The sequence below is a fragment of the Dermatophagoides pteronyssinus genome, unplaced genomic scaffold, assembly GCF_027571235.1.
Source record: "Dermatophagoides pteronyssinus isolate colony J.1.1.1.1 unplaced genomic scaffold, Derpt_VIB-CSIC_2022.12 sq0001, whole genome shotgun sequence".
Taxonomy (NCBI): Eukaryota; Metazoa; Arthropoda; class Arachnida; order Sarcoptiformes; family Pyroglyphidae; genus Dermatophagoides; species Dermatophagoides pteronyssinus.
In genome coordinates, this window is record NW_027461525.1 from 3,328 (window position 1) to 282,208 (window position 278,881).

General features: G+C 29.9%; 40 protein-coding genes and 4 long non-coding RNA genes across 66 annotated transcripts; 20 read left to right on the forward strand and 24 right to left on the reverse strand.

Moving 5' to 3' along the window:
• Positions 1 to 4,612: 4,612 nt before the first annotated feature.
• On the forward strand, positions 4,613 to 8,256 carry LOC113796628 (uncharacterized). Of its 3 annotated transcripts, none has more exons than XM_075823754.1 (5): positions 4,613 to 5,077; positions 5,824 to 6,488; positions 6,549 to 7,097; positions 7,153 to 7,482; positions 7,544 to 8,256. In XM_075823754.1, exons 2-5 carry the CDS (start codon positions 6,387 to 6,389, stop codon positions 7,907 to 7,909), a joined length of 1,347 nt encoding a protein of 448 aa, XP_075679869.1. In that variant the 5' UTR covers positions 4,613 to 5,077; positions 5,824 to 6,386; the 3' UTR covers positions 7,910 to 8,256. The 3 variants fall into 3 exon arrangements, with proteins under 3 accessions (XP_075679869.1, XP_075679940.1, XP_075679902.1); XM_075823825.1 differs by having other exon boundaries at positions 6,329 to 6,488; XM_075823787.1 differs by lacking the exon at positions 4,613 to 5,077 and adding an exon at positions 5,474 to 5,695.
• A 1,103-nt stretch (positions 8,257 to 9,359) lies between these two features.
• Positions 9,360 to 11,178, reverse strand: LOC113796617 (snake venom vascular endothelial growth factor toxin HF-like). Of its 2 annotated transcripts, XM_027346920.2 has the most exons (2): positions 9,963 to 11,164; positions 9,360 to 9,888 (listed from the first exon to the last, which is right to left on the reverse strand). In XM_027346920.2, the coding sequence occupies exon 2, from the start codon at positions 9,864 to 9,866 to the stop codon at positions 9,456 to 9,458; it is 411 nt and encodes a 136-aa protein (XP_027202721.1). In that variant the 5' UTR covers positions 9,867 to 9,888; positions 9,963 to 11,164; the 3' UTR covers positions 9,360 to 9,455. The 2 variants fall into 2 exon arrangements, with proteins under 2 accessions (XP_027202721.1, XP_027202720.1); XM_027346919.2 differs by having other exon boundaries at positions 9,360 to 11,178.
• A 927-nt stretch (positions 11,179 to 12,105) lies between these two features.
• LOC113796610 (calpain-9-like) lies at positions 12,106 to 24,895 on the forward strand. 2 transcript variants are annotated; one of them, XM_027346913.2, is made up of 15 exons: positions 12,106 to 12,494; positions 12,549 to 12,851; positions 19,231 to 19,504; positions 19,567 to 19,650; positions 19,706 to 20,216; positions 20,279 to 20,433; positions 20,485 to 20,755; positions 20,819 to 20,937; positions 20,992 to 21,161; positions 21,297 to 21,566; positions 21,730 to 21,877; positions 21,937 to 22,008; positions 22,061 to 22,551; positions 23,854 to 24,439; positions 24,498 to 24,895. In XM_027346913.2, exons 1-15 carry the CDS (start codon positions 12,426 to 12,428, stop codon positions 24,893 to 24,895), a joined length of 3,921 nt encoding a protein of 1,306 aa, XP_027202714.2. In that variant the 5' UTR covers positions 12,106 to 12,425. The 2 variants fall into 2 exon arrangements, with proteins under 2 accessions (XP_027202714.2, XP_075679746.1); XM_075823631.1 differs by lacking the exons at positions 23,854 to 24,439; positions 24,498 to 24,895 and adding an exon at positions 22,613 to 22,875 and having other exon boundaries at positions 12,111 to 12,494.
• On the reverse strand, positions 13,719 to 16,783 carry LOC142646196 (uncharacterized). The gene is made up of 2 exons (XR_012847169.1): positions 14,957 to 16,783; positions 13,719 to 14,834 (listed from the first exon to the last, which is right to left on the reverse strand). It is a non-coding gene; the product is annotated as an uncharacterized LOC142646196 (long non-coding RNA).
• Positions 24,896 to 25,109: 214 nt separating the features above from the next.
• Positions 25,110 to 25,481, forward strand: LOC142645504 (tyrosine--tRNA ligase, cytoplasmic-like). Its single transcript, XM_075821867.1, has one exon. The coding sequence runs from the start codon at positions 25,110 to 25,112 to the stop codon at positions 25,479 to 25,481; it is 372 nt and encodes a 123-aa protein (XP_075677982.1).
• Positions 25,479 to 28,467, reverse strand: l(2)37Cb (DEAH-box helicase 16 lethal (2) 37Cb). The gene has a single exon (XM_075823695.1). It carries the CDS (start codon positions 28,326 to 28,328, stop codon positions 25,620 to 25,622), a length of 2,709 nt encoding a protein of 902 aa, XP_075679810.1. The 5' UTR covers positions 28,329 to 28,467; the 3' UTR covers positions 25,479 to 25,619.
• A 419-nt stretch (positions 28,468 to 28,886) lies between these two features.
• Positions 28,887 to 30,318, forward strand: LOC113796615 (protein obstructor-E-like). Its single transcript, XM_027346917.2, has 5 exons — positions 28,887 to 29,110; positions 29,173 to 29,415; positions 29,473 to 29,661; positions 29,714 to 29,876; positions 29,939 to 30,318. Exons 1-5 carry the CDS (start codon positions 29,059 to 29,061, stop codon positions 30,030 to 30,032), a joined length of 741 nt encoding a protein of 246 aa, XP_027202718.1. The 5' UTR covers positions 28,887 to 29,058; the 3' UTR covers positions 30,033 to 30,318.
• Positions 30,319 to 30,707: 389 nt separating this feature from the next.
• On the forward strand, positions 30,708 to 32,656 carry LOC113796614 (uncharacterized). Its single transcript, XM_027346916.2, has 2 exons — positions 30,708 to 31,295; positions 31,352 to 32,656. The coding sequence occupies exon 2, from the start codon at positions 31,386 to 31,388 to the stop codon at positions 32,424 to 32,426; it is 1,041 nt and encodes a 346-aa protein (XP_027202717.2). The 5' UTR covers positions 30,708 to 31,295; positions 31,352 to 31,385; the 3' UTR covers positions 32,427 to 32,656.
• LOC113796611 (uncharacterized) lies at positions 32,399 to 35,934 on the reverse strand. The gene is made up of 2 exons (XM_027346914.2): positions 33,068 to 35,934; positions 32,399 to 33,006 (listed from the first exon to the last, which is right to left on the reverse strand). The coding sequence occupies exons 1-2, from the start codon at positions 35,810 to 35,812 to the stop codon at positions 32,641 to 32,643; spliced, it is 3,111 nt and encodes a 1,036-aa protein (XP_027202715.2). The 5' UTR covers positions 35,813 to 35,934; the 3' UTR covers positions 32,399 to 32,640.
• Positions 35,935 to 38,566: 2,632 nt separating this feature from the next.
• On the reverse strand, positions 38,567 to 39,892 carry LOC113796644 (ribosomal RNA small subunit methyltransferase NEP1). Its single transcript, XM_027346949.2, has one exon. The coding sequence runs from the start codon at positions 39,810 to 39,812 to the stop codon at positions 38,931 to 38,933; it is 882 nt and encodes a 293-aa protein (XP_027202750.1). The 5' UTR covers positions 39,813 to 39,892; the 3' UTR covers positions 38,567 to 38,930.
• A 90-nt stretch (positions 39,893 to 39,982) lies between these two features.
• LOC113796645 (band 7 protein AGAP004871-like) lies at positions 39,983 to 41,336 on the reverse strand. The gene is made up of 5 exons (XM_027346950.2): positions 41,194 to 41,336; positions 40,976 to 41,124; positions 40,604 to 40,924; positions 40,492 to 40,547; positions 39,983 to 40,430 (listed from the first exon to the last, which is right to left on the reverse strand). Exons 1-5 carry the CDS (start codon positions 41,231 to 41,233, stop codon positions 40,157 to 40,159), a joined length of 840 nt encoding a protein of 279 aa, XP_027202751.1. The 5' UTR covers positions 41,234 to 41,336; the 3' UTR covers positions 39,983 to 40,156.
• Positions 41,337 to 41,387: 51 nt separating this feature from the next.
• LOC113796650 (uncharacterized) lies at positions 41,388 to 42,870 on the reverse strand. The gene is made up of 2 exons (XM_027346958.2): positions 42,374 to 42,870; positions 41,388 to 42,311 (listed from the first exon to the last, which is right to left on the reverse strand). Exons 1-2 carry the CDS (start codon positions 42,380 to 42,382, stop codon positions 42,021 to 42,023), a joined length of 300 nt encoding a protein of 99 aa, XP_027202759.1. The 5' UTR covers positions 42,383 to 42,870; the 3' UTR covers positions 41,388 to 42,020.
• A 316-nt stretch (positions 42,871 to 43,186) lies between these two features.
• LOC113796641 (phosphatidylserine synthase-like) lies at positions 43,187 to 44,936 on the forward strand. The gene is made up of 4 exons (XM_027346947.2): positions 43,187 to 43,777; positions 43,831 to 44,141; positions 44,191 to 44,611; positions 44,674 to 44,936. Exons 1-4 carry the CDS (start codon positions 43,349 to 43,351, stop codon positions 44,851 to 44,853), a joined length of 1,341 nt encoding a protein of 446 aa, XP_027202748.2. The 5' UTR covers positions 43,187 to 43,348; the 3' UTR covers positions 44,854 to 44,936.
• Positions 44,937 to 44,983: 47 nt separating this feature from the next.
• mTerf3 (mitochondrial transcription termination factor 3) lies at positions 44,984 to 46,297 on the forward strand. Its single transcript, XM_027346948.2, has 4 exons — positions 44,984 to 45,182; positions 45,236 to 45,533; positions 45,591 to 45,824; positions 45,892 to 46,297. Exons 1-4 carry the CDS (start codon positions 45,031 to 45,033, stop codon positions 46,273 to 46,275), a joined length of 1,068 nt encoding a protein of 355 aa, XP_027202749.2. The 5' UTR covers positions 44,984 to 45,030; the 3' UTR covers positions 46,276 to 46,297.
• On the reverse strand, positions 46,277 to 47,330 carry RpL7 (ribosomal protein L7). The gene is made up of 3 exons (XM_027346954.2): positions 47,178 to 47,330; positions 46,827 to 47,114; positions 46,277 to 46,776 (listed from the first exon to the last, which is right to left on the reverse strand). The coding sequence occupies exons 1-3, from the start codon at positions 47,273 to 47,275 to the stop codon at positions 46,320 to 46,322; spliced, it is 843 nt and encodes a 280-aa protein (XP_027202755.1). The 5' UTR covers positions 47,276 to 47,330; the 3' UTR covers positions 46,277 to 46,319.
• A 13-nt stretch (positions 47,331 to 47,343) lies between these two features.
• CRIF (growth arrest and DNA damage-inducible proteins-interacting protein CRIF) lies at positions 47,344 to 48,233 on the forward strand. The gene is made up of 2 exons (XM_027346955.2): positions 47,344 to 47,586; positions 47,660 to 48,233. Exons 1-2 carry the CDS (start codon positions 47,355 to 47,357, stop codon positions 48,151 to 48,153), a joined length of 726 nt encoding a protein of 241 aa, XP_027202756.2. The 5' UTR covers positions 47,344 to 47,354; the 3' UTR covers positions 48,154 to 48,233.
• Positions 48,175 to 50,362, reverse strand: LOC113796646 (tumor protein D52). Of its 3 annotated transcripts, none has more exons than XM_075824240.1 (6): positions 50,220 to 50,362; positions 49,289 to 49,368; positions 49,085 to 49,233; positions 48,865 to 48,906; positions 48,527 to 48,677; positions 48,175 to 48,473 (listed from the first exon to the last, which is right to left on the reverse strand). In XM_075824240.1, exons 1-6 carry the CDS (start codon positions 50,257 to 50,259, stop codon positions 48,351 to 48,353), a joined length of 585 nt encoding a protein of 194 aa, XP_075680355.1. In that variant the 5' UTR covers positions 50,260 to 50,362; the 3' UTR covers positions 48,175 to 48,350. The 3 variants fall into 3 exon arrangements, with proteins under 3 accessions (XP_075680355.1, XP_027202752.2, XP_027202754.2); XM_027346951.2 differs by lacking the exon at positions 50,220 to 50,362 and adding an exon at positions 49,426 to 49,660; XM_027346953.2 differs by lacking the exons at positions 48,865 to 48,906; positions 50,220 to 50,362 and adding an exon at positions 49,426 to 49,660.
• Positions 50,363 to 54,100: 3,738 nt separating this feature from the next.
• LOC113796630 (Golgi-associated plant pathogenesis-related protein 1-like) lies at positions 54,101 to 56,807 on the reverse strand. Its single transcript, XM_027346936.2, has 4 exons — positions 56,581 to 56,807; positions 56,365 to 56,516; positions 55,255 to 55,473; positions 54,101 to 55,160 (listed from the first exon to the last, which is right to left on the reverse strand). Exons 1-4 carry the CDS (start codon positions 56,660 to 56,662, stop codon positions 54,750 to 54,752), a joined length of 864 nt encoding a protein of 287 aa, XP_027202737.2. The 5' UTR covers positions 56,663 to 56,807; the 3' UTR covers positions 54,101 to 54,749.
• A 1,400-nt stretch (positions 56,808 to 58,207) lies between these two features.
• LOC113796624 (platelet glycoprotein 4-like) lies at positions 58,208 to 62,665 on the reverse strand. Its single transcript, XM_027346928.2, has 8 exons — positions 61,166 to 62,665; positions 60,956 to 61,100; positions 60,539 to 60,900; positions 60,359 to 60,478; positions 59,763 to 60,075; positions 59,569 to 59,697; positions 59,359 to 59,511; positions 58,208 to 59,290 (listed from the first exon to the last, which is right to left on the reverse strand). The coding sequence occupies exons 1-8, from the start codon at positions 61,630 to 61,632 to the stop codon at positions 59,069 to 59,071; spliced, it is 1,911 nt and encodes a 636-aa protein (XP_027202729.2). The 5' UTR covers positions 61,633 to 62,665; the 3' UTR covers positions 58,208 to 59,068.
• A 4,596-nt stretch (positions 62,666 to 67,261) lies between these two features.
• LOC113796637 (phosphoglycerate kinase-like) lies at positions 67,262 to 69,645 on the forward strand. Its single transcript, XM_027346943.2, has 4 exons — positions 67,262 to 67,422; positions 67,490 to 67,590; positions 67,645 to 68,592; positions 68,668 to 69,645. The coding sequence occupies exons 2-4, from the start codon at positions 67,514 to 67,516 to the stop codon at positions 68,921 to 68,923; spliced, it is 1,281 nt and encodes a 426-aa protein (XP_027202744.1). The 5' UTR covers positions 67,262 to 67,422; positions 67,490 to 67,513; the 3' UTR covers positions 68,924 to 69,645.
• On the reverse strand, positions 68,976 to 71,209 carry BckdhA (Branched chain keto acid dehydrogenase E1 subunit alpha). Its single transcript, XM_027346942.2, has 3 exons — positions 70,071 to 71,209; positions 69,704 to 70,010; positions 68,976 to 69,644 (listed from the first exon to the last, which is right to left on the reverse strand). The coding sequence occupies exons 1-3, from the start codon at positions 70,636 to 70,638 to the stop codon at positions 69,095 to 69,097; spliced, it is 1,425 nt and encodes a 474-aa protein (XP_027202743.2). The 5' UTR covers positions 70,639 to 71,209; the 3' UTR covers positions 68,976 to 69,094.
• Positions 71,210 to 71,313: 104 nt separating this feature from the next.
• Nna1 (Nna1 carboxypeptidase) lies at positions 71,314 to 76,310 on the forward strand. Its single transcript, XM_027346938.2, has 6 exons — positions 71,314 to 72,516; positions 72,583 to 72,789; positions 72,849 to 73,109; positions 73,177 to 75,274; positions 75,333 to 76,049; positions 76,139 to 76,310. Exons 1-6 carry the CDS (start codon positions 71,808 to 71,810, stop codon positions 76,287 to 76,289), a joined length of 4,143 nt encoding a protein of 1,380 aa, XP_027202739.2. The 5' UTR covers positions 71,314 to 71,807; the 3' UTR covers positions 76,290 to 76,310.
• Positions 76,070 to 80,556, reverse strand: g (adaptor-related protein complex 3, delta 1 subunit-like garnet). 2 transcript variants are annotated; one of them, XM_027346939.2, is made up of 8 exons: positions 79,970 to 80,556; positions 79,813 to 79,908; positions 79,215 to 79,754; positions 78,727 to 78,800; positions 78,173 to 78,619; positions 77,987 to 78,116; positions 77,839 to 77,933; positions 76,070 to 77,777 (listed from the first exon to the last, which is right to left on the reverse strand). In XM_027346939.2, exons 1-8 carry the CDS (start codon positions 80,063 to 80,065, stop codon positions 76,331 to 76,333), a joined length of 2,925 nt encoding a protein of 974 aa, XP_027202740.2. In that variant the 5' UTR covers positions 80,066 to 80,556; the 3' UTR covers positions 76,070 to 76,330. The 2 variants fall into 2 exon arrangements, with proteins under 2 accessions (XP_027202740.2, XP_075676809.1); XM_075820694.1 differs by lacking the exon at positions 78,727 to 78,800 and adding an exon at positions 79,019 to 79,092.
• A 129-nt stretch (positions 80,557 to 80,685) lies between these two features.
• Rtc1 (RNA terminal phosphate cyclase 1) lies at positions 80,686 to 81,903 on the reverse strand. The gene has a single exon (XM_075820750.1). The coding sequence runs from the start codon at positions 81,901 to 81,903 to the stop codon at positions 80,746 to 80,748; it is 1,158 nt and encodes a 385-aa protein (XP_075676865.1). The 3' UTR covers positions 80,686 to 80,745.
• A 103-nt stretch (positions 81,904 to 82,006) lies between these two features.
• On the forward strand, positions 82,007 to 84,100 carry LOC113796635 (ADP-dependent glucokinase). 2 transcript variants are annotated; one of them, XM_027346940.2, is made up of 4 exons: positions 82,007 to 82,631; positions 82,692 to 83,595; positions 83,658 to 83,901; positions 83,955 to 84,100. In XM_027346940.2, the coding sequence occupies exons 1-4, from the start codon at positions 82,018 to 82,020 to the stop codon at positions 83,978 to 83,980; spliced, it is 1,788 nt and encodes a 595-aa protein (XP_027202741.2). In that variant the 5' UTR covers positions 82,007 to 82,017; the 3' UTR covers positions 83,981 to 84,100. The 2 variants fall into 2 exon arrangements, with proteins under 2 accessions (XP_027202741.2, XP_075676814.1); XM_075820699.1 differs by having other exon boundaries at positions 83,658 to 83,982.
• An 864-nt stretch (positions 84,101 to 84,964) lies between these two features.
• Positions 84,965 to 89,635, forward strand: alph (protein phosphatase alphabet). 3 transcript variants are annotated; one of them, XR_012846328.1, is made up of 8 exons: positions 84,965 to 85,124; positions 85,630 to 85,880; positions 86,487 to 86,812; positions 86,869 to 87,590; positions 87,643 to 87,864; positions 87,926 to 88,054; positions 88,134 to 88,242; positions 88,301 to 88,429. XR_012846328.1 is itself a non-coding variant. In XM_027346926.2 (8 exons), exons 3-8 carry the CDS (start codon positions 86,644 to 86,646, stop codon positions 88,371 to 88,373), a joined length of 1,413 nt encoding a protein of 470 aa, XP_027202727.2. In that variant the 5' UTR covers positions 84,965 to 85,124; positions 85,630 to 85,880; positions 86,487 to 86,643; the 3' UTR covers positions 88,374 to 89,635. The 3 variants fall into 3 exon arrangements, 2 of the variants coding, with proteins under 2 accessions (XP_027202727.2, XP_075676850.1); XM_027346926.2 differs by having other exon boundaries at positions 87,926 to 88,043; positions 88,301 to 89,635; XM_075820735.1 differs by lacking the exons at positions 84,965 to 85,124; positions 85,630 to 85,880 and having other exon boundaries at positions 86,401 to 86,812; positions 87,926 to 88,043; positions 88,301 to 89,635.
• A 663-nt stretch (positions 89,636 to 90,298) lies between these two features.
• Positions 90,299 to 96,065, forward strand: LOC113796631 (uncharacterized). 6 transcript variants are annotated; one of them, XM_075820723.1, is made up of 6 exons: positions 90,299 to 90,396; positions 93,887 to 94,711; positions 94,778 to 94,896; positions 94,955 to 95,155; positions 95,224 to 95,544; positions 95,609 to 96,065. In XM_075820723.1, exons 2-6 carry the CDS (start codon positions 94,152 to 94,154, stop codon positions 95,896 to 95,898), a joined length of 1,491 nt encoding a protein of 496 aa, XP_075676838.1. In that variant the 5' UTR covers positions 90,299 to 90,396; positions 93,887 to 94,151; the 3' UTR covers positions 95,899 to 96,065. The 6 variants fall into 6 exon arrangements, with proteins under 6 accessions (XP_075676838.1, XP_075676833.1, XP_075676822.1 ...); XM_075820718.1 differs by lacking the exon at positions 90,299 to 90,396 and adding an exon at positions 90,561 to 90,692; XM_075820707.1 differs by lacking the exon at positions 90,299 to 90,396 and adding an exon at positions 91,641 to 92,293.
• A 130-nt stretch (positions 96,066 to 96,195) lies between these two features.
• LOC113796625 (uncharacterized) lies at positions 96,196 to 97,933 on the forward strand. Its single transcript, XM_027346931.2, has one exon. The coding sequence runs from the start codon at positions 96,230 to 96,232 to the stop codon at positions 97,775 to 97,777; it is 1,548 nt and encodes a 515-aa protein (XP_027202732.2). The 5' UTR covers positions 96,196 to 96,229; the 3' UTR covers positions 97,778 to 97,933.
• LOC113796626 (uncharacterized) lies at positions 97,760 to 98,709 on the reverse strand. Its single transcript, XM_027346932.2, has 2 exons — positions 98,534 to 98,709; positions 97,760 to 98,466 (listed from the first exon to the last, which is right to left on the reverse strand). Exons 1-2 carry the CDS (start codon positions 98,553 to 98,555, stop codon positions 97,931 to 97,933), a joined length of 558 nt encoding a protein of 185 aa, XP_027202733.2. The 5' UTR covers positions 98,556 to 98,709; the 3' UTR covers positions 97,760 to 97,930.
• A 2,812-nt stretch (positions 98,710 to 101,521) lies between these two features.
• Positions 101,522 to 127,136, reverse strand: LOC113796640 (uncharacterized). The gene is made up of 3 exons (XM_075819516.1): positions 126,736 to 127,136; positions 102,818 to 104,638; positions 101,522 to 102,660 (listed from the first exon to the last, which is right to left on the reverse strand). Exons 2-3 carry the CDS (start codon positions 104,349 to 104,351, stop codon positions 102,470 to 102,472), a joined length of 1,725 nt encoding a protein of 574 aa, XP_075675631.1. The 5' UTR covers positions 104,352 to 104,638; positions 126,736 to 127,136; the 3' UTR covers positions 101,522 to 102,469.
• Positions 107,791 to 110,553, forward strand: LOC113796629 (uncharacterized). Its single transcript, XM_075824384.1, has 5 exons — positions 107,791 to 108,132; positions 108,197 to 108,268; positions 108,339 to 108,450; positions 108,524 to 109,891; positions 109,960 to 110,553. The coding sequence occupies exons 1-5, from the start codon at positions 108,121 to 108,123 to the stop codon at positions 109,998 to 110,000; spliced, it is 1,605 nt and encodes a 534-aa protein (XP_075680499.1). The 5' UTR covers positions 107,791 to 108,120; the 3' UTR covers positions 110,001 to 110,553.
• On the forward strand, positions 114,827 to 115,925 carry LOC142645034 (uncharacterized). Its single transcript, XR_012846211.1, has 3 exons — positions 114,827 to 115,350; positions 115,402 to 115,463; positions 115,523 to 115,925. It is a non-coding gene; the product is annotated as an uncharacterized LOC142645034 (long non-coding RNA).
• Positions 127,137 to 127,686: 550 nt separating the features above from the next.
• On the reverse strand, positions 127,687 to 137,715 carry LOC113796619 (uncharacterized). 3 transcript variants are annotated; one of them, XM_075822003.1, is made up of 5 exons: positions 136,358 to 137,715; positions 135,309 to 136,086; positions 129,372 to 129,694; positions 129,235 to 129,292; positions 127,687 to 129,119 (listed from the first exon to the last, which is right to left on the reverse strand). In XM_075822003.1, exons 2-5 carry the CDS (start codon positions 136,037 to 136,039, stop codon positions 128,192 to 128,194), a joined length of 2,040 nt encoding a protein of 679 aa, XP_075678118.1. In that variant the 5' UTR covers positions 136,040 to 136,086; positions 136,358 to 137,715; the 3' UTR covers positions 127,687 to 128,191. The 3 variants fall into 3 exon arrangements, with proteins under 3 accessions (XP_075678118.1, XP_027202723.2, XP_075678187.1); XM_075822072.1 differs by having other exon boundaries at positions 127,692 to 129,116; positions 136,358 to 137,710; XM_027346922.2 differs by lacking the exon at positions 136,358 to 137,715 and having other exon boundaries at positions 135,309 to 136,283.
• Positions 137,716 to 151,443: 13,728 nt separating this feature from the next.
• LOC113796639 (cystatin cpi-1-like) lies at positions 151,444 to 152,184 on the forward strand. Its single transcript, XM_027346945.2, has one exon. It carries the CDS (start codon positions 151,523 to 151,525, stop codon positions 151,973 to 151,975), a length of 453 nt encoding a protein of 150 aa, XP_027202746.2. The 5' UTR covers positions 151,444 to 151,522; the 3' UTR covers positions 151,976 to 152,184.
• A 3,481-nt stretch (positions 152,185 to 155,665) lies between these two features.
• On the reverse strand, positions 155,666 to 156,019 carry LOC113796638 (uncharacterized). Its single transcript, XM_027346944.2, has one exon. It carries the CDS (start codon positions 156,017 to 156,019, stop codon positions 155,666 to 155,668), a length of 354 nt encoding a protein of 117 aa, XP_027202745.2.
• Positions 156,020 to 156,628: 609 nt separating this feature from the next.
• LOC142645803 (uncharacterized) lies at positions 156,629 to 157,133 on the reverse strand. The gene has a single exon (XM_075823308.1). It carries the CDS (start codon positions 157,054 to 157,056, stop codon positions 156,631 to 156,633), a length of 426 nt encoding a protein of 141 aa, XP_075679423.1. The 5' UTR covers positions 157,057 to 157,133; the 3' UTR covers positions 156,629 to 156,630.
• A 372-nt stretch (positions 157,134 to 157,505) lies between these two features.
• On the reverse strand, positions 157,506 to 158,107 carry LOC142645957 (L-cystatin-like). Its single transcript, XM_075823770.1, has one exon. The coding sequence runs from the start codon at positions 157,988 to 157,990 to the stop codon at positions 157,574 to 157,576; it is 417 nt and encodes a 138-aa protein (XP_075679885.1). The 5' UTR covers positions 157,991 to 158,107; the 3' UTR covers positions 157,506 to 157,573.
• Positions 158,108 to 159,746: 1,639 nt separating this feature from the next.
• LOC113796621 (kininogen-2-like) lies at positions 159,747 to 161,058 on the reverse strand. The gene has a single exon (XM_027346925.2). The coding sequence runs from the start codon at positions 160,935 to 160,937 to the stop codon at positions 160,542 to 160,544; it is 396 nt and encodes a 131-aa protein (XP_027202726.1). The 5' UTR covers positions 160,938 to 161,058; the 3' UTR covers positions 159,747 to 160,541.
• A 1,539-nt stretch (positions 161,059 to 162,597) lies between these two features.
• Positions 162,598 to 163,198, reverse strand: LOC113796607 (uncharacterized). The gene has a single exon (XM_027346910.2). The coding sequence runs from the start codon at positions 163,086 to 163,088 to the stop codon at positions 162,684 to 162,686; it is 405 nt and encodes a 134-aa protein (XP_027202711.2). The 5' UTR covers positions 163,089 to 163,198; the 3' UTR covers positions 162,598 to 162,683.
• Positions 163,199 to 177,557: 14,359 nt separating this feature from the next.
• On the reverse strand, positions 177,558 to 184,830 carry LOC113796627 (uncharacterized; the record flags this gene model as incomplete). Its single annotated transcript, XM_027346933.2, has 3 exons — positions 177,558 to 178,422; positions 183,179 to 183,236; positions 183,375 to 184,830. Coding segments are annotated over 3 exons (2,214 nt in total), but the record flags the coding sequence as incomplete, so codon positions are not given.
• A 13,508-nt stretch (positions 184,831 to 198,338) lies between these two features.
• On the reverse strand, positions 198,339 to 199,159 carry SmD2 (small ribonucleoprotein particle protein SmD2). The gene is made up of 2 exons (XM_075819548.1): positions 198,599 to 199,159; positions 198,339 to 198,531 (listed from the first exon to the last, which is right to left on the reverse strand). Exon 1 carries the CDS (start codon positions 198,987 to 198,989, stop codon positions 198,627 to 198,629), a length of 363 nt encoding a protein of 120 aa, XP_075675663.1. The 5' UTR covers positions 198,990 to 199,159; the 3' UTR covers positions 198,339 to 198,531; positions 198,599 to 198,626.
• Positions 199,160 to 211,368: 12,209 nt separating this feature from the next.
• Cph (BCL11 transcription factor chronophage) lies at positions 211,369 to 245,008 on the forward strand. 6 transcript variants are annotated; one of them, XM_075824109.1, is made up of 4 exons: positions 211,369 to 212,680; positions 229,526 to 231,097; positions 239,538 to 241,054; positions 241,162 to 245,008. In XM_075824109.1, the coding sequence occupies exons 1-4, from the start codon at positions 212,629 to 212,631 to the stop codon at positions 243,613 to 243,615; spliced, it is 5,595 nt and encodes a 1,864-aa protein (XP_075680224.1). In that variant the 5' UTR covers positions 211,369 to 212,628; the 3' UTR covers positions 243,616 to 245,008. The 6 variants fall into 6 exon arrangements, with proteins under 6 accessions (XP_075680224.1, XP_075680240.1, XP_075680231.1 ...); XM_075824116.1 differs by lacking the exon at positions 211,369 to 212,680 and adding an exon at positions 228,993 to 229,243; XM_075824125.1 differs by lacking the exon at positions 229,526 to 231,097 and having other exon boundaries at positions 211,380 to 212,680.
• Positions 245,009 to 252,883: 7,875 nt separating this feature from the next.
• On the forward strand, positions 252,884 to 254,116 carry LOC142644995 (uncharacterized). The gene is made up of 3 exons (XR_012846201.1): positions 252,884 to 253,077; positions 253,233 to 253,844; positions 253,904 to 254,116. It is a non-coding gene; the product is annotated as an uncharacterized LOC142644995 (long non-coding RNA).
• A 6,979-nt stretch (positions 254,117 to 261,095) lies between these two features.
• On the forward strand, positions 261,096 to 264,329 carry LOC142646408 (uncharacterized). Its single transcript, XR_012847353.1, has 3 exons — positions 261,096 to 261,421; positions 263,878 to 263,976; positions 264,055 to 264,329. It is a non-coding gene; the product is annotated as an uncharacterized LOC142646408 (long non-coding RNA).
• The last annotated feature ends 14,552 nt before the right edge of the window (positions 264,330 to 278,881 follow it).

The following is a 278,881-nucleotide window of genomic DNA, read 5'->3' on the forward strand; positions in this document are numbered from 1 at the left end:
CATTTAATTCAATTGTTTCAAGTTTTTTTTAGTCTTTGTTGTTGTTGTTGTTCCCATCATCCAATCCAATCCCATCATCCACCATCATCCAAAAATCATTCACCCAATCCCATCATCCAATCCCATCATCCACCACCATCAACCAATTCTTCCAATCCATACCAATCCAGTCCCATCATATCCAGTCCCATCATATCCATTCCAATCACCACCACCACCATCAACAATCCACATTCATACCTCTTCCAATCATCAAAACCATCTCAACCAAAACACACACATTGAAAAAACTCTCCATTCATTTTCAAAAACCCATTGCAAATATCATTTTCAAAAATCTCCATTGATTTCAAAAATCTCCATTGATTTTCAAAAATCATCATACAATTTTTCCCATTGCAAATCCCATTGCAAATATCATTTTCAAAAATCTCCATTGATTTCAAAAATCTCCATTCATTTTCAAAAATCCCATTGAAAAAACCCATTGATTTTCAAAAATCTCCATAGAAAAATCCCATAGAAAAATACCATAGACAAAAATCCCATAGAAAAATCTCCATTGATTTTCCCATTGCAAATATCATTTTCAAAAATCCCATTGCAAATCCATCACACACTATTTTTCCCATTCACAAACCAAACACCTCAAAAAACAAATTCCAAAAATCAACCAAAAACCAAACCAACAACTAATTCCATACTCACTTACCTTAAACCAAACCAAAAATTCCATCCAAATACCCTACAACACATTCTAATACTAATTCCAAAAAACGCGGCAGGCTCAGGTTACATAGGCATAGGCAGGCCTCAATTTCTAAATTTTTTTGAAAATTCTCTCACTGACAATCAGTGCCATCTATTGTAACAAACCACAATTGGCTACCCTAACACGTATCCACAATCAACAAACCACAATTGGTTACCACAAATGTCTACCCTAACAAGTGTCTATTGGTTACCCCAATTGTTAACCCAAAACTAACCTAACAAGTGTTTATTACTACCCTAACAAGTGTCCACAAATGTCCCAAAACTAACCTAACAAGTGTCTATTGGTTACCCCAATTGTTAACCCAAAACTAACCTAACCCGTATGAACCAAGAATTGTTCCATTTGACATTCCATTTGTTGACATTCCATTTGTTGACATTCCATTTGTTGACATTCCATTAGTTATCCCATTTGTTGCCATTCCATTTATCTAACCATTGTCACCACAAATGCTACTCTAACAAATGCTACTCCTCTATCAATCATCATCATCATCATACATACAATATATCAATCCACAATCTACCACACTCTACCATCATCCATCCATCCATTACCAATACCTCTTCCACACACACACACACACACACACACACACACACACACAATCTTCCAAATCAATTTCGATTTCATCACCACCATTCACAATCATTCTTTGATTGTCTTTCGTTTAGCTCGGTTGGGCCCAATGACAAGATAATCCAAGAATCCCTTACACTGTTTGTGTTTTTGGATTGTGTTTGTTTGTGCTTACTTGTTGTTAATAATTTCTAGGACTCTATCTCATCTATCACTGTGGTTTTTGTCTCGAGACTCACTTTGAGTTATTTTCTAACTCTCCTCTCCGATTATGATCTTATTTCATCATTTAGCCATTGGCAGATCTTTGCTGAATCTATGGCCCGTCTTTGATTGAATGTCTGCTGTTGTTCCAGTGCTTGTTCTGGATCGATTGTAGTTCCTTAAGTGTGAATCTTTCTCCTATTATGTCAGTCACTCGAACAACCTTTCATTCCTTCCATTGACTTTGCACATTACATGGAATCATCATTCGATCTTTGTTGGCATTTGATCATTTTCGTTCGTAGACATTCACCACTGTTGTGCCATGATTTCTCATGTTTATTCATGTCCAATCATGTTGACGTCGATACTTCAGTAACTACTATCATGAATCCTGGTTAATAGTGTTCTCATAATGATGCAATCAACAGCTTCCAGTAGTCGAAAAGCACTTGCTCTATTCACAATCATTTTTCAATGACACTCTATCCACCATTTCTTGACTATCAATTCCCCATTGATATGACAATCAATCAATTCTTCCATTCCAGAGCAAGTCTTGGGTACTGGTCTCCTGTTCTGTATTCTTCATTATTTGCCACTGTTATCCACTTTCATGATATGTCCTGTTATTGAATATCTTTGTCATTCGTACAATTAGTCGTTGATTCTGAGCAACGAGCGTTAACCGTGTTTGCACAAACAATCACTCCATTCATCCATTTCTTGACTTGCAATCCAATCTATATTGATTGACTCTCATTTCACCCATATTATGACATTCAATCCATCCATTTCTTGTCTTTCATTTCCCACTTTCGATCTTCATTTCATCTTCATATCAGACATTCAATTCATTCATTTCTTGCCTCTCTACTTCACCATCATAAACACACAGTGTCTAATGATTACCAATTTCATCAATCGCTTTGTACATTTTCCCATCTTTGAATCTCTATTCTTACCCATTTCATGACTATCAATCTAACTTTCTTCCCAATTTCCTTTCCCAAATCTTTCCTATTTTTGCTTTTTACTTACCTTTTCCTCGCTTCTCATTTCACCCATTTCATACATATCATTTGCATTTGTTGGCTATTGCCTTCTCTTGACATTTGATTGTTCGACACTCATTCTTCACCCATTTCTTGACATTCAATCCATCCACTTGACTTGCATATGTGAGCCATGTCTTCACTCCCTATATGAGGCTGAAAAAAAAAAAAAAAAAAAAAAAAAAAAAAAACTCCCTAACCTAACCTAACTCCCTAACCTAACCTAACTCCCTAACCTAACCTAACTCCCTAACCTAACCTAACTCCCTAACCTAACCTAACTCCCTAACCTAACCTAACTCCCTAACCTAACCTAACTCCCTAACCTAACCTAACTCCCTAACCTAACCTAACTCCCTAACCTAACCTAACTCCCTAACCTAACCTAACTCCCTAACCTAACCTAACTCCCTAACCTAACCTAACTCCCTAACCTAACCTAACTCCCCTAACCCCCCTGAGCGAAAGCAGCTCACGAACCTTCCCTCCCCTAATAAGATGCGGAGATTTCGTATGCATAGTTATGAAAAGTCACGAAAAAGAGAAATAACAATTAACAGTTACTTATCTGCGTCTGCTTTGCTCAGTTAAAGGTTCGTGATTCAGGTTGAAGAATTGTTTTATTCTGTCCACTTGTGCACCATTGTTTCCATTCTGGTATTCTTTTGTCGTTTCCTTCGATATTCTTTCGATCATTGTTGATGACGAATGCATATCAATTCCATAGCAAACACCCGGCAGTGGTCATGTAGGCAATATTCTACCCCAAACGCATTTCGAATTCATTGAATCGAGGCGCGAGCACTGCCGGGCTTATATGTTATCCACTTTGTTTACTACGTTATGATATTTCATCATCAACAATGAACGAATCAGCACAATATCACTTGGAATACGACAAAGAACCATTTATTGGATCCGTAACCAAAAAATATTCGGATAATTCCACGTTAATTGTTGATAACCACAAACAAAAAGCGAGTGATGAAATGTAAACAATATGCGCAGTGTGCACTTTTTGGAGAATGATTTTGCACTTTTCAAAAAATTTGTTCGAAAAAAATGAGTCGATGATGAATGCGCGTGCTGAACACAAAAAGGAAAATTAAAAAAAAAAAACTTTTTAGAAAACTTATTTCGAATTTCCAATTATCAACAAATATTTATTCGAATCACAATTAACCAGGGGAATTTGTAACAAGATAATTTCATCATGTTCATTTTTTGGCTAATGATTTTTCATTTTTTAGAAAACTTTACTTAAAACAAATTGAAACTGAATCCATGATGAAATGATCAACATCAAAAGAGAATTCACAAAAACTTTGTTTGGGAAAACTTATCAAAAAACTTCTAATTGATAAACATTCATTGATTCGTATCACAATTAATTCGCAACAGAATAATCACACAAAAAGAATTCTTTCTTTAATTAAAACAACAAGTTTCATTTCATCATCATCACTCTGACAACGTGCTCACACTGCAAAGTCAAGTTCACAATTGGCAATTTCCTTTTCAACATGCTCTTTTCAACGCAAGTTGTTTGAGCTTTTTGACGTTTTTCATAAACGACGTCTTCAAATCAACAAGCATTTTCCAGTTTGCTTGCTTTCTAATTGAATATTCAACCCAGATATTTGTGATAAAATTTCAAGAGGAAGGGTCTTTTTCAATCAATCAATCATTGAATGGATGGATTATTGAAATACAATTTCCAACATTCGATTCTATTGAAAATGTTGGATAAATCTGCACAAATATGCTTTACCAAACAGAACTAGATGGCGCCATATTCATACATTCGATTTCAGAATCAACAAAAAAAAATCCAATTGGAATGAAATCAATTTTTTCGAATTATTCAATCGATTCACATCATCATCTCGTTTTACTGTAAGAATGTTCGTTCATTCAACGAAAAAAATGAATCTATTACGACAATAATGAAGTTCAATCATATTGAAGAACTACTATTTCAATTTTGAAAAATGTTTAATTATGAATATGCATTATTGAATTTTTCCATCATCATCATTTTCCAAAAAATGTTATTGCATCCGACGATGTGCAATAACTTTGGAAATTCAAAACAACCAGCTGCGAATGCTGACTCTGCACATATCATCCTTTCTATCTCTGCACAAATGTATACAAACAAACCAACAATCCCACTTGCTACTACCACCACCGCACTTCTACCACCACCACTACATCATCATGGAAATAACAACAACAACAATGATCAACATGCATGCATGTTACACAAATACAGGGCGATGGTGTGATGAGTCATCGTCATCATCATCATTGCAATTATCATTCGATCAAACGAAAGACCTTCTCAAATGAACAAATTTTCAATTTAGAAAAAGAATTCTTCCATTTGATTCGTGCCCAACAAAGGACCAACTAACAACGTCTACAACAATGTAATTTTGAAAATATCGGTGTTTATCAGGTACTGTTATTATCAGAAATCTTATCAATTTGCTTGTAATATTAGTTGAGAGTAAATATTTGAAATATTCAAAACATTGTTTCATTTGCTAATAATTTTATAACAAACTTTCAAACATCTTCAATTTCCTCTTTGGTTTGGTTTGGAATGGTGATCATTTCTATAAATTGCATTAATAATAATCATCACCATAGTGGTATATGTAGTTTTATTTCTCTCTCTCGCCTTCTGCAAAACGAAATAGAACGATGCAAGGATACAAACCGAAAATCTCTTTTTGATTTCGAATCATGTTATGAATGTTTGTCCTTGCAATTTGTTTTTGTAAATTGAATTGCATTGATATAGTGTGTTGATGTTTGTTTATGATGTTTCGAACAAATCAAATGCACTCATCATTATCCAATTCACCGAGCTTGTTTGTCTTTTGTTTTGTTGCCACCTTACCCTTTCGTTGTGTTTGATTATCAAATCACAAATCAATATCGCATCCCTCAATCAAAGAGAAATAATTGATAATTTGATTTGTTAGGACTATTTTCTTTCGTGATTAGTCTATTGTTGTTTTGTTTTACAAATATAGACCTGTTGGAAAAGGTCATATTATTGTTACTCCAAGTAAGGATGTTGATCATGTTGAATGTCTATTGATGTGACACACTGCATTATGTCATATGACTTATTTAGTTGAACAACAATATCTGTGTTTACCACCCATTCATGTCTTTTTCTTTATTCCCATACAGATTGCTTCTAGAATGGATTGAGAAATAATCAATTTCAAGTTCGACTCCAAGTATGATGTCATCATATCATATCATATGGTTGACAAATGCATTTTACTAACTCAGTCTTCAATTCATTTTGGTCAAGCGCCATTGCCGAGCTCCATAATATTACCTACTTTTTTAGTTTTATTCTCCTTATCATTATTATTATGAGAAATTATTTGTTTTCAACTCATCCACGTCATTCAACTAACTAATCAAAATCACCCGAAAATATCCTATGCATACTCATCCTGTGTTTCAGTGATTTGTGTTAGTGTGTGATTCCCAGTAATGTTTATCATACCGTCATGATAATCACATTGCTGGAAAAAACAGTTTTTTCATTTGTTAATATCAAGTTTCCATAGCCACTGTACTAATAAAAATCCCTAAATAGTGATGATATGTTTAAACATTTTGTTTGGTGTTCCGAACCTGTTATGATTCTCTAATTTACATTTTGTTTGTGATTTGAACTTAGTAAATGATCTATGAAAAAGAAAACGTATTCAAATTGATTGGTTCATTTGAGTGATAAGATGGCTTTGACTTTACCATTATCATCGAATGGGGAATTATTATTTTATACAAACAGTCCTAATGCATCATCTTCCCATAACAATAATAATGGTCAATTGAATGTAAGCCTTTCGTTTTGATTCATTTCGTTTAATTAATTGATGTTTCTTTCGATTTTTCAGTCACATTTCAAAGGAGGATTAACAAAAACGACCCCAACATTAACGCCAACACGATTAAAGAATATTGAAGAACAATTTTTCGAACACTCATTATTACCGCCGAAGCCTTTTTTGCATGATCATATGGCTGGATTTGTGCCACCAACTGTCAATATTAAATTACATTTGCAACAACCTCATCAACAACAACAGCCAATTGAATCGGATTTGAATGATCAGGATAGCCAACCATTAGCACTTCTACATCAGGAATCATCATCAAAATCGATAGATTATTTTTCATCAAATTCCATTTCAAACGATAGTTTCAGTAGTAATAATTCTATTAGTGACGATTATAGCAGTGAAACCAATTCTTCATGTCAAGCTAGTGTCAATCATTTTACTTTCGCCAATTTCAAACAAAATCCCATCACAACAACCAACATGCCAACTAATCGAAAATCATCAAAATCACGATCAAAGTCAAATAATGCTATTGGTTCGAAAACACGTTCTAGTCAGAAAAAATCCACTGGTGGTGGACGCAAACCACATTCATCACAAAATGTATGATATTTCTAACTGATAATATTGCCTTTTCAATCATTTATTTTCCTCTCAGCTATCTTCGGATGAAATTCTTAAACGACAAAAGCGACGGGAACGCAACAAATTAGCTGCAGCCCGTTGTCGAAAGAAGCGTGTTGATCAAACCAATTGTCTGATTGATCAAACTAAAGATTTGCAAAAAAAGCATGATGCACTCATCAAAAAGGTGGAAAATCGTCTAAAAGAATTTCATAGCAAAAAGGACGTTCTCCTCAATCACGAATCCCAATGTCATAATATTGATATGCGAATTGTACAACAAATATATGCACAAATCGATTTCGCTGCCATCAATTCTGCCATGGAAACCGTGGCGGACGAGGATTTGGATACTGATCTTAATGTAAGTTGTTTTCATTCTCCCAACTTGTTATCTTATCTTTTCTATTGCATCATATCACCAGACTACTTGTCACACATCATCTTCACAGGATGAATTTTCTCAGCAAACATTGCCACCGCCGAAAAGAAAACGTCCAAATTCCTTGGTGTTCCGTCCAATGGCACATCAACAGCAAAACATCAAACCCGAACCAGGATTGGCTGAACAGTTACAATCGATGATAGGAACCAATGAAACCAACAATAATACCAACACACCTTCCAATGGTTTCAGTTTTGCCGATTTCGCCGGTCTGGTTGAACCGACTGGTCTAACACCATTGAATCCTTCAATAACGACAGTCGATTTGACTCCGTCCACAATGACTGCTTTTCTCAAATCGTTGGCATCTCCGATCGATGATCAGAAAAAGTTGCTTTCCATGTGATATTGATTTGTGAAACATTTTCTAACTTAAACATCAATAACCAGCTAAAAGCTCAATCACACCACAATCATTATATACATTTTCTTTCTTTATTTTTATATAAATTCATTGATCAAATAAGTCTACCAATATCGTCAATGACCATTATACTTTTTATAAGGAATCATTTATTGTTGGAAACACACATACTAAATCATTTCATTATTTATTTTTGTTATAAATCAAATTCATTTTTTCTCAAACAATCCATTATCATGATTATATTTTTTGATTCTGTCCGGGCAATAATTATAATAAAGAGAATGTTTTTATTTGTAATTGCCCAACTTTGCATTCAAATGTACATACTAACACATTGATTTAATTTATTGATTATTTTGAATTCAGTTTTGTTATGCAATATTTTTGCTAAAAGAAAAAAATATATTGATCATACGATAAAGAGGTGAATCTTTTTTTCGTTGAAAGCAAGCAAAGTAAAACTTTCTGATGTTGCTAACCTTTTATTATGATGATAATGATGGCGATAAGATTGGACTTGAATTCAATTTTTAATTGAATTTCGTTGCTTGAAAATGATTTCATTTCTGCCAAATCAAGAATCTGATAATGGTGATGTTATTCAAGTGATAATTGGTTCTCAATAAGTCTTTCTTTCTCTTTATGGGCTTGTTTTTAGAAAAATTTTAAAATAAATTTTAGAAAATAAAAATTCTGTATCGACGACTAGACATGCACATCATTCACTTTCACTTGACAATAAAAAAGTTTGGTGATAACCATTACCCACTTTGAAATCACGATTCAGAAAACGTTTCATTCATGACATGGCATTTATCAATTTCTTATTAAGATAAAATAAAAATCATTGATTTATTGAGAAAACTTTTTTTTTAATAAAAACATTCATTTCTCAGATGTAAAATGTGAATTTTTGAATGGACAACAATTTTTATCCTTGAAAACAAAAATGGTATGCAATTCAGATCTGCTGTTGTTTTCAACTGCACAATAAATCATAGGGTTTTGCTGTGTGTTGGGCATGTGCCATAAAAGACAATCGATAATCTATCATGATCGATTTGTTATCCATTCCAATGTAATTCTTCCAGTCAAAAACAAAATATTAATAAATAATATAAACATCCATATTGTAGCATGGATTGTTGTTAATTAATTGATTGCCACTAATGAATATTCATTTCGATTGGTTACAAATTGTTTTGGGTGAATCTCAATTCAATTGAAAGATTCCATCCAAGATGATTCTTTCCTACAAACAAATTAATAACAGATTGCAGCAACAACGAATGACATTGCCACTTATAACTATGATTAATTTGTTTATAATCTCGCAAGCAATGACGATATAATCTTTGAATTGATTAACTCATTGAACATTACACACTTTATGGTTTCATTAAGTGGGAAAAAACGTTAGACAAAATAACAAAATGCTTAAAAAACTTTATTTACAAGTAATAATTCAGATTCAATAAAATCAAATAATTCGTTAAAGGCTAGATTGTTGTTGGTATAATAAAAATCATAAATCCACTTCGTTTTCTCTATTGTGATCGTCATCACTATTGATATCTTGATCGGATGAATTTCGTATACGGCAACCACACAGTGTATGATTGGTGAATAGTAGTTTTTCAATTTTGGGACTTTGTCGCACACGACGATTTTTGAATGGTGATTGTACCTGTAATGTTATTGTTATGAAATACAATTCTACTGTCTGCATTTCGATTGCCACGCAACTTTCGCTGGGATTGCTACAACATCCAGTCTGGTCATTACAACGATGTAACACTGTTCCACGTGGCAGATGAACTTTACTGGGATCAGTCTTATTCACATAGATTATCATGGATCGTGGTTGATGACATGCACCTTCATTGCGAACTCTAGCGCCATGATCGAATGCTTTGGCATAATCTTCAGTTATCATTGATCTTTTATTGTGATTATTGCTGCTGACAAATATTTGATTACAGGATAATATTAATAAACTGAATGCACAACTCTTCAACAATATGCATAATACATCACTATTATTTAAGGATAACATTTTTTTTCATTCATTTAACCACTGTGTAAAGAATGGATATCACGTTTGTTTTATTTTGTCACAAGAAAAGGATGCTGCACAACAAACACAGATTCAAGAATTTCTTAAACAGTCAAACACCGATGCAAAAGATGATAAAATAACCATTTAATCTGTGAAAGGTCTTTTTATATGGCGAATTCATTAATGTTATTCATTGCATGTATTTTTACTTTCATATCAAAACGAATGTGGCAGGCGGTGCTTTCATTTTTTTCCAATTGAATTGAGTATCGACATGGTAAGAGAGAGAGAAAAAGAAACTGATAACAATGACACCAAATTCCATTGACTCTTCATTGGATTTTTCAGAGAAAGTTTAGTTTTTTGCGAAAAATGAAACAAAAAACATGCAACACATTCAAATCCCTAATTAAGTAAAACTCCAATATGGTACTGTTATGTATTGGCTACCTTGGCCATTACTGCATGGAATCAAAAAAACAACGTTTTTTTGAAACGGGATTTCCGATAGACAATATCATCAGAGAAAAATGGAAAAAAGGTTTCAGTCCAGACAATTTGCTAATTGATTAGCATAATGGTTTTTTGCAAACAAAACGCCCTGATCCATGCGACGAGATTCAATCTCTAATAATTAATCTTTCTAGACGGAAAAAATTATTTTCTGCGTGGATTTTGTCTAATCATCCAATCTGGAACGTTTAAGTTGATAATGATGATAATCCAATCGGATTTACAAACCATGTAATAATATTGAATGATTCAATAATCACATCATCATCACTTAGACATCCACTGTCTGCTTTCATCCATTAACTAAAATGAAAAGTTTTTCTCTAAACTTCAGTCTGTGCTAATTATGCTCCATCAATCATTCAAAATGTGTCGAGCATAATGGTCTGAAATCTAAAATTATATCAATGATTATCCTCCCCCTCACATCACTGACCATAAAAGAACCCTTTGTTATGATCCTATTCCAATGATTCAAATTAATCGCATTTATTGTCATTCTTATCACCTGTGTGCAACATTAATCACAAAAATTGTTATTGCTATGTTTGGCAACCAATAAACATTTCAAAATGAGTCAATTTCAAATATTTTGACTGTCCAATTCATACATCATCATCACTAATGTTCGAAATGAAACAAGGTTGTTGCATCAACATTTTCAATGATGTGATGATAAGATCATCATTTATTAGATGCACGTCACTCAATTCCAATTTGTAATAATTTCGAATTTAACTTCACTAACATAGATTTTCTGGGGAATTTTCATTCCTTACCAAGGATTAAATCTAGTGCAAAGTCATACCATCATTATTAATTGACCTGTAAGCATTTGTCAAATTAGTGTCTCATCATTGCAATAATGAATCAGTATTGATTTTCAATAAAATCTTAATCAATAAGGAAATTAATTTTCCACACAAATCTCAACCATAGAAATTTTAGCAAAAATACATCCAAACCAATCATGATAATGATGATAATGATGTCACTTTCATCGGCGTTATCCGATCATTTATTCATTGATCGGTGAAAAAATCAAATCAAAAAAGGATAAATCGATCGAATGGCGAATGACAAGCACGTAGACATGATAGTGAGATACAAATATTGATGATGATCAAATTATCAATATAATACAAGCTCATTCATTTCAATTTCTTCAGTCTCAAGTTTTTTACACATCTCATTGTTTGATGATGATGGTGGTGACAACAATAAACGATTCATAATCCTCTAATCTAATAACATAAAAAAGTAAAACACTGACTGGCTGGCTGGCTGGCTGGCTGGCTGAGACGAAACACTTTTTTCTATTTCAATGCGCATGCTCGAAAAATGGATGGCTTGCATTTTTTTATTTATAAGGATCTTTTGATTTTTACATAAACAAATGGCTGGCTTGCATTGGACTTGGCCTTATGACTAAGCTAGACTTCGTCTACTTAGTAGACGAAGCCAATGGCCAATGGCTTGCAATGCTAGTAATAATATATTGAATGTTTGTTGTTTTCTCTTTAAACTTCAAAAATATTTTTCGTCTATAAAATCTGTGAGCCTCATTTTTTATGTGTGGAATTTGTTTTTGTTGGGCGTCTGCCGTTTGCGAAAAGAATATTCATCTAAGAATGATGCTTTGATGCATACGTCTGCTTTGTGCATAATTATCATCATATGCGTGTGCGGTAATTGTGTGAATGTCGAGATCCTTGAAATTGTTTCCACTAAGCATAAATAATAGAAGCAACAGTCATGCTGAATAATTATTTAGACTGAGTTTCTCGAATGATCTATAAATGACAAATAAAATCATCTTTTGATCTTTTGTTTTGCTTATCCAATCCAATCTCTCTGCTGATGTCTATTTGAATTTGTTTTGTATGTTTGAATTGTTTGTAATAAAAGTGTTGCAAATAAAGAATGGCCGCTGCAATTGTCAGCGATATTATAAACTGCTTTCATTTTGAAAATGGAAAAATTGTATTTCGGGTATGTCACTGCAATTTCATTAGTGTTCAGTAATCAATCCATTCATTTGATTAGCCCCCGGGTCGAAAAAATACCGCTGACGGTAATAAGGACCCTGGTCCGAATTTAGGCAACATAATGGGCATGTTAAGCCAGTTTCGTGGCCCAGCAATCAATATCATACGCAATGTTGCCAATGAAATCGGCAAGGAATTGAAAATTGGTCATGTCGTTGAAAAAGTGGAAAAAATGGATGAAAAAATACTGGAGGAATTAAAAAATGCCCAATGGAAATACAAAAATCAAAAATCCAATCTAATCAAATCGGATTGGCGTGAATCCATTACATCGCTCAAACCACAGGATCATTTCTTTAAGGTAATTTTAACCAACAAACGTATGACACTCATGATGAATATGATACCGTAGCTTTCTTAGATTTATCATAAAGTAACACTCATCATCAATTCCAATCGAATGAGTGAATGAAAAAGTCAAGGTAAACAAGTTTTTTCTGCTGTTAGTTTTTCTTAGATTATTTTCTAGAGGTATACTTTTATAGTGTGTTTGATGATATGTTTGTGTGTCCGAAAATGGACAATTCAATTCATTTACCGAAACTTGTTGATTGTTTTGGCAAAAAAACAAAACATTCAACGTCAACAATTAAATGATGGATACAGTTAAAACACAAAAATACCTCTACGGAAACCATTTAATTGAATTTTGATTGTCATTTTTTGACCTCCTCGTTTTATTTAATAACAACCGTAACCAATTATCATTTCAAACAAGGATACTGCTACTGTGATTGTGATGGTGTTATTTTGTTGATAAATCATCAACAGAAAGGGAAAAAAGACCAATTTGTAGTTGTAGCACAAACAAATAGAAATGATAAAAATTTGATAAACAAACACACCAATAATGTTATTATCCAATTGTCCTTCATCATCAAGCCAAAACAGAAAAACCACAACAGAATTTTGTTCGAGAGTGATAAAATTTGTATTTTTAATGATGAAATATGAATCAAATATCCAACTAAAGTGCCATCCAAATGTTTATTGATTGATTGAATGGCCATAGACAAATAATCACCAATCAAGCAGCACATCACTGCAGTGTGTGTTGATTACAGTTTCAAGTTGATGTTGATGTTTTGATTAGTGAAACTCAATATATATCATATGCAGGGCCGGATTTTGGGGTGTGCGAGGTGTGCGACTGCACAGGGCCCCGCGCTTCCAAAGGCCCCGCGCTTCGAAAAATTTTTTTTTTTTTTTTGCTTTTTTTCATTGTATGCATGTTCTCAAGCGAGTAGCATGTGAGTGAGAAGCATGTGAGTTCAATCAATAAGTCGAAAATGTTCTCACATAAATTCATACCACTGAAAGATTTTTGTTATATCTCTTATGAATCAAAGCACATGTTATATAAATCAAAAAAAACAATCTACTTTACTTATTTTAAGAAAAAATATTAAACAAGTATCGAAACAAAAGAAAATAAACAAATATTTTCTTCTTAGACATCAATATTTCATTTAAATGATTAAATGTTATATAAAGCGTTAAATTTCAAGCGAGGCCTCGCTTATGGATCTTTGTTGAAAATTGCGATGCCAATTGCAAATCTGCCTTGAAAATTCAATGCACAATGTACAAATTAACAAAATAAAGTGGAATTTAAACAATAACAACGAATTGATTCAAAAAATTCCATAAACTTGATTAGCAAAACGCCTATAAAATCATCAAAATCGAGGCCCAAAAAAATGCGATCATTAAAAAGTGAGGCCCAAAAAATGCGATCAGAGAATAGCGAGGCCCAAAAAAATGCGATCAGGGAAAAGGTAGGCCCAAAAAATGCGATCAGAGAATAGCGAGGCCCAAAAAAATGCGATCATTAAAAAGTGAGGCCCAAAAAATTCAACCAGTTTATAAAAAGGCCCAAAAAATGCGATCAGGGAAAAGGTAGGCCCAAAAAATGCGATCAGAGAATAGCGAGGCCCAAAAAAATGCGATCATTAAAAAGTGAGGCCCAAAAAATTCAACCAGTTTATAAAAAGGCCCAAAAAATGCGATCAGGGAAAAGGTAGGCCCAAAAAATGCGATCAGAGAATAGCGAGGCCCAAAAAAATGCGATCAGTAAAAAGTGAGGCCCAAAAAATTCAACCAGTTTATAAAAAGGCCCAAAAAATGCGATCAGGGAAAAGGTAGGCCCAAAAAATGCGATCAGAGAATAGCGAGGCCCAAAAAATGCGATCAGAGAATAGCGAGGCCCAAAAAATGCGATCTGTTAAAAGCGAGGCTCAAACTTGGAACAGAATTATTAAACTAATGAAAAAATCAAGTTAACCTCATAAGATTCTTCTATAGATTTGTTTGAAAACATGAAAATGGCGCCAATTTAACTTGGAAACTGGAAAACCAAACAAAATTCAATCAGAATTATGAAACTTGTGAAAAGATCAAGTAAACCTCATAAGATTCTTTCCTTCGTTTGTTTGAAAACGTGAAAATGGCGCCAATTTAACTTGGAAACTGGAAAACCTAACAAAATTCAATCAGAATTATGAAACTAAGGAAAAAATCAAGTTAACCTTACAAGATTCTTCTATTGGTTTGTTTAAAAACGTAAAAAAAGCGCCAAATTGTTTCTCAAATACGCAAACCTCACAAAATTCAAACAGAATCATAAAACTTGTGAAAATATCAAGTTAACTTCATAAGATTCTTCCATTGGTTTGTTTGAAAACGTAAAAAAGGCGCCAAATTCATTGTAAAACTGCAAAAGCTAACAAAATCCAATCAGAATTATGAAACTAAGGAAAAAATCAAGTGAACCTCATAATATTCTTCCATTGGATTGTTTGAAAACGTAAAAAAGGCGCCAAATTCATTATGAAATCGCAAAACCTAACAAAATTCAATCAGAATCATGAAACTTGTGAAAAGATCAAGTTAACCTCATAAGATTCTTCCATTGATTTGTTTGAAAACGTAAAAAAGGCGCCAAATTGATTCTAAAACTGCAAAAGCTAACAAAATTCAATCAGAATAATGAAACTTGTAAAAAAATCAAGTTGACATCTCATGATTCCTCCATTGATTTGTTTGAAAACGTAAAAAAGGCGCCAAATTGATTCTAAAATAGACAAACCTAACAAAATTCAATCAGAATTATCAAACTAAGGAAAAAATCAAGTTAACATCTCATGATTCCTCCATTGATTTGTTTGAAAACGTGAAAATGGCGCCAATTTAACTTGGAAACTGGTTGAATTTGTAAATTGTGAAACTGCAAAACCTAACCTAAAAGATTCTTTTAATAATAAATCCAAATTTCCAAACTAGCATGAAGAGAATCCTTCAATAACAACTTCGAATTTCCATTGTAACATGAAGATTCTGTTAATAACAAATCCAAATTTCATATCTAACATCTTTCGATCATTACATTCAACATTTCAACATTTCATGGACAAATTCATGATAAATAAAAAGCTTTTGTTTTTATTTCCATTCGATATTTTGTAATTAATTATTCTCATTTTTGGCAATTGCAAATAATTTGAAAATCACGTGTTATACGAACGGTTCAAATTGGCGCCGAAATAAGCATTGGAAATTCTGCCGTGATAAACAAAAATTTATTTTCCGCCAAAATTTTTTCTTTGTGTTATGATTTGATTGAAAATACGAATGATTAAATTGGTTTTTATTTTACTTTTTTTATCGAACCTTACTTTCGAAAAAATGATGGCAGTTTTTCTTATTCATTGGATCATAAGCCGAATTGTTTACTCAAGAATTGTGTTTTTAATTGATTGGAATGTTGAATTTCGAATTTACGAATCGAACTAAAAAATGATTAAAATTGTAACTGGAAAATCCTACAAGAAAATGCCAAAGATTTCAAGGTATGAGTGTCTTTTCTTTAATTTCATTAATTGTTATCCAATTTAGAGAATGAATGAAATTCCGTCACTTTCATTGCCTTTGGATTTGTTACAAGAAGAAATTCTTCATTTCAGATTATCAATTTGGATTTGTTACGCGAAGTTATTCTTCAATTCAGAATTGAAATTTGGATTTGCTAAATGAAGATTCTTTTCATTTCAGATTATCAATTTGGATTTGTTAAATGGAGTTATTCTTCATTTCAGAATTGAAATTTGGATTTGCTAAATGAAGATTCTTTTCATTTCAGATTATCAATTTGGATTTGTTAAATGGAGTTATTCTTCATTTCAGAATTGAAATTTGGATTTGTTACGCGAAGTTATTCTTCAATTCAGAATTGAAATTTGGATTTGTTACAAGAAGAAATTCTTCATTTCAGATTATCAATTTGGATTTGTTACAAGAAGAAATTCTTCATTTCAGATTATCAATTTGGATTTGTTACAAGAAGAAATTCTTCATTTCAGATTATCAATTTGGATTTGTTACGCGAAGTTATTCTTCAATTCAGAATTGAAATTTGGATTTGTTACACGAAAATATTCTTCATTTCTGATTTGAAATTTGGATTTGTTACACGAAAATATTCTTCATTTCAGAATTGAAATTTGGATTTGTTAAATGAAGATATTCTTCATTTCAGATTATCAATTTGGATTTGCTAAATGAAGTAATTCTTCATTTCAGAATTGAAATTTGGATTTGTTAAATGAAGATATTCTTCATTTCAGATTATCAATTTGGATTTGCTAAATGAAGTAATTCTTCATTTCAGAATTGAAATTTGGATTTGTTAAATGGAGTTATTCTTCATTTCTGATTTGAAATTTGGTTTTGTTATGAAAAGATATTCTTCATTTCAGATTATCAATTTGGATTTGCTAAATGAAGTAATTCTTCATTTCAGAATTGAAATTTGGTTTTGTTATGAAAAGATATTCTTCATTTCAGAATTGAAATTTGGATTTGCTACAAGAAGAAATTCTTCATTTCAGAATTGAAATTTGGTTTTGTTATGAAAAGATATTCTTCATTTCAGATTATCGATTTGGATTTGCTACAAGAAGTAATTCTTCATTTCAGAATTGAAATTTGGTTTTGTTATGAAAAGATATTCTTCATTTCTGATTTGAAATTTGGATTTGTTATGAAAAGATATTCTTCATTTCAGATTATCAATTTGGATTTGCTAAATGAAGTAATTCTTCATTTCAGAATTGAAATTTGAATTTGTTAAATGAAGATATTCTTCATTTCTGATTTGAAATTTGGATTTGCTACAAGAAGAAATTCTTCATTTCAGAATTGAAATTTGGTTTTGTTATGAAAAGATATTCTTCATTTCTGATTTGAAATTTGGATTTGTTATGAAAAGATATTCTTCATTTCTGATTTGAAATTTGGATTTGTTATGAAAAGATATTCTTCATTTCAGATTATCGATTTGGATTTGCTAAATGAAGTAATTCTTCATTTCAGAATTGAAATTTGGTTTTGTTATGAAAAGATATTCTTCATTTCTGATTTGAAATTTGGATTTGTTATGAAAAGATATTCTTCATTTCTGATTTGAAATTTGGATTTGTTATGAAAAGATATTCTTCATTTCAGATTATCGATTTGGATTTGCTAAATGAAGTAATTCTTCATTTCAGAATTGAAATTTGGATTTGCTACAAGAAGAAATTCTTCATTTCAGAATTGAAATTTGGTTTTGTTATGAAAAGATATTCTTCATTTCAGATTATCGATTTGGATTTGCTAAATGAAGATATTCTTCATTCCTGACTTGAAATTTGGCATTGTTAAATGAAGATTATCTTCATGTTAGATTTTAAATTCGAATTTTTTAAGGCCCCGCATCATTACTTAAAAAAAGGCCTCGCATGTAAAATTTGCACAGGGCCCCGCGTTTCCTCGGACCGGCCCTGATCATATGTGTGTATACTGGAGTGGATCAATTCCATTCACACTACATATGATGACCAAGAATTATTCACTTGTATTCCAAATGTGTTAAAGGCCTTGTTTTCTTTCCACCATCGACAACATTCCAAACAAAAATAACATTGCCCAAGTTTGTTGTTGTTTGATAGCCCACCTTTTTGGTTTTGAATGTTTGTTATTATTGACCCAAATAATAAATTGACAACATGGAAGATTATCGAATTTATAATGTAATTATTTATCTATTCAATATTAAAACTAATATTATCATAATCCATGCATTTTTTCCAATTTTAATGCTAACAAAAAGAATGAAGGAGTGTTGACAGTATGTATTCATAATTTCCACTAATATCAGTCAATATTAATAGGCAAATTGATAACTGTCACGAAACAAATTTCGCTTATGAACAAAAAACGTGTGGGCAAAATGAATAGTTAGTTTGTGTGATTAACCACTTATTAGTGGCATAATCATTTTAATGATGATGAGGATACCGACCTATTGTGGTAGCATTGCTTTTTGATTTGATGACTGCATTGCTCACAAACACACCTGGTATGTGTTGAGTTTCATATTGTTTTGCTATATTGTTCGGTTGGCCAAATATTGTTGTTTATAGCAACCAACCGAATAAATGATTCTCATTCATTCGATTCACTGCTCTGAGTGGAATGTCAACATTTCCAAACATGTGAATTTAATTGAAAAATGTTTCAACAATTATTGAATTCATTAGTGCCCAATTCTCGTATCTATCCTCGAGATGTTTTCTTTGTAAATAATGATGTTTTACACCTTTTCAAATCGCTAATCATTTCTTATTCTCATATGGATTTAGCTCGGTGAACGAAGATCCGGTCTAACATCAAATTATTCTGGTCCACCACAGGATTATGCAAAATTGAAGGAAAAATGTCTTCTGGAAGGACAGCTGTTTGATGATCCAGCATTTCCAGCAAATGACCAATCCTATTATCTTCATGGACGTGGTCCACGCAAATTCAAATGGTTACGACCGAATCAGATTGTCAATCATCCCAAATTCATCAGCCATGGTGCAGCTCGTTTCGATGTTAACCAAGGTGAACTCGGTAATTGTTGGTTTTTGGCAGGTATTTATTTCACAATCAATCATTTCTATAATAATTGAAAACTGGTTTGTAATTGTGATTAGCTGTTGCAAATCTAACTATGAATGAAAAATATTTTGATCGGGTTGTCCCACCTGATCAGTCGTTCGATAAGAATGATTATGCTGGTGAGTGAATCAATGTTATTGTCAAGCTCATTTCTTAAAATGACCAATCATCCAGGTATATTTCATTTTCGTTTTTGGCAATACGGCAAATGGATTGATGTTGTTGTGGATGATCGATTGCCAACGATCAACGGCAAATTGGTCATGATGCATTCGGAAGAAGTGAATGAATTTTGGGGAGCATTATTGGAAAAAGCTTACGCAAAGCTTCATGGGTCATATGAATCGTTGAAAGGTGGCACAACTAGCGAAGCTATGGAAGATTTCACCGGTGGTCTCACTGAACATTATGAAATCCAAACGGATGAATGCCCACCCAATTTGTTCACCATAATGCATAAAGGGCATCAACGTGGTTCATTTATGGGTTGCAGTATTAGTGTGGAAGATGCATCTCAAATGGAAGCCGTTATGCATAATGGACTGATTAAAGGTCATGCATATTCGATAACATCGGTCAAATATGTACATGTTGATCATGTACGAGTGCAAGGCAAATTGCCATTAGTACGTATTCGTAATCCTTGGGGTAATGAAGCTGAATGGACTGGTGCCTGGAGTGACAAGTATTGAACTTGTTCCATAATAATTTTATCTTTATATCATAATGTCTTCATATTTTATATAGATCGCGTGAATGGTCGATTGTTTCATCGGAAGAAAAACAACGAATCGGTTTGACCTTCGACGCTGATGGTGAATTTTGGATGTCTTTTGCTGATTTTCAGAAAAACTTCACCAATATTGAAATCACCAACTTGACTCCTGATTCTCTTGACGATGGTAAGTTTTGTTTGGTTGATGATAGCATGATTATCTATGGATTACTTTCAGACAGCAAAAAAGCCTGGCAAGTAAATTATTTTGAAGGACAATGGATACCGGGTGTTAGTGCGGGCGGTTGTCGTAATCATTTGAATACATTCTATCTAAATCCGCAATATATGATTACATTGACTGAACATGATGATGATGATGAACTTTGCACATGTGTGGTTGCATTGATGCAAAAAAATCACCGTATCAAACGCAAAATGGGTCTCGATAATCTAACCATTGGATTTGTCATCTATGAAGTTAATGAAAATAGTTATGGTGTTATGAGGTTGGATTATTCTCTATCAAATTCATTCAATTATTCTATTTATTATATTCTATTATTCACTAGGCAATCCAATGATCAAGTAATGCTGACTACCAATTTTTTCAAATATAACGCTTCTTGTGCCCGATCTCCTGCTTTTATCAATCTTCGTGAAGTCAACGGTCGCTATCGATTGAAACCAGGTTTGTATTGTTTGATTTTCAATTTTTACTGATGATATTTTCATTCGAAAAAAGGCCGCTATTGCATAATACCATCAACATTCGAACCGAATAGTAAAGGTGACTTTATAATCAGATTTTTCACTGAAAAACCAGCCCAACATGTCATGGAAAATGACGAAGAAATGGGTATTTCACAGAAAGAAGACATACCAGTTTCACCGGGAACTCCTGATGCTGAAGATGTATGTATTTGGATTGGATTGTCTTTTCTTATTTAATTTATCATTCCCGTGTTTTGCAAATTGTCAATTTCAAATTGTTTGATTCTCTGTTCTATAATTGTTTTGTTTAATCTTGAATCTGTTTGACATTGACAGAATACCCCAATTTACGATGGTCCTCCAATCGACGAAACAATAGTTCATGATTTTAAACCAGACCCGGATCCATTGCCATATGACGATAGAGGAAATAATGCTTCATTTAATTTTGATTTAATGCGAATTATTAACATGTGTATACCGCTTTTTAGTATGGCTAATGATTGTTACCAAGGAAGAAATGTCAATACTAATGATTTTTTCAATACTGCATTGAATTCCATTGGCATGGGTCATCAAAAACGAGCTAAGCGGGCTACAGATTTGGTTTGTATTCATTATCTAATTGCAACATTCATCCTTCTTTTATTTTGTTTTTCACCTAATCATTATTTTTGTTCATTTTGCTTGTTTGCTTTCCACTGACACCCAATCCACCAAACTCATTAACATTGTTTTAAAATATTCAATTCTTTTCGATCAATCACAGAGAGATGGTCCCAATGATATTGGTGATCCGTACGATCAACGTCCCGAAGAGAAATCTGCCTATAAATTTTTCAGTAAAATTGCCGGTGATGATATGGAAGTTGATGCAATGGAATTGCAAAAAGTTATTAATCATGTTTTCAAAAAAGGTTTGCTACAAATCATTACTAATTGCAAACAATACAACTTATTTCTCCAATTTCTCCAGAACTGAAATTCGAAGGATTTTCAGTGGAATCATGTCGTTCCATGATAGCTTTGATGGACACTGATGCTTCAGGTAAGATTCGGACGAAATGGCCAAAACGATTCATTTTGATTGGCACAATTAGGTAAACTTGGATTCGATGAATTTGTCATTTTATGGCGGCATTTGCGCAATTGGTCGGAGATTTTCAAAAAATTCGACACTGAAAATAACATGGCCATTAATTCTGGTCAACTGAAAGCTGCCTTCCGTGAAGTCGGAATCAATGTTAATCGAGTTGTTTTGCGACTGTTGGTCAATCGTTATTGTCATCGACCGAAAGAAGCAAATCGAATCGAAGATGAAATCTATTTCAATGATTTCATTTGTTGTGCACTGAAAATCAAACGCTGCATAGAAATTTGGAATAGCAAAAAGATTCGATCATCGCCTTCAGGGCCGACTGGATTCGGTGATTTTGGTAGTTTGATACCTGGTGCTCTAGGTGCAATGGGCGCACCACGTGGATTCGGTAATGCATTTTCAACTTTTGCCGGTGCGTTTGGCGGTAATCATCCAATGTTCAACCGACAAAGACCAAGACCAAGCAATGAATCATCTTTTACACTTGATGAGGTAACAGACTCGATAATAACTTGCCTCAAAACAATCCTAATCATATTTTCCTTTGTTTCAGTTCATTCGAGAAGTGCTATATTCTTAAATCGAAACTTTCTAAAATTATGTCTGATTTTCTGTGGTCCCAAAAAAGCTTTTGTTGAAATTGTTACATTTCAATTGGCGCATTACCTCTCTATATCGCTGTTTAATCACTCAATCATTATCCTTAAAAGAATTTATTATTTTTTAAAGTTTGTTTTCAAAAAAAATTTCGTCACATTTTCTTTGAACGGTTCATTATTGATTAAAAAAAGTTTTGCTTCAATTTTGGAAAATCAACACATGATTTTATTTTTTATTTTTTTCGAAAATTACAATATGCCAACAGGAATCAGAAAACTAAATAAAGGTATCAAGAACATCAGACTGAATGCAGCAAATAACAACCAAGAAAAAAAGAATGAAAATTCCAGTTTGGACGAGGCTAAATCGATTGAATTCAAAGCAGAATTGGTTTGGTGTCGAGAGCAACTGAAAAATGAATTCGATAAAGCTAAAAATGAACGGCGAAAAGAATCGCTTTGGAAAGCTTATAATATTTTAAACAATGATAAAATTTCGATCATTCGAAAACGACAAGTGATGAATCAATTTTGTGGTGATTATCGCAAACAAATCAACGATGAAATTTCGCGAGTAATTTGTCAGAATTTTCCTGTAAATATACGCAATATGTCCGCAATGGTCAAGTCATCATCATCGAATGATTCACAGAATGAGCTTAATTATATTTTCTTAAGAAAACGTAATAAACAAGCAAACAACAAGTCGCAAATGTTCGATGAATCGAGTTGTCATTTCAAACTGGATTTGCCCAATTGATCTGTGTTATTATAATAATTATTTGTTTCACTGATTGTTACACATATTCTGTCTATTCATTAATTCATTCTTATTAAATACAGCCTTGACGAATTCATTTTTCATTGTAAATTGTTTTTAAATTGTTTTGATTGAATAAAAAATTCGAATCTTAAACTGACGCTCGCAGCTATTTATACTGACATTGTCTGGCTGTGTTTATCTCAGCCACATCATTGCACGTGTGGCTGATGCAATTATCGATTTAATGGCTATTGCCAACACATCGGCTTTTCCCTCTTGTGATTTGCAATAACTCTCCAAATCAATATCCATCTCTAATCATGTCTCAAGACCAATTGACTGATGACCAAAAATTTCAATTAATTTCCCGAAATGTTCAGGTAGGAAACAAAACAAAAAGATTTTCTCTGTCTCATTTATCATTGAATTTAGGAAATTCTTGGCGAAGATCGGCTGAAAGAGATTGTAAAACAGAGAGATTTGAAAATCTATTGGGGAACGGCTACCACTGGAAAGCCTCATATTGCCTATTTCGTTCCCATGTGTAAGATATCGGATTTTTTAAAGGCTGGATGCCAAGTTACAATTCTGTTCGCTGATTTGCACGCCTATCTGGATAATATGAAAGCACCATGGGATCTACTTAAACATCGAACCGAATATTATGAATGTTTGATCAAAACAGTTCTCGAATCGATCAATGTACCATTGGATAAACTAAAATTTGTTCGCGGCACCGAATATCAATTGAGTAAGGAATTTACATTGGATGTATATCGTTTATCATCCATTTTGACCGAACATGATGCTAAAAAAGCTGGCGCTGAAGTAGTCAAGCAGGTTCAACACCCAATGATCAGCTCGCTTCTTTATCCTGGACTTCAGGCTCTGGATGAAGAATATCTTAAAGTTGACGCCCAATTCGGTGGCATTGATCAAAGAAAAATTTTTACTTTTGCTGAAAAATATTTACCAATGATGGGATATACGAAACGTATTCATCTGATGAACCCGATGGGTAATTTCTTATTAACAATTACTTTTCAATTTGATAATACTATTATATCCTAACACAGTTCCCGGTTTGACTGGCGGTAAGATGAGTTCATCAGAAGAGGATTCCAAAATCGATCTGCTAGATTCAGCCGAAGATATCAAAAGAAAAATCAAACGAGCGTTTTGTGAACCGGGCAACATTGAAGACAATGGAATATTATCATTTTTCAAACATGTATTGTTTTCATTGTTCGAACAAATCGTTGTTGAACGAAAATTTGATGGTAACGTTACCTATACGAATTATATGCAAATGGAAAAGGACTTTCAAGATCAAACATTACATCCTGGTGATTTGAAACAATGCACGGAAAAATATTTGAATAAACTTCTCGAACCTGTTCGTGCGAAGCTTAAAGATCCTGAATTTAAAAAATTAACAGAACTTGCATATCCCAAAGTTTCAAAAAGTAATTAGTCGATAACTTTCCCAAGTGATTAAATTAATTTATTTTGTTTTCATTACAGAAGGAAATATCGTGCAAGAACCTGGTCCAGAGATTCTTGAAATTCGTGTCGGTCGAATTTGTGAAATTGAAAAGCACCCTGAAGCTGATAGTCTTTATTTGACTAAAACTGATGTTGGTGATCCATCTGGACCCCGAAATATTGTCTGCGGTCTTGCACAATTGATGCCAGCCGAAGAGCTACTAAATCGTTTGGTTGTGGTTCTGTGCAATTTAAAACCAGCTAAAATTCGTGGTGTTGTTTCATCGGGAATGATACTTTGCGCATCGGTAGCTGAACCTAGAAAAGTTGAACCATTAGATCCGCCATCCAATAGTGAGCCTGGGGATTTAATATTATTCGAATCTATTACCGATGACCAAGAGAATACACCGATAACCTTTCAGATAATCGACCCGAAGAAAAAAATCTGGGAAAAACTCCAGATCAATTTATCCACATCACCCGATTGTATAGCGCAATGGAAGGATAATGTTTTGAAAACAGACAAAGGGCCAATCAAATGTAAAAGCTTAAAAGATACACCGATCAAATAATATTGATAAAAGGATATTTCACTTTATTATATAAGCATATTAGGGGGGTTCATTTACAGATATCATCTGGAATAATTAAGTTTTCTAATTGAATAATTTTTACAAAAATGATTAAAATATTACATTATGCTAATTGATTCATTCGTTATTTGAATAACTTCGAGTTAGATCGGCCGCCGATTTTCCCACTGGTTTGGGCATTTTTTTACCAAACGTACCACTTTCATCCAAATCTTTGGGTTTATAATAATGTGGAGCTACTTCCAACAGCCACGATGGATTGATTTCCATTACTTGTCGCATATATTCCTTGCTGGTCAACACTAATTCATGATAAAGTACACATTGTGGTTGTTCATCGAATAATGTCGAATTGGGATGAATCAAAACAGTGTTGTTTCCTTTGATCGTACGATAATGTCCGCCTTTATTTAATTTAGCTGTATGATAAAAATATCCGGATGTTATTGTTTTCCGTATGGCTATGTTATCATTATCGCACGATTTACATTCAGCTTCTACGCGCTCCATTAATTTTTCCAATTGATCACGAACATCTCTTGCCCGACACATGGAACGATATTGAACAAAATTCTCCATACACCATTGTTTGGAATAAGCCGAATCCATCCATTGTTTGTAAACATTCAACAAGGTGAGATGATCACCACCCGGCATAAAAAATCGTTTACGGGCTGTATCGGCAAACACTGCCTTATCTTTTGGTCGATAGAATACGGATGAATTGACGCTCAACATGGAGCAAATTGTAAGCATCTCTTCGCCGCAATTATATTTTTCCGAGGCTAACAATGCTCTCGACATCATTGGATCTAATGGAAACTCGGCCATTCTTCTGCCGAGACGTGTTAATTCGCCCAAATGATTCAAAGCACCAAGTGCATACAGTTGTTCTAATGCAATAATCAATGCTTCTGATGATGGTGGATCCAGATAATCAAAATGAATGATATCATTGATGCCAAGACTTTTAAGCATTAGAACAACATTTCCAAGATGAACACGTTGAATTTCTGGAACGGTGGAGTCTTCCAATTCATTTTGAAAAGCCCATGCTGTAAATAAACGAAAACATTTGCCCGGTGCAACACGACCAGAACGGCCAGCACGTTGATTGGCACTTGCCTTCGAAATGGGCACGACTACCAAAGATTCCATTCCGGTTCTTGGATTAAAACTATTTTGTTTGCAATAACCCGGATCAATAACATAGATAATGTTATCGATGGTTATTGATGTTTCGGCGATGTTTGTTGCGATTACCACTTTTCTTGAATTCGGTGGTGTTGGCTCAAATACCTGAGCTTGCATATCAGTAGGAAGATTAGCATAAATAGGTCGGATTAGCAGTTCTCTCACACGTGTGCCTAATCGACGAACACGTTCTTGTAATAATTCTTGACATTGTTCGATTTCTTCTTGACCGGGAAGAAAAACGAGAATATCTCCCAGTTTTTGTGTAATATGAATTTGTAATATGGTAACAACACAGGCATCAATATAATCAGCTTCGGGTGCTTTTGTGTAATAAATATCAACAGGAAAACGACGGCCAGGTATACGAAAAACTGGTGCACCATCAAAAAAATCGCTAAATTTTTCCGCATCCAACGTAGCGGATGAAATGAGTAGTTTGAGATCGGGTCGAAAACGTGCAATATCTTTGACCAGACCGAATAGTATATCAGTATGTAAAGTTCGTTCATGAGCTTCATCGATAATTATCACAGAATACGATGCTAGATCTGGTTCGCCCAAAAATTCTCGCAATAACATACCATCAGTCATATATTTGAGGAGCGTCTTTTCACTTGTGCAATCTTCGAAACGAATCGAATAGCCAACAAGCGAACCAAGTTTGGTGTTCATTTCTTCGGCTACACGTGCAGCGACACTCATAGCAGCTACACGACGTGGTTGGGTACAACCAATTTTTTTGCCATCTTTACAATAACCAGCATCAATCAAATATTGAGGAATCTGCGTTGTTTTTCCCGACCCAGTTTCACCTTCGATAATCAACACTTGATGATCATTGATGGCGGCAATTAAATCATCTTTGAATGGATACACGGGCAATGATCGACGAGTTTCTTCAATCGACAGTTTTTTCAAATCTTTTTCTGTCATTCGTTTATTATCATCATCATCATCATCTTGGCTAATATCATCATCACCGGCCAATGTTAAGGCTTTCACAAAATCAATTTCAATGCCATCAACAATAAGATCATATTCTTTGGCCGCATTTTGTTGTTTAGCATCTTTAGCACCGAAATGAAGCCGGGCACTTCCTAATCGTTCTTCTTCCCATTTTCGTTGTTCTGAATTCGGTACCCGTTCATTGTCATCAATTTCTTTATATTCTTCGGTTTGTTCTTCACTTGGAATATGATAACGTTGTATATTGGCAAATTCCGATACCTGATCATGTTGCCGAGCTAGTTCTAGTATTTTTTTATTATAATCATGACGTTTTTGCTCACTTTCGGTCAGTTTTTCTTTGCCGAATAGATATTCTTCATCAGCAATGGCTGCCTCCAACAGCGTTAATTGATCATCTTTACGTTTGGCCAGATATTGTCGACGAGATTCTTTACGTAATTGCGGCACAACTAATGTTTGATCTTCTAATTCTAATTTCAGCCGTTTTGATGCTTCTTCCAGGCCTTTTTTATCACTTTTGACGGCTATATTTCTTGTTTTTTCTTTATCTTTTTCTTGTAATCGCTGTGCGAATTCATCACGAGCTTTAAGATCTTTCATCCGTTCTTCTTGTTCGGAATCCGAATCCGTAGGCACATATGACCGTTTTGTCGATGACATTATTTAGTTTTGTTGAAAGGAATTTTTTTGTGAAAAAATTGATAAATACAAGAATCGATGATGAAATTCATTGACAAGGATTTTTCTTCGAAGAAAAACGTAAATAAAACATATATCGAACACACGTTGAGTGATGACAACAAAAACAATAAGTTTGCCACGTCTACAACCAGATGGCGTCATTTTTCGAGTATTTTGATTTCCTTTTTTTCAACAAAAAAAAAATTTAATTTATTTAAAAAATCTAAGATAATATTGCCATCTTGTAAAATATGATCTTATAATTGCACTATCCTCCATCTTAACATGGTAAGTCTTTTGCAAATATCAATGACCGCAAACATCTTCTCTTTTATTTGAATGTTGAACGAGTAAAATAAATGAGTTTGACAACTTTATTTTCGTTTGAAAAAAGAAGATTTTCGAACCATTAATTTGCCTTGAAGTTGTTGTTGTTATCTTGTTTGAAATGGCCTTTTTAATTTATATATTTTTGGCATCTTGGATTCAAATGAAATAAAGTGTAATGAAGCAAAATGTAAATTGTTTACGAACACACTTGAGTTTGTCTTTCGCTGCTTTGACAAAGATGTGAAAATTGAAAAATTGTTGATAAATTTTGCAAATAAACATTCATCGCTGATTGGACATTGAACAACTTGGATTGTAAAATCATTTGTAAATCTCATCCATAGTACGTTGCACGCTGTTTTCCAAGCAAACGAATAGAATGATCGAATCAATTTCAAATCCAAGTTTGTTTGGGTTGTGTTTCTGTTTAGGTAGGTGTATATGATGGATATCCTTTTCTCATCAATATTGATCTGTTTTTTCATCGATCCAGTTTTCGGTGCAATTTTATCACAGATATCGACACCAAATGAACTATGCAAGAATGGTAAATTTCGGCTAGTAGAGCATGAAAAATATTGTGATTATTATTATCGTTGTGATGATGATGGTCATGCTGTTGAGGAGAAATGTCCAAATGGTCTAGTTTTTGCTGGTTATCGTCGTGGTATGATTGATAACCATTGTGGTTATCCATACATTGTTGGCTGTCCAGATGGCGTCAAGGTTATGGGACGTAAGTTGACAAAACCGAAACGGTAAAAAATCAATGACAATCTAATCTAATCTCTAGAATCGCCTTCAAATTCTGGCAATTGTCCATGGAGTTATGGAACATTTGCGCATGAAACATCCTGCACAAAATATTGGCAATGTTGGAATGGCACTGGCACCTTGCAACAATGTCCATATTCCTTACTTTATAATGAGCGCATTCATTCGTGTGATTGGCCACAAAATGTTCCCGATTGTCAAAAACATCGTATGTGTGATGATTATGTTAATTTCTATCATGATGACCTCTATTATTATAGCGATTTGTAATGAAAAACCCAATGGAGCTGTAACAATTGAAAATAATTGTGATAGGTATTGGCTTTGTGTCGGTGGCTATCCACGTCTACAACGTTGTCCAGCTGGTTTGGCATTCAGCATTGAATTGTCTAAATGTGAATTGGACTATCTTGTTCCTGGATGGTTTGTATAACTTTGCTGATTGTTAATTAGATATGATGAATAATGCAATACTATTCATATAGTGAACCTGTACAACCATTGGTTGATGATAATGCTGTTGCATATAATAACAATGGAACCAGTGATGCTAATCGAGATTCGCGTGGCTCATTGTAATCATTGAACCATCATTCACAATGGCTACCTGATTTGACCTAAAAAATTAAAATACAAAATGACTTGATGACAACTATGCTGATTCATTACACAAAACACCACATTCGCTATACATTAAATACAAAACATTGTAATAAAAGAATAATGTATTTGTTGTTGCAGTGGATTAATGATTATGATTATGATTATGTACAATCATATTAATAAAATGTATCATATAATCAACACATTTTCTTCCAAAAGGTGTTTCGATTTGGAATAAATAAATAAATTTTGAAAAATCCAATTATTCAATGAATATTGATGACAAAGACAGCAACGAAATTATCGTATTTCAAGTTTATAATTTCCATCATCATCATCACCATCATCATTATCGTCATTAAAACTTTTGTCCATGGCTATTCACAAAAGGATTCTTTCCTTTCCTTTTTGATTATTGCTTCAGAGACACACATTAATGGTGATGATCATTCGCAATCATAATGGAAAAAAGCCACTGTGCGTATATTTATCTCAATAGTAACCTGTGGATAATGATGATGATTTGATTAATGGATTTATGTACAATCCTTTCCATCATAACAGTGAAAAACTCGTCATTCCACTTTCCTGCAACAACAATAGCTTTCAAAAGGATTTACACTGCCGTAAATCCTTTTCTCTCATCCATTCATTTGCATTCTCTTTTTGCTCTACAAACCACCGAGTGGATCTATATTTTTCTTGAAATTTATTTTTAAAAATAAATTCAGCAAAAACAATCGTTTGGTGAAGTTTCAAGCATATTGTCATAACATAGCCCACTTTTCAACACACGTTTCATTTCATTTGATGTAAATGATGATGGAATGAATGAGAAAAAATCAATGGCAACCTTTTTTGATTGAAACACCTGGTAATTATCAATGGAGCACTCATAACATGTGATTTATAATAATAGTGTTTTGTTGATGATAAATAATCATCATTTTTAACTAATTATTATTGATCATAAACGTGTTCAAGTAGTTTAGTGGTGTGCGTGTTTGATTTCACCATTATGCGTTGTTGTTGATAATGATCCTCACTGTGCTGTGTTATTAAACAAGTTGTTTCTCGACTATACAAAAGTGGACATTCAATGATAACAACATCACTAACAAACCTATCTTCCAGCGACATGCTTGATTTTTTTTAATTTTTAGACAAGTGATGTAGCATACCCACCATCCATATTTGTGTAATATTGTCTCATTGATCATCATGTTTGATCTGTGAATGGTATTGGTGGTGTTTTATTATTTGATTGATTGTAATACTTTGTTTTTTCCTCATAGGATTTCCTAAACATGTTCCTTTGATCAAAAAACAATGCGATTGATACGAAAATTGAGTTTCCGTCGGCGTTCCAAGCAACAATTGGAATGCGAACCCAATGTATTCCGATTGAATAATAATAAAGAAAATGTGCAATCATCAATTGAAGTGACGGAATCGGAATTCAGTAGATACATTCAATTTAATAGATGTTTGATGCAAAACAACAGCGTTTTGGATTCATCATATCAATTGATTGATATCAAATTACGAAATCATTTTGAACCAATTCAATCTGATAATCGAAATAATATACCTCAAATCCATAGTGGCCATTATCGGCAATCTTCGTTTGAATGCAAAGAAATGCTTGATATGAACCACATTTACGATGTTGTTGGTCAACCATCATCATCAATAGTCAATCATGATAATGATGATGACTACCATCATTTACGAACGCGCATCCGAACGAATCCTTGGTATAATTCTCGTTCGGGTTTGAACAACATCAAACAACAACCTGATCATCACTATGAATATATCGATTATTGCCAATATTCACAAAATGTTCATCAACCCTCACCAATGCTAACTCGAAAGAATTTATCAACTTTTGATCGACCAATTCCTCCTCCTACTCCCATCATCAAAACAAATGATCGTCTGAAGCAAACGTCGATTGATAATCCATATGAACAACTGACTTCAAATTTCAATCAAATGGAAAAGGAAAATTTAACAATAAATAAAAGACTTTTCCATTCGAGAAAGAAACTTATTGCTGCTATAAATAACAACCAAAACAAACGACAAATCAATGATCATCATCATCCCAATCAACCATTTCCATATCAAATGAAATTCGCTGCAACAAACGATGTTTGTTCCAAAAGAAAATTCATCGATGAAAGCAAGGACGACACTTCATCACCGATCAAGAGAAGAAAAAACAATGTTCCGCCAACATCACCAGCATCACCGATCCGAAAACGATCACGCAAAATTGATCGATTAAAATCGGAATTGAAAGAAATTGTTCATGTAGCCCTAAGAGAAGCTTTGAATGAAAAAGATTCAAATATTTTATTGTGAAGAAAACAAGAAAAAACATGAAATTTCAATCGATTATTTTACAAAAATATTATTATACAGGACCAAATTTGTAACAAACAAAATAAGAAAATTGAGATCACAGACTAAACATAACAAACAAATCATAGTCAACTACACTAGGCTTGTCTTGTATTGGCCAATATGAATTTGTTGAATATTAATTTCTTTCTGCCTTGAATGAATGAATAAACAACTAATAATAATAATGATCATGTTGTTGTTGTTGTTGCTTGATTGGAGCTATATCTCTATATGAAAATGTTCGAGGCGCCATCATCATTGTTGACTGATAATGGTATGGATGTTTTTGTGCGATGATATTTTTTTGATAGAAATTATCATCATCATTGTTGCAAATACGATTTCTATCACATTTCAAAGACAATAATGTTGCTGAACGATTTTGTTGAAAACTAGTAAAGGTTTTCTTATGACGGGATAAGGAACTTGTATGACGATTCATGGATGAAAATGGATGATTTTTTCTTGGTAAGGAATGATATTCTTGAACACTTCTCTCATCTTCTTGTGATTGACAACTTCCTTCGATACCAGTATCCTGCGAAAAAGAAAGACAAATGTTGAGCAAATTTTTACAAACCAAATAAAAATAAACATACCGAATCACAAATAACATCCGATTCATCACAATCGGTAAATTTAGATGTTTGTGCATGTTGATTGAAATCAATTGAAGTTTCCATACAATGATGGTTGCCTGGGTTGTTTTCAAAGGTTTTCAGCAGATGTGAATTATGTTGTCGCCGTATATAGCAAATGACAACAATCCAAGCCAATGATGTTAGTACAACGCATATGACAATAGCAATGACAATCGAGCAATATTCATTCATCACATAACCGAATGAAGTGATAAAATTATCGGAATTTCTTTTGGAAATTGTTACCATTTCCAAATAGCAAGAATCACTAGTCGTACCATATGTATTGGAAATATTGCATGAATAGTGACCTTGATCGGACAATGCAGATTTGGCGATGATTAACCTTTGTCCACCGGCAGTAAAAAAATGCCGATCAGTTTGCTCTAATAGTTGGCCATCTTTAAACCAAACAACTTTGGGCACAGGAATACCCGTAGCCATACATTCTAATGAAACGGTTTGACCAGGCTGACTTTTGATATCGACCATTTTTCGTAACAAGGATGGTATTTCGATAACATTCAAATAGGCTGTTGAAACGATGGAACCAGCATCATTGGCAGCATGACAACTATATGAACCCATATCTGTTTTTTTCACTTCAACAATAAAGAAAACATCATCAGCAGGCATGACATGCATTCGACGTTCCATAGCGGCTGGAAAATTGTCGCCACCATCCTTCTGCCATGAAACAATCGGACTAGGTTGACCTTTAGCCGAACATTCTAATTTAGCTGTATGGCCGATTCTTACGGTCACATTATACGGTCGTTTGAGAAAATAAGGAACAACATAAACATTGACCGAAAATTTATGCGAATAAACACTGCCATAGCTATTGGATGCCATGCAATGATATCGGCCTTGGTCATCATCTTGGATGTTGACCAAATGCAATATACTGGTGTAATGTGTAACATTATCGGAAAATGGTTGGGCAATGTTTTCGATTTGTGCCCGGTCATGTTCAATTAGTTGATTATTGCGAAACCATTTGAATTGAATTTTATCATTACTGCCGGTGGCAACTTTGCAATTAAAACGTATATCATCATTTTTGATGGCTGCAATTGGTTTGCTTAAATTGCTGAAATTTTCAATCAAATATGGTTTGAGAAAGTGTTGACATTTAAATTCTTCTGGTTGCACGTCTAGAAATGAATTCTGTGTTCGAATGGCCAAATTATGTGGATATTTGCAATGAATTTTTCTGGCTGATTGTTGTCGTTTGGGATTGGTTTGTAACCACTGATAAAGCCATTTCATTGTACAATCGCAAAGTAGATCGATTTGTTCCAGATGAATTCGATTCAGATTTGATGACCATTCAAATGAGTCTGCTTGAATGGATGATAATGGATTTGCGGTGAGATTAAGCATTAGTAGGTTGGATAATCCGGTGAAAGTATGTTTATAAATCAGACGTATTTGATTATTATCTAAACGTAGTTCTCTCAGATGGGCAAGACCATTAAAAAATCCAGTGGATCCTTCTAGTGTCCATGATAGTTGATTATAGGATAGGTCTAATGTTTGCAAATTTTTCAGCGATCGAAATGAATTGTCATCAACATAGGATATATTATTGTTGGACAATTTCAACGTCTGTAACGAGTTTAATTTGTCGAATGTTTTCAATCGAATATGCTGTAATCGATTATAACTGAGATTGATTTCAATCAAACTACGTAACGAATTCCAAACATTATCGCCAATATTGGCAATCGAGTTATGTTTGATGGTCAATTCTTTCAAGGATTCTAGGCCATAAATCCAGCCTTCACTGATTTCGCTGATATTGTTATGATCAAGATTTAATTTCTGTAGATTCGTCAGGCCCCAAAATGACCCATCATCCAAATTGTTCAATTTGTTTCGTCGAATTTTCAACGATATCAATGATTCTAATGCTTCGAAAGCCAAAATATCGATTTTATTGATTTGATTATAATTTAAATCCAGTTCTCGCAAATGATTCAATCCATTCAACCACGACTTCGATATAATCTGCAGGTTATTTTTTGAAATTTTTAATACTTTCAAGTTGGGAAACATTTCGAATGCATCCTGTTCAATAATTTCCAAATCATTATTGACCAGTATTAATTGAGTAATGTTCCACATTACGGTGGTGGAAAGAAAATGTTTGGGTATAATTTTGATCAAGTTATTCGATAGATCGATGTATTGAACATGGGGATAAATTGATGATATATCAATCGATTGAATCGATTCATAATTTAAATGATTGTTGGCAATGCTCAACCAACGTAGACTATTTGCGTGATAAATCAATGGAAATTGTGTCAATTCATTATCGTTGAGATTGATATTTTTTAAACTTTTCTCCAAATAGGAAACATCATTGAAAACATTGTTGAACACTTCGGAGTCAATGAATCTTAGTTGGGTACGTGATAGGTCGATCAATGTTAAATTATTTGGTGAAATGATCAATGAGGATGATGATATGGTTTCCAAGGGATTGTCATTCATAATCAAGGATTCAGTCCATCTTGGCAGATCGACGGGTATCCGATGAAATTGTTGATTAGCACAATTAACAACACTGGCTGATAGACAATTACAACGTTTTGGGCAATCATTGATTTTTACATTCAATGATGAACATTCAACAATCAATAACCAAAATATGACCAACATCAAAATGTGGACATATTGTTTTAGTCGAATCATTTTCTCAAATACATTAGTTTAGTTTGAAAATATATTTTCCAAAAATTCAATAATTAACAAAAACAAGAAACATTCACAACAATGGTCAGTAAAAAAATGTTTGTGATCAGTGGTGGTTGAATCTTCGATGATCATTGAATGCCATAGCCATGAACAAGCGCGGTGAGTATATTGTGTTGGTTTGTTGGTGTTTGAACACACACACTATGCCATACACCTCGCGCAACATTTTCCTGATGATCAGCACACACCACACACACCATTTCGGGTGAGCAGCGCTTTCGGGTGAAGAAGAAGAAAAATCGCTCATTGGCACCAACTTGGCCTCTCTCCACTTTTCAGATGGGGCAAATAAGAGGGAAAAAATCGTCAGTTTGAATGGTGGTGATGAATGAATGATCTTGGAAAAAAAGGTCCTTACAAAGAACTGGAGAATGTGTGCTTGTTGGGGTTATGCTATAACACGGCAATCAACTAAAGAAATTGAAACAAGTTATGCAGTTTCAAGTTATGGGGTTCGATGATATTGGCCATAGACGAACAACATTGATTCAATATTCGTTAACTGTGCTTTGAATGATATTACTATTATTCAACAACTGTCTAAGGTCAACAAATTTGGCTAACGAATATTGAATCAATGTTGTTCATGGTTGCATTACGATTATCATTGACAAGAATGGATTGGACAAAAATACATCAACAACAACAACACCATCTTAATATTTTGGATGATAACCAATAACAATAATCCTAATAATACAAATAATAAAAAGAACATTTTGATCTAAGTAAATAATCATCATCATAAATCAAATACAATTTTTATTTCTCTATTGCCATCTTTCTGTTTGACACTTGATGATGATGGTGGAAAATAAAAATCTCAAGAAAACGATAAGATTATCATTTTTATCATTTTTTCATGACTTAAGTAATAAGAAAAAACTCAGGTGTGTCCATGAGGAAAGTGGAAAATATTATTTATCCGATTAAGAAACATTATCAATTGTCTGATGTTATCAATTTTATTTTGTTCACTCACAGTAATAATCTCTTGTCAAACGAATATTGTTTTTCTGGATCACTCATCATGTGATGTGTGGTTTAATGTTCAAATTTTTGATTTTTTAATTTTACAAAATATTATTTTTTACTGCAAAAAATTATCACATGACATGTTCATGTTGGTGATAAAAAGTGTGGGTACTGATCGATAATTGATGTTTTTAACACCTTTTGCAAACCAATTAACCATCCAAAATCATATTCAAATCCAATTTAAACAATTTTCATTCATTCTTTCTGTTATTGCCTTCTTTTCTTTTCCACAAGAAACAAATGTTAGTGGTCATATCATTCATTGGTTTTGATATTGACAGAAAAAATATTTTTGGATATAAAATCTGCATCTGTATAGATAAAATGAATGGCTACCGAAGAATTGAATTTCATTTGACAAATGTTTGTCGTCAATAACAATAATAGAAGGAAATTTTCCAATCTTGAAAAAGGTGTGCAAAGCGGTTATCTCTCTCGCTGGCTTTCCTCCGCCGATTCGAGCCGCCAAATCAATTTGGTGGTTAATGTTTTTTTTGTTTGTTATTATTATTAGCTTTTCAATGGCAAATTTCCACCATACACAACCAAATAGCCATCGTCAAAACGATTCATGCACACATTTGGTCCAAATTCAATTCAGAAAAGGGTCACATTTGATTGAAATTTTGGTGTTATAATAACCACCACCGTTTCTTTTATTTCTTTTTCTGGCTTCTCAATTTTTCTTTTCTTTATTTTTGTGTTTAGGTAACGCGCAAATATTATTAAGGCAGCTATTGTGTGTGTTTGCCAAACGCGAAAGAAAGAAAACAATTTCTATTCAAATTCGATAATTCGATTCACATTTTTTCACACATTTGGTCAATGAAGCCAAATTATATTTGCAAAGAAAAAAACACTTTTGACCCTTCTGCTGCCTTTCTAAATGAAAAGAAATTTTTTGAATGAAAATTAATGCAATCATGACTGTAATGATGATGATCAAAGATCAAGATCAAACCACACAGTCCACTCATATTTCATTGAATCTCTATTTGTCTAGGTGCAAACCAAATCAAATCAAACTTCTCTATAAATCGATAATTTGTTGTTGTTTGATTGTAAAAGTCAAAGTCTTATTTGCCAAATACTTTATTCAATTTTTTTGACCATTCATGAACAACAAAAACAACGACGACGACGATGAAAATCTTTTTGAATCTTTGATATTGGTTCTATAGGGGATAAAGAATGATCAAGGTTATTCAAGGCGAATAAAGATTTTAATATTTTTCTTATTTGATTTGATGATGATGGAGATAAGAATTAGATAATACCATTACAAATTTGTTTGGTCAGCGAGCTTGTTTTTATATGCATCATCTTTAATGTTATATTCTCAGGTGTTCACACAACAAGAAATGATTAACACCTGCAATACATTATTATTATTATTATTATTTTACAAGTTTTTTTGCCAACCAAGGTGTTTCTACCAACACCACAGCAGGGTATTTGATCAACAGAAAAAAACTTATCTCTTCAGGTCTTCAGGTGTTCACACTTTTCTCTCAATATCGTTTGCCTTGTTGAGCAACAAGTTTCGATTGAAATGAATTTATTTTTCACGCCGATCATATCAATCTATTTGAACGGAAAAAATTTGTTCCTTTTTCCTTTCCTGGCGTAGAAAAAAATTAGTTTGTTGACACATGCTAAACTATAGTAAATTTATTTTTGAGATTTATAAGAATGTCAAGATTTGTTTCATTCAAATATTCGAACGATCAATTGATTGTGATGGTTGGTGTCGAATTTTCGATTGAATTCGATAGTTTTTTGAATATGAATTGAAATGGATATGATTCAGGTTTTCAAAACGATAATCCATATTCACTGTCTTCATAATACGCACACGCATTTTTTCAATGGAATCCATTATTGGCTGGCTGGAAATTTCATTCGGTTGATTAACATTGGATTTTGGAATCGAATTCATTTTATTCATTAAATTTAGGAAAATTATTCAATGTTTTTTATATTACAAAATATGAATTGTTGAAATAATTAATTTGATTTAGAATATTTCCCATGCTTCTTCGAATGCTGAACAGATTTTTGTACATGCCAATGCAGCTGATAACGGATATTGTGATATTGATACATCAGATTCAGTATAATCAACTTCAACATTACCATGTGCCATTGCACCAATCACTATGGCTATGGGTTGATTATCATTCGGCACAAGTTCTTTTGGTTTAACCAAGTTCGCTGATTTGAATGTGGTACCAATTCGACGACAACCAACCGGCAGATGCAAAGTGATTGGATTTTTAATCACTCTCATCAATTTATCGGATGAATTGGATGCCCGAACACTAAGTTTATGCAATAATTGCACCATTAAAAATGCAAAACGTTTAAATGTTCGTGGTACTCGGGTTTGTGGATTGATTTCGATCAACACATTTTGTTCACTATGAACATATACTTGCAGCAAACCAGCACGATTCAACGGACTATCAAATAACATCAATAAACATTGATGCAGAATATCCGGGCGACAAAACATTGGATCTTTTTTGAATTTTTTGATAAGATTTTGATGATCATCAGTGTTTAATAGTTCAAATTTTTCTTTATTTTTTACAATTTCTAAATTTGCCCGCTCCAATATGATAATCAAACGTTTTGATTGATTGGTGACATTTCTAAAACGCTTAGGATTGAATATTTTATCATTTGAATTGGTCATATTTTTCAATGAATCCGGATTATCATGATCATAATCCTCAATAGTCGTCAAAGGTTGCTCATTTTCGCCCGTTTCAATCAATTGTCCGCCAGAATTTTGTTGTTGAACATCATTATCATTATGGCCATCACCATGATCGTTGTTAAATTTTCGCTTGAAATTTTTCGACTTTTTAAATTTATTATTTTTTCTTTTGTCCATCGTTTTTCGGTAAAATCATACAAAATTTTCAAAAATGTTTTCAAAAAAATAAATAAAATAAAAAAATAAAACACGTGTGCTGTTTACTGCCACCAGGTGACGCCGTTCAGAAACGACGTATTCGAAAAAATTGAAATTTTTGGCGCGGCCTGTTCAAAACAAAAACAGTGTGAAAACAAGAAACAAACTTTTATTGATTCTATCAATAATATTGAAGGAAAACAAATCATATATGGATTCTAATCATATAGAATTTAAATTTAATAATTTTTAATTTTCAAAACATTTCAATTGAAATAAATAAATGAAGAAACTTGATCCACAAATAATGGACGGATAAAGTGTTAAACAGTTGGTCGAATGAAATGACTGATAAAATCGATTGGTAATGGGAAAATGATTGTCGAATTTTTTTCCGCCGAAATTGTATTCAATGTTTGTAGATAACGTAGCTGTAATGCTGCTGGACTTTGGGCGATAACTTCGGCCGCTTCTTTCAATGCTCGTGCCGATTTTTGCTCACCTTCAGCAGCAATAACTTTAGCTCGGGCTTCGCGAGCAGCTTCAGCTTCAGCAGCCATCGCTCGTTGCAATTGCACAGGAAGTCGTACGTCTTTGCTATTATTTTGAAATAGAAAACATACAATTCCATCATCATCATTATCATCAAACGTCTTACATTTCTACACGTTCCACTTTGATTCCCCAAGCGCCGGTACATTCATCCAAAACAGTCTATATTGGGAAATCAATTTTATGATCAAAATATCATTCTAACTATGCTGCATTACCTGCATGGAATTCGAGATTGATTCCCGATCGGATAGAATTTCATGTAAATTATGTGTACCCAACATGTTTCTCAATGTAGTTTGAGCCAATAAACGGGTTGAATGATGAGCATTCTCAACATTAGCCACCGAAACTGTTGCATTATGTACACGATAATAAACAACAGCATCCACCGAGACTGTTACCGAATCCTTGGTCAACACTTCTTGTGGTGGTACATCGAATGTTAATGTTCGAAGATCAACTTTGGTATAATGTTCGATACAAGGTAAAATGAAGAAAATTCCCGGCCCTTTTGCACCACCATGTAGTAATCGACCCTGTCAGTTGGATGATATTAAGGCAAAATAACAAATCACAACCAAACATACCAATCTGAAGATGACTGCTCGTTCATATTCCTGTACAACTTTAATACAAAAGAATAATGATAATGGAAATGTACAGGCAGCTATACCAATGGAAAACAATGTCAATATGACACCACAAACACCTTGATTGCTATCATTTTGTTCGCCAGCTATATTATGCAACACACAATTCAAACATCATTTCAAGATTAACATTAACATATTTTATCATCACTTGCCTTCAGCAAAGTTTATTTTCTGATTACTATCCTGCGACATACTTTAGGATTTGCAGATAATTTTGAATCAAAATTCTGTAAAATTTATTCACACCAATCTATTCCAATTGTTTGCTTTGTCACAACACCAACTGGCAACACTCTATTCGCTTCTATCAAGTTAGCTTAAATTTTGACGACAACAAAAAAGTAAATTACATTTAATAAATAATGGTGATATTGACATTGACGGTTGTTATTGGATCCGTTTGCCAAGTACACCCAATCATTTACTGCTTTCTGTTTGAGTGGTTGTGGTTCTTTATGGTGATCATTATTTTTTAAGAAAAATACAAGTTATGCAATACAAATGAAAAAAATGACATAATATAAAAATGGTAGATCTCATTTGATATACATAGTAAATAACAATCCATTTTATTGATCGTTTTGAATTAATCGATACAAGTTTTGACTTTATTATAAGGCAGTAGTGGTGCATTTATTCCGGCCATCATTTATCATTTAGTTAGTCATCAGACCAGAAATAAAATTGAACTTTATTTTTTCATGTTGATCATCCAACTTTTGCAAACCGAATCGATTGTTGGCCACCATGGAAACGCAGTGTTGTCTTTCGGTGTTTGATTCAAGTTTCATATGATTCATATCGATCGATATTGATAAATGGAAAAGTTGTTTAATTGGCTTTTTTGTATAAATGAATGATTTAAATAAAACGCAACGAAAAAATTGTAGGTGCAATTTACAAATACTTGAAAAACGATAATTCGGCTTTTTTCATTCATTCATGATAATTCGGCTTATGAATATTCATGCGATGCTTTTTAGTAGATTTTTTTCAACATTTTTTGAAATTGCTGAAATTGTGTCAAATCATTCAATAGATCATCGCAAACATGAATATTTTCTCTCCGCTGTTCGCCAGAAGGTTTCAGATTTTCATTCAATTTGGGACATGAATTTAATAATAGTTCGCGTTTATTTTCAAAATTATCTTGAATTTTCTTCAAAGATTCAAAATATTTTTTTTCGCTTGAAAGCAATGGAACATGACTTTCCAAAGTTTGATAATTAAGCTTTTCCAATCGGCTGATACTGCGTTGTTCGTCGATTTCCTAAACAAAAGTCGATTGCTATTGAAATAATAATTTCAAAAAATAAATTTAAAAAAACTTACTTTACTCATTTTTGTTTATTCAATCAATCAATATTCGTCTGTCAATTTTTTCGAAAACAAAAAAACCATTTGACAAAAAAAAATTTTTCGTTTGAAGAAAATTTTACGCGCAATTGTTCATAAACGACGTGACGAAATATTTTTTGTCATTCGAATTGATGTTCGAAAATGATTCAATCAATTCAAAACTAATTTAATTACCCTGTTCGATTTTGAGTTTTATTATCGGAAACAAACAACGTCTCAAAACACCATTCTGATAATGGAGATGGGCAACTCGAGATTTCTTGGATTTAATAAACTGTGTATGGGACTGAATTGTTTTTAATGAGACTGGACCAATTTAAGAAATTGGAAAAAAAATATGAAAAAATATTATTTTGGGCATCATGGTAGCAGGAAAGAAACATTGACCTTCGAATCTAAATTTTAAAATTAAAAAAAAAAATTTTCTCCAATCTAATTTTGAATTGAATTTTCCTTGTTTTTTTCCTTATTTGAAAACAAAAAATAATTATTCAATAAAAAAATCTAAATTAGAGTTAACAAAATTGAATAATCTGATTTCGAATGTGAACCGTAACGGCAATAATGACCAAGCGTAACAACCAATAGATGTCACAATAGGATTCATCATCAATAATATTCCCAAAAATTCACACATTGTGATGTGTGTTGGGGATTGGATTGGATTTTGTTTAGAATTAGTGTGAATTTTGTTTTGTTTGACTCTCTATTCACACGCACATCATACGCACATTCATCCAATCGTAACTGTATTATATTTTCAATTAGATTGTTGTTTACATGTTCGTTTGAAGTGATGATGGCATGAAATCACAATCAAAATCCAATGAATCGATATCTTATCAATGGATTTGTTGATATTATAAATTTGTTATTATGATGATGATTATTGTGAACAAAAATAATCGAACGTTTGATTAAGTGAATAGAATTTTGTTTGAAATAAAAATGTCTTCGGAAGAAACATCGATTATATCGGAAAGAGAAATATATCATAATTTTTATGCCATAAATGAACGACCAGTTGATGATATATCGTTGCAATTTTTCTACAAACCACATACCATCACATTATTAGTTGTTTCCATCATAACCATATTTTATTCGGCATTCACGCGTGATGAATCTTCACTGCAAAATAATATCTGGTCCGGCATTCGGTGTTTGGTTTTATTTTTCTTGGTCATTTCATTGCTGACGTTTCCAAATGGACCCTTCACCCGTCCACATCCAGCATTTTGGCGTTTAGTTTTTGGTATCAGCGTTCTATATTTATTGCTAATAATCTTCATATTATTCCAGAATTATCATACAGTCAAAGCAATCATGTATTGGTTCTATCCAGATCTTAAACATTTTCGAATCGATTCGGAGAAGGTAATGATGAAATGATCCGTGATAATGATGCTTATTCAATGATTTTTATGCAGGAATATGCCGTCGATTGTCATAATTTAACATTGGAACGTTTTCTCGAACACTTCGATGTTTTTGCTTTGGCACATTTTTTGGGATGGGTATTGAAAGCATTGTTGTTACGTCATTATGGTATTTGTTGGACAATATCGGTCACATGGGAAATTACTGAAGTTGCTTTCGCTCATTTATTGCCAAATTTCGCCGAATGTTGGTGGGACTCATGGTTATTGGATGTTATCATCTGTAATGGTTTAGGAATCTATTGCGGTATGCTTATATGTCGAATGCTGGAAATGCGTACATACAAATGGGAAAGCATCAAGTACGTGATATTTTATTTACAATTATCCTTCTCTAAACATTCACCGTAGAGATATTCAATCAACATCGAAGAAGATACGTCGTGCGATTCTACAATTTACACCCGAATCCTGGACACCGATTCATTGGTTTGATCCGAATTGTACATATATGCGATTTCTATCCGTTACCCAACTAGTCATATTCTGGCAATTGACTGAATTGAATACATTTTTCTTGAAACATATCTTCGAAACACCACCTGCTCATCCATTAAATGTTGGTCGTATTGGTTTGATTGCATTGATGGTCGCACCATCAGTTCGACAATATTATACCTACAGTACTGATACACGTTGCAAACGTGTCGGCACACAATGTTGGGTATTTGTTGCCATTGTTATTACTGAAACATTAATTTCCATCAAATTCGGTCTCAGCATTTTTGCTCAAGCACAATTATGGAATATATTCATTTGGCTATTGATACAGGTAAATGTCATTCGATTACACTGCATTAACTAATTTGTTGGATTTGTTTATAATTGATTTAGTTCGTAATAAGTATATCATGTGTATCGCTTTGTGTTATTTGGGCCAAATATCGATGGAATCATGTTAACAATATTGTGGAAGAATATTTCATTCGATCAAAAGATAATTTTCTCAATAAATTTGATCAAAAAATTCGTTACGACGTTAACACTGCTGATAATAAGATAAAATACTCGTGATTAGTTGATTTATAATGAAATGATTATTTTTATTCCAATTACCAACACCTTGATTTAGTTATTAAAAAATTCAATTCTTTTTTTGATGAAAAATTTACTTGAATTACTTGACATGTATGAATCATTTCATTTCATTTACAATTTCGTCATGTGATTCAATTTGAAAACAATTTAACAATGTTGATTCAATTTTTACGAATTTTTCAAAAATCTACCAAATTTGGTCCATTTCAATATGCATACCGAAAAATTAACCAGCGAAATGTTTTGCCAAATAATAATGATAATGAATTGATCAAATTTTCCAAGGAACTTGAATCTATTGCCAAGTAAGGAATTTTGTTGTTGTCATAATTCCTTTGATAATTGATTAATTGTTTAGATGCAATGCTCTGGATACAATCAATGCTGATAATGTGGAATTGCTCAATGAAATTCGACCCAACCTGAAAAAATCATTCAACCTTGCTGCCTATGTGAATGTATCGGAAACATTACAACAACTAGTCAAATTGAATGTTGATTTATCATTGATTGAAAAGGATGGTAAACTTGCATCGTTTATTGTTCGTTGTGATTTTGAACAGGATATTCAACCATTGTTGAGGTTTTTATTGGATAATGGTCTGAACATTAATCAAATGGGTGAAGTTCTCACTTCAAATCCATATCTATTTACGGTAAATTTCCATTTGATATGTCATTTATGTTTATTGATTTTTTTCTCAAAATGTTAGATTCCATTAGAAGATTTAAATGTTCACGTTAGTTATTTCAAATTTCGAAAGTTTACTCCACAAGATATCACTGGGTTTTTCGTTAAATATCCAAAATTATTCAGTCTGAAAATTCAAACTATTGATCAAAATTTAGCTGATTTGGGTGAAGAATATCGGCTTACTGCCAATGAAATTCGACATATTGTTCGAAGGCATCCACGAATCATATCGATGAGTAATCATCAACTGAAGGTTTGTTTGCTTTGTTTTTGCATCGGCTTTTATTATGGCTAATTGTTTTTTTTCTCGCTGCAAACAGAAATGTACGTTTGTTTTTGCTGAACAAATGGGTTTCAATGAGGATGAAATTCGTTCATTGATTATAAGAAATGCGGTTCTTTGGACCAAACAAGTGAATCGAGATTATCCAAAGGATATTGTACGCTCATTCGAATATGTCAATACAACCATGCAAATCAATCATGAACAAATATTGAAATTTCCACTAATATTATTACGTCGTGTACGTTTGATACGTGAACGTCATCTTTACCTGAAATCGTTGAATCGCGATCAATATGATCCTACTAAACCATTATATGTTCCACTTGGTGCATTTTTTCAAATTGACGATGCACAATTCTGTATTGAATATGCTAAGACCTGTATCGATGATTTTAATCGATTTTTGAAAACAATTTAAATAAATTTTTTAAAAAAGTTTAGATTTTTTATTTTCAATTAGAATTAGATCATGTTTTTAAGCAATACATTAATCTTATCCTCACGGTTGCCAAAATCACCACCTTCAACATAATGGGTAACCTTTTTGCGCCAACCACCACGTGGATTATTCAGTTTAAAATGCCAGAAAAAGTTATTGGCATACTTGAAATTTGGTCCAACCGTATAGATTTCATGGATCAAATCTTCCATACAAATGATACCCAATTTTCCCAGCTTTTTTTCGATAATAGAATTGTCGGTCAATGGGATTCGTTGCCCGTTAATTTTTCCGAAACCACGTTTGTAAACCAAATCACGAATATTTTTCAACGACGGGTAACCCCAAGTAATGTACGGTTCGGCAATTCGAAGCATATTGATTGTAGCTTTGTTCAACTTGACAAATACACCATTATTGATTTGTCTCAATCGGAAAAGTTGAAGCACTTTTCTTGGCTTTGGTGGAACACCATTGATACTATTTGGAAAGAAAAATTAATAAAAGTTCATCAATGAAACTAACATTACCCTCGAGTTCGAATGACAAAAGCTAGTTTAGCTTCTGGTGGAACATAAAAATTGCCATTTTCTCTTGCTTGACGCTTTAAACGGATTACGGCACGTTCTTTTTGTCGATATTCTTTCACATATTTCTCGGCACGTTTAAAAATGAGAGCTTTTTTAGCCTGGCGATCTTTTCGGTGTTTGATCGTTTCCAAAATCGATTTAGCTTTTTGTTCTTCACGTCGTTTACGTTTTTTAAGAATAGTTTCGGGAACAGTAGGCAATTTGCCTGTTGAACTCGGTTTTGTTTGACTATTGGACATAATTTGATGGTTATTTTAATTTGACAAACAATAAAATCAACAAAATGCTTACGTTTGGGTCATGTTTTCGGCTTTCAACGTGTGTTGTTGTCCGGAAGAAAGAACAAGCGCAGGAAAGTGTGCAAACACGATTGAATTGGTGTGTGGCATGCTTTAAATTTCGCATGCGCATTTCGAATGTTCATCATAAGCATTGTTCATAAACAATGTTTTTTTTTGGATATTTTTCATGTTTTTGATTTTCGTTCAATTTTCGGTGATCAATGTTGTTGAAAGAATGTCTTCAAGATTTTTGCGAGAAATTCTGAATAAACCAAGATTACCAAGTAGAGATATTCCCCAATATATTCGGGATAGAGCTACTGGTACATTGGGCAATGGCCAGCAAAAACCAGCATTAGTTTGGCTATATAAAAAAAATCAAATACGAAAAAGATTTGCAACATTTGGAAAAAGTTCTGGTAATTACTTCATTTACAAATGATATTTTGAAAATTCCTAACTACTTTCACCTGTCATTCATTCATTGAGTAGGTCTAAAACCGGGTATTTGTTGGCCGAGTAGAGATGAATTAGAATACATGAAACAATTTGATCAAACATTCGAAAAAAGTATCCAGACAATGCAGGAAAATTTATTGCAAACTAAAAAAGCTGAACAGGAAAAACGGCTGAAACGAGAAAAACAAATTGTTGCCAACCTAAAGAAATTACCCAAAATGAAAGAAGAATTTTGGCAAAATTATCATAATTTATATTCGGAAATTGAAGAGGAAAAGACGAAAAAGACTAAATTGATACAAGATGTGCGAGAATATCTGGGCTATGATATCGAACCAAATGATCCACGCTTTGAAGAAGCATTGGCCAAAAAGGATGAAGAAGCCAAAATAGCTATGCGTGCTGCACGTAAATTAGAAAAACAACGACAACATATGGAAATGTTACAGGCATTGGTTTCGGAAGCATTGGAAAAAGAAAAATCCACCACCAACAAAGCAACCGAGGACCGAACAAAATCCGAGTAGTTCGGAAAACTAGTCCATAAATAAATCAAAATCATATTAAACTTTATTGAGAAGAGAAAAATAAATATTGTCGAATAAGATATATTCGTGCATTTTGATAATAAAAAATAGAAAATAGTTTAGCAAATCCAACCAAAATGAAGGATGCATCAATAATAAATCCATTATATTGATATATACTGCAATTTGTTATTATTTTATGAAAGCGATTTATCTTCAGGAATCGTTGGCGATGTAACCGGTGTAGTTGCCGAATTTTCTGAATTGTTAAGGGCTTCATCGAAATTGGTGGTACTGCTACTACGAGATCCAATCTTGGACTATTAGGAGAAAAGAACTGTGAATATTATTGATCAATAATTAAAAACCGTACCTTGACATTAGTAACAGCGTAGCCAACTTTTTCTTCAAACGATTTGAAAGCGTTCGTATTTTTAACTTCACCAAGTTTACGTGCTACCGAACCAAGTGTTCCCATCACTGATTGATGGCCAACTTTGACTGCTTCACTTGTTCTCTGATAACTATTTTGTTAAATTGAAATGAAAACAATATTCAAATATCAATATTATCGCAAAAGGGTTAAAATTCATCAATTCAAACTAAGTATTATTACAGGAAAGCAAGCAACTAAAAACATTCTATAGAATCCTATTTTGAAATGTGCAAACATGCAAAACAATTCAACAATTTCAATCACATCAAACATACGAAGGAGCTGCTGCTGTTGACAGTTTGGCCATAAATCCTGAGCTGTATTTTCAAAAATGTTTGTTTGCATGTTATAATCACAACGAAAAAATAGGCAAAAGCAGAGGAGAAAAACAATTAAATTAATCAACACTGAAAAGTCTCAACATGGATTCTTTTGTTGTTGTTTGTTTTCAAGATGACAAAAAAAGAAATGATATCAAACAAATCAAAGACATACGCTGTTGTTTCTTGAATATTTTTCAGGTTAGTTCCCACTTCATCACGAAGTTCTTTCCAAACAGTGATTCCTAATTGTCTTTTTATATCATTCGAACGTTTTATTTTGGCCGTCAATACTGTACGCAATGTTTGTATTTCTTCTTCAGTCTTTTTTTGTAAAATAAAACAAATTAATTTCAATTACAAGCAATTTCTAACAAACCTTGGCTAATTCTTTTCGAAGTTCTGCTTCAATTTTGGCTCGTTGTTCAGGATCGGTATATTGGTCCAAAAGTTCATTGCCTATTTGATGAAAAAAAACATTGGAAAAATTAATAGTCTGAGCAAAAAATATATTACTCATTTCTTCAATCTCTTCAGCTGAAGCGATACGACGAAATGCTTCACATTTTTCATGATCAATCAGTGAATTATCATTATTGTGTTTGATGGAATGATTAGAAATTTCATTATAATCAATAGAATCGGTTTCGTCATTATCAAAATGATTCGATAATAGTGCTATTTTATTATTATCACTGATATTATTCTTTTCATTCACATTTTGTCTATTCGAATTTTTCTTATTAGCCATTTTTTCAACAATAATTTATCAATGATGTGGTCAAGCAAAGAATAACTGTATCAATATAGGTTGCCGCCGTGTCGCCACACAGTCAAAAAAGGGTTGGATGGATGTTTATAGACTTCCACTTATCATCATCATCATAAAAACTGAATTCCTCACATACGCCAATACAACAATCTATCTATCCTATTACCGTAAAGCTTTCTTACCTTTCTCTCGTTTTTGTTGTTGTGGTTGTGACATTATAAAAGGAATTTCTTTCTATTGAAAAAAGCAGCCACAAGAAAAAGAGAAAATAAAGAACCTGTCTCAGCTTACAGGTGTTGGCGTACACCAAGCAGCTATTTTTATATGCGAATAATAATGAAGCAACAAAAGAACAAATGCAACGGATCGAAAAGCAAACAATGCTGCCTGGGTTGATTGTTATTCAACTGCATAATTAATTTATTTCCATTTTTTATTGATTTCATAATTCAATTATAAATATCATTAACCACAATACTAAATCGAAACTTGTCAATGTTTTCATTTTTTCGGAAACAAACCAAAACAAAACACATACCGGTTTCGCTGTCCAAATAATCGTCATTATTTTCCATCATTTTGTTGTTGTTGGAAAAATTTTCCAGGAAAAAAAATTATAAACAAACAAGGAATTGATAGCAAACAAGGGAATGTTTAAAACAAAACAATATCAGTGAATGAATTTAGCCAACCACCAAACTAATAAATGATGACAAACACGAAAAAACAATTGGCAAATATTTTATTACAAAAAATCGAAATGACAGTGAAAATTGTCGATGATAAAAAACAAACAAAAATTGGATAAAATAGAAAATCACTAATTCCGTATACAACATTCAACATTCTGAAAAACTAGCAGCATCAATGACAACATGAATCATTGCTTTCATACGGCTGATACGCACCACAGTAAAAAAAATAGTTATCCCTTCAAATAATACGTACTCATTTGAATTGGGAAAAAATTTGAATTTGGTTTAATCAATAATAATCTTCCATTTCGGTGCGAATATATTTATAATATATGGATAGAATATAAGATGTGAAAAATACAATTGGCATTCGATATTCATATAAATATATTGTAAACAAATACAATTGAATAATGGACCAATCGGCAACAAATATCAAACCAGAACCAAATTGAACTGGATTTAGATATTTACTCAGTATTAATTGATTTAAATTTCTATTCGCCATATAGAAACCAAATATCAGTATTAAAAACCTAACGATTCCAAAAATGGCAAGCGTATGCAGAATGCGTATAACAATATCATCATCACCGACCATCAAATATTCCATAATATAGGAATATTTTCTTATTAAATGAACCAATGCTTCCAATTCGAATATTGCAAATCCAATGGCCAGAAATTTTTGCATGTAAAATATTCTGGCATTGTATTCCTATGGGATAACAATTTTTTAGTTGGAAAAAATCAAATAAATAATAATGACATTAATTACCGTTACATTCGGATATTGAATTATAGCAAGTGAGTAGAAAAAACAAAACAGGTAATAAAAGAGAAAATAGAAACTATCATATAAACAAAAACTACTCGTTTCGCCGGATAATTTGAGATAAAACCATAGGATCAAACTAATTAGATTAATCGTGGCCAATGAAATACAGGATGCATTCCAAATAATTTGTTTTGTCATCGTGATCATTACGATGATTTGGCGTTATTCACCCAAATATTCATATACATTTTATTCATTTTCATTTAAATTCGATTTTTTGAACAAACCAATTTATTCGAATTCAATCCAGAATGTCCTGTTGACATTTTCCAACGCCAGATGGCCCACTTTTAATAAAAATTTGAAAATTCATCCATCACCACATTTGGCATGTGTCCATAACACTTTGGTGAGAAAATTCGTCAGAATTTAACAAGAACTTGTTGACATCAGAGATTGTTTTGTCATTTATCGAATAATTTTCTCACGTGCACTAACCAATCAGAAAGACTGGAAAATTTCCAATGTTTCGATTGGAATAAAATCAATCATTAATAATAGCCTTATTGATTGTTTTGCAAATAATCAAATTGATCATTGATACATTTCAAAACTATAATAGAGATTGTTCATCAAGATTAATTCTACAATCAAATAATAAATTGATAAGAATCTCTCTCAAATGCTTCTTTCCCATCCACATTTTTTCCACAATCGATGTACTTGAGAAAAAGTCATGGCCATAATAAATAAAAAAAGGGTAAAAATTCCAAATTCAGCATTTCTTCATTGATTGTCAATAAGATAATTGTTAATTAATTTTTTTGAAAAATCATAAAATAAAGGTTATTACCCAACCAACCACGATTGCATCACACAATTCAATTACGAATATGGTGATATCAGTATCATCATCATAATCAATCGATATAATTATTGAAAATTTTCCATTCCTTTCCACCTGTGTGTCTGAAATAATTAATTCAACTGATTTTTTAAGGTTTTCAGAAAAAAAACAAAACGAAAAAACTTTTTTTATTAATTCTACATTGATTATGATGATGATGACGACCAAAATGTACTTGTCAAACAAAACGAAGAGGAAAGAGAAGAAAAACTTCTTGTTGTATGGTGTTTTTGATGATGATCACAATAAAGATTATTGTTTATCGATTTGATTCAAAAGGATTTTAAAATATATTTTTTCAATTTAACAATTTTCAATTTTTGATTTTAGTTTCACTTGATTTATCAATGACTTTCAAATGTAAATGGTGATAAGGATCACCATAAAAAAGAAGAAAAACAAAATGATTATGGTTCAAGGATTATGACATAATCATGATGACAATATACATTTTCATCACTTCTCCATGAACCAGACCTAGCAACAGGACAATGTTAATATCTTGAATATGATTAATCAATTAACTCATTCAATACCACATTAATCAAATCGGTTGTTTTGATTGGCCATGAACCAAAACTTCATCGTCGATGACAGAATCTTGTTTAAAAATCAAATTGTAATAGTAAGGCAAAAGTAAGGAAAAAATAATGTAATTTCAATTTGAATGAAAGGAAGAGATGGATAGCATAATTACTGGAATCAGTTTGTGACACAAAAAAATTAGTACGATTTTGCTTCACTTGACAAATTTTAAAATTCAAGTTTGATGTAAGCTGATTAAAATGATGGAGATCGTTGTATTGATTGATTCAAGTCCCAACATAATCATGAATCCGATGCATGTTGGATTTGAATTTGAAGTTTTCAACGTTTTATTATAGTCTTTTAGTATATGGTCATGGCCAAGAATTTTTTTATTGTCAAAATCAGAATCAAATCCTGCAGAAGCAGCATTATCATATACGTTTACAGTGTTTTTAAGCTTTCAAATGGAAATTGAATTTGTTATGATGATTCTCTCCCTATGCTTTTTCTCTTGCTCTGATGGATTTAGATTTGTGTGTGTTTGATTATCAAACATAAATCACTAATGGAAACGAAAATCATAATTCACATCAATGATAATCACATGTCATTTTTTGAATTTTAAACAATTTAATTTTAGTTGTTTTATCGAGGATATTCCATTATTGACTTATCAACAAGCGCCTCAATTCAATTTGAATCCTAAATATGGTATCGGTCATCATCGGAAACCAACATGAACAATCTACCTACAGAATGATTCATTGATTGTTTCCAAGAAAATGAATTTTTTGGTTTCATTGGAAATTCAATTAAATATTATTACTATTTTAACCAAATCAAATCAAATTTATGATGATTTTTGATTAAAATCAATAATTTATTTATGTAACAAAAAAGGATAAAAACATATTAATCAATTCAATGGGAATGTCAATGTTGAAACTATAATCAATGATGATTGAATATCGAAATTTATTCCATAGCAACAACAATGATCACCATCATCATCTAGATTTTATTTTATTCTTCTTTCTTTCGTTTGATTTGGTTAAAATCGTGGATATAGAGAAATTGGGTGGGTTAAACAACAACAAATGTAATTTTCTAATTAAATTGTTATCTCATTCATCATTCACAATTATGATACAGGTTTTGCAAATTTAATTCAATTTCATTCACTCTCTCTCTCTCTCTAACTCTCTCTCACGCTTGTCGTTTTTGCCATAGTGATATGAATGATGATGTTTGCACGAATGTTTTTTCAGTCGATCAGAGAAGAAACACAATTTGATGTTTGTCATTCATAAGCATTTCATTCAAATGTATTAATGAATGAATGATCGATTTTCAGAGCGAAACGAAACAGCAAAAAAACTTATTGCATGCTTGAGCTAAGCAAGTGCAAATGACTATAATGTAATGGGATGATTTAAAAAGAGAAATATGATTTTTTCCTTGTTTTTTCTGGTTAGTTTTTTCAAAGTTATGTCTCATAACTTCAAATAAAATTGAGCATCATGATTGTACCTTGATTTTAATATGAGAATAAAAAGAATTGACACACCAAAATGATTGGGTAATAATAGATTTATAATTGATAATAAAATATATAAATAATAATTAAACATAATCATAATAAAATAAACATAAAAATCATTAAATAATTGAATCCATCATCGTTGAACGATGAAAAATTTTCAAATTTCTAAAATTTTCATGTTCCTCGATGATTGTTGTCTTTTGAAAAAAATGAATGAATGTTATTTAAGTATTTTTTGATTCAAGCATATTCTCAGTGCCATTTTCGATATGCGATATTTACTGATTGATTGGGCCAACGATGATGATGATGATGTTTGATATTTATTAATGAACGTTATGATAAAAACAAACTGACCATCAACAACAACATTATCATTTAATTCACAACGCATAAATTAAACGGACAGAAGTTTGATCTGAATGTAAACATGATGATGTTGTTTTGATTTCGAAAAAAAAGATCTGATATGGTGATGACGTAGCAGTGTTTTTTCAAATGAATTTTAATTGAGTATTTTTGCAGTTTTTTTGTTTTGTTTGAATTCGGAGGTTCAATAAAGTGGATCAATCAGCGGATATGATATCGCAATTAGCACCGGGTTCGATATGTTGTTATCATCCATAATAGCTATAATTGATCAATGGACTTTTACGATATGATTTGTTCACTTTGTTGAAGCCATTGTAATAGGTATTCCATTTTTTGTTGTTGTTAATATTCCATGATGATACTTTTTTGGGTGCTTGATAATAATAATTTTTAGCTACTGATGGTTTGGCCAGCCATTTGTTAATTTTACGTGCAGAATAATTAACCGTTGGTGCAACTGGTGGTAATTCAACATAAGAATTACTGCCCAATGGATTCCATTCAACACCAACACCACTAACGGGTGGACTAACATTTTGTAATTCTTCACCCTTCCAATTGCCTGGAGGATCATAATTACAAACGGTGAATGTTCCACCTTTGCTACCTTTACTGATTGCTTGGCCACAACCAATTCGTTTCGAACTTTTCCAAACCTTTTTTTTGATTGAGGAAAATGAAAAAAAGTTGTTTGATGAGGAAAAAGATTTTTGTTTTTCGATTGTTGAAAGAATGAAAAAGTCTACTAACCATTTGTGAGAAATGACCATTTCTTGGATTAATATTTGGTCGACGGAAATTATATGTTTTCCATTCATCATACCATAATTGCAATGGTATACGACAGTCAATAGGTTCCTGTGAATTCCAGGCCAGATTTTCACCAACATCCATATTATCATGGTGATAAAAATTCGTTCCATCTTTTTTAGCCAATTCGATTGCTCGATAACGTGCAATTTGTTCGAGCTAATTTGATGATAAGCAACATAACAAGATTATTAATTGATGCTATTTGCTTTACTTATTTTAATGTTTTGCATAATTAATTAATTATCATTAATTATTTTCCCATTAATTAATTACATATCAAGAGGGGAGAGATGATCAAGTTTTTGAACGAATTCATGAGAAAAAACAACTTTATTGCAACGCACAAGTTGTCATTAGGTTTTCAAGGATCATCAAGAATTTTGTTTGCTACTATCCTTCACTAATCATTTTAAAACATTATTTTCAAAAATTGTTTTGTTTATTGTTAGTCTTGTTCTATGGATAAGGTAATCTAATAATAAATCGGGAATATTGAGACAATTTTTAAACAAATTTCGAAATGATTTGATTTACGTTCCAATCAATCCAAATGCAAAACGAGTAATTTATGCCTTTTTCATCATGCTGATAATCTATCAATCTACAAACAACTATATAAATTTAAAAACCTTGAAAAATTGTGTGTGTGAAGAGCATCATCATGTCAGAAAAATGTTTTTCATCATGAATAAAACTTTAAAATCAAAATAATTAAATTGAATATAAACAAATTAATAATTTGGTTTTGTTTTTGAAAAACATCATGATCAAACAATGATCAATAATTAAACATGACTGAAACGAAAAAACTCATCATCTATCAAATAATCACTTTCAATAACTAAATCGAATAATAATAATCTTTCTTCATTAACGGAATAACGAAACGTTAATTATAATTAATCACTTGTTGCACTTTGATTTTCACAGAAAATTAACTGTCAATTATATGTCTTATTAACACCATGTTCTCATCATCATCACTATTTCTTCCCCTCCTGATCGAGAAAGAAAGACAGAAATTTCAAAGAAAAAAAATAATCTCACCTCATGACTATAAGTCAGCGGTTGTGCACCATGTAATTGGCGAAAATAATTATGCCATTCAAGACATTCTTGAGTCAACTGGGTGTTTGTCGTTTCGATATATTGGTTATCATAAAAATTTTCATTTCCTTTCTGAAATATAACACCAACCACTATGACAAGAGAGAAAAATGATAAATTTTTAAAAAATTTTTAAATGAATGAAAAGCTACTAACCATTTGATATTGAAAAAACTAAAATCAATAAACCGGATAAATATGTTGAAGTGAACATATTTTGTTGAGATTTTTTATCCATTTTTTTATTGTCAAACAAACAAACCAAAAAAAGAAGAATCACCGAAAAAAATTTAAAACAAAAAACAGATTATTTCAGCAAATAAATCTCAAGCAGCAAACAAACAGCCAACAGAATCATTATCTGCCTGGATGGAACGGTTGCTTTTATATACCAATCAGGTTGTCATTCAATAATGCTTGACAACCAAACGAAATCTCATATCGTCATCATCATCATCATATCTTTGATTAAACATCTTTTTTCAGAATCTTCATTCTACATTGATGATGGTGGTCTGTTTTACAATTCTCAATTGGTTGTATCAACCTTTTTTCTTTTTCGATTTACACTCATTCATGCTAGCATCTATGAACCAATGATTGATTCCATAACGATATGATGATGATGCTTGATCTCACTTTCACTTTGCTAATGTTCGAGATTATTCAGAGATAAAACAAACTATTTTCTGTTGTTGCCGATTGATGCTTGCTATATTGAAATCAAAAAGAAGAAGAAATTCAAGTGATGCTAAAGTATGGCAAGAAGAGAGAGAATGAATTTGATGTTTGGAAAATATTAATTTTTATTATTATATTCTCTATGTGTATGAGCATAAGTATCGCCTCTTGCAATTCGTTTTGGTTTTTGGCAATTTTTTATTTTTATTTTTCAAACCAATAAAATAAATTTGATTTTTTTAAAAAAAGAAATCCGTACATGTTGCCTATATAAGATGTTTTTTTGTCCTTTTTTAAATTGAAAAACTTTAAAACGTTCAAATCAGGTAATGAAAGATTAATTTTGATTTGAAAACAACAAAGTAATTTGAAATTGACAAAAGATGATGTTATCAACGATAAAATTAAATTAATTCATTATTGATTGGAATCAATAATTTGAAAGGGCCGTTAAACATGAGAAAAATATGTTTACACTTTGTTTGTTGTGTTGCACCTTAAATCATAATAATGTTGTGATGATAAAAATTGACAATTTTCTTTGTCCAGCATAAATTAATTCATTCATTGCATCCATGTTGTCAGTGATATTGGTGTGATAATAATGTACAAAGCATAATGCTTTTGCTTCAATGGCCTATACAACAATCTATAACAATCAATAACTATCTCGTGATTGATACTAATCGATCAATAAGGTTTCTCGTCGTTGACCAAAACAAAAATCCAAATTACATGATCAAATTCGATGATTTCATTGCAATTCAATCATTTTCTAAATTTATTTTTTATTTGTTTTTCAGTGCTGCCTACATTTACATAACACAATAAATTTATGACCAATTCAATAAAAAGTGATAAAAACAGGGAATCACTCACCAATTCATATGGATGATTGGCACGTGAAAATTGCAATCAAAATTAATTTGAATAACAACAGCCATAATAAAATAATATTGTTTTTGGTGATCAAAAATCAAATTTCCAACATTATCGGTAATCAATATTTATTTTCCACACAATTAAGGGCTTTTCTCGTCATTCAACGATTTCAAATTTAAGGTGCAAAAACCAAGAAGAAAATTTTAATTTAAAATTCAAATCATGTTCGTTTCGAAATTGCATCATATCAATTTCGCCTTCCTTTAATTATGTTATAATTTCTTGATGCAACAATCTCATAATAGTTTTTTTTACTTATAAAAAAATTTATTATCATTTTTCGTTAATTTCGAATAACAATAATAATAAGGGCATAAATAAATAGAAAATCTTCAAACGATTTGTTTCTGCTGTTTGCTGTTAATATGTACAAAAATATCATGATAACTTAGTAATTAATAAATATATCATTTCATCGGGCAAACATTACAAAAATCAAATCAGAGTAATTTAGGACGGAAGATGAGTATAATGAGAAATTTGTTTTTTCTATTTATCACGATTCATCTATATATAAGTGTGTGTGTGTTTATGTTCAAGAAAGGATGGATGAATGGAAAAGTTTGAAACAAATCAATCAATGAATCACATGTACAATAATTCGGACTTGAATATAATGAAATAAAATTAAAGTATAAAATTAAATAAGTAAAAATGGCCAATTCTTGGTTTGATATTTGTTGTGAGTTTGGTTCATTGATTTGATTTGATTGGACCGAGTGAAGTTTTTGAATTTGGATCGATTTTTAATTGAAGAAACCATTTTTCCCGTTATTCTTGTCCCCGAAAAAATAAAATTCCATATAATATCACAAACCATCCGAAGAAAATGCATCAATCTTCTTAGAAATTCTGAGATCATTCGGATTGATTTGATTTGTCGAGTGAGAATTTTGAAATAAATAATTTAATATAATGAAAATAACATGGATTTCCAGACACTGTTCAACAATGTTTTTGTTGTTGATCGATATGGATTTTTCATTTTTTTGATTTCAGTTCTTTTTCAATGGCCATTCATTCATATATCGGTCTCCACACAGTTGACCAAACTCTTCAATTCTAATGCCGATGATTGTCGTGAATGATCAATTAAAGAATTACTACTACTTTTACTATCAACAAAATCACTTGTTGCACTTTCAATACGTGGTATCATTTTCATTGTTTCACTATTTAAATACATTTTTTCATCCAATTTTTTCGCCGCTTTTTCAGTATCATATTCATTGAAATAGGTACTCTATTCATATCAGGAAAACATTCATCAATCACGGTATAAGCAATATATATTGATAAAAGTTATTTTACCTTTTTGCTGAATATAATCCAACAGAAAAAACCATAAATGGATAATAACAAACCGCCGACAATTAATGAGATTAAAATAAATTTGACTATTTTGACTGGAGTAAATAATCGAAGCTTGAGACTTCGGGCTGTTTCATCAGACATTCCTAATTTCTACAAGTGGAGAAAACAAATCATCAGAATTCATTTCAACATTAATTTGAAACCTACTTTATAGCCCCAAAAAATTGGTATATAAAGTTCATCGCGTAATTTATTAAAACCATTCATATTCTCATTTGGAACAACTCTTATTGACATTTGTAGTCGACTATCACCATGAATAACTAATCCCATTGTCTGTGTTGAAAGAGAGAAAATCAATCGCAATAAGAAAACATACATCATTCAATCAATTCAATTACCGGTTCAATATGTAATTCAGGTCGATGTTTTTGCGGATCAGGTTTAAGACCTTCGATTTCGGCAGTAACACGAGGATCAGCACCCAAAAAATGTGGCAATGATATTATTAATGGGATACCTTCTTGACAACCTGCTAGATCAAATATTCCATCAACACATCGTCGTTCAGCTAATACTTCATCTTCTTCAATACAAAAACATTCATTATCAGGATTAGTATGACGACCGGCTAGTACGCTATCCGGCGCGGAGAATAAATAGGTTTCGATTCCTTTATATGAGGATTTTTCCTGAAATGTAATGAACAACGATCTAAAGCAAGGCAACAAAAAAGACAATTATTATTATATTTCACACAACATCCATCCATCAATCACATCAAGGTTAATTTGGTGCATAGAGAAAAAGACTGATCTGACTGATATCATATTACATTACCGAGAATTCTGTGTTCAAAAAAAGCTAAAAATATTTTTCTCCCTGCCATCCAAATGTCAAGTTCATTTCATTTCATTCATTTTTGATTTATTTCAATGAACAAAATTGTTGTTCTTGTTTGTAATGTTAAATATATGGGCAATAAATGTTTGCTCACCTGCAAATATCGGGAATAAAAAAATCCAGACGATCAGTAGTCGAAACACCGGCCGGGAAAATAGTACCATCCGTACCATTGATAGCATTACAGGAATCTTTTTTCCACATATTCAGTTTTCTGAAATAGAAACAAAAACATTAATAAATAAATAAATACATTTTGAATTTGAAAAATTACGTTTTATTATTCCACGTTTTAATATGGCCAAATTTTTGTTGCGTACCGGCAAAACCTGTATACATTTCATATGGTCCATCCGGCGTCCCATTACGCCCATTCATGATGCCAAATGAATTATTGGGGAAAAATTTGGTAGGCATAATATCGAAACCAAATTTATTAAACATATTATTATATGATTCGGCAGTGTCAAGTATATTTAAATGATAACCATATAATAATTCACGAATTGTGGTATTAATAAATAATGTTTGATTATGGGATGTGAAAAAATCATTTATGCCACGATAGGAAAAATGCGAAAAAAGATTTAAACCGAATGAATTTTCCACAAAATTCGGTACAAGCGTGCTCATAGCCTATTTTTGAAAAAATGAATTAATTTTGAAAAACAAATTCCAATCAAATACATACAGCAAATGGCACATTAACAACAGTTATATTGGCATCCAGCGATAATTTCGTTTTCTCTTCATCAAAATAAAAATATCTTCGTTCGGTAAAATTTACAATCGAATTGTCTTCATTAAAATCATGAACTTCGCGAATAAAACGTTGTCTAAACATTTTTTATAATTTAAAAAAATGAATGAATTTTGTCAACAAAAAAATGAAAAAACTTACTTAAAATAATATCGACCAGTTTCTTTGAGTTTTAATTTTTCTAAGCCATTTTCCACGGCCCATGGATTCTCAACATGAAAAAAATGTATACCAACTTCAGTTGGTTCGGTTGATTGTTGCCAAAAATTATAGAATTCGCCATTGGGTTGGATATTAATGAATGATTGTAATATTTTGACAACCAATATTGGTAGATAAGCATAACACAGACATGCTAACAATGATAGTATGAATGATATCAATATGATCCACGATTTTGTATTGATACGACAATTTTCACCAATTCTTCTGGGCTGTGTTGTGTCCAAGTAAATTTGATCATTAAAGCCAGTATCATCGGAATAACATGATGTTGCATTCGATGCTGATCTCGAATGACCATTTGTAGAACGATTTTCCATTTCGATCATGCCACTATCACGGCTTAAATTACCGAATGATTGATTTTTTATTGGTGGTTTCATCATTGTTATTATTATTGTATTGATATTTTCTGTATCACAATTATTTTTTTTCAATCAAAATTTCTTGAATTCTTTGAGCAAAAAATGCACTATATGTTAAAATGGGCGAAATATGTTTAAATTTTTTGAATTGAAGAAATGATTTGTTGGTCATTCCATTGACAAACTTGGAATGGAAAGTTCTTCACATATAGGATTTCATTTCATTTTGGAAATATATTTATATACAGCCGATGACCATAACAACAAAACAAAAACAAAAATATAAACAAAAACAATTCTGTTGATTTAGACACACATGTTGATCATAATAATGATGACAATAACCAATATTGATTGTTGATTGATTGAGTAATGAAATCAAACGAATGATTGAAAAACAGTTGTGTTAAGTGCAAGAGACTAGCTGAATTTTCAAATAGAAATTTTAAATAATAAAACAAAACAAAACAATCAATCAAAATTGATTAAGAAATGAATCTTTGTTATTTTTTCAATTGAATGAATGATGTTATTGAGCTTTTATATTGAATTATATGATCAAAATCAATCAATCGATTATTGATTATCGATATGTTTTTGTTCTCTTTATCAATGGATCACATACAAAAATACAAATTTGGAAAAAGCCGGCATATCATCCTTATCAATTTGTACGATTTTCAAAAAAAACAAAGATTCAAAAGGAGAAAAAATCAACCGATATGGGCAATCGTTATCGATTGATTCAATGAATCCAGTTGGAACAGAATCCAATCCATCTATAGACAATACTAAAACACTGCAGCCAGCAATAACAACCGCCCTCAATACAATTGAAAATATTGTTTGGTTAGTTGGTTGCTGCGAATATTTTGTGACTAATCTACATAGACACCATTCAGCTATCGATGATAATGGTGATGGTAATAGTGGTATCGGAGGTGGTCGGGGTGGTGGCAGTATGTTTCCTCTTTCGTAAAATCATTATTTTTTTCAGCAAGTTACTTGCATATTTGTATGCAATATACCGATGTGTACTGATGACATGTAATACTCTTATGATGACGATGATGATGAAGAGAAAAAACGGTGATCATAGTCATCATCGTCATCATTATTATCTGTGTGTAGAAAAGTAGAAAAGTCAAGCAGCATACCATACATATGTCTAATTGTGCTGAAGTTTTTTTTCAACGATTTTTGTTGTTTGTTTCGTTTCCACTCTGTTTTGATTCGAATGAACAAAAAAACTCGTATGATAAGGTGGAGCTAAAAATCATCCATTTAATAATCATAATGATGGAGTTGAACGGGGCAACAAACAATAAACAATTGATGTGAGAGGGATATAGCGAGATTCTTTTCTTTTTCAATTGAAATGTTGATGCTTGATGTCATCATCATCATCGTTATTCAGATTGATTCGGAATATCATTCGACCACGTTTTCCATTTTGGATACATTTTGTCTGCGTGTATGACTCATGTCATTCATTCGATCAATCAATGACTACTGGATTATTTTCATCAAATAAGGTCCAAATGTTTCTGTCTTGTTTTTTCGTAACAAAAAATGATAACATGTTTTTGTACACAAAAGTTCAAATGATTTTTTGATTAATGAAAATATGTATCATTATGAGAACTTTGAAATACTTTTCTTGGTACAAAACAGAGAAAAAGAGAGAAATTTGGAAACAACAACAAAATGAGAGAAATGCCTTGGTAATCCAAATCGAAATAGAGAAAATCCAAATAAACATACAAAACTGACTTGTTGTTTTGGTTTGGATAATGTGAAAAACTAGTTTGGTTCCGTGTCCGGCTATTTTTATACACCGGGAGGAGGAGAAGCAAAAAAAATCCACATGTCATTTGAATGGAATATCCATCTGGATGGATTTAGTGAAAACAAGGTGTCCATTGGATACCCAAAGATATTTGTTTGTCTATTATAATTATAATGCAATCAAATAATAAATAGTTTAGCAAGTCACTAGGTATACTTTTTTAGCAAAAAATGAAACAGAATTGCTTTTGTTTGTTTGATCTGGGAATTTCCACACAAAGTTCATTGTTCTTTTGATTGCGATCCAAAAAAACTGTATGTGTAATGAGTGTAATGGATAATAATGGGGTGGGTAAATCAACAATGACCACTATGCTATATATAGGAACAGATTATGAGATTGACCGGCGCACAATATGGTCAATCATTAGATTCTTAGATTCCAAGGGAAGTCGATTTTTTACCTTTAATTTTGTGATTTTTTAAGCCTATGGAGGTTTTTTAGTGCAATTTTTTTTCTCGATTGACAATTCATGAACACAATTCATACTGGAATTGAATTATGATTTTTAAAAAACATCGTTCAATTCGTTCTTACGCAAAAGAATGTTATCTTGATTAATAATCATCATTAATTGATAGTATTAATTTCTGCAATGTCACTATCACATTTAACAAGTTCAATTCTTTCGTTGTTCTATAAAGTACAAAAAAAAATTCTAGATAAAAACTGGGGAAAATTACATAAAATTCGTAATTGAATTCGATCGAAGATGGAATAAGATAAACTTTCCTTGTTACGAAAAACGAAATTAATATTGACTTTATCGATCAATGATGATGAAAAAAACATACGTCAATCAATCAAAAAAAGTGGTTGTGAAAAGCAACAAAAACAAAATTTGATAATAAAGGTTTAGCAAATTAGGTATACAAAACCAAAACGATCAAATCTAATTGATGAACAATAGGGAAAAAATCTGAAACAATCGATACTTGGTTTGAAAGACGTGATCCTCAAAAATGTTATATTCTTGAATCAATAAATAAATATTGACACTATTATTTCACAAATTTTGTTCTTTTTTTTTGTTCAAGGTATTGACGATGACATTGATGTTTGTTCCTCTATATCATTGTGATTGATTGATTGATTTTTGAACAAATCATTCACAATATTGTTCGAAAAGAATCAATCATTATTGATTGTATACCACAACGTATTGTTAAAAGGAAAGAAAGAAAAAAAATCCAAGGTGTAGGTGAATAGATTAACTTCATATACATGACTATCATTTTAGTGATCAATTAGTTTGTCGTCAATCGAACAATTTTATTGGTAGAATCATTTGTTTGATCACCACGATAATAATGGAAAATTGATGATAATTACTGATGATGATTACGGGGAGAAATTTTTTCTTTTTTTCATTAACTTTCACATTGAATATTGGAGATATGATGATGGACCCAAGTGAAAAGCGTTGTCATTTTATCTATCATGTGAACAAAAGCATCATACGCAAATATGATTATCGATTTAAAGAGTTTTTTAAATGCCAATAGCAAAAAAATTTCCTTTTTTTCGTTAGCGCCGTAAGAAAAAATATTAACGATGATAAAAATACAGGGACATGATCATTTGTGCGTTGCAATTTTTCAATTTTTTTTTTAATTTTTTTTCTTCCCGCCATTTCTACATATTTGATTCATTTAAATGTCCAGTGGCTCAATCTATCGAGTAATAGTCATAGTCATCAACCTAACCTCACTTGACTATGAATCACAGTCATAGTCATGGTCATCAACCTAACCTCACTTGACTATGAATCATAGTCATAGTCATGGTCATCAACCTAACCTCACTTGACTATGAATCATAGTCATAGTCATGGTCATCAACCTAACCTCACTTGACTATGAATCATAGTCATAGTCATGGTCATCAACCTAACCTCACTTGACTATGAATCACAGTCATAGTCATGTTCATCAACCTAACCTCACTGAACTATGAATCACAGTCATAGTCATGGTCATCAACCTAACCTCACTGAACTATGAATCACAGTCATAGCAATAGTCAACCTAACCTCACTTGACTATGAGTCACAGTCATAGCAATAGTCAACCTAACCTCACTTGACTATGAGTCACAGTCATAGCAATAGTCAACCTAACCTCACTGAATTATGAATCACAGTCATAGTCATGGTCATCAACCTAACCTCACTGAACTATGAATCACAGTCATAGCAATAGTCACCCTAACCTCACTTGACTATGAGTCACAGTCATAGCAATAGTCAACCTAACCTCACTGAACTATGAATCACAGTAATATAGTGAGCCTAACCTCTAAAAAATTTTCAATAATGATCATTTGGTTGATCGTAATTCTTTTTTCAAATCACAACCTTCAATCGAAAGTCAATAAAAAAAATCATACGATTTTAAATCATCACCATCATTATAATCATCACCACAATCGACAAAACAAGAAACAGGAAAAAATCAAAGGCCATACTATTTCTGATGCAATTTTTTTCTCTCTTCCCAATGATTTGAATGAAATTGTCTGTCAAATCAACAGCAAACCAATTTGATTCGATAATGACGTATATGGTCGGACTGTTTTTTTATCAATCATACGAGAGGGTGGATATTTAACATGTTTGTTTTGCAGGAAAATGATAAAGAGAAATCAAATTAGGCAAAAAAGGGAAAAAACTGATCATCATCATTCATCAAGGATAAACAATAACAAAACAAACAAACAATAAGGATAGTTTGTTTACAATCAAAAGAGAGATCCAACGAAAAAAGTATCCATCCATAATTGGCTATATTCTTATTGATTAGGTAATTTTGCTCTGACCACTAACAAAACAATGATAAAAGGAAAAGAAATTGTTTGATGCACTGAACATTGTGTACAAAATAAACATTGGAAAAAATTGAGCTGAATTGATCATTTATTTTACCATTTGATTAGAAGAAAGGGAAAAAGATTATCAATATTGGAAAACCACATCCAGATAAATTGATGACGAATTTATTAATTGATAATTGATCTATTGATTGGAAAGTTGAATAAATGTTTACATTATCCACATGATTCAATGACGTAAATTTTATCTAATCCCATTAATATTCAGCATCATTAATGGATAAAAAATGATGTCAAATGATTGATAATAATCCCTTATCTTGAAAATTGAAATTGAAAAATTCATATGACATTTTCATTTTCAGTTTGTTTGAAAATGATTAAATGAAAAACCACTTTTCCAATGTAATCTATGCTGGGAAATTATTGGGAAATTTTTCGCCTGGTTTTTCATAGAATTTTCCCATTTTATTTTCAAAAAGAAAAACAAGAAAAATTCTATAGGATTTCGCTTGGAAAAATAGATAATATTTTCTTTCTCTTTTCACTTTTCACTATTTATTACACCTCGGGCTAATTCGTGAAAAAAACATCAACAAGTTGATTTATAATTGAAGCGAACGAGGTAAATGAAAACAACAACTTGTTTTTTGTTCAATCCACAAAATCGATAACAAAACTGGTTCGAAATGTTGTTTTTCATTTTTCGACAATATTCGCTTGACCTAGATGTAAAAGACATGACACTGGATTTTTTCAGTTTTTTGTTTATTTAGACAAAAGATATTATTGTAATTAATATTTTTCATGTTAAAACATAAACAAAATGATCAGCCCATGAATAATATTTGCATAAATATATTTAGCGATTTTTTTGATGAATCGATTTGAAAAATTCCTGGAAATTTTTTCGAATTTTGCTGTGATGGAAAAAAATTTTCCGGAAATTTGTTTTATCAATTGAAAAAAAGAATTATTTTTGGATTTACTCTCGAATTTGTATTTATTTTGATTTAACATTGAAAATCCTCTGGCTGGTCCATTTTTCTGTTGATTGATCTCTAATCTTGTTAAAAAATTCCGTTAGTCATAATATTTTACTAGTCCAAATATACGATTCCAACAAAATCATTGTAAATATATCTTTTGATAATTATTACTCGTCATTGTTGACCTTCAATTTATTTCATCCGAATTAAGATTTTCCCAGTGAATTTCAGAAAAATGTCTGTACCAAATGTTTTGGCTAAAAAATTGTCCATCGATAAATTGAATTTGAAAGATAAACGCGTTCTAACCAGGTAATTGATTGTTAATGGTTGGACAAAAATGTGTCATTCTAATTAATTGAGTAGGGTTGATTTTAATGTTCCAATGAAAGATGCAAAAATAACCAACAATCAGCGTATTGTAGCAGCACTTCCAACAATCAAATATGCTTTGGAAAATGGAGCCAAAGCTGTTGTGTTGATGAGCCATCTTGGTCGTCCGGATGGTTTTCGTAATACAAAATATTCATTACGTCCAGTTGCCGAAGAAATAAGTCGTTTGTTGAATAAAAATGTTACCTTTTTGAATGATTGTGTTGGTCAGGAAATTGAAAATTCCTGTGCCAATCCTACGCCGGGTTCGGTCATTCTATTGGAAAATCTTCGATTTCATCTTGAAGAAGAAGGAAAAGGAGTCAATCCGGAGACGCAAGAAAAAGTTAAAGCATCGGCGGCAGAAATTGAAAATTTCCGTGCATCTTTAACACGTATGGGTGATGTTTATGTTAACGATGCTTTTGGTACCGCACATCGTGCTCATTCATCAATCGTGGGAATTGCACTCGCCCAACGAGCTTGTGGATTTTTAATGAAAAAAGAATTGGATTATTTTTCCAAAGTTCTTTATGAACCTGAACGACCACTTTTGGCCATTTTAGGTGGTGCGAAAGTTAAAGATAAAATTCAATTGATTGAAAATCTATTGGACAAAGTTAATGAAATGATTATTGTTGGTGGAATGGCATTCACTTTTTTGAAACGATTGAAAGGAATGTCTATCGGCAGTTCGTTGTTCGATAAAGAAGGAGCTGAAATTGTGGAGAAACTGGTGGATAAAGCTAAAAAAAATAATGTCCAGCTTCATTTCCCGTTGGATTTTGTCTTGGCCGATAAATTTTGTGAAACAGCCACTGTAGGTTATGCTACATTAGAACAAGGCATCCCGGATGGATGGATGGGTTTGGATTGTGGCCAGGTTTCCGTTGAACAATTCAAATTACCATTAGCAAGAGCCAAAACTATTGTTTGGAATGGGTAAATATTCAATTGCTTGATGATTACTTGATTGGTGATTACTTGATTGATTATTAATTTTTTCTATCTAATTAGCCCGGTTGGTGTATTTGAATTTGATAATTTTGCCAAAGGAACTAAAGCCGTTATGGATGCTGTTGTTGAAGCTACACAACGTGGTGCAACAACCATTATTGGTGGTGGTGATACGGCAACTTGTTGTGCAAAATGGGGAACTGAAGATAAAGTCAGTCATGTTAGTACTGGTGGTGGTGCTAGTCTTGAATTATTGGAAGGTAAATTATTACCAGGTATTGCGGCCCTATCTGAAATCGATTCAACCAATCAATGAATGATTGTCTGTCTGCACATTTAGATTTAGATTTTCGTAGAATTCCTCCATCTATCTTTAATTGCCAATTTTGTTTTTTTTTTATTTTTTATTTTTGTGTGTTATTCTTATTGTTTATTTATTTTAAACAGAAAAAATTGAATTTACATTACAATTATTATGATAATAGAATTAATCTTGTTTGAAGTTAGAAATAGGGTAATTGCCACCATACATTTTAAGATGTTGTTTAAGTTCTTGAGCTTGTTCTATTAGTGATTCGGGCATTTTATCATAAACATCTTCAAACATTTCCATATAATTTGGTTTAGGTAATTTTTCTGCCTTGACAAATGCCGTCATCACTAGGCGTTTGGATTCATTTTTCCAACTTTTCTCCAAATCATCATCCCACCATTGTTTTTGTTCAAGGTATTTACGAAATCGAGTTATCGGGTGATCTTTTTCATCCCAACTTCTAACTTCATCAACACTTCTATAAGCACTTGAATCATCCGATGTTGAATGATGACCAATACGATATGTCATTGCTTCGATTAGTACTGGTCGTGATTGTTCCAAGCAGATTTTTTTCGCTGCTAATGTTGCATTATAAACAGCTAAAACATCATTACCATCAACACGAATCGATGGTATACCGTAAGCAGGTCCACGACAAACAATACCATCACCACGATATTGCTCGTGTGTTGGTGTCGATATTGCATAGCCATTATTTCGGCTGAATTTTTGTTTTGGAAATGAAATTTAGATATGAATTAATCATAAAACAAAACATACCAAAAAAATATAACCGGCGCTGATAATGTAGCGGCAAAATTCATTGCAGCATGAAAATCACCTTCAGATGCAGCACCTTCACCAAAGTAACAAATGACAATTCGTTGTTGATTTTGTCGTTTGAATGCATATGCAGCACCAACTGCTTGTGGCATCTGTGTTGATAATGGTGATGATATCGATACAAAACAATGATCTTTTGTTCCATAATGAACAGGCATTGATCGTCCTTTATGTAAATCTTCACTATTTCCATAACATTGTGCCATTAGTTTATCGATTTCAAATCCTCTCCAAATCAATACGCCTACCGAAAAACAGAGAGAATAGAATGTTTTGGCTTGTTGAATATTGAAAGAAATCCTACCTGCTTCACGATATTGGCCAAAAGCTAAATCATCATTTGAAATTGCAGCAGCCGAACCAAAATGTGTTCCTTCTTCACCATAATTGGTCATATAGAATGATATTCGACCTTGTCGTTGTGATTCATAGAGGACACGATCCATTGAATTCAAAATGGTCATTCCTTTATATATTTTGGTCATGAGTTCTTTATCAAGATTTGGATCTTGTTTCTCATCCAATACTTGACCATTGCGATTCATAACACGATAAACTGGAATGTTTTCAAAATCATCCGGATCAAAAAAATGAAGATCGGTTACGAATTTTGATTTAGCACCCGGAAATTCTGCCACATTATCAATAGTGGAAACATTCGGCAATTCATGCAACAGTGTTTGTTCATTTTTTGATTGATGATGATGAGATTCAGCACAAAAAGTTTGTCGTCGAATGGTCGTCATAAACGATGAATTGAATGTTTGATGAATTCTGTCAGAATTAATTGATATTCCCAAATTTGATGTTGGTGAAATGCGAAATTTTGATCCATTTATAAGAATGTTACGATACAATTTGAACATTTTCATCACCAATGATATGTTTTTCTGGAAAAAAACCTTTTTTGGTTCTCAGTGGAAATGGAATAAAGTAAATAAATAATGTTGTCATGTCATCAGAAAAGAAAGAAATATATTTTTTCAAAAAAAGAAATCTTGTTCATGTTAGAAAGGATTCGAATGTCGTAATGTTCTCTTTCTTCATATATTGGTTGGTTATCTTCGATTTTGGGATAGTTTTCAATTACATCTTGTTTGCTTCAATATATTTCATGATGAAAATCAATATATTTTCCATTTCTTCATTCAGCCTTCGTTGTGTGTGCGTGTTATGAGGATGATAACGGATCTTCCCATCATCAACATAATTTTCTGATTGAATTTTCTTGATAAAACAAGTAAACACTTTCAAGGATATCTGCTCTCATTCGCCTTTTTTTTTTGTTGCTTATAAGCCTCTCTATTTATCTACCATGTTCCGGATTAGATGCTTTTTTTATCAGTTCAATTCAATACACATATACAATGCTATGGATTTTCCCTCTTTCCAAAATCAAAATATGGTACATTTTTTCATTTGTTGATGTGATTTTTTGAAAAATTTGAAAATATTATCATTGTGTAATATTGCGAAACAGGTAAATTACAGAATTTATGAATAAAACATTGTTGTTGTTGATGACGTACGTGGTATTCTGTTTTTTTTTGTATCGAAGTTAGAATTCATTTTTAGGATTCTTTTGACAAACCAAAACGTTTTTTGATTTGATGGTGATGATAATTTTTTTGGCTGGGAAGGGGAAAAATTCCTAAATGAGGATTAACTGAATTCTCGTTCAAAATGGAAATCCAAGAATTTTTTTTGTTTAAAAAATAATTTGAAATTTTTGTGGTGAAAACAAAATTCTCTGTACGAAAAATTCTATCAAGCAAAAAAAATTTTTTTCTTGTTTTTAAAAATAGAACTTTTTTCATCGTGGTTTTAAAGCGTCTGGGAAAATGAATCGTTATGGTAATAACACAATTTGGTTAATGTTCTTTCAAACAAACAAATTAATTAGACTGTTAAATCCGTGAAATAATTTATCATTTCAAACTATCGAATGTCATGATTGTTATGTTTTGATGAATGATTTTCGAAACGTTCGAAAAAACAAATTACATAATCATCAACATCATTCGTTCAATAAACAAATAAAATGGATACAGATTTTAATGATAGATTTGAACATGATGAATTTTCAATCGAACAAGTTAAACAATTATTTCATTGTTTAGTTGATAATGATGATAATTTATTGAAAAAATGCTGTGATTTTCTCAACAATTCATTGATCGATGATGATTCCACCATAAACAACAATGTTTCATCACAAAAAACCACATTCCGCAATGGTGAATGTGAAACCAAACAACAACAACAAACCGAAATTCATTTCGAATCACGAAATGATGAATTTGAACAGATCATATCATCATTGTCTCAAAATATTAGACAAATTCAATTAGAATTTAATCAGCACAACAACAATAATAAAAATCCAACAACAACAATCAATTATTGTGAATTGTTTGATTCATTTTTCAACAAATCTAATCAAATTCAATCGGATCTAGTCAAGATTAAAAAATTTTTAATTCTAAAATCGACATCTGGTGAAGAAAAACGATGTCGAAAACATTCAACTTGTGGCCAATCTTACAATAATTATATAAATCGAATATTAGGCAATCGATTTTTCTTTCTACAATTATTACATTTTGAATGTATCATTTTACATTATTTGAAATGTTTTTCTCAACAACAGCAAACATTTTCCAATAACAATTTATCAAATGATATCCTATTATCACAGATGCAATGTTTATTTCGAAATTATTATACATTGATTATTAAACTTTCCTATGGTAAGTTTTATCCTAATCATATGATGTTTATCAACTTGATTTTTAAAAAAATATTTTCGTCCATAGAACCGCCATTTGTTCAATCAGTACGATCATTACATCCAAAATCATCGATAATCACTTGCAATATTTTGTGTTATTATCTGAAATTGCTTGATCATAAATTGATTCGGGAAAATTCACAAAACAATCAACAGGAATTAGTCGATACAATCATCAACAATAGATCCATCGTGATTATTCTGGACTATCTGATCATTTTGAATCGATTAGGTAAATGGATTGATTATTCTTTATTTGGTCAAATAATTCGAATGTTATTACTTTATTAGAATTGTTGGATTTCAAGACAGAAATTTTTCCGAATATTATAGCCGGATTCGGCGAAAATCAATCGGATTTTGATAAAATTATTCAGATCACTCAGGAATATTTTGAAAATAATCCCGATTCTTCCTTATTATCATCACAAATCAATCTAGTCCGATTTGGTAATTTGATATTGAGAAAATTTGGTTCATTGAATAAATTCATTGAAAAATCAACACTTAGATCTCGAACAATATTAATGTTGTTTAATGTTTGTCGAAAATGTAAGCGTTTATTTTCAAAATTTTCAAAAATCTTAAATTATTTTCACTTTTGGTTTTCTTTTCGCAGTACGATGTGATTCGGATCGTTTTTGTTCATCATGGATTTTATTACCTACCGTTATTGAATTATTGGAACATTGCAATCAATATCATCGGGAAATTTGTGAACAAAAATCCACATTAAATTTAAACAAAGACGATATTGATCGTTTGGAAATTGGTGAAAAATTGATTGAAAAAGATAGTCAACTAAAATTGTATCTATCAATATTACGTGATATTTATGGAATTTTATCATTATTGCTTACGTTTACGGAATCGTCCATTACAAATGAATATTTTCGATCATTGAAAATTGGTGAAATAATTTTTCGAAAATTCATGCAACCATTTGTCTGTTCATTAAATGGAACCGAACATAATGATCCCATCATCAGCGACGATAATTATCGACAGATGAAAATCAATACAATATCTGAGGCATATAAAATATCGAATTTATATCGAAAACAATATGATCGTATAATACATTATACAAATCGTTTAGTTGTTATGTCCAGTATGTTTATACAACGTTTATTACCGTCTTTATTGATACCATTAGATGATAATCGTAATCCATTCACATTTCAATATAATCCCCATTTGCCAAAAGCAACAACAATTGTTGAGCAAATAAGCGAAGATCAAGGAGATTATGATGATGATGAAGAACAACCAGATTTAGAAATCTATCCCGTTGGTAGTGATGAAGAATGTTTAGAGTCGGATTTATTTTCCGAAAGTGAATTAGAAGATACTACTAGCAATGATAATAAGAAAAAATCCGAAGAAATTGATAGTTCACTTGCGAGATCTTATCTGGGTTTTTTTCCCGAAATCAAATTCAATTGCTCAAATGACGATAATGAACTTAAACTAAGTTGTTCATGTGATCAGGATTGTTCCAAACCAATATTCAAACAACAACCAATAAATATTTCGACATTCATCAGACCGGATAAAATTGATGATTTTGATTGGAAAAAAACTTTCACAGCAATTTATGATTCTATAAAAACGGTCCAACCTAAACAGGTGATTCCCACACCAGAATTGAACAATTGTCATCAACAAAATTCAGTCCAAATTCATCCAATGACATATCCATTTTTGAAGAATGCCATTCGTTTAAAAAATTACCATCATATTAAATTATTGGATCATGTTGGCCAGCGTTTGTTTCCATTGTTTAACAATTGTGAATATAATATTGTCTATGATATTGAAAAACCGGTGGCGAAAACAATGGATGATGAAAAATTTTTAAAATTTGAATCACGATTTGAATGTGGTAATCTTCGCAAAGCATTACTCATACAACAATCAAACCCGAATGAAAATAATGAACAGGAATATTTGTTAATTTTGAATTCCGATATTAATTGTACATCACACACTCAATGGTTTTATTTTCAAGTTAAACAAATGCAAACTAATCAAAAATATCGATTCAAAATTATAAATTGTGAAAAGAAAAGTATTTTATTCAACAATGGACAACAGCCATTATTCTATTCGTGTCGAGGATATGAAAAATGTGGAAAAACTTGGCAAAGAATTCATGATAATGAACCGATGACCAACAATAAATATATAGTGGCTTATTATAGAAATCATTATGTTAAAAATAAGGAATTTAAAAATTTATTCAAAGCAAAGTTATATTATACATTGGAATTTACATTCACTTTTCCGTATGAAAATGATGAATGCTATTTTGCATTCAATATTCCATTCAGTTATAGTCAACTTCAAACTAACATCTGTTATTGGTCTTATTTAGTTGATAATCATAATCGAAAAAAATCTGTAAATCCTGGTGATCAAATTTTGTTCATTTCACAAACATTATGTTCCTCATTAAAAGGCAATGATTTGCCTGTGATTACAATAACATCGAATGATAAATTTGATGATAAACATTATATAATGATTACTGCCCGTGTTCATCCATCCGAATCAAATTCATCTTGGTTGCTCAAAGGTTTCATTGATTTTCTGCTATATTCATCCGACAATCATAACGATGATCAACTGATCTGGCTAAAAAGGAAAGAATTATTAGATAAATATATTTTCAAAATAATTCCTATGCTCAATCCTGATGGTGTTATTAATGGCTGGTATGTTGTCGTTGTTAATCTAAAAGAATTCTATTTGATTTTATCTTATCCCATAAAGTACTAGAACCGATTTACAAACCGAAGATTTAAATCGTCATTGGATGGATCCATCGCCAATTTTACATCCAACAATTTATCATTCAAAAATGTTGCTACAATGTTTACATACTTATTCGGGTGGTCGAAATCCGGTTGCATTTCTCGATATACATGGCCATTCACGACGACACAATATATTTTCCTATAGTTGTTTTCCATTATTATCATGGAAAAAATCTGATCAACAAAATTATTTTAAAAAACATCTTCAAAAGCATTTGTGTGTTTGCACCGATAATGCAACTTGCAAATTAATTGATCAACTTGAATCAATTAAAAATGAAATGAATAATGATGATGTGGTGAATTTAGCCATGCCACCATTTCTAACGATTCCATTAGTTCTACAATATCAACAATCACCGGCATTTAACCCGGATTATTGCTCATTTGCAATGCAAAAAGATCGTGAACAAACAGCACGATTAGTAGCTTATCGTCAATATGGCATCAATTTAGCTTATACAATTGAATGTTCAGCAAGTGGTTGTGATAGAGGTCCGTATGCTGGACAAAATTTATCCATTATACAAATGCAAGAAATGGGCCATTTTCTAGCTAAATCATTCAATCTTATCAAATTTATTTATTGTTCATCAAAACATTTTCCATTGATACAATTCATACCAGAATCTATTGACGATCAACAAAATGTAAACAAAGCAAATAAAATCAGGTAAACGAGATTTTTGATCGTTAAGTTTTGAAATGTTTTATTTATTGATTTTCTTTTACTTTCAAATCCCTCTATACAACAACAAATAGCAATATCATATTGAACAGATGTGTACGGTCAAGAACTTCGGACAAATCGATGATGCCCAAACAACAAAAAATCAAACAAATGATTACAAACTTATATCCAGATCTCAATGAATTGGATTCATATTTTGTGGAAAAAATTAATAATAAATAAAAATATTGGATGATAAATTAATATTTACACTATTTGTTCGGTTATATTTTGTCCAAAGTTTCCTCATATTCATCACGATTTTTTGAATCTGCAATTTTCTTTACTTTATTCGATTTTTTTGGCTTCATTTTGACAGGACTATTGTCTTTCAATTTAATAATGGGATCGTCATTCTTTTTGCCCGCTTTTTCCGATTTGGCTACTTTAACCACTTTTTTCCCAGTTATCAAATCATTAACCACAACCTTTTTACCGGATTTTTTCTTCTTGCCAGTTTTCTCTTTAGTTTCGGGGATTTTCGAATCTATTGCAGTTTTTTGTCGCATTTTATTCAAATCATTAATAACATCATCGAGATTTACTTTGGCTAAAGCTTTATGTGGATCTGATGCTTGTTTGAATGAATCATCATCGTCTTCATCATTGTCATTCAGATCGACCCCTTCGGGCATTTCTAATGCTCGAATCGATATTTTATTATCATTTTCCTCCTCATCTTCATTATCTTCATTATTGGTATTTACTTTTGTATTCTTTTTCTTGGTGGTTTTCTTTTTATATTTACCATCATCTTTTTTCACATTATCCGTTTTTTTCATTTGAAGTAAATATTTTTCCGATGAAATTAATCCAGGAATCGATGCATTTTGTTTGGTCGAAGATAATTCTTGTGAAAATATTTCATTTTTATCAGAGTCTTCATTTTCATTATTTTCATCGAAATTTTCGTTTTGTCTTTTTGTTTTTCGTTTAGATTTTTTAGCCATTGGTTTGGATGATTTTGTAGTTTTTAAATAATTTGGATTATTTTCCTGTTCAAATCTTCGCAACAGTTCATTTTCATTGTTATTTTTCTCTTGTCTTTTATTCAATTCATCGGAAGATTCACCTATATCGTTTTGTTGTTCATCATCAACCAAATGGATAACTTTTTCATAATCATCACCGTAATCATCTGATTCATCTTCACTTTCAGGCAGATCAAATGGTGTATCCAAATCTAAACCGATTGGTATTGGTACTTTACGTTGTGCTTTGGCAGCGACCGGATTTAATGGATAGGCATAATAAAATGATTGTAGATTGATCATCACATTCGATACATTGCTGCCATCATTTGTTTCATCATCACCATTAGTCATTGCGTCGGAATGTTCATTGGAATCATTCATCAATAGATTCGTTTTATCCACTTGTTGTTTGCTAATATTTTCATTTTTCATCGATTTAACAATGGCTATTATTTCGGATAATGTTGTTGCACGTTCTTGAATTTCCAGGTTTTGATTTTTCAGATATGGTTTAATTTTTTCTTCAATTTGTGAACAAAGATTATAAATTTTGTTGCTGGAATTATTATAATCAGGATCGGCTGCTAATTTGGCAAATATTTTCGATGCATTTTGAATGAAAACTGCTATAATATGAGGCTGAAAATTATCGATGGACAATAAATTTAGAATCGTTTTTTCTTTATCAGGCAAATGACTAATCGGATGAAAACATATGCAATTAATTAATTAATTTAAAAAATCAATCTAAAACATACTCTGCAAATTCACCACATATCCACGCAGCTGCATAAAGAACTTCGCAAACCGAAGAATTATTCATAAAAAGAGCTGAATTTTCCAATAAAATGTACTGAAAAAAAATTCAAAGTTTAAAAGTGAAAAAAAATTATTTAAAATTCAAACCATTTTTTCGGTTGCAAATGATCGTATAGCATCAACACGAATTGAAACATCTAATATTTGTTGGGCAATCAAAACACCATGTATGGTTCCACCATCAACACGAGCCAAATCAATCAAAACACTTAAATACCTGATGGAGAAAAAATATTTCAAACAAATTCATTCAAACAAACACTGAATACTGACCATTCAAAATTAACAATAAACTGATAATCATTTTGTGAACAAATTTCAATCAATTTCAATATTAATTCATCGCGGAATTTATTGCCAATTTGGCCTTCGGTAACATTTTTAACCAATTTCTGTACAATTTCCATTAAATTCTTTTTGGTAACCATACCGTAAAGTAGATCCAATGCACGTAAACGAATCGATTCATCTTTATCATCCAAACAAGCCAGAACAAGATCTTTATGACTTTGCACACTTTTCGGATGAGTTTTCAATATTTTATTCATTGCTAATAATCCAAGATATTTAAGATTTTGATCCGAATCTTCGATTAATATTCGCAATTTTTGCACACATAATTGTATCGATGCATTGTGATTTGGTAGACCAGAAGAAATGGAAATCAAAACAGCAATCACAGTATTAATGCATTCATATAATAATGACATTGCCGATGTGCTAAACATAATAACAAACATTATTTATCACAATTTTTGCTTTTCAAAAAAATTTTTACCAATTTAAAATTGAAATGAAAACAAAATAAAAACAAAACAAAAATTTACCTGTGTATCAGATTCGTTAATGGTTCTATTAATTTTTTTCCTAATCTAGGTTCAAGTGGTGTAAGTGCACCGAACTAAAATGATAGAGTGGGCCAAAAACAAAAAGAAAATAAAAAAACAAGACAAAATAAAATAATAAATTCTAAAACAAAGTGACCTATTATCATTATCATTATTTGATATTTAATTCAATAATAAAGTGTGTGCAAGAAACATCTACAGGGACGATTATGAATTTAAAAAAAAACAAACAAAAAAGTGCATTGAACAATATGAGTTTTGTTTTTGTTACCTTCGTATTAGCGATATGAGAGGATTGCTTAGCTTAATACCAAGCAATGGTTCATATTTGGTCATTACTCCGAACTTGTTGATTTGGATAGCACAAATGGATAGCGAAAAAATTAATTAATTATTAATTTCACTACACTATTATTATCAACTAAATATCAAATAATAATAATAAAATTGGAAATGAAAATAAATACCAATTTGATAATTTTGATAAGCATCCAATTGTTTGTTGAATTGGTCATCAATTTGAAAAATACCGGTGCTAATGAAAGATAATTTTTTGGATTTTTTCTTGCCAATTCACAGATAACATTGACAGCTGCTGATTGAACACCTGGATCAGGATCTTCAAGTTTTTCTTTCAATCTTGGAAATGCTGGTTTAAGGGCTTCAGGAAATTTCAAAAAAATTTTATACATCAATAATATTGCTTTTTTGCGTAGATATGGTTTGGTTGAACTCAATAATGTCATAACATCATTGGCCAAATCACGACTAATATCGGCTGTAACAAAACAAGCTAGGCCACTCATTGCACAACCAGCATCATACATGTTTTGTGAATTTAAATCCTTACGAATCATATTCGTGGTCAACATCATTACTTCGGTATTTTCATGAAATGATTGCGATGCAGCTAAATAACCGATTCGTTTATGAGAAAATTTTGTCGAACTCATTACTTCGATAATGTTGAATGCTGACCAGCTTATATCATAGCCTAACATTTGTAGCTATCATGTTTGACAAATTAGTGATTAAAACAAACAAAATAACATTCCAGTCACTTACATAGGTTAGCTTGGAAATGGCATTAGCTTTAACAAAAAGGCTATCATTTCGTAATTCTTCTTTAATTTCTTCAATACATTGCTGAATGTATTTGGTCTGTATTAGAATAGAATTCAAGTTGATTAACAACAACAACAACAACAATGTTATTCTTTACCTCATTTTCTTTGTTATTGCGAATACCACGAACTAGATCGGTTAATGTTTTGTCGAAAATTCGATCGAAATTTCCTTTTACTTTACGGATGTTCATTTTCGTTTGTTTGTTTGTCAATTCAATTTATCGATTAGTTTTGAGATTATTTTGGTTGGGTAAGAATTTTGTTGCACGATTTATTCGAATTGATGATGATCAGAACATTTGAGGCGTTGATTTTTTTTGTCGCATAAGGGCAATGGTATAAAGTTGTTTAGATATTTCTTATCACCACCACTACTACTCAAATAGATAGCCAACGATGATAATCAAATCAAGTTTTTTTGTTTCAATTTTATTAAAAATGAAAATATCGTTTTGCTTGTTTTTCTGTTATATTGTTTATTTATTTAGATTTAACAAATGTTGAGTGAGCGAATGAGCGACGAGAAAAAACTTGACAATAATATTTAATTGATAAAATTAGATATCAAAATATGAATTGAATTGGATTATTCATTTTATTTATTTGATTGATAAAAAACATCATCATCAGAAAATGGAATGAATGAAACAAAATGGAAAATTTTGTTGAACAGAACGACAACCTGGCATATTTCAATATTAAAGCCTCGAATACTGTGTCGAACCAAATAAAAAATTACGTTATTCGAATGAACGAGTTTCGATGGTGGTGGTGGTGGGCGGGACTTATTAAAACAAATTCATAAAATCTGTAATCAAAAGAATTTTGTAATTTTATTTTTTACAAAAAAAAAAATCAAATCAAATTAAAATTATTTAACAGTTTTGTTAAGATTACGAAAACCAATACCAACACATGCAGCTTGAATTTTTTTCGACCCAATATTCATGGTCATATCATCTTTTTCATCATCTTTATTCGATGATTCTGATTCTAATTTGAATGTTAATGATGTAAATGTTTTTAAATGCCTTAATAATTGAATTGTATATGGACTTAATGGACCGAAAATTACTTTGGATAGATCACGATCAGTAAATGCCATAAATATAGAAGCAATTCCTTGATTAATTGTATTGATTGTACCACCCCGATATATATCGTTGAAAAGGTTTGATGCAGCTAATCGTGCAACATCTTCAGGAATCGAGACATCTGAACCAGATCCAGATTCCGAAGCAGCAGGTCTAGACATTGCTTCACCAACATAGAATACACCTTCAGTTGTTTCGGCAACCAACGATAATCCGAAACCGGGAGATTTACCACTATTTTTACCTTTAAGATGATCAGTATAAATATAAATGTCGGTAATAAATTTCAACAACATTCCTTTGGCTGTATCGACCATTCGATTGGCAATTTGTGGTGAAACTCTTGTCGCGAATGCAATACCACGAATTCGTTTAACTTTCCCCGGCATCATTAGATGAACAGGTTTTAAAACTTTTCGAATTGGACATTTAAACGAAACAATTCCACCACCACCTGGTCGAAGACCACGGGAAATTATTTTCAATTCAAGTTGTTGTTCATCGAAAACATTGAAAAATTGCTTCAATAACGGTATGGACGAATGTCGAATAGCATCGACAGATGGATCAATCGTATCATTTGTAATTCCATGCAGGCAAGCTTCGACTGGAATTTTACAATATGGTGCTAATGGTATAAGAACTTCAAGATAATATCCAATTGATCGTTCCAAACAACACCAATGTTCTATTGAACCGCCGGATAATATTCCAGGTTTATATGTAATACGGGTTCCATTTTTATCGATTAAAATCGATGAACCATTAGTAATTTTTTCAATCAATTTTAGCAGACTAATTTCATATTTTTGTACACCATATTCAGATGAATTTCGTTCACGAATCTGATCGATGATTATTTTTCTTCTGGTTAATGTGGCAAGAATAATTCTTTGACGCAAACAATTGCTGCCTTGAAATTCAAGAAAATCCATTTTACATAACAATTTCAAATTCAGGATTTTTCGAAACAATTCTCTTGAAATTCTTGTCAAACGCGAGCGAGAAAAAAACGTGGTTATAATTTTTCATAAAGTACGTAATCACTCATGCAGGATTTTCTTAAAGATAACATTTCTTTTCAATTTTTTGGCTGCCATGATTTTGGAAAAAACAACAACCAAGATCAAAAAAACAAAATGGTGAAAAAGAATCAAACAAAATCACAACAACAAAAACAACAACAACAAAGAGCTTTACATTTTTTGGCTCAACATTATTGGAAATTATTATCATTACTAGTCTTGATCATTTCGATTGGTATTTATTATTATCAATATCATCATCATTATGAAATACCATCATCATCGTCAAATTACAAAAATATCAATATTATCAAGGATTTTCTTTATGAAACTTGGTCAACATTGTCATTCAGTACAACTGTGATTTATAGGAAATTTTTTTCCAACAACAATGATCAACAAAATCGTTATAATGTGATTTTGGAGCAATTATTAAAGGCTGAACAAAATGTTTCGCTGGCAAAATCTTCACGTATAGCAATTGGTCTAGGTGTTTGTACAGATTTAGTAATTCGTGCATTAGATATATTCGATCAATTTGATTCGCCTGATGATGCTCAACCACATGATCATATTGATAATTGGAGTAAATTTCTTGAACTTTTTGCCTATTATTTTCAACGTGGTGCAGCTTCTGAGTAAGTAAACTGAAGTAAGAAGTAAGTGAATATTAATTAGTTTTTTTTCATTATAATTAGACGTTATATAAAATCGAAGCAAGTTTATCAAAAATTAATCAATTTGATTGAGGAGAAAAAAATCCCAACAAAAGAAGCAATTGGAAGTAATGCACCATTAATATCATTACGTTTTGCTCAAGAAGGTTTTGAAAATATTCTGTTGGGTGCTCAAATCACTGAAAAATTATTGAAAAAATTTCCAAATAATATTGAAATTAGTGGACCAATCATTGATCAAGATGATTATCATTTAATATTAGAATATAATATTAATGAGCAATGGAATCAATACCGAAGTCCAAGAGCAAATCGTTTGATTGTTCACAGTGATGATAATAATGTTAAGTTATTATCGAGAACAAAATTTTTCAAACAATTGCCGAATTTCCGACCGGATTTATTAGTTCTTACCGGTTTACATATGTTGGACAATAGTCCAATTGATTTTCAAATCAGACAACAGGCTATTGAAGATCTTGCTAAAGATTTAGAACAATTTCGTCATGAAAATCAAGAAGTACGTACACATTTTGAAATGGCAGCATTTACGGAAAATCGTTTATTAGATTCGGTTGTGAATCAAATATTTCCCCATATAGATTCATTCGGTATGAATGAACAAGAAGCAACAAATCTATTATCATTGATGAAATTTGGTAATATTTCCTATTCATCCAATCCATTTCCACGTGTTGCATATGTTTTGGATGAAATGCGTGAATTGTTTTCATTACTGGAATCGATTGGAAATAATGAACAACATCAACAACAACAACAACATCGTCGTATTAGTCGAATTCATGTGCATACATTAGCCTATCAAGTTGTTATGACTAGAATCGATAAAAAATTGAATCGATCGATTTGGAAATCAAATAGACAAGCAATGGCAAAAGCATCATTAACAGCATATCGTTATACTGTAAGTGCAATTGATGATTTTGGATTTCATATTGACATCACTTTATTATTACCAAAAAAAAGTGTAATTTACCAGAAATTGATTTAAAACAAGTCAATATCCTATTGGATGATTCATTTGCAATCACATCGAATGAACAACAAAATGTTGAACGCGTTCAATTAAACGAAGCAATTAGATGTTGGCAAGAAAATCTTAACAATTCACATTTGACTGGAAAGAAAACACGTGTTGAAATTTGTCTGGCCATCGGTATGGTTTGTACAAATGTTTTACAAACCGTTGGTGCTGGTGATAATATTTCTGGTATGTTGGTTTTGTTTAATTATAACGATTAATTGTTTTTTTATTCAATTCAGCTTCCGGATTGATGTTTCAAATTTAAATTATTATTTGCTGAATCACGAATGATATTTATCGACCAATCAAAAAAAATTTATTAAATTCTTATTTATATTTCTATTATGATTCCAATAAAAGAAAATTTTCTTTCACAAAATATAAATTAATAAATAGGATTAAAATTTCCAAATTCTGAATGAGAAAAAAGAGGAAATTATGATGCAATAAATTGATAAAAAAACCAATTTAAAAAAGATTTTAATGTCATTATTGTCGTTGTACGTCATCATCCATATCATGGAATTGATAAAATTATTGACTTTTTTGACAATAATAACTTTGAATAGAACCGCCTACAAGAATTTTTTTTCAAAAAATACTTCATTGATCTTATTTTCTTTTTCTCGATAAACAAGAGAATAGAATTCTTAGGAAAGATGCATTATTTCATTGATAAAATTTTCAGATAAAATGAACCAGAAAATTGAAAAACAAACTTTTTGTGTATAAATTTGGGGAAATGAACCAAAGTGAGAAAATAAATACATGCAGTGTATAAATTGGGTGAAAAAATGAATTAGAAAAAAGACACAGAAAGAGAGAGAGTGGGGAGAAGCAAATAACAACACTCTCTCTCGGTTTGCCATTCGATTCACTAAACGAAGAACTCAATAACACACACAAACAAACAAACAGAGTGAGAGAGATAGAGAAACAAATTCATTGAATTCAAGCTTTGCCACCATCATCATCATTATCAATGAGAAACTAAACTTAAAAAAAACAACGATACTACCAAACAAATCATCATCAACAACAATCATCATCATCGACATCGATATTGACGACAACAACAGCCATCCATCCATCCAATATTACCGTCATCATTTTGATCATCAACAACAATAACATTATCCATAAAAAACCAAAAAAAGAAAGATACCAAACACACACACCGAGAAAATCCATTGTAAAATTGTTTTCTATTTTTTGAGACAGTGTTTTTTCTCAAAAAAGTACTCAAGTTTTGGGTTACCCAAAACAGAAAAAAATTATCACTAACAAAAACCAATCATCATCATTGTTCAATCAAATTCTTTGAATTGATTCAAGAATAAACGACAATCATCAATGAATCAATAATAATTTTTTCATATTCAACAAATTATATCAACCAAAGAATTCTGGTTTGTTTTGTTATTGATTTCTCTCTATTTTTATCATTGTTTTCGATTAAATAATGATGGATATAGATTTCGAAAAATTTACATTTGATACGATCACTCCTTCAATCATTTAGTTTATTTTTTTTCATTGAAAAACAAAAAAATAATTTTAATGTGATGTGATGATATTGTGTATTGATAAGCTGAGTAAGAAGAAGTAGAATTTACAATAGAATCTTTTTGTACAAATTCATTCTATAGATGTATGTTTGATGACACAAAGACATTGAATTGAATTGAAATTTAAATTCATTCCACTGTCATCATCATCATAATAACTATAATTATTACCATAACTAAGAACAATTGAAAGGTTATTTGTTGTTGTTTTTTTCTAGAAAAAATTATCATTATTATTATTAGCATCAAAAAACACAATGTTGAATTGAGCATGATTGATTATTAAACATTTAAAATTAATGAATAATTTTATTTTTTTCAATTCTTACATTGATTCTTATGATAGATATCTGTTTTTGAGAAATTCATTCATTCAATTATCGGATTTGGGTGATCGATTAATTCATTAATTATTGAATATCAAACATCTGTGAAATCAAATCATCATTATCGATTGTGTGGCCTTAATTAATCAATTTTTTTTCTTGTCTCGCTGTTTGTTATTATATCAAAAAACATCATCATCATCATTATCAGTAATATCATCAAATTTAATACGAAATTGAAAATCCCATAAGATTTATCATCATAATTGAGGTAAATTTATTATCACTATTACCATGTTGATAGTTTTTTGATGGTTCCAATGATGATTCATATTTTCAAACAAAAAATATAGTGAGATTCGAAGTGATTGAAAAAAATCGATTGCAATGTCAATTTTGTTGAAAATATTCAAATCCATCAAATATGTGTGTTAATGATTATCGGATGTTTCATAATGTTATGTTTTTATCATTTGTATAGTAAAATATTTCATTTCAATCCCTAATATCATCATTACATCAATCCAATAAGATCGATTTGATTGTGATTGGTAATCAAAACAAACTGTATGACCCATCATCATCCTCATCATCATTGTCATTGTGTGTGTGTTTGATAATTATTATGTGAATCTTATCTTTAATTTTTTTCATATGTTTTAGTAACGTTATAGTTGTGTGTAAGTAATCGATTACCATCGATATCTGATATGTTTGATGGTGGTATTAAAAAAAATATTGAAAGTGATTATTATCACGAGCCATTTTTTCCTCAATTATCGTTATTATTTGTTGTTGTGCAAAATGAAATTATGAATTTGACAAAAAATTTTAATTTTCCCAATTTTCGTTATTTTCTTTGAAAACAACAACACAGGTTACAAAATTTTAGAATTTGAATCACAAGTATAAATACGAAGAAAAGTTCGTTGTTGCTGTGTTTGTTTGGCTAATGTGAATTCTCAAATTTCTCTGCATTGATTCGTAACATTTTTTTTCTTGGACAAATAAATAAATAAATAAACACATTCAACATGGGAGCCATATTGGATACACCACATACGGAAAAAACTACCGATACAGGTACCGGTAATGATTTACGTTATGGTGTTTGTTCGATGCAAGGGTGGCGAGTTGAAATGGAAGATGCACATTGTGCTAAAGTTGGCCTACCAGGATTGCCTGAATGGAGTTTTTTTGCGGGTATGTTGTTAATCTGGTTAATAGCTGTTGAAATTGATTGAATTAATTTAAATTAGTATTTGATGGTCACGCTGGTGCCTATGTATCGGCACATTGTGCTGAAAATTTATTATCAACCATATTACAAACGGATAGTTTTCTTGATTATGCTGCTGCTGCAACATCTAAATTACAAGCATTGAAAACAAATGATAACAACAATACCAATAATACTACTAATAATGGTGATGTTCAACAAACCACAACAACAACAACTGCATCATCATCGCCAACAACATCATCCACAACAAGATCATCTGATGTTGGTGATGATGATAATATTGAGAATAGTAATAACAACAATAAACAAGAATGTGATGAATCTGTAACAATGAATTCACAAGCAACAACAACAACCAATAATAATGATAATAATGATGGTAGTAGTAGTAATAGTAATCAGAATTTAGAACGTATCAAATCGAATATTCGTGAAGCATTTTTGAAATTGGATGAAAAAATGAAATCATTACCTGAAGTAGAATCGGGTGAAGATATATCAGGATCGACAGCCGTAGCCTGTTTAATATCACCAACACATTTATTTTTTGCTAATTGTGGTGATTCACGCGCCGTATTATCACGTAATGGTCAGGCTATATTTTCTACACAGGATCATAAACCAGTAAATCCACAGGAAAAAGAAAGAATTCAAGCCGCCGGAGGTAGTGTTATGATTCAACGTGTTAATGGTTCATTAGCTGTGTCCAGAGCACTTGGTGATTATCAATACAAAAAGGTATGATATTATTGTTATTTTCTGTTTATTAATATTTTATTCATCGAAAAAGGTTGTTGGTCGCGGACCATGTGAACAATTAGTATCACCTGAACCCGAAATAACTATTGTTGAACGTGATCCAAGTGCCGACGAATTTTTAATTTTAGCATGCGATGGTATTTGGGATGTTATGAACAATAATGATCTTTGTGATTTTGTTCGCCATCAATTACGCATACATTCAAATGTTGAAGAAGTTTGTTCCACAATTGTTGATACATGTCTTCATAAGGTATACATTGTATTTTTCCTCTTATCAAACAAAAAAATTAATGATTATTTACAATTAATAGGGAAGTACGGATAATATGAGTGTTGTTTTGGTCACATTTCCCGGAGCACCAACAATATGCGAAGAAACTAAACGTAAAGATGAAGAATTGAATGAAAAAATCAAAAATGAAGTAGTTTGTATGTAATGTGTGTGTATCACACAATCAATGAATATATTTTATATTTTTATTTGGATTTAATTTTTATTTATAAATTAATAAAATAAAGGTCAATTGTATCGTAATATGGAATTGTATAATTCAATATATCTTTTAATGCAATCGCTTAAAAATATTAAATTTGATAATCTACCTCCTGGCGGTGGTTTAGATTCAAAGTAAGTTACAATACTGAAAACTAACTGAATTTACAAATTTCTATTTTTTCAAAATCAGACGGACATTAATCGAAGAAATACAACGACGACAAGTTGAAAAACGTAATAACAGAGTAAATAATGGCCAATGACGTAATTGATCCGGGGTTTTTTCTTCTTCATTTCGCCACATCCATCTCTCTCTTTTTCTCTCTCACCCCTTACACAAACACACAAAATTCAACTAAGCGAGATGTGCAAAAAAAACAAACATTTTCAATCAATCAAATCAAATGACAACAACAACGGATATAATATGCCAACAACAACAATTTTTTTCATTTTAAATTATTATTTTTTTCTGTTGAAAACATCAACCTCCCCCCGATATATATTTTAGATGAAAAGAACGAATATCAAATCTACGAAAACGCATTAACACACACAATATCTTAAGAAATATTTAAGATAAATTTAAGAAAAAATATCTTTGTCCCGTTCTCTCATTCTCTTGATGGAAAATGTGTCTATAAATTTCTATTATTAATTATTACTGCTTTTGATTGTTCTTAATAATTTTATTTCAACAACAACAAAAAACAAATTTGATTGATATATTTTAAGATTAATATTTGAAACAAAACAAATGAATAACAAATGAATTTTTTAAAAAGTTTAATAATAATCATAATCAGCTTTATTATTTGTCTTCTGTGTGTGTGATGAAAAAGAGAAAAAAAGTAAAACTTGTAATTTTTTTACATGATTTTATTGGAAACATAATCAAAAAACAATCCGAAAACAATAAACATTTACAAACACAGAGAATAATTAATTAATATTGCCAGAAAATGTAAAACAAAACAAAACCAAGAAAAAAAGAAAAGAGACCAGACATTTTGCGAAATAGCAACATTGTAAGAATATTTTCATCCAAAGATGTGTATCCCCCTTTTTGATTCTGTGTCTGATGATATTTGCAACAAAACAAAATCGCTCTGGAAATTTATTTTTTAAAAAATTCTGTAAAATGTTTAATAATTTTTTTTCGTTGTTGTTCAATAATCTGAACAACCCAGACACATGTGCGTTAAATAATAATAATAATGATGATGATAATAATAGACAAATTTTTTTCTTTCCGAAAAACAAAACAAAACTCTCACACAAAACTTTTGATAAAATAAGTCGGGTAAAATTCAATGAAAAAAAAATTATGATTACCAAACAGCAAACATCAACAAATGTCATGTTTTTTAAAAATAAATTCTCATCATTCATTGACTGCTATTGATGTTGATGTACGCCTTGCTTATGAAACAAAACCAAATTTGACATTGAAATTCATTCAAAATCAATCAATTCGAAGTTGTCATTCAAAATAATGAATAAAAATGATGATTCGTATTTGTTATATGGGTGTCACAAATGTAAAATGTATATAATAAAAATTGTTGTTGGTGTTTTTCATATCCGTCCTCGCTTTCTCTCGACATTCATTACCAAAATTAATGTCAAATATTCTGAACAACAAAACACACAATCTATATTTTTGTTAAAATGAATTTTTAATGAATCCTAATTTGGAGTACAACCAACAATAACAATAAATATTGATAATTTTTGAACAAAATTATTAATTCAGATTGATTTGAATCAAATTCTTCAGATGGCGCTGATTGATCAAAAAAAATTTTTTTTGGTTTTGAAATAAAAAAAAATTCCACAATCCAATCGATTTTTGACTCATATTTATCGAATTTTGCGTGTTGTGATTTTTGTTCACCGATTCTGTCAATGATGATTGTGATGATAATTAATATTTCTTCAAAAATTAAAAATTTTGAATAAAAAAAATAAATATTTTGTTTTTGAAAAAACAAATTTTGATTCAAATTTCATTCGTTTGTTTGTTTGATTTTCATTTCCGAAACAATTCTCAACAAATGTCATTATGAATTAAATGCAGGAAATTTTTTTTTCCTGATTGACAATTTCAATCAAAAATTATTTTTTTCGATTCATCCAGATCCCAATGTCAAAAATAATTCAGTCACTTTTTTTGTTGTTGTTTTTCCTTATTGCTTTTTGAAATGACTGTTTTTTCTGTTGAAACTTGTTTTTTATTCGTTGATTCGTGATAAATCTCAACTCACCACATGACTTGTTGATTAAGTACCGTTTTTTTTAATTTAGTAAATTGAAAAAATTTCAAATCAATCGTCAAATCATTAATTTGTAATGATAAAATTTCAAACGTGGTGGGAAGTTGATTTTTATGTGTGTTTTTCGTTTTTGCGTTGAATTGAATAACAAATGATGGTCATTAGTTATTCAATTTTTACATGAAGTTTTCGTTTGTTTGTGATAAATTAAGGATAACAAGCACAAAATACAAATAATCATTTGAATTTCAAATTATTTCGTTGTTGATTTTCATTGATTAAAGCCCACTCATTAAACAATGAAAGGTTTGTCGCTTCTTTTGAATTTTTGTGAGTATAGTGATGGCATTTTGCCCTATTTCGATTTCGATATATTGAGTCAACATTTTTTCTTTTTTCCCTCCTCAATGATTGATTTATATCGAAAAAAATACCCAACAAAATGTCGAATTCTTTAACCATTTTTCTATTTTGTTTGTTTTGTTTTTCCAATTCACTTACTTTAAAGTGTGAAAAATAAAGAAGAAAATCGAAATTTGGAAAACAAAAACAACTGAAAAGCATTGTGCTTTGATTTTGCAATTTTGCAACGTAGTCAAAAAAAATTGTTTGGTTATTTGGTTGTTCTATTTTCCTATAGATCCAAACGAATGATCCGAACATGTTGAGAACAATATTTATTTATTTAATTAATATAAATGATCTTCTTTTTCGTACAATTATTTTAGTTTTTGTTGTTGTTTTTGCTGATGTTTGTCAATTGTCAGTATTTTTCCAGTTTGTTCTGCCACTTATGTTTGAAATAATAACAATAAGTTCCGTTCAAACTCCATATCAACTGGATTATGATTGCTATGGATTTTCCACCACCATACACAACCATAATACCAAATGAAATATAAAATGATTATTCCCTTTTTCATTCGCATATCACTTGTGTGTGTTCATACAACAAATATTTGCATTAAATTAACACATTGATTTTGTGCAAAAAAGCCAAGTTCCACAGCGAATGAAATATTCTTCTTCATTGAATAAGAACCCAGAAAATATATTAGAGATGCTAATTGATGGCAGTGTGCTTGTGTGTTGGCCTATTTTGTTTCTGCAATAGCACCACTTATCATCATCATTATCATGACTATTGCACATGATTGTCCATTAACACAATCAATATTGAATCAATCAGTACAGTAGGAATCAATCAATTTTTCACAGAAAAGTACGCACACAAGTTACCTATTTGTCATTCTTTGAAATACCAGGAGGAAGATTTTCATAAATGATAATAACATATCTCCTGAATCACAGAAAACAAAGTTAATGTTTTTTTTATTGACAACAAAACATTGTATTTCACAATCACCAATCACATCATATATTATTTGTCTCTCTATATGTGTCATTACGAGAAAGCGACATAGACATTTGTTCCGTTGTTCAGAATTTTTATTTTGGCTACAAAATATGTGTGTTGAGTGTTCATCATTATTATTATTATGATTATAAAATGGCCATGTGTGTTTTTTGTATAGATTTTGTTTCTTGCAAAAAATACTGTTTGATTCAATCATATTGTGAATCACGTCATTTTCCAGCATTATCATCATGCCTAAATAATACAATAACCATTTGTGTTGAATAATAATAATTACCTGTTATATTTTCAACTTTGTATTGAATTTCTAGTGTCTTTAACTCTTTCAAATTTCAACAATTTTCATTTTTCTCATTCGTTCATTGTTGTTTGGCTAAAAATATAAATTTGTTGCTTTGTTTTTCATTTGAATTTTAGCCTAATTTTACCGTAATATCGTCATCATCATTGTTGTTTTGTCTGCTCCATGTGAATGAATGAAAAATTGAATGGATGACAAGAACCTGAACAACAATAACAATAATAACAGGTGGGTGGATGTTGAAAATCTTCTCTGCAAAAATTCCATTCATCATCATAATGATGAAATTTTTCCAATATAGAAAATATTCTATTAATGATTACAAACACGATCAGATGCTTCATTAATTTCGTTTAATTTCACTTTTTTCGAGTTCATTCCGAAAATGGAACAGCAGCATTTTTGGTATTTTTTGGTAATCTATGTTGATGTTGCCAATGACAACATCCATTCATCCATCCAAAAAAAAGAAAAAATCAAAAATCGTCGTCATCATCATTATGATTATCTTGAGATTTAAATGAAAATCATAGCAACCAAAAAATATTGATTATAACTTGGGTGATTTCAAACAAACAAACAAATAACAACAACAAAATTATCATTTGATTCTATACCATTACAACAATATTTTTGTCTCCCAATTTATTTCTGTTATCGATACCTATGATTATGATTGGTGATGGTTGGTAATTGGTGAATTGGAAATTCGATATAAATTCATTTTTACATAGCTTTCAACACGATTCATTCATCCATCATCAATCACATCAACAACAACAACAAAATGAAAATAAAATACATTTTTCTATGAATGAATGAAATATTTACGCACGTCGATGAACAACTGATTGACGCACGTTGATGATCAATCCAATCACTAATCGAAAACTGGACATCCATATACGTCCATAGTGTATGTGTTTGTGAAAATTATTTTTAGATAACAAACATCATTATCTGAAAAATATACACAAAGATGTTGATTTGATTGATTGTGATCTATACAGTGTCATCAAGTGAATGGGTGATTCATTCATTCAATTTATAATTTTCTATAGTGAAAAATTGATCATTTTGATTAATAAATGATAAATAATTGTCAGTTATAACAACTCGTCATGTTTCTTCTAAAAAAGGATTGATCTGATCTGGTAAATCTAAAGTGATGATGATGATTTTGTTGTTGATTGTAAATGATTAATGCCACCCACGCACATACATTCATTTTTTTGGGAATTTTGTTTCTGAACTCGGTTGTTCGGGATACCATTGTCAACATAAACATTGATAACAACAACCCAAAAATCAAAGGAAGAGAAAATTTTTAATGTCCGAAAACAAACGTCATCACCCTTTACGTCGATTTTGCTCTGTTTGTTTATTTATCAATATCGAATCGAAACGATTTTTTCGATATATAAAATCCAATCAATTGATTCCAATCATATTATCGATTAGTAATCAATTTTCATATCGATTATATCAATGCATTAAACATTTTGTATTTGTTTGATTGCACTTTTCAAACATCACAATTCTTGATTGATTAGACATTTGAAATAATAATCATTTTTTTCTTTAAAGCGATTAACATTTTCAAAGTTGTTTCTTCTCAGCAAAATACCTTGTTTTCCGTTTTGTTTGATATTAACCTGATATCCAAAATAAACAGATAGTGTGTGGAATGTATGCCATGTCAAACTGACAGATATATTTAATATCATGTTTTCTCTTCTCTTTCATCATTTTTGAGGAGAATAATAATAATATTATTAATAATCCACCTTTTCTTTTCATTTCATTATTGTTTGACAATAGATTCAGATGAGATCAACATCAACAACAATCTAACAGACCTAGACACATCTCTTCATATGGTCTTCTCTCTTTCTCATATTGTTTGAGTCTAATCACATTGTTTGTATATAGATAAATGATCACCATCATCATAGTGATAATCTTAAATAACAAATTCTCATTTCACCATTGCCATCATCATTGTCATCATCCGATTCGATCGTTACGCAAATAAAACATTTTGTTTGTTGAAATTGAATGTTTACAATACACATCATCAAACATCATGATCAAAAAGTGTTGGAATAAATTGTTGATTGAAAATGTATCATCATTAATCACTTGTATAGTGTATTATTATTATTTTATTGTCATGATTATTATTGTTCAATCAGCAGTAATAATCGATAGTAATAGTCATAATAATAATCGATTATTATTATTGACAAAACGTGATTGGAAATCAACATTACCGGTACCGATACCAAAACCGGGAGAATATTCTCAAGGTTCTATACTGCAATTTTTAAATCGTAAACAAAATTTGGATAGGAAAACATCCAATCAAGATGTTATTACGACAAATGACAATACTGATCCATTATCATCATTGCAACAATTAAATCTGACTGAAGCAAATCGTTGTCTTTTGGGTAGCGAATTTGACCATTGTCCAGCCAATCTTGAATGTCGATCATTGCCACATTATGATTCAAAATTCAATGTTTGTGTTCAAATTGATTGTAGTTTAGATTGTCAAAATTTTAATGAAATTCATTGCCCATCGGATAGTCAAATTATTCAACAAATGATTGAAATAAAGGGGAAAAAATGTTGTCTCCATTTGTGAGTATTTATCGGAGACTGATGTCATATTGTTATCATTTTTCGTTTTTATCAATTACACATTAGTTGTAACTGTGATGAAAATAAATGTACTGTACAAAAATGTCTTGGTTCACGTCCGGTCGTTTTAAAAAAGGCAGCGAAAATTCCGGGAAAATGTTGTGATCAAATTGAATGTAATCCCTGTAAGTAGATGTATTAATGATTGAAAATGATTATTATTTTTTCTCTTTTTCATGATAGATATACCGAAAAAATGTATCGGTTTGAATGGTGAAAAATATAATACGGGTGATTCATGGCAATTGAATGACGATTGTCATCGTTGTAATTGTATTGATGGTGTACAAAAATGTGAAAGTATTGAAAATTGTCCATATAAATGTTTACCAGCTAATCATACGGAAAAACTTGATTCAAATCAATGTTGTCCACGTTGTAAAGGTTGAATAATAGGAAACTTTTTACAAGATTTTTCATTAAAAATCCTTTTTCGGTGAATTTATATTTAGCTTGTATCGATGCGGATGGACAAAAACATATTGATTCATCGATATGGATTGATAATTGTCGTCGTTGTGAATGTAAAAATGAAAAAATTATCTGTAACTCACCATATGGTGGTCGACAATTTTGTGATCGTCCTTGTATGGAAAATGAACATCGTCAATGGCAAAATGATCAATGCTGTGATAAATGTGAATGTAATTTAAATTGTCCATTTGGTTTTCAAATCAATTCTACTGATATTAATCATAAAACATTATGTAAATGTAAAGAACATCTAATCCAAAATAAATCCATCAAAACCGATTATAATTCTCCTCAACAAGGTATTCATTCTATCAATGTTTTAAGCCCATTAATCATTTTGTTTTCGTTTCATCAACAATCTAGCCTCAATCACAAATAATTCCAATACAATATGGATTCTATTAGGTTTAGCTATATTAATTATTGTTTGTTCATTTTGTTCATATTCGGCATGTGCTTATATTAAAAATCATCATCATCATCATCCAGTTACAACAAAAACAAATTATCAATATATTAATCAAAAATCAACCAATAATAATAATAATCATCATAATGATGGTGAAACGGATGATGATCAAGATCTTCATAATGAAATGAGTCAAATGAATGATCAACAACAATCGACCATCGATGATGACCAAACAATTTAATCGATAATTCGCTACAAACAAACAAAAATCTCTAGTCAAATGAATCGATGTATAACACACACGAGCAACAACAACATTGATTAATTAACCACATTTTTTGTAAAATAAACATTTTGAAATAAATTTAGTTTTTTTTTGTGAATAAATAAATAATTTAAAAAAATCGATACACTAACGCCATCTATTATTTTGATATGAACAAAATTGAATTAGATTGATTTTTGAATTTTTGAATTTTGAATTTTCGAATTTGAAAATTAAATTTCTGAATTCAATGAATATAAATAGTATTTGGTTGAAATGAATTTGAAATTTGAATGTTTATTCTCAAATGGGTCATACGGAACGTGAAAGAAAAAGAACACGTGGACGTCGTCGAAGAGAAAGAAGAAAACCACCTTCACCTCCACCTCCAAAAAGAGTAGCATCGGATGCTCCAACAGCCATAATAGCACCAGAAGATTATGAACATATCTATTCTGCAAAAAAACAACCCAATAAGACCATTAAAATGCGAGCAGCTAAAGGAGGTGGTCAACAACCAAATCTAGCAAAAGTACCATCAGATGCTCCCACAGCCATAATAGCACCAGAAGATTATGAACATATTTATTGTGCAACTAAAAAACAACCTAAAGTTACTAATGATAATAATGCTGATTTGAAAATACGATCAGATGATCCAACAGCATTGATAGCACCCGAGGATTATGCACATATCTATTCAAATAGAAAAAAATTAATTCCAGGTAAAGTTGGCTTTGGTGCTCAACCAGCAGCCGCCACTCCTCCTGCACCATTGCAAATACGTTCCGATGATCCAACAGCATTAATAGCACCAGATGATTATGAACATATCTTTTCGAAAAGAAAGGAAGCTGTTAAAAAAATACAACCACCGCGAGGACTACCACCTAGAACAAAACAATCACCAACAAGAATGATGGAACAAATGAGACAAAATATGCCCGCACCCGAGGAATATCAACAATTCTATAAAGTGGCGAAAAATGTCGTTGAAAATTTAAAAATTGATTCAGATACCCCTACTGCATTGATAGCACCAGAAGATTATGAACATATTTTTAAACGAACACAAGTTCAAACAAAACGAGCACCACCTAAACAGCAACAGAAAAATGTTGAACAATTAGATTTTCCATCGGATGCACCAACTGCATTGATAGCACCGGATGATTATGAACATATCTATAAACGACAACCCAAAGAACAAACCAAAACAATAACACGCAAACAACAACGTCCACGTACTCAATTTCAACAACAACAACAACGAACAAAACTTGAAATACCATCAGATGCACCAACTGCATTGATAGCACCGGATGACTATGAACATATCTATAAACGACAACCAAAAGAACAAACCAGACCAACAACACGTAAACAACATCATCCACGTACTCAATTTCAACAGCAACGAACAAAACTTGAAATACCATCGGATGCACCAACAGCATTGATTGCACCGGATGATTATGAACATATCTATAAACGACAAGAAAAGGAGCAAACACCAAAAAAACAAAGAACACCCAAACGACGACAAACACCCGAGCAAATGAAACGTTCACCACCAAAATCACCAAAACTACAGTCACAATATCAACCACAATTAATACAAGATGGCAAATTAATGATCGATATTAATGATCCCGGTCAATTATTACAATTATTACGTATGATACAAACATTACAAAAATCATTGAATATTAGCGATCAACCCGAACCACAATCAGAACAACAACCAGAACCATCAGTTAATCCATTTGAAGATTTACCAAATAATTATGCATATGATAATAATGATCCATATGATGAACAATCAACAAGAAGAAAATATAGTCGAAAAAGATGATTATTATTATCATTATTTTTTCAAATATTTCTTTTATAGTGCAATGTTTATAACAGAGAAAAAACCTGATGAAAATATTTTCGAATCTAAAAAAAGAAGAGAGTAAATAAATAAAATGCAATTCTGTAAAATAAAGTTTTTCAATTTGGTGATTTAGCCCGCTGTTGCTGTTCCATGACCATGATTACTATTTCGCGAAATTCCAGTTAAATCGGCAATTTGTTTGAATAATGAAACAAAACCATGAGCTGTCACTTCACGTGCAACATCACTAACTACCGAGCCGAAAAATCGTGCAATTTCCGATACCAGAACACCGATTATATCACCAATAACTGATCCAACTGTTTGCAATCTTCCTTTTTTACCATTAGCTTCACTAGTTGATGCTTCTTTGCTACTAAAACGAGACCATAGATCACGTTTTTCGGAATTTTTTTCATATGGTTGAATAGCTGATGCTACATTTGGTCCAATCAAATGTTGTTGATAAATTGAATGCATATCAGCAACGGCTTTATAATTGGTTTTTTTATCCGATTCAGAATTTCGACTTTGGGCGCGAAGTTCATTTTTTTGGCTATCATTTTTTGATATTGCGGATGATGATTGTTGTTGTTGCTGATGATGACTATCGATTTTTGTTCCTGTAACTAACGAACAAAATAATAATGACGCCAACAGGATGACTAATTCATGAACATTTCGAGAAAAAATTAATTATGGTCAATTTGGATTTTGAACAGAAAAACTTACAATGCATCACTGGTTTCATCATTATGCTGATCACTGCATCGAAATGACACACACACACAAACGAAAAAATCTTGATTGAAATCCGATTGTGACACACAAAACAATCAAATCGTTGTTGTTAATGTTGGTCGATGAAAAGCCAAAATGATTCTGGCAGCCAGTTTTTTTGTCCTGTCCTTGTCAATCATATGATTATCTTCATTATTTTACTAAGGCAGTAGTGAAACAAACAAACAAACAGGTATTCCTCATTGATTCAAGGCTAAAAGGACGCCTTCATCTTTTACCTGCAGGTTTCTCTTCAATCGATAATCATGATGATGATCGAATAGAAAAAAATACCGTTAGGTAGTTGAACGGGAATTTCATTTCGACAGTTGAATGGTGATCAAACATCATTATCAGATTTGAGACCTTAAAGAAGAAGAAGAAGAAGCCTACCATATTAATAATTATCACCATTCACATTAATGTAAAACGCTTGATTTAGCTTTGATTAACTTTATTCAGATCAGTGTTTTTTTTCAATTTAACAGAGAGAAGATCAGGAAAGAAAGAAAAAAAGATTATATACCATTTCCCGGTATAATTGAACGGTAAATCTAGCTAATAACACATAACACAAGTGACCTTTACCCAACTATGTCATCATCCATCACTCAACTTATATATCCAACCAATCAACCTGATGACGATCCGATCCGATCATCATGTTTATCAAACAACAACCGATTAGGTCATCGAACTTTATCCAAAACTCATGCTTTTAACCAAATATATAGCAATGATAGCACTAGAAACATTCATAGATTAAATCAAATTGAATTTTTTCGAAAAAAAACTATATCGATATCGTACCAGGAGTTTTTTCTTTAAATTTCATTTCCTCACCCAAAAAAAATATTCAGATTATTTTCCTAATGAACATTTTTTTTATCTATTCATTGAGAATAAACATTGAATATTTACATGAAATGAATTGAATGGAAACTTAATGTGTGTCATCGATTTTCAGTATTAGTTACCGAATTTTCTGTTTTTTTTAATGATGGCCAAGAGGGAGCAAATCGATAGCAAATCATTAGCATCAATAGTAAATATCAAATTCATTTCATTTGAATGGAAATTATTATTGGAGAGATCTGAATTTCTTAGCATAAATATTCATTATTCAATGAAGATTAATGATATTTTTATCATCTTTTTTTCCATTCATTTTATTGACTGAATAAATTTTAATTCTTTCGTTTGATCAAATTTCGGAAAAAAATTCGATGGTGATTTCGATGACCTTGTTTGTTGTTCATTATCGTCAGCATTATTGTATGATACAAACGAAAAAAATAGATGAAAATTGTTGAAAAGTCAGAAAAAAAATCATTGATAATATCCGGATACACAGGAGTCATCATACAAATATAGAGTCAAAAAAGCACGTCGACGCCGTTAAAGATTATTTTGCCCACAATAAAGTGTGTTGAAATGATAACAATGATGATGACAATGAAGATTTGTCATTAATTTCATTTAACTGTCATCGTATTATTATTTCTCTATGGAACAAATTATATGTTTTTCGTTTCTTTTGGTTAAATTTGAAAATAAAAAATGAAACTTGAAGAATATATCCGTACCGTGTCCGCCCCCTCACATAAACCATTTTGGTAGATAGATTGAACACACAAACCTTTATGTTTATTTCAGTAACTACCGTTTGTTTGTTTCAGATTTTCAGCGTTTCAATAACTGGACAAACTGGAGAAACCCAAAACGGAACAAAATTTTTTGTAACGATGATTATGATAATGATGATGGCTATGTCAATGGCGAAAAAGCAAAAAGGAAAAAAAGATCTTTTTTGTGTGTGGAATAAATGAATGAATGGCAGTGATGGTGTTGGGTTACTTTCAATCTATCTTATCGAGTGTATTGTGTGTTGGTGTCTCTATTTAACGTCGTCGTTTTTCAATTATAATTTTCTTTTTATTATCATCATCATATCCACCAAGGCGCTATTCATCGATCATACAATGCAGAAAGTCTATATGGTAGATTTCCAACAACAACGACAATACAAAGATGATTGTGATGAAAAAATTTGTAGTTAGTTTTTTCCATTGTTCATCATCATATGAAAAAAAAGAAATGAAAATTTCTGTGTTCTATCCATGTATGAATGTTGTGATCAAATTTCATCATCAAAAAACCTGATGAGCATCCCGTTTTGTTTGTTTCGAATAAATTTTTTTTTCAATTTATTATTTTTGACCATATTTCATTTGGTCCAGATGATGAAATAGTCATCTCTATTGTTTGTGTTTAGATATTGTTTTGTGTTGTTCAGATTGTAATAATAATAACAATTAGGTTTATTATTATAATAATAATGATGAATTAGAGAATGTTCTGAGCAAAACAAACAAAAAAAAGTCAAAGGAAGGGATCATCATGAGTGATTTGTGCCCATTTTTACCACATTATTAAAACTGAAAAAACAAAAACCCAATGGAAAAATCATTGTTTGTCGAATCATAATAATAGTCCCCAATTATAGTCGATGATTGATTGTGAGAGCCAAGATCATCATTGGCTGTCAATCTCAGTGTAAATCTAATTATAAACAAACAAAACAGAATTTAGTTTCAGTATCCTAGATCAATGGAATGGATCTAGTGAAAAAATTGAAATTCATATCGGGTGCGGGTGCACACAATCTCGAAAACTTTTTTTTTCAAACAAAAAAAAGCTAGGCAACCAAATATCATAATGATACATCATCATTATTCTAATAAGCAAGGTCTCTTGACGCAGTCTATTTATTTATGTTTATATACCAAATCAAAAACGCGTGTGCATTTATGTCAATAACACTAAAATATTATGAGGGCGATAAAGTGAACGAAAGAAAATTATTTTGTTTTGGTTGCCGCATCAACCAAACCAAACAAAATAATAATTTGATATCATTAATATTATAATAACGGATTCTTTTTATTATCAAGTTTTTTTTACATTTTTATTTTCAGAATTTTTTACGATGAAGGATAGAGAATAATATCGAATAAGGAGAATGAAAAGAATCATATTATGATGATTGATTATAATGATTATACATTGATTACAATGATGATGATTATTATTGTTTTTTGTTGAAACAAAATAATAATGATGCGTGCCACAGATTTATTTTGGTGTGAACATCATCAATGTGATTTTGTAGATCAGGATGATGGTGATAATGTTATACGGCTGTCATGTCACATTCTAAAATCAATTGGGAAGTTCGGGATGATCGATTGATTAGCAATCGAATTTTGTGGGTGTTCAAGCACAGCGGTAGTCTGATTGATGATGATGTGAATGATGCTGGTCATTTATTATCGATATCAATAGTGGTCGATATTAACAACAATCATCATCATTTGTCATGTGACCATTGGGATAATGTACTTTATTTTTTGTGTTTTTGTTGGTGTTTTACATATTATGTTTTGTTTTTTTTTAAGAAGAGAAAAAAACATTTGTTACCATTACTCATAACAAATTCAAATGCAAATAGAAAACATATGAGAGAACATCTGTGTGTTTTACTGATGAATTTTGTATACATAAAGAGAATGCATTACAAATTGATTATTGAAAGATCTACTCAAAAACGATTGTACTTCAATTGTAAGGGTTATTTTGGTTTGAGAGAAAACCTTCAAGGTCAAATTTTGTTATGCAGAGATTAGTGTGACATATAATTAGAATGTTATATTATGTAAATTCAAACCAAACAACAAAATCATGTTGATTTATCTTGAAAACCATAAAGGTTTTTCCAATTTATAAACACCAGTGATTTTTTGAAAGAAACAAAAAAAAATTCCATATAAAAATCTATTTGATTATCAAGATATTCCAATATTAGATCAATACTAACTTATCAATCAATCAATCATCATCATTATCTAAAAGCTGTTGTTGTTGATGATGATGATTGTATTGATGATAACTACCATTTTTTCCATTTCGATGATGTTGATGTGCTGAATGCAATTCTTCATGATCATTATGAATGTCATGATGATGGTGGTGATGCGGCTGTCTATCTCGTTGACGTCGATTTTTAAACCAGTTACTTACTGTATTGAAATAAAATAGAAAAAAAGAAGCCATTAAAATTAACTTGAACTGAGAAAATGTCGGAAATATACACTCCACAATCAGATCAAAATGAGTCTGATAGATGTGTGTTTTTAGGGAAAAAAGCTGTGTGATTAACTTTGACGTTTAACTTACTTTGTACAACAGTCAACTGTGTTTCATTGGATAGTTTTAATTTATCTTCCTGTGTAGGTAGATTACATTTAAGATAAAATTCTTTTAAAATTCGTCGATTTTTTTCCTTAAAACAATAAACATATTCTTCACCATCCCATATTGTTCGTGGAAATTGATATTTTTTACGTATACGATATTTTTCCACTGCACCGGGAGGATGTCCACGTTTCATTTCATGTTCTTTATAATGTGCATTATTCCATAATAGCTGCAATTCTTGATGGTATTTCAATGGGAATTCATTTGATTCTAATAAATGATAAACTTGTTTGAAATTTCCTGAATGATATGCAGCAATAGCACGTGCACGTATTATTAATTCATTTTGATTACAAATCGCATCATTTGGAAGATTATAGATGAATTTTTCTAATTTTTTTAAATCACAACGTTGTAATATTTGACAAATACAAATTATTTGGTCAATTGTTAACGGGATATTATTGACAATTATAATTTGTTGTTCATTATCATTATGATCATTATCTAATGATAATAATTTATCTTTACAACCAATATTGGCTAATTTTGTTAATAATAATGTTCCATTCAATTTGTTTGATGTGGTTAACGATGCGGATGATGATAATTTTGTCAAAAGATTTTGTTGTTTATTGGTGATTGTTCGATCATTATCATCATCATCTGGACTGAGAATATTTTCATTTGAATCATCATCATTATGAATCGAATTTGAATATAATTTCGAAATTGATGATGTTAATCGTTGTTGTTGTGATTGATCGTTCTGTTGTTGTTGTGTATGACTGAATGTTATAACACTTTCACGTTTTTGATTTAAACTTGGATAATTTGCTGTTGTTGTTGTTGGTGATATTGATGACGATGATGATGATGATATTGGTGATAATGATGTAGTTGTAGTTGTTGCTGTTGTTGTTACTGGTGTCATATTGATCATTAATGATTGATGATATGTTTCCATTAATGATGATAATTGTGGATGTTGTTGTGGCTGATGATGATAATAGGATCGTATTGCACGTTGTTGTTGATGATTTGGTTGATGTTCATCATGTCCATCACTATGATGATTATCTAAATTCAATAAACCGATGGAATCCTGTTGAATAAATGGATTATTATTATGATGGTGATTATATGTTGATGATCCAGATGATGATGATGATGATCCTGATGGTGTCATTGATCTTGTGGAATTTAATTGATTGCAAGCAATTAAATCATTCGATGTAATATTACGTAAACTTAAATCTAATGATTGTTGATGTTGTTGTTGTTGATGATGGTGGTTATGTAAATTAATTTGATTAAAATGATGACCATATGATGATTGTTGATGATCCAAATGATGTTGATGATTTGGATTAAAATTATGATTTTGAAGATGAGAATGAGGATGCGGATGATGATGGAATGATGAAATTCCAGTCATTATTGATGATGTTGATGGTGGTGAATGAAATTGATCACCCAACATTGGTCTCAAGTTATCAATAACACTTCTCATTGTTTTTGTTCAAATTTAAATAAAGAAAAAAAGAAAGATTCGATGTTTGTGTAAATTTTTTCCAGCCAAAATTGTATCGAATTAGCTTGAACGAAAATAAAGATGTTCTTTGGTTTCCAAAAGAATATTCTTCTTTTTTTGGTATCTTGTATCAATTACTATTTGATCGAAGCCGTACTAATATTACATTAACCAACAACAGCAGAATGAAATAATTATAATAAGAATTGAAATGTTTCAATAATGATGATTATATAAAGTTCAATAATATGGTACATTTCAAATGGCTTGCATTGAATTACAATAACAATAACGGTAACGATGATCCATTCGAAAAAAAGAGGGAAAAGAAAAAAAAGAGTTATCTTTCAAAAAATTAATAACGGTTGTTTGGTTTAATAATAATAATATGATAGTAATTTGATGATTTCTTCAAATACACACTTTCTTCTTAGTTTACACACGAAAATCTTGATAAGATCAAATTTTTTTTCTTCAACAATAAAAAATGATATCAGATCAAATTTTTGACCTGATCATCGAATTAGAATTATATTTCGTTTTTTTTTCTTCGCCACAAAAGTTATTCGATTACACACAGTAAATATATTTAAAAAGCTAATTAAATTCACACCATTACAATATGGTGGTGGTGGTGGTGATAAAATACGATCCCATTTGGTTGATAAAGTGATCACAACATAGAAGATCAGATTCAGATAAGATCAGATCCAATTGTGTTTTGTCTTCAATTTCTCAATATATAAATATGTTGATGATATTGATTCGTCGGGTTTGGTTCGGTTGATTTGATTTGATGATGATGATGATGATTATGATCTAACTTTACAAATTTTGGTTTGCAATTTCAATCCAACAAAAAAAGAAGAAAAGCTAAACGGTGAATGTTATCTGAATTTCTGAATCTTTCCAAGTTTCACAAGTTTTTGGTTACTGATTATTTTTATTGTTTGCTTGGTGGTGACAGAATATTTTTGTTGGGTTGAATTACTGAGTTGAATCAATAATAAAAAACAAAGTGAAATAATATCTATATATTTTCATCTATCCTAAACTCACTATTTTTATAACTTATCGTGTTATACAAATTTTTTTTAGTTCAATGAAAGCCAAGAGTTTTATCATTATACGAAACGTCATTTAAATCATGGCCATAAATGCGTGGATTCAGGGTAAATATATTTTGTCACACACACACACAAACTATAACCTAAAAAAACAACAAAACTTTTTTCCCATTCATCTTCCTTGTCGTCCTATTGGAGAAAACCAAGTCAAAAGAGGTGTGTACAACAAACAACATTGTGTGTGTGTAATGGGTCTTGCCATAGTGTGTAATATGGGATTTTGTCATCCATTTTCAAATGTAGAGCATTTTCAGTTTATATAGAGATAAAGAGCGAAAGAACATTAAAAATAATTGTCGTTGTCTGGATGTGTTTTTCTGGTGACAACAATGCAACAGACACACGAATCAAATGATCAAATGAACAACAGAAAATTGTTCATTTGATCATATGGAGTTTATTATAGTGATTGTGTCAATGCCAAAAAATGACAATCAATTGTATTTGGTGGATATTTATTCAAATTTACCGCACTTTATTAACACCATTTTTATTTCCTATCACCTTTAATATTGATGTTATTAAAGGTTTTTCCTTTGTCGTCGTCGTCGTTTGTTGTTGTTTTTCTGGAGACAATGAATTATATCGATTGTTATCGGCCATTATTGAATCAATGGATGGTGATGATGATTGGTGATAATTGGAAACCAAATGTCCATTTTTTTCTGTGGAACAATGAAATGTCGCGACAATTTTTTTCGTTGTTGTTTTTAGATCCTGTCGGATCTATCTGTCTAGCCTTTTTTTTTGTTGGATCGAAAAAAAATATTCCTATGTTCATTTCATATTAGGAATTACAAATTATTGTTCCATTTAAAAACATAGACAAAAACTGACAATAACCAGCGTTTGTGTTGGTCTTTTTTTCGTTATTTTTTCTTTTGATCCAATGGTGTGTAAGTGCATGGAATTAAGAAAAAGGTGAAATGACGGTGAATGAATGGAGAAAAAGAGACATGGGTCTTGTCATTTTGTTCAAAATCCAAATATTCAAAATGTGTGGTGCGATAATCTGTATAATATGGGTGTTATAACGACTGAATGATGACGGCTATTGTATTGTATTGTTACCGGCATAATGCTCGCGTGAACAAAATTTTCGCTGTTTTGTTTTGTCTTTTTTTCACACATTCAATTGAATTTTGAAAAAGGAGAAAATCTCTATTCCAGATTTGTGTGAAAAGGGGATAATAAAGAATTTCTCCGATTACTTATTGTTTGTTTTTTGTTTTGTTTGAAATGAACAATTTTATTTCGGGTTTTTTTTCGAGAGAGAAAAAACAACACAAAAATGAAATTCAATTGTGATTGATTCGAATCCATTATAAATAACCGTAAAGTTCCTTCCCCTCCCAACAAAAATCCGATAATGATTTTTCATTGATTTTCATTGATGATTATTGTGTGTTTAGTGATGATGATGAAATTTGAGAACAGGGATAAATTATTTAGATGAAATGAAAAGATGATCATTTCTATTACATAATGATCATCTATTTTTATTTTTGGATGATGATGATGATGATAATGCTTGAGACTTGTGTTTCCATCTTGTGTGAATTGTCTGTAGTTTTTTTTTTGTTTTTTTGAAAAATTAATTTTTTTTTTCATAGAAATTTGAGAATTTTAAACAAGTGAATAATTGGTAAATGATGTTGTTTGAATGATTCTTGATTTATGTTGTTCGAAAAAAAAATCATGCATATAAATCTTTCGAATGACAGATTGGCTTCTGCCGTTTGGTCCAATGTTTATATTATGGAAAAAAATCACATTCAATAAAATGTGATAAAATGATAACCAAGGTTATCCATTATGACCATTCGGGTTTTTCGTACGAAATGGTTCATCATTATACAATCATGGTTGTTATGCATCATTATGTAAGTGTGTGTATTATGCCCAGATGAGCAGTGAAAAAAAAATAAAACATCTATGCATCCATTTTTCACTAAATCTCTCTCCCCACCATAACACACAAAAAAAATTGAAAAAAAACCAAAAACAAAACGAAATTAACCAAAAAATAATTATTAGATAATATTGTAGAGAAGAGTGGAGCTAAAAAAATTGCGAAATTTCAATTTTTCAAATCAAAATTTTTTTTTTGCTTTTTTTCTTTTCTTTTTGCAACAAGTCATTACCATAGCTGCAACGATAATGATGATGATGATGATATCGTCGATTTTTTTTGTTGTTGGTTGTATTTTAAATGAAGCACCAAAAAACACAAAAACTTCAACAAGATTGGATGCTCATTATTTTTCAATATTCCAGATGATCATAATGATGATAATGAAATTAATAAAGAGAGAAAAATGAGAGAAAAATAAAACAAAAAAAAACGAAAAAAAATGAAAAATCGGGTTGCTGGAGAGTGAGAACAACCGAAATCACTTTTGTGAGATCATTTCACTTTTGCCTAATCATACAGTTTAGCTTAGTTGTTGAATTCGATTCGATTGAATCATCATCATTTTTTAAATTTAAATTTTTATTGTGAAAAAACAACGATCAAATTTCATTTCATTTTTCAATAATGATGTAATTTTTTCTCAAACAAAAAAAAATCGTTTCCACTTGTTGTTTCACCTTAATCAGGATAAACTGTAAATTATCCAATGGATTTTTTGGTAATTATTATTACTATTTTGGAATTTGATAATTTTTGTTTTCATTAAATATTTTGAAAAAAAGGAAAATTTAGATGATAATGTTCTTCATCATCATTATGATGTTGCATCAAATACAGATTTTAATGATGATTTTGTAAGTAAAAGATTTTTCTTTGTTCGTTTTTTGATTGAAAAATTTCTTAAAATTTCTTTGTCAATAAAAGTTGGAAATTTTCGGTAAAGATGATGATGGTAATCACAGACAACATCGAAACCATCGATTATTATCGACTGACAATCGCCATCAAAATACTGACCCGAACAAAAATAAAAGTGGTAAATTTCAATTGAAATGAACCAATTTTTTAAAATTTTAATTTTTGAAAAAACTATTTTCGAAACTTTCCAGCTCCAATTTCAGTCAAAAATATTGATGGACAAATCATCAACAGTGATGATCGTAAACAGAAATTATTGATAAATTTTCGTTTAAAATTGAATAAATATGCATTATGTAAAAATGATTCTGATTCATTTGTTGATCCATCTGAATCGGAATGTTTTGAAAAATTCGAATTATTACGTAAAATGAAATCGATTGAAAATAAACAGAAATTTCATCAAAATGTAAAGAAAACATCATTTTTCACTGTTGAAAAATTTATTCAAGAAAAATTTGAAGCAAACAAACAAAATTTCCTACGAAAATGGTGGAAATCTATTTGTGAAAATAATTTATCCAATGTTGCTGAGGATTCATCAACTGATGATGACGAACATCAGATGTCAATCAACAACGAAAATGAAAATCAAGAAGAAAATCATTCCGTTCAACAGCAACGATCATCATCCACAACATCAACAACATCTATTCATCATAATGATGATGATGAGCAATTACACAATATGATGATTAAACCGGAACATATTTGGATTGGTAAACAAGTAGAAATAGGTGAAAATGATGATGAATCAATGGAAATGGAAAAGGTAAATTATTCAATTCAGGATAAAGTCGATGATAATTCAATTCAAAAAAATATTGCTCAACTGAAAAATGAAGAAATTCATCAAGAAGAAATGGTGACAACAAAATCCAAATCTGAAATTGATCAAAAAATAAACTTATCAATAATCAAAATTGAACAATCATTTGATGGAAATTCAGAAATTTGTTGTTCATTCGATAAGAATGACAATGATGAATTGAATGATAATGATAATTATTCCGACAATGGTGATAATGATGATGATGAAAAAGCAAACATAGAAGATTGGGAAAAAATCCATTTGATCAAAAAACACTGTCAAGAATTGATGGAAAAAAATAATATCAATGAACAATGCTTAAATGAAATTAAAAATTACCTCAAAAAATTAAAACCAAATCTGATTGAAAATTCATCCGAATTACTCTTCTATTTGATAATCGTTTTGTTTAATTTGGATCAAAATTATAAATATTGTATTGAATTATGTCGATTGAAAAAAATGCCATTAAAATTTCATCGAAAATTACAACAAATTTGGGATCTATCATGGGAACAATTGGAATTACAGCGAAAAAATGTTCAATTTTTAACTTGTGTACAACGTTTTCGTTTAAAACAACGTAATCCTTATCCATCAACAATTACTATTGGCAGTCGAATTAAATATGGTATACCAATGAAATTTAAAAAAATTCTAATCAATTATTATGATAATGTTAACAAACATCCAACAACTTATGATAAAGAAAAATTGGCTGAAAAAACTAAATTAACTGTTAAACAAGGTTAGATTTGAAATGAATTGTTTTCTTTTCTCAAATGTTGATTGTTGTTTATTTTTTTCATTGTTTAGTATCGACATTTTTTAAAAATCGTCGCAATCGAATTCGATAAATCAATTTTTTAACCCGCTCAAAAAATTTCAAATAAAAAATATTATCAAATCTCACCGATAGATGGCAACAACAGCGACACTGCAATCTTTAAATTTTTTCCAAATTTTTGAAAAAAATTATCATTTTCTAGAAATTAAAAATATTTTTTATAAAAAGTTTCATCCATTCCATTCCACTTTTTCGACCATATTTGTCATCATCGGAATTCATTTATAATTGATGTTTTTTTCTTTGATAAAATTGAAACAAATCACGCAAATATATCATCATCATTATCACTGTGACTATATTGGATCGGGAAAAAATTCATTCATTGAGAAAAATGAAAAAATTTTCTTATTGAGAAGGACATTCAATTATCTTTTGATGGTGATAAACGCCAAAATTTATTTGCCCATACAGATAGTGTTGTTGATGATGATAGGTCCATTTTTTGTGGTGATGATGATAATGATACTAAGAGATTATTTGATTGATCATCATCATTATCAAGGAAAGGTATCCTCATAATCATCATTTTCATATTGTAATTATACAATGACAATAGAATACGATAGATTTTCAAATTGAACAAAAGATCATCATCACACCAATTCAAATGAAATGTAATAAAAAAGCTAATCAATCTTTATTAATGTTTGATGTGATGTTGATGTGAATTAATTGTGTCAAAGTTTTATTTTTGGAAATGTTTTTGAATTGAAAAAAAACCACAACAACAACAGATCAATAATATTGATTTGAAAAACACACGTCTCTTTCCGATAATGATTCTTTTTTTTGCTGATCTGATCAATTCAGTGTTAATTCAATTTGAATCAAATTGATTTTGATCATAGTTGTCTTCCTGCGTGCATGCTGTGGTCTTTTTTTTATCGTGTGAATTTGTTTCTTTTCGTTTGAAATAAAGATCAATAATAATGATGCTAGTCATCAGTTACTGTTCTTCTTTTGACTGGTAATTGATGTTGAATGATCCAGAATCACTTTGGTTGTTTGCACATTTCACACAACAACAATAACAACAAAATAACATAACAGCAATCATCATCATCTGGGTTCTTGGTTTGAATTCTTTCTTTGTTGTTTGGTGATCATCATTACATTATTATTTTTTTCATTTTTATATTTTCATCATCATCATCACTATGATAAATGAAAATTTTTTCTGACATTTAATAATAAAAATGAAAAAAGCTTTTTTATTCAACGAAAAAAATAACATTTTCATTTCATTTGGTTGGTTACGGATGAAAAACGACGAACCAAAATGAATGAAAAGGAATGAACAACAACAACAACTCAGCAGAATCAGCCAATTGTAAATTCGTTGATTCCTTCAATCTGAATTTCTTGTGAACGACATAGACAGCGACATTATTATTTTAGCCACAAACCTTCCAAACAAACATATATTTTATTTCTAATGTTGTGGTAGATGAGTGAGAGAAAAATCTGGAAAAAACGGATTCAAATCGGATTTCCTCTATTCAGTGTTGGTTCCACACAAAAAAAACAGGAAAAAAATTCATTATTCTGGAACCACTACAAGCAAACAAACAGCAGAATTCTTCAAGTGAATTCTGGCGTAATAATTGTCGATTGTCGTTCACATTGATAATAATAACGACGTTTCGGGTCATTTAACATTTTTTTTTCATAAAAACTCGTTAACTCATTCTTGCCATGATTAGAGGGCCACTATTCCGCTTCAATCATTTAGTTTAGAAATGTAATTTGTAAACATAGATGTTTATGTTTTGGAATCCATATTTTGTTTTCACTCCCTATATACTGAATTAAGATCTTTTTTCTTTCAATATTGGTTGAAGAAAAAGTTGGCAAAAAAAAAGAAATAAATTTCTTGTTTAACGCGCCTTGATACTCATGATGATTAGGATATTTATAGAGTCACTGTGACTTCATCACATATTTATCATTTTCACTAATTTTCAGTTGTCTAACAAACAAAAAAAAACGCCACAACCAAGCCAATAATAAAGTTTATAATTTTAAGTAGAATTATTTTTGCTATTTCATTTTTTTCGTTTTGTTTGGCTTCTGTATTTATAATATAGTGCCTTTTCATCATCAAAAAAACATGCGCATCATTTTTTTTTAATTTGAAAAATAATGATTTCAGTAACTGGAAAAATAGAAAGTGTCAATTTCTAATGATGATGTTAAACAGACTAAGCTTTTTATCTTTTCCTTTCTCTAATTATGATCATCATCATGAATGTGTTTCCGATATGGATATTGTTGGACAAATTTCCATTTATATAAAATTACGGAAATGATTTTTTGAATTTTCTTTTCAAAAAAATTTCATCCAATATTGATTTGAAATTCATCGATTTAAATGTCAAAAAAAAATTCGAACAATCATTAATCGATCAATATTGTCTAACTGAAAGAAATATTGCATATTCATTAATCAATACACCACATTTGTCGTTCGTGTCATGTTGTTATAAACTGGGAGTTTGAAAAAAATGTTTTTTTTTCAGTTTTCATCCTATTTATGAAAAATATGATGCTTTGTATTCACCAAGTTTGAAAAAAGAAGAATGGAAAAGAAATCTTTACCAATCTTTTCTTCTCGGTAAAAATAGAATCAATTTATCATCAAGTTCACTTGAAAATGATGTGTGATTATTGATGATGATCAAAAATTTTTCATAAACTTTTTGAAAAATATTTGATAAATCGAATTGAATGATGATCCACCAAAATTTATTTTTAAAACGAAATCCGTTTCTATTTTCATACTGAATTTTATTTATTTATTGATGAGAATCGAAACAAATGTTGTTACATATTATTATTGTTAGTTGTCATGACAAATTATGATGATGATGATGAACGGATTTTTTTCACTCAAATCAAAATGAATATTTTTCGCATTTTGAATATTTTCATTATTTTTTTGTTGGTTAAAATATTTTAAATTTTTTGTTTCGAAAGAAAAAAAATTCTTTCAAGCAAACATGCCACACACATATGAATCTTTAAAATAGCTGATGCTATTAATATTCATTGCTAACGATGATGATGACACTCGAAAATTTTCATTCATTCATTTTAAAACTAATTTGCTGGTTTTTTTCTAATCAAATCATAAGCACACCTTGAAAATAAAAAACAAAAAAAAAATTTAATCGATGCCAACGAACTTAATAATAACCATAATCATTATGATCATGGTGTGATAGTAAATGGTGATGATGACACATAAAAATCAAATAGATTTTTCTTTTTCTACATCCAAATCAATAAATCACTGTTCAATTTTCATTGCCATCTTTTTTTTCTCACTTGAAATTTTGGATTTTCAATATCTAATCAATTTCTGTCTAATTAGATAACAGATATGACCAAGGTGAGAAATGGATCATCTTCTGTATATCTTTCTTTCTTTTTGAAAATTCTTTTAAAGGCTATATTATTACTTCACATCTCATCATCATCATGATAATGAGAAGTGATCACACATGTGAAATAGAGATAGTCACCTGAATTTTATAAAATCGAAAAATTGAATGAATGATGATGATTGGAAAAATACGAAGAAAAAGAACAAATTGGCGCCCTACTGTATAATGATGATGAAAATTTCTGATCAAAATCAAATCAAATGAATGAATTTTTTTCACTATAATATTTCACGCCTGTTTTTTTATTGGATTGAAATGAAATGACGGAAAAAAGATATTCTCATTTTCAAAAACATAGTTGCCTTCCTCCCTTCATCTAAATTAGTTTTTTTGTTCCCCTCGTACATCCACCCATAATGCTTTAAATCTTTTTTTTTTTTTTTTTTGCTGAAAAACAACAACAACATTAATCCACTGTTGCATTTCATTTTTCCAGAAGTCGGCTAGTTTCTTTTTAATTCGCTAAGTGGTGTGTGTCATGGATATATGGATGTCATGTTGATCTCATCCATATATAATCCTGCAAAGTAGTTTTTTTCATCATCATCAATCTATCCAATTCATTAATCTTTCCGAAAAAAATAAAAAATAAAATTCCTATGATGCGTATGAAATCAAATGATATTGAATGTGAGTTTGATTCTCAAATGATTATCATTATTTGAATTGGTTTTTCTCTATATGCAGCTAATGTAATGGAATAATCATATCCGATTGTCATATCATCATCATCATCATCATCATCTTAATCTCAATCTGATTAAAACAATCTCACTATAATCAATAATCATTCTATTAAAATAGGTTTGATTTAATATGATGATGATAATGATTTAACGAGGTATTTTCTAACCTCGTAAATGTATAAATCAAATTTAAATGAATGAAAAACTTTCTTGTAAATTATTCCAATTATCTATCTCGAAGGAATGAATGAACGAATCAAGTGTGTAAAAAACTAATCTAGTTAAGTATAACATACACACACACATAGAATATATAAAAGGTACTTATGAAACGAAGATAATAATAATGATATACCACACACACATCATTTCAATCTTATTTTCAAAATATATCTTGCTGTGTGTGTGATGATATTTTTTTAGAATGATTTTTTGAAACCGACAAACAAATTGTAGTAACAAACATTATTCAAGATCAAAGATCATCAGAATGATGATTCTGGAAAAAACTCTTTTTTTGCTGTTGAAAAATCATTTTCATTTGATAATAATAATTTAAATTTTATTATTATTATTATGATGGTACCCAGGCAGAAATTTGTCTCTTAAAAAACAGTTGTAAACTGTATAACTATTGAAAACTCTTAAAAAAAATATTACGATTTTGAATTTTTATTAAAAAACTATGAAAATTAAAAACTGTTAAAAAGTTATTATCAAAGTCAGTTCTTTTTATGCATAGTCACATATTTCATGAATTATACAAAATAAAATAGCACGTGGAAAATTTTTTCATGCTCGCATCAAATATTGAAAATTTTTCTAAGTCAGAATTTAACTTGTAAAAATTTTCAAAATCAGAATTGAAATTGAAAAATTCTTTAAATCGGAATTCAAATTGAATAATTCTTTGAATACGAATTCATCGTGAAGAATTTTCAAACTTGAATCCGAATTCCTACTGAAAATTTTTCAAGTCCAATTTCAACTCTGAAAAATTTTTCAAAGTCCGATTTCGACATAGAAAATTTCTCCAAGTTCGACTTCAACTTATAAAATTTTTCTAAGCCAAAGTCGGACTTGGAAAATTATCATTATTTGTTTGATGTCGGAGAATACATAACAATTGGCTGTTCTGTTATAAGTCCCTTTTCCGCTTATGTTCTTTATGGCCATTAATCAATCTGTTTTTAATGGGTGATATCTTTAATTTTTATGCCATTAAGTAAGTAAAAATGCTATGTTGTTCACAATATTCAATCTCTTTTTGCCCAAGTTTCAGTATTCTGTCCAATAATCCATGTCGAATCATTTAGAAAACAATCAAAAACAATACAGGTATAAATCTAAGAATGAATGAATTTTCTTCGTTTGCTAATACAATTTTTAATCTTCAGCCAAATTCAAAACTTATCATCAAATTTAATATCGGAAACAAATTACAATCTAAATTACAATCCAAAGATCCATGATACAGAAAGCTTTTCTGACTGATAATGGATTCAACTCATTGTTTGCAATAATCGGAAAAAGTGGTCAAGGAATCGGGACAAATGCATTAAGATGGGCATGAAATTGTCTATAATCAAAAAGAATATGAACAATTCACTTGATTGATTGATATTTGAAAATATTTGGCTACAGAAGAAGCTAACATTTTGTGAGCGTTGGATTTAGATGATATTGAGAGCCAATGTTGAATCGAAAAGTCAATTTTGTTAATTACTGTATTTTTTTTGAATTGTACAATTTTATTATGATTTTTTTGATTTAAAAATAAAAATTGATATTCTTAACCGATCAATTAGCTTGAATAATTAATTAAGAATCAAGGGATTTAAATTTTGGACCGGTAAAACCCCCATTTCGGTTCATTCGGAAAACTCTTAAAAAACAGTTTTAAACTTCGAAAAATCGTGCGTTTTTTAAGACTCTGAGAATGGTGTTTTAAGAGTTAACGATTTACTGTTCTGCGACTGTTTTTCAAGAGAAATATTTTTCCCTGGGTAGTATTTTAAATGTGAATTTTATTAAAGAAAAACTTTATATGTGGTATAATTTCTTAAGAAAAAATGATGATAAACACACAGAGAAAAAGAATGCCGATGATAATTTAAAAAATTCCGTGAATGAACCAAGCATTTGATATACGAGCACTGATGGTGGTGGTGGCCATAATCCTCAAGACGCGCGCGACTTTCTTGGCCACCAAAAGAAAACGAAAGAAATTTCCAATTCAAAATCATCATCATCATCGATATCAATATCCTTTCGAAATAAATTTTCATGTTTAAACTAATTTAAATTCTATGATCATCATCAGTTATTATCGTTTTTTTTCTCCCCAATAAATAGCCTGCATGCAGTGAAAAAAAACTACCCATTTGCAAAAGAAAGATCGATTGTGGTTTAAGGTTTCACCACAAAGATCAAAAAGAAGAAGATACTCTTTTTGAATTTTCATAGTTTTTTCAAAGAATTTTGAACTTTTCTTTGAGAAAAAAGGAATGCCGATAATTCATGTAATTTTTTTTATGAAGAAAAATGAATTTATGAAAAGTAACGAAATGTTTTTTTTCGGAAGAAAAATATTTTGAAATTTCCATTTTTTTAAATAAAAAAACATATGGAATAAAAGAGTTGAACTAAGAAACTACCGTGAAAAGTATTTGGGTTTTTCTTTTTTCCTTTCTCTTACATTCACAGGATTGCTGTCAATAAAATAAAGATCAAGTAAGCTTTTCTATGTAAATCAACTCTTTCGGATGTGCAATTAAACTCTTTTTTTTATTTAAATTTATTATTGTCATCTTCCTACTTGTTCAAATAAATTTCTTTTTTATTTCCAAGTAAAAAAACAGAAAAAACAGAGGGTCATTGTTCCTGTATCCTGTGTGTGTGTGTATGTGTTTATATCACGATGTTTTAAACGCAAAAAAAGTTGATAATTTCATTTCTTTTCGAAATGAAACTCGTGAATGTATATCCTATGTGTTTATAAGTTATTTAATGCCACACTTGTAGCAAATATTAATCAAGAAAATGAAATAGATAGATAGAGATAGATATAATAGACTAACTATGAAATTGAGCATTTCATTTCAAAAAAAATAAGAAATAATGATCTTCATCATCTGCTTCTGTTGTTGGCATCTTGTAATAGTAAATTCATTTTTTCAAACTTCATCAAACCATCACAAATGTCTATAACTTTTTTTCTCTACTGATCGTTATCATTGTTATTTTGCTCTGAATTTAAAAAAAACGGAAAACCAATCTAGCAAAATGCATTACATAATCATAATTTTCTCTTTCGAAAACAACAATGGATTGATTATATCAGCAACAACCAAATGTAATAGATATATGCACAGAGATAACATTGAAAAAATGATGATGATGATGTTTTTCTATTCATTCATTGACACGATTGACCATATAATGATAACGATGATGATGATGTGATGTGTTTTTTCTCCTACACTTTATATGACTATAACAATGATTTTGCAAACAATCAAATCAAATGATGCCTGTTATTATGAGCTGCTTATATATGATGTACTTATGGTTTATCAATGTTACTTACAAACACCAAACACACACACTTTTTATATCATCATCATTGAATCATGAAACGAATCGCTTTTTTGTTGCTTGGCTCCACCCAAAATGAAATCATTTAGCGATGGAGAAAAAGACCGACCGATTTTTTTTCGACTTTACAGCGACAAACAACAACAACAAAGAATATTTTTCACAATTGAATTCTCAATCAATTTGGTTTGGTTTTTTTTCGCCAACATTATTCATAATGATGATTATGATTATCATTGTCACGACATGCAAAATTTCTATTCTGTTTTTTTCCATTGTTATTAATGGTCAAATTGGTAGAGAAAAAAATTGATCAAACAGAAAATCTTTTTATAGTTTCGAAACATATACAAAATCAATTTGTGGATCAGTCATCATTCATAATGATTGTGGAATTTGCTGTTTTTAAAAATGACCAACCATCAATGGTGTTTATGTCACAAGTGTCATTCATAGAAATAATGATGATGATGGCAATTCACCAAATGAATTCCGAACAAAGTTTTTTTTCATGTTACATTCTTTCATTTGAACATTTGGGCTATAAATTTTCTCAACAACAACATTGCACTGTTTTTTTATTTTTGATGGTTCCCATGATTTTGAACGAAATTGGATTGAGAAAAAACCAAGCAAATAAACTTGGTGGACTTTCGGATTTCTTTTGGTTGTCTCACCAAATAAGTCAGATGACAGCCAAAAAACAAAAAGCGAAAATCAATGTCACCAAGCTAATCAAGCAAACATTTGCATTTTTTTCACCAAAAACAACGAATACACATTTATTCATTTAGATACTTGTCAAATGCAAAAAAAAGTGATCTACATTTGATTTGTGTTTAACCCAAGCCAAACCGAAAATTTGGACAACATTTTCATTCATTCATTATGATTTTCTTTTTTTTGCTTGATCTCTTTTTTTTCTATCCATTGATTTCAACGGCTTTTCCACTATATGCGTGTGTAATTTGATACTTGGTCAAAATTGATTGAAGAAGAACCATACCAGAGAAAAATCGAAATAAAAAACAAACAAAAAATTCAAAAAAAAATCAAGTACCAAACATGTGTGCTCTGTTAATTAATTTAATGGTGCAAAAAATATTTGACCGAAAAAAGACAAAAATTGTCAAGTTGATGAAAATTCAGCAAATTTGACACATAAAGAGAGAGAGAAAAAAACTCAAAACTTGAAAAATTTCAAAGTTTTCAAATCAAAAAAAAAATAAGGATTTTTTTCATTTTTTTTCTTTAAATCAGAAGCATCAATTTGAAATTAAAGTAAAAATCAGAAAAAAATCTTAAAAATCAAGTGATCAGAAGCATATTCGTATCTGTTTTCTTCTTGAGTTTCTTTTCAAAAAAATGTTAGTCAGAAAAACTAATTAATCGTACACACTAACATTACTCACGATGTTAAATGAAAATTCGTTTCGTTTTTTTTTCGAAACAATAATTTATTTTTCATTGATTGACTTTCTCACTTAGGCAATCACTCTCTGTTTGCAAATATCCAAATGTCAAGAAAAAAAATAATACTCATAGTAGTAAATAAAAAAACATCATGGTGATGGAAACAGAGCAAAATCCTTGTTGCATTTCAGGGAGACAACGAAAAAAAATCATTTTTTCTTCAACAAGAAATTGATCTGAGATCAAATTCGTTTTTCTTCATTTATTTATCACAAGGAAGACAATTAAATCACGCCGATTGAAATGAATGAATGATTATCGTCATCTTTCTCAAATGAACAAAAAATGAAATGAAGAAGAAGATAAAGAAGCGAACAAAAAACACCGAAAGACTGAAAGATGGGAAAAAATAATCATTATCAATATGTAAAATGAAATGAAATTGAAACGAAAAAAAAAAATCAAATACAAATGTTCATCACAATGTTTGAAGATTGGGTAGTTGTGCAAAGAGAAACAAAAAAAAATATAATAACAAAAATGAAATGAACCAAACCAAATGAAAAAATGGAAAAAAAAGGTGATTAATAAATCACATTCGTGACCAACATTATTTTTGTTTTTTACCTGTAAATAATAATAATAATAATAATATTTCTATGAAATACGCTTTTTTTGGTTTCTCTCTCTCTCTCCATTCATTTGTCGGTAGATTTGAATTGGATTTGGATATATAGCAATTGTGATAGTTTTTTTGGTAATGATAATGATAACAACAACAACAAGAATTACGACACCTGCACACAAATCTACAATCACACACACACCTTCTTTGTTGAATTCATTTATTACATTGAATCAATGATCATTTTTCGATCAACTTGAATCATCATCATCATTTTTGGTGGCTGTTTTTTTCTCCATTTTCGTTTTAGTATTTATCTCTCGTTGTCGTTGTCGTGTTTATCGTTTTTTTCGATTCTTGTTCGATTTTATCATTTGATACCAAACGATGATTTTTTGATTCAAGAATAAAGATAAGAGAAAAAAAAGATGAATGAATCGTGTGTGTGTGTGAATGAATCCAATCAATGTAGCAGCTCGAATAAATGAATAAATCAAATTGATACGAATGAAAAATGATAACATTCGATTTTTTGTTTCTTGAATTTCCTTATATCTTATTCCTTTTTTTAAATAAAGAAGAAGTGTTTATTTTCTTTAACTTTCTTTATATTTTCGAAAATCAAATTCGATATCCATATTGTATTTTCAATGAACAGAAATAAAATTGTAAATAATGATCATAAAAAGTGATAAGGGTTTTTTCGAATATATAGGATCTAATTTTGTATTTGATTCATCTATTCATTCATTTCTAGCTTTGTTGAATAAAACACACCTACGGATATCAATTAAATTATATCATAATAATAATGAATAGACAATGATTGTATGGCGTTTTTTGTTTTGTTTTGTTCATGAACTTGACAATTTCATTTGTATATTGAGATAACTATGATGATGATTCAAATGCATACTTTTCTGGTTTTGTTTCATAATCATTCATTATGTTTGTCAGACTGACTGACTTGATTATAATTAACTTGAAAAAAACCGACAATTACAATTCTTTACTTGAAAAGAGTTTTATCTCTTTGTTCGTTTGTCGGACATATATTCTCACAAATGGGAAAAAAGTAATTAATTAACCAAAAAGTCATGATATACACGTTGTCGTTATTGCTATAGCACGTATATAAACATCATTATTATACAGCATTCCCTTTTCATATATTTTATTATTCAACATGATCATCAATTCAATTCAAATTAAATACTTTTATTCAATAACGTTGGTTAGGTTGATTGGTAGATTGAAACAGTCGGTGAAATTTTTCATATATGAAATTCATGGCCAATGAGTGAATAGGTCAAACAAAATTCATCAAACAAAAAACAGCAAAATGTTTATCTGAAATCGTCACACCACCACCAACAACAATAATCATTATAATAACAGCAAGGAATAATAATCATCATCATCAATGACTATCATCATAACTCATCTTGTCACATTCATTTTCGGTTACACATATAAATGATGATGAAAAAGAAAGAAAGAAGAAAAACTTGAAATAAATATCTCCAGAAAGAAAATGAAAAATAAATTAACTTTGCCACCTTCGTTTTTTTGTTTTTGTTTTTAAGGTTCATCCTGTATATCATTTTTGCTTTCGACAACAAAAAAAGCGGCAGAAGCTCATCACATAAACGAAATGAAATGAAAAAAAACAACTTGCAAATCGTAATTGTGTAATTGAGTGAAAAAGAGAGAAAATTCCAAATGAAAATTGGCCTGTCTATTTATCTATTTCGACCAAATTGGTCATCATTCGAAAAAAAAATATTTCATTTTTTTGCCCAATCCGAAATTGAATGAAAAAACAACTGAAGTTTTGTTTTTTATTTGGTTGCAAAATTTTCATACTTTCTTTGATTCAAACACACAAATGTCATGAGTCTTGTTGCTTTCACTCTTGTGGTTAAAGATTAATTAATTAGCAAAAAACAAATTATATTTTATATACCCGGTTTCGGTTGCCAAATAAACGAATGATGAATGTAGCTAAACAGTGTGCACTGAAAAAAAACCATTGCCCAAAATAGTCAAAAATCGAAGTGGTCGCACATTTTTAGTCAAAATTGAAGTTAGTCGCACACATTTAGTCATTTTAATGGACAGTCGCAGTAAAATAGTCAAAAACACTAATAGTCACTCTGGATTAGTCAAAATTCTGATTAGTCGGCCTGCATTAGTCAAATTCTGAATTAGTCACATTTACGTTAGTCAAAATTCTGATTAGTCAACCTTCATTAGTCAACCTATTATATTAGTCGCTTTCTCGTTAGTCAAATTCAGATTAGCCGGACTGCATTAGTCAAATTCAGAATTAGCCGGACTGCATTAGTCAAATTCAGAATTAGCCGCTTTCACGTTAGTCAAAATTCAGATTAGCCGGACTCCATTAGTCAAATTCAGAATTAGCCGCTTTCACGTTAGTCAAAATTCAGATTAGCCGGACTGCATTAGTCAAATTCAGAATTAGCCGCTTTCACGTTAGTCAAAATTCAGATTAGTCGGCCTTCATTAGTCAACATATTATATTAGTCTAGGAATTTTGGTCAGATTTCAAATTAGCCGGGCTAGATTAGTCAACTTTAAAGATTAGTCGCATAAGGAATGGTCATCCGGTTATTAGTCATCGTGGAGCATGCTCACTTGATTATTTGACGGACTTGTAAAATTTTTGATTTTTTCCAATATTTATTTAACAATAGAAATTCACAGATATTTCCGTTTCAGGCCAATGAATTTGTACTAATTATTTATGGATATGATAGACTAGTGAATGTACCTATTAGGGTTAATATATTTTATGAAAATTCTTAGTTTTATTTCAATATTAAAGATTAATAAAATTCAAAATTATTAACCTCATTTTGCAAATGATTAAGATAATCATTCGTTAGCAAACCAAATCGCTAACCTAACATGAAAAAAATCCGTAAATAACAAACTCAAATTGCTAACTAACATAAAGGGAATCCGTAAATAACAAACTCAAATTGCTAACCTAACATAAAGGGAATCCGTAAATAACAAATTGGTAAATTGGTTGCAAAAGGGCGTTATGTGATGATTCCTTCATATTAGATTAGTAATTAATATTTGTTATAAACGGATTCTCTTCATTTGGTATTATCATTAGTAATGAAATTATGATTTAAAATTGCATAATTAATTTAAATTCGATTATTAATGCCACTGTTTGGTTTTTTGATTTTTCCAACTTGACGCATCGAGCAAAACGTTCGAAACACGCACGCCAACTCAAAACAGTGCTTTAAAAAAAACTAAAGTTCGTTTTCAGTTTTTTTAACATGTGCTCATTGTTTTTCTCACATTGTTTTGGCTATTGTTTTAATTATCGAATTTACAATGAATTGTTCCAAGAGGATATTCTAATGGCAAGTTCAGTTTTTTATAAATATAAAATGTTAATTCTCGTATCCAATTTTTCTAAAATCAATAACATGAATTGCGGATTAAATCAATATGATTACCCTCATGTTGTGCTAAATCGTTCAAGTTTTTTTTCGAGATCATTTTTATGTTGGTGATTTGTCTCATTGTGCTATTCAAGAATAGTTGGACCATGTTTACCAAAGTGTGTGAGAATTTAATCAGGATAGGTCAGGTCAAGTTAGGAACATGGTTGAGTTATTTCCTATTGAATTAGCACAATGATGCATATTGCTGACATGAGAATGATCACTGATGTTGAACGATTCAAATTATTGATTTTGATACGAGTAATTTTTTAACTGGTTTCACCATAAATTAATTTTTCTATCATTTCACAGCAATGGTATCGGATTTACGAAACTGGAACCTTGGTGATCAAGCCAAAATTCTTAAGAAATGAAAAATTATAAAAAGTTGGGCTGATATTGGTCATTGATGGTCAATATCATGAATTTTCAATGGTCATTGGAGATACTGATGTGAAATGGTGGATGGTTTCGCCAAATTTTTGTCATTTTTTAAACATATCGTTTAAACCAAATTATCGAAACATCCGTCTGTTTTTTAAATTTTTTGATAATCAATCAAAGAAAAATAAATTTAAGACTGGAGAAGTTTCAAAAATTTTTTTTGTTATAAAAACATGATCAAGTAAAACATGATCATCAAACAATCTTGGACAATTAATCGATTTCAAAGTGATAAATTCTCTGGTTCTTGCATAACCCAAGAAAGATACAAAAGTTAATTTGATAACACTTGGAATTGATCAAATCAAGAAAGTATCGAAGACCCAAAGAATTCACACATATCTTTCTAATCATTTTGTTAATTTGTTAAAATTTTTATCTTTAAAAAAATAAATTTTTATATAAAAAATTGTAAATCGTAAAATCGTAAAAATTTAAACAGTATTCTGTATTCTGGATTCTGTAGGATTCTATATAAAAATTGCTATCCGTTCCGTTGACTAATCTAGCTCGACTAATCTTGCTGGGCTAATGAATCGTTGACTAACCTAGCTCGACTAATGAATCGTTGACTAATCTAGCCCGACTAACAAAAAACTTGACTAATCTTGCAGGACTAATGAATCGTTGACTAACCTAGCCCGACTAATAAAAAACCTGACTAATCTTGCTCGACTAACAAAAAGGCTGACTAATCTAGCTCGACTAACAAAAAGGTTGACTAATTTTGATATGACTATTTACAATTTGACCATTTTTCATTTGACTAATTTTCAAGATTAGTCAATGCATTTTTATCTTCAGAAATATTATTAGTCAAAAAGCAAATTAGTCAAGCTAGATTAGTAAAAAAAATTTTCAGTGTGTGTGTAAAAAGGCCACCTGAAATGATTTTATTTTTTTTCTAAAATGGTTAAAATGGATTACGGTTTTTTTGGTGAAATAGGAAAATTTGAAAAATCCAAACAAACAACAAACCAATGGCTTTTTTAAATTTAATTTTTTTTAGGAAGATTTCTTTAAGATGATCTGACGCGGTACAAGATCAAAAAGCAACAACGATAAATCACGAATTTCGATTGATTATGATCGATTGAATGAATAAATGAATAAGGCATTATTTTGGGAGCATCAATCAAAGATCTAGTTTTGTTTTCAACAAAAAAAAACATCGATCACATTCAATTTATTTTTTTAGATAAAAAATAAATCCATTCATTTTTCCACCACACACACACAGAGAGATTTTTATTTTTATGAATGCAAATTTTTTCCAAAAATTCATATTTTCTTTCGTCGTCAAGATTTTCCGTGTATGATAAAATGATAGACGTGGTTAGCAAGTGAAAAATTTTTAGTTTTTCATCACAAAAAAAATATGGCTGTTTTTTGGTTGAATAATTCAATTTCCAACCAAATTAGATTTGAATGATAAGAAATGTGAAAAATAAGCCAATATGACAATCATCATCATCATAAACGACATGGCCAAAAATAATTATGCATCCTTATTGGGCTTTTTAAAATGACAAAAATTTTATTTGATCGCAACGATTCTGATAAAAAAAGATACGGAATTTTATTTTTTGCTCCTGGAAATTTTTTTTCTAGGTTAAAAATAACTTTTTTTTTTGTTGTAAAAAATATTCTTAGAATAAACTTGATGACATTGTTCATAAACTGTCAATCTCTCGTCGTATATGGTGGGTCGATTGAATGATATTTATTTATTGCCATTTTAATGCTAAAAATATTTCACATAATTCACATAATGATTATCAAAGATACCATCATGGAGTATAAGCAAAGCAAAATATGAATATGAATAATAAGCGTTGAACAAAGAAGAAGAAAAACATTCTCAAAAAATAGAATCCGCCAGGAAATATGATCAAGGTGTGGTAAACGACAATCGAATAATAGAAAAAGTCCTTGATTTTGTTTTTTACCAACATTCCTTTGCATTCACTTCACTAATTCATTAATTGGATTCATATGGATTCATTTTTCTCTCTCGTAATACATCATTGAAAGCTAGTGAAAAAAAATGAAAATGAAAATTCTTACTTTTCACATTCCAAACACCACAAAAATATAATGATAAAAACAGATTGCCGAATGTTTGACGATTATCATCATCAAACATAATCATATGATGATGATCATGGTCGTTGCGTGTGGCAAGTTTGAAAAAAATAAAAATCTAATATTCTTCTTCACCACTGTTGGCATTATTATTAATATTATTGAAAAATGAATGATCTTTTTTTTGAAAAAGATTTTCTCGTAAAGATGTTGTTTTTTTTTAATTTTATTATGGCACAAGTTACCTGTCATTCAATAAAAATATGGATAATATTCATTCATATTTTGACCACGACGGCATTTATCGTTATTACTAAAGCTTATTACTAATACTATACTAGACACAGAGAGGATTCAAATTCAATTTCTTTTGAATTACCGAAATCAGTTTTTGAAGAAAAGAAAAAAAACATATGACGAGCTTCGGAAGTTGATTCGCAAAAAAAAATATGAATGAATATGAGATGAGAGTATAGTGGATTTTCTGCTTCACAAAAAATTGTTTGTGCAAATCGTTTATCGCGAATCTCAATTTTTCCTTAATATTTATTTTTGATTTATTGAATATTTTTTATCTGCCTTCATACATTTTAATGTTTATGAATTTTTGGTTTTTTCTCAAAAACGAAAAAAATCACATGCCCAAGCAATAAAAATGTTAATCAAAAATTAAAAACCTGAAAAATAAAACTGGAAATTCAATTCATTTTTGAATATTAGGTTTTTGTTGGAAATCATAGATACAAATCAATGATTACAATTGTTTGTTTGTTTAATTTTCAAACAAACAAAAATCAATGTCTCCATTTCAATCAAATTTCAAAAAAGACAAGGAATAGTAATTATAATTTAGAAGACTACTAATGGGTGCTCATCAAATTCGCATTTATATGATGGCTACTGGCTTTTTTTTCAACAACAAAAAAAAATTTTTAAAAATCAGCAACAAACTTACCTTGACCACTATTATCATTGCTAAACAATGTTTAGTCATGTGTCAAACATTCATTGATTTTGACTGACATAATTGGCCCAGAATAAGTGCTATTGTTGTTGTTGAACGATGAAAAACATAACATATAACATTGGCTCATAACAACAACAACAACACCTATAATCTATCTACCCTCATCATTATCATTATCATCATTATTATTATAAGCATGTGTGTGGCAAATAATGGTCACATAATCAATGATGATAATGATAATGGATGATATTCAATACCGCCTTAAATATGTTATTGATAAAACCATGGAAAAAAATAATCAATACGATAATGAATGAATGATCATGATTATCAAACAAACCATCATAACAATTACTTGTCATCGAATCGTTTTGTTGTTGTTTTTGTTTTTCTATTGCAATGTCAATCAAACAACAAGGTTGACCGAGAAATCACCACTACATTTGTTTTTCATCATCATCATTATTATTATTATTTTGAAGCTGTCAATCAAAAAATGAAAAAAAAATGAATTTTGAAAACAATGTATTTTTTTGCAGCAAAAACATTGACGATCCTTTAGATTTGAAAATTATTTTTGTTTGAATGAAAATTGAAATGTATAGGGAGAACAAACTGAAAATTATACAGTATTTTTGTTGTAATTCTTGATGTTTTTAATGTGGATTGATAGACAACAACTGTATAATTAACCATCATCACTTTTGTCGATTGTCAATCAAATTTTTGTTTGTTTAGTTTAGTTTTTCAATCATCCAAATGTCTAATTAAACCATTTTTATTGGTTTTTCTATATTTGGTCTGACCCAGAAAACAAAACCAAAAAATTTTATGGTTATCAAAAAAATGATTTTCATTTTTTTATTTTCATACAATTTTCGACCAAATCGAATCGAAATTGATAATATTTGATGATTATCGATGGACAAACAAAAGCAAAAAAAAATCAAATCGAAATTTGTAATTTATAAACAAGTAGCAAACAAACACAAAAAAAATGGGAAAAGGAATACATCTAATTTTTTGAAAATGTTATCAATTTCAAAATTGTGTGATTGGGATGAAATTCTAGATTTTTTTCTTTTGGATAATATTTATTTTTCTGTACAATCAAGATTCATCATGGTGGTTTATTAATTTCGGCTAAATATTGTGTTGTTTTTTATACATTTGTGTTTTTATTCAAAATCATCAATGAATCTTTCAAAGTGTTCAGTGTATATATTTATAATGAACGAGGAATGTTTTTGTTTTTTTCCGTTTTATTTGTTTATCATTGAATTTTTCATTTGGAAAAAATCCGTTTGTTTTAATTGAAAAAAAATTGAAAATTAGTCAAATCAATTAATGAATGAATGAGTAATATGAGTAGTAAGTCTTGTTGTTGTTGTATAGGAAAATTAAAAAGAAAAGAATTTCAAATTAAGGAATTTCAAACAATTTAAAATTGTGGTCGAGAAGCACCGCTAAATGCTGCAACAGCAGCCGCCATGCTAGCAGCACCATATTTACTATAATTTTCAAATGCCGATTGATTTGCTGCTAATGATGCAGCTGCTGCTGATGATGATAATACGGAACTTAATTGAAACATTGTTTCCGCATTTGATACAGCACCTGCTGCGGCTGCTGCTGCATGATGATGATGCATGACTAGAGCGGATGGTGCTACATCAGCTAAATGATGATGATGATGATTAGGATGTCCAACAGTAGTAGATCCGGTTGCTGCTGCTGCTGCAGCTGCTGCCGCAGCCGCTGCATGATGTAATGGATGATGATGATGATGTGGGCTAAAATGACTTTGAGTTGTTGAATGATGTGGATGTGGATGATGCGTACCAAAACGGAATGCTGTATGGGGATAACCAGCCATTGAAACTGAATGTGATTGCATTGATGTAACTGCCGATAAAGCTGATTGACTTGAGACTAAATTTGCACTGAAATTATTTCCTGTTCCGGTTAAAGATGTAATACCAACACCACCATTACTACTAACACTGCCACCACCACTATCAATAGTATTGTTTAAATGTGAGGCTAGTGCAGAAAATGCTGATAACGATGATGATTCCGATGGTGATAATGTAGCATGATTTGTTCCATTGTTCAGATTTAATAATGTTGATGATATTTGATTTTGATTAGCTGTGATTGTTGTTGTCGTCGATGTTGTTTTTGTGGTATTTAATTCATTACTACTATTAGTACGTATAGAATTTCCCTCTTCTTCAAACTCACAATCATCATCATCATCATCATCACTGGAATTACCACCTATACCTGAATGTGATGATGAATGATCATTCGTAACTTTAATAGAATTTTTTCCATGAATATTATTATGTTTATCATTTGAATCTCTACTATGTTGGAATGGGTTAAATTTTTTTTGGGCAACAAAAGATTGAAAAAAGAATTTGAACAAAAGAATCATGAACGAATTTTCTAAATTAGAAAAAATCAAATCATACAACTTACGTATCTTTAGCTTCGGCTGCTCTATCACGTTGACGACGATTTTTAAACCAATTGCTCACTGTAATGAATGATGAAATGATGAAATGATTGAATGGTCAAGCTCATTTAACATCAGCAAAAATTTTAATTAAATTTACCTTGCGTTGTAGTTAAACCGGTAGCTTCAGCTAAATCACGTTTTTCTCTTGGTGATGGATATGGATTCTGTGAATACCATTCCCGTAAAACATTACGAGATTTTTCCTTAAAACAATATGATGTTTCTTCACCATCCCATATTGTTCTGGGTAATGGAAATTTTCTTCGTATACGATATTTTCCAACAGCACCTAATGGTCGTCCACGTGCACGTTCAGCTTCAATATAATGTGCTTTTAACCATAATGATTGTAATTTTGGATGTGAATTAGGACTATAATTATGACTTTCAAGAATTTTATATAATTCCTTAAAATTTCCTCTGCAAAACAATGAAAAAACAAAATTAAATCAAAATTTTGAAAAAAAATTCTTTAGCAACAAAAACCAAATTTTATTCCATCAAGATTATTGAATAAACAAAAATGACAATTGAAATCATTGTCATCATCATCATCATCGTGAAACAAGAAAACCAACAGAACCAAAATGCAAAAAAGAAAATTTCATTTCATCTTTTTTGCATTTAGATTTTTCTGCAATAGCTAGTGAAATTTGATCGCACACTTTTCACATTTTATTTTTCCGGACAAAAATAAATGGAACATTTGGATGAAAAATACAGAAAGAAAAACATTGTGGCCAAAAATGATGATGATGATGTATTTGCAAAAAAACAATGTACCATTTGGACAAACAACAACAACTTTAACACACACAGAGAGAACGAATGTTATTGATGTTGATAGACATGGACAACAGCAACTATCTAGGCCCAAAACAAATTCTGAACATTTTTAGCAAGCAAAAAAAACAAAAAAAAAAATTCTGTTTGTTTTTCATCACACACAAATGTATTGCTGTTGTTGTTTTCTTGCATCAGCATCACATAATTCTTTGGTTGTCATCAAAAATATTTTCCCTTACAAGACCAAACCAAAAAATGATTCGATAAAGAAGATACATTATATTCCATTTTTGAAACACCATTCGATAATAAATTCTCAATGTTTTTTTTTTTCATTTATTTCTGCTGACTTAAACAAACTTTCTTTTTCTTTTAATTCGCATCAATGCAAACTTCAAATAAGAAAAAAAAATGATGATTTTCATATTCAAAAAACCACTAAAATAATTACAACGACAGCCATTAGTTTTTGTAGGATGATGATGAGTTGAATCTTAAATTTATCGTCAAAAAAAACAAAGATCCATTGTTCTTTTTTGGTTGTTTGTTTGGTTATTTGGATTTTGTTATGGTTTGGTTTGTTCTGGGACAAAACAAACATGAATTCTTTCTTGTGCAAAATGTTTGCTGAGATTGAACGAAAACATCACATTATAACAACGGATGCACGAATAAACGACGATTCTTTTATTCATTTTTAAATATAGAATCAATGTTAAAAGAAGAACCTTGTAGAAAATTCTTATTTGAGGCATAAACCCAACCAAACCAAAAATGTTTATGTTTGTTTATCATCATCATCATCAAACAAACAAGCATTGATAAAGAAAAAAGAAGAAGGGTATTGAATTTCAAAAGAGAAATCTTCAAACAACAACAATAACAATCATTCAGTCAAATCAAGGGAAAAAAGATAAAATAAAAGAATCTTGTTCATTCATTTTGGGTTCAATCATCATCATCATCATTTATTCATATTTAAAACAATTTTTTTTTGTTGGAAAAAAACTAAATACGTTTTGCAAGTGTGTTTAATGATGAATAACGTAAATGTTTATTTTATTTTGGTTGTAAATAATATATAAAATTTATTCAGAGGTCAATTTCCATTTTTCTTTCTGGGAAGATTTTTTTCCCAGAAACAAACAATGGGAAAATCCTCTTCAAAATTTATAAATTGATTCAAAATCATCGATTTATAATTAATTACTTGAATGAATAAACAATGTGCAAATAGCGAATAGAAAAAAAACGTAAAAAACGAAACATTTGTTGATTGATGATGATGATTGAATGGAATAATAACCCAAAAGTAAAAGAGAAATAATAATGAAAACAAAAACGTGATTAGTCTGTGAATTTAACACGTTTTTTCCGTTGTTCATCATTTTCTCATATTCATTTATCTCATTAAAACAATTTATTATTCATTTGGAATTTTTTCCCTTACAACAGCAAACGAACAACATTGTTTGATTGGAAATCAATCAGGTAAATTTCAAATTTTTTCATCATAATCATCATCATTATTGAATAAATTTGAATAAAGAATGATCCTTTTTTCAACAAAATGTGGCCCATTAAAGAACATCATCATCAAACAACAACATTAAACATTAACAACAACAAAAAAACCCTGATAAAAATCTAGGGTACTAGATTATCTCGAGAGCAAATGCAAAAGATTTTTGTTATTTTTTCAAAAAAAAAGACTAGCTATATCAAAAAGCTATTAAGTGGTGGTGGTGTATAGTACGATATGATATGATGGTCGAATCGAATTGAATCGGGTCGGTCGAAGGTTATAACGGTGGTGGTAATGATGGTGGTTGATAACTGAATCTGAAAAGAGAAGAGCAAAAAAAAAATAAAGGTCAAAGGTCCTAGTGTATATTATTATCATGATCATTGAGCATTGATTAATCACTCAATCATTTCATTTTATTTTGGATTTGTATTCATAATATACACACACACACACACCGCAGATATACAACAACAAGGATCTTTTAAACCAATGAAAATTAAAAAAAAAAAACAGATGGAAAACCAAAACCAAAACTAAACTGAAATGAAATGTTTTTTGAAGAGTGAAATGAAAAAACATTCAAATGGAATGGATTTTTTTTTAGTTTTAGACCGACTATATATACTGTTATATTACATATATACGATGTGATGATTACATATGGTGGTGAACATACATAGTCAAATATTTGAGAAAAAATGTTATGTTTATTTCATCATAATCAATTTTTGATCGAAATGAAATATAAAATTTTTGAAACTAATGATAAGAGTTTGTGTCCACAAATGTATATCATACATCCCTTGAAGCCATTTTTTTGGACCAAAATGAAATAAAAAATATATTTCGTTCTAGCCAAAAAGATATTTGTCATCATTATCATTCATTTGCCAAAAAGAGAAAATCAGAAATCAAAAAATCACATTGACATTATCTTATCATTATGGTTTATCGTTTTATATATTCATAATTAACGATATTTTTATTAATTATCATTTGGTTGTTTAAAGTGGAAAAAAACGATGGTGATCACCAGCAAAACGATTTGTTTTGGAGTGAAAAATCCAAATCAAGATCGCACAAAATGAATCATAAATTCAATTTGTGTGAATTTGATAATAAATCAGTTGATAATAAAAAGTTGAAATTTTTTTTTCTACTGATCGATACATTTATCGTATGGATAAATAAATAATATTAACACTTGATGATAATTAATCATTGATTCAAGAAAGAAAAATTTAACAAGGAATTCATTCATTTCATGTTTGAAATTTTTTTCATACAAAATCTGTAATCAGATTGTAATTAGAACTTGTTCGTAGAAATGATGCTTCTGTGTGTGTTTGTTTGAGTAAACAAAATTAGAAAAAGAAATAAATCTTTTTTGAAGAGGAAAAAATGATATGACAAAAATCATTTGTCATTTGTTTCTTGAATTTTTTCAGCAAAAAAAAAAAAAAAAAAAATGGAATAAAATTCATTTACAATTCATTAATCATTGATTCATTAAGAATCATTATCGTTTGAAAATAAATCATTTTTTAGCCAAGAAAAAAAATTTGAAAAATTAGAAAACAAAAATTATCATCAATGCGGTGGTCCAATGAATCTGAGAAAAAAACAAACAAACATCACATATAAAAAACCGGAAATTTATAATCAAAACATCGTCGGTTCAACAGGGTTATTCTTTTAACATTTTGTTTTGATCGGCTATTTGTTTCTTTTGTTGATATTCATGTGATACACACCAGAAGTATTTATAAACTTTTTCTCATTCAAAAAGAATTCCATATACAAAATATAATCGATTTATGATTGATATGAATGAAATGCCAATGAAAATCAGAAAAACAATTATCACCGAGATACGATAATGATGATGATGATATCCGAGAGATTTACTATAACAACAACAACAACGATAAAATACCAGACAACCAGAAAAAACAAAAACATTGAATCTGAGTCTTGCTGTGTGTGAGAATTGAATTGAATGAATGAAAATCATTTTTCCAAAAACCAACCAGCCAAAATACAAATGTGAATGAAGAAAAAAAACCCGACCGAACGATGATTAACCGAGATATTTTTTTCCAATGATGATATGAAAATGCCGACTATTTTTTCTGACTGGAAAACAATTTTAGCAAAGAAGAAAATTTGTCTGATTTGATCATCATCATCATCGTTGATTATCATTATCGTCGATGATGATTATTTTTGCTGTTCAACAACAACCAAAAAAAGCACGGCCGTATATCGATTGCATTTCATTTCATTTTCTCACAAAAAAAAAAATGCTGGCAACCAAAAAAAAAAAAAGAGTAAAAAAAGGGGTCGAACATGATGATTATGATGAATCTCGAATGACAACGAAAAAATTGTATGGTGTTTTGGATTGCATTGGATGATTGTCATCATCATCATCATAACATCACATATACAAAACATTACCAGAACAACAAGAATTGTCAATGATCTGTTGATCGGAAACAAATCAATATTTTTCGATAAAAAGTGCACTATAGTATATTTCGTATGTTTATCATATCATCATCAACAATGGTGATAAATTTGATTGACTAGCAAGAAAACATCATCATCGAATCAATATCGTTTGAATGAATGAATTTTTTAAGGCTTTTTTTTTGTTGTCAATCATCGATCATTTGATTTGATTTTGTAAATAAAATCAAATGATTTTGATTTAAAAAATGTAAAATTTACTTCTTTTTGAAATGAAAATGATAAACGTGTGTGGTGGTGTACACGCGTACGTGTTTGCCAATTACGAATCTCAACAATCTCAAGTCTTTACCCGAACCAGACAAATCAAACAAACAAAAATTGCATGGATAAAAAGCATCAGCCGCCAAAACCTTAAATGATCCATGTTGGTCAATGAAATTTTTGTTTGTTCATGCTGTTCATTTGCTGTTTCAAGAGAAAAAATTTTTTTGCAAACAGCCAGCCTAGAACATATAAAAACACATTTAGTAATTTACATCAAACAAGTTTACAGAAAACAAACATTTATTGATGAGATTGGTTGGTTGGTCGCATGGCTTGATTGATCAAATGTAAAGAAACCAGCGAAAAAACAACAACAACCAAAAAAATGGATGGATTGAATGAATGAATGAATAAATATGGTTTGTTTGAGAGATAAAAATTCGAACGGTTAAAAAAATATGAATTTTTTCGTACAACTTGAAATAAAAGTGCCGACAGACCACAACAATTTCAAATGAAAAGATGAAATGTAAATATTGTTATTATTAAAACAAATGCAAACAATTACTATGGCCATCAAAGAGTAAAAGAAATATACAACAACAACATTTTCAGAGTGATTTTCTCTGTGTGTGTGTTTGATATAGAATTGGATAAGTTTAACTAAAAATAATGATTATTTAGTTGATTTTTTCCTTTATTCTCGAATGAAAATAACAAAGTTCAAATTTCAATCAAATTTCGCACTAAATTTTTTCCCGTTTTTATTATTATCTGCAGCAGCAGCAGCAACAACAACATTTTCATTCAGAAAAAATAAGGGATCAAAGTGTTACAAGACAGAAATACACAAAGATTGAATGTGAAAAAATGTTTATAAATGTTATCTTGATTTTTTATTTCTTTTTGATTGGGTTTTTTTCTGATTTGATTTGGACAATGTGGATGTAGATGTTTGTTGAAATGAAAGGGGTCACTTACCTATGGAATGCAACCAATGCTTTAGCTTTTAAAATGGATTCATTTTTATGTAATGGTTCACATGATGGTAATGACCATAAAAATCTACCTAAACGTTCAATATTACCAGATTGTTGTAGCACTTCACAAACACAGGCAACCTGTTCCTGTGTAAAACCTAATGTTGGTAATAATATTGTTGTTGGTGATAATGAACTAGGCATGGCTGTTGTTGATGATAATGAATTTTGATGAAGATGCTCTAGTTGTTGATGATTAGGATGTCCAGCAATTAATCCGGAAATTATTCCTGTCGAGTGAAAATTTAATGATGACAATGGTGATGTATTGATTATACCGGTATTAGTATGGTCACTAATGTTGGTCAATGTTGTTGATGATGATACGTTCAATTTATTTTGCTTTGTCGTTGGTGAAGATCTTGAAGATCTTGATGATGATGATGATAATGATGATAATGATGCTGTGGGTGATAATGAAGAGATTGGATGATGAGGTATTGTTGTTGCTGTTGTTGTTGTTGTTGTTGATGATGTATGCTGTTGATGGTGATGATGATTTATTGTACCATTATTATTATTATGATGATGACCACTTAGATCCAAACCGGCCATTGATGATAATGAACCGATTGTAAATTGCTGTTGTTCTGGTTGTATTGATGATGATAATGATAATGCTGTTGTTGTCGATGATGGCAATGAAACATTGATATTTGTCGTTGTCGTCATATGTCCAACAAAATCATCATACACTCAAGACGAAGAAGAAAGATAATCTGATATTAAATCAAAAGAAAAGAAAAGAATCTTGAATTTAATCCCGATGGAAAAAAACAATAAGGAATAAAATCCGTTGAAGAATTTTGGAAATCAAAATCTTTTGATCATCATTAATTTGATGTTTTTTCTTTAAATATGATATTTTTGTTCACAAATGTAAATGATGTTGTAAACATTAACTAACTAACTGACTAAATAATCATCATCAGCATCCGAATGATATTTACATGTTTTTTACACAATAACGACAATATAATATAATCTTACATGTTTGGTGTTGGTTCTGGTAAATCCCATATAATTGTGTGTGTCTATATTTTGACACTATCGATTTCAATTATTGACATTAATTTATGTGTGTGTGTGTTGTGATAATCATTTATTGATCATCAATAACATCATTGAATGATAATTGTGAAATTTGAATACATTTTATACTTGTGTTTTTTTGGTAGAACAACACAACACAAACAAAAGTCGTTGTTAACAAAAATGTTGACAATTTTTATCAGTAATTGAACAAAATCTCAATTGAAAAAATCGATTTCGATCAAAAATTTGTAATGAAAGACGATGCTTGATTGGTTGATTGATTGAAACAAAAGATCAAACGGAATTAAATTGAGTTATTTCTTAATTCTCATGATGATTACAACAAACAACTTATTCAAATCATTCGATAATGCGACATGGAATAACATTGAATTAAAAAAGTGTAATTTGATGATTACCACCATATAGAAATAATGATACACAACACATAAAAACAAATCGGAAATCAAATTAATCGATGGTCACATTATCTTCTATTAGGATATTTGATTGAATTTAATTTTTGAGAAAAATGAGATCAATTTTCATGAAAATATTATTATTATGTGATCATCACTGACTATTTGAAATACATTTGAATTTTTCAAAACACATTTTCACAGCAAAAATTTGACACAAACATAAACGAACAAGAGAATCGGATATATACCAGCTGATTATCATTTCATTTCACACAAATACAATTTGATATATACACACTGCACAGATATATTTCCAATGTAATGATGAGGAATATTTTGAAAAAAATGATGTTGTTAGAAACATTGAAGAGAACGGATATTGATATTTCTCTCTTTCACTCCTTTATTTTTCTTCTTTTTTTTGCTTCAGTTTTGAATATCACATACAACAACAGTGTGTGTGTTTTGATGAACATAGAAATATTTATTTACCACCACATGATATATTCATTCATAATACCACCACCACCATCACCATCTTTATTATTATTATCATCATCAAAACACCACTATCACAACGCAATTATAATCATCCATCCATTCATTGAATTTATTTTGGTTACACGAAGCCGCCGTCAACGTTGATGAAGAAGAAGATTTGCGCCATATGATCATTGATCAAATAATGATGATATGCGATGCTATTTGCTGGTTAAATATATTTTATATGTGGTATGGTATGGTTATCTTTAATTCATTTCAATTGTGTCTATATGATGATGATGTTTTTCGGTTGTTGATCATCATTCGATATTTTTACATATATCAAAACCATGATAATAATCACATACACAATTTTTTTAGAAGAATGGTAAATGTAAATGTAAACGAAACGATGAAGAAAATCAAATCAAATTTCTTGGAGATAAAATGAATTAAAGTGAAACGAAAGAAAAAACTGGCTTCAATTTCACAACACTGTAAAACACGATAAAATGATCATCCTTTTTTCTTACATTTCAAATGAACATGCGCTCAATACAATGAACAAAAATTATTATTCAATCAAAAAATGAATTGATAACGAACATTTTTTTGCTGAACGAAAAAAGAAAACATCACATATAGCAAAGAGATAAATTGGAGAGAAATGCAGCCACGCATATTCACATTACGTATCAGATTTTTTTTCTAGGCGGCTCTCAAAAAAAATGGATAAAATGATCACCAACGACGACGGCGACCACCAGAAAATGATGTTGTTATTCGGGCTACAAGATGATGATGATGATGATGATGATGATTGAGAAAAATGAAATGTAACCACGGAGCAGAAGCAATAATTGAAGCCATTACCCCGATTACATTAGTTTGGTGGTGTGGGATGGATCTTATTTCGTGTTTTTCGTTTGTTTAGGGTCGACATATAACAAATACACAAATACCGCTTCAATGTAATGATTTAGCCATCATATTACGTTGTGTTCATTCATTCACATTCACTAAACACCCTGGATAAAATAGATCGAGAGGCGGGATCAATTTTTGCTGTTTTTTTCTGAATGGAGCAAAACCCGAGATTTGATTCTGATTGATTTTTTTTCGTCCGACAAAGAAAAATTGAAATGGACATATTTTTTTCGAGTACTTATTATGCAATGCAGAATTTGGATACATTTTTGCTGAGGAAATTCATTCAAAAATTTTTGAAAATGATTTTATTACATTTATCTTCTAAAGTGAAAAATCGAATGATGATAATGATGATGATGATGATTTGTTTGGTTGATTTAGTCTAATCACAAATCTGAATATATTTTTTTCCTTAATCATATTGATAATTTTTCAGAAAAAATCTGTTTATGTCAATGTTGTTATTTGTTTGATTGAATCAATAATATTTGAAATTATAAGAAAAAAATTTGATTTCAATGTATCTTATCATCATTAATCAATCAATGATAATTTTTAATTTTTTTTTTAATTTTTTGGATATTTTCATTGATGATTGAATATAAAAGATTTTCGCAAAAAAATAAAAAGAAAAAAATCATAACCTAACCTCACTCGACTATGAATCACAGTCATAGTCATGACCATCAACCTAACCTCACTTGACTATGAATCATAGTCAAACATATAATAATTTTTCGGCAAACCACACACATGAAAATGATGTTATAATTTTTTTTCTAAATCATCATTTGGACAGGGTTATCTTATCATTACCATTCATATATTTATTTATTTGTCTCATTTTCTGAATGAAATTTTCATCAAGTATTACCGAATAGACCATTATCATCATCATTGTTTGAATTGGTTTGAAATTTGAACACTTGTGTAAACACACACACATCACTAATATGCAAGAAAAAAAAGAAGAACCCATAGAGTCTAATGTTTGTATGGCACATAGACAACACAACATGAACTGAAACACATTTCGATTTTTTTTCGGTTGTTTTTCCGTTTTTGAGCTAAGCTAAAAAAGATTGTATATATTTGTGCAGTGTGGTGTCCTCTTCAACTTTAACTCGGTTCATTTTTCATTTTCCGGACATTTAACCAACAGAAAAAACACAAAAAAACATACATAGGTTGTTGTTGTAAAAATTACGATTAGAATTTTGTTGTTTTTTTTTTTTTTTTTTTTGGTTATGGTTTATAAAAATGATTACGAAAAAAAACAAGCAAGCAAATGAATTTTTTACAAATGATAAACACTTGTCGGCTATTTTCACAAAAATTTCATAACAAATACACTCATGTCATATGTGTTTGATTCAATTTTCGGTATTTTTGAAACAGAAATTTTTTCCCCATTGGATTCTATATATGAATTTCATTTAAAATTTTTTTTTGCATTTGGATCGTATAACAGAAAATAATGTTTGGTTGATTTGGTTTGGTTTAGTTGTTTGCACGTGTGTGGTATCATTATCAAATATACAACAACAACATAATTGGCTTCAATATCAAAAATCAAAAACATTAAATGAAAAATTTTCTATCAACTTTGGTGGTCGATAAATTTCTTACGATTTTATTTATTTATTTTATAGAAATTGAATGAAATTTCAATATTGTACATATGTAAAAGTGATGTTAATATAATAGTAATCCAAAAGAGATTTTGAACCAAAAAGTTTAGACAAACAAAAACAAAAGAGAAAAAATTCCCGCAAAAATTAAAACACCCGATCTGATTTTTTTGTTGAGAAAAGATCAACAAACAATCAATTTTAAATTTTTTTTTCTTGTAAATTTAATTTTAATTTTGGTTTTCCCTTTACAGAAACAACAGATCACACACATCGTCTTTTATTATTAACCACACACACACACTGACACTTTGAAGATCTATTTCTTGTTAGTTTTTAATAGAATCGAACAAAAGAAAAAAAGATTGATTCTTTTTTTTGTTTGTATAAACTATTCAAATGTGAAATTTTAAATAACGATCATTATGGTGTTATAATTCATCCCAGAAAAAGAATTTCTCACTTTGCCTTGTGTGTGGTGTGTTTTGTTTGTTTTTGTAAAAACAAAATTCCGAAACAAATTAGAAACATTCATATTATTATTAACATCATCAAACTAAACTAAACTATACTGACTAACTGTGGGTTAAGGGTGGCCAAAACAAACTAATTGGAGCATCAAATTAGTTGTTGCTCTATTTGTTGATATGCTCGAAATTTGATGAAAATCATCATCATCTTGATGTTTTTGCATTCAGTATTTAGCGCTTGTTAATCAAATGTGCTGTGTTTTCGGTTTTTTCAACTAAGTAAGTAAGTGTATCCTTGCGACTTTTATTTATTAAATAGCGTGAAACAAAAAAAACTGTTTATCCAACGAAGGGAAATTTTTTGTGATAAAGATGATAACCATTGATAATTGATTTATTCATGTTTTCATAATCAAGTTTTGATTGATTCATTCTTGAGAAAAAACTTTCTTGGAAAAGTTTCTTCAATCGATTCACCAAAAAAACAAAATTCTTTCTGAAAAATTTCCAACAAAAAAAAATTGTTTGAATTGAATTACCGGACATATAAATAGAAAATGTTTACATTGTTTTTCTCACATAAACATTTACAAAACAACAACAAAAAACCGTTCATTTTACTTGTTTTATTGTTGGAACAAACACAAAAAGAAATCCAAAAGAACACAATCTGCTTTTGTGTAACCCACTTAAAAGATTTAAAACATTTTGCTAGTTGGTTGTCCATTTTGCTTGTTTCATTTTCTTTTCTTTTGCAAAGATTTGTATGAATAAAAACCATTGACTCTTGTTCTCTCTGCCTTGGTAAATATATGTAAGCGCGCGCGTTAGCTTGTTGACATTCTTGTATTTGACATTTTTATACAACAAAAAAATATTAGCCTGGTATTCATGGTAATGTCTATTTTGACTCTTACCGATTGATCGATTTTTTTTCTTTTCAAATTCTTTTCTTTTTAGTTTTTTTTTGAAATCGTTGGCCAATTGAACAACAATCGATTCGATTGTTCATTCACTCTCTGCAGATACTGAGATATGATCAATCAATAGAGTTTTTTTCTGTTTTGTTTTGAAAATTTTGTAACAATATGTTTTTCCGTTTCCATTTTTGGCAATTCAATCGAAACAATATCGAAAGAAAATAAAGAAAATTTTCTTTTCAAAAGAAACATTTCTCAGATGGTAACAACCATAAATCCATTTCAATGTTTCTCTTTTTCTGAAAAATTTATGCAAATGCAATCGATTGATGATCGATCTTTGAACATCTTTTGTTATACTTTAGTCTGATTGAATCTTAAAAAAATGGTTACAAAGAGAAAAAATCTCAATAATGATCATTATCAAAGATTTTTTTTTATTATTATCCAGTGTGTGAAAGCAATGTCTGATTTGAATTTTTTTTGATGACAAATATTTTGACAAGTGAATGTCATGATGATGAAATACAACAATGTTGTTGACAACAACGTTTGTCAAAAACAGTAAATTTCAATGAATGAAGTTTACTGTTTTTTCTCGGAGTTATCATCAAGCAAAACATCACGGAAAATGTTGAAAATTTCAAACCCGCACGCTATTTTTATTATTATAAATATATTTTGATTGATTTTGACAATTTCCAACAGATTAAAATCAGATCAGAATAACAATGAATCATTGAATTTCAGCGATGAAGGTTGTTGTTGTTGTGTATAACCCTAATCAAACAAAAAAAAACATTACTCGAATTTCAGTTTTTCAATGTTGTAAATTATTACATTCTCAGGTGACTTTTCTGATTTTTTTTTATCCAAAACCAGCAGAAAAAAAAGGTTTTCAATTACACACTTTTGGAAACATATTGATTTACATGATGAATTTAATTGGTAAAAAAAATAATGATCCATAGTGATAATTGATTCATATCCATTTATATATGTGTGTGTAAAGTCGCTTGTATACAATTACCGTTCATTATCATCATAATCAATAGCTATGTTTTTTTTTATGTACGAATTTGATCCATTTTGTTGTAGTTGGTGAAGAAAATATATTTTAATTTTTAATCATTCAACTATAACATGATCCAGGAAATATTCAAAGATTTTTTTAGTTTTCCTTTTCATTTTCTAATAAATCTCCAATTTCGGTATCGCTTTCATCATCATTAAAACTCGATATTCGATATGCGAATGTTGATCACATTTTTAGTTATGTTGTCGTCGTAGACGATGACGACATTTGTTTTGAAATAGAAACAAAAATAATGGCAAAAAAAGGAGAAAATCATGTCGGTCTGATGATAATTAATACGACGACAATGATGTCAACGATGATGATGATAACCCAATCTTTATTTCTTTTGTCGTCTAATTTCGGCTTTTGGCATGTTTTTGTTGAATTTGATTTTAGTTGCCAATATCATTGTTGTATCCTATATAAGTGTTTTGGCTTAATTTCTTTAGCATCATTGACGACAACAGTGATTAATATCACGTGTTTTTTCCTGACATATTTGATTGACAACTTGATGATCATGCCATTGTCTGAATAATCAAATGTTCAATGAAATTTTTGCCGACAAATTTTTGTTTCATATAATATTCATAAATGCAATGATTTGATTTTCAATTGTCTGATTTGTCACTATTAGGGCAATTTGTCTGATGATTTTTAATCTGAATTAAATCAATGTATAAATTAATGATTAGATTTTTCCCAATTAATTAATTTTATTTAGATTTGTATCATTGAGAGCAAACAAATTTTTTTTATCATTTTCTTTGCAGAAATTTGATTCAAAACAAAATGCCATAAGGACAAAAAGGGTGTTTTTGTTGTTGTTGTTTGTTGTCGCTCCATTTCATTCATTCATTGACTGTAACCAAATCTGCATTTCTCAAATTTCTTTCAAAAACCACACATAGAGATTTACATTTATATTTACAAGATCATTCTTCTTCTTTTTACAATGATGATGATGATGAATACGCCACCGGCATTGCTTCTCAATTTTCCATTCAATGATTCATTCAAATATTCAAACTGATTGTAACTGATCTGATCTGTTTTGGGCTCAATTTCTATCGGTATCTTACTAGGGATAGACAAAACAAAAATGGAAAATGATGGTGTTGTAAATTGAGATGATGCGATGAGAGAATTGAAAACAAGCGCAAAAAAGGAGTAGTTTTTAACAAATTTTCCTATTCTAATTATTTATCACTTTTTTACAGATTTGAAAAACATTTTGTTGTTTTTAATCATCTTTTTGATTTAATCAATTTGACCAAAGTGAAAAAACTTCATTTTTTTCACCACAAAGATAATTGATGATTGAGTGTGGTGAGAAAAAAAATTGAAACAACCAAAAGAATCTGTGTTTGTGTATGAAAAAAAAACTGCACGGTTTGAAAAGAAAGAAAAACAGAATGGAGAATTGAAAAAAAGGTAAGAGAAAAACAAACTGTCATTTTTTACCAAGCTAATCAATCAAGTCACCTGCTTTTTCGAAAACATTTTGAGAAAAAACATTGGAGAAAAAAACATTGATAGTTTTTAGTTTTTTTTTCACTTCATTCATTACAACAATCTCAGCACAATATCACAATTTAGTTTAGTTTTTCGCCAATTCTCACTCTGTGATTTCCGTTTTTTTTTGATCGATCCTTGTTCAATCTTTTTTATTGCGAGTTAAATATGTTCGATGATTATTTGATAAACATTTTCACATTTATGATTCATTAAATTCATATCTTCACAGCAAAAATACATTTTTCCATTAGTTAGTGGCTAGTCTATAAGAGATTCGTGAGATGAAAATCATTTTTAGTTTAGTTTTTTGGTTGGTAGATTCATCACATTACTTTTTCGATTGTGATTTTTCGGGTCTATAAAAACTATAATGATTATATCGATCGAGGAAAGAGAGAGAGAAAGAAAATGAAATGAAACTTTTTTTTTGTCCAAAATGGAATGATTAAGGTCCGGGGGATATAACCAACCAACCGGTCACGCAATGGCGTGCTTCATTCAAACAATAACTTACCAAAATATAACAAAATTCTTTTTTTGAGGCCTGACCCAAACGATGATGATCCATTATTTATCATCATCATCATCATCATTATAATGATCATTTACCACCAAATATATCTATCTATATAAACTAAACTAAACTGAAAATCAAAAGATTTAGGATATATTATCATCATCATTTATAGATCATAAATAGGGCTGAATCACACTACTACTTATATACTACTAAATAACTTGTCTGATTTTAACTTGAATAACAATGAAAATCCTGAATGAAGAAGCCTATCATATCTCTATTTATGTGTGTGTGTGGTGTGGATATTCATTCTTTTGTTGTGGATATTCCTCCTTTACATTGTTGTTTGTTATCGTATACAAATTTCATGCAATATCATATATTGTAATGATTGTTTTTTTTATTGGGCGCGTTATTTATTCATTTTTTTCAGAACTTTTCTGATTCACGACAAATATACATTTCTATTATAATGATGATAATGATGATGGTGATCATAATCATAAAAAAATCTATTCATTTTTGTTGTTGTTGTTCAGTTATAATTTTCGCAAACAACAACAACAACAATGATGATGATGATGAAATGGAGAAAGAAAATTCTTGTTATTGTTGATGATGAAAATGAGAAAAAAAGAAAAAGAAAAAAGAGAGCATATATATCATTTCCAAAGAAATGAGAAAAAAAAACAACTTCTTTAAATCGTTCAAGCATGCATTCATTTTTTTACATTAAATTTCAAAAAGAATAAACGAATGACGAAGAAAACAGTTCAAGCAAACACAAAACAAAACTAAAGCAAAGTGATAAATCATTTTTGTTGTTGTTGTTGTTTGACTTGAATGCAATTCATCAACAACAACAACAAAAAAATGGGAGAAAAATCGTGTGTTTTTGCAACCGAAAATCAAATGTATTTTACAGTTATTTATTTGAAAATTGCACCGATCACTATCACATCATACAATCATCATCAATATCGAATCGAATTCAATTCAAAAAAAAAAAAAAAATAAATTTTGAATTGAAACGAAAATTACTTTACATTTTTTTCATGTTGATAAAATCGTTACATATTTATTTTCATTCAGTCATTGTAAACGATAATCACGATCTAAATTGGAAAAATATTTTGCGGTTATTATAACTGCTACTAAAAGAAATTCATCATCATCATGATGATTATCATATAACATTTTTTTCAAATGTTTTTTTATGATATTATATATGAATGATGATGATCATTTGGCAAACATTATTGTTGTTCACCGTTTGTTGTTGTGGTTATTATTATGAAAATGAATTTCTCATTTCATTTCATGATTAGATTCAGGTTTCAATTAGAAATGTAAAATGAAATGAAATCACGCATTTTGATCATCTTTTCATTTATTTTTCTTTTACTTGTGAAAATTGTAATTATAATGATCATGTTTTTTATTATTTTGTTTTGTTTCCATCCTTCTTGATTTTTTTTTGTTGAGATTCTTCTTGATTACGAGATAATAAACATGTTTGCCATAATTTATTTTGATGATGATGATAATGATTACCACTGGATATTAATGAATGATTGCAAAGATTTGTTCATTGTATGATGGTCATCATTGTACAAATTCACTTCGGTCAAATGAATCTGACCACCATTCAGAGCAAAATGTTTCTATGTTCTGTATGTAATGAAGAAAAATCTTGTGGAACAAGGAAACTTGAATGAATTTGTAACAAAAAACAAAAATGTTGGACAAGAAAAAAGGCGATGCTGAACAAGAACAAGCAAAAAAACAATTTTTTTTGGGATGGGAATGGAAAAATATGAAAACAAAAAATAAATTATGTTCACAGTAGCTTGTGTGATGTAATAATAATGGGATAACCGAACTAAATCAAAGCAAAAAACTGTAACAAATCCTTTTTATTTGAGATATGAATGATGATGATGATGATGGAAAAAACATTTTGATGAATGATATGTGGTATCGATCAGACAACATCGTGTTGTTGATGATAATCGAAAATTTTTGCTGTGTTTTTTATATTTACTACTGATTTTGGTTTACTGTTAAAAATTCCATTAATTATCCACTGAAGTTGTTTTGTGAATGAAAAAAACAAATGAGAAAAACAAAATTGTAAATGTTGTTTTTTTTGTAAAAAAAAGGAAGGAAAATGATTTCAATTGATATATTCATTGATGATAAATGTTTGATTTGGTTAGTTATGTTTCAAAGAAGGTTGTTATTTTCTTTTTTGTTGAAAAAATGTTATTTTCATACACGCCTCTCTCATTTGTTTGAAAACAATTTTGTTTGTTTGTTCTGGATAATTTTATTTGTTTCGACAAACAAATAGAATTTTTTGTAACTTGAAGAAAATTTTTTGTTTCCAAATTCGATTCGATTCGATTCGAATGATCAATTTTCCAATTCAACTAAATAACAAAAAAATGATTGATTTTCTTTAGTTAGTATGGAAATCAAGATGTTTTTTTGTGTGTGTGTATTTGACAAATGTTCAATACATAAAAATGTTGTCAATTGTCGTTATTGACCAACAACCATTCATTCATTCACCTATATCATTACCAACATGTGAATTATATCTCAATCAGAAACAGAAACAAACAAATAAATATCTCTTTGTAATCAATGATCCTCTTATATGTGTGTTTATTCTATTCAGAAATTTTTTTTGCCTAGTTGATCACTTTATTTAGAATAAATCTGAATTTGAAAATAAAAGAAAAAAACCATTGAGCAATAGACAAACTACTTACTACCGTTTTTCTTATTGTGTTTGTTTGTTTGTATCATTATTATCGTTGTTGTTGTTTTTGTTATTCAAACAAACAAACATAGTAACAACAACAACAACAACAATATAAAAAATCACCAGAAAAACATTACCCTGGCTAAGCTTTAAAGCTCATAATTTACTCCAACAAAATAACAACAACAACGACAACAAAATCGGATGACAATAGATAGAATCCATATAGCGAACAAACGAAAAAACATGTGTTATTTTCAATTCAATTGAAACGAAATGAAATAATGTTCATAAAGCCGATTTGATCAATTGCCCTTGCTCAGTTTCCGAAAAAAAAATACAAACGAAACTAAACTAACTAACTAAAAATACAATCGATCCATGTCAATTGGTTTTTATTGTGTGGTTCGGTACGCGCACAATACAAAAAAAAAAATATTATTATTATTATTATTGTCACCAAATCAAACGAAAAAAGGAAAATAGGAAGGAAAAAAATTGAACAATCTACCAGCAGCAACAGCAGCACTTGAAATTAATGGTTTTAAAGATCTTTTCAATTCACTGGTAGGAGTGATCAATCCAAAATGATCAATAGATCACGCGTTTCCCATTTACCAATTGTATTCAATCAGCAGCAGCAAAATATTTTTATTCATTTGTCAAACAGAAGAGGAAAACATCGGAAAGAATAATGTTTTTATTTTTTTTTTTCGGTTTTTGAATTGAATTGAAACCAAACGAAAACAAACAAGCCTGTATAACAAGGACCCCTAAAGGCAAAAGTCGAGCAACGTAACATGGTTTTATTTTCAGCTTTGGTTTTTGGATCAAAACAATCGATATGATACAATAACAAAAACAACAACAACAATATGATTATGTTGTTAACATTATTGTTCGTATAGTTTTTTAAACATATTGTTTCAATGGTAGTTATTCAATTGTGTTCTAATTTTGTTGTTGTTGTTGTCATTGAATTTACCTGAATCGATTGTCAAATAAGCTTATTTTTTCAAACAGCAACAACCGATGATGATGATGTAAATAAATCAGATGAATAAATTATAAAACTTTTTTATTTTTCGTTACAAAATGAATATTTTTTTTTTATTTTAAAATAAAATCAAAATGATATTTGCTGCGCCATCTAGTATTATCGCGTTCAAATAACAAATTTTTATAAACACTGATCTTTAATTGGTAAAATGGAACTAATTATTATGGAATTAGTGGTAGATTAGGTAAAGTTCGAGAATGGAATGTTGATTGTCGAATTATAACAACCAACACACACACACACACACATGTTTGACCATTATATAAATCAAGAATTTTATACTTGAACAAAAAAAAGTTTCATTATTCATTTTTGTTGTTGTTCTCGTTATCATTTAATATCATCCCAAAGCTTTAATCTTGACATCGCTAAAACTTATTGTTTGAAATTCGGTTGTAACAAAAAAAAATGTATTCAAAATTATCGTTGAACATTATTATGGTTTTGATGATAACCATATTACCAAATTATTATTATTGTCAAGAAGATACTGGATATGAAAAATTGCCATCAAGTGATGAAGCATTTCATCAAGTTAGAATGAAAATTGAACCACAATTTAATATTTTTTTAAAAAGAAAAAATATATTTCGAATTTTGCCACCAAGATCACTTGAAATGCGTACTGTTGGCAATACTAATCATTATAATGTTGTATTTGAAGCCGGTGAAACTAGTTGTGATCGTTGTCAATTGAAACGTATTGAAAATTGTAAAATTGCTAGCCCAACAACTCTTTTTTGTAATGCAAAAATTATTGTACAAAAATCAAAACGTATTTATAAATTTCAACAAATTGATTGTAAAGAAAAAGAAAAAAGTGAATATGATATTTGATTTTTTCTCTTTCTTATTTCCTAAAAATTGATATTTTTGTTTCTTTTCAATATTGTCAATTTTTTACCAAAAAAAATAAATAAAAAATTCTTAAATTTTCTTGTTCTTGAAATTAAAATTAAAAAAAAATTAAAAATTGTTTTTTTGCTTTTGATTTTTTACATTTTAATAACAACAATTTAATCAATTGAATTCAAGCAAACTTTATCGATTTTTAAGTGCCGAATATGCTGAAATGCAAACTGATAAAAAAAAGATTATGATTAAAAGTAGATTTATAATTGAAAGAACACCTTGTAACTTGCTATCAATTTGCAAATCGAACTAATTATTTCCAATTATGGTGGTGAATTCGGTGGTAAGGTTCGAGAATGAAATATTGATGCTTGTTGTCGAATAACACTGTTGACCATTATATAAATTAAGCTTTCTATGCTTTTTGTTAATTTTATTTTTTGATTGAAACGTGTTTATTGAATACAGTTATATTGGTAATATATTTATTGCGTTTACTTGTTTGTTTGTCCATAAAAACTAAAAGACTCGATTGGTATTTGATTGAAAAAATGCATTCAAAAGTATTATTCGGCATTATGATTATGTCACTGATGACAATGATAATTGAAATTGATTGTAGTGAAAAAAAATTTGAAAAAGTAGACGTATGGGATCCTTATTTTAGATGGATAATGAGAAAATTTCAACGAGAATTTGGCAAACATATGGGTTATAACCTAATATTTCGATTTATCCGAGCAAAATCTGCTGAAATAAAATACGATGACGAAACACATATTACGATTAAATCTGAATTCATAATTGCAAAAACATCTTGTGAAAATACAGTAATAGATCCCAATAAATGTTTGAGTGATGGTGTAGAGTATCTATGTAATGCTATGATTCATGGCAACGTTATGACAGAAAAATTCAAATTAAGATATATAGAATGTAACAAGATTAAATCAAAAATAAAGAGTAATACAAATTCTGTCTAATATACTGTCTAATGATAATTATATATTTTTATCATTATTATTATTATTACCATTTTTATCATCTTTCTCTTATATTATTATCAGTATTCAAATAAACATATTGAAATATCGGATTTTGTTTTTGTTTTTTGGTTTTGTTCAAATTGATCCATTAAATGATGTAAAAGTTTAACAAAAAAAAGTTAAATTATTTGCAAAAGTTAACAATAGATGGCGTACAATTCGTTAAAATTTCTTTTTAAAGAATTGAAATTCTTTTCATTCTTTTTTGTTTGAAATGACACTTTCAAACAAACAAACCAAAAATATTAATCTACCTTGTAATCGATCAGGTTGATTAATCTGAAAATAAATATCATATACTATTTTTGAAGAAATTGATATTTACCTTACAATGTTGAACTAAAATGTCATAGGAAAATAAAATTGAATTACAACTAAATCTCATATAAATAAAGGATATCCAAAATATTGAAATATATTTACTCAGATAGCTATAACAACATTGATTCAATCAACAAATCAATCAAACAATCAACTAATGTATACAAAAATATTATTGTATTTTTCCATTTATTTAGCTCTAATTTTAGCCATCATTCAGGCCAAAAATGATACTAATACTAATATTAGAAATTTTTCAATTTGTGGAGGATGGCAACCTTTGAATGCTGATGATCCAATGTTAAGAAGAACATTGGTAGAAGTTGAACCACAAATAAGTGAACAAATAAATTCAACACATCTTTTTCGAATTCAAATTCCAATAAAAGCTCAATATCAACTTGTTGCCGGCACTTTATATGATACAACATTAGCAATGGGTGGAACTAATTGCACAAAATCGGATATCGACAATATTTTAAATTGTAAGTTTTTGGAAGGCATTAAGTTTATTGAATGTTATGCCTTGATTTGGATTCAACCTTGGGTTAGTTTTTATCGTTTAATGGAATTACATTGTGACAATACGACAGATTTGACAACAAAGTAAATAACAATCGTCTTTCCAATTTTGTGTGTTTTAAATTATGAATAAATAAATTATAATTAAATCTTTTACTTCTTTTGTTGTCATTTATCGAAAGAAATTAAAAAAAATTATTTTCCTTACAAATTTGACTGATAGATGGCAAATCAGGCATATAAGAGAACAACCAAATAAAACAAAAAAAAACAAATGATTTTTTCGAATTTCGGTGATTCAAGAATGGAATGTTGGTTGCCAAGAATAATAATTTTTATTGACATTTTCAACGAAAAGAAAAACATCAATCAAGTACCTTTTGATTAAATATCAGGCACTATTTTGAAAAAAATTGACATTTACCTTACAATGTTGAACTAAATGTCAAAGGAAAATGAATTTTAAACTAAATCCTATATAAATAGAAGGATATCCACAATATTAAAACATATTTGCCAACAGATAACGATAACGACATTGATTCAATCAACTAATCAATCAAACAATCAACGAACAATGTATTCAAAAATATTATTGTTTTTTTCCATTTATTTAGCTATAATTTTGACCATCATTCAGGCCAAAAATGATACTAATACTACTGATCCTCGTGATACGATTCTTGGCGGATGGCATCCATTGAATGTCAGTGATAAATTGTTTAATGAAACATTGCATAAAATTGAACCACAATTAAATGATCGAATGAATCGAACACATCTTTATCGAATTGTAGTGGCTATAAAAGCTCAATATCAAGAAGTTGGCGGAGTTAAATATAATGCAACCATAGCAATTGGTGAAACTAATTGTAACAAATCTGAAATTAAAAATATTCAAAATTGTAAGATTTTAGTGGGCATCAATTATCCAGAATGTGAAGTACAAATGTGGACGATTCCTTGGGAAGATTATTATGGATTGTTGGATTTACATTGTGATAATAATAAAACAGTACCGGTTATATGAGTGGGTAAAGCAGCAGCAACAACAACAACAATCTTGGAACAGCAACGTTCATCATTATAAACGACAATAGTGTTGACATTTGTCTCTGCTGATGTCTGTTTCAATTTCTGTCATTCATATATTAATTGATCAATCTTTTTATCTTTTTCTTTTTTTGTTGTTATTTTTCGAAAAAATTATTAAAAGAAAAATTTCTTTACAAATTTGAATGATAGATGGCAAATCAGGCATATATATGGAGAGAGAACCGAAAAAAAATCAAAAACACAATTTTCAATTCTCATGGTTAGTGTTTGACCAACATTTTGTCATAATATTTTTCAAATGATCATTTTGGATTGTTTTGTTGTTGTTGTTAAAAAGCCTATAATTTAAATTGGTAACCACAAAAACTGATGATGTTTTAATTGCATATTGGTAAAAGATGTTTGTTAAACCTTCAATTAATTGTATTTTTTTATAACCTGCTTAGATATATAACCTCTAGTGTAAAATACTAGTTCTAGAGGTTCTTTTGAAAAATAAAATTATTATTATTATTATTAAACCTTCAATTATAATTCATTTTTGTCTACAGATTTTTTATTTTCGATAAGCGATACACACAGAAACAAAATCACTACTGTGCTGTGTTTTTGTCCTGTGTGTGAGATTCTATCCTGGGAGACATTTTTCCTTGTTTTTTTTCTACTGCTGCTGTCAACATTTTGTAGACATTTTGATTTCCGTTTCGACAACTACAATTGCCACATTAACCATCATCAGAAAGATCATTTTGGTGTTTTGTAAAATTGTCAAACGTTTTTTTTTGGTCAATCAATGGCGCCAAATAATCAGCCAACCGAAATGATCACTTTGTTGCTTGTTGGTTTTTTGGTGAATAATCATTATTATCAAATTCAAAACAAAACTAGAACATTTACGACATTTCAGAATGATTAATGATTTTAACAACAGCAGCAAAACAAACAAAACAAACATTAATGACACACGTAATGATAATGATGTAATTTGTAATAAACGGTTATTTTATTGCGATAAAAAATGTCTTAATTTTATATTCATTTTATTTACAATTTTTGTCTGGAAAATGATGTCCAAGTTCAACAGTAATCATCATCCTTTTTTTTCTCATTTTCAAATATCAATGAAAAAAACTCTCACGATACCACTCATGAATCTTGAAATTTATTTTTATCAATGAAAAACAAAAACATTTTTTCTGCTATTTGTAAACTGATAATCGATCTGATTATCATTGCAAACACTTATGTTGATGAAAAAAAACTCAAAAAATACAAATTTTTGTAAAAAAAAATTCAAAAATCTTGAGTTTGATGATGATGATGATTCTCGGTTCGGTTGTTGTTGTTTGTTTTGTTTTATTTATAACACTTGTTGACCTTTTTCCGGTTTTAAAATGAAGACATTTTTTTTTTGCTTACCTAGATAGAAAAAAAATATCTTTGACCTTTTACCTTTCAATTTGATGATAATGATAATGATTGTTATTATCATCAAAAGATCAATTGAAATTAAACCATGGTATGTGTGTGTGTGTGTTTGACCTATGGTAAATAACATTATTAACAAATTTAAATCATCATCATCGTTGAATGATGATGGATAATAATAATTTTCATTTAGAATAAAAAAGTATGTCTCCATACAACAACAACAACGAAAATTCAATACATTTTCTTTTGACCTTCTCTGATCTATCCAGGGTATGTATCCTGAATGAAATTTTTTTTCTCGAAATTCTTCATCTTGTTGATGATGTTTGGATGTTAATTCACCTGTGTGTGGCAGGCAAACATGAAATATCGACCTTGTTGTCTAGATTGATCAAATTTCTTTATTAGATTTATATATTGAAAATCGTGTTGTTGTTGTTGTCAAAGAATACAAATGTGAGATAATGGATGAGGTGTTGCATTGATTTGTTTGTCTCTATGTGTGTTTGTGTGTGACTTTATTAGCAGTAAATATAGTGATCAAACAATAGGTCAAACATTCGATGATGATAATAATGATGATGATTTTCTTAGGTCTTTCACTCACTCACTAAAATTGCCCAGAAACAGAAAATTCCAATTCCAAATTGTAAATTGTTATGATTGTTGTTGTTATCTCTTTTCTTTAGAGAAAATTACACACGGACCACAGAAACAAACAACAATGACAAAAGAAAAACAAGTGAAAAATGAAAACAACTCAGTAACCAAAAAAAATGATGAATCGATTTTTCTGTTTCTGTGTCTGTCTTTTTGAGAAGCGGGAGAAAATATTTATCAAATTATCATTATTCGTTTGAAGAAAGCACAGAATCCAAATCAAAAAAATTATACAACCTATTAAAAGTAATATAAAGAATTGTTTTTTGGAAAGAGGAAACCATCCATTGTAATCCAATAGAATCCAAACAAAACGAAACAGAAAATATTATTATTATTGTTTCCCCATTGTTTAAGCTGTCAATTTTTTTTTTGATTTGATTCGATTTGTCAGGTAAATCATTTATTTATTTGTTGTTGTTTTTGTTTGTTTGAAAAGAAAAAAAATTTGTCACCTTTTTTTCAGGCCAAAAATGTAAAAAAGGTTGACAAATTCAATTTTCAATTGAATTTTCTTATCGTTTCAAAATTTTTTTTTCTTTTCATAAATAAATCAACCAATAAATATTTCAATGGTGGTGGGCAATGAAACAAAACTTTATTTTATTCATTTTTTCTTTGACAAATATAATCAGGAACAACAACAACAAAAAGAAACTATTTTGTTGTTGTTGACAACTTGTAACAAATTTTCAATAATAATAACAATGTTTTTGTCAAATTTTGTTTGTTGTCTACCTGGATGTCTTTATTTATATCAATTTAAATTCTTTTAAAATCTTCTGTTAAAATAGATTTTTTTTGTTTGAAAATAATAAATAAAAGAAAAAAAAATTATCAAGTCATTTTTTTACAATTTAATTTCGTTAACTTGTAAGAATTTTTTTGTCCATCATTCGAATCAATTTCAGCTTTACATTCGGAATGACTTTTACCATTAAGTTGACATTGATCAATTTGTTGATTTTTATCTTTTTTACAATCCGTTTCACCAATTATTATTGTTGTTTTATAACTAGTTTTTGATCCACTTTTCATTTGAACCGATATTGGAGTTTCAAGAAGATAAACATTAGTTGAATTTAATTTTTCAGTAATTTGTGGTTCAATTTGTTTCAATATTTTTCGAAATGTTGCATCTCTTAAATCTACTGATTTAAATTCATTCGATGAATCAGCAAATGTTACATCAAAATAGATGGCCATTATTATCATCAATGATGTTGCCATTAAATTTGTAAACAATATTTTCGAATGCATTTTTGTAGGTATAAATAATAATCGTCGTTGGTAATAAGTTTGTTATGTTTTTCAAAATGAATTGATTTACAAAATCGGCTCATTCATTATATATTGTCTTTCCAAACATTATCTGACATTTTATCATTTTAATTATTGTTTTTTTCAGAGTAGATGTTTTAATGTCAATAATTTCAACATATAAACATCAAAAATGGATAATAAACCAATCGATGAAATGAACAATTTTTATTTTTATTTTTTTTATTTTAGCAATATAAAATTTTATTTGAAAAAAATGAAAATGACAAATTAATGAAAAAAAGATACTCGATTAATAGATACATTGAAATTTTTGCAATGTATAACCAGCATTGAACTGTTTATAAATTTCAGCACCACAATATAATTGATTACCAGTAAATAAACAGGAATCAATATTAATATGATCAATATCAGTTTTTTTACATGGGGTTTCACCCATTATTAATTTAGTTTTATATAAAGTGTTTTTAACCCTTTGTGATTTAGCAGAATCAACTTTTAGGACTCGATAAATAAGATTCGATTCAATTTTTTCAGCCATTTGTTTTTCCATTTGTCTCAATGCTTCTCGAAATTCTGGATTTTCTACATCTATATGTTCCAAAGAACCAAACACAAGTGTTACATCAAAATTGATTATCATTATCATCAATGATGCTGTAATAAAATTCAAAAACAATATTTTCGAATACATTTTGTTTGTTCGGTTCAAATCAATCAAAAAATCGCTTTTTTAAAATTAATCTTCAGGTATAAATAATCGTCGTTGTATAATAACTATGTTATGTTTTTAAACGAATTGATCTATCTATTTATTTATATAGTCTTTCCAAACATTGGCTTTATTTTACACCTGACATTTTATCATTTTTATTATCATAAGGTATCTACAGCCAATTTATATACATCCATTTTTTGGCTTTATCTTTGACATTTGTTATTTGCAGAATAAATGTGTTTTTTCTTTAAATATCAATTTTATCGATTAATTTGATTTGAATTTTTGAGTTTTTTGTTTGTTTGTTTCGTTACGGTTTTGATGTTGTTGTTAGTCGTCATCAATAAGTGTGGAGATGATTATTATATTCACGAAGTAATGATGAAAACAAAAAAAAATAATAAATAAATAAATCAAAATGCAATGATTAAATTAGGAAATATAAAATATTATTCTGTCAAATTTCAAAATTATTAATATCATTAGTTTTATTTGATTTCAAATTGAAAGGAAAAGAAAATACAATGTAATTACTTTTAGGCACATTGAAATTCAGTCAATTCGCAACTATTATCAAGATGTCTATACATTTCAGCATGACAATACATATCAATCTGTATATCATGCTCAACGCCAAGCAATGGACAGGAATCAATATCATCGATTCGATCGATATCAGCTTTTTTACATTCAGTTTCACTCAATATTAATTCAGTTTTATAATTAGTGCCATCAACTAATTGTGATTGAGCAGATTCAGCTTCTATTATGCGAAAAACATTAGTTGAATTAATTTTTTTAGCCATTTGTTTTTCCACTTTTTTCAATGTGTCTCGAAATTCTGTATTATTCACATCTATAGGTTCCCATTCACCATCATCACCAAATGTTACATCAAAATAGATGGCCATTATCATCAACGATGATGTCATAAAATTCCAGAACAATATTTTCGAATACATTTTTTCGTTCAATTAATCGATAAATTGTTGTATAATAAGTATGTTATGTTTTTAAATGAATTGATTTTCATTAATCTCTATTTATTTATATAGTCTTTTCAAACATTGGCTTTATTTTACACCTGACATTTTATCATTTTTATTATCATAAGGTATCTACAGCCAATTTATATACATTCATTTTTTGGCTTTATCTTTGACATTTGTTATTTGCAGAATAAATGTGTTTTTCTTTTAAATTAGCGGTGTAATCAATTTTATCGATTGATTTGATTTGAATTTTTGAGTTTTTTGTTTGTTTGTTTGTTATGGTTTTGATGTTGTAATAATTATCGTCATCAATAAGTGTGGAGATAATTATTATATTCACGAATTAATGATGAAAACCTAAAAAAATCAATCAAAATGCATTGATTAAACTAGGAAATATAAAATATTATTCTGTCAAATTTCAAAATTATTAATATCATTAGTTTTATTAGATTTCAAATTGAAAAGAAAAGAAAATACAATGTAATTAATTTTGGTCACATTGAAATTCAGTCAATTCACAACTATCATTAAGAAGTCTATAAATTTGAGCATGACAATTTAGATCATGGTCAATACCAAGAAATGGACAGGAATCAATATCATCGATTTGATCGATATCAGCTTTTTTACAATTAGTTTCACCCATTTCTAACTTAGTTTTATAGTTCATGCCTGCAACTAATTGTGATTGAGCAGATTTAGGTTCTCTTATACGATAAACATTAGTTGAATTAATTTTTTTAGCCATTTGTTTTTCCACTTTTTTCAATGTGTCTCGAAATTCTGTATTATTCACATCTATAGGGTACCATTCACCAGTGCCAAATGTTACATCAAAACAGATGGCCATTATCATCAATGATGCTGCCATAAAATTCCAGAACAATATTTTCGAATACATTTTGTTTGTTCGGTTCAAATCAATCAAAAAATCGCTTTTTAAAAATAAATCTTCAGGTTTAAATAATCGTCGTTGTAATAACTATGTTATGTTTTTAAATGAATTGATTTTCATTAATCTCTCTTTATTTATATAGTCTTTTCATACTTTATTTTTACAACTGACATTTTTTTTGTTATTTTCAGGGTAATAATAGATGTTTAAATGTCAATCAAGAAATCAATTCAAACAAACAATAATAATAATGATGATGATAATTTATAAAAATTTGTTTCATTATATTTATAAACGGCTCAACATGGTATTTACAAAATAATAATTTTTTTTCTTCCATTGGTAAAATCAATGAAATTTTATTTGAAAAAAAATGAAAATGAAAAGTAAAGAAAATTTTAGCCACAAGAAATTTTTTCCAATTTATATTTACGTCTATGTACATACATTTCAGCATCACAAATTAATCTACCGTCGGTTAATTGACAAGAATTAATATTATTGATTTTTTTGATATCAGCTTTTTTACAGTCCGTTTCAGCCATTATTAATACAGTTTTATATAAAGAACCACCATTTAATAGTTTTAGTTTAGCCGTAAAAGGTTCTTTAATTCGATAAATATTTGTTGAATTTATTGCGTCACTCATGCTCGATTCCAGATTTGCCAATGCTTTTCGAAAACTTGGATCATTTTCAGCAATAAATATCCATTCATATCCAAATGTTATATCAAAATATATTGCCATTATCATTAATGATGCTGCCATAAAATTCCAGAACAATATTTTCGAATACATTTTTTCTGGTCTTTTGTTTTGTTTATTCGTTCAATCAATCAAAGTACACGTGAAATACGTTTTTTTTTCAAATAAATTTAATAGTTTGTTACTTGTTGGCTCTTAACAATCGAATGGAATGAATAGTTTTTAGAACAAAACAAAATAAATTTAGTTTGAACAAAATAGGAACTAATAATTCAATTTCGCCACTGATTATGCTTCTTCATCACATATATTTTATTTTGGCTTTAACATTTTATCATTTTATTAGTGATTATTTTGCAGAATAAACTTGTTTTGTTTAAATGTCAAACACACAGATTGTCAAATTGATTTAGAAATTTTTAATGTTGATAACAATCGAAATGTTCCAATATATCCCTGCGCCAATTCATAATATGAACATTACAACGTATATGATGACCAGTAAATTTACAGGTATAAATATGATAGATTTCAGTTTTGTTACATTCAGTTTCACCGTATAAAATTGAACATCGAATTTGATTATGTTGGCCATCTTCAATCATCTCAGCAGATTGAATTGTTTCAACTCGAAAAAGATTAGTTGAATCTATTCTGTCATTCATTTGTGGTTCCACATTATTCAATACATTAATTATTCTTCGATCATTTACATCCACTGGTTGAAATCCTTGCTTTAAAGATGTTATATCACAATCAATAGTCATTATCATCAATGATGATGCAATCAAATTCAAAAACAATATTTTCAAATACATTTCGTTTGTTTGGTTCAAATCAATCAATAATTTGTCGTTATTTATTGCCAGGTAATAATAACATCATCTAATAGTTATTCACAATCTATTTATATACCTTTTTTGCAGAATAAACCTTTTTTTGTTTAAATGCCATTTGTTTTTATATTAATTAATTTGGTTTCATTTTTTTTGTTATTACAATGTTATCATCAATATGATACTTCATTTATGAAATTATGTTTTACAATTTTAATATTAAAATACAATCAATAATTTTATTAATTTAATCTTTAAAAAAAACTTTAGTAATTGATTGAAACAAATTGATTGAAAACCATTTTAATGTTGAAAACAATCGAATGATTCCAATTCATACGTATTTTTATTTTTTCCATACCATTTCCGAATTTCGGCATGACAATGTATTTGATGGCCAGTAAATTTACAGGAATCAATATGATCGATATCAGTTTTGTTACATTCAGTTTCACCATATAAAAATGAAGATTCAAATCCAACGTCTTCCATTATGAAAGCAGAATCAATTGTTTGAACACGAAAAAGATTAGGTGAATCTATTCTGTCATTCATTTGTTGTTCTGCATTTCTCAATGCTTCAATCATTCTTCGATCATTTACACCGACTGAATGAAATCCATGCTTCAAAGATGGTGGATGACAATAAACAGCCATTATCATTAATGATGCTGTAATAAAATTCAATAACAATATTTTTGAATACATTTTGGTCGTTTTTTTGTTCAAATCAATCAATAATTTGCCGTTATTAATCGCCAGGTAGTAATAACAATGTCTAATAGATATTTGCAATCTATTTATATGCATTATGCTTGAATTTTATCTGACATTTTATCTTTTATTTATCATTTTGGTTATTTGCATAATAAACCTTTTTTGTTTAAATGTCATTTGTTTTTATTAATCAATTTGGTTTCAATTTTTATTATTACATCATTATGATACTTCATTTATGACATTTTATTATTTTTTTTTGTTGAAATTATAATATGAAAAAAAATCACATTGATTTTACAGACAAAAAAATTCGACCAATTTCCATTTATCATTTGGTTTTTGTTGAATATCAGCACCACAATGTACATAATGATCAATAAATTTACAGGAATCAATACGATCGATATCAGTTTTGTTACATTCAGTTTCACCGTATGAAAACAAAACTTTATATGTAATACCGTCAAGTGATTCTTTTTGAGCAGCATCAATTTCTTCAATTCGATAAAGATGAGTTGAATTCATTTTTTCATTCATTTGTGGTTCCACTTTTTTCAATGCATTATTCAACTCAGGATCATTTACATCCAAAGGTTTAAATGCATTCGGTACAGATGTTACATCACAATGAATGGCCATTATCATCAATGATGCTGCCATACAATTCAAGAACAATATTTTTGAATACATTTCGTTTGGTTTTTCTTTCAATCAATCGATTATTTATGTTCAGAAATGAATAATATGTGTGATAGGTATTGACAATCTATTTATATACATTTCACAATTTGACATTTATCATTTTAATATCGTTTTTGTTATTTGTTTAATAAATGAGCGTTTTTGTTTTGAATGTCAATTTTTTTCATTCAAACGATTTGAGAATTTTAATTGTTACGGTTTTGATATTGTTGTTTGTTTCATTTTGACATTTTATTTTCAAAAAAAAACAAATTAAAAAATTATGTTATTGTTGTTTACCTGGTATATTCATGAATATTTTTTGTGATAATCAATTGTAAAAAAATGAAACAAACTTATAATTTGATTATTCTGGAAATAATCAAATTCATTTTTGTAAACATATAAATTCAGCCAATCCCCAACTATCATGCGACATTTGTCGAATATCAGCACCACAATCTTTATTCTGGCCAGTGATAAATTCACAGGAATCAATATGATCGATATCAGTTTTCTTACATTTCGTTTCACCAAATAAAAATACAACTTTATATGCAATGTTTTGTTTCGAATGAGCATGTTCAATGTCTTTGACTCGATAAAGATGAGTTGAATTTATATTTTCATTCATTTGTTGTTCCACATTTTTCAACGCTTTTTCCAATGCATTTTTCGCTGTAGTATCATTTAAATCCACTGGTTTAAATCCTTCCATCGGATCCGGTATATCACAATGAATGGCCATTATCATCAATAATGCTCCAATCAAATTCAAGAACAATATTTTCGAATACATTTTTTGTTTGTTCAGTTAATAAATTATTAACGGTCAGGTATAAATATCGTTTGATAGTTATTTTCACAATCTATTTATATGCATTATATACTTGACTTTTTTTCTGACATTTCATCATTTGAATATCGGTTTTTGTTAGTTGCAAAATAAATGCTTTTTTTTTGTTTAAATGTCAGTTTTTTTATTTAATCAATTTGAAAATTATAATTGTTATGGCAATGATTATGATTTTGTTGTTGTTAAATTATGACATTGAAACACAAATTATCAATATTCATTTTACAAACACAAAAATTCCGACAATTTCCAATCATCAGTTTTACGAATATCAGCAACACAAAGTTTATGATTGCCAGTAAATTTACAGGAATCAATACGATCGATATCAGTCTTGTTACATTCAGTTTCATCGTATGAAAGTAAAACTTTATATGCTTTGTTTTCTTTTGAATGAGCGTTTTTAATTTTTCTTACTCGATATAGTTTAGTTGAATCAATTTTTTCATTCATTTGTGGTTCTAATTGTTTCAATATTTCTTCCAATGCTTTTTTCGATACAGGATCATTTAAATCAACTGGTTTAAATCCATCCATTACATGTATATAGTCACAATAAATGTCCATTATCATTAATGATGCTATAATCAAATTGTACAATAATATTTTCCAATACATTTTTTTCAGTCGTTTTTTTCAATCAATCAATCAATAGATGAATTTATAGTGTGAAAAATACATACCGAATCTATTTATATACCACATGTTTAATGTATGTGTATGTATGTTCTATTGATTCGAAATTCGAATGATTTTGTTTTTTGCAATTGTTTTATATTCAAATTATCAGATTAAATAATTGAAACAAGTGTATAAAAATCAAAAAATTTTAATTTTACTCAATAAACAATTCAAACGAATGGAGACAAAAAAAAATAAAAATAATAAAATTGTATGGTTCACAAAGGTTCACATAGAAACTTATTCAATTTATGATCTTCACGTCCAGATGGATCAACCCAAATTTCACAACCACATTGTGCTTGTTTGTCATTATATTTACAATAATTATAACGTTTCATTTGTGATTTTTCACATTTAGTTTCACCCATCACAAAAATAGCATCATATATAACACCAACCATTTGGAATGTATAAACATGTTGAAATGCTATTATACGATAAAGCTTAGTTGAATTCATTCGTTCAACCATTTGCGGTATCATTTTTTGAAATACTTTTACAAATTGTTTATCATTTGGTGATATTTCTTGTAATGGTTGAAACCCTTGATCATCACAATAAATAGCCATTATCATCAAAGATGCAGCAAAAAAATTTAAAAACAATATTTTCGAATACATTTTTTTCTGTTGTTGTTGTTGTTTTTGTTGGTCAGTTTTTTTTCACTGCGTCAAATCAATTCAGAATTTTTGGATAAATTGTAAAAACATACACATAAATTTATAGTTTGGGAATTACAAAACAAGTTCTTCGAACTTATAAATTGGTTTTAATTAAAACATTTTATTTGATTTTATTTTCGAACAAAAAACATCAAAATTGTATTTTGGGTGTGTGTTTGAACGTGTGTTCAATGTTTCATTTTTTTGATAAAAAATACGGTTTATCTTTACATTCAATATTATTTAATTGAATATTAAAATTTATAGAATTTTCAACAATTTCAGCATCACAATATAAATATTCGCCTTTACCGATAAATTGACAGTCATTAAAATTTTTCATATTTTGTTTAGTACAATTAGTTGAACCCATTAATAATTCAGTTTCATATTGACTTTCATCATTCGTTTCATGTATAAAAATAATTACTGGTTTTAAGATTCGATAAATAAGTTTTGTTGAATTTATTTTTTCAGATATCTCGTTCTCCAATTCATTCAATATCTTTAAAAAATCTTCAAAGTCATCCATTTGCAAAATTTCATATTTAGACAGATCAGGTGATGCTTGACAATAAATAGCCATTACTATAATCAATGATGCTCCAATACAATTCCAGAACAATATTTTCGAATACATTTTTTTTCGTTGGTTTGTTTCGTCAATGAATCAATTGTCTTTATTGATCGTCAGATAATAATAATATCGTGTGTGTGTGATAGGTGATCCACAATCTGTATTTATATACATCTCATATATTTTGTCCTGAACTTGATATTTTATCATTGTTGTTGTTATTTATCGAATGAATGCGTTTTATTTAAATGCCAATAATTTTTTTGATAATATTTGTTATTTTATTAAGCGATTGATTTCATTTTTTTGACATTTAATTTTGTGAGAAAAAAACTGTTATATTCTTGAAAATTTCGTGTTGATTTTTCTGAATTATTGTAAATCTAGAACCGATTGAATTTGGATTCCTTAAATGAAAAAAAACAAACTGTAGTTCTTATAATTATCACTAGATGGTTATGCAAATAAACAAACACAAGCATCAAGAAAAGATCTGCGCGGGAAAGCGTGGTCGGATTTTTCTGAGTGTAGTTTGGAAATTACAAAACAAGTTCTTTGGTTTAATTAAAACATTATATTTGATTTAATTTGATTTTTTTTTCTAACAAAAAACATCAAAATTGTATTTTGGTGTGTGTGTGGTGTTTGAACGTGTGTGTTTAATGTTTCATTTTTTTCAATAAATAATACGGTGTATCTTTACATTCAATATGATTTAATTGATGAATATTATCTTTAGAATTTTCCCCAATTTCAACAAAACAATATAAATATTGACCATTACCAATAAATTCACAGTCATAAAAATTATCCATATTCATTGGTTTTGCACAATTAGTAGAACCCATTAATAATTCAGCTTGATAATCAGTTCCATTATTCGAATGAAATGTTGTAATAGTTACTGGTTTCAAAATTCGATAGATAGGTTTTGTTGAATTTATTTTTTCAGATATCTGTTTCTCCATTGTATTCAATATGTCTAAAAAATGTTCGAAGTCATCCATTTTCAATATTTCATATTTTGACAGATCAGGTGATGCTTGACAATAAATAGCAATTATTATTATCAATGATGCTCCAATACAATTCCAGAACAATATTTTCGAATACATTTTGTTTTGTTTCGTCAATGAATCAATTGTCTTTATTGATCGTCAGATAACAATAATATGGTGTGTGTGTGTGATAGGTGATCCACAATCTGTATTTATATACATCTCATATATTTTGTCCTGAACTTGATATTTTATCATTGTTGTTGTTATTTATCAAATGAATGCGTTTTATTCAAATGCCAATAATTTTTTTGTTATTTTATTAATCGTTTGATTTCATTTTTTGACATTTGTGTAACTTTATATAACATTTTTAACAATTAATTATGCGAGGAAAAAAACTGTTACATTCTTGAAAATTTCATGTTAATTTATGTGAATTATTGTAAATCTTGAACTGATTGAATTTGAATTCCTTCAACGAAGAAAAACAAACTGAATGGTCAATTTTATCATTCATCCAAAAAATTCAATGAACAAAAACAAATTATCAAAAAACGAAAGAAAAAAGAAACTCGTGTAACACGAGTACGTAATAATAATAATAATAATAATAACCAGCAGCCCACCAACCAATCCTTAATTGTCAAATTGACAAACAAATTTGTTTTATTATGATTTTTCTTTTATTGTTAAATTTGACAACATGACGACAAATAATGAATGAAAATAAATACAGTCAACAATCTTGCTTTTCTTTCTTTTTTGTTTTCACTGGCGACACAATATTCAAATTGAATTGAATTGATAACAAAATATTCATTGATTGATTGAATCGATTTCTTTCTTTTCTTCGTTTGTTAAGAAAACTTTATATTTAAAATATAAAAAAAAGTAAAGTTAGTTTTTTTTTGAAGAAAAAATGATTGAATAGTGATGAACAAAACAACAACAACAACATGAGAAACATAATGTTGTTGTTGTCGATGATGATGATGGATAATGATTATAACACAAACACACACATAAGGGACAAGACAAAAAATATGGTCTAGGTTCGTTTAGTGTTTTTATTTATTCATTTTTCTATATGGTCCAATATTCATTCAAATAAAAATAAAAAATATTTGACTCTATAGTCAAACCAAAAAACAGTATTTTTTTTGTTTGTTAGTTTGTTTGGGTGAGCAGTCAGAAAGACCAAAAGACTTATTTTATCAATTCAATTCAAAGTTACACTGTTGTTTTGTTTCTGTTGTTCATTCATTTTATTTTCTTTCAATAAAATAGGGAAGGTAAACAGAACAAAAATATTATCACAATATTCGAAATACAATACAATCAAATGTCAATCAAAAAAATGAGAAAAAAAAATCTGTCAATCAAAAAACAACAACAACAACAAATGAATAATTTTTGGACCAAACCTAGGTTCTAGGTAAGTTTTGTTCTCCATTGAACATCAACATCAACAACAAACCAACCAATCAATAGATTTGGTTTGGCGTTTATCAGCATGACAACCCAAAAACAAACTAAAACAAATTGAAATTTGGGAGAAAAAAAAATCTAGAGAAACTTTAGACCAAATGGACCATCATCATCATCATCATTATTATTATAAGGTAACGACCATCATCAGCGTTTCAACGAAAAAATTATTGTCATCATCTGGTTAATGTTTCAGGTTTTTTTTTGTCAACGTTGTTGTTCTGACAGTAGATGTTAACACAGCACAGCAAAGAAAAACTGTCTTTTGTTCATTCAGTCAATCAAATTATTATTCATGAGGACATTGTCAATGTGTGGTGTGTGTTGGGTGTTTATCAATGAAAACAATAACAACAACGAAAATACTGTTGTTGTTGTTCGGTAAATCATTTCCATTTTTCTTTTTTTCTCTTTTTTTTATCTAATATAATTTTATTTTCATAATATTTTTTCATCTAGCTCGTCTCCAGTTACTTTTTTTTTTGGTTTTTGTTTTGGCCTAACAAATGAAAATGAACGAAGGGAACTAATCAAACGCAAACTAAACACATTCAATTTTCATATAGAAAATATGCAGGATTTTTTTTTGAAAAATAACTGCAAAATAAAAACAAAATTGGAATGAGATCGACCAATCAAAATCTATTACATTATTATATTTTATTTTTAGTCATTTTTTTATCAATTTTAGTAATAGATTTTTATATTCCAAGTAAGTAAGTATAAACGAAAAGCAAAATAGATAGGATGTAGGATGATGATGATGATGGGTAGTAGCCATTATTATCATCCTACATCATCATCATCATCATCATTGTTGAAAATGTTTTAACCAAAAATGAAATTACTCACTCCTATAGTGTTAAATGTATGTGTGTGTGTGTGTTGAACAACTGTATGGCGTCCTCAAATAATGACAACATAATGGTCCCTGTCAAAAAAAAACTAAACAGAAAAATATAGTCTTTCGGTTGACAACAACATATAACACATTGTAGAAAAAAAAGTGGGAAAATTTCTGATAAAGAAAGAAATTTTTTTTCGTTTTGTTTCTGGTGGAAATTCAATTTATTTTAACACACACACACACATTTTACTCATCTATGGGTCCAACAAACCATCCCATTACACACTTAACACACACATGTTATGACAGAATCATTCCAGCAAAATACAAAAAGGAAAATGAAAATAACCGGGAAAAAACATCAAATAATAATAATGATGATGATGATTGTAACAAGTCCATAATGTTATTGCTGTGATGATGACCTTACGAATTGAATTTGTGTTGGCGAAAAATTTTTGGTCGAAATTGAAAATGAAAATTTACTTGAACACATCGAATTCACACATCAAGCGATTTGGCGAAATTGATAAAAAAAATTAAACACCGGATTTTTTTTGATTGTTCGTTCTTCCGATTGATTTTTTCCGTTCTTTTCGTTTGATTAAATTCTTAAATTAAATCTGTATATAGCCAATCATCATTGCTGTGTGTGACCCAATACAACAAAACAATAACTTTTATTTCAAATGTTTTTCAACATTGATCTAATTTTATCAAAAATTTTCTATTAATTACATTGAACAAAAAGATTTTTTTCGCATTCCATCATCATCATCATTGTTTAATATTTGTTGGTCCATTTTGTTGTGTTTTTTCAGTCAAAATTATTATCATTATTGGCCATATATTGATTGTATAATCATCAATCATTACACATTGATCTTCAGAAATCGTCATCATCATCATCATCAACATCGAGAACAATAATAATTTTTGTCTAAATGAAAACACCACCACCATCAATATTGTGTGTTTAAATGTTTGAAAGACAATAGTCGGCCAATTCTCAAAAACACAATGCAATCCAAAAAAAACATAAAGAAATAAAAGAAATATTAATTCATCATTTTTCACCATTCGTTCTTCATTCTGTCATTCTTCTTTTTTTCGTTTGTTCGTTTTCAACAACAATAGAATGATGATGATGATGATATTCACAAATATGCGATTATTATGATGACCTTTTGGTGGATGACTTTTTTTTCATCTTCATCATCATCATAATCAAAATGATAATAATCACCATTATCATCATCTCACCATAACCATAATAATATTATATCTTTATTTCAAATGTAATAAAAAACAATTTATCAATTGAAAAATGATCGATTTGATTCATCGTCATTGAAGACATCTTAATTTGCCACTATTAACACTTCAAAAGAAAAGAAAAAGAAGAAAATCGACTAATATTACTATCGACTTGTATTCTTATATTGAATTAAATTTTCTTTTGAGAAAAAACGTTATTTGAAAATGATAAATGAATGATGATTATATCAAAGAAAATAAGTGTCCATCATTTAAAGATGCAAGTTTTTTCTTTTGTCCAGTGTTTTGTTGTTGTTGTTGTAGTGAATTGCCTTCGTTCCTTCAATCCAATGGATTTTGGACTTTCATGACTTTTAAGCTTACAAAAATCTCTTTTTGAAAACCCGAAAAAATATGATTTTTTTTTTTGTTGTTGTTGTCGGTTTGATTGACAAATCAAAGAATGTCGGGTGATGAAGAAAACAAAAGATAGGATTACCGAAACCGAACAGAAAAAAAGCAAAGAACAAACCAAAGGGATTATGTTATTTTTTCCGGATTTATCCGCAAAATAATCCAGCAAACAGAAATACAAAACATCCGAAGCTTTATTGTTTTCCTACCGCCTACAAAAAAAAATCCACGATAAGAATAATGATAAAGATGTAAAGATCAAAGATTGGATAAAAAGTTTGATTGATTTGAATCATCATCATTATCATTTGTTTTCGCCTTTGCCTTTTATGTCTTTTTGGTTTATTTGATTGATCAAATATGTGTGAACAATGAAAAACTGAAAAGACAAAAACCAATTCAATCCAATCGATCAATCTAATCGATCGATTGAATCCAATCTTAATTCATTTAACATCGATATAATAAATAATAACAGCAAAAACATTTTGTTTGGAAAATCTATTTTTTTTGTTGTAAATCTAAAGTAAAGTAAATCATAATTTGTTGAGTGCATTCAAATAATAGTAGGCGCCCAAAACAAAACAAAAAATTCTTTCTTTTTCTGATTTGATTTTCACATTCATTCATCTTCAATCAATATTTCTCGATCGATCGATTCATTTTTCCATTTTGTTTTTTGTTTTGGATGACAAAAACTATATTTAATTCTATCTGTCGATCGATCGATATTTTTATATGTTTAGTTCTATCCAATGTTGTTTTCTTGTTCTAAATAATAATTAAATTTGTCCACCAAATTTGTTGTTGTCGACATTAGTAATTTTTTCCCATTGTCACCATGGTGTGTTGTTGATTTTAGTTTTCCGGCTGTTTTTTCACCATCATAATTTTCTCTGTTGAAAAAAAGATAGTAAAATCCCATTGACAATTAATTGTTTTTCTGGTTGCATTCCGCGTTTTTGAACAACATGAAAAAAAATTCAATCATTTTGATTTTCAAAAAAAAACATAATGATAAAAATGTCATCATCATCATCATTCACGCGAATATCTTTATTTTTGGATCACAATAAACAATTTTTGGCCAATAGATCTTAATTAAAGTTCATCATCATCATTATCATGCTGATAAAAGAAAATACCTACAAAAAAACATAATGATGACTGATATGATGATTGATTGGTTGATCTTGAATCGATTTGACACTTATCGGCACATACGCACACTGTTTTTGTTTTGTTTTGGTGTGAAAATTAAATTAACACGCATTCTATTATTTTGTTTTTACAATGAAAAAAAAATGAAAATAACAACTCAAGAGAGCGAAAGAAATTCATCAAATCAATATATATAGAGTTGACATAGATTTATTTAGTCGTCAAAAAAAAAAACACACAGCATGGTATGGATATTTCCTCTTTTTTTATTATCATTATCATCTATCATCATATTCGATTCATTTCATTTCGATCGATCGATGATCAATTCATTATGTGGAATAGATCAATGATGATGACAAGCCTTCGTTCGGTCACCATTTGTTCAACCAAATCAACCAAAAAAAAAATGAAAAATTTTTAATTTGGATCACACACAAAGGTTTTTCTGGGTTGTTTTTTTTCTCGTTATGATGGGTTATATTATAACGGTAATAGGTCAAACTTATAAGGAAGAGGAAAAAAAGGTCATCTTTTCTTTATGGTTTTTTTCTCGTCATCCACAGACCAGACAAACACTAAACTAATCGGTCAAATCTTAGGGTCAAAATAAGGGGAAATGATAAAAAAAAAGGATTTTTTTGCGAAACAATAAAAAAAGTGAAATCAAAAAGTTCACAATAAATGTGAATAAACTTTATCATCATATCGACCACCGGAGTTGGTTGGTTGGTTGGTTGACTACTATCATCATCATAATCATATCTGTTTTTTTTTAAGAATGAATCCTTTCAACCATAAACAGATAGAGTATCATCATTGATTCAAATTGATATGAATGAATGAATGAAGATAAAAACAATGTTATCTTGCTTTCGAAAAACAAACAAACAACGTAGAAATGTCAAATGTTATTTATTTATTTTGGATGACTTTTTGAAACTTGAAAAATATTTTATTAGAAAAAAAAAGATTATCATCAATAAATCTAAGGAATTTCGGATTGAATAATGATCAAACGAATTTGGACAAAAAAAAATCGATTGGATTTCTAAAAATTTTCAAGTTTTATTTTTTTCCCACTATTTTCACACAAGTTATTATCATCAAATTCATGTCTTAATTAGTTTTTTTCAATCATTTCCAAAACAACAACAACAGCAATACACGCACACAATTTATTTATCACCATCATCATCGATAATGACAAATCGATGATGAATTGAAAACGGAAAGACAATCATCACCCTTGTCCCTATCTGTGTGTGTGTGTGTGAATCAAATAAATCGAATTTAAAATTGAATGAATGAATGAAATACACTGTAATCAACTTTTTTTTAGTGAAACAACAGTGAACGACGAAAATGATAAATCTATCAATGATGAATGAATAGTGGTCAATTGGATCTTTAAATACATTTTTTTTCTCCTTCTTCTTTTTCGGTCATGGTGTCTGGTCATTATTATCATTATTATCATCATTTTTCTTTCACACCAATTTTTTTGATCGATCGATTCGATCGAATCGATCGATGTTTTTTGCTGTTGTTGTTGAAATGATAATAATTTATTTATTTGAGTTCACACACACACACACCAAACTCAATTTGTCGCCTTCAATGTCCAACATTTGGAGAAAAATGAACGCATAATATACACACGCGCACAGCACAATCAACAAAAAAATTTTCATATGGACAAATCATCATCATTATGATAAATGTGTAATGATAATAATGTCGTGGTTTTTTATTTCTCTACTACAAACGAAATCGAATATTGGACATTGGTAATAATCATCCAATTACAATGATGGTCATCATTATTCATTGATGTTAACAGTAGCATTTATTTTGCCATTATCATCATCATCATCATCATTTCATTTGATCTATTAAAGTCTCTTATTTTTTTTCTGCATTTTTTGATGAAAACAAATCGAACACGAATTATCACTTGTGTTTAATATTTGTATTTCGCCACAACAACAAAAATAACTAACTATTAATAATAATCACCACGCAATAAAGTGATAAATTTGTCAAATTTGTTCTTGTTTTTTTTGTTCTCTATTTTTTTCAGATTCACATTGATTGACCAATAGATCCGTTACGCAAAAAAAAAGAAATGGATTGAAAAATCATTGATGAAATACACAGTGGAAAAAAAGCATCCCAAAAATAAAAACCATGTCGTAATAACCAATCATAAAACAAAACAACAACAAAAATTTCATTGAAAACAAAACAAAATCTGATAATAATAATTTACAGTAGTTTTCTGGAACATTTCCAGTGTTTAAAAATTGAAAAAAAAACAATAGAATCATAAATCTATGGCTATAAATAATTATTATCATTAATAATCACCTATGAAAACATCTTTACCTTTTTTTTTGCTTTGTTTTGTTGGAAAATTTATAATAAAAGACCTACCGCATTGAAAATTCTTCAACTAGGTTCTTTCATTTAGGTGCTATTATGAAAAAGTTATTATTGGTTATTATTGTTGTTGGTGAAACGAATTGTTTCTGGGAATTTTCTCCGACCGACCTACAATTATTAGCCATAATTATGATTTTTATTTTTCAAAACAAAAATCAATCAATAAAATAGGATTGAATTTTGGGATGTTGGTCGGTGTGAAAAAAAGAAAAAATTCACACCTGAAAAGCATCAACAATTTTTTCTTTCAAACAGTGATTGTTTGTTTCGAAAATTTGACGTGCGCAAAAAGTGTGTTACAATTGGGCGCTGATGCTTTTTCAGCTAAAATTTTTTTTCTGAACGAAAATTTTTGATTCTGACACCAAATGATCAAACGATAAATGATCGCACGTGCAAAATTTCAACCAAAAGTTTTATCAATACCACTTATATCATTATAAAAATGTTTTCAAGTACCAAAATACGAAAATAAAACGATATTGTTGACATTCGACTTGAAATGCTCAATTTTTTTCCAAGAACAACTTTCTCATTTTTGCTTAAAATGCATTTTTTATTTACTGAATATAAAAGGCAAAGAAAAAAATGTTTGGAATGAAAAAGAAAAAAAATGCTTGATTATAATCAAATAGGGTTAAAAGAGTTGAAACAGTTAAAAAGATCAAATAAAATAAATGAAAACAAAATTATGAAGTCGAAAAATGTTTTAATAACGTTATTGCTTTTTTCACTAAAAAAAAATTTTTTAGTTTCATTTTTAGCTCCAGACTTTCGAAGTGAATGAAAAAATTCTTGTTGTTGTTATTATTATTATGGTCCTGTTATTCTTTGTTCGATTATCAAAGAATCTTGAGAATAGATTTTTTTTTCTATTCTCGAGTGTCTAAGTGGATTTTCATTGTGTGTGTTGTGTTAATGAGTCAATAATGTTGTTTGAAGAAAGAAAAATAAACCCGTTTCACTGCAGGTATTCATCATTCAATATTTCGACCATAATAACAACAATTATGACAACAACAACAACAAAAACGAAACGAAAAAAATAACCATATTGTCACCAATATTGTCCAGTATTTATCTACAATGTAAATATCTTTATCTATGATTATCTATCTTCCATAATGATAATTTTTATATAAGAAAAGAATAAAGAAAGCTCTTTATTTGTTTAAAATATGATCAATAGACATTGAAATGTAAAAGAAAAGAAACCAAATATAGAGAATGAAGACGCGTCGGGGAATTTTCGTTTTTTTGAACAGTGGATATAATATTTTGATACATTTATCTTTTCATTCTTTTCAGGTAAATTCAAAGATGGTTTAGGTTTGATAAATATATCTTTTCCATACCATTCTTGTCGTGTCTAATATTTATGAAATATAAAATATGTATGTCTATTTGACTGATCATTATTGACAATTATTTTTCTGCTGGCTGTTATTATTGCATTGATAATTGTGTGTGGTTAGTTTTGGAAAAAAAATGAACTGTATTCAAAAAGAAAACTAAACGTTAATTCAGGATTCAAGAGTCAAAAAAATATTATTATTGTCATTGATGTCCATTACAAATATATGAGGTGTTTAAAATATTACGAAAATTCTTCTTCTGATTTGATTGTTTGGATTTTTAATGTATTGCTCCATACACATATCTTCAATCATCATTATCAATATAAATGGCCAGTCAGTGAGAAATAACAAAAAACTAGTGTAATGAGCCACTTGAAATTCATTCATTTTATTCATCCAGTAGTCATTGTTTTTTTTCAACTCATGAAATGAATGTAATTTTTTTCCAAATAAATGTTTGAACAGCTTTGATTTGATTTCGGGTTATTTCTTTTTCATATATTCTTACAATCAAAAAAATCAAACAAAATACTTGAAAAATTGGCCACATTTATATTTGGATTTTTCACGAATTTTATTCATTCATCATTCGTGGCAAACAAATTTTTCTCTTTTCTCACTATATGATAAATATGAAACATTTTTTTTCCTCTCCACTTTAGCTGGTTATTATTTTTTTGATTTTGGTCGATATTAGATTTCATTAGATGTGTTTGGTTTGTCTGTGTGTGTGTGAAACATTGCAGATGCTAAATATATGGATAAATGGTAAAATAATATGCTTGATAATGATGAATGAATGAATGCAATGATTACATGATTGTCATGTCATCAATGTTCAATAGATGATGGATATTCAATGGATTGTTATTATCACTGACCATTATCTCATATTTTTCTGTTTTTTGTTTTCTTTTCTCTTCAGGTTGTTAACTCCATCAATTAGGAATTGTGTATGGTTTATGATTGAAAATGATTACATCCATTGAAAAAATTTATTTTTCTTCTTCTGTTTGTTTGTTTGATGAGAATAATTCAATCTGTTCGAACACAGATTGATCAATTGATCATTATTAAATGTAGATAACGTGTAAAGAATTTTTGTTTTCTGGTTATGTTTCCCATATCCAAAGAAAAAAAATCATCATTATTATTGATATCAAATGACAGCAATTACAGCAATGATAATATATCACCACCACCAACAAAAAAAAAAAAAGATTTATAATTTTTTGTAATAGTGTGCGCCCAAGATTCGACTTAAATATTTTTGTTCTCTTGGTTAGACATTACATTAGCCGTCGTCTATGAAAGTCTATATCGATATCTGGATTTTTTTAATGCAGAAAGAAAATATCGATATTGATATTCATCAGTCAACAACAACAAAAGCCAAAAAAAATGTGAAAATGAAAATAAAACCATAGACAAAATCATGAAAACAATAAGAGTGGAGAAATAAAGAAAAAACGCTTGGCTAATCACAATCAAAGCAATTTTTTTCAGGTAAAAAACATTAAACAGAAAGTCGTAGCCAGATGATGAATCAATCAATCAATCAATAAGCAAGCCGTTAATGGATCAATTTTTAATGTTATGGCCGGTTAGAGTGGTTTTTTTTCACTGAAAAAAAACTGATATGTATCGTATGGTTATTGTCTCAACGATAATATCAACTACATTATTTGACCTTTGTCGCCATTTGTTGTTGTTGTTGTTGTGATTATTATTATCCATTATATACATTATACATTATACACATAGATGAATTTTGCCGCAAACCACAACGAACAAAAAAAAACATTGAATTTTTTCTCATTGAGAAAGGTGAGAGATTTGGTAATTCAGAAAAGCAAAAAAAGAAAAAAAGAAAAAAAAGCCATTAGCACGATATCGATATCGAGCCTTACTTTTATTTAATGAATGAAAATAAAATAAAATGATTGAAAAAGCCGAAATGATAACAGCAACAACAACAACAATTATTGATAAATCGGTCTCGTTTTCATATTTTTTTTCTACATTTCAAAATCTCAATTTTCATAAAATTTTTTCTCTTGTTTTGGTTTTCTCTGGATGAATATCATCTGAAAATAAAATAAATGTACCATTTTTTTGTTGTTGTGGTTATAGTGGTTAGATTTTGCAAAATACACTCTACATTTATTGTTGTTGCTGTTGTAATCAAACACGTATGGTATTATATTCAAATTGAAAATTCAATGGAAAAATGGTAATGGATCGTGATATTGAGATGCTTCGATGATTATCATCATCATCATCAACACCATTCAACATCATCATCATCATGATCAAATCAATTGAATTTTGCCCGTAAGGCTCGTATATTCATTCAGGTTAAATGGAATGGAAAATTTGATAAAGATTACAATGACAATAAATGATGGAAATAAAATCCATAGATGAGAAAAACATATGCGTCGTTTTCGTTTTTCTATTATTTTTTTCGCTCCACATTAATGATGATAAAACAAATTGATGAAATGTGTGTGCGAAAGTGAATACCAGAAAAAAAATCAAAGAATCACTACTGCTACAACTTTTGTATCTATCTTTCAGCAGCAGATTCTATATTTATCATTGAATGATGATATATAGCCGATGATATCTTTGAAAATACTTTTGCGTTGTCACTTGCACCATCAGTCAAACAACAATCAAACACATACACACAACAGAAAGATAGACAAGAGAAGAACAAACAATTTGATTAAAAAAAACTAGAAAATTTTTAATATCAAAAAAACATTTTTTTAGGAAGCAACTTTGTTTTTCAACCAATCGATTGAGAACGCATATATAAAAATTGGAAACAGATCAAACAAACGGCCAGAAATCGATTTGAGATTTTATTTTTTCATTCTCCTGGAACAATTGGAACATTTTTTTCCACTACTTTTTCTTGTCACTTTATTCATTTTAAAAGCTTTAGGCTATCTTCAAAACACACACACACACACTTTTATCATTCATTTCGGTTGAATAGACAGTGTTTTTACTTGTCGTTATTGAAAACTGTTATAATATATAGTGGAACTAACTTTGTCACTTTTTGCTCCAATGAATCTTCTTAAATATAAATCCTTAATGTTAAAATAAAATGTGTTTTGTAAATTATATACACCACTTGAAAAAGTGAAAATCTTTTTCTTCCATTTCAAAAAAAAGAAAAAATACTGAAATAATCTTGACAATCTTGATCTTGATGATGATGATCACACATTGATGATTTACAAGTGGTTTTTTTTCATCATCATGAATCAGTCAATCATTTCTATAGCAAATCAATAAAATTAATGTTTTTCTTTTTCTAATAACAAAAGATTATTTCCGATCAAAGCTGGATAGATTTGAATATGAAAATCATGAGAGAAACAAAATATTCAAATTCAATTCATATTGATGGTCATCATTCATTCATTCATTCTCATTACCGATCCCATGTCTTGTCCCGCGACTCATCAATATTGGTATTTGAATATGACCCGGGTAGTTGGAGACAAGAGCCTATTATTTATGTGATAACATTATCTTTTCAATATGATTTTGTTTTTTTTCATTCATTCAATTCAAAATTCGACCTTTTGATCAGATTTTTTTTAAAAAAATAAATGTTTGTTTGTTTGTTTATGTCAATCTCTATTGAATAATAATTTCATTTGTTGTTGACATTTTTTTTCCATTGATTTGATTTGATTATTGTTGTTGTTGTTTTGTTGTACCAGACAAATTCGTTGTTTTTTCTCATTGAAATTCAAAGAAAACCATTATTCAAATTAACTGATAACGAACAAAAACTTTGAAAGAAAAATTTAAATTTACTTTATCATTTTTTTATAATGCAATATTTATAGTTTATTTATTTCCTTCAATTTTAAGATTAATTAATCAAATAATAGTAATAGCAATAATAATAATAATAATGAAACAAACACAAATTTTATAATGTAAAGATGTAATGATTGATTGATGATGATTGGTGAATGAATAAAAAAAAGAAGAAAGGTTTCTAATTTGAAATCATTAACGTTTTCGACGTTTATTTGATGATGATAATAATGTTGTTGCTGATATTGCTGTTGTTGTTCCATTATTATTACCACCACCACGATTACTTGATTCAGATGTTGTTGATACAACCGTAGGACTTATTGGACCAACATCAATTTCAACATCTTCATCATCATCATCATCGCTATGACGATTATTATGTAATGGATCATTATCAGAATCATCATCGATACCAGCACCACCACCACCGCAATCTTCATCCCAGCTTGCAATACTCATCATACCATCATCATCATCATCATTATCATCATCTGATGTAACATTTAATGGAATATCATCATCATCATCATCGCCAACTAAATCATCAATATCATCATCATCCAGATCATCTAAATCATCATCTTTTGAACTTGTTGTTGTTGTATCACTATGATGATTATTATGATTATTACCAGCTAATGCATCAACACTAAAACAATGTAATGATGAATTTTTATTATGGCTATGATTTGATATTGATGATGATGTTATTGTTGGTGTTGCATTGTTATTGTTACTGAAGCCTAAGCTTGAATTTCGATGATGATTATGATGGTGGCTGCCAAATGAATGATGTAAACCATGATGATGATGTAAACCTGATGATACATTACGGCCACTTAAATGATGATGTTGTAGATGCATTTTATGATGCATTTGTTGTGCCATTTGTCTGATTTTTTTTGGATTGAAAAAAAAACAAAAAATTGATTAAAATTTGAAAAGTATTTTTCAGCTGTTTTGAAATTAGGAAAAAAAAGTCAAAACAAAAAGAAATGACTAAATGGATCGATTATCGCTAATGAATGGAACAAAAAACATTTCAAACACAGCCAACCAGCATTGTAAAAAATTCATTTTCATTAATTAAGGATCAATGAATTTATAATGATCAATGGGAAAACAGAAACAGCTGTCGACAATCAATGTTGTTGTTGTTGTGCTAATTTGTCGTGTTTGTTCACATAATAAATATTTCATTTTTTCATATTTTTTCCGCTTCTTTTGTATATTTGGGCTGTTTAAGATTTAATTACAGCTTACAAAAACAACATGAAAGAGGAAACACGAACCTAACTAACTAACTAGATAGGATAATGATAATAAATACTAATCAAGAGAAAAAATACAAATAACCGTCATTATCATTGCCACCATGATTGAATTGAACTGAATGATGAAGGTGAGTACAAAATAAGTGTGTGTGTGTGTTCCTGAAAAAAAAATCTCTGAAAATAGTAACCAACAAACAAAAGTAATGAATGAATGAAAAAAAAACTAATCATCATTATTATTATTATAAATGATTCTACTATACAGATCCAGAAGCTAAAATCATCAACTCAAACAATGATAATAAAACATTAACAGTACACGATTTTTTTTCGTGGTCGTGTGCCTACCATCATCATCATCATCATCATCATAAATTCATTGGACCAAAATAGCCAAAAATATGATGAATGATTGTGTGGAAAATCAGATAGAAGAAAAGCAAAGAAAAATTTGTCATCATGTAAAACATGTATGTAGTGTGTAACATTATCAACAACAAAAAAACCATACGGAATTAAATTGTCCGTTATTAAATGGTTTCTATGAAGGGGGGCAAAAAAAAATTGGTTGTTGACTGATGTTGTTGGCGAACAAACAAACAAACAAGAATGAAATATGCCTTCAAGGGTTCGACATTTATCAAATGAAAAAAAACGGTTATTTCACACACACACAACAACCAACATCATCGAAAAGCGAAAAAAAAATAAATACATTTCCGTTCGACGAAATAGTTTTCACCAATGGATGGATAGTTCATTTCAAGTCCAATCAACCGTGTGTGTGTAAAGTAAGTACAGTGAGTGTATTTTTTGTATCCAATACATCACCATCCATTCATTTATTTTTTACATAGCCAAACAAACAATATATTTACAGGTCATTTTTTTGTGCTGTTTGACTAAATCAATAGTCTTTTTTTCGTTTCAAATGTCAATTTCACTTTCACACACACACACACACTTAATCAATCAATCATTTTTCATTTTCAGAATTTAAATTTCATCAATTTCAACAACAACAAAACTACCCTAAAGGTATATTCAAGATGAATGATTATTCTGTTTTCCTATTTGGCTATATACATTACAAATGTACAGGATGTATCTTGTTTGTTTGGAACACACACACACACGAAATGATCTCAAGTAATTATTACATGAATAAAAACTTTGTCTTGACCACTCTAATTGATCTTTTTTTTTTTTTTTTGTTTGTTTGTTTGACTTATGTAGTAGCAGTTGCTAGAGAGAAAAACTGGTCAATATTCATCAGTTTCACACACACACACAAGTGGTGGATTTTTATAATTACAAAAAAAGCAAAAACCTTAAGAAAATCAAACCATCAATTATTGTAATGAGAGATGATGATAATAATTCTAACTACTTTGTAAGAAAAATGAATGCGGGTCTCATAAGAACAACAAGACGAAATCTAACATTTTCAATATTAATAATTTTTCATTTTTTTTTCTTTCTGAATTTTGTTTGTTTAAGTGATCTGATCATTCACCGTGAAGATATTATTATTTTTGAACCAAAAAAAAAAAAAAGTTTCAAATTTCTTAAATAAACAAACTTTTCTGTTGAAGAAGAATCATGGTCAATCAATCAATAATCTTGACTTAATCAAGTAAAAGTGATTTGATTTTCACTTCAATCATTGATTATTATGGCACTCTAATTCAATCTGATTTTTGATGTTTGTCAATTGTGAAATAATCTTTTCATAGTTTTCACTAAACTTGAAATTTACAATGTTCTGAATGATTTGATCACTACTACTAATTATTATTATAATTTAGTTTTTTGGCACCTAATAGTTGTTCTTTTTTGCTGTGTTTCCAATGGAAAAAATTTTAAGAAGATTATACACTTGATATGTGAATGAAACTTTGAATTGATTGGATTCTATAGAAGAAGAAAAACTTCAAAAACTAAATTGACAAGATGATATTAGAAGAAAATAATAAATCTGAAAAAGATTTCTCTTGAAATGATCATTTTCATTTGGATTTCAGAAACAACAAAATTTACATGTCTAGATTATGTTGACAATATAATCAGAGATTGATGGAAAATGAAGCAACAAAAAAAAATCCAAGATTAATAACCAAACTCTAAATGGACTACTCTATGTTTCAACAAATGTTTATTTGTTTTTGTAGTGGACAAACAACAAATCCAAAAAACAAACAGAAACGAGAAAAAATTACTTTTAAGCCTTTACTTTCATTTTTGCTTTTCATCAATTTATCGGTTGATCATTAACCGTAATCATTTTCATCATCTGTTTTTCGTTAGTTTGTTTGTTCAATGAATCTCAAATACAAAATACTCAAATAGGTTATGAATTTAAAATGATGACAAGAATGGAAACATAAACAAGAAAAAATATGATTAATTGAGACATTGGGTAATTTGAGAATCCAGAAAACATTATAATGATGATGATGATCATCATCATAATGATAAATCAACACGCCCACATAATCATCATTATCATCATGAATGATGATGATCAATTCAATTCAAAAGGAAAAAAAAGAAGTTTGTTTGCTCATCATCATCGTTTTCATGTCCAGCAAGCTTATTGTTTGTCCATTCAACCATGTGTCCATTGTCCATTCATTAGAAAACAATTAGCAAAAGAAAATAATGGACAGCAACTGAACGAGTCAAAAAACCTTTGAATATTTTTTTGCGTTCCACGACTACCGAAACGGCAGCCGTTTTTTTTCGGGATTTTTCGTTTCAATTTTCACTCTGTGTTTACCTAAACACACACTAATCATCATCATCATCATGTAAAATTGAATTGACGACCAGATTGCATGCTTGAAATTTTTTCGTTTCTCATTCATTCATTCAGTGATTGGGTTATTATCGTGCCGTATCATTTTTTTCTCTATTTACAAAGTAAATATTATATAGCGAGACAAGATAAGAATGGAAATTTAACATCTGCAATAATGATGGTCATCAGATTTTGTTATTTGGAGTTTTTTGGTAGATTTCTCATCAAAAAAAAAAATTCACTAATTGAATATATTGGAGATGTGTTGGAGAAATTGTTTTGAAAAAAAAACTCAATCTGCGAATCGATTTTATTTCTGTTCGATAAGGATTCATTGGTGTCGGATGATGATGATTATCTCAGCATCATTATAATCATTCAGAAAATCAGAAAACTAGTCAAACTGGTCATCATCGCGGTCAGATCAGATTTTTTTTCTTTCTTCGAATGATGTTATTCAATTCAAAAAGCAGCAAAATGCAAATGTTGAACAAACAAACAAACATCAAATTACTTTTGTATAATGACCAAAATGCAAAACAGACAGACAGGCAAACAAAAATCTTAAATCTTCATTATATAATAACAAGTAATGCAGAAGAAGATACTTCTTCAAGTTGATGATCATGATTTTACAAACAAAAAAATTTGAAATGAAATTCAAAAACAGGAGAAGAGAGGAAAAAAAACAATGCAGCAGCAATATCTATCTTGATTCATTGATATAGACAAAGATTTTTTTCCAGTCAAAGTTAAATTCTTCAAAGTAAAATGAACGATGGCAAAATCTGACAAAATGATTTTCATATAGTGTGCATCAGTATAAAGCTCATTTCGTAGGATTATAAACCCAAAAAAAAGTTAAAGAAGAAAATAGAAAGATTCCACTGTGGAAAGATTTTGATTTCACTTTGCTGCTTTATTTCAAGAATAACAAAACAAAATGATGATGTTTTGATTCAATTAATGAATATCGCTTTGCTTTTTTTAAATGTGAATAAAGTTTATCATTTTTTCAGACAAAAAAAATAATATCTACTTTTGAGACCTGTATTTTTTCCATGGTTTTTTCATTTCCATTAATGTTCTTTTTTATTTTTTTTTGCTTGATGTTTCGGTAATAGATTTCATTTCATCTTCTTTTTTCTTTCTGGTAAAATGATTATGATTTTAGTATACAAAAAAAAACTAAACTAACACAGCTTCTCAGATTCTATTCAACAACCATTATTCCATTTCACTCTCTAAATGTTTTTAATGCTTTGTCGATGAACAATGAAAAAGCAAGAGAGAGAGAGAAAGAAGAATTGTAACAAAATATTGTTCACTAATCACACACACACACTGGCAAAAATCAAACGAGAAATGGAAAATGACAACAGAATTTTTGGCAAATGGCATTTCATTTCATTTCAGGAGAAAAAAAGACCTGTCATTCTGTGATGATGATTTTTTTTTTGGTTTGGTCGGAAAATTGATGCAAAACATTTTTTTGAAATGGAACAACATACATACTATACACACATTTACTTATAGAACAACCAGACATAGAAGAACACACAAAATCAACTTACCGATTTTTAGCAGCAGCCGCTCTATCACGTTGACGTCTATTCTTGAACCAATTACCGACTATGAGTGTATGTTTATTTACCGTACGGGTATTGCATTGATGTTGATGTTGAAATAGAAGAACAAAACAAGAAAAAAAATCAATAAATAATTCATATTAGAATGTTTGATTCAATTCAATTTCATTCATTTATTTACCTTGTGTAGGTGTTAGTCCAGTTGCTTGTGCTAATTCACGTTTTTTTGTTGGATTTGGATATGGATCATTAATGTACCATTCACGCAATAATGTTCGGGTCCTTTCTTTGAAACAATGTGTTTTTTGTTCACCATCCCATATTGTTCGTGGTAATGGAAATTTTTTCCGCACACGATATTTATCAACAGGACCTAATGGACGTCCACGTAATTTTTCCGCTTCCTGATAATGTGCTTCCAGCCACATTGCCTGTAATTTAGAATGTGAACCTTTTGTAAATCGATGATTTTCAAGTATATGATATAATTCACGAAAATTTCCAGCATGAAATGCAACTAATGCTCGTGCACGAAGTACAGATTCATTTTTATTTAATTCAGCACAATTTGGATGTGCAACCGGTAATGACCATAAAAATCGACCTAATCGTTCAATATCACCACTTTCTTCCAGAGTTTCACAAACAGCCGCAACTTGTCCAACAGTAAAATTTAATGTTGGTAACATAAACATTGCAGCAGCTGGATGTGTTCCATATGCTGCGGCAGCAGCAGCAGCTGCCGCAGCAGCCGCTGCTTGTTGTTGTTGTTGTGATAATGTTTGATTTCCCGAAGAATTTCCCGATGAATTTGATGTTGTTGATGATGATGATGATGATTGCGATTGTGACGCTTGTGATGTAGCAGCCAATCCAATTGCACCATTTGCCATTGCTGATGCCGATAGTGCAGCTAAGGCCGCTGCACCAAGGCCAAGTGCTGTCATACCATGTAGATGTGTTGCTGTTGATCCAAATGGTCCACCAATACCACCAACACCACCACCAAACGATGCTAATGCCGTCGATAATGATGATGATGATGATAATGAGGATAATTGATGATGAGGCGCCGTTGTTTTAGATTTTTCAATCAAAGATGATATCGATGATGCAGATGATGAAGATTGATTTGCCAATGATAATGGCTGTTTTGTTGATGATGGTGATGGTGGCGGTGATGAAGGTGAAGGACAATAACCAGTTGTTGTTGTTGTTGTATTGAACGATTGTGATGTTCGATTGTGATGATGTTTTTTAGGTGATGTTATTGTTGTTGTTCGTTTGTTGGTTGAATACTTTCGTTTGATTAGATTATTATTATTATTTGTTGTTTGATTGATTGAATGATGATGGTGATCGATTGTTGATACCGATGATGATGATCCAATTGATGATACCGATGATGTTATCGATAATGTTGGTGATGATGATGATGATATTCTTCGTTTACGACGTTTTTGTTGTTGTTGTTGTTGTCGTTGATGACAATGTTGTGATTCGTTTGCCACAATTCCAACGCCCACTAGATGGTGTCGTGGCGGGAAAATATCGTTACGATTGGATAAATCCGTTTTGGCCAGTTTTTTAATTCTGTGTTTTGGTTTTATTATCAATGAGTTGGTTGAGATTCTTGTTTAGACAGAATATTCTTTTTTTTCAGATGATACAATCACTTTGAATGAAAATTTTGAAACCAAAATTAGAAAAAAAAATTGATCACACCAAACCAAAAAAAAAAAATCAATCTTTCAAAAAATTTTCAACAACAAATTCAAATTCGAACAAGAAACGATTACTTTCAAATGACAATGATTGCAATGAAATGAAATGAATTGAAAAAAAAGAAAAAGAAAAAAAAAGTATCGTCGATCATATCGTTGATGGTATGAATGAATGATTTTTTTCATATATCTGGTAATAATATCTCTTTGGTTGAGAGTATACACCACACACCACACACTATACATATACAGAGGAAAAAAAGAAGAAGAAGTAGACGATAATAACAACAACAACAACAAAAAAATGGTTGAAATAAATGATGAAATGAATGAAAGCAATGGTAAAAAAACCCCGAATTTTTTTTTCTTTGGTAACCAATAAGACTAACAATATATGTGTATAATGATCATCATTAATACCAGCCTACCAATCCAATTCAATCCAATCCAGTGAAAATAGAGATTGGTAATATGTATTATGATGAACAACAAAAAAAAACTAACTAAAGTAAAATGCACCACTCCTATGACCGGTATACGTCATCATTATCATCATTGTATATTATACACCAAACACAGCATACCACACATATATATAACATTGTCGTTTGTGTTGTTGAAACCATATCGTTAGAGGATTGGTTATCATCTAATAGAACTATGAACTAAAAAACCATTGAATGGAGAATATATGTTGAAAAGCGATCCCTTCTCATTTTTATTTTTATTTTTCCTTCAGTTTAGTTTAGTTTAGTTTAGTTCAATTTCATTCATTCATTCTTTATCGTTCTTCTACTTTTTTTTCGTTGTTTTCCTCTTCAGTTTTTTGCTGTTGTCGTTGTATTATTGGTTGGTTTTTGGTTTTTTTTTGTTCAGGAAAAAACGACTACTATTTTTTTAAGGGTGGAGCTGTGTTAACATTGATACATCCCCATTTATTCTCATTTGCTATTTGGACATACAACTGGATTGATTTCAAAGTTGTTGTTTAGTCGCGCGCGTTTTTCCTATTTTGTTGTTGTTGTTGTTTTGTTCGGTTATACTTTTTTTCAACATTGGAATGGATGTATCTCAACATCTTTTTCTCTCTCTCTCTATTCCAGAAAATCTCTTTCTTTCTCTCTTTCTCTCCCTGCATTCTCTTTACACATAGATATACGTGTTTTCGAGTGTTGTCTGTGGTCGAATTTGCAAGCGAAACGAATATCCGAACGGTCGTCATCGTTTACCCGAACCAAAGTTATAAATATAACATAAGGGAGAAAGAAAAATTCGATCCAGAAAAAAAATTCAAGCTGTGATGATGATGATCATCAACAAGATGATGCCTGTGGAACTGGAATTTCGTGTGAGATATGGCAACATCACACGTAAAATATCAATATTTTTTTTAAAAATACCAATGATGTATGATGGTAAACCGGTTTTTTTATTCAATTTTTCTTTTTCGGTGGTGAAGAGGATTCAAATTCGGAAAATCATTTATATCCTCTACATCATAAATATCTTTTTGGTGCAAAGTGCAAAACAAAAAACATCTATTTTGAATGATGATGATTTAACTGGAAACTCGTTTTGACAGGAAATATGGGTGGATAGAAACATACAACAGGGCAATTAACACTATGTAGAATCAATACTTTATTTCTATGGAAAATATTTCTAAAAATAGTAAAAGTAAATTTTTTCTTTCCAATCTAATTTCCAAATAATATTTATCCAAAGAAACAAAAAAGATATTGATTAACAAAAATTTTCATCACCTGGTGCCCAAATTTATTCACAAAATATTATTCCTTTGTTTTCATATTTCTGACAATGATGAAACAAGAACTGTGTCTCTTGACAATCAATGTGTCGATGAATCAAATCAAACGAAAATGGGGAAAAAACTATCCGAACCACCAACCAAACCAAACCAATCAACCGACAATCAAAAACCAAACAATAACGAGGGGAAAAAATAAAAAATATTTTACATTTTTTTTTGTTGCTTTTGACAACCCGTCATCCGGGTATTAAGGCGTCCCGCCTTTTGAAAGGCGGTTCCCTTCATTTGAAAAAAAAATTCATAATAATCATCATACACTGCGTATATCACATTGAATGAAAAGTGGCCAATCTAGATTTTGCCAGAAAAAAAAAATTTTGAATTTTGAAAAAATCGTTGCTTCTACGATGATGATGCGCATTTGCACGATATTTACGATGTTAGTAATAACCGCACTATCACCATCACCATCATAAAATGAAAATGACGACGACGACGACGACGACTATTGATGTTGTCTTTGGTATCTTGTCTTGTCCTGTTCTTTTGTTTTGGTCGGTTTGGGGTGACTTTCTTTATATTCAAGTTTCTCTTTTTTTGATTTCGCTATTGTTATTTTCTCTTCCTTTAGAAAAATTGGTCAGGAAAAATAATTGGTTTGCAAGTTTTCTTTTCCAGTAACAACGTTAATAAAATGTGGATGCATGACTGGTCAGTGGAAACAGTGAAACAAAAAGTCAGCTTTTGCCATACAAAAAATTCACTGAGAATTATTATATAGACACACACACACACATCCTCTAGGACACTGGATTCTATCAAAACTTTTTTTCTGATCTGAGCTGAGAAAGAGAGAGAGGGAGAACATTATTATCGTTAATGGCCATCATTAACCATCAATGACAACAACAACACTTCGAATATTGAATCGATCACCACCAACTGTTGTGGAATTCATCAAAAATAGACCAAAAATACTGTTTGATCTGACAGATTATATTCACAACCACACCAGAGATCATATCTTTACCTGTTTTTCGAGAAAAATAGGTAGCCTATAGTGATAATTGCTGTATATTTATTTTCATTTTCTGTTTTTTTTTTTGTGGTTAAATTGATTTCAAACATTTTGACAGGATTTTAGTTTCTTTTTCTTGTTTTTCGGTTGCCTTACATTTTTACAACAAAAATGTTGCAACAAGGTAAATTAGTTGATGTTATTTTTTCCATCGAAAAATCCAATCAAATCAATGAATAACCATTTTTGAAAACAACAAAAACATTGTTTACTTTTAAGTAAGGTGAGATCATCATTACTTCTAAATACATTTCTTTTTTTGGTTTGAAGCAGATGTTTTTCACTGAGCTGAACTGACCTATCAAATCAAATTATCGTCCAATCTTTATTTGGTTTTTTCGTTTGTTAAATTCTCTCCCATATGTCATATGTGTGTGTGTGTATGGGCTGTCAATGAAATAATATTCATATTTTTTTCCATTTCTAACATTAAGTCTGATATTTCGATAATGAATGATGATCATTTGTTTTTCTGTTTGTCTTTGATCCAAATTGTCATATATTTAGTCCATGAGTTTAATTGACACATCATTGTTGTCAGTTAGTTATTTCAATGATAATAATGATGATGATAATTCAATAATGATGATTAAGAGATGAAACGTGTTTGTTGTCCTATGTGTATTCTATCTCCACACAATTGTATATATCGAACATTGATTGAGATTGATGTCTATCTTGATCGATCAATCGATCGATCGATCGATGATGATGATGAAAATTGAAAAAAATTCGACAACAAACAAACAGCAAATTAGACAATGATGATGATGTGATAGTGTGATTGAACTAATCGAAGAGTTTTTACGAGAAAAAACAAAAATCTAAATTCAAGATCCATCACACAGACAAACAAACAAACACACTTGAATAACATCAATAAGTCAAATATCATCATTCAATGGATGATATATAGAAAAGAACCAAAGTGAATTTACCACTGCTACAATGGAGAATCTGTGATTGAAAAAAGAAAATTGTATATAGTAAAAAAAGAAAACATTTTTGCTCCGTAAATTGAATTGAATTTCATTGAATTGCAGCAAACAAACCAAACCAAAATGTTGAAAAAATTGAAATAAAATACCAGAGAAGACCAAGACGAAAAAGAAGTGATTTTGTTCACAATTGTCAAACAAAACAAAACTTTAGAATATAAAAAAAAATCTATAGAGTCAATCAATTGTGTGATTGTGCATCATTCAATTTCATTTTACACATTCATTCATTCATTCACTTGACTCTCGCATGCTCATATCGAAATCAAATTTTGAATTCGGAACAAACATTTTTTTCCAGTTTAGTTTTTAGTTTTTAGATATATTTTTTTCCACCACTTTGGATATACACCAACAAACAAACAAACAAACAACACACTTGCATTATTTTACAGATCAACTTGAATATTGTTGTTGTTGATGTTTAAGTGCATTCACTTGATTCAAATTACTTGATTATATATTTTTCACTCCAAAACAACAGTCACTATATTATAATATATAGTCAGTATTTGGGATATCTACTTGAAAGTATCTCTGAATGAATGATGCTTTTGGTTCAATTTGATTGTTTTTTGTTTTTTTTTGCCTACCGTTTTACAAATGGAAAAAAATTCATTCAAAAAAAATTTAAAATTTTGAGAACAAAAAAATCGATATTATTTCAACTCAAATTCAAAACATTTTAATGATTCCGTTTCGGTTTGTTTGTTTATAAACATTTTTCGAAAAATTTAGTGATTAAAAAATTGATGATGCAAGTGTACACAAATGGATAAGATTCTGAATTCTGATCTTGATATTTTTTTCATTCACTGAAAATCAAAGCGCGTGTGCTTGGATTTTCATTTTTTTCCTTCTCTACTTTACATTACTTTTCGGGATTTATTAAAGCAAAAAAGTTTTTCATAATAATAATAATAATTCAACAGACAGAGAGAGAGGGAGATTGAGAAATTGAAAAGAATCGGATGTACATTCAAATGATAAGCTTTTTTGATGATGATGATTTTTTTCATTCAAATCATACTTAACTAAATTCAACAACAACAGAAATAAGATTCCGAATAAAAAAACTGTCATTCAATTTTTGAATTGAATTGAAATAAAAATAAAAAATGAAAATAACGTGTGCCAATTGAAATGTGTCACTGTTGTTCACACATTTGTTCATCTTATTTTCACACAAATTGACTTGACTTGACACTGTCAAGTATGTCGGCAAACAACATTCAATTTTTTTTTGTTTGTTTTTCTTCATCTTCATTTCTGGCCAAATGTCAACAGAATTTTTCAAGTTTTTTTTTCATTTGATGAAATTTAGAAACGAAAAATCATCCAAAGATACAAATCTATCCTACAGTATCGAATATAATATTTACTTGAAAGATTCTTCTTCACATTTGTCATATTTGTCGTTTTCAAATTCATCTTTTTTTGTTATTAACAAGGAAAATTATAGCAAATATTAAATCCCATAAATGTAAAGTGATTGCCGCTTTTGTCGAGACATTTTCCTTCTTAAAAAATTCCGAAAAAAGATTAAAGTCAAACAAAGTCAGACAGTTTCAAAAAAAATCAGTTTATTTTCGGAAATTTTTTTCCCGTAAAGATTCCCAAGTTGATTTTAGAAAATTCAAAGCACTATATATTCAAATGAAATTGAAATTTCTTTTAATGACCATCGCTATTTAAATTTTATTCATTTTCTCCTGAAACTATTCATTATTATAGAGTCAAGTTTTTTTTCACGAAACTTTTTCAGGTCATCCAGCAAAACATCAACCGTCATTCTCAATTTATGTGTCTAAATAAATCAGTACGAACAAAACAGAAAAATCCAATAATTTTCCTTCAAACTCTGTCGACGACAAGGTGTGAAAGAAATTTAACTGCTCGTGTAAAAATAAAGTTGAAAAAGTTAACAGAAAATTATTATTATGATTTTTTTTCCCATATAAATTTAAATAATGGTCAAAAAATGAAATGAAATGAAACAAAACAACAAATCATAAATCAAATGATTTACTTGATGACTGCAACGACCACCACACACATCTGATGGGTTTTTTCATTTCATTTCATTTTGATGTTTTTCACCCATTAAAAACAATCATTATTATTATTATCATCATAAAACAAAATGAACTAGAAACTAGAAAATCCAATTTGGTTAGTTGATTGGTAGATCGGTCGATTGGTTGATTGGTTAGTTACGCTTTGAGTGTGGGCCTATGTGTGATGATGATGATGATGATAATAATTTCCAATCATACAGGTGATCAGATTAGATTGTCTATTTGTCTCTCTATTTGGAAATAATAATAATAATGAATTTCAGGTGTGCGCACACACACACAATTCCATCATCCGAAATCATTAAAGTTTTTTGTTTTTTTCTTTCTTTGTTCGTTGTTGTTGTCGTTTGGTTGTTGTTTTGGTTTTCGATGATGAACAACAACAACAACAAAAGCAGAATTATCACAGAAATTTCAATCAAAAACAAAAATGGCCATTCCCATAATCTTTTATCAATCAAACAATAACGATAATGATGATGATAATGATGAACATTGAATCAAATTGATAAATAATAAGGAAATATTTGGCAAAGTTTTTGTGCAAAGATAATCTTATCAACAAAAAACAAAAATGATTATTTGAAACAATGCCTGATGATTGGTTTGTTGGTTGGTAGGTTGGCTGGTTGGTGGGATGTGAGGATGCCAATGATGATTATGTGAAAAAACAAAAAAAAATCCATTTCTCTGTTGTTGTTTGAGTATTGGTCAAATTTAATTAAATCCAAACAACAACAACAACAACAAGGGATAAAGAAATGAAATGAAAGATGTGAATTTTTTTTCAGATAAATCATTAGACATTATTATTATGAAAAGCTGTCATCATCATCATTATCATTGATTTACTTTATCACACACCGTTATTAGATTATCAATTGATTGGTGTGAGTGTGTGTGCGTCTTGATTAAATCGATCAAAAATGAATCAAAAAAAAACAAACTTTTTTTCGTTTGATTCCTGGCAACAACAACAACAAACAAACAACTTAATAGGATACTTGAATGAATGAGGCGAATTTTTCTTCCATTTCATTTTCAAGTTTTGTTTTTTTGTTTTTCTGGTTTTGATGATTGACTTTTGTTTTAGATATTCATCATCGACAATCGACGATGATAACACAAGGGGAAAAAACAATGAAAGAATGAAATGAATGACATTTTCAATTGCCACAATTGAATTTGTTTCAATTTAGTTCTATTTTTTTTCGCTTGATTCATATCTCAATCTTACAATCTTGACAGCTATTGTGTACAGAGGAAAAAAATTCTTGTTTTTTTTTCTTTGTTTTCGATGAATATAGGTTTTGAAAAACAAAATGGAATATAGCCTGAAGTTTTCAAGTCAAAGAAAACTTGAAAAAAAGAGAGATTGATATAAAAAGTTATTTACGGGTCTTGTTTACGAATAATGAAATTTTTGTTTTGTTTTTTCCATTGAAAACAATGATATCGAGATAGTGTAAAGCATCATCATCATCACTAGATATGAATAATAAACAGCATCACTCATCATATTTTTTGGATATATATTGGATGACAAATTTGTAATTCTAATTTTCGAAAAAAATACTATCAAAGCCCTGAAGGTTTTCAACAACAACAACAACAACTCATTTCATGTAAAGATCAGATCATTTTTCAATTTACATTTCAAATCAATTTGAAACAACAACCCAAAATAACTATTATTAATATTACCTAACTGCAGCGAATACATCTGTAGTAAATGATGATTGTTTTAAACGATGAAACGATGATCGAAAAAAATGAAAATATTCTCTCTCTCTCTCTCTCTGTGTGTGTATAACTTTACAAATCCAATTTTTAATATAACTTTTCTCTCTTTGTTTCCTCTTTATCTTTTCATTGAAAACATTTGGGTTCCATGTTTAATCATTTTTGTCATCATCATCATTTACATTTAAATTGAAGAATTTTGTCCATCTATATCGACAGAAGTGTATCAACAACAAAAAAAGTATTTGCAAAAAATGAGAAATAGAAACCTTGTGGGCAAAATTTATTTTTTAGAAAATCCAATTGAAATTTTTTTCAAAATTCACTAAAATCCATTGTTAACTTGATATTTTTGACAAATTTTCTCTCTCTTCAAATTTCCACTACTTTCATTCACTTCATTTGATCAAATTGTTTGAAATAATTGTTTAATTAACAATTTATCAATGTTTCATTTAACAGCAACAACAACAGCAGAAAAAGAACAAAATTCATTAAAGAATCTAGCGAAAAAGAAGGAATATTCAAGTGTCAAGTGTGTGTATGATGACAAATTCAATGATAAAGTTCCAATAAAAGAATGACAATAAATAGTAAATTAAACGGCTGTAATAATGAAATGAAATGAATAAAAAACTTTTGCCTTGAAGCTATTTGATATCGGATTTTCCTCTTCATTATTTGTCTCCACATATAGCCAATCAAATAATGGTGATGATGATGTCTATGTAATATGAACAATTTTTTATTTTGACAAATCAAAAATGTTTTTTCATGTTACTTCATTCATTGTTTTTATGGGAGACCAGATCCAGTTAATCTGATGGTGATGGTGAGATGGACAAACACTCTTGCAACAGATAGACCAATCGATTCTGAATCGATCAAATTCAATTTATTGAATGAATTGGGAGACAATAGAATTGATCAAATTGACAGCCACACATTTGATTTACATTTGCTGTGTGTGTGTGTGACATTTGTGAAATGAATTTACTTTTTCTCTTGTTTTTTTCTCTGGTTGTAATTCAAGAACTGTTCAAACAACAACAATAGAAATTGTTTGACAAGTAAAAAAGTTTCTCATTTCGTTCTTGTTTTTAAGCCTTGGTAATTTGAATCATTTAAAAAAGTTTTTTTTGTTGATCTAAATTTGTTTTGGAAAAAATAAAAAATTCCAGATGAAAAACAACAACAAGGAAGACTTGATTTTAGATGGAGAGAATTGAATTGCAAAACGAAAAATTTAAATTTAAAAACTTTCTTTTTTTTGCCCACAAGAATTCAAGCATTGAAGAATTGCAGTTTTCCACTCTTTAGATTTACCATAATGATGATAATCAATGGCGATATTCCATTGAGTGTGTGATGTACTTGATTGTAATTGATTTTGGTTTATGTTTTGTTGGCAATGTTTTCTCTCAGTGTGTGTGTGTGTGGTTCAAATGTTTTTTTTTGTAACATTCAATAATAATTGTCAATAAACAAAGATTGACAAATGTGGAGAGAGGATTCCAGCCAAACAAAACACTCACTCAATCAATATTCTTTCTTTTCTTTTCTGTCAATAATAATAATAAAATAGCAATTCTCTTATGCAAACATTGAAAACAAGAACATTCAAAGCATTCAACTAAAGAAGAATTGTAACCAAAAAATAAAAATAAATTTAATTACATCATCGTTGAAAATAACATTGCAGAAGAATAAAAAACGAAACGAATTTGATAAAATAAATACCATACTGATCAAGCTGATATTTTTTCGTTTGGCTAAATATTCAAATTTGGCAATTTCATTTCATTCTACCAAAGGAAACATTCATTTTTATTATTTATTCAAATGTTGAAACTGACTGTTTTCACATTCATCCACTGTCTCTGTTTGTTTTTTCATTCCGAATTTTCCAATAAAAAAAACATAACATAACAATAATAACTCTGTCGGGGGACTATGTTTTCGATGTTCTCTCATTGAAGATAATCTTTACTTCAAATATCAAATATACGATGTATTTTTGTGCGAAAAAAGTATAACCAAATAGAATTGCAGACCAGAAGAAAAAAATCAATCAACCACGAACATGAACAGCTAAATTAACGAAGAAAAAAGATGAGTTTGAATCGATTAACAATTATTTCGTTTTATTGAATTCAATTCATCATCATCATCATTATCATTATCATTATCATCAGATTCAATGATTCGTATGAATAGATAATATTTTTATTTGAAGATAACACACACACACACAGCAAGATAATAATGATCCATTGAATCAATATATTTTGTCAATGATGATAATGATGATGATGATGACAGAAACATTTGTCACACAAAATTGTCAAACTGATTTCATTTGGGAATTCATTTTTTTGCTGCTTCTGCTGCTGCTGTAATTGTTTCTGGTTCACACTTTTATATTCATTGAACAATCAACTGAATTGCCACCAAGTGAAAAAAACGGGACCCGATATTTTGTTTGGCAGGCAGGCTGGTGACAAACACACACACACACACAATGATCACGCGTTTATATAACCAGCACCAACAACATACATCTGTTCATAATGTTTGAAAACAATGTTAATTTGGGTTAGTTTGGTTTAGGCGTGACACACACACACTTTTTTTGCTTGCCACTAAAATCAGGAAAAATATTTTTAGAATTTTGTTTTTCAATGACAAAAATAACAATCGATGATGGTAAAACAAAACAAAATAAAAATTCCAATTGAGATTATGTGTGTGGGTGTAAAAGGGTTATCATATGAGCAAAAAACAAAAGAGAGGGAAAAAGCTTCTTAACCCTGACTTACTCCAAATTTTAACTTTGATTTTTTTTTCCAGAATATTTTTTTCTCGTTACTTTTATAAATCACAATGTTTAATAATGAAAAGCGTGTGCCAGAATTAAAAAATTTCCTTCAATGTCAGCTTATAATGATGATGATGATGATTTTTACACTGGTCTCATGTTTGTTTTCTCTACTTTACTTTGTTCTTTCATCATCAACATCCCCAAATCATCTAATCGCATAATTAAATTAATCTTCTTTTTTTCTATGTTGGCTGTTGTTTTTTGCACAAAAAATAGTGATTTTTGAATTGAATGGAACAACAACAAATGCAATAGCAATGTTCGGGTAAGCTAAACTCTATATGGCAACTACATAATCATCAAAGACAATACCGTAATAATAAGAATCTTTTCCTTTTTTTTGATTGTGTCAACTTTGTGAACAAGGGAAGAAGAGAAAAAAAATCCAGACAAAATACTGAAACAACATTGTCAAATTAATTGACACAAAACATGACGACAACGAACAACAACAACTAACGAGAAAGAACAGGAACGGAAAAAAAACAGGATTCGTACAACAAAATCAACCAAACATCATCATCATGTAGTTTACATTGAATGAATCATAATGAACGTATATTGAAACCCACATATATGCACACACAGAACATTAGCCATCATTGAAAAAAAATACTATTCGAGATATATTTTTTTTCGCCCATTAAATCCTTTACATACTCAATTGATCATCATCATCATTGATGTAATCCAAGCGTACACACTCTTTTCATTCACTTCATTTTGTGTATGAAAATTTTGCTGTTCTCATTTGTTATTCGATCATCATCATCATCAATGTAACCTAGTACATTCTCTACACAAAATCACTCGGAATATTCTGATGATGATGATTCAATTAGTAATACAAACAAAACAGAACGGAAGGATTGTGTGTGTGTTTTTGGTTACGAAATCCCAAACACACATATACACTTGTCGTGCCAAGAATCTGTAATTAATATTGAAAATTCTGTGATTTTTGTTTTCACTTTATTCTATGATTCATGATAGATCAAAATATAACAAGTATAATTCCTTTTTACATTATTTGAACAAAACAAAACGAATGAAAATCCTTTATCAATAATAATAATAATAATTTTTTGTTCCATCTTAATTGGTGTTGCATTTTCATCCGCTTATCTAATTCTCCTTTCTTTCATTCTTTACCATAACATAATAATAATGATGTAAATCTTTGTGTAAATGTTATCCGATTGAGGGAAAACAGAATAAAAAAATCCGTTTGGTATTATAAATTCTTTTCCAGTTTTTCATTTCGTTGGATCTGATTTTGCAGTTGTTTTCACGCAGTACTAAAAGGATTTCATCAGGAAAATGTGTGTGTGTCCAATTGAGCAAATAATGTGAAACCACCACCATTGATTGAATGGCAAACAAAACAAACGAAAAAATTGAAACAAAATACTGATCAAATCAGCAGAAAAAAAATATAAAATGTTAAACAAATTTACAGATATTTACAGTTTTAACATCAAATTCAATCAACCGGATAAAATATGCTTTTGCAAAAATCAAACAAAATTTATCAAATTTTATTGAAAAGTAAAAATTTAAATATTTTTTCATCAGCATGATGTGTTTTTTTCAGTCATTAAAAATCATCTCTTTTTTTTCTCTGTTGTTGATCGATACAAAATATGAGCTCATCATTTTTTTGCAAAATCATTTTCAAATAATAATTGTATCCCATTAGTAAACTGGGAATATATTTTTTTCGTTTGTTCCACATGGATGCTGCTGCTTTCAATGTTTCATCCAAATCGATTATTATTATGATCATTATCATCATCAACTGTCAATCGATTAGCGATGAAAAAAAAACCGATTTTTTTTGGTTGGACAACAACAAAAAAAAATTGTCAAACCGTCAAAATGATAATTAAACAAACAAAAACCTTTGAATGAAAAAAGAAATTCACAAACAAACAAAAGAATCATCAAATAAAACATTTGAATATAAAACACACCGGAAACATTAACACGCAGAGAATAGCTAACTAGCTTCCTGAACTAAAAAAAAACTGAATGATAATTGAATTTTTTTTCTTGAAATATCCAGAACAAACAATAATAATCACGTGTATTATAAATAAAAATAGATTCATTATTCAATGTCAATGTTGAAAATTTAGAGAAAATGTTTATCAAAACAAAAAATATTGCAAACAAAAACATATCTCACGTTCAATGTCAAAGTAAACAGCTAATGATAATAATTATTTATAATCGAAACAATCGATTGTCAAGTGCAAGGATTATCAATTATTAATTTTACAATTTGAAATGTTTATCATTCAAATATTAATAATAATAATGATGATGATTGTTGATTATATTTTTTTTTACATTCAATGTCAAGGATTTTAAATTTAAGATAGATAGAATCCATAATAATAACTTGAAGATAATATTCATGAAAAAAACTAATGGCATTTGATTAATCATCAATTTCATTAAAATGAAGATGATGATGATCATCGTCATTATCATTATCATTCAAAAGGAAAACAAAGAAAAAGTTCAATATTGAAATTCATCAATCCACCATCTTCATGTTTTTTTCTGTTTTCAAAAGAAAAAATCCATCCATAATGATGCACCCAAACATGATGATGATGATCACATCACGCAATCGATCACGAGGGAATCGCAAATTAACGATAAAGGGCAATCATCATTATTGTTTATAAACGATAACATTGACAATGAATGAATGGAATGAAATTTTTTATAATTATTATAAATTGATAATGATGATAATGATTTCACTTTTTAAAATAAACAGGATGAACGACAAAAGGATAATTAAATCAATATTTCAACTGTGAATTTGGTTTGTTCGAAATAAAAAATCTTTTTTTTTGAGTTTGAATTGGTTGAAAAAAATGAAAGTTTTTATTCATTGTTGATCTGAATAGATGCGAAAAATACAAAAGTAGCAAAAAAAAAACAGGTTTCATCCAGCCAAAATCAAATGAAAAATTTAATATACAAAAAATAATAATAAATGTTCGTAGGACATTGATAAATAAATGAACGGAAAAAAATGTTGAAGCGATCTATTGAAAATTGGGAAAAAAAGTTTTTTAGAAAATGAATTTGAAAATTATTTTACAAAATTCATACTGTTTTTTTGTTGCTTGGATGACATCAATCAATGTTTTGCTTCGGTAGCCAATGGATTTTTCAATACGAGTATAACACTATCACCACGTAGAAACATTTTCGATATAAAACGATCTTTACTAACGGGTTTAGCTTTCTTTTTACCTTTACCACTTTTTGGAACTTCGGTCCACATTTCTTTTACATTTTCAAGTACCATATTACAATGACGATCAAATGCTTTTACACGACCAAGCAGTTTACGATTATTACGACAATTAATTAATACTTGAGTATTATTTTTTACCGATTGTGTTAATACCGATAATGGACCAGTATTGAATTCTTCTTCTTCTAATTTTTGAAGTTCTTCTTGTGACATTTCACTTTTTGGTTTTTGTGGAGCAGCCATTTTTGTTCGATTAATGTTATGATGGACAAATGATAATGATGTAAAGTTGAAAAAATGATCCAAATTCTTTGAAACAAACAAATTATTTTCCAAAAATAACCGGCAAACAAACAAACAAACAACAAATGACAATGAAAAATGAAAACAACGTGTTTGTCCATTCAACACAGACGGTACACAATTGAACTCAAGAAGGCGTGGTCTATCCGGATTTTCAATAAGAATTCAATGAATATTCGATTGCCATCTATTGTACGAAATCGGAAACTCTTAATCAAAAAATAAAAATGGAGGGAAAATTTTTAGTTGATTTTTATAGCTAATAGATGGCGATAGCAGATTTGAAAAAAAATTGAACCTATTTTTTTGAAAATAAAGGGAGCCACCACCATAAAAAAAGGCGAATAATCATAATGTCCGAAAAAAAGGATGATAATTATCATTATAAACAAAACCTATAACATAGTGACCAAACAACTATTTTTTTGTCGAATGGATGACATACAGACTTACCCTTATTTTTTTTGCTTTGGCGTAATATTTGTCGTATAATGACATTTTGTTGCTCCCTTAAAATAAAAATAAAAATATTCACTGCTGCTGCTGTCCACGCATGGACAATCATATAAATTATACTATCTTAGTCCTAAGGGGATGGAGAATTAACCGAATGGAAAATTATCTCTAAAATGTGATTTTCCTTCAAAAAAAAAGAAACACTATTTTATTGGACGACAACAAACATAAATACAGCAGCAGGTTTAACTTGGTTCCAAATTATCTATTGATTTAATTTTTTTCCTTGTCTGTTTATTTATATATTCAGTTTGTAATTAGTGAACAACTCTTCAGGTCATCATAATGATGATATTTTCAATAATTATCAATGGAAAAAAGGAAACAAAAACTGCTACTGTCATTCATTTTATCTTAACTTATTGTTTTTTGTTTTACTCTTTTTCTTTGAATTGTTTTTCTTTTTTTCAGTGGACACACAATATATATAGCTCATCATGGTTGGGCAGGTAATAAGTCTTTTTATTAGTTTGTTTGTTTGCTTGCTTGTGCAATGACCAATGTAAAGCGAAAATTGAAGAAAGAGAAAAAAAATAAAGAAAAGAAAAGAATGGGCGTCATAAACAACAATCATCATTAGTATTTTGTTATTATTGTTGTTCCCTATTTGCCTATGAGCCGTGTCCATTACCTAAAAATATCTTCTCTTTCAAAAACAAAATGTAATGTCACCATTGTCGTTCCTTGATTCTCTTGTTCTCAAGTCAAAAATGGTCACACACACATAAGGCTTGTAAATAAAGTTTTTTCAAACCAAAAGAGTGAGAAAGACCATTTCGATCCAACAAAATCTAGATCACCAAAGGATTATCAATCTCCAATCAATCGAATCCAAACAATTGTTGTTGTTGTTGATTTTAATTGATGAATGTTGTCGTTGTCATCAACGACGAGTGAGAGTTTGAAAAGTTTTTTACCATTTTGTCCAACTATAGTTCCATGTTCACACAATTCATCAAATTATCGAACACAGAGAAAGAACAAAAAGAAGAAATCTTATCCCTAAAACACAATAATGGTGTATGTGTGACACGCTCGGATAGTGATCAAATGGAGAACACTATGGGTCAATAAAATACTGACTAACTGTGGCGCCATTGGTACTTTGATTTTTTTCAATCATCCAAACACTCGTGATTTGGGAATCGAATCAAAATGTTTTTGTTGACGATGGTGGATAGTGTTAATGATGATTGTGATACGGAACTAGAGAAAAAATATTTTTCACTTTTTTTCATTTAACGTTGTTGACTCTCGTTGGTACGAATCAATTCGGATTTCGTTGACATGAATTTCCAATCAAAAAAAATCGATTTCGATTGATTTTTCCGGATTTTTTTCCCTCGTTCCAAAGATAAATTTCAATTTTTCAGAATTGTACACACACGTACGACATCAAAAATCAAATCAAAATTGGTAAAAAAAATAAGGGCAACATCAGTTTTTAATTTGAAAATTCAAATTTCACAAATGGATCATTCTTTTTTTTCTTCTTCCTTTTCACAAAACAATAATTTCTTATTAATTATCTTAATATTCCAAACATCTTTAATGTTTTTTTTTCTGTTTGGACCGACCAAATAATGTGAATTTCAGATTTAATCAAATCAAAGAGGAAAACATTCTTATCATTCATTCATTCATTTGCCATGTACCACCAACGAAAAAAACATATTGCATAACAACAACAATATGTTTCCTGGTTGTCTTATGAAAATCATAATATCATAATAATAATCGTCGCTTCTGTATTGTGTGATGTGTGTGTAGGCGCAAAGTTTGCATACATTAATTATAACAAAAATTTGCATAATAAATTATTATTAATTACAATTTATTATTGTAATTAATCTCCATATTTGCCAAAAATTATATAATATAAAAAATATCGACCAGAATCGACTCGAGAATTTTTCGATATATAATTTCCAACAACGACAACAGCAATTAAAATCAGATTCAATCATTTTGATCGTGATAGAATAGCAAACGAAAGAAGAAAAACAAAACATCAAGAAAGTATTCAGTTTCATTCTCAGGAAAAATCCTAATCAGTAAACAAATTAAAATAAGATCAAGAGAAAACTGAAACTTAAAGACAAGCTTCTAGATTTTTTTATTTATTTCATCAACATCAAACTTTATTTATTTGAATTTCATGATAATCCATTATCATAGTGAGAAAACTTTATGGAAAATAAATCCACACACACAATGTTTTGGTTTTCTGTGTGTCCATTTTGATTCAATTGTAAGGCGCGTGGGTGTATATTGTATGCCATCAAAGATCATCATCATCATTTTAACTGTTGAAAAGATTCTTTATAAAATATATTTCTTTCGCAAACAAAAAAAGTTTTCCACCAAATGGCTATCATCATCATCAAAATCATCATATTGTCCATTTTTTTTTGATTGAAGACAATATGGATATGAAATTCAATACAAAACATAATCATCATGTGAATGAATTTGAATGAATTGAATAACCATCATCATCATCATCATAAGGATGACGCCTTTTATTCATAATAATAATTTTTCAAGCAAAAAACTAAACCAAAAAACCTTTCCTGTCACCTTTCATTGTGTGCAAGCTGGAATGTTTGTTTGTTTGTTTTTTTAAAAGTTTCTTGGCAAGGTAATGGATATTCGATTAAATTTTAATGTTTTTTTCTTCTTGGATGATCATCATCATCAAAAATTAATCTTTGGCCACTATGGTGAAATGATGTTGATGATGATGTTGGACGATGATGACCGACCGCTTGTGGTGGTCATCATCATCATTCGTTCGTTCATCACAGTCCATTCATCTTAAAGAATCATCATTTTTTCTTTCGTCGGACAAGAAAAATAAAATTCGGGCGTCGTACAAATGTTGTTGTTTGTTTGTTTGTTTGGTTGGTTGATTTGTTTGAATGAAAAAAAACTGTAATAATAATAATAATATCGACCATCGGTATTGCACACAAACAAAAAAAAACAGTCAGAAAAAGTCAGAAAAAAAAGATCTATTCATATCACACTCGTGTCATCGGATGAATATCCACCAGCAAAAAAAACTTATAAAGAAAGTCCGGCAAATCGTTGTTTTTTTCTGCCAAAACAACCAAACAAAACAATCCGGTGGTAACCATAAGGGGAACGAAAAAATAGCCAAAAAAACGAAAAACGAAACAAAATCATCCAAACACCACACCTAATATACATCATGATGATCATCATTTTCATTTGCTTGGCTTTGTAAATCATCGATATTCAAATCACATCGCATTCATTTTTCAATAAAAGATTTTCGCCTTTTTCTTTCTCTCTACCATATTTGTTTGTTTGTTTGTTTATGTTTATATATCATTGATGCCATGTTCATACGATGATTATTATCCCCCTGTTTATTGAAATGATGATGTTTTTTCCTGTGAAATGATAATGATAGTGTGGCCGGTATCATAGTGGTCACATTTTTTGTTTGCCTTAAATTTTTTTACCTTTAATCGATTTTAACCCAGAAAACTAAAACCTACTTGATGATTATGTGTTTTGTTGATGGTGGTGGTCGTAGTTTTTTGTTGAAAGGATTTTTGTTTTCTCACTGACTGGACATGAATTATGTGGTATAGATTTTCTTCTGCCCGAAAAAATTTACCCGAAAAAAAACGGAAAAAAAATTATTAGCTGTGAAAATATCGTGGGCGTCATAGAATTTTTTTTTCTAAAGAAACAAAAATACGTTTTTGTTAGTTTTGATTTGGTTTTAGTTTTGTTTATTGAATGAATGAATGATAATAATATCCATCCTGTCATCATCATGTTAAAACTGTAAAATTTTTTTGCTGAAAATTCAAAAATCAAAATTCAATTTTCAAATATTCAAATCAAACAAGTCAGTCAGTCAGTTGCTGTCGCCAATTTGATCTATCTAATTGATTTATTTGTGGACATTCATCATCATCATCATTAAAATAATTTATTATTAGAAATAAATCAGGTTACAAATTACAAATGATGATGATTTTTGAAATTCATTCATCCATATTGATCCAACAATATTCTCATAGACATCATCGCTAATAACAATTATCGAATATCGACCAATCAAACAAACAAACAAACAACAATTATATTTGATGACAGCAAACATTATTACCAATCACCAATCATAATCAACATAACATAGTTATTCGATCAATGACCTAATCATCATCATCATCATCAGAAAGAAAGAAAAGATCATTGTGCCCAGAGTCTGTCAAATATGTTATTTTTGAAAAAAAAATTTGTCATTCCTAGCCTGACTTTTCATCATTTTCACTATATTTTTTTTCATTCATTCATAACCCATATTGCCCGAACATTTTTTTTCGTTTCGATTATTTCTCAATCAAATCACATTACATTTTTCGTGTCTGTGTGATGAGAGTAATGCAAAGAAAGAAAGAGACAAATCTATCTATATGTGGTGTGTAATAATGATAATTTTTTTTTTTGAAATGGTTGAATAATTTTAGCGATCACAAACATATTGATCAAATCGGATCAAACAGCCTTTTGACTGATCAATATGGTGGTGAGAAAATCAAATCAAATCATTGAAAGAAAAATAAAAAAGAGTTGAAAGGCTATCATCATAGGATTTTTATCAAAAATTTCATTTTAATGACACATAAATCATTGACCCGGTCATTTGGACAAACTTTTTTTCAATGAAAAAAAATGTAACAAAATTTCTTTTTTCAAAATAATAATAACCTGTTGTTGTCATCATTATCAAATTGAAATTTAAAGAAAAACCTACACCGCACCCAAAAACGATGTTTACCTGTAGTGATGTAGTGGACATTTGATATTTTTTTCTTCAAGAAAAAAAAAGATTCCGGAAGTTTTTTTTATATTTCAAGAAAATTGAATAAACAAAAAGAAATCGATTGATAATATGCAACAACCTAAAGAAAAAAAAACTACGAAATAATCACTGATTTCGAGGTTAAAATAATAATAATAATAATTTCTTATTATGGATAAGGCGATTGATAAATAAAGATTGTTTTTTGTTTTTTGTTTCATCATCATCATCAGACAAACAAACAAAAGTCCAAAGTTGAGAGAAATGAAAGAAAGAAAATGACAAATGGAGAAAAAAAAATTGTTCGACCGAATGCAAAATGAACGACAATGGTGGACTGATAAAGATTTTTTTCTTGTTTTTTTTTGGACGAAATGAATGTTTGCTCGACCGAATCAGGTAAAGGTTCTTTAAAGTATTTTAAAGAATATAATACACAACAACAACAACAAAGAAGATGGACGATGAAATGAAACGAAAAGCAATTATCATCATCATCATCATCATCGGTGAACATAGAACCATCATTGATGATGATGACAAAAGCTTCGAAACGAAACAAAAAAAAATCATATTGCTCATATGGCCATTGGACACACACACACACAAACATATATAGATCATTAGAATGGAAATTTCGTTGTTTTTCTTTGTTTCAATGATCATCGATATCATCATCATCAACATGGCTCCCTATGATGATGATGATAGTCTTTTCTTTTAAGAGAAGAAAAAAAACCAAAAAACAAAAACAACGATTTCTTTTTCATTTTATTTTTTTTTTTAGTTCAAACATGTTATTCAGTGTAAGTAAGAAACGAATGTCTATTTGAAAAAGTTTTGTTGTTGTTGTTGTTTGGCGCCAAACTTACAAAAAAAAAAAAAAATAATGATAATAATAATAATCAATTGAAACAAGTTGATAGAGAAAAAAAATACGGAAATGGTCGCTGTTAAATTGACTAAATGAACGTACACACACTTGATGAATGAATGATCCATTTTTTCCATTCTCTTTATACACATATATTGATTGATGGCAATTTTTCATTTCTGTGATCATCATCATTATCATCATCGTTCAATCGTCCATTATAATCATTAAATATTACATAATATCATTATATATGACAGCAGCAGTAACAGCTAATGTGAAATGACAAAATTTTTCTTCTTTCGTTGGTAATGTTCATTGTAAGAAATGAAGAAAAGATTATGTTTGTGACAATCATCATCATCAGTGAATTGAATTGAATAATGTCGAATACCTGTATATAGTGTGTGTGTGAGTGATTTACCTGTCTTGTTTCTTGTCTGTTTGGTTATTGTAAATCGCCAATTTGTCACTTATGTGTGTATGTGTGTGGATGATCCACATTTCACATATTAAGTAAGGCAACAAAGATTTTTTACAAACTTTCCAATATTATGAACAACAACTAAAGAAAAACCTGTTAACTGAATGGAGACAAAATCATTGTGTGTGTTTCATTCATTCATTCATTCGATCTACTGCCAGATCCAAAACTTCGAAAAAACTTTGAAACTTTTAAATTCAAAAATAAAGAAAAGAAAGAATATAGCTGGCTGTCAGCTGTTTGATGATGATGATAATGATGACGAACAGTAGTTCGAAGAAACGAAGCAAAAAAAAAAAAAATTTAAATTTTTTTCTTGTAAAATATCTTTTATTGGTTGGTCATGGTTGAATCATTTGAATTGGTGATGGTGATTTTGTGATCATTTTTCTCTTCAACCAACCAGCCGACCATATAGAGTAGATATATCATTCATCCGGCCATCTTCACTTCTGTTGATCATACTGATGATAATGATGGCGATGGTGATGTTGATGGCCGATCGGTAGAAATCAAGCAAGCGAAAATCATACCTATTTTTTCTATAGAAAAGAATCTTTACCTGTAAAGAAAATCTTTTTAGTTAATTATTTTTTGCCTTTGTTTTTAAGAAAGGTAATTTTTTTACCTTTTAAGCTGGCTCGTGCCAACGCCAACCATTACTATGGACGACTTCAATTACAATCATCATCCGATGACGACGAAAGAAGATCATCGCCACCATCAAAAGATCATAATCATTATCGTCGTTGCTGACCGACAAAATTGCTTGCTTACTTTAAGAAAAGAAAAATATGCAAATTAAGAAAGAAAAAATGAATATCATCATTCAGGAGGACATGCGTTCGACACACGACATATGATGATGATCATTTAATTGTAAACAATAAATATTTTTTAGTCAGAAAAAAAATTAATTATTTTGATGAATAAATCAGGTGCACTTTACAGGTAAACTTTAGGTAAAAATTATTATTATAATTTTGACCAAAAATGATATAATAAGTGTGGCATGACGTAATGTGTGTGTGTTTGACCTTTGTCAAATTAATATTATTGTCAAATTATTCTTCAGGTAAACTCAGGTAATAATGATGATAATTATTCTTTCAACTTTCTTATTCATTCATCCATCTCGCTTAGCTCTATATTGATCATTTTCTCTCGCAGAAAATTATCCACAAGCAAAAAACTATCCCGGATTCATCAAATTTTCAAATAAAAAAGTGATGAAACAAACAAACGAAAAAACAGAAATCAATAAAACACTTGGCCAGAAAAATTTTGATTTGATTTGGTCAGCATCGAAATTTCTTTTTCAATCAAAAAATCAAAAAAATCAAAATCAAATTTCTTTTCTGAAGAAAAAATTCTTCAATGAAAAAATTTTCCCAAGCAAAAAAAAATTGAATGAATGAATGAAAAATCAATTTACGCCTCGAGTAAAGTAGAGTAGAAAAGTAGTGAAGTGATCACACACACACATCATCGTAGAGCAACATCCATTTTTTTCATTTGAATGTTGTTCACTGGATCGAAACTATTATTATTTACTATCATCATCATCACTATTGATATTCTCTTACTATTTTCACAAAGACGGAAATGAGAAAAAAAACAAGTGAAAGTTTGCGACAGAATTGGACAGTGGTAGTATTTTTTACTCAAGGTCAGGGACTTTGGACAAAATTTAGATTAGAATTTGTTGTTGTTGTTGTTCGATGGACATGAAAAAACTACAAAAAACAACAAGCATATGGTCAATGACAACATCAAACAAGTGATGATGATGATGACACGGTCACACTCGACGAAATCTTTACATCCGGCCAATGTCTTTTTCGTCATCATGTTGTTTGATTGTTGTTGTCCATGTAATTACCATTCTTGAAAAAAAATTTTCTTATCTCGAAAGCAAAAGAATATGAAAATTACATTGAATCGAGCGAAATTCATTGAATCATGTTAGCAAACAGGCAAGCAAGCAACTCGAATAAGTCACACGGTCTCGATTTCGATATTGGTCGAAGATTTTTTTTTTCGTTTGTTGTTTGTATGACATTCGATAACAGAGATAAAAAACAGGAAAATTGATTTGGAAGTTAGTGAGTAAAATAGACAAGAATGAACAATTTTTTCTACGAAGAAAATTATTATTATGGTTTTTTTTGTGAATGAATGAACGAAAAAGGCCCAGAAAAAACACATAAACGTAATCGGGCGTCATCGTACTACTACCATTGTTGATGATAATTTTATGTCAAAAACTTTTTGTTTTCGATTAAAGTTTTCCAAAATTCAAAATTGTAAATTGACAACAGCACAAACCGAAAACAAGGTTGAAAATTTTTGAATTGCAAACGGAAGTCTGAAGAATAGAAGTAGTGATGAAATGAAGAATTTACTGATCTATAGAAACAGGAAAAAGAAATTTTCCAGAAATTTTTTCCTGAAAAATTAATAAAAATCAACAACTAGGTCCATTACTCGATAGATGGCGTGATTCGATCAGAAATATTGGCCAAAAAATCGATTTTTTTTTACAACAAAAAATAAAATGTTGACCCAAAAATAAAGAAAAAAACCCAATAAGAAATTGATGAATAACACAAGTGAAGTCCAGAATGATCTCGAAAAACTTTATTCTTCTTTCACATAGTATTTTTTGTCAATTTTCTTCTTTTGGTTCAAAAAAAAAAAAATATTCATCATTATCTTCGTCGTCGTATTTTGGAAAATAAATGAATGAAAGAAAGAAAGAAAAAAATGTTATTGCGTGTCACTAACGACAATAATACCTGATAATGATTATGAATACAATCCGAAAAGTGGAAGGAAAAAATGTTTGCTTTTGCTTTTGTTTTGCTTTTGTTTCAGGTAAGTTAACTTTATTTTTTTTATTTTTTTGGTCGATAATCAAAATGAATTCCATTTTCATTTCTATTTCGGGTTTTTTAGTTTAGTCCATTTCCATTTCACAGAAAATGTTCCAGTTTCTTACTTCTTGTCTATTTCGCTTTGACGTACCTTGTATGTTTTTCTCTACATTCATTTATCATTTGTTTGTTTGTTTGGTTGCCATTTTTTTTTGTTTTTGTTTCATTTCGGGTCAATTCGGTCATTTTTAGCGGGATATCAAAACAAAAAAAGTTAACTCGACAGGAATATGAAAATATTGATTTTTGATGGATCGATCCGATCTTTCTTTTTTTGTTTTGGATCGAATCAATCGATTCCTATATGTTGTGAAGAATGGACCAGAAATAAAAATGGAAATGAAACATACCACATACATTGTCCATCAGGGTTATTTAGCTGTTGTTGTTGGTACGCCTACGCACACACACTGTGTAAATGTATTTTAGTAGCTGGACACACAAATCCTGTCACACTGTACATTTACCCGCCTGTTTCCAGTTTTTTGTTCCCTTTTGTTCCTGTTTATCGGTTATCAACAACGACGCCTCAATATATATGATTATTTCCAGTTTTCTCTCTATCTCTCACACAAAAACTAGCCATTTTCCCGAACAAAAAACTCTTCACGCACACTCGTCATTTGTTTGTCGTTTTTTATTTTCATTTATACTGCAGTGGACACACACATATTGCCCACTATATAAATGAAAAAAAAATGACCACACACACATTATTGACTGACCACTCCTTTCAATTGTATTTTTGGAGAAAAAAAAGGTAAAAAGAAACTGCTGTTACTGTTATAATGGACATTGGCTACTTTTACAAAAATGCGTAGGCGGTATTGAGACCAAATAAATCCGATTGGTTAAATTGTGAACAGCAAAAACAAACCGTTAGATTCAAAAAACAAACCAAAAATGAAGATTACCTCTATTTTTGTGAATCACATTTAATATTTCCCTTTTTTCTCTCATTCACCATTAAACATTTTGTACATTGTTTGATCATTTGATGATCATGTGATTACATTTTCACAAATGTCCATCACTACTAATAGAAAAAAACGATCACATCACATCCATTTAAACATAGAAAAAAACTGACAAACGAAGGAAGGAAGAATAGAAATAATAATAATAATAATAATAATAATAATAATCTTTAGTCACGTCATTTCACAAATTGATGATGATGAAGAAAAAAAAAAATATTATGGATCTTTTTGTGCATCCATCCATCCTTATGTTCACCATCATTTCAATAGGGTCCACATCTGTTCAATTCATTCGATGAAAAAAAAAATATTCAAGGAAGTGAGTGATGGAGAAAATGGTGTTCAGAAAAAAAAAATAGTTCCATGAAATAGGTGAGGCTTTTTGTATTTTATTTGAATACGTTACCTTTACTTTTGTATGTTCAGTTCCATTTTTATCAATTTCACAAATACAGTTAATGTATGAATGAATGAATCAATGAATGTCCACGCCTGTTTTTGAGTTTGATTCGGATAGCCAAGTCAAGTCAAATATAAATAAAATAAAAACGGACAAACGGTCTTCATTCACGCGGGTACCTTCTATCTTGGATGATGGGATGTTTGTGAATAGTATGCGGTCCGAAACGATATATGGTGTGTTTTTTTTAAATGGAAAACGTGAGAAAATATATTTCTCCATTGAATATGTAAAAGAAATCCCCCACAACATCACTGCTCTATTCACCGTTTACATTGTTGTTGACCATCATCATCATCATCAATTTATATCCCAAAATGATGCATTGGATAACCTTGATGTTTTTTCTTTTTTTCGTTTTTGTTTTGTTTCGTTAAAAAATTGACGGCCACGGTCATCGGTAATGTATGGAAAAGCATTTTGTGTGTGTGTGTGACCCATAGTTGACCGGGCAAGGACATTTTCATTTGATTATTTAATATATACAATAGGATCCTATCGGTATCGAACAAACATTCAAAACAAAGGTCAATGGTTAATGTCAAGGCAAAAAAAAAAATTGTCCGATGCTAAATATGAATGCTGGACGCTGTATTTGAATGCTGGAAATTGAATGAAAAAAAAATCAAACAGGTCAAATTCGTTATTTTACAAGGGTCATTTTGATTATAAATCAAACAACAAAAATAACCAAAACACTTACAACAACAAAATATAAAGATGGTCAATTCAAAAATTTTTTTTAAAAAATGATGTTTAAAAATTCAAATTTTTCAAAATTCAAAAAAAATGCTTCCTGTAATCACCGTAGTAGTAGTATCAATAATGGTGGTGGTGGATAGTGTTGGATATTGATGATAATGATGAGGATCATAATTTTTTTTTTTTTGCTGCTAGTAGTAGTGGTCAAAAAGCAAATCATGAAGCTATGCATTTTAGCGAGGGAAAAAAATAAAACTCTTGGCTCTCCGTGTATAGCACACAGACAGATAAACAAAGAGACAGACAGACAGAATGAGATACAGTATGCTCTCTCCTCTCTCTCTCGGGTTTTATCATTGAAAGAATGAAAAAAAGAATGTGCGCCGCTCTCTCTCTTTCTCTCTATCCAAAACATGGACATGGTATCCATTCACGATCGATATGTATACATCGTCGACGACGCTACCGATGCCGTTGCCGCTTCGATTGATGCATGGATGGAGAGAACATTTTTTATTATTATTTTGTTTTCATTTCTTTGCGGTGGTTACTACAGTCGTCATTCGAATTATAATGCCGATCGATGTTTAACACTGTGTGATGATGATGATGCCCGTTTAATGTTTAGTGTGTATGGCAGGTTTCTGTTATTTTCAGTGTTGTTTTTTGTTATTTTTTTAGTTTGCTTTTGATGTTTCAACAGTCAAGACGTCTATCTCTGTATGTGTGTTTGTACACAGTGTTCTAGTGTATCGATTAACGGGCACAAATTTTTTAAATAATAATCGGTTATTAATAATCCCGGGATATATTCTTTGGGTTAACGAAAAAATTTTTCCGAAATTTGATTCTGGATCAATCTCTTTCTGTTTTCCCGGTTGTTTTCTTGTTAATTTTTGTTGAAAAATGAAAAAAAAAATGAAAATAGAAATTCCTGATTGCATCATCGCATTTCATAATCAATGTTGTTGATCCAGATATTTTTTTTTATTGATGGACTTTGATAATATCCGCATTCTGTGTTTGTGTGCTATTTGTGTTATTTGGTTTGGTGTGTAATCAAAAGATTACAACGACAGATTTTGGAAAACAAAAAAATGTCGAAATGTCCACAACAGCAAAATCCTCGTGATTGAATCATCACTATTATGAATCAAATTCGAGAATTTCGAACAAGATTTTTTTTGTTTGTAAAAAGTTAGCCCTCACACACCATACACAATCGCGCTTTCTATCACCATCATTATCATCGTTGAAAATCTTATCTAAATTCAATCAATCAATTTTTGTGTGGAAAACTTGATACGAAACAAAACAAAAAAAATGGATTTCCAAATTTATCGTCATTTTGAGCCTTGGTCGTCTTCGTTTTGATTTTTTGATTTTCTCTTTTTTTTGGCCGATGAAAACATTGTCATCCAGAAAATACAGAACTTTTTTTTCCAATTCAAGTGACCACCATTAGAAGAAAAAAATGTGAATGTTTTTGTTTTTTTTTCCAAAAATCATCTAAAAATGACCATTAATGGATGACCACCAAACGGTCAAATAATAATATCATCAGCAGCACATCACACCATGATCAACGATTTTTTTCCAAATTTATTTTCAGTGTTTCTTTCTTTCAGTTTCAGTAGTGGTCATTTGTGGTGGTTTTTCACAATGATTTCACAATGATGATCATCTTATAAAAGTTTTTTCTTTTTTTCGAAATTTTCAACAACATTTCTTTTGTTTTTATTTTTCGGAAAAAATAACCATCTTTTTCTATAACATCAAAAATGTCTCGCCGTAAACAAGAAAATCCTCAACCTAGAAAGCGTCTAGTCAATCGTAAGTTTGCAATAAAAAAATTCTCACACAGAATTTTACAATTTTCTTGATTTCCATTGAATGTTTCTTCCTTTTTCTCTTATATTCTGTGTTTGAATGTCTTTATTACTGTTGTTTAACGGAATTATTTGATTTATATGAATGTGTTGTGTTTTTTTCGTTGAATTTTCTGCAACAACATTTTTTCTTCATAACACCCCTATATTAGAAAAAATTTACCCGTTTTTCACAGTTTGAAAAATAAATGAAAATCCTTTTCATCCGATTGGTCCATTGTGTGTGTGACCAACTGTTGCGTTTCTACCAAAAATAAAATAATTTCTATATTTCCATTTTAACTAGTTTACTTTCGGGTTACAAACAGCAGTTAGATTCGGGTCGATTGTTGAAGGCCATATGCAACGAAAAAATGGCCTATGGTTACTTATGTGTGTATGTAACTGGTTAATGTCCAAAAAACATTATCGTTTGGTGTATATGAACCGCGCCCAAAACTTTACTTCACTTTTTCTCGGTATTTCTTTCAATTGGTCCGGGACTTGATTTTCATAGGATAGGATGTCTATAGAGGAAGAGTTGTTGCATTACATTGCCTGACCTAATCTTTTTCTATCGGGTTATGTAATAATAATATGGAACAATGGAACAATTCCAGTCCAGGTGGCTCTTCATTTGGTCCTTGCTCTCTCACTTTTGGTATCCAAATGAAACGAAAAAAAAATTTGATATCCTTTCCGGCCCGTTATATAATATTATTATTGTGTCCTACTTTAATGTCCTGTGTGACATTGTTGATCTAAGATCTATGAATTTGTTTGTCCTTTCAACATGATCTCCTTGACCTTATGACGGTCAAATTTTTTCGCTTTCTTTCTTTCTTTACGTTAAAGTTTTTTGCTAGTTTCAGTTGTTTTTCCATCAGATTTTGTTTTTTTTTCTTTACCAAAGATTATAATATCGATGCTGCGAAAAAAAGGGGGCCAAACTTCAAGGCCACTATCACTTTCTTTATGTAACCACCACCACCACCACCATGGTCGTCATCAATGATGACCATCATCATTGAATGAATGCACCTGATTGACCATTACACTACACTACACTAGACTGGACAGGCTGCAGACAGCAGCAGACCAATGTCGGTTGTGTGTGTTTTGGTTATCGAGGTCAGTCAGTGGACATGACCTTTGTCCTTTTTTTTGCTTCCATATGGCCATGACCATTGTGAATAATGATAATGGTGGTGGTGGCTTGAAAGCGAGAACGAATGGCTGACTGACCACTACACACATATGGCACTTGTTGCTAAACTAAGTTTCTCTATTTTATTTCGTGTTTTGTTTGACCAGATTCGTTTTTTATTTCCAGACATCTTACCAATGAAAAAAAAAGTTAGTGACCAGTGACGATCAAAAGTCATATGCTTTTGCTTATCATCATTTTTTTTCTCTCGTTAAAATGATGATGGTTATGAACTTTGATTGATTCTCACAATAGTGAATTGAAAGTGAATTTTGTTTTTCTGTGTGTGTGTGTATGGGGAGAAAAAATTCTTCATTTTTACGAATGAAATTGAAAGTAAACAGTGATGATAATCAGGTTAGGTTAGATAACATTAAGAAAAGAAGCAACAACAGCAACTAGGTTAACAAAGGTCCATCTTGTCTATGATATTAAAGATTATTACGGTTTTGGTTATATGGTCGTGATCTTTGGTCTTTTGATATGTGTGTGTGTTCTCATTTTCTAATTTCCGTAGAAAAAAATGAAGCCAAACCTTACCTTTCCAGAAAAAAACAAAATTTTTTCTGGTTTGACCTGATTCAAACCAAACAAAAAACAAAAAACAAAATATTCAGATGTTTAAAATCTAAAACGGATGTCAAAAACGATTCTCATTGAATTCAAATTGAATTTGTTTATTTATTTTATTATCATTATTGAATGAATGTGATATTCATCAATGGTGGTGGTGGATAAGATGGTACATTGAACACACACACACATAGAGACCACCACTAATGCAGCCCACTAACACGCAGAAAATATAATATCTAAAGACCGGGCACCCAAAAATGAAAAAATACTTATTAATGATGATTATAATCATTCAAAAGGAAAGACATCTTAGAAATTGTACGCATCTGTTCAATCTTTCTTTCTTTCTTTTTTTCAATGGAAGATTCGTCGGTACATTTTTTCAATTGGTTTGGTCGATCGGGTTGGTTAGTTTGGATTCACTCGTTTTTTCTGGTTGCTAGCTATAGCTACATCAATGCTCTTAAGTGCCGGCTATCCAAACTTTTTTTTTCTTTTATTTGGCTGACTGACTGATTGTCCTATACTTTGGACTTTGGATTTTTTCTTTTTCTGTTGTATTGGATTTGATTGTTTGCTTTTCTAAAACCGACAAAACCAAAAATTAATAATGAGGATTTCAAATCTTCAATTTTTGTTTCTTGTCCCTCTCTCTAATTCCAATATAATCGATGAATTTGGTTTTTTTCTTGATTTGATTTTCATGTTTGACATCAATGTGAGTCCAGTGTTATGGAAAAAATAATGACAATAGTCAGGGCATCATATTGCTCTATTCATCATCATCCTCATCATAACCACATTCTCAAAAGAAAATAACCAAAAAGCAAGCAAAGAAATCCAATGGAGAAAGTTTTTGATGATAATGATGATGGTTTCTTTTTTTTTTTTTTTTTTTGATTTTATCTCTTTTTCGATTCGAGGTTTTTTGTTTTGTTGGTCTTAAATCCTTCTTTATCATCACATTCAAATCATCATCATCATAAGGATCGTTGTTTGTTTGTTTGATTGGTTGGTTAGTTTATTTCCTTCAAACACACGCGCTTTTTTTTTGCCCATTTTTCCATTGATTTGATTTGTCTCATTGATCGATTGGATTGATCACGAGCTTACAAAAATCAATTGGAAAAATTGATTTTTTTTTGTTTCATGTTTAAACATTTTCTTTAACTTTTTTGGTTTTTTAAATACTTTATTATATGGATCCCCCTCAAAAATGATTGTCATAATAATAATAATAAAAATTGCACAAAATGGACTCTGGTTTTTGGTTTTTTGTGTGTGGATCCACTTAAGACAAATGAAAAAACTTTATTTTTTTTACCAAATTCATTTTAAATAGGCAAAATGTACTGGCATTATAGGCAAGATATATCTCAAAAAGTATAACCAGGCCAAATAACCAGTAAAAGGGCTATCATTTTCTCTCTCTCTTGTTCTCTATCTATATATATCGAAATGATTTGAGCATTTTCACTGTTGTTGTTGTTTTGGATCGATTGGACAGTTTATATATGACCGTTTGTTGTTGTTGTTGTTGTGCATGTTCCAAATGTATGTTACAGTTGTGTTCCAAATAAACACATACCATAGTATAGATATACGCACAGCAACCAACCAATCTCTTTTTTTTTGATCATTTTTGATGATGGACTCGAATTTTTTGTTTTCGGTGTTCAATACGTTTGTTTATTTCCCATTATATAGATCATGTATGTGTTCAATGTCTGTGAGCAAAAAAAAACAAACTCTTGCGCTGTATGAAAAGTACCAAAAAGGTATTATAAAAAAAACAGACATAAAATATTACATATGATGGTCATTTTTACAAGGCCAAATTTGAATTGTCCACTTCTTTTTTGCATAGTCCAATCCACCTGTGTGCCTCAATAACCTAAATAATCTAAATAATGACCAAACATAATATTATAATGTGCTGCAGCTTGGAAATTCATTATTATCTTGTCTTGATTTTTTATATACATTGCCCATAGGCTAACGTGCAGGAATTTATTTTTTTCACCATTTATCACAATTGGATTTTTGTAGCATCATTTTTTTAGCCAGAATTTCATAAAAACGATGAACCAGATGTTTTATTGTGAAATTTGAATTTTTTTTTGATGACCACATCATTGTGGATGATTGCTTTCATTTTTTTTTTTGACTTTGGACATTGAACTTTTTTTCATTTTTCGTTCTGGTTATCATCGTTATCATAGGCAAGGCAATGCAAATGCAAGCAATAAATAAATCTCACGACAAACCAAACCTCAAAGTCATGTTCTGTATTTCCTGTTTCAAGGTTTGATGTTTGATATTTCCATCCACATCATAAAACGTTATACGGCAAGACCTACAGACCTAGTAATCAATTTTCTAGGTTTTCTCTCTCTGGAGCAGATGTACCAAGAATGAAAAAAAATTGATGCAAGATTAGCATCCACGCCTTGTGATGATGATGATATACAAAACACCTTGTGTGTGTGTATGATACCTATCTATCTCCATGATAGTTTCGATCATTTTCTCATCAATAAATTGTGCCAGAAAAAAAAACAAAAAATTTCAGTGACCAATTGCAGATGCGCTTTACAAACATCCAATATCAGAACCAAAAAAAGAAAAAAAAATGGTCAAAAACAAAGGTCAAAGGTCTTCGTCATCTTCTTCTTCTTTGTATTCTAGGTTCCTTTTTTTTTCGTTAGAAAAAGAAAAATTTGCCCAAGCAACAGACCAGTGTTGAAGATGATGATGGCCAGAGATCAGATGGTCATCATCATCGTTTGATGTTGATCGTTGTTAGACAAGGTCCTTCATCCAAGGCAAAGTTCGTGTTTAGTTTACGTAATAACTTTTTGTTTTTGCCCATCATCAAGATGATGATGGTGGTCATGGTCAATAGCACGAATGGATCAAACCAAAAAGTTGAAGAAAAAAATATTCAAAGAACAAAAAAAATCACATCTAGCCTTCGCTGACCACCCAGCTGAAACCGACCGAAGAAACGAAAAAAGATGATGTTTTTTGTTTTGTTTTAATTTAATGTATATGCTTAGTGTGCGGATGTTCAAAATGACCGTTGTGTGTAGTCATCATCAAACGTTGGACCCTTGATGATGATATCTTACATCTTACATCATCACGTCTTTTCACTGTCAAAAAAAGAAATGGCCTCTTCACAAACCAGAAAAACCAAATGTCCATCTGCTTGATGTCCATCCAGCGATGGTATATTCTCACAAAATGTATGTTTACCATCATAGACCATATCAAGCAAAGAAACTATTTCTATTTTCATTTTCATCACATTTTTTTCGTTGTTGTTGTCGTAATTCAAATAATATTATACAAGGTCATCACATCATTTAATAAGACATTTACATTCATTCAAACAAACAAACAAACAAATTGATCTTTTTTCGTTTTCTTCTTGACGACATCGAAAAATCAAACATCAAAATGATGACGACAAATTAGGCAAACAAACAAAACAGAAAAACTTTTTTCGTTGTCGTTGTTTTGGTTGTTCTTCAAATATGATCGACCGTTTGAATTTTTTTTTCCATATTTTTATCCGTAAAATACCTTTATTTTTTCTTGGATACTTTTACTTTTCATCCATCATATATTGGCCACATAGACTTATATGTGATGTTTTCTATCTTGATATTAGCCTTTGGTCTTTGCTTGTATACATGACGATGGTGTTTGCCATTATCATTGATCATCAATGAATAACCTCGGTCTGTTGTTTGATAATTTAATCTCGTTTTTTTGCTGTTGCTGATAATGATTGCAGTGTTTTATGACAATTTCGGGTTTCCATAGAGAAATTTTAGTTGTTGAAGAGAATCCATTGGTGGCGAAATCACAAAAAAAAGAGATCAATCAAATCAATCAGAGAAACTTTTTTGTTTGGCCATGTTTGTTTCTTGTTTTGTTGTTGAATTTTTTTCATTTTATATTTCGGATGTTATTTACCAGACTTACCAGTTAGTCATATATAGACATCATCATCCATTATCAATGAGGATAAAGTCCTTAGAAAAAAATGACGGGAACAAAAAAACATTTTTTATCTTTTGAAGAAGAAGACCAATGTAAGTAAGTAAGTAAGTGAATGAAAGAAAAAAAAAAGAGGTCCCTGTTTATCCATCAATTGATTATGATGATGATGGTCATATTTTTAATTGATTTGATTCGATGTTTTGTGGGCGATTGGTGATGATAACCACCATGTCGTTTTTTTGCATCAAAAATTTTGTCGAAATTTTTTTTCTCTCCAAAAGATTAGATTAGGTTTTTTTTAATCACCAGTGAAGAGAAATCTTTTTTCTGTTTGTTTCTTGGCAAAAGCCTGAAATAATTTCACTTGTGTTGTTTATAGTAAAATGATACAAAGTTTTTTATGCTAAACAAATGATATACAGAATGATCTGAGCTGATTGGTCTTTTTCCCTTTTTTTAAGAAAAAAAAATCTCGATATGGTTTTTTTTTGCATAGCTTTATATCGAACATGAACCGAAACGGAAAATGAAAATATCATCATGATTAACACACAATGATCAATGTCATCGACAATCTAACAAACAAACACACTCAAACATTTTAGATAAATTCATTTTGTTTTAGTTAGCTAAAGTAGTAGTGATTAGATGCTTAAATATAAAATCTGGTAAATTCAAGTGAATTTTATCAGAGTTTATCAGCCAAATATTGATTATGGAGAACTATGGTGGTGGTGGTGGTTATCATTCTGAGGGGGGGGAAGAAAATATTGCTGCACTAAAAATGAAATACTTAACTGCTGAACACACAATTTGGTCATCGATTTGGTTTAGTTTTTCATTTTTCATTGGTTTTAATCTAGCAAAATGAAAATTTCCTTGTTTGTTTTCGAAAGGAAAAAACAAAACTACTTATGTGACCTAGGAATCTAATCTAATCTAATCCTTAGTTTTGTTTTGTTTTTTCAAATTTCTTGGTCAATTTTTTTTCATTGAAAATTTTTCCCGTTTTTTTCTGTTGTTTTTCGAAATGAAATATTTATTTATTTATCGACCAAAAATAATTGTGAAACAAACAATGAAAAAGAAATTTTTCTCTCAAGTTGATTTGATCACTGAAGGCTGTCTCACTCTTTTGGGTCTTCTTCATTGCTTTTTTTTCAATTTAAAATTTAACAATTTTTTTTGTTGTCAAACAACATGGCGACAAAACATCTATTTGATTTTTATTCATTCATTTAATTATCATTTGTCATACCAAAGGTCGATCAATGTGCTTACATCATTTGTTGGTTGAAATTTTTGTTGATTAGATTTTTTTTGTTTTGTTTGTTTTACATTGAAACAAAGTAAGGCGCAAACAAAAAATCTCACACAAATAGAAATGATGATGTGAATGATGACGGTTAATGGCCATTGATGGACAGTGTTGTTGTTGTTTGAAAACATCATTGGATATATGATGAGCGTGTGTGTGTGTGTAGATGATGTCCTAGTTACCTTGATTTAAATTCACTTTTGATGTTTTTTTTTCAGAAAAAAAAATTGATGCGGATATGATGATGATTTTAATCCAAATCTAGGCTAATAAAATTGCTGTTGATGTTTCTGTGGATGTTTACACGATGTTTTTTCCTCTAAAATAATCTTTTACAAATAGATTTTTCAGTTTGTTAAATTAATTGATTTGAATTTTTTTCTTTATGAAATGTAAAAGTGTCCATCTTCAATGTGATCTTCATTTTTCATTTCGTTCTTTTTTTTAAATATGACATTGAATATGCGAAGATGATGTTTTCGGAAATGGCTTCTTCTTCTTCTTCGTTTATTTGATTTTCTTTTCTGTTGCCATACATGTATATGTGTGTGTTTTGTTGTATATAAAGTGACTAAAGTTTTTTTTTGTTGTTGTTTAATTTAATAAATAAATAAATTAAATTGAATTGAATTGAATGTTTGCTCGTTTGCTTTGCTTGTTTGATATTCATTTAAGGAGATGATGTTCATTGTCATCTTCATCATCATATGATGATGACCATTTAAGATTTATTTAAAGATTCATTTTCATTTTGGACATTTGATCATTGGCTAGTGGCAATTAGCATCATTCATTTGCTCTATGGTGATGATGCTAAATAAATAAATAGCAGCAGCAACAGGGTATTTTTCTGTGTGTGTTTTAAAAATGTCCATCATCTGATGAATTCTCATCAAATATGATGTGTGTAGTATATGGTTTCTTTTCTCTCTTTTTTTTCGACATTTCAGTTTTTTTTTGTTTTGTTTTTTTTTGGCCGCATATTTATTCAACGTCCAGTTGTGTGTGTGTATGTATTTCATTTATTCATGATTCATTCAATTGCAATGACAAAACAGCAAAATAACAAAACAAAACGATAATGATGATGAGATGAAATGAATGTATAACAAACCGACCGGCCGAAGGACATTTTTTGATTTTGATGATGTTCATCATTATCAAACAACATTCTATACAAAATTTTTTTTTCATTTTTTTGTTCAGCTACATTTTCAGACTATGATGATGATGATGGTTGCTATACACAGATATTTTAGCCTTATTATGATGTTTTATATTAAACAGTATCATCTTGAATTTCGATGAAAAAATTTGTATCAATTTCTTCTTTTTTTTTGCTAACAAATGTGTGTGTTTAACAAATGGCTGATCAATTTATTCATTGACACGATACAATGATCAATGATGGTATCCGATTTTTTTCTCTTTCTTTAAATATAATTGGATATTGGATCTATTGGATTCCGTTATTGATCAATTGATGATTTAATTTTGTCAAAGTCCATTTCCATTTGCATTCATCATAACCAATTGGCCATGAACCTATTTGAATTATGATTTTATTATTAGGAATTTTGTTTCCAATTTTTGTCCACACACACACATACAGAAATATTAGAAACAATTTACATTTACATTTTCTGTATATGTTTGTTTGAAATAAATGAAAAAAATGTTCATGGTATGTCCATTTAACCAATGACAATGTTTAAACATTTTTACATTATATGGTTACATTGTCAGTTTTGTTTTGTTTTGTTTTGTTTTGTTCATTTGTTTGTATCATTTAATTTATCTAAATGAACATTAATTGAAAATTTTTTTTTGTTCATAGATTTTCCAATTAATTAACCGTCCGACGGCCATTTTATGTTTATGTTTTTATTATTAAATTAATGATCACACACAGAGAGAGATAAACATACCGCGCAAACCATAACAAAAAACATCATCATAATTTTGATGATGATGATCATCATAGCTTTTTACGTGATTTTTTGATTTTATTATAAATTTTGTGTGTGTGTGGACATTGAAAATGATGTTGTTGTTTTTGTTACCCAGCCATTTGGATGTATAGCAACAACAACAACAAAAGGATAATAAAATGTGAATCTCGGTGTTTCGCCATTGGATTTGACATTTTTTTTCATTGATTGCCATTCTGTCCATATAATTTTTATTTTATTAAATATCAAACACTCATATCAAACATTCAGACAATGTCATTCTTTTTGTTTTACTTGACTACCAAATAATAATGATAATAATGTCTATGTCATTGCAAAATGGCAATGGCTTTTTGATGATCATTGATGGTCGTTGTTATTGTTGTTATTAAACGATGATCATCCATAACTAAATTAACTAACCAAATCAAACCGACCGACCAAAAAAAAAAAAAAACATGGCATTCAACAATGACACTTGTTTTTTTTGTGGCTTGTTGGATTTACTTGTATGGATTCCAATGATGATCATCATCAGCAAAAAATTGATGAGCTGATTGTCAGGGTGGCCGATCACATTGTGACACTTGTTGTTGCGTTGTATACGACTTTTTTGGCCATCTCATTGTTTGGCCATGATCTGTAATGATAATTTGCAATCCACATTTTTTCATGATCTATGTGTGTGTATCCAATTTTGTTTGTTTGTTTGTTTGACATTCTGTCATGGATTCTTTCGATTTCGTTTTTTTTAATATATCCATCATGATGATGACGGTGATGTTAATGTCATTCATTTTCATTTTTTTGATTCTTTACTCTGTACTGGCCACTTGAAAAATAATGAAAATGAAAGTGTCAATATTGCAAACAACCAAACAGCCAAACAACAACAGCGAAAATTGAATGGCTAAAACACCTGTCTCTTTCGTACACATAGCCAGATAGAGAAACAAACAAACAAAAAAAGCCAATCGAAAAAGTTAAATAAATATAGAAACAACAAAAAATCTATTACATATCGGATACACACATTGGATAACCATAGGCGACTATCATCATCTGGATATCTGGACTATGGTTGGATTTTTTTTCTTCTCTTTTTACTTTCTAATCAAACATTATCATTGAGAATTGTGATCGATCGACATTTGGGTAAACAATTAATATCCGTTATCGTTATCATGTTTGTTTGTTGCTGGTTACTTTAATTCTATTTTAACCTGTCCGGTTGATGATGATGATGATGGCCAAATTTTGTTGATTGAGGCCTTTCTAAATATGTTTTTTTATTGTGCAGCCAAAAAAAAGAAAAAATTTATGGCTGCCACTGGTGAGATGTGTTTGAATTTATTTTATTATTTTTTCTGGTTTTTGGTTTTGTTGATCGCTTGCTTGGTTTGTTTGTTTGTTTGTTTGATTCATTTTGAATGAAAGAAACCATCAAAAACAAAATAAATAAATATGATTTAAGCTGCTGCTCATATGTCATTTTTATATCAAAAAAAAAAAAAAAAAAATCACCTTGACGACCATTTGATATATTTTTTCTCTACTTTATTCTTGTTTTATTTTGAGTTTTCGACGATTAGGCGTTTTGATGTTTGTCCATCATCATCATCATAGTCGACCATATCGACGGTTATCGTTTGTTAGCTTTTCTGCCTTGGTTGTATTAATTAATTATTGTTGTTGATAGTTGTTAGCTTTGCCACATTTTTCCAGTTCCGTAGTTCAGAATGGTATTTGAAAAAAAGTTTGATATTTTTTGGATGAGGATTTAGCCATCATCATCATTCATATTCCATTTTTTTATGATGGAAAGCCTCTTGACTTTTTTTTCGTTTCGTTTTGGTGTTTGTGTATGATTTTGTAAGGAAAAAAATTGATAAGCAAAAAAACACCATTACCAGAAACGACATAATTTTTTTTGCTTTTTGGGTTTTTCAAGATGTCATATACTTTGACTTTGTTTGTTTGTTTATTATCCAAAGCAGCAGCAGCAGCAGCAGCAGGCAATATTTAGCCAATATCAATTGATTTCCCCCCCAATTGATATATTTTGGCCTCTTGAATCGACGATGATGATGATTAGAGTCCATTGAAGTCAGTAGATGTAGTATGGTCCCTGTTTTAGCCAAAGAAAAAACAATTTTCAATTTAAAAAAAAAAATATATGGTGTGTGCAGCAGGTGCAATATCATTTTATTTGCATAATGATCCAAAAAAATGTGTGAGAAACTTTTCTGTTTCTAGGTGGACAATTGATTTTTTTTTTCGTTGCTTTGGTTTAAGATCCGATTATTGTTTGCTGCATCAGCAGCAATATTACAACTAATCGTTGTTTGTGTGTGTGTGATTCCCACCATCATCATGGTCAAAAATAAAACTGATCTTGGGAACCTTATCTTAAAAAAAACAACAAAAATTTCCATTCAAACTTATGTCAAGGTCTTGGCCATTTTCATTTCTTTTTCCTTCGCTTTTAGCTCTCTCTTCATGAAAATGACCTAGAACACGGTCAAAAAATGTACCGATGTCAATTTGAAGGTCGTCCTTTCATGTTTAACACGGGTATTCATTCATTCCCGGTAAGGTCGGGTCGTTTTGCTGTCCCAAGCATCTCTCTATTATTATTATTATTTCACGGTCAAGATTTACGGGATCTATGATGATGACTGATGATCAATCAAGTTTTCTCAAATTCAATTTTTGAATTGTAAAGTTTTTTAGGATGTTTGAATGGAAAATGAATGAATGACCCTGGGTACACATCAAGGTTAGAAAATTTTTCTCAAAGTTTTTTTCTCCCGTTTTCTTTTTCTTTCATTTTCCTTCAGCAATCTTTATCCCTTGATCATCATTCAGTCGAAAACCAAACAAGCAACAAAAAAAACGAAAAAACAACGGACATGAAATATTAGAACACAGCAGCAGCAGCAGAGAAATAGATTTCTCATCTTTTCTTTGCTTCTGGTATTACGTTTTTATTTTGGTATTTTAGCTTGTTTCACATCAAAATATACACACAAACTGATCTCTCTTGCCATAAATATTCCATGTGTGTATAGCATTTTCTTTCTTTACGATTTTACATCGTAATTTGATTTTACAGAAGTTTTTTTTTGTTCGGTTGAAAATGAAACTTGACCCAAAAATACATTTGATTTTCTTGAATATTTTTTTGTTTGCTCCTCACCAGTGTGTAAATTAATGACAGACCAAATATCTTTGAATCATCATTCGGTTTAGTCATTTTACTAAGAAGTTTAAGAACCGATGTTACTTTCTTCGGTGTACAACAAAGATAATGATGATGATGATAAATCCATGTCCGAAAATAGCTTCAACAAAAAAAAAAATGAAATTCTTTAATTTTCTCCTCTAAGAACAAACATTCTTTTCGCATATGCAAACATCCGTTATTCTTTTTTTTCTTCGCAATATGTTTGTTTGTAGCACACACACACACACACATGTCCATTGGCGTCATCCAATGGCGCCCAACATTTTTTTATGTTTGAACGAAAAAAAATTGGCCGGGTAACCATTCTAATTTGAAGGCTTGTCGTTTTTTCGTTTTTTTTTGGCGGCTGTATGATGTTTATTTCTTCTGTTGTTGTTGTTGTTTGGTTTTACTGCGTATATATTTTTCTTCTTTCAATGATAATGATGATGATCAATATTACATACCGAGAGAGAGAGAGAATATAAAATTGGTTAATGGTTGGCTCTCTCTTTATCCACTAATTTTAGCCTTTTAGTCTTATGGTTTGTTTCGTTTTTAGAATTTTTTTGTTGTGTGTGTGTTTGAATAGATTGCACACACACACATTGAGAATATACGGGCGTATAAGGACACCAACACACACATTGAAAAAAGAAGAAAGAAAGAATTTGGCTCGTCACCATCGTCATTTATTTTCGGCAAACCAAACACTAAACCAACTGACAACCGAAAAACAACAACTTTGTTGATAGTGGTGCATTAGTACTGGGATGCTACATACATTCACTGGTAGGGATAATAATGTTTTTATATTGGGCCAATTGGGAAGTGGCCAACTGGGCACCATCAACAAACAACAACAACCAAAATCACTTATTCACACAATGCAAACACACACATGATATTTTTGATAGCTATTTTGAGATGCAAACCAAAAAAAAAAACTTGAACACCGAAAATAAAAGCGAGCCATCAAATCAAACACACTAAACTAAACCAAACTGAACAACGAAAGAATGAATAGAGAAAGATAATTTAAATTTCTTTACGTTTCGTTTCTTTTTCAAGAATCTGATGATGATCGGCATCATTGTAAAATGGATGTTTCTTTATGCTCTGTGTGTCTGTGTGTGTGATGTATTTGAAATGAGGCAAATAATACTGAATCGGTTGGTTAGTTAGTTTTTGTTTTGTTTTGTTTCACACAAACAAACAAACAAACAAACGGACTGCTAGACAAATTCTTTCTCTTGGTTAGATGGATGGTTGGATGGTTGATTGAATGATGGAATGCCGTATGTGAATGATGTTTGCCAGTTTTTTTGTTGTTGTTGTTTTGATTTGGCCTTTTTTTTGAATGAAAACAAAGCGACAACAACAACAACAAAAATGACTAAGAAAAAAAAACAAAAAAAGGGGGACGGCTATTTTTAGGTAATCATTATATATTCTCATGATGTGTGTGGATGATTCTTGATGTTGGTCCAACAAAAAAAAATTCAAACTGTTGAATCACTGTGTTTATAACAAACTTTTGGCAATCTAACATATAGCATATGCAACACATATTCTTATGTGAATGTTTGTTTGTTTGATTGTTGATGTTTCATTAGGCTGCTAACCATTGGCTATTTGGTTGATGTTTAATGTTTTATTATTGCATAATTCAATGAATGAATGAATATGACATGGCTGCAGCTTATGATGATGATAAGTTCCGGAGGTCATTGAACGTCATTAAATGTCGATGCTTCACATAATGTCCATTTTTGTTTTTTGGTTTTTGTAATTCATGTCCATTAATAGAAACATGCACACAGAGAGAGATGAGGAAATGGAATTTTCTTTTTTCTTTTTTGAGGAAAGAATCTTGGCATCTTGTAATATAATCGAGAGAGAGAGAGAGAGTGATGTATATTTTTGGATATTTTCGTTGTTGTTGCTGTTTTACTAAATTCTTGTTGTTCTATGTTTATCTCAATTCTGTTCTTTTTTACATCTTTTTATTATCTTCTTTTTTTTGCGAAAAAAATGTCTAAATTCGGTTTTTGTTCTCGAGATTTTTCATTCCAGATCTCACTGAAGATTACATTACATTTTTACACTTTGTTTTTTCTATTCTCTCAAGGTTGGTGACCGGCCATTTTTAGCTGCACACCAGAAAACATGCGATAAAATTGTCTAGCCTTTTTTGTTGTTGTTATCACTGATATTATTATATGAATATAATTAGTCAAAACAAAATCAATCGAAGCAAAATCAATATTTCGCCTCTCTAATCAATATGTTTCCGTATGTGTAAGTGTGTGTAGTATTTGTGTTGATTAAATGTAAAAATAGCCAATTACAAAAAAAACGACCATTGTAATTGATTAATTGAATTTTTGTTTTGTTTGTTTGCGTTCGGTTGATTGATAAAATTATGACCAAAATTTTTTTCCAGGAAAAATAATTTTAGTTAGTTAAGGACAATTTCTCCCTCTAAACACCAACCAGCAAACACACTGGTTAAATGATTACATCCTTTCTGGCCAGTTACATTTTATCATTGATCAAAATCGATGTCGTTTTTTTGTTTCGTTCGTTTTTCGTTTTTCATTTTTGGTTTGGTAATGACTGGAAATTAGGTTAAACCATTTTTGATAATAATAATTATATAATAATGATGTTTGTTTCACCGGATTCATGAAACTGGCCAATGTGATAACAAACAGCAGCCAGGCAAGGCTATAGCAAAACAAAATTCATTTTCACTTTTTTTATAGCCAGCTGGTCAATCAAATTGAACAAAAAACGAAAATTACGCAAACGAAAAATTATTCTCCCATATTTGCAATTCTTTTAGTTTATTTTTTTGGCTGTTGATTTTCACTTTAGTTTTTTTTCATTGTTTTTTCACACTCAATAATATTCCACCAATCGAATTTATAAATCGTCGTTTTGTCGTCGTCGGTTTTAACATGACAAATCACAGTATGTTTCGTATTCTAAATACAAAAAATACAAAAATATCGACAAGCATCGAAAGAATGACAAGAAGAAGAAGAAGAAGATCGATCGATTTTGATTATCGGTCTTATAATAATGATGATGATTATCGTTTTTTTTGTTAGTGTTGGACCATTGGTCATTATTGTACGTGGCACACGCGTTTGCTTTGCTAGATTTCTGTATTTGCTAGATGAAGAGAGGGTGTCCAGCAAAAATCATAGAAGAGAAAAAAAATGATGAATGATCCTGGCAACCAATGTCCAGTGTTAAAAATATTTTTTTTTTCTCCCACTACACTACCACCACTACACAATCATTTATTAATATTAGTTTTTTTCATTTCATTTTTTGACCAATTTGTTTGAGATGGACACAGAAAATGATGATGAAAAAGCAGATGAAAAAAAAAACCATTTTTATTTTTCAAAATTACAATTGATTTTCTTTTCGCTCGATTATTATAAATGATTTTATTGATGATGATGGTGAAAATGAAATTAATTGTTCCATATTGGTGTGTGTGTGTGTTGTATGTATCATCATCGTCGTCGTCATCGTGTTTGATTGAATAATATGAATGATTACCATTATTGTTTGTTTGTTTGGTTTGATTGTATAATCGTTATGCGCCAAGAAAGCCGCAACGAATCAAAAATCAAAAAATCAAAACCACACTTACACATTACATAGACACTGATTCACATATTGGTCATCCGGTTGACCTAAATTTTCTGCTGTTTTTTTCATTCGATTCACACACACAAATGATGGGTGGATGATTTTGACCAATTTGTTGCTCAATGTTTTTCTTTCACTTTCATCATCATCATATATGACCACTACCGATTCCTAAACGTTTTTGTTGTTTCGATGGCTCTTTTTTTCTTCTCTAAAACTTTAACACGCGTCGTCGTCATTTCCATTTTTTCTTTCTTTCATTTTTTGACTTTCGAATGCGATATCATTGGTTTTTTTTGGTCATCATTATTCTCTAGTCTGACCACATGTCTAGACCTCTTGACTCGCCATATGTGTGATGTGTTTGTGTGTGTGTAATAAATGTGTTTTCAAAGACCATTGACCAGATGATGATGATGATGATGATGATAATAAAGATGGGTACTTCATTAAAATCAATTTGAGTTGACAACAACATCATCATCAAAAAAAAAGCTACATTTTGCAGATGTTTATTTGTTGATGGTCAGAATCTATCTAAAAGCGTCCGTTTTCAATTTTTCTCTGTATGTTTGTTTCTCATTGACTTTTATTGACTATTTTTTCTCTTTTGCTTGTATCTTGTCATCACTTAATCATAATCAATTTATCCCAACTAAAAACATCCAAACAAAAATAACCCAAAAAATGAATGAATCTTGTCTTGTTTTTTTGTTCTCACCCCTTTTTATTATGACATATTTCAACATTCCCCTTTTCTATCAATTGTAGAATTTGTTTTTTTTTCAAAAATTTTTTCTCTGAATTAATTCTATGATCTTTATATATCCGAAAAAACCCCCCATTAGCTTCAGCTTACGAGGATATGAATGATGATGAACCCGACCCATTATATTGCAGCCAATCATCAGCAAATAAAGTGCCCAAGCTAATTATTAAAAATTCCCAGACGCCCATTATTCACCAAAATAAAACCCAAACCATATCATCCGAATCAATCATCAATGATGATGATGGTATCAACCAAAATCACAATAAAAATGATTTAATAAAATGTTTTCCCAACCAATCTTCCTCGGGTGATGGTTCTTCTTCTTTAAATCTTTCTTCATCTTTTCCTGCTTGTTTCAATTCTAAACCAACAACTATCACCACCACCACCACCACCACCACAGCCTCTTTGAATCAACAACTTAAAAAAACAACAACTGCTGCCAATTCTGGCCATTTACTAAATATTACTTATAATAATGAAGATAAATTAATTTGTGGTCAATGTTTAAGTGATTTTTCATTATCAAATATTATACAATTTATTAATCATAAAGTTATTAATAATAATTGTTGTTCATCATCATCATTATCATTATCAACAAAAAAATTACAATCTCTTATGAATAATGTTGATAATTTTGCAAATGATGATGATGATGATGATTGTTGTTCTTGTATTTCCGATAATGATAATGATGATAATTCAACAAAAACAACAACAAATACTGCCACGACAACAACAACAACTATGATAACACCGGTGATTATTGATTTAAAAACAACAAAATCCACATCAACAACAACAACAGTTTCATCAATTAATAACAGCAACAACAACGATAAAGATGTTAATGGTGATGATGATATTAGTGAGTCAGTGCCTTCATCTATTTCCACCTACAAAGATCCAAACAACAGCAACAACAACAATAATAATAATCATCCAAACGAGGATAATATCCATAATGATGGCGAAAATAATGAAATTATTATAACTAATCCGGATAAGGAGAAAAATCCAAATAACGTTATGATGATGGACATTGATATAAAAAAGGAGCTAGCAGCAGATTCATCGTTGAATAATAATGAAGAAATTATGGAACAAACAACAGATGATGATGATGATGGTGATGAACAAACAAAAGTCAATTATGAAAATGTTGATGAAAATGATAATGGTGAAAAGGAGAAAACAAAACATATGAATAAAATGAATGAAAATAATTTAATCCAAAATAATGATGATGATGATACTATTAGTAGTCATGATGATAATCAAATGGATATGACATTGACCACCACTAGTACTGCTAATAAAAATATTGTTGCTGTTGTTGATGATAAACGACCGGAAGATATTATTGAATCATCCATTGAAATTGAAATTGATTCAAATGAAAAAACTAGTCGACAAAATAACAATGATGATGATGATACGATAATTAATAATAGACAAAATAAGCAATATGGACAACCAAAACAACAAATTTGTCCTCGAAAACATCGTCCTCGTAATCATAATCATTCATGTAGTCATTTAAGAAAACAATGTAAACATTATCAATTACGTGCCTTATTGAGTCAACCATTAACAACAACAACAACGATGATGAATAATCAACAACAACAAAATACAATTTCAGGTGAGAAATAATAACAACAACAACAACAACTGAATCAAGTCACAATACACAAAAACAAACATAATTAAGTAATACAAAGACAATAATAATAAGAAAAAAGTTTTTAATAATGAAAAAACTTTACACAAAAAAAAGATGTGACAATATATTGGTCATCATGATCATCACACACACATATATGCGACAACATATATTTCATCAAATGTTTGATGATGGTTACGTAATTAAGAAATTTTTTTCATTTACTCAATGTTTTTTACCTGTGTGTGTGAATGAGTGCATGCCCAAGCAAGAAAAAATTGTTATTAATTGTAATTTTACCTGACAAAAAAAAATGTCCAAATTGAAGATGATTTTCTTTTCTTTTCCTTTTTGTAATGTGATTAATGTTCATTTGTTGTTCATATGTCTATATTTGTTTGTGTGTGATAGGTTTGGTTTCTTTTTTTTTCTTTTGATCATTATTGCTTTCCCCCTTTTTTTTGAATGAATGACCATTCAGAAATATATGGACATCATTGATGAAACAAACAACAATTGACATATACGTCACATACACAGACAGGGTCAAATAATAATCATCATTATTATCATCCTACTCTACTTTTTTTTTCCATTTTAAGGATTTTTTTTCTTTAAAAAAAGACAATTTTTCATTTTTTTTGTTCATTCGGGAATACACCTTCAGGATGATGATCATCATCATCAACTGGACAATCGAATTGAATGAAAAAGTTAATCCGGCTAAAATGAAATGATTTTTTTTTTCCTTTTTGATTTTTCAGTCAAGTGTTAGGGCGTTAATTTTATTTTTTTTAAAAACTTTTTTTGCTGAAAAATGGTTTTTTCTTTTCATTCAATTTCACTTTGCTGCATCACATAAGCCTTCTTTACACAATTGATGATGATTGGTAGTGATGGTGGTGATTTGATGTTAAAGTCATTCTTTTTTTTTCGTTTGAAAGATTTTGAAAAGTAGCCACCACCATCACACATAGATAGATATAAATTTCAAATGGCCAGTCATTTTTCTGAATTGTCAGTGAAAATAAATGATGATGCCCGGCTATTGATATGTGATGTGCAAAATCTCATTGCATTTTAGTCCTCTGAATTGATTTAAAATTAGACTCTCTCTCTCTCTCTCCGTGTGTGTGTGATTGGATTGTTTTTAGAAAGAATTTCGAAAAAAAAAGATTTGCATCTGGACATTTAAACCAAAAACAAAAACAAAAAAACAGCAGCAGCCATATATCATTTGGTTTTTGGCATTTTAACTAACCACATTCTAAATCTAATTTTGTTTTTTTTTGGCTGGCCATCTTCTTTTCAAATGGTCAAAATTTTAAATCGATTTTTTTCTCTCTTTCAAATTTTCCATTCATTTCATTCATTCATTCAACAAAAAATTTCATTAAATTTGTTCAAAAAGTCTACTAAAATTCACAAAAAAAAAAACGTTTCAATCGGTTGTGGTGAATGTTGTTTTTTATTTATTGATGATGATCATCAATTTACAGTAGCCAATTTCGTAAGCATCTTTCATTCATTCATTCATTGATTGTGTGTAAAGTGGGTGATTAGTCAATTAGCAGTCAAACTTTGAATGCATTCACTTTCTTTCTTTTCATTCACTACTCTACTCATTTTTCATTGCTGAATTTATTCAAAATAGTTAGTCAGTTAATCAGTTTTGGAGATACAAAAAGTTTAATTAATGTTACACGGACATCACACTTTCAAAGTGATGCAGATTAATATCGATCTGAATCAAACTAAATGAAATGTTGTTGTTGTTGTTGTTATACGGTAATTAAACATTTGTCCATTAAACAACAACAACAACTTTAACATAGTAGGAAACAAGGAAAAGATGAATGGTGAATTTCGATAGAAAAAATATATTTCTTGACAGGCCGTTGTCCGTTTAACACATGGTGTTCATAATCAAATTGATTTGAATGAATGAATAGGAAAAACAATTCCTGTTGATCGAATTCAATTCAATTTGTAACAAACAAATTTTGATGATGATCTTTGCTTCGTGTTTGGTTAGTGTTTGATTCAAGAAAAAAAAATTGATTGAAATGGCCATCACATATATCGCGAGTGGATGAGACTTTTATATTCGAGAAGTTATGTTACGTTTTTTTACGTAACATTCACACTAATGATCTTTTTCATTTTCAGTATGTTTCGATTTCCATTTTTTTTTTTTTTTGGTTTTCATCGTTTGTCAAATAAATAAAAAAAAGATAATAGATTTTTTTTTGTTTTGTTCGCTACTTTCAATTGTCTATTCTAAACCATATGCCTGCAATGAATAATGAAATAACCAAAACTTTAGGTCAATCGATATGACAATTTTTCGTTTTCATTTGATATAGTTGAGTTGTTGTTTGGTGGTGAATTTTTGGTGGTAGATCATTCATCTTAGATGATGATCATGATGATGATCATCATCATTAATCATGATACATCTTGAAAATGAAATGAAATGAAATGAAATGAATGAATGAAATGTATATCTATTTTCATTTTTATTCAGTCATTTTTGGCAAACTTTGTTGTTTTCTGGATGATGATGATGACCATGATTGAATGCGTTTGTTTTTGGCTAAAAAAAACGTTTTTTGTCCCACGTGTATCATCATCGGCGATGATTTTTCTCCATTCGGAAACTTATTAAGAAAATTGATGACAAGTTTGGCGTTTTTCATTTTCATTTGTTTTTAGCTCAGGTCATACAAACCAAACAAATCAATTAATTTGATGATGATGATTATTATTAATCTTTTTAATAGTGATTTTTCAATAAGGTCATCGATCTATTGGATTTTTTTTTCAGAAAAAATCTTTACCTTTGTTTTTTTCTGTGATTGACTGATGATGATTTTTGAATTTTTTTTTCATACTTTGGATAGTTGTCATCCGGATTTTTCTCTCTGTATATTTTTCTTGACACACACACACACCATGTCCAGAATCGGCTAGAATTCAATCACGTTATATGTCATATATGTGTGAAAAAATAGCCCGCTGATCTAATCACCTTAATTGTTTTGCTTCTGTTGCTGCTACTGTTTTTTTTCCAATTCTGTCTGCCAAATCTACATAGGTCGATCGATCGGTCGATTGGATTGATCGGTCCATCAGGTTTTTTTTCGTTCAACAATTTCCAAACATGGACCAACTAACCAAAACAACATTACTTAGTTTGAAGTCCACAGCCTTTTTTGTTGTTGTTGTTGTTATTGTGCGTGAGAATCAACCATTTGATAAATTGAATTCTTTCGTTGGTTGCTGCTGTTGATTAATTCTATTTAATGATTTTGACTTATTTATGGAGCGACAGATTTTTTAGTCAGAGTTCAGTTGCTGCTGGTCGTTGATGGACGTTGAAGAATTTTATTTCATTCATTCAATTCATCACTTTGTTTGGTTTAGTCATTTACCGGAAATTTTCAAATAAATTAAAAAAAAACCTAAACTAAATCTTTTAGCAGATTTTCGTTAGTTGATGAAATTGAATTATTCAATTTTTCGTTTTACAATTTTTGGATTTCCTTGTTTTGTTTTCGTCCACAAACACCGAATGAATGAATGGTACCATACAAGGCTGGCTGGTGATTTATATTAATTATGGATTTTGGTTGGCCAGGAAAAAAATATTACGTTTTTTCGTTCGTTTAATAAAGTAGAAAAAAATAATGATTATTATTATCGTTGATCCTGACTAATGAAATGTTTTTCTATTTTTGGTTATTATGAAATGTTTTTTTCTATTAATTAGCTTTTTGTTCGTCCATTTTGTCGTTGAATGATTGACCCATGGTGCCTCACTTTGTATTAACTAACATTGACTACTTTGATAACAAAAAAGTTTGGTGGCTAGATTGGCTACCACCCTAACTACAATGGACATTTTTTTATTTAATAAAATTTTTTTCTTTCTTTTGGTGTGGATCTATTTTTGGTCACAATTTTTTTTTCATTGCTGGTTGCTCTGGTATATTCGGTGTGTGTTTTCTTGTTTTAGTTTTTTTTTTGCTTTCATTTTGTAATAATGATGTATATTTAGATTGAACAAACGAAAACATCGGGTCAAATGTCCACTTGGAATATACAACAAGTTTAGGGGGAGAATACAGGGTGTAGTACAGATATACAGAAATTGAAATGTTGAAGGAAGAAAATAAGAAAGAATGAAAAAAACCGTTACAGTCCACAAAATAATAATGATAATAATTGTCCACCACCACCACCACTGTGAATGTGAACTAATGGGAACCAAAGTCTTGTAGTTTTTTTCTTCCCTATTACTACTCATTATGTAATCATTATTCATTTATGATGAAAAGATGTTTATTTCTCTCCGGATTTCTCGTTATTTCCCCCGGAACATACATTTACAATTCAGCGACCGTTATTTTTTCTACTTTTTTTTACGGAACGATGAAAAAAAAACTTTTCAATAACACTGACAAGGTCAGCACATCGGTCAATCATAATTTTTTTTCATTCATTGATAAATCCATAATGTCAAAGGCCATTGCTCTTGGCCATCATCTGAGAAAAAAGAAACAACAACAACCAAAACTTATTACATAACGTTCTTCTAATGTTATATCCTGTTTTTATTTCGATTTTTTCCTTTCTTTCATTTCGTTGGCTAAAAATGAAAGAAAGAAATCATCATCATTGTCCAAAATGGAAAAAGAAGAAAGTTTCTTGCTTTCGACCATCTGGTCTGATCTGGTTTACCAGGAACTTTTTTCTCGTTTTCTTTTCTTCAGTGGTACAATCATTCACACACAAACATCTTCTTTTGTTCGGTTCGGGTCCTTTTCGAAAATATTGAAGTTTTTTTTCTCTGCAACAACAACAACAACGAAAGGTTATCATCATCATCATCATAATCATTCTGAACAACAATTGAAATCAAGTCAATGTTATGCTCTTTTTTTTCTTCTGTAAAAACAGAAAAAAGTTTCCCTTGTGAAGAAGAAGAAGAAGATGTTCTTTTCTATTCAATTCAATTCATCAATGATCACTGGACCAAGTCTTTTCTTTTTTCTGATCCTTCTTCATCAACGTTGATGATGAATTCAAACCAGAAAAAAAGTTTCTAACGACAAATGTTTCAAATGGACAAGTAATGAAAAGAAATTGATAAGAAAAATACTTTTTTGTCTGCTTGCTGCATAATAATTCTTTTATTGCGTAACAACCGCAAAGTATCATCATCATTGAATGATGATGATCATTACCAGTTGTTGTTCTGGTTGCTGTTGGTGGTTTATGATTGAAAAGAAAAATAGAAGTAGTCATTATTATTATCATCGGTCGCCATACGCTGAAAACTATTACAGTTTTGAAAATCCGATTTTTTTTCTACTCTCGATAACCATATAGTGTGTGTGTGGATACAAATAGCCACAATATAATTTATTGACTTTTTTTTTGTTTTGGTTCAACTTGAAATCATGTTGTTGTCAATTTTGGTTTCCAGTTCATTTCTCAACATAGATATTTGATAGATATTTATAATGTCCAGTACGATCGCGTGTACGCGATTTATTTATTTATTTGTGTTTGTTGCTTGTTTGGTACGTGTTTAAGTGTGTGTGGGTGGATATATAACAATAGAAAAATAAATACTTGGAAATTGGATGACGATGAAAACACACACACACACTCAACACATCAATTGGTGATAATAATAATACATTACATTACAATACAAATTTAAATTATAACATTGTATTTATGAAAGGGAGCAAAAAATAACGTTTTTTTTTTCGGTGACAAATGTAATGATGATGATGATGATTGAAAAAAAAAATCTAATTGATTGATTGATTGATTGGTTATTTGATACATTTTTTCTTCTCATTGTCAAACTGTCTGTCTGTGTGTGTGTGTGTGGGTGTAATCGAAGTTTAAAAAGTGGGAAAAAAAATTTGAAAATCTTTTTGGTTTACGCAAATATTTGATCATTGTTTTTCATCATTTCATTTCATTTCATGTTTTTTTAAACAAGAATCGTGACAATATGTCATTTTACTAGTTCGGAAACGAATTTCCATTATCTTTTTTATTTTTCTCTGTTCAAAGAATCCAGAAAAAAAGGTACCATTTTAGTTTGTTTGAAAATTTAATTTATGTTTACTTTTTTCGATTTCCATTTCAATTCTGTGTTTCCTGTCTATTTTGGTTTTTTGGTTTTAAATTTTTTTAAAAAATTTTAAAACCTATCGATTTACTGCTGCCATATTCAACCACCAAAAAACACTGATAACGATGAGCTTCACTGACCATAAATATTATAATGTTTTTTCCACACACACACCGGAACTTCTAGCAAATCTTATCAGTTTACCAACAAAAAAAAAAAGATTTTAAATTTTAAATTTTCAACAAAAATAAAAATCATCATTTTGAAAATGCCTTTCAGGCAACTTTTGATTCTTTTTCTCCATTCATTCATTCATTCAATATTCAATATGCAACGAAATTTTTTTCCCAAAATTCTTTTCTTTCTTCTAAATCTCTGGTTAGAAGTTACCTTCAGAAGATGATTGCTCGAGAAAAAAAAAGTTGAGTGATTTTTTTCCTCTGAATAAAAAAAATCAGGAGAAATAAACGATCTTCGTTGTCGTTATTTTTAGCTTTTTTTCTCTACTCCCAAATCGTTATGTATTTTTTTTGTTGTTGCTGTTGTTCGGGTAATATTTGTTGAAATTATGACCGTCATAATAATAATACCCGATATGCTTATTGCTTTTTTTGCCTTGAATTGCTTTTTTTTTGCCTTGGATCTTGTTTCTGGATCGGTATAAATGATGATGATGATGATTTAGTAAATCCAACGGACATTTTGACATGTCCATGACATTTTAGTTTGTTGTCAAATATACAATCATTAACCAGGAAAGAAAAAAAATATTGAAATTTTTCATTTTTTTTTACAACTTTTACTTCCTGTTTCACTTGTGTGTGTGTATTTGTCTATGGTGATTATATAAAAGCAAGCGAGGGTAAAAAAAATTTTTTTTTTAAGAAAATCAAATTTACAATCGACCAGTGTGTGACAATGACAATGATGGATGATGATCATCATCATCATCGATAATATCCATAAATGAAAGGAAAAAAAATCTATAAAAAAAACTGATCCAGTCCAGTCACTTGAATTTGTTCGTTCGAAATAAAAAGTTTGCAAGCATAACCAACCAAAAATGATGATGATGATCATCCCCTGTATACAACAACTTGATAACAGTATAAGAGAGTTACTCTTTTCAACGAAAAATGTGGATGTATTTTTTTTGATATAACTTGCGGCTATATGTGTTGTATGATGTTTTTTCATTTTCTTTACTCTGGACTTTTTTTTTTTTTTTTTGATTATTCAGAAAAATTTTGTTGTTGTCATTGTTATTTACTATGAATTATCTTTGCATATTTTTTTTTTTTTTTTTTTTTGGTGAATAAAATAGACATTTTCTTTCATACTCTCTCTCTCTCTCTCTCTGATGTTGCACCATATCTCTTTCATCCAAAAGATGATGAATCGAGTTTTTTTTCCATCGTTTCGTTGTTGTTTGTGAAAAAAATCAATCGATTTTTGGTCCGATTATTTTGTTCCAAAACAAAACAAAACACGCGACAACATCAATGATGTGATGTTTCTTTCGTTGTTTAGGTTATCACACACAAACACACGACGGTCGTTTGTTAAGCAAATCTTGCTTCCCCATACCCTTAGATCATACATAGATGATGATCATTAGATGTAATTTTAATATGAAAAAAATGAAAAAATTGAAAATTCATCATTGATACACACACATGTCATTTCTATCGGGTTATTCAATGATGTTTGATGTAAGCTCGCGCGCTAGAGTTGACCTTTGTGATCGATATTTGTTGACTTGGTTGATTTTTAATTGATTTTTTTCATTGATGATAATGGTGGCGGTGGTGGTGTTATTGTTGTCAAGTTTGTATGAAAAAAAAATATTCAAATTTTCTGTTGTTTGGTTGTTCACATGAACTTTACATGTCACATTCAATTATTGTTTGTTTGTTTGTTCCTGGTTTTTTTTCGCTGATGATGATTTCCCTATGTCACCATTGGATTACCGAATCGTTAAAAGTCATTGGAGATTTGTATTTTTGGAAAAAATGAAAACTTTTTTATTATTTGCAAATGATGTTTGGGGTTAAAAATATTGAATGATGGAAATGGTGTTTGGTTGGTGTGATGTATGGAATACCGAATGACTTTTTTTTTCATTGCATGACATTTGAAAATCATTAATCAAAAATTTTCGTTTTTAAAATTGAAAATTTCTTTTGCAAAAATTCGTTGGTTTTTTGAAAAATTAATTTTTTTTTTTCAATTTTCTGTTTTTCTTTTCTGAATTTTTTCTAGAACCAAATTCACAAATATGTAGTACATGTAAAAAAATATTTCAATCACCTTGGCTATTGATGCAACATGCTCAAAATGATCATGGTTTAAAAATTTATGAAGAATTTAATGATGATGATTTTGATTCATTTACAAATGTTGTTACTAACACTTCTGGAACCGGTCTAGATGTTACAAATGATGATTTGATTCAACAACAAAATCCTAAAATGATGATGATGATGAATGGCCATCAATCATTATCATCAACAAATTTGTTACCACCATCAATTAATAAATCAGGCCTTAATGGAAATTCATCACAGCTATGGTCAAATGGTCAAACGGCTACTAATCAATCATCAACAACATTACCGGTTAGCAATATTAATAATCTTCAATCAATAGCTGCAATGATGACAACAGCCGGTTTTAATCTAACAACAACACAATTAGAAGCTATATTACGATCATCCGCAGCATCTAGCCAATCATCATCATCAAATCCTCTTTCATCATCAACATTATCTTTGTTACAAGCAATAACTGCAGCGGCAAATGTCGCAACAACTGGTGGCAATAATAGTCAAAATAATCGTCAACAAATTGCCGCTACTAGTCATCAAACAACAGCAGCATCAGCAACAGATCTATTAGGTCATCATCATCAACATCATTTAGCATCTGCAGCCGCATCATCTCATCCTTCAAATGCATTATTAAATGATTTGTATTCGATTGGTGTTGGTGGTGGTGGTGGTCCTCTTAATTCAAACAATGCCAGTCTAGAAACTCAGATGCCACCAACGACGAATCATAAACGAAATGGACATCATCATCATCATCATCATACAAATCCGGTTACATCAATAAACCAACAACATCAAACATTAACTAATTTTACTAATCATTTTTTGGATGGTTCAACAACAACATCTTCGGCAAATGCAGCATTTGATTTATATTCAAAGCAGATGCGACAATTGGCCAATTCAATGACACAACAACAACAACAACAACAACCATCACCATTATCATTGCCACCACCAACAACGGCTTCTGCTGCTGCCATTAATTCAATAACACCGAATTTATCGAATGCTAGTCTGATGAATAATAATACTGCTACTAATAATAATAATAATAATGTTTTATCATCATCAACATCATCAAATACTACCTCCTGTTTACAAACGAATCGTAAAAATCGTTTTCAAGAATCATCATCAACGATTAATAATAATAATAGTAATTCACCGGTAATACTTAGTCCATTGGCACCATCATCATTAAACAACGTTACTGATATAACAAATAGGCAACTATCATCACCATCATTGATGATTAATCAACAACAACAACATTCACGGCCAAATTCAAATTCATCATCATCATCATCTGCAGTGAATCGTTTAACATCACCACCGGTCAATACAAATTTATCATTGAATAATGGTAAAAGATTATTAATCAAAGAAGAAACTGATTCAAATCAATTGAATAAACGTTCTTCGATAGTAGCAGATGATGATTGTAAGGTAAGTCTCTGGGTATTTCGGTTTGTTGTTTTTGTTTCATTCAATAAAATTTTTGAATTTTAAAATGAAATTTTTCCGTTATTTTTATTTCATTTCGTTATTTATAGATTCAACCAAAAGAATCTTCAAACAACAACAACAACAACACATTGAATATACGTAGGCCACTTAAATGTGAATTTTGTGGTTTAGGATTTAAAAAAGTTATGAAATTACGTAGACATTTAAAACGTGTTCATAAAGCTAAAAAATCGAATGGTTATAATAGTAATAATGAACAAAAACAACAAAATGAAAATTCAATTAATAATGATGATGAATGTTCATTGAATAATCAAAATCATCAAGATGATTCATCAACAGTAATCGATAATGATGATGATGATGATGGGGAAAAATCTTCGACAATGATTATTAATGGATCAGAATCTTCACCGCCACTGGCGCCACCACCACAAGATGATGATTCAACACAACAATCAAATCAATCGAATACGATAACAAATAATAATAATAATAATAATGAATCAGTTTCGATTGAAGAAATTGAAGATAATGATGATGATGATGATGATAATGAAGATATGGAAATTGGTGTTGATGAAATTGACGACGACGATGATGATGATGATGATGATGATGATGAAGAACTTGATGAAGAAATTGATGATGATTTGATTAAACTTTCTAAACAAAATAAATGTTTAAATGGTGATTTAATTGCTGAAGATTTATCATCACGGTCATCGGCTAAATTAAGTGATTCTTCATCGATAAAAATTAGTGCAATAACCGATGGAGCTGGACTTCATCAACAACACCAACAACCACTTAATAATAATCATCATTCACCACCATTTTCACCTCGTTCGATTAATAGTGATCAATTTAATCGATCGATTCAAAAACAACCATCAATAACAACAACAAATAATCATCATTCAACAACAACAACAACATTATCAGCCAAAGGAACAAGTGCAATGCTTAATAATAATATGCAAAATTTATTAGGTGAATGGATGGAAAAAATTGGTTTTACAAATATACAATATAATAATGATACTTATAATAAAATTATGGAAGAAAGTAGTAAAGTTTTTACTAATTATTTAAACAATGCATCGAAATCGGAACGGATTAATATGGAAAATTTATTTACAAATAATAATAATAATAATGGTGGTGGTGGTGGTGGACTTTTGGCATTGAATAATTTACTAAACAATAGTAACAACAAGCAACAACAACAATCACCACCAATACCAAGATCATCATCAACAACAACAACAACTAATAATAATGGATTACCATCGAATAATAATCTACTTGGAGCAAATTTTAATGATTTAATGAATAGTTTGCAACAAAATCCAACAAATGCTGCTAATTTAAATATGTTGGCTGGTAGTTTTTTGAATAGTGCCTTTACTGATCCAACATTTGATCCAAAAAAATTGTTAAAATTTGATTTTTTAAATCATGAACAACAACAACAACAACAAACAGCAATGGCAGCAATGGCTGCAAATAATCCAACACTTTATTCCAGTTTATGGCCATCATCAATGGGTCCGAATCCATTTTTAAATTTTTCATCAGCAGCTACCGGTATGAATCCAGAAGCTGCTGTTGAATTTTTACGATCAACAACAAATAAATTATCATCATCATCGGATGTTAATAGTGCCTTTATTAATAATAAAGGTGCTTCAATCGCAAATTTGCCACCACCACCACCATCATTAACACCAACGGCACAAAATCATCATCATCATCATAATAATGGCACAACAACAACAACAAATAGTAATGGTATTCATCATAATAATAATCGTACAAATGGTGCAACATTACGTAATAGTTTACTATCAAATAACAACAATAATAATAATTCTTCATTAACTGGAATTGGTAATCATCATCATCGAAGTAATAATCATCATGGTTTACGTTCGTCCAATACTAATTCATCATCAACAGCGTCAGCAACGACAACTACGGATGGTCGACGAAAAGAACATCGTTTTCGTAATGATACATGTGAATATTGTGGTAAAGTATTTAAAAATTGTTCAAATTTAACTGTACATCGACGTTCACATACTGGTGAGAAACCATATAAATGTGAACTTTGTTCATATGCATGTGCACAAAGTTCCAAATTAACTAGACATATGAAAACACATGGCCGTCATGGTAAAGATGTTTATAAATGTAGATTTTGTGATATGCCATTTTCGGTACCAAGTACATTGGAAAAACATATGAGAAAATGTGTTGTTAATCAAAATAATCGAAATGCAGCGGCAGCGGCTGCAGCAGCCGCTGCTGCTGCTGCTGCAAGTCTTTCCGGTGGACATCATCATCATGCCGCATCACCATTATCGAATGCTGAATTAGCAATATTAATGCAACAACAGCAACAACAACATCAATTACAACAACAATCACATCATCATCATGCCGCATCACATTTACATGGTAGTGGTGGTGCTAGTGTTAATGTACTTTCAAGCGCAAGTTCAGCCACAAGTAATGATAAAGATTCTGATCTATAGTCCCTTTCGTCAAATATCATCATTCAATTCAACAAGAAAAAATATCAAACAATTTGTTTTTTATCAGATGAAGACGAGCTTCTTTCAACAAACAACTACCCGGTCAAATCCAATCATCATCATCATCCCATCTTTATCAATCAATCGATCATCACACCTTTTATCATACCTTAAGCATTTATTATTTGATTTGATACCTTACAGGTGATATAAGTTATATTAAATAATATGTATCTTCTATATATAAATAAATAACCAGTGTAGGAAAATTCATTCAGATTTTTAAAATTCACATCATAATTCTGATTATTACATTTTTTTACCATTATTAAAAAACAAATTTTAAGTCAAACAAAATTACTATTATAAATATCTTTTACACACACACACCTGAACCTGTTGTTTACCTGAAAAATTTTGATCATCATTAATCACCGATGTCAATGAGAAACTGAAACAAAATCATAATGGCCAATGATACTTTCAACATACAAACTAAACAAACATCTCTTTTAATCAACAACAACATTATCTTTTTCAAATCTTCTTTTTTTTTGTTTTGTTAATTCTATTATAATAATTGTTTTTTTTTTTCTTGTTTTTTTTGCTTTGAAAAAAATTTCCTGTCCTGTCCTGCCTGTCAAACAAACAAAAAATTCTTAAATCCATAAAACACACACCACATACACAAACAAACACCAGATTAGCGCAATAGATTTTTGTCGTATTATAATGTCATCATTATTATTTGACAATTTGTAAAGAATTGTTTTTTTAAAAAAAAAAACATCAAACTTAATAACAAAAATTTCATTTTTCTCTTTCTTTCATTCTTTCATTCATTTATCTCTTTGAGGAAATTTTCTTCAACTTCTTCTTCTTCTTCATTATCATTATTGTTTTAGATATAAATTAATTTGTGAAAAAAAACATACAAACAAAAAAAAAACTGAACAAAAATATTTTGATTGTGTCATCATTCATTCATATCGTATTTTCAGTCAACAAATATTGGTATATTTCAAAACAAAAAACACAAAAATCAATCGACACACACTAAAGTATTAGTTGTCCATTGAAAAACATGATACCACCAAATGTAAAACAACAACCTGTATGGCTGCCAATCAGGTAAACTTACACCTGATAACTAAACCGCAATCAGAATTTCTTTTTTCGATTCAAACACACAGCTTCATTTTTTCTTTTTGGAAATAAATTCTTGTTACAACTAATATAACAACTCCTTTCCTTTCCTTTTTCTCTAATTCACAATTTCTTCTCCATTATCATCATTATCATTTGAACAAAAAAACAGAAAAAATTTTTGTCCATTTTTAAATTTGAAAATTAAAAAATTAAAATTAATAAAAACATCACTTTCATTTACAAATCTTGTAATTTTAAAACAACAAAAAAATAATAATGATAATTAAAATAAAATTTTAAAAAATTTAAAAAAAAATTAAAATTTTTTGCTCTCGTTTTTTTGGTTGTCCATTGGATCAAAGGAATGAGAAATTAGCATTTGGATTTTTTTTGGATCACACGCTACCGTATAATTTTGTCTTATGCAATCAATTTTTTGTTCCTGATCGATTCTAACTGAAAAAACAACAACAACAAACCTAAAATACATCTAATTGGCCGGAAAGTGGGCTGTTTTTTGTTTTGTTGTTTTGTTTCGGGAAAGTATGACATGTGTTGTTTTTGTTTTCGCCTGGCCAATTCAATGTATCCAATTCTCAGGTCCATGCCAGGTTTGCTTAAATGTTTTTTTTGTTTTGTTTTCCATTATGATTTGAATTCATTTGGGCTGTCATTTCATTTCATTTTGACACCTATCAGATGTGTATTTTTGGTGGTATCACAATCGCAATAAATTTCAAATTTTTCTTTCTTTCTCTCTCTCTCGTTGTTGCTTGGTTCAATTGAATTTCAAATGAAAAACGATAATAATAATAATAATTATTATTATTTTTCATTTGAACAAAATCGAAAAAATCGACACGATTGAATGGCTATTTCGGTTCAAATGGTATGGCATTTTGTGTTTTCATCATCATCATTCAGAGCTATGTATTTTAAACCATCATGGATAGATTATTGTAGCGTTTTTATTATTTATCGAACAACAACATTGATGACATATTTTCATCATTATCATTCATCATTATCATTCATTCATTCATTATCGGTTGCCCAGGAGGTTAATTGTTATTATTATTAGCAGCAGCAGTTAGTTATTTTTTTTATTAATGTCAACTATTTTATCATCGATCGATTGATCCCTTGTTGTTTTTTCGGTTTGCTTGCTTTACTTGTATAGGAGATATTTATGTTATGTTTTTGTTATATCGACCACCATCATAGTTTCAGTTGATTAATATTATCTTTTTTGTTTTGTTTACCCGTCCAATACACAAATTGTCTTTTTGAATATATATTTTTTTTATCGTTATTTTTATTTTTATTTCATTCAGCTAATTAACTTACCTTTTTTGTTTCTAAAAAAATAAAAAGATTTTCTAGTTTGTTGTTGTTGTTGTTGTGCGCTCTGGAAAATCAACAACAACAACAAAAAAAAACCTGATTGACAACAATAACAACTAATGATTAATCTAACGACGATGCCGACAACAACAAATCATAGTTTTAAAGGCGTACGCCATGTCTTATCTATCTTGCTTCTCTCTTTTCAACGACGTCCATTCATCCAGGTTGCTTTCTGTTGTTGTTGTTTTTCTGGCTTCTTACTTGTTATTGTGTATATGAAAACAAAAAAAAAGGATGGTCATCAGGAAAAAAATGGTCAATTTTTTTTCTCTGTTCATTCATATATATGTGAATTTTGTTTGTTTTTTGTATTGGTCGGTCGATCGGTTATGAAGGCGTGATTTTTGTATTTTTTTTTCATCTGAAAAATATAAAACGATAAAATGGGCAGTTTTTCTTTTTCACTTTATTTGGCCATTGCTATTGGATACATAAATGTTCAACTCAACACACACACACACAGCAAACAAACAAACAAACATATATGGATGACCTCAAATGCAGCGCCCAAACCAACGCACACACACGCATACACCGATAGATAGATAGAATAGCCTGAACTGGTGAAAAAAAAAGTTATGAAGCGAAAGGAAAATTGCCAATTCAGTGTTCCAATATACCAATGGTCTGTGTGTGTATGTACGGTATATTTTATATAAAAAAAAAGAAAAGGAAATGGAAATCAGGAAAGGACAGTCGCAGATATAGATAGGAAATGAATCGAATTGAATATTTATAAGATATCCAAAATACCAGTACCAACCAGAAATGAAAAAAAAATATATGGCGTCCGAATAACGAAATTGAAACCGAAAATGCTATGGCTATGTGTGTTTGTGCCTGATCGAACGGACAGTCTCTCTTTCTTCAGTTTTTTTTCATTGCTGGTCCAGTTATATAGATCATCATCATCATCGTGGACAGTTTTTTTTTGTTTTCTGGGTGTTTGTCTATGTCCCAACGAAGAAATAAAGATAGCAATAGGAACAAGCCTGTTTTATTCTCCCTTGTTGTTGTTGTTTGGTTAGTTGGATGGTCTTTGAAATCGATGCTTCGATTTTTTTTTTTGGATTCAGTAAAGTTGCAAGAAGAAGAAAAAAATACGAATTTCTATATAGCCTTGGACAGAAATAAAATGTTCACACACACAAAATGTACACATACTTATACAGGAGATAGGCAGGAAAACGAAAAATATATTATGCTGAACGTTAAATTGGTTCACCAAAAAAAAAAAAAAAAAAAAAAAGTTTCCAAGTTACAAGGAAGACCGATCGACCGATCAGAGAAAATGATTCGACCGAAAAAACCAAGCCAACCAACCAACCAAAGTAAAATCAGTTGAAAATTAGAAACGAAAAGAAGGGAAAAGAAAAGAGAAAAACAAAAAAAAAATTGACCGAAACAAAAATATATTTAGGTTGTTTAGGAGATCATCATCAATCGGCCGACAACCGATCATCATTGCTTATTGAGAAACATACATATGGCGAGAGAGAAAAAATCTAAAGATAGACCGAAAATTGGACGTAACTATTAGAATAACTTGAATAAAAAAAAATGGGCACCATCAATTGGGCGAGAGATGAATGAATATAAAATGGAAAAACAAAAAAAAAGTTGGCAACCATCAATTCTCTCTTTACAACAAAACTGACACCATCCAAAATACCAAATGCGTCCATAACAAACACACACACTAACTAACCATATATATTGAGAAACGGAAAACATACACATATTGTTTTCTTGGCTCATCATCATCATCATCATTGTTGTTGTTGGTATACAGGGCATGAATATTGCATTTTTCTTTTTTTGGCACATCATTTTCTAACGGTCGGTATTTTTTTCTGTGTGTGTGTGTGTTCGATCTATCTGTTTGAACATTAGAGAATTAGTGTCTATGTCGTTGATGAATTTCGTTTGTTTTTTTCATGTGTTGTATAAATACCAAACTTACACAACCGAACGAAAGAAAGCAACCGACAACCAGTTCCGACATTTTGATATGGTTAGTGTGTGTGTGTGTGTGTGTGTGAATGTCAGTATATTAGAATTGAGAATCCATTGGAATTGATGAGGATGTTAGATGAATGTTTACCGGAGGCCTAAACAACAACACAAATATACAATGAAAATTGTTATGTGATGTGTGTGTGTGTGTGGAGATGATGCATACAGCATAATCTTTTATTAAAATTTTCTTTGTTTCAATAGACATTTGAAAGTGAAACCAAATGATGATGATGATATCAAGAATCTTACTTCATTTAGTGATGCTTGATCAAATATGGATAATGATGGAAGAGAGAGAGAGAGAAAATGCAATTAGGATATTTGCCAGGAAATATGATATTGTTTTGCAAAAAAGGGAAAGATAATTGACAGAATTTTGATTGATATTTTCTTATTGTTTTATTTTACTGGTTGTCATAAATTTCAAATTAGCCTTTTAATTGAAATTTTCTAATTATTCAATTTTTTCTAATTCTGCTCCTTTCAAAATTACCTGAATTTGAAGAACAAACACAATTCTGTTTCGTGTTTTTTTTTTGAAATTGACTTTTCAATGCCTACATTTTATTGTTGTTTTGTTCTTTTGTTGTAATGATGATGATCAACAGAATTTTTTTTGATAAAGAGCCAAAAATAAATTTGAACCAAAAAGAAAAAGATGCTAAATATCAACAACGAAAATGGCAACCACCAACCAACCAACCAACCAAACAAACATACGTCAATAACAAACATTTAGGCATTGAGCCAGGCAGCATATAACGTCCAACATTCACCCGATTCCGGTTATTATTCACCAAAAAAAAGAGACAAAATCGTCCGACCGGCCAAACATCATTCAAAATGTCTTCGTTTCTATTTTATTTTTACTTTTTTTTCTTTCTCTTTTTTCCTGTGAATACATTTCAACAAATAAAAAAACATGATGCTTCTTCATTCAATACGGATTCTTCAACGATGACGATTAGAGAATAGAGATGAAATAAGAAGTAGAGAAAAGAAAAAAAACTTAACCATCATCATGAATTGTGAATGGACGAACGGAAGAATTTCTTTTTCTTTTATTTCGTTTCGTTTCGTTTTTTCTCTTTTTTTTTAGTTTTTTAAAATTAATTTATTCCATTAGACTAATTCTCTTTGTCTGGCCTATTCCAAAACATATTCTGTGCATCAATTTTTTCGACAAAACAAAAAAAAAAAAAGAAAAGATTCTTTCTCGGTTTCATTTTCATCGTCTTCGTCATCATCTGATTCTATTTTCAGAAATTCTATGGAATCAGATGACGATATTGTTTCTCTTTTCCATCTTGAAATTAATGTTTGCACATCTTTTATTGCAATGATAATGATAATGTCCAAAGTGGGCGAAAAAAAATTTAAATTTTTCCCATTCATTAATAAAACTGTTTAATCATATAAAAAACAACAAATGTCATTGTCATTTTTGTTAATTTATGATTGGCTTTACCTTGGTGTTTTGGACTACGACAACAACCAAATAAAATTGGTTTGTATTTCCCCCACTACAAAATTAGACCTAATTTCTGCAGTCATTATCATTATCATTAGGCAAACATTGAATAAAAAGAAGGACAATTTTAAAAAAGTGTCACCGGTTTGTTTCGAAAAGATCTTTAAAGAAGATCTTTTCCAAGATTCCAAGAATAAATTGATCGCTGTGTTTTTCGTTATTTTCAAACACTTTGTTTGTTTTCGTTGCTTACCTGTTCTGTCCTGTCATCATCATCAATATTTTGATGGTGGTAAAATTGGCCATGAACTAACTACCTAACTAAACTAATCATATTGGGCATGTCCATCATTGAAATTCAGTAAATGAGGAATGATCATCAAAAAACCGAAACAACGAAAACGATAAAACAAAAATTGACAATCAAAATTTGGACAAATTAGCAAAAAATATGCGATGCGGTGTTTGTCCAAAAAAATTTCATGGATAATGGTTATATATGGTTTTTGTTGTTTTGTTTTTCTTCTTCTTCATTGGAATTAAATGCCAACTCATTGTAGCCAATGATAATGATGATCATCATCAAATGTTTGGTCTAAATTAAATCCAATGATCATTTGTTTTAACAAACAACAAAACAAAACATTGAAAATACCAGGTAACCAATCATCATCATCATTAGTGTTTTGGTAAGCCAGATGATGATGATGATTTACCTGAAAAAAAGCTAAATAAACCTTGTAACAGATCGAATTTTGTTTTTTTTTTTTTTTGGTTAAATAATTAATTAATAAACCTGATGATGATGATGAACTATGGCTTTATCATGATAATCATGATTAAATTAGCTTTTTTTCGATGATTTTGTGATTTTTCTGTTTGGTTTTTTCATTTTAAATTCAAACAAAAAAAAAAAGATGAATTTTTGTTTTTCGTTCACCGAACACACACACACACATTGGATGTCCTTGAATTTGAGAATCGTTTGTCCATTATCATCATCAAATGAAGTGAAAAAATATTGAACCAAAAAAAAACAAATGATAAATATTCAATGTAGATAAAATCAATGAAAAAGTAAGATAAATGTCTTTTTCTGGTCAAACACAAATCTAGATTTGCGTTGGTTTTTTTTGTTCTGGTTTTGGCATATGGTTATTCAAGAAAAAAATCAAGCCTTTTTCTTGTTGGGAAATCTGAGAAATCAGCCAGAAAATGATCGATTATAGTAATCGGCATATATCACAAAACAAATCGAAAACTCACATTCAAATAAATTTTTCCCAAATGGGATTCGAAAGAATGATTGCTGTTGTTGTTGTTTGGTTTGGTTTGATCAATCTATGAAAATGCCAAATGGAATTCTGTACAATACGATTCAACGACAGTAACAACAGTAAAAAAGAAAAGAAAATTGGTTATTGGTTAGCTGATCTATCTTTGGTTGTTTCGTTTAGTTTTGTTTTTCTGATTCTGATTCTGGGTGAAAATAAATGGACCACCACCATTACCTTATGTGTTTTACGATAAGAAATTTCGATTCCCTTGACGCCAAAAATCGTAAAGTAATGATGATGGCCAATACAATACTTTTTTTTTGCTATCGAAATTTCTATATCATTAATCTTTTTTCTGGTTGTTTTCTACAGCAACCAGAAAAAAAATACATTATGACCAAACGAATGTGTTTATGATACGAATCAAATTCTAATCATCGATCACAATATGATTGAATGAAAAAAAAACATTTTTAGTAAAATGAGATTTTTTGGTTAGTTCGGTGAACCTTTTTTTTCTTTCTTTGATATATAGTAGAGATATGGTCATTGGTAATTTATGTTTAGTTTACCTGTTTTGTTTTGTTTTTTTTTCTTGTTAATTAAATCATCATCATTAGGTTCAAATCTCATATACAACAACAACAACAACAACAACAAGGGTCAGTTACCTTTTTTTTCTCTCCACATACATAAAGGTATATTTGTATAATGTGAATGTCTGTGCGTGTGTATGTATTTACCGGTACATCAAATGTTTTTTTGTTTTGATTTTCTTTCTGATTTTTTTTCGCTTGGTAAATTGAATTGATGACACACTGGTAAACAAAAACGCAAACAAGCCTCTAAATAGCCAATGTCATTGATATCAATAAGCACATAAGCAATATGGATATTTTTCTCCATATTGCTTATGATAGATACATTAATCTCGAGGTGTGTGTGTATCATATATCGGTATTTGATTTTATTATGAACTTTGTACAGTATATTTTTTTTTCTCTGCTTTCTTCGCTAACCAAATAACCATGATGATGATGATCATCATCAGGGAGCAATGCAAAAAAAAAAAAAAAATACGGAAAAAAAATTTTCTGATGAACTTTTCATATTTCAAAATGCAATAAATAGAGATCGAATGGATCATCAACTAAGCCGGGTAATAAAATCAAAATTTGAAGCAACAACAACCATAACAACCTCATAGTAAATTGAAAGTATTTTGATGATGATGATCGGTATCAATATCGGTATCGAAATAAAACCAAAAAAAGCCATGACAAACAAACAAACAACAACAACAACTATTGTTGTTTGTTGATTGATTAGTCCAGTTTTTTTTCAACACTGTTGTTGATTGCATATCCAAAGAAAAAATGAAAATTTTATCTATCGAATCGTTGATACAACAACCAAACAACATTATCATTATCAAAATCAAAAGCAGCAGCCACAAAAAGTAATCAAACATTCTCTGTGTACATTTAAAACTATGAAATGTATATAGAAATGATGATATGGTGAAATCATTTTTAGGTTCATCATCATCATCATCGTTTTTCAGTGTAATTAAATATTATGGTCCTTTTTTTTAGGGCTGGTTGGTTGTCATCGGATGTATATTGATTGATTGATTGATACAATGGTGATATCAATGAATAATGTTATCAATTGAGATCGAATCCATTGATTGATTGATTATATGGCCATCATCAAATTTGAATTGATAAGATTTTGCTTTTTTGTCTTGTCCTTCCAAATCTGGCTACTTGCTGATGTGATTAGATTTTCAAAAAATAAAAATTTTTATTTGAAAAAAATACGACTACCACTGCCATCTAGTAGTAAAAAGGGAAAAAAATTTCAAACACGAAAAAACCAATAAGATTTTTGGGGATGAAAAAGTGTTTTAGCCAGATGAATTTCGCCAAAAACTAAACTAATGATGATTAAGTAAAATTTTATTTTAAAAAAATTCAAAAAAGTAAAAAATTTTCACAGAAAAAAATACACACACCAAACAAAAATAAACAAAACAAAGTTTGCATGCCAAACATTTGTTTCATGTCATTTTAGGTTTTTTGTGTTTCTGAAACCTGAATGAAAAAGAAACCTGAAACAAATCAAGTACAGCACATGGTATATTTTTTTTATCATTTTGATGACAATCAATCGAATCATTCAATTCGATATTTTGATTCAAAATTCAAATTCATTTCAATATTCCACAAAAAACAAAAATCCAAAAATCTCATCACGCAAACGATCATTTCTTTTTTCTTTTTTTTTTTCAGTTTTTGGCCACCGCAATAATGTGGACTTGCACTCCACTCACTCACTAATCATTCAGCCATAATAGACATTATTATTATTATTTGGTCGAGAATATTGTCTGTGTATTTATAATAATCATAATAATCATCATAATCATCTTTGCAATCAAATCAATATCCATTTATAACCACAGTAACAATCATAATAATCAACGACGATAATAATAATGATAATAATGATGATGACAATGGCGTTGCCCATGTTTTGATTATTTCAAATTGGAATTTTTTCGTTTGTTTTTGTTCATCTGGAGTTGAAAATCATCATGGACGTCAATGAAGATTGGCCATAACCACTATACCAATAATAATGGACAATTTTTTTACCCAAACCCTGATGAATTGAATATAAGTTGGTTTTGGTTGACCAATTTTTTCTTCCCCCATTAAATCTTAATTAGCATCCAATATGGTTATATCCAATTAAAAAATATCACCATCATCATCATTATTTACCTTGATTTCGGCCATCAAGCAAAGTTTGCGTGTGTGGTCAATCGATCACACACACAAAGAGTTTTTATTATTCATATTTTCGTTGTTGTCGTTGTTGTTGACATAATTTGATTTGATGTTGTTTTTTAACTACATTTCTTTTAAAAAAATTGTCATTAATTAAACAACAATTACAGGTCCACTCTCCAGTGATCACAATAATTGGCTTTAATATTGATGATGATGATTGTGTGTGTGTGTGTGTAGATAGTAGACAATGAATTGGCCGCAATCAATTTTTCATCATTGGCTTCTGGTTATTTTGAATGAAATAATCAAATTGGTGACCGATTGTCTTCAATTTTTATCATACACCTGGACCATATATTTCAAATTTTCAAACACGAAAATTAACGATTTTTCGATCGATCGATCAACATCGATTCAAGATATTATCGACAAAATTTAAATGAATATTGTCAAGTTTTTTCTTGAAACAACTTTACTTTTTTTTCTCTCCTCAGCTTCTTCATTTTGTTAATTACAGTTTTGTTTTAAAAATTTTTTCAAAATGTTTTGAAAAAAAGAAAATAGAGAATTAGATTAATGACAAGCAAGCAAGCAAAAAAAAACGAAAAATTATCTCGTTACATAGCCATGTTTTGTCGTTTTTCTTTCGTTCGGTTACGAATACTTGAATGTAAAATGATAATTTTTCAAACAATTTTTGTCACATGATGAACTTTTTTACTCTAGGATCATGTTTGTTTGTTGATTTTAATTGTTTCAAACATGGAAGATTGGGGAATTTCAGTGATGTTACAGTTATCTTCTTTGGTTCACAGTTCTTCAGTTCTTGCTTGCTTCAATGACGCCCATCCCAGATATAAACATATTTTAACGCGTTCGCTACCAGCGACGCATATATGCGTCGTTTATTTGCTGTAGTTCTATGTGTTTTTCGAAATCTCCGGTAGCGAACGCGTTAAACTTCCTAACTTGCGATTCTGTTTCCATGGAACATGTTTTGCAATTTTTTTTTTCCTTGTTGTTTGTTTGTTTTCATTGTAATTTTTTTCGTAACTTTTACAAAGTTTCTTTGTTTCTGGTGAAAACATCAATTCTAAAATGATGTGTGATTATCATTGTGTGTGATCAATGATGAATGTTTCGTTTGTTTTACCATCATGATGATGATAATAATTTATCAACAAACAACAACATACAGAAAGAAGATTCTGTTTGATCTGATTCAATGGGATAATCTCCAGAGGATAAACATTATCATCCGCAGACAATGATAAATGTAGAAACTGGAAACAGGAAAAGGAACTGGGTTTCAATTTTTCTTTTCTGGGTCTTGTTTTTCAAAAACAAATAGCGAATCAAGTGTTAATCGAATCATGGCCTGGTCTGGTTTGTTTGTTTGTTTATCGTTGTCAAATTTGTTGTTCGGGTTTCCAAAATTTAATTATAACCAAAGAAAAAAAGAAAAATATCCATATTTTCCACTGAAAAAAAAGGTTCCAGAAGTTTTTTTCGTTTTTGGGAACTAATCGCATTGCCTGTAGAAACCAAACAGCGTCCAGCGTGTACTATTTCGACCCGAAGGGCTTTTTTCAACAAAACAAAAATAAAAAAAAGGGAAAACTTTCAAAATTCATCTCATTTCAATAATCATACATACATCATATGCAAATTATTATTGGATGCAAAAACAGCCAAGCCAAACCAAACCAAAACTAAACTAAACAATAACTCAAATGGACACCATTTGTCCGTTTACTTACATTATTCATATACAATGCACACATGCACATGTCATCAACCCAAAAAAACCCATCCAAATTTTCAAATTTCTGGATTTTTGGTTTTTTATCAATAAAAAATATGATGCTCAGACAAGCAAGCAAGCAAGTATAATATCTAATGTCAATAACCAAACATACACACACATTGAAAATTCGGGTTGACAACCAAAATGAATGAATGAATGATGTTTTTTTTCTGAAAAAAAATTTTTAACAACAGCCAAAAACGAAAATGAAAATTATATTTTCATGTTTTGCATTCAGCCATCATCATCATCGTCATCGAATTGAATCGAACGTTATCGAACATGGATGTTTTCCTATTGACCTAATAAAAAAAATTTTTTTTCTTTTCTTTTTTTCCATTATGTCCATACCCCATTCGATTGTGTTGGTGTATGTGTGTGGGGGAGATGAAAACCTTTGGGTCTTTTTTTATTTTTTTTTTTTTGCTCGTTCGTTGGATGCTGATCCTGCAACAACAAAACAGAAAAAGATGCTTGGGACACACACACACACCGGGGACATTGAAGTGTGTCGATGGTTGATGCATTCGCATTTTTTCTACCATCATCAAATGATGGATCGAATTAAGGTCATTCAGATTTTTCGTTCGTTTTTGGCATTGCAAAACTGATCAGATCGATTGTGTTCAGGCCAATTGAAAACAGAAATAATAATAATTATTTATCAACGAAAAGGGCTAACTTGAATTTTGAAAAAAATTGTGAATCGAGTGAGAGAAAGTGAAAGCTGAACGATTTGGTTGAATGATTTGAGATTTTTTTTCATTCGAATGAAGAAATCGATTTTTTTTTCTCAATTCAAGTATCATCTGTATTTGATGATAATGGTGACCGGTTTTTTTTCACCATTCGGCTGTCAGATCACACACACAATGAATTCTCATCGACAATTTTTTTCGTTTTTTGAAAAAATTTTGATATTTTATCTGTGTTAGGCCCACATATTTTGCATACACGCATTTTGCACAATTTTTTTTTTTTTGGTTAACAAAAAAACAACCGTTCACCACCCTGAACTAATTCTCTATTTTTTTCACAAAAAAAATTTGTTTGTTTGAATCCGAGAAAAAAACGAACGAAATTCAAAATCCCATAGATATGAATGACAGATATTTGGTTGTTGTTGCAGTTGAGGGCCATTCATTCATTCAATCAGTTCAATTTCATATGTATGACCAAAAATTCACCAAAAAAAAAGAATCCATTTTTTTTGCATTTGAATCTATAAATTGGGTATTCTCTGTTTGTTTGTTTGGAAGAGATTATGATGATGGATTTCATCGTGGGCCCATTGAATGCAAACTTTGCTGAAAGGGTCCATCATTGATGACAAAATAATAATAATAATTTGTCGCCCAAACAACACTGTAAAATCAGAAGGAAGAAAATTCTATTTTTGGAAGAGAAAACTGCAGCCAGCAAAATCGCAAAATTATCACTGATGTCACATCGTTCAAAAAATACTAAGCTTCTCCTTTTCTGCTAGTTTGTTTGTTTGTTTATATGATTCGATCGTATTTCTTTATCTCATTTCTAATTCCGAATCGACTTTGATTCTTTCTTATTTTACACAGAATTTATTCTATTCTAACAAAAAAAATCGAATCAGAATAAAAATTGAACACCAACTGAATGAGTGAGTATTACTTTTACTACCGATGATGATGATGACAACAATGTGCAAAGAAATGAAACGAATTTGAAGATTCTTCTGTCATTTGCTTGCTTGCTTGCTGTTTTTCATTCACTTTTTTATTCATATATAAAAAAGTAATCCATCTTTTTATTTATTTATTATTCGACGATTCGGGCGACATGATGATGATGAACATCATGCTGCATAAGTATTAAACGAATGAGAATTTTTCCGGAAAATGGCGCTTATAAGCTTTCTTCTTTTCTTTCGTCTTTTTGCCTGCTTAGTTGCTTCCTTTTCTTGTTTTGGTCTGTTTGTTTGTGAAAATACTTTGAACAAACATTTTTTTTTGTTGAAAAGACAAGACCAAGATGATATCCTTACCGATCAAACTAAACATCAATATGGAGAGACCATAAGAGATGATGATGAAAAAAGTAACTAACTTTTTTTTCTGCCATCATCATCATCATCATCAACATCAACACTCCGTTACTCTCTTGAAGAAAACTTCCTAAAAAAGAAAAAACAACGAATATTGAAATAAGCTTTTTTGCTGTGTGCAAAGAGACATAAACCATCGAAAGTTAATTGAAATTTTTTTCCTGTTTTTTTTTATTATTATTTTTGTTTCATGTTACTTAACACTAAACAACAACGCACCTTTCAAGAAAAAAATTATCAATATCCAAACACACACACATGATATATACGAATTACCGGGGAGAAACAGAAATGTTTATCTCTTATTTGAGTGATGGAAATTGGAAAAATTGTCGAAATGAAATCAATTTATTGAAAATGTAACTGGAAATGAACCGAAATATTTTTTTTTTCGACAACAGCAGGCATATTGCTCAGGTTTTTTTTAATTATAATATCCGGAATATTTCCATGAGAAATGTTCCAAATTCTGAATTCCAAATTCAAAAATAATTTTCTGTGTTTCAAGGAAAAATTTGAATTTAATCGGTTCGAATCTGATTTTTTGGTTTTCTCGATTCATCACTACCACCACCACTTGTCACAAGAATCAATTTTCAGTAAAATTTCATCAAAAAGCAAGATTTTTTACCATTCAAAACAACAACAACAAATGACCTAAGTGATTATGGTGATGATGGAAGAAAAAACCCCGGTAAAAAGAAAGATCATTTAGAAATTCTAGAATGTGGATCGAATCTAATCATTTTTTTTCTGTTGTTGGGGTGATTTGCATAATGGTCTTTGTATTCACGAAAAAACGAAAAACGAAAAACAGAAATCCTCTAGGCTTGTTTGTTTCGGTTTAGCATCAGGATTTTTGTTTTCAAAATTTGTTGTTTTTTTCACTTGAAAAAATTCGAAAAAATTGACTAGATCAAAAAAAAAGGACAAACAACGATGATGGTTGGTTGGTTGGTCGAAACTAATCGATAATAAACATCGTTCGTATGTAAATGATGATCGTTCGTTTCGTAAACAAAAATCGGAAAAACCAAAAAACCAAAAACCACCGAAAACCCGCCCCAGATAAACATGACCAATATTTTTATTCTCCATATTGATGTTTGACGACCCTACCGATGCCAAACAACGATGATGATGATCTTTTTTTTTTTTGTTGTATTTTAAAGAATGAAAAATGATGATGATGTGATGGTAATGACAATCATCATCTGGATTTTTTTTGGGCAAAAAAATCAATTTGTAAAGTTTTTTTTCATTCTTTCCGGGATTTTTTCTTTCTACGGTCAATTCTTTTATTTTCAGAAACCAAAACAACATTGACAGAAAATCAATTAGATTGAATTTGAATTTATAAATATTTTCGATTGTAAAATCCATTCAAAATTTGAATATTTATCTCGTTTAGATTTTTTACAAAAATCGATAAATGACAAAACCATAATGTTTTTTTTTTTTTTGAATAATGATTTTTTTTCTGGTTCCACTTGATTTCGGTCATCGGTCAATTGAACATCATCATCATTGATTGATTTTTAACCGTTTTTTACATACAATTTTTTTTGTTTGTTTTTTTAACCCAGAGTTATAATCTGTGGATCCATTTAACCAACCACGATATCATCATTTATTTTTTAGATTATACACAGGAAAAATATGGAGCCTGAAGTTATAAAATAAATAAAGTGATCTTGAAAAATAATGTAATCCCGAATGGAAAAAAAAGAACCAGAACCAGAAATTCAAAGTAGTTTTTCGTCATATAAAATACAATGTATGTTCGGTGTGTTTTTGCTTGTTTGTTTTTGTTTCCATAGGATAACATTCCTTTTTTTTCGAAGGAAGAAAAACAAAAATTTGCCAAGAATTTCTATTATGAATATTCTGCATATTCAATTTTTTTTCAATGTAGTTTTTTTTAATCTAGATGTTTGTTATGTGAAAAATCTCATCATTTTCCTCTCTCCATCTCTCTCTCTTTCTCTCTACGATGTTATTATTGTTCCTAGAGGGTGTTATTTTGTAATTTACTCTGTTTTTTCCCTTTAGTGAAAAAAATGAAAATAACAACAACAACGACAACATGCATCTCCAAACATCAATAATGTTAATTTGAAACCAAAAAGAAAGTCTGGAATTCATCGATTTATATATATCGAACCAACAACCAATATCACTCTCTCAGATATTGATATATGATTGATAAATTTACCATTACCATCGGCCATCGTTTCAAAGTAAAAAATAGGATTTCAATTCTTCTCCCTTGTTCATCATCATGATTATCTGTGTTTTTTTTCTTTACATTCATTTCATTTCGAATGGATTTTTGAAGCAATATATGAATGTATGCATGCATGTATGTCGAGAAAAAAATACCTAATTAAATACATTGTGTAATAATGAAAACAAACGAGAACAAATATAACGAACGAACAAGCGAACAAAAACGTACAATCAAGATGACAACATGCACGCACACATCTATGTCCCCCTCCCTCCCAAAAAAAAACGAATACAACAAGAATATTCTATCCCGACCATCGACTATAGTCCAATTACAATTCTGTGCTTGTTTTGTTTTGTTTGGTTCCAAAATGAATACAAATATTGCCTTGGATTCATTCTGTTTTGGGTCCCCATACTAATCACAATATCAATATGTATACCAGACACACACAGACAGAGAGTTAGTCCAACTAACAGAGTTTACAATGTTTGATTTTTTTCTCCATCTCCATCATCATCATCATTATTATTGATGACGCCAATTTGTTTAGCTTACTACCCTGTGTTTTTTCCCCTTTATTTTTGACTATGATTGGCTTCATTTCTGGCTTGTGTTTGGTCCTATTTTTTTTTTTCATTGATTTTTTTTCCTTGTTTTTTTAATTGATGATGACAATGTTGTTGTGTGTGTGGATAATGACGATGTTTTTTCTCCAGTTGTTGTTGTTGTTGTTTGGACGAGAAATCAACATTATTTTGCCCAAAAAAAATCCAATATTATGATTCACAAACCGGTTGTGTATGGATGTCGCCTTGTTATTTTTCATTTATATTTGGTTGTTCAAATACTGAATCCATACATAATGAATGAATGGAAGACTTGCATCCGATTCTTGCTTTCATATATACATCTGGCATATTGGCATCTCTTGATATAACCAAAACCACTATCTATCTATCTATTTATCTATCTTTCTTTCTTTACACATTGCCTATCATGGCTATATTGGATATTTGGACCAAACAACTGACAAAAAGGAATATCCAAAAGTCCGTTTTTTTTGGTCGGGTTGTTGTTGTTGTTGTTTGATGTTCATCGTTTTTTTTACATTTGCATTTGCGTCGTCGCCATTTATTCGATTGTGTTGTTGAGAATCAAATATGATGAAGATCAAATGACCATCATCATATTGCAGGTTTTTTTTGCCTCGATATTTACAATACTATTTTTCAGTTTCCTCTTCGTATGTAATGTTTGTTTGTATAAAGGCGGTGCTTATCTTTCACTTCTCTCTTCTTGTTGTTGTTCACCAATGGTCATTCTCAAATTGATGATGATTTCTTTCTCTATTGGACAAACACACATCTATGAATGGCTATGGATCCTCCCTGTGTTATATATAGAGATGATGTTCGAAATCGATTTTTTGCTCTCATTGCTGGCTACAACAACAACATAACACTGTCCTAGCTATAGCTAGTTTTTTTTTGTTCGATTAGGCATCCAAATCATTCTCGCATCTTCTTCTTCACATCATCGTCAATATAAAGAATTCAATATTGATAGTAAGTCCAGTTCAAATAAAAATAGACTAGGCTATTTTTTCTGCTCTATATTCCTATTGGTTTTTATTGTATATTCAGTGTGCGTGTGTGAATGTGATTCTGGTTTCGTTTTATTTGTATTTGGTTTTATTGGCTGTGTTCATGTCCGTTTCTGTTTATAAATATTGTACTGTCCAAAACCAACATATAGAGAACCTATAATAACTTTTTTTTATGGAAAAGGAAATGTGGATCACAAATAATCATTATCTTTATAGATATTTTTTTATTTTATTAACGTTAATGAGAATTTGATCAATTTCGAAAATGAAAATTACATCTGTGAAATTGAAATGGTAATAATAAAAAATTCGTGTCTAAAATTTACATTTGCAATTTCGGAAGAGAGGAAAAAAAACAAAAACAAAAAAGCTAATTCTAAATTATTATTCTTCTTCATCATCATCATCATTAGAATTCGTGAAAAAAAAGGATTGGAATTTTCTGTTTCTGGTAAAAAGTCCAAGAAAAAGTGAAAATAAAGGGGGTGAAAAAAAACATCCAAATAGCATCATCATCAGATGCGAAATTCTAATATGATATCGCATCCAATTCTTGACGACGACTATAATAATAATAATAATGATGATCATTGCTAATATCGTACATCTAATATAATAGAGAAAGAAACCCAGTCTTCGTTTCCTTATTTTTCCATCTTTATTTTCTTACTTTACAAGGAAAATAATAAGAAGAAGAAAATACAGTGATACTTTAGCTATATACAGAAAGATAGAGATAGATAGATAGGTATCATCATCATTTGAGCAACAACAACAAATATCGATTTGTAATTGCTTTTTTTTCGGCGGAGAATAAGGGGGGTTGAAAAACATCCAAGGAACATAACAAAGTGCGAATGAATAGAAAGTGTGAGATAAGAAGCGAGTTGGAGAGAGTTTGCCAACTCACCAAATGTCTTGAATTTGTTTTTTTTTGTCTTTCTTTCATTCTGGGCAGCTTATAGAAAATCTTGCCAAATACAAAAAAATACATTGGTGGGCATCATTTCGATTTTCTTTTTCATTCAAAATTCGATTTTTTTTAGATTACATCCTACGCATGTTTCTTCTTTTTCTCTTCTTCTCTCTTTCTTTCGATCATATCGGATATCCATCTATGATGATGATGACAAACGAAACGAAACGAAAAAAGGTCTAAAAATACAAACAAACAACAACAACAAATTCAGTTTTGGACGATTGTCGTCATCAACATCGTTATCGTTGATGACTGGTTGGTTCCAAAAAAGAAAAGAAAGAAAAAATGTTTGCTTGGTTTGTTTTTGGTTTTTTCCCCAAAGCAAAAGCAGTAATGATAATTCCTATTTTGTCCCCTTTGGTTGTCTTGTCTTGTTTTTTTTTCGTTATTCTGTTGTTTGTTTGGTTGCCCGTCACTATAGTAGTGTGTTTTAGTTTGATTTCGGACGGTCCGTAGTGGTATGTGAACATACAAATACCGACCGACCGACCGACCGACCGACCGATGAATGAATTTGAAAATAGGAAAAAAAACTCATCTGCATACATAGTCGACTCGTCTTCTATTTTTTTTAACTCGATTCTCTCTTTTGCTCGCTCCCTGAATATTCATTCTCGATTTGTCGATTCTGTCCGAATGACTATCGTTTTCCAAGCACATACACACACATCGACTATGTGGACGAAACATTTTTTTTCATCATCATCATTAAGCCTGAAGAAAATAAGGGCTACCCATTTACTTTTTGTTTGGTTTGGATGTATGTATGATCCTCTTATCAGGCAACCAAAAAAAAAAAAAAAAAATAGTAAACAACAATTTCGACACACACTGGGGATAGTGAATCGTTAATACCCCTGATGATGTGTCACACACACACACACACAAGATGTGTTGTCGAATTTTTTTAACCCCTTTGCCTACCCAAAGAATATTCATCTCCCTTCAGTTCACTCAGTGTTAGTTTTTTTTTCTTCTTCATACATTATAATTGGATTCATGGTGAATGAATGGATGGATGGATGTTCCATTTTCATTTATATTTGGGTTGATTCTCAATTTCCATCATCATCACTAACATTATTTCGTATCAAAAGGAATGAATTTCTTTCTTTTTCTTTCTCTGTCCTCAAATGAATGTATGTCCACCACCATCATTCATTCATTCATTCCTGGGTATTTCATTTTAACTCCCCTATTTACACTGCACTGGATGTATATATTTTCATTTAGTTTTGTTTAGTTTACATTGCATTCATTTTTATCTTTTACAAGCAAGAAAGAAAAACAAACTCAAAAAAAAAACTCGTTCATTATGGAACTTTATACCAGAGAGAGAGAGGAAGAAAGAGATATGGATAGGGAAAAAATAAAATGAATGAGTTGTACATTGAAATGAATCATTGTTGATCATGAATTTTATTTTTTGGAAACAGGACGGACGGTTATCACCCCGTATTTCGTACATAGTGTTACCCGACGGAATAACTATATGGATGGACTACATTGGACTTTTGTAATTTATATCGGGTATTGTATGGTTGGACGAAAATATATTCTGAAAGTTTCTCTTGTTTAATGAATGTTAATTTTTTTTTATTTTGTAATTTCAGTTTCGAAAGTGAGGGTAGGGTGGAAAAAATTCCTGCAAAAAAAACAATGGATGAAATTTTTTATTTGGAAAAAAATAATAGTAGCGCAGAGAAGGAAATCCAATTTGATGATTCAACCGAAACAAAATGCTGTTTTGTCATGTGATCCAAAAAAAAGGAAAAAATCCTAATAGCCATTGGAAAACTAAAATGATGATAATGGAACAAAAAACAAAAAACAAATTACATTCTAAATGATAATGGAATCAACATTACTTTCTTTTCTTTTTTAAAAAAATCATTTTCGTTTAATGGCCATTATGTTATTTTTTTTTTCCTTGGAATTTTCATTAATTTTTTTTTTCACAAAAAAAACAACAAAATGCACAATCGATTAATAAAGGATTAAACAAACAAACAAACAAACGGAAAAAAATAATGATAATGATGATGATCAATATCAATCAATTCAAGTCTAGTCAGTCTAGTAGTTTTACTTCTATATAGACACATAACACTCGATAGATCGAATGGGTAGAAAATGAAATTGAAAATTTGTTTTTCAAAATTGCCTTTTTCTTTTTTCTTTTCTTTTTATTCGATCACGAAATTCGTGTTTATTCGTTGGACAGAATCTCTTTTCGTAAAAAAAATTGGAAATTCTTATTTTTTCCCAATTTCATGACAATTCTATTACATCATCATCATCATCGAAACCCAAAGTTATTATCATTCAGTTCTAGTGAATAAAGTGTGTAAGTAAATAATAAAAGGAATAACCCTGAAGAATATTTTCAAATGGTCGTCGTCGTCGTCAACATTGGATATGGCAAAATAATGTCTGTTTTTTTTTGCAAAAATGGTTATTGGTTCTTTCTTTTTGTTGTTGCTGGTTTTCAAATGATGATGGTGATGGAGTGTTAGTGCCCTCCAGTCAAAATATTTTACCAAAAAAAATCGATTTATCGATGATGATGATGATGATGGAACCAGTTTATTTTTCCATCATTGATAAATTCTTGTTTGATGACAAAAAAAAATTTTTTCTGGCAATTTCAACAAACGAAGCAATGTAAAAGTGTGAAAAAAAATGAAAATCTTATTATAATGACTGTATTGAATATTTTTTCTTTCGAAAATGGAGAAAAATGATGTTGATCAGAAAAAAAATGTATTTTATGATTCGATTGCCCGAAAAACATAACTCGGAATGTTTTCGACAACCCTATCCATAAAGAAATTTTTACGAAAAGTTTTTTTTCACCCGAAAAAATTCTCATTTTTCTGGCCATCAGGTTTATTTAGCTTGTTTGAATGATGCTTAGGATTATTGCATAATCTAATAATAAATTACCATTTTTCCCCGAATGATAATGTTGATTTTTTTTTTATTGAGAGAAGGCATTAACACAGTGTCCGTTAAAGTAAAAAGCTTTTTTTTTATTGACTTGAACTTATCTATACTCATATTCAAATTTGGTGAAAAACGAACAAATTTGTTGTCACTTTTGGAATGATTTTGTCCGAAACATTCAACGAACGATAGATAATAATGTCCAATAATAATAATAATAAATCGAAAAATCAAGGGATTTTTTTCGGGTGTTCGATAAATTCGATTCAATTTTTTTATCCTTTTTTCCGTTGCTGATGGAGAATATGTTATGCAAATCAAATTGATGCGTTGAGTAAACATTTATGAATCTTCGTTTTGTTCATGTTGTACGTTTATTTTAAACGATAAACTTGGGACCATTTGGAAAATATAAATGGATCAAAAAAACATCATCAAAAATTTTCTACAAATATTAGCATCATAAGTGCCTTCATCTTTGATTTGACAGCCCCATTTGAAAGAAAAAAAAACATTTCAAAGTTGATAATAAAAATCAAAATATAAAAAATAATCAAATTTGATTACTGTCAACGGATTTGGTTTTAGTTTAGATTTTTATTATTTTTATCGATATTAAAATAAATAAAAGCAAGTAGGGTGTATATAGGCGATCTTTTTTTTGTTTTGTTTACCATCATCATCATATACACACAGAAAAATAAAGTCGTAAAATATACGGCAAAATTCATAACATTTTTGGGTTTTAACGTCATCCACAAAATGTTATGGTTTTTTTTCTTTTTTGTATTTCTGGGCAAAATCCATGAAATATTGAGGCAAAAAACTCAAATATTTGTGGCCAAAAAATCATGAAATATTCTGGAAAAGACCTAATATTTCTTGGAAAAATCCATGAAATATTCTGGAAAAAGACTGAATATTTTTGGGCAAAAAATCATGAAATATTCTGGTTAAAAATATTTTTATTTACAAAAAAAATGCGAAATAAAAGAGAAAAGAAAGATAAATTTAGCCGACTAAGGTGGCATAAAGATCATTTTTTAAATTCATAAACAAAAAGTAAACAAGTTAATCAATGAATAAAATTATAAAAAATTAAGATTATTGGCCAAGGATAGATTGAAATTCTCCGATTTGTTTGCTTTATTTTCCAGATTATCGCTCAAATCATGGCTATGTGATTTCTAATAATTTATCATGAATGGATGAATCTTCCTTGGTTGCCCTCAGTTCACCACTGATGCTTGCTTGAGTTCCATATCGCTTCCGATTTCTCGTTCGACCATTGGAGATTTCCTTATCCAGCCACAACGCTTTCTATTGTTTTTTCCATGCTTTGAGCCGTTACACAAAATAATATTTTCTGATTCGAAAAATAGTCAAATGGCAAACGAAAAACAAAAACTTCGTTTAAAAACAAAAATGCTGGATTCGAATTATTTCAATTGTTTAATTGAATTATCAACAATGTTTCGAATGTTAGCGAATTGTTTCAAATTTCAAGTTCAATTGTTATGGCTCAATCGAACAAACATCGATTTACCAAATCTTTTCATGAATCGACCATGAATCCAATCAGATATTCAAAAGCAATTTAAGGTTAACAGTTGTTTACAAAGCCAGTTAACAACAGCCACTAGTTTTGGCTTCATGATCAAATTGCAGCATTTGACCCCTTCACATTTTTTTAACCAGATTAGATATTAGTCAATTCGATTGGAACTCATCGTAGACAAATGGAGGAAGATCCAATCCAATACCTTCTTCTTTAGCCCTATTGAGAAAAATTTGCTTAGGAAACATCCATTTTGTCTGTATGATTATTCTGACCGGAAGATAGGATAGGATAGAATTCCATTCTCATTGAAACGTGATTTCAAATCAATCATTTTTTTTGTAGATCCAACTTCGCAAATTCATTGCAAACGCGATATGTTTGGCCGAGTGTCAAATTGTACATATTTTATTATGAAATTTTGATTAATCCAAAAAATGAAAAAAATTTTCTAAGTCCAGAAATTTTTCATGAAATATTGAGGCAAAACAAAAAATCCATGAAATATTGGGACAAAACAAAAAATCCATGAAATGTTTGGACAAAACAAAAAATCCATGAAATGTTTGGACAAAACAAAAAATCCATGAAATGTTTGGGCTGAGTATAAGATTGGCCAAAAATCATGAAATATTCTGGAAAAAAATCCTAATATTTCACGATTTCAGTTTTCCATAAAATATTGAGGAAAAAAACCATAACATTTTGTGGATGACGTTAAAACCCAAAAATGTTATGGTTTTTTGGCAAAAAATCGAACTATTTTACGTTTCATTTTTCTGTGTGTAATGTGAGTGGTCAATATAGAGCACCATACTTGAAATTGACCAATCACTTTATGGACGGAAGACCAAAAAAAAAAAAAGGCTGGCCAACCAACAAAATCAGAATCCTGAATGAATGATCCACACATACACAAATCGAGAATAACAATAGGCAAAATCAATGAAAATGGGTTTTTGCTGTTGAATGGAAAACAAAAATATTGTTGTTGCTGTTGGAAAAAATCTATATAAACAACAACAACAATGATGATGATGAAAAAGCTAATGACGCGTAACCAAATTGTTGTTTTTGTTGTTGTTTTTCCGTTTGGATTTTTTTTTTGCCCAGTTGCTATTTTTACTTTGTTGGTTATGATTTTTTGTTTCCATCATCATCATCGAGAGAGAGAGAAAAAAATATATATATCTCCGGGTGTTGCACGCATTTTTCATTTTTGTTCCACAAAATGCGTGCAGGGTTAAAAATATTTATTTTTTATTTTTTTGGTTTAAATCGACCACAATCATCATCATCATCATCATTGTTGTTGATCGTCATGATCCAAATTATTGTTGTTGTTGTTGTCGTCAAGCCTTCAATTTAAAAATTTTTTCAAAATAGAAATGTCCATTGTGTGGTGGTGGTGGTGGGATAGGGGCAGAGATTGTTTCATTACGCAATCCTTTCATCAGAATAACAAAAAACATTTTCTCTGAATTCTCCGTTAGGCTCATTACACCTCTTTGTCGACATCGTCGGGTTGATGGATTTTTTTCCCCTTGGAACGAAATGAAATCTAACATGGACATGGCCATTTTATTTCTGTTGTTGTCACGAAATCTACAATCATCATCATCATTATCATTTGGACATTAACATTGTGGAAATGGAAAGAAAAAACTGCAGAATTGGTCGAAATAGAAAGGGAAAGAAAAAATGAATCCGAAATATTCTTTTGGGGTTACTACTTTCCATCTGAAGAATTGTAAAATTTTATTTTTTTCAAATTTTTTTTTGAAAATAAAAAAATAAAAAATTCTTTGCATGCATCACACGAACCACACAAACGAACAGAATTCAGTCGACCGACTATGATTCCAGTTTTTTCATTCATTCATTCATTTCTCTATCATACAAATCTGTCTATAAGATCTGTATGTGTGGGTGACGATCATCATCATCATATGATCTGAAAATAAAGAGAGAAGAAAAAAAAATGATAAATATCGATATTTGTTTGGCATGTATGGATAGAGAGACAGATATCATCATTCAGTGTGTGTGTGTGTGTGTATATTTGACTTTCTATTTCTGGATTTTGTTGTTGTTGTTGTTGTTTGGTTCCTGTATTTTCCTTGGTTGGAACAAAATGAATGAAAAAAGGGGACAGAAGAGAAAATTATTAATATCCACCACCACCACCAACGCTGGTTTGGTTGGATAGCCTGTCAAATTTTTCATTTTGGTTTGGATGCTTACCACCACTATGTGAATGAAAGAACAAACGCCGTTGGGTTAGAAATGAAAAAAAAAATATCCAGAGATCCACACACCAAACATCATTCTATGACAGGATTCATTTTTGAATAAAAAAAACCCGTTCAATGGTATATCTTCGGTTGATTGATTTGATTGGTCGATTGATCCTATCGGTCCATCAGTCCATCCGCTTTAGCATCTCTATTTCAACTAATCAAGGCTATTTTAACATCCTCAGACACACACTTTTCCTACTTTTTTTCATTATTATTGTTATTGTTGCTATAATTGCAAAAAAAACCAAACAACAACAACAACAATGATTATGGTATATTCTCATATATATGATGCCTGTATATATTGATTAGCTGTCAAATTCGAATGGTGCCTACTGGCATTATCATCATCATCATCACTATCGATATACAAAAAAAAAAAAAAAAAAAAAAAAGACAACATACAACAGGACCCTTTGACGGCTGCTACTTTGATATTTTTTTCTATTTTTTTGGATCGTTTGTTCCAGCATTTAGCATCCATCACACACACACACACAACTCTCTCTGGTTTTTCCTGATTCATCTGGATAGACCAAAGTAACAGAAAAAAAGATTCAGAAAAAAATGCCTAATCAGGCTTCAGTTTTTTCTTTTACTTTTTTGTTGTTGTTGTTGAATTTGACGAAGCGCTGCATATCAACAACAACAAAATTTGCCTGACACACAGGCGATTAACTTTCACACACACACATAGGCCTTAGCATCATTCATTCACTGACAACAACGTCATCAGCATCCGCATCCACATACACACAATATACCCTTATATACTGTCCGCCAATCAATTCAATATCTGTCAAAAAAAAAGAAAAAGTTTTTAAATTTTTTTTTCTTTCTTTTGAAAATACTCTTTCATATCTCGGGATGCAGAGAAAAAACTGATGGACCAACTGCCATCCAACAAAAAAAAAGTTAGGGTTTCGTCATCACTGGAAAAAAATTACCCGAATTGAGTTCACTGACTTTGTCCTCATCATCATCACATCACATCATTTACCCTCTCTTTTTTTTTGTTGGAATCAGAGCGGACAATGTCGGTGTGTGTGGATTTCATTTCATTCATTTTTTTCCAAAACGAAAGAACAATACCCTTTTTTACGACGGACCCACTCGGACGTTGTTGATGTTAGTCAGCCAGCCAGCCAGTGGGTATTGTGTTTGATGCTAAAAAATCGATGCTTAGTAGAAAAGAGTAATTATCATTCACCCCATACTACCCATATTTGAAAGAGTTTCTTTTTTCCTTGTTTGCTTTTTTTTATTGGGAATTAGAATGGAACGAAATCGAAAAAAATGAAAAAATCCAGTAGGGTAGCATTATTCAAAGCTAGGCACACGTACGGGAATCAATGAATGAAATGAATGAAAAAAAACACAATGATGGTGATGGTGGTGATAAAGGGGCATTTTTTTCAATTAGAATCGCTTTCGGGATGATTGGATGCGGCATTGGCCGTTGATTACGGACAGCAAACAACAACAAAAAAATAAGCAAAAGAAAAAACAAAATTCCCCCTTCACAAAATAAGCATCCAGCTTTCCCCGAGAATATTATAAAAAAAAAATCAACCGAACGGACAGATAGAGTTGACATTTTTTTTGGGGAAAATTATAGCAACCAAAACATTCATAAAAATTCATTCAAACATTATTTATGATTTATTTTTTTGTTTTTTTTTCCATATTCTGTTTGTGTGTGGTGAAAACTACATTCAGGGTTCCAAACACATACATATTTCATTCATTTATGAGGTGAGGTGAAACAAGGGCCCAAGAAAGTTTTTTTTTCTCGTTTTTCAATGTGTGTAAAATGTTGAATGAAAAATTTGCATGTATTTTTTTTTATATCCAGATAGTGTAGCTTGGGGAAAACCTTTTGACAAACGACAGAATTTACTTACTTAGTTTTTTTCAATAACCGGACTATAATAATAATAATAATCGAAATATGACCCCTTCATAAATTCAATTCACCCCTCTCAGTTATACACACACACACACACACACACAGAGAGAATATCAGCATTTCTGGTTGGCATCGATTATGATAAATTTCTTTTTTTTTCGCCAGAAATACGTACGTACGTGTGTGTGGTGTGTTTGGGTGGATGATGTATGAATTTTGATCGAAAGAAAGAAAGAAAAAAAAATTCATTTTTTTTGGATGCAAAACACACACAGAGTATATTCACTATAAGTGACAAGTCAATTCTGCCTGATTCTGTGTTGTTCAGTAGTATCCACTGTGTCCAAACACACTAACACACACAGACACACACATCATTTGGGGATATTCTGGGAGAAAGAAAGAAGGACACTGTGTGTATCGTTGAAAAAAACAAGAATATTATTTTTAAAGTAACTGGATGAATCAATGATGAAAAGTATGAATTTCTTTTTTTTTCTGTTGGCTAAATGTATAAATGTAAAGCAATCTATCATCTATGTGGATACCATGAACAAAATGATGAAGGATGAAGGATGTTGTTGTTTGTTTGTTTGTCACTGATACGTTGTTGTTTAGTTTTTTTCCAATGGAAAATTTATTTATGGAGAAAATATTTTGATAGATCGATTCTATATCGACAAGTCCAAATGATGATGTGGAAAAAGAGGAGAAGGAAAAACCAAAGACATTCTACGAGATAATGGGTAAGTCATGTTAATAATCAACTAACAAACATGGAAAAAATAGAAAAAAAAACAACATCTTTTTTTCGGGTAAATACATCTTTCATACATTTTTCTTTAAAAAAAAATTTCAAAACTTTAAACAAGCAACAACATCCATATAATCAGGTTTGATGTGTAAATCTTTAATTTGAAAAAACAACAAAATCTTTGAAAATATTTTTTTTTCCACACAACAGAAATTGATAATAAATTGCTAATTATTTTCACATATGCAGATGCAGATGTAGCGAATTCAAAATTTGAAAAATATCCTGATTTTTTTTGTTCCAAAAATATTAATCAAAATTCTGTCATACAGCAACAACGACAACAACAACAAGAATATCATTATTCTTTGAAAATAATGACATTTCTATGTATGTTTTGTGTTGAAAAAAAAAATATTAAAAATTTAAAAATTTTGCTTTTTTCAACGAAAAAATACATTTTTCAAAATTTATTTTCAAAGCCACAGAAGTGATGGCCATAAGATGGTCATTGTGGTTGTTTCAGGACCATCACATGATGATGAAAATTTAATAATGACAACCAAATCAACAATTTATTTCAATTTACATCGATAAACCAAACCAAACTGAATGAATGAATAAATTTTTTGTGGTACGTGGTGTATTGGTAAAGTGAAATAGGAAAATTTTTTGTTTTTTTGTTTTTTTGATTGAAATAAATGGATAACTAACATCATCATCATCATTCGCTTTTGACAAAAGCAGTGCACGTACTAGAATCCACTATGTAAGAATTTTTCCGTTCAAACAGCAGCAGTAACCACACACACACACACAACCAGTGGTCGATTATTTCAAATTCAATTCTGGGATATTGATTTTTTTTTTCTGAAAAAAACGAGGAAAAAATATTCCGAAATTTAAAATGATCAATGTACAAGGGAAAAAATAATAATAATTTTTTTGAGAAACTTTCTGGAAACAAATTGAATATTTTTTCTTCTTTTTTTTTGGTCGTTTTATAATGATGGTTTTGAATTTAAAGGAAATCAGATTTTCAGAAAAAATTTGATTCTTTGAAAATAAATAAATATCTTGATGTGGTCTTCATTGTTAAGTTGTCTGGTTAGTTATTTTCGATTGTTGTTGTTGTTGTTATCGAGGTTCATTATTTACATTCGGTCTATTTTTTCTACAGAATTTATTTTTTGTCGTAAATACAGAATTCTGTTTCAATTCTTATAAATTGTATGTCACCTCATTATAGACACAGAATTTTTGGATGTCATCATTATGATCAGTGCGGACTGTAGCAGATGGAAAAAAAATCCAGACAACAACAACAAAAAAAAGTGTTAGTGTTAAATTTTGAGGGCCAATCAATTTATAAAATACAAAGAAACTTTTTTTGTCACTATTTTTCCAGCATCAATTTTTCTTCAAATGTCCAATTCAAAGAAATTTTCTGGAAAAATTCCTATCAACTCGAATAAAGACAACATAACAGCCACAAAGAATATGATCATCTTGGCTTCTTTCATTCATTCATTCATTTTTCACAATGAAAAAAAAACAGAATAGAATTCAACAGAATCTATAATTTTTCATAATTTTCATTGCCATCATCATCATCATTATCATTATCATCATCGTCATCATTTAATTTAAATGAGAGAAAATTTCCGAGAAAGAAAAAAAAATTGAATGCGCATCCTTTCTTTCTTTCTCTGTTTCCCGCTTTCAATTTTATATTCAAAATTTTTTTTTTTTTTAAATAATGATGATGACGACGACGGCATTCAACAACAACAACAACGATGATGATTAATATTTTTTTTGCTTTTTATTCTTTTCTGTGCGAAAAATGCTTGTTTTTTGATTCCACAGGTTTTTTTTTGCCTGAAAATTCAAAAAATTCCGTGATATTTTGATGATGATGATATTGTTCGGGTATCCGTATCCGGTATTTGATTTTCAGAAAACAAAATTCTGCTTTTTTTTCTCCCCATAGAAACAATATTCTTTTGTTTTGTTTTTTCCCTAATTTGTTGTTTTTTGTTCATCAAAATTCAATATTTGTTGTTGTTGTTGTGTTGAATTGATTGAATTTATCAGTAGAAAAAAACAGAAAAAATGATAAAACAAAAGGTAGAAACAAAACAAAAGAAGAAAATTCATTGAATTTTCAATCAATCAAGAAAATTCCGGAATTTTGTTGTTTGCTGTTGTTGCTTGTTTGTTTGTTATTGAAAAAACTCTATCAGAATATTCTATGGAATCTCTAGGACAACCATACCTAAATTCATATATGTTGTTGTTGTCAATATTCATCATCAGATGCTATTGTTGTTGTTGTTGTTTGGTTGGTTGTCACTATAGCGTCATTCTTCCTACAGCATTTCTCTTCTCTTCTTTTATCTTTTCATTTCACTTCAATTCACTTCACATCATGTCCGTTTATTCTGTTTTCGATCATTTTGGCTTTTCCCTTTGGTCACATATACAACATCTTCCCTACCGACGATGATGATGATGAAAAAAACAAAACAATAGAATCATGTAGTGTGTGTGTGTGTGTCCTTTACACATTCGGACTATATAATTTATCGTAGTACTAAATTTTATTTGATATCGATAGATTCTGTTTGGTTTATTCTGTATGGGATACAGAATTCACCCACCAACAACGGTTGTTTAGCATCCTTCAAACCCTTTCTTTTTGTTTTGTTGTCCCGTGTGTGTGTGTGTGTCGTGCTCATCATCAATGTTTGTTTTTTTTTGATTTCAAATTCTTCTTCGTCTTTCGTTGCCAATCCATCCGTTCATTTCCATCCATCCATCCATCCTTTCTATCTATCTATCTTGTCGGTTGTTATTATTAAAGAATATTCTTTTTTTCGAAACAAGCAAGCTAGCTAACAACCAACCAACCATTCATTCATTTCATTTTATTTTATCCAAATTCGATTCAATTTATTTTTGATTTTTCTGTACACACACATACAGAGAGAGTTAGAGAATTCTTCTTCTTGCATGTCTATCAGGAATATGCAAACCTAAGCCAATATGTAATACAATTCTACAATTGGAAAAAAGGAAGAAGAAAAAATTTTTTTCCAATGTGTGTGTGTGGTATGATATAGCATAGAATTTAAAGATTAAATTAAATTCTGAATTCTAAATTCCGATTCTTTTCAACTTTAAAAACATCCCCAATAATGATGATAATGATCAAGCAAAAAAAAATTAAATGTCCTTGGTGTCCGTCATCGAATTTTGCCATCGTTTTAGCATGAATTTGTTTCATTTCGGTTTTTTTCGGTCCAAATTCCTTCCCAAAATTACCATTCATTTGCATTCATCGTCCATCACACAAAGTGCATCGTATATTTTTTTGAAATTAGTTAGTTAGTTAGCGAATGTTTTTTTTCCTTACACTATTCAATGAGTAAAATATATAACATCCACACAGGGGATGCAAATTGGGTCCAGAATCCACGATTCCAATATGTTTTTTTCATCCGTTTCTAACTCGTTCGTTCGTTATATGGTGGTGGCTACCAAAAAGAAGACCATTTTTGCCTGCCTGATACCGAAAACTGACTGAATGAATGATGGACTGATTCCAATCCAATAGTCACACACTGTACAGCAGTGTACGGGCCAGAAGCTTTTTTTTCTGCATCACTTTTTTCCTGGCCGTGATGGTGATGATGATGATGGTCTTCTCCCATTGGATTCAACCCTTCGTTTCAAATTCGATTTTGTGATTCAAAACTCTACATACTCGGGATATGCTGCCCCTATCAATTCTTCGTTTTTTTTCTCGAAATGGATGCTGTTGTTGTTGGGAGATTCTTTTTCTGTTGGACTGATTTGATTATATAACGAACGTTGTTGTTGTTGTTGTTATTATTGTACAGGCTGCTGGCTTTATTTTTTTTTACTTTTCACTTCATTGCACGATGATGATGATGAAAATAGTGAAAGGATTGAAATGGAAAATGAAATGAAATTTTGCTTTCGTGCATTTCAATACTGCTTTTTTTTGGTTGATCTGTATGATGAGGGTGGAAATAGCGAAAATGGTAATGGAAGTCCTCGTCCACGTCCATTCATTTGATTTTCCCCATTTGAAAGCAAATAACGAAAAGTTTCTACTGTTCTGTTTGGTTATTTCTCTGCACTGCTTTTTTCGATTGTATAACCGGACCCGGACGACAATATTATCCAATAACAACAAGGAGAAAAGTAAAGAAGAAAGTGAAAAATCTAATTGAAATCAGCCAGGCATCATTTCTATAGTGAAGAATCTCTGTATGTGTGTATGTACAGTATGTAATTGAATAAAGCGAAAAAAAAGAAAAGAAAAGAAAGAATTTTTTCTCTGTACATTCATAATTTATCAATTCAAATCAACTTTCCCCTTTCCAAGAATAAAAATCACGAAGAAATTATTCTTTACGGGAAATTTTCCCAGAATATTATTCTTCAAGAAGATATTGAAATAACAAAATTGAACAGAAAAAAAAATCTAATTACAAATCTAAAGATTATTCTTCTTCTTTGGATATTATATGAAAATTACCTTTGAATGAATATCGTTTGAATGAATTTGGAAACAAAAACGAAAGAAATAATTAGTTTAATTAAAAAACGAGAGAAAATTTCCAGAAACAAATTTGCAAATTTGCAGCAAAATTGATCAATCCGATTCAAATCATTCGGGTGTGTCTTGTTTTCCAAAAAACATTTGAAAAAAAACAAACAAAAATTTTACAGAATTTTTTTTTTCGTTTGAAAACTAAAAGTTTATACATCTGGTCATTATCATTATGATGATGATCATTTTCGACAAAACCGTTATGTTTTGTTATGTAATCGAATTGGTCGAATTCAAAAAAAACAAAACATTGTTTGATTCGATTACACAACGGATGTAGATGATGCAAACAAACATATGTTCGATACAAAGGTAAGTAAAAAAAAGGTAATTTTTTTTTGAAATTAAATTTTTCATTCATTTCATTTTCATTTGAAAAATGAAAATTTAGCAGAAAAAAAAAAAATAAATTCGTGAGTTGCCGTGCCGTTTGTTTGATCGTTTTCAAAAATGAAAGTTTTTTTTCCCTTCATAATCATCATCATTACAGGAAAAGAACAATTTGAAAAAATGTAATCACACATGTGTGTGATGGACAACTCCCTTAGCAAAAAAAAAAAAAATCGATTATGATTATCGATTGTCGATTGTTTTGCTTGATTTGATTTTTTTCCAAAAAAGCATTATTAATCGATTTTTTTTGTTCAAAAAAACTTAATTCAACGGAACGAATTTCCTTCCCCATTCGCCAAAACAAATATTCTTCTTCTTTTTTCTGACCATGTCTATTTTTTAAAAAAAATTCAACTTGAAAATCGGACCAATTGACATTCGGGAGAAAAACAAACAAACTGAACAAATGCAAAGTCAAAATGTCAAAATGTGTTAAACAATTTGTCAAACAATATGAAATGTTTGGAGAATTTTTTTATTAAAATTTTCAAAATTTAATTTTGCAAAAAAGAAGAGAAAAATCATTTAAATCGAATCGACACGGATTTTCATTTTACTTATTGAACAAAAACGAATGAATATTCCATTCTGATTGATCCATGATTTTGATTTGATCGGCTTTCGATCAATTAAGTGTGTGTGTGTGTGTACGTCGGTGTTTCAAGATGTGAAACATTCACATACACACGACCTGTCAAGTATTTTTTCATTTTTATCATTATTATTACTATTTAAGCAGAGAAACTAAGTGTTAAATTTTAAATAAGTATGCATAAGTTCGATGAATGTAAATCTCCATCATCATCATCATCATCATCGTTGAAGTTAATCTTCAACAAATTCAAATTCCAAACTGATTTGATTTTTGTTTTCTGCAAATTTTTCAAAATTTTTCCAAAATTTTAAAGTTTTTTTTTTGAAATGACTTCTGCCATCTTTCGGCCAGATTGGCAAAACAAAAACCGAAAAGAATGTTTTTCGTTTTACGATTCATAGATGGCAGAAGTTCAGTACAATTTTTTTCATTTCAAATCAAAACGTATTGTATGAACAATACCTTGATCCATGATGTTTTTTGTTTTGGTTTTTTTTTGTGTTTGTTGTTGTCAACAAATATTCTGATTCTGCGCAAACTTTGAAAAACAAAACAAACAAACAAATAACGTTTGTCATGCGTCTGTCTGTCAAATCAACAAAGAACGCAAATGTTTTTTTTTGTTTTAATTAAATTTTGAAAAAAGAAATGAAAACCTCGTCTGCATGCAGGTGAGGTGAGGTGAGCTGGCTGAGTTTTTTCATTTCTCTCATTGATTTACCTGCACGCGCTTCTATTTTGATTTGTTTTTTGTTTTTTATGGTAATTTTCCAAAAACAACAAAATCACTGTACAAAATTTTCTTTTTCCCATATTTTTTCTGTTTGATGCAACGTAATGATGATGATGCCACAACAATGCAATCAATCATAACTCAATTGATGGCTACTTTCTCTCTCTCTCTCTCTCTCTCTCTCTCTCTCTCTCTCTCTCTCTCTCTCTCTCTCATCATCGCATTTCGACGAAAAACAACATAGCAGAAGCATTTTCTCTCTTTTCAAAACATGAAAATATATATTGCTACAATGACAAAGCTACAAACTGGCTAAAAATGTGAATCCTCATTTTGTGTGTTGTTTTTTTCCTAAAATACATTGAACATTTGCGTTTTATTTTTCGGAAAACAATTAACTTTTTTTTTTATTGGTGCAAAAGAGATTATCATCATCATCATTGAACATCATCAAAGTTATCATCATCAATTTGAATTTAAAAAAAACGGACAACGTTAAAAAAAAAAAATTTCCATTGGTTTTTGTAAATTTCTGGGAAATTTTTCCGTTAAAAAAATTCTGTGCCTTGTAATTTATGTGATTTGTATTGTTTTTCTCTGCAAAAAA

Bases quoted from the DNA above. Each gene is read 5' to 3' on its own strand.
- LOC113796628 (XM_075823754.1), top strand. From the start codon at position 6,387: ATGGCTTTGACTTTACCATTATCATCGAATGGGGAATTATTATTTTAT. The intron at 6,489-6,548 runs GTAAGCCTTTCG...TCGATTTTTCAG, and splicing joins ATAATAATGGTCAATTGAAT to TCACATTTCAAAGGAGGATT. The intron at 7,098-7,152 runs GTATGATATTTC...TTTTCCTCTCAG, and splicing joins AACCACATTCATCACAAAAT to CTATCTTCGGATGAAATTCT.
- LOC113796617 (XM_027346919.2), bottom strand. From the start codon at position 9,986: ATGTTATCCTTAAATAATAGTGATGTATTATGCATATTGTTGAAGAGT.
- LOC113796610 (XM_027346913.2), top strand. From the start codon at position 12,426: ATGGCCGCTGCAATTGTCAGCGATATTATAAACTGCTTTCATTTTGAA. The intron at 20,756-20,818 runs GTTGGATTATTC...ATTATTCACTAG, and splicing joins AATAGTTATGGTGTTATGAG to GCAATCCAATGATCAAGTAA. The intron at 24,440-24,497 runs GTAATTTCTTAT...ATCCTAACACAG, and splicing joins TCATCTGATGAACCCGATGG to TTCCCGGTTTGACTGGCGGT.
- LOC142645504 (XM_075821867.1), top strand. From the start codon at position 25,110: ATGCCAGCCGAAGAGCTACTAAATCGTTTGGTTGTGGTTCTGTGCAAT.
- LOC113796615 (XM_027346917.2), top strand. From the start codon at position 29,059: ATGATCGAATCAATTTCAAATCCAAGTTTGTTTGGGTTGTGTTTCTGT. The intron at 29,416-29,472 runs GTAAGTTGACAA...TCTAATCTCTAG, and splicing joins TGGCGTCAAGGTTATGGGAC to AATCGCCTTCAAATTCTGGC. The intron at 29,662-29,713 runs GTATGTGTGATG...CTATTATTATAG, and splicing joins TCCCGATTGTCAAAAACATC to CGATTTGTAATGAAAAACCC.
- LOC113796614 (XM_027346916.2), top strand. From the start codon at position 31,386: ATGCGATTGATACGAAAATTGAGTTTCCGTCGGCGTTCCAAGCAACAA.
- LOC113796611 (XM_027346914.2), bottom strand. From the start codon at position 35,812: ATGATTCGACTAAAACAATATGTCCACATTTTGATGTTGGTCATATTT. The intron at 33,007-33,067 runs GTATGTTTATTT...TCTTTTTCGCAG, and splicing joins CGGATGTTATTTGTGATTCG to GATACTGGTATCGAAGGAAG.
- LOC113796644 (XM_027346949.2), bottom strand. From the start codon at position 39,812: ATGGACAAAAGAAAAAATAATAAATTTAAAAAGTCGAAAAATTTCAAG.
- LOC113796645 (XM_027346950.2), bottom strand. From the start codon at position 41,233: ATGTCGCAGGATAGTAATCAGAAAATAAACTTTGCTGAAG. The intron at 41,125-41,193 runs GCAAGTGATGAT...TGCATAATATAG, and splicing joins GAAAATAAACTTTGCTGAAG to CTGGCGAACAAAATGATAGC. The intron at 40,431-40,491 runs GTAAGACGTTTG...TCAAAATAATAG, and splicing joins AAAGTGGAACGTGTAGAAAT to CAAAGACGTACGACTTCCTG.
- LOC113796641 (XM_027346947.2), top strand. From the start codon at position 43,349: ATGTCTTCGGAAGAAACATCGATTATATCGGAAAGAGAAATATATCAT. The intron at 43,778-43,830 runs GTAATGATGAAA...ATTTTTATGCAG, and splicing joins TTCGAATCGATTCGGAGAAG to GAATATGCCGTCGATTGTCA. The intron at 44,612-44,673 runs GTAAATGTCATT...TAATTGATTTAG, and splicing joins TCATTTGGCTATTGATACAG to TTCGTAATAAGTATATCATG.
- mTerf3 (XM_027346948.2), top strand. From the start codon at position 45,031: ATGTTGATTCAATTTTTACGAATTTTTCAAAAATCTACCAAATTTGGT. The intron at 45,534-45,590 runs GTAAATTTCCAT...TCAAAATGTTAG, and splicing joins CAAATCCATATCTATTTACG to ATTCCATTAGAAGATTTAAA. The intron at 45,825-45,891 runs GTTTGTTTGCTT...CGCTGCAAACAG, and splicing joins TGAGTAATCATCAACTGAAG to AAATGTACGTTTGTTTTTGC.
- RpL7 (XM_027346954.2), bottom strand. From the start codon at position 47,275: ATGCCACACACCAATTCAATCGTGTTTGCACACTTTCCTGCGCTTGTT. The intron at 47,115-47,177 runs GTAAGCATTTTG...TATGTCCAATAG, and splicing joins GCCGAAAACATGACCCAAAC to TCAAACAAAACCGAGTTCAA. The intron at 46,777-46,826 runs GTAATGTTAGTT...CTTTCCAAATAG, and splicing joins TTTGTCATTCGAACTCGAGG to TATCAATGGTGTTCCACCAA.
- CRIF (XM_027346955.2), top strand. From the start codon at position 47,355: ATGTTTTTGATTTTCGTTCAATTTTCGGTGATCAATGTTGTTGAAAGA. The intron at 47,587-47,659 runs GTAATTACTTCA...TTCATTGAGTAG, and splicing joins AACATTTGGAAAAAGTTCTG to GTCTAAAACCGGGTATTTGT.
- LOC113796646 (XM_027346951.2), bottom strand. From the start codon at position 49,660: ATGGCTAATAAGAAAAATTCGAATAGACAAAATGTGAATGAAAAGAAT. The intron at 49,369-49,425 runs GTAATATATTTT...TTCATCAAATAG, and splicing joins TGAAGAGATTGAAGAAATGA to GCAATGAACTTTTGGACCAA. The intron at 48,678-48,864 runs GTATGTTTGATG...TTAACAAAATAG, and splicing joins TCAACAGCAGCAGCTCCTTC to TTATCAGAGAACAAGTGAAG.
- LOC113796630 (XM_027346936.2), bottom strand. From the start codon at position 56,662: ATGGATAAAAAATCTCAACAAAATATGTTCACTTCAACATATTTATCC. The intron at 56,517-56,580 runs GTTAGTAGCTTT...CTCTTGTCATAG, and splicing joins AGTTTTTTCAATATCAAATG to TGGTTGGTGTTATATTTCAG. The intron at 55,474-56,364 runs GTGAGATTATTT...TCATCAAATTAG, and splicing joins CGCTGACTTATAGTCATGAG to CTCGAACAAATTGCACGTTA.
- LOC113796624 (XM_027346928.2), bottom strand. From the start codon at position 61,632: ATGATGAAACCACCAATAAAAAATCAATCATTCGGTAATTTAAGCCGT. The intron at 60,076-60,358 runs GTGAGCAAACAT...GCCTTGCTTTAG, and splicing joins TTTATTCCCGATATTTGCAG to ATCGTTGTTCATTACATTTC. The intron at 59,291-59,358 runs GTAAAATAACTT...TGATATGAATAG, and splicing joins GGATTATATTCAGCAAAAAG to AGTACCTATTTCAATGAATA.
- LOC113796637 (XM_027346943.2), top strand. From the start codon at position 67,514: ATGTCTGTACCAAATGTTTTGGCTAAAAAATTGTCCATCGATAAATTG. The intron at 67,591-67,644 runs GTAATTGATTGT...TTAATTGAGTAG, and splicing joins GATAAACGCGTTCTAACCAG to GGTTGATTTTAATGTTCCAA. The intron at 68,593-68,667 runs GTAAATATTCAA...CTATCTAATTAG, and splicing joins AAAACTATTGTTTGGAATGG to CCCGGTTGGTGTATTTGAAT.
- BckdhA (XM_027346942.2), bottom strand. From the start codon at position 70,638: ATGAAAATGTTCAAATTGTATCGTAACATTCTTATAAATGGATCAAAA. The intron at 70,011-70,070 runs GTAGGATTTCTT...GTTTTTCGGTAG, and splicing joins TGGCCAATATCGTGAAGCAG to GCGTATTGATTTGGAGAGGA. The intron at 69,645-69,703 runs GTATGTTTTGTT...ACAAAAATTCAG, and splicing joins GCGCCGGTTATATTTTTTTG to CCGAAATAATGGCTATGCAA.
- Nna1 (XM_027346938.2), top strand. From the start codon at position 71,808: ATGGATACAGATTTTAATGATAGATTTGAACATGATGAATTTTCAATC. The intron at 72,517-72,582 runs GTAAGTTTTATC...TTTCGTCCATAG, and splicing joins GATTATTAAACTTTCCTATG to AACCGCCATTTGTTCAATCA. The intron at 72,790-72,848 runs GTAAATGGATTG...TTACTTTATTAG, and splicing joins GATCATTTTGAATCGATTAG to AATTGTTGGATTTCAAGACA.
- g (XM_027346939.2), bottom strand. From the start codon at position 80,065: ATGAACATCCGTAAAGTAAAAGGAAATTTCGATCGAATTTTCGACAAA. The intron at 79,755-79,812 runs GTAAGTGACTGG...CAAACATGATAG, and splicing joins CCATTTCCAAGCTAACCTAT to CTACAAATGTTAGGCTATGA. The intron at 77,934-77,986 runs GTTTGAATTTTA...ATTTTTTTTCAG, and splicing joins CATTTGCAACCGAAAAAATG to TACATTTTATTGGAAAATTC.
- Rtc1 (XM_075820750.1), bottom strand. From the start codon at position 81,903: ATGGATTTTCTTGAATTTCAAGGCAGCAATTGTTTGCGTCAAAGAATT.
- LOC113796635 (XM_075820699.1), top strand. From the start codon at position 82,018: ATGCAGGATTTTCTTAAAGATAACATTTCTTTTCAATTTTTTGGCTGC. The intron at 82,632-82,691 runs GTAAGTAAACTG...CATTATAATTAG, and splicing joins CAACGTGGTGCAGCTTCTGA to ACGTTATATAAAATCGAAGC. The intron at 83,596-83,657 runs GTAAGTGCAATT...ACCAAAAAAAAG, and splicing joins TAACAGCATATCGTTATACT to TGTAATTTACCAGAAATTGA.
- alph (XM_027346926.2), top strand. From the start codon at position 86,644: ATGGGAGCCATATTGGATACACCACATACGGAAAAAACTACCGATACA. The intron at 87,865-87,925 runs GTATACATTGTA...TACAATTAATAG, and splicing joins TTGATACATGTCTTCATAAG to GGAAGTACGGATAATATGAG. The intron at 88,044-88,133 runs GTATGTAATGTG...AATAAAATAAAG, and splicing joins AATCAAAAATGAAGTAGTTT to GTCAATTGTATCGTAATATG.
- LOC113796631 (XM_075820723.1), top strand. From the start codon at position 94,152: ATGATCAAAAAGTGTTGGAATAAATTGTTGATTGAAAATGTATCATCA. The intron at 94,897-94,954 runs GTAAGTAGATGT...TTTTCATGATAG, and splicing joins TCAAATTGAATGTAATCCCT to ATATACCGAAAAAATGTATC. The intron at 95,156-95,223 runs GTTGAATAATAG...ATTTATATTTAG, and splicing joins ATGTTGTCCACGTTGTAAAG to CTTGTATCGATGCGGATGGA.
- LOC113796625 (XM_027346931.2), top strand. From the start codon at position 96,230: ATGGGTCATACGGAACGTGAAAGAAAAAGAACACGTGGACGTCGTCGA.
- LOC113796626 (XM_027346932.2), bottom strand. From the start codon at position 98,555: ATGATGAAACCAGTGATGCATT. The intron at 98,467-98,533 runs GTAAGTTTTTCT...TTCATGAATTAG, and splicing joins GATGAAACCAGTGATGCATT to TCATCCTGTTGGCGTCATTA.
- LOC113796640 (XM_075819516.1), bottom strand. From the start codon at position 104,351: ATGAGAAGTGTTATTGATAACTTGAGACCAATGTTGGGTGATCAATTT. The intron at 102,661-102,817 runs GTAAGTTAAACG...ATTTCAATACAG, and splicing joins ACAGTTGACTGTTGTACAAA to TAAGTAACTGGTTTAAAAAT.
- LOC113796629 (XM_075824384.1), top strand. The intron at 108,269-108,338 runs GTAAGTAAAAGA...TGTCAATAAAAG, and splicing joins CAGATTTTAATGATGATTTT to TTGGAAATTTTCGGTAAAGA. The intron at 108,451-108,523 runs GTAAATTTCAAT...GAAACTTTCCAG, and splicing joins CCCGAACAAAAATAAAAGTG to CTCCAATTTCAGTCAAAAAT.
- LOC113796619 (XM_075822003.1), bottom strand. From the start codon at position 136,039: ATGACGACAACGACAAATATCAATGTTTCATTGCCATCATCGACAACA. The intron at 129,293-129,371 runs GTAAATTTAATT...CATTCATTACAG, and splicing joins CGGTTTAACTACAACGCAAG to TGAGCAATTGGTTTAAAAAT. The intron at 129,120-129,234 runs GTAAGTTGTATG...ATTCCAACATAG, and splicing joins GCAGCCGAAGCTAAAGATAC to TAGAGATTCAAATGATAAAC.
- LOC113796639 (XM_027346945.2), top strand. From the start codon at position 151,523: ATGTATTCAAAAATATTATTGTTTTTTTCCATTTATTTAGCTATAATT.
- LOC113796638 (XM_027346944.2), bottom strand. From the start codon at position 156,019: ATGATAATCAATTTTGATGTAACACTTGTGTTTGGTTCTTTGGAACAT.
- LOC142645803 (XM_075823308.1), bottom strand. From the start codon at position 157,056: ATGTATTCGAAAATATTGTTCTGGAATTTTATGACATCATCGTTGATG.
- LOC142645957 (XM_075823770.1), bottom strand. From the start codon at position 157,990: ATGTATTCGAAAATATTGTTCTGGAATTTTATGGCAGCATCATTGATG.
- LOC113796621 (XM_027346925.2), bottom strand. From the start codon at position 160,937: ATGTATTCAAAAATATTGTTCTTGAATTGTATGGCAGCATCATTGATG.
- LOC113796607 (XM_027346910.2), bottom strand. From the start codon at position 163,088: ATGTATTCGAAAATATTGTTTTTAAATTTTTTTGCTGCATCTTTGATG.
- SmD2 (XM_075819548.1), bottom strand. From the start codon at position 198,989: ATGGCTGCTCCACAAAAACCAAAAAGTGAAATGTCACAAGAAGAACTT.
- Cph (XM_075824109.1), top strand. From the start codon at position 212,629: ATGTCTCGCCGTAAACAAGAAAATCCTCAACCTAGAAAGCGTCTAGTC. The intron at 212,681-229,525 runs GTAAGTTTGCAA...ACCCCCCATTAG, and splicing joins TAGAAAGCGTCTAGTCAATC to CTTCAGCTTACGAGGATATG. The intron at 241,055-241,161 runs GTAAGTCTCTGG...CGTTATTTATAG, and splicing joins TAGCAGATGATGATTGTAAG to ATTCAACCAAAAGAATCTTC.